General features: G+C 23.9%; 47 protein-coding genes across 47 annotated transcripts; 24 read left to right on the top strand and 23 right to left on the bottom strand.

The window, feature by feature from the left end:
* Positions 1 to 739: 739 nt before the first annotated feature.
* On the top strand, positions 740 to 2,076 carry MKS88_005547 (histone-lysine N-methyltransferase; the record flags this gene model as incomplete). Its single annotated transcript, XM_067218820.1, has 3 exons — positions 740 to 1,144; positions 1,344 to 1,442; positions 2,005 to 2,076. The coding sequence occupies 3 exons, from the start codon at positions 740 to 742 to the stop codon at positions 2,074 to 2,076; spliced, it is 576 nt and encodes a 191-aa protein (XP_067070757.1).
* Positions 2,077 to 2,290: 214 nt separating this feature from the next.
* MKS88_005546 (GPI ethanolamine phosphate transferase 3) lies at positions 2,291 to 6,406 on the bottom strand (the record flags this gene model as incomplete). Its single annotated transcript, XM_067218818.1, has 4 exons — positions 2,291 to 2,413; positions 2,488 to 2,585; positions 2,747 to 3,675; positions 3,978 to 6,406. The coding sequence occupies 4 exons, from the start codon at positions 6,404 to 6,406 to the stop codon at positions 2,291 to 2,293; spliced, it is 3,579 nt and encodes a 1,192-aa protein (XP_067070756.1).
* Positions 6,407 to 7,671: 1,265 nt separating this feature from the next.
* MKS88_005545 (uncharacterized protein) lies at positions 7,672 to 8,389 on the top strand (the record flags this gene model as incomplete). The annotated part of the gene is made up of 2 exons (XM_067218817.1): positions 7,672 to 7,916; positions 8,200 to 8,389. The coding sequence occupies 2 exons, from the start codon at positions 7,672 to 7,674 to the stop codon at positions 8,387 to 8,389; spliced, it is 435 nt and encodes a 144-aa protein (XP_067070755.1).
* A 1,694-nt stretch (positions 8,390 to 10,083) lies between these two features.
* On the top strand, positions 10,084 to 13,006 carry MKS88_005544 (W2 domain-containing protein; the record flags this gene model as incomplete). The annotated part of the gene is made up of 2 exons (XM_067218816.1): positions 10,084 to 12,656; positions 12,922 to 13,006. 2 exons carry the CDS (start codon positions 10,084 to 10,086, stop codon positions 13,004 to 13,006), a joined length of 2,658 nt encoding a protein of 885 aa, XP_067070754.1.
* A 2,079-nt stretch (positions 13,007 to 15,085) lies between these two features.
* MKS88_005543 (proline--tRNA ligase) lies at positions 15,086 to 17,428 on the top strand (the record flags this gene model as incomplete). The annotated part of the gene is made up of 1 exon (XM_067218815.1): positions 15,086 to 17,428. The coding sequence occupies one exon, from the start codon at positions 15,086 to 15,088 to the stop codon at positions 17,426 to 17,428; it is 2,343 nt and encodes a 780-aa protein (XP_067070753.1).
* A 1,722-nt stretch (positions 17,429 to 19,150) lies between these two features.
* MKS88_005542 (DNA-directed RNA polymerases I) lies at positions 19,151 to 19,951 on the top strand (the record flags this gene model as incomplete). Its single annotated transcript, XM_067218814.1, has 3 exons — positions 19,151 to 19,309; positions 19,447 to 19,592; positions 19,825 to 19,951. 3 exons carry the CDS (start codon positions 19,151 to 19,153, stop codon positions 19,949 to 19,951), a joined length of 432 nt encoding a protein of 143 aa, XP_067070752.1.
* A 3,252-nt stretch (positions 19,952 to 23,203) lies between these two features.
* Positions 23,204 to 25,488, bottom strand: MKS88_005541 (integral membrane protein GPR180; the record flags this gene model as incomplete). Its single annotated transcript, XM_067218813.1, has 3 exons — positions 23,204 to 23,289; positions 23,470 to 23,638; positions 23,950 to 25,488. 3 exons carry the CDS (start codon positions 25,486 to 25,488, stop codon positions 23,204 to 23,206), a joined length of 1,794 nt encoding a protein of 597 aa, XP_067070751.1.
* Positions 25,489 to 28,098: 2,610 nt separating this feature from the next.
* On the top strand, positions 28,099 to 29,901 carry MKS88_005540 (kelch domain-containing protein; the record flags this gene model as incomplete). Its single annotated transcript, XM_067218812.1, has 1 exon — positions 28,099 to 29,901. One exon carries the CDS (start codon positions 28,099 to 28,101, stop codon positions 29,899 to 29,901), a length of 1,803 nt encoding a protein of 600 aa, XP_067070750.1.
* A 1,027-nt stretch (positions 29,902 to 30,928) lies between these two features.
* On the top strand, positions 30,929 to 31,431 carry MKS88_005539 (uncharacterized protein; the record flags this gene model as incomplete). Its single annotated transcript, XM_067218811.1, has 2 exons — positions 30,929 to 31,086; positions 31,224 to 31,431. The coding sequence occupies 2 exons, from the start codon at positions 30,929 to 30,931 to the stop codon at positions 31,429 to 31,431; spliced, it is 366 nt and encodes a 121-aa protein (XP_067070749.1).
* Positions 31,432 to 31,856: 425 nt separating this feature from the next.
* On the bottom strand, positions 31,857 to 32,711 carry MKS88_005538 (mediator of RNA polymerase II transcription subunit 18; the record flags this gene model as incomplete). The annotated part of the gene is made up of 1 exon (XM_067218810.1): positions 31,857 to 32,711. The coding sequence occupies one exon, from the start codon at positions 32,709 to 32,711 to the stop codon at positions 31,857 to 31,859; it is 855 nt and encodes a 284-aa protein (XP_067070748.1).
* Positions 32,712 to 40,374: 7,663 nt separating this feature from the next.
* MKS88_005537 (bromodomain protein 2) lies at positions 40,375 to 43,500 on the top strand (the record flags this gene model as incomplete). The annotated part of the gene is made up of 1 exon (XM_067218809.1): positions 40,375 to 43,500. One exon carries the CDS (start codon positions 40,375 to 40,377, stop codon positions 43,498 to 43,500), a length of 3,126 nt encoding a protein of 1,041 aa, XP_067070747.1.
* Positions 43,501 to 45,308: 1,808 nt separating this feature from the next.
* Positions 45,309 to 46,262, bottom strand: MKS88_005536 (succinate dehydrogenase [ubiquinone] iron-sulfur subunit; the record flags this gene model as incomplete). Its single annotated transcript, XM_067218807.1, has 1 exon — positions 45,309 to 46,262. One exon carries the CDS (start codon positions 46,260 to 46,262, stop codon positions 45,309 to 45,311), a length of 954 nt encoding a protein of 317 aa, XP_067070746.1.
* A 4,261-nt stretch (positions 46,263 to 50,523) lies between these two features.
* MKS88_005535 (eukaryotic translation initiation factor 3 subunit A) lies at positions 50,524 to 54,525 on the top strand (the record flags this gene model as incomplete). The annotated part of the gene is made up of 1 exon (XM_067218806.1): positions 50,524 to 54,525. One exon carries the CDS (start codon positions 50,524 to 50,526, stop codon positions 54,523 to 54,525), a length of 4,002 nt encoding a protein of 1,333 aa, XP_067070745.1.
* Positions 54,526 to 59,740: 5,215 nt separating this feature from the next.
* Positions 59,741 to 61,492, top strand: MKS88_005534 (glycerol-3-phosphate 1-O-acyltransferase; the record flags this gene model as incomplete). The annotated part of the gene is made up of 1 exon (XM_067218805.1): positions 59,741 to 61,492. One exon carries the CDS (start codon positions 59,741 to 59,743, stop codon positions 61,490 to 61,492), a length of 1,752 nt encoding a protein of 583 aa, XP_067070744.1.
* Positions 61,493 to 62,764: 1,272 nt separating this feature from the next.
* MKS88_005533 (tetratricopeptide repeat protein) lies at positions 62,765 to 63,853 on the bottom strand (the record flags this gene model as incomplete). The annotated part of the gene is made up of 1 exon (XM_067218804.1): positions 62,765 to 63,853. One exon carries the CDS (start codon positions 63,851 to 63,853, stop codon positions 62,765 to 62,767), a length of 1,089 nt encoding a protein of 362 aa, XP_067070743.1.
* A 1,280-nt stretch (positions 63,854 to 65,133) lies between these two features.
* MKS88_005532 (WD repeat-containing protein) lies at positions 65,134 to 70,298 on the bottom strand (the record flags this gene model as incomplete). Its single annotated transcript, XM_067218803.1, has 9 exons — positions 65,134 to 65,293; positions 65,417 to 65,557; positions 65,667 to 65,901; positions 66,188 to 68,320; positions 68,585 to 68,910; positions 69,170 to 69,449; positions 69,557 to 69,769; positions 69,969 to 70,070; positions 70,205 to 70,298. The coding sequence occupies 9 exons, from the start codon at positions 70,296 to 70,298 to the stop codon at positions 65,134 to 65,136; spliced, it is 3,684 nt and encodes a 1,227-aa protein (XP_067070742.1).
* A 688-nt stretch (positions 70,299 to 70,986) lies between these two features.
* Positions 70,987 to 73,311, top strand: MKS88_005531 (uncharacterized protein; the record flags this gene model as incomplete). The annotated part of the gene is made up of 1 exon (XM_067218802.1): positions 70,987 to 73,311. The coding sequence occupies one exon, from the start codon at positions 70,987 to 70,989 to the stop codon at positions 73,309 to 73,311; it is 2,325 nt and encodes a 774-aa protein (XP_067070741.1).
* Positions 73,312 to 74,226: 915 nt separating this feature from the next.
* On the bottom strand, positions 74,227 to 77,931 carry MKS88_005530 (asparagine-rich antigen; the record flags this gene model as incomplete). The annotated part of the gene is made up of 1 exon (XM_067218801.1): positions 74,227 to 77,931. One exon carries the CDS (start codon positions 77,929 to 77,931, stop codon positions 74,227 to 74,229), a length of 3,705 nt encoding a protein of 1,234 aa, XP_067070740.1.
* A 3,976-nt stretch (positions 77,932 to 81,907) lies between these two features.
* Positions 81,908 to 84,579, top strand: MKS88_005529 (uncharacterized protein; the record flags this gene model as incomplete). Its single annotated transcript, XM_067218800.1, has 2 exons — positions 81,908 to 83,061; positions 83,166 to 84,579. 2 exons carry the CDS (start codon positions 81,908 to 81,910, stop codon positions 84,577 to 84,579), a joined length of 2,568 nt encoding a protein of 855 aa, XP_067070739.1.
* A 778-nt stretch (positions 84,580 to 85,357) lies between these two features.
* MKS88_005528 (histone acetyltransferase subunit NuA4) lies at positions 85,358 to 85,672 on the bottom strand (the record flags this gene model as incomplete). The annotated part of the gene is made up of 1 exon (XM_067218799.1): positions 85,358 to 85,672. One exon carries the CDS (start codon positions 85,670 to 85,672, stop codon positions 85,358 to 85,360), a length of 315 nt encoding a protein of 104 aa, XP_067070738.1.
* Positions 85,673 to 86,897: 1,225 nt separating this feature from the next.
* Positions 86,898 to 103,121, bottom strand: MKS88_005527 (uncharacterized protein; the record flags this gene model as incomplete). Its single annotated transcript, XM_067218798.1, has 2 exons — positions 86,898 to 95,287; positions 95,435 to 103,121. The coding sequence occupies 2 exons, from the start codon at positions 103,119 to 103,121 to the stop codon at positions 86,898 to 86,900; spliced, it is 16,077 nt and encodes a 5,358-aa protein (XP_067070737.1).
* Positions 103,122 to 105,026: 1,905 nt separating this feature from the next.
* Positions 105,027 to 107,192, bottom strand: MKS88_005526 (RuvB-like helicase 1; the record flags this gene model as incomplete). The annotated part of the gene is made up of 5 exons (XM_067218796.1): positions 105,027 to 105,205; positions 105,350 to 105,422; positions 105,576 to 105,673; positions 105,775 to 105,883; positions 106,104 to 107,192. The coding sequence occupies 5 exons, from the start codon at positions 107,190 to 107,192 to the stop codon at positions 105,027 to 105,029; spliced, it is 1,548 nt and encodes a 515-aa protein (XP_067070736.1).
* Positions 107,193 to 109,341: 2,149 nt separating this feature from the next.
* Positions 109,342 to 112,530, bottom strand: MKS88_005525 (uncharacterized protein; the record flags this gene model as incomplete). The annotated part of the gene is made up of 1 exon (XM_067218795.1): positions 109,342 to 112,530. The coding sequence occupies one exon, from the start codon at positions 112,528 to 112,530 to the stop codon at positions 109,342 to 109,344; it is 3,189 nt and encodes a 1,062-aa protein (XP_067070735.1).
* Positions 112,531 to 113,894: 1,364 nt separating this feature from the next.
* Positions 113,895 to 118,977, bottom strand: MKS88_005524 (JmjC domain-containing protein 1; the record flags this gene model as incomplete). Its single annotated transcript, XM_067218794.1, has 4 exons — positions 113,895 to 114,266; positions 115,077 to 115,152; positions 115,321 to 115,399; positions 115,947 to 118,977. 4 exons carry the CDS (start codon positions 118,975 to 118,977, stop codon positions 113,895 to 113,897), a joined length of 3,558 nt encoding a protein of 1,185 aa, XP_067070734.1.
* A 6,535-nt stretch (positions 118,978 to 125,512) lies between these two features.
* On the top strand, positions 125,513 to 128,293 carry MKS88_005523 (ABC1 family; the record flags this gene model as incomplete). The annotated part of the gene is made up of 1 exon (XM_067218793.1): positions 125,513 to 128,293. The coding sequence occupies one exon, from the start codon at positions 125,513 to 125,515 to the stop codon at positions 128,291 to 128,293; it is 2,781 nt and encodes a 926-aa protein (XP_067070733.1).
* Positions 128,294 to 129,462: 1,169 nt separating this feature from the next.
* On the bottom strand, positions 129,463 to 134,195 carry MKS88_005522 (protein phosphatase PPM5; the record flags this gene model as incomplete). The annotated part of the gene is made up of 4 exons (XM_067218792.1): positions 129,463 to 129,591; positions 129,761 to 129,935; positions 130,297 to 131,563; positions 134,099 to 134,195. 4 exons carry the CDS (start codon positions 134,193 to 134,195, stop codon positions 129,463 to 129,465), a joined length of 1,668 nt encoding a protein of 555 aa, XP_067070732.1.
* A 3,031-nt stretch (positions 134,196 to 137,226) lies between these two features.
* On the top strand, positions 137,227 to 139,188 carry MKS88_005521 (aquaporin; the record flags this gene model as incomplete). Its single annotated transcript, XM_067218791.1, has 1 exon — positions 137,227 to 139,188. The coding sequence occupies one exon, from the start codon at positions 137,227 to 137,229 to the stop codon at positions 139,186 to 139,188; it is 1,962 nt and encodes a 653-aa protein (XP_067070731.1).
* A 326-nt stretch (positions 139,189 to 139,514) lies between these two features.
* On the bottom strand, positions 139,515 to 142,044 carry MKS88_005520 (protein phosphatase PPM7; the record flags this gene model as incomplete). Its single annotated transcript, XM_067218790.1, has 9 exons — positions 139,515 to 139,556; positions 139,896 to 139,997; positions 140,144 to 140,294; positions 140,436 to 140,568; positions 140,746 to 140,853; positions 141,044 to 141,107; positions 141,269 to 141,416; positions 141,598 to 141,724; positions 142,008 to 142,044. The coding sequence occupies 9 exons, from the start codon at positions 142,042 to 142,044 to the stop codon at positions 139,515 to 139,517; spliced, it is 912 nt and encodes a 303-aa protein (XP_067070730.1).
* Positions 142,045 to 146,382: 4,338 nt separating this feature from the next.
* Positions 146,383 to 149,064, top strand: MKS88_005519 (ATP-dependent RNA helicase DBP1; the record flags this gene model as incomplete). Its single annotated transcript, XM_067218789.1, has 1 exon — positions 146,383 to 149,064. One exon carries the CDS (start codon positions 146,383 to 146,385, stop codon positions 149,062 to 149,064), a length of 2,682 nt encoding a protein of 893 aa, XP_067070729.1.
* Positions 149,065 to 150,696: 1,632 nt separating this feature from the next.
* MKS88_005518 (uncharacterized protein) lies at positions 150,697 to 151,835 on the bottom strand (the record flags this gene model as incomplete). The annotated part of the gene is made up of 4 exons (XM_067218788.1): positions 150,697 to 150,751; positions 150,864 to 150,984; positions 151,470 to 151,555; positions 151,750 to 151,835. The coding sequence occupies 4 exons, from the start codon at positions 151,833 to 151,835 to the stop codon at positions 150,697 to 150,699; spliced, it is 348 nt and encodes a 115-aa protein (XP_067070728.1).
* Positions 151,836 to 152,663: 828 nt separating this feature from the next.
* Positions 152,664 to 155,725, top strand: MKS88_005517 (hydroxymethyldihydropterin pyrophosphokinase-dihydropteroate synthase; the record flags this gene model as incomplete). The annotated part of the gene is made up of 4 exons (XM_067218787.1): positions 152,664 to 152,799; positions 153,275 to 155,002; positions 155,169 to 155,257; positions 155,663 to 155,725. 4 exons carry the CDS (start codon positions 152,664 to 152,666, stop codon positions 155,723 to 155,725), a joined length of 2,016 nt encoding a protein of 671 aa, XP_067070727.1.
* Positions 155,726 to 156,029: 304 nt separating this feature from the next.
* On the bottom strand, positions 156,030 to 157,446 carry MKS88_005516 (uncharacterized protein; the record flags this gene model as incomplete). Its single annotated transcript, XM_067218785.1, has 2 exons — positions 156,030 to 156,806; positions 157,114 to 157,446. 2 exons carry the CDS (start codon positions 157,444 to 157,446, stop codon positions 156,030 to 156,032), a joined length of 1,110 nt encoding a protein of 369 aa, XP_067070726.1.
* Positions 157,447 to 160,240: 2,794 nt separating this feature from the next.
* MKS88_005515 (cullin-1) lies at positions 160,241 to 163,174 on the top strand (the record flags this gene model as incomplete). Its single annotated transcript, XM_067218784.1, has 2 exons — positions 160,241 to 162,652; positions 163,088 to 163,174. 2 exons carry the CDS (start codon positions 160,241 to 160,243, stop codon positions 163,172 to 163,174), a joined length of 2,499 nt encoding a protein of 832 aa, XP_067070725.1.
* Positions 163,175 to 164,216: 1,042 nt separating this feature from the next.
* On the bottom strand, positions 164,217 to 166,064 carry MKS88_005514 (mitochondrial carrier protein; the record flags this gene model as incomplete). The annotated part of the gene is made up of 1 exon (XM_067218783.1): positions 164,217 to 166,064. The coding sequence occupies one exon, from the start codon at positions 166,062 to 166,064 to the stop codon at positions 164,217 to 164,219; it is 1,848 nt and encodes a 615-aa protein (XP_067070724.1).
* Positions 166,065 to 167,415: 1,351 nt separating this feature from the next.
* Positions 167,416 to 171,032, top strand: MKS88_005513 (ER membrane protein complex subunit 1; the record flags this gene model as incomplete). The annotated part of the gene is made up of 3 exons (XM_067218782.1): positions 167,416 to 167,608; positions 167,921 to 168,955; positions 169,138 to 171,032. 3 exons carry the CDS (start codon positions 167,416 to 167,418, stop codon positions 171,030 to 171,032), a joined length of 3,123 nt encoding a protein of 1,040 aa, XP_067070723.1.
* A 4,117-nt stretch (positions 171,033 to 175,149) lies between these two features.
* MKS88_005512 (CCR4-associated factor 1) lies at positions 175,150 to 181,146 on the top strand (the record flags this gene model as incomplete). The annotated part of the gene is made up of 1 exon (XM_067218781.1): positions 175,150 to 181,146. One exon carries the CDS (start codon positions 175,150 to 175,152, stop codon positions 181,144 to 181,146), a length of 5,997 nt encoding a protein of 1,998 aa, XP_067070722.1.
* A 3,864-nt stretch (positions 181,147 to 185,010) lies between these two features.
* MKS88_005511 (uncharacterized protein) lies at positions 185,011 to 187,880 on the top strand (the record flags this gene model as incomplete). Its single annotated transcript, XM_067218780.1, has 4 exons — positions 185,011 to 185,262; positions 185,627 to 186,901; positions 187,254 to 187,372; positions 187,691 to 187,880. The coding sequence occupies 4 exons, from the start codon at positions 185,011 to 185,013 to the stop codon at positions 187,878 to 187,880; spliced, it is 1,836 nt and encodes a 611-aa protein (XP_067070721.1).
* A 1,382-nt stretch (positions 187,881 to 189,262) lies between these two features.
* Positions 189,263 to 191,845, top strand: MKS88_005510 (histone-arginine methyltransferase CARM1; the record flags this gene model as incomplete). Its single annotated transcript, XM_067218779.1, has 1 exon — positions 189,263 to 191,845. One exon carries the CDS (start codon positions 189,263 to 189,265, stop codon positions 191,843 to 191,845), a length of 2,583 nt encoding a protein of 860 aa, XP_067070720.1.
* A 297-nt stretch (positions 191,846 to 192,142) lies between these two features.
* MKS88_005509 (uncharacterized protein) lies at positions 192,143 to 197,462 on the bottom strand (the record flags this gene model as incomplete). Its single annotated transcript, XM_067218778.1, has 5 exons — positions 192,143 to 192,318; positions 193,216 to 196,786; positions 196,893 to 196,930; positions 197,258 to 197,409; positions 197,455 to 197,462. The coding sequence occupies 5 exons, from the start codon at positions 197,460 to 197,462 to the stop codon at positions 192,143 to 192,145; spliced, it is 3,945 nt and encodes a 1,314-aa protein (XP_067070719.1).
* A 2,803-nt stretch (positions 197,463 to 200,265) lies between these two features.
* On the top strand, positions 200,266 to 203,937 carry MKS88_005508 (uncharacterized protein; the record flags this gene model as incomplete). The annotated part of the gene is made up of 1 exon (XM_067218777.1): positions 200,266 to 203,937. The coding sequence occupies one exon, from the start codon at positions 200,266 to 200,268 to the stop codon at positions 203,935 to 203,937; it is 3,672 nt and encodes a 1,223-aa protein (XP_067070718.1).
* A 1,781-nt stretch (positions 203,938 to 205,718) lies between these two features.
* MKS88_005507 (uncharacterized protein) lies at positions 205,719 to 207,284 on the bottom strand (the record flags this gene model as incomplete). The annotated part of the gene is made up of 1 exon (XM_067218776.1): positions 205,719 to 207,284. One exon carries the CDS (start codon positions 207,282 to 207,284, stop codon positions 205,719 to 205,721), a length of 1,566 nt encoding a protein of 521 aa, XP_067070717.1.
* Positions 207,285 to 208,010: 726 nt separating this feature from the next.
* On the top strand, positions 208,011 to 212,406 carry MKS88_005506 (RNA-binding protein; the record flags this gene model as incomplete). Its single annotated transcript, XM_067218773.1, has 6 exons — positions 208,011 to 208,100; positions 208,283 to 208,426; positions 208,675 to 211,652; positions 211,818 to 211,885; positions 212,055 to 212,178; positions 212,319 to 212,406. The coding sequence occupies 6 exons, from the start codon at positions 208,011 to 208,013 to the stop codon at positions 212,404 to 212,406; spliced, it is 3,492 nt and encodes a 1,163-aa protein (XP_067070716.1).
* Positions 212,407 to 212,566: 160 nt separating this feature from the next.
* On the bottom strand, positions 212,567 to 214,468 carry MKS88_005505 (uncharacterized protein; the record flags this gene model as incomplete). Its single annotated transcript, XM_067218772.1, has 2 exons — positions 212,567 to 212,653; positions 212,999 to 214,468. The coding sequence occupies 2 exons, from the start codon at positions 214,466 to 214,468 to the stop codon at positions 212,567 to 212,569; spliced, it is 1,557 nt and encodes a 518-aa protein (XP_067070715.1).
* A 2,824-nt stretch (positions 214,469 to 217,292) lies between these two features.
* Positions 217,293 to 224,550, top strand: MKS88_005504 (proteasome activator complex subunit 4; the record flags this gene model as incomplete). The annotated part of the gene is made up of 2 exons (XM_067218771.1): positions 217,293 to 220,119; positions 220,205 to 224,550. 2 exons carry the CDS (start codon positions 217,293 to 217,295, stop codon positions 224,548 to 224,550), a joined length of 7,173 nt encoding a protein of 2,390 aa, XP_067070714.1.
* Positions 224,551 to 224,973: 423 nt separating this feature from the next.
* Positions 224,974 to 230,761, bottom strand: MKS88_005503 (GTP-binding protein YihA3; the record flags this gene model as incomplete). The annotated part of the gene is made up of 16 exons (XM_067218770.1): positions 224,974 to 225,025; positions 225,205 to 225,309; positions 225,551 to 225,950; positions 226,593 to 226,730; positions 227,058 to 227,137; positions 227,680 to 227,711; positions 227,958 to 228,067; positions 228,294 to 228,350; positions 228,473 to 228,552; positions 228,701 to 228,776; positions 228,974 to 229,109; positions 229,265 to 229,323; positions 229,453 to 229,512; positions 229,716 to 229,788; positions 229,871 to 229,902; positions 230,227 to 230,761. The coding sequence occupies 16 exons, from the start codon at positions 230,759 to 230,761 to the stop codon at positions 224,974 to 224,976; spliced, it is 2,025 nt and encodes a 674-aa protein (XP_067070713.1).
* Positions 230,762 to 231,973: 1,212 nt separating this feature from the next.
* MKS88_005502 (sporozoite surface protein 3) lies at positions 231,974 to 233,215 on the bottom strand (the record flags this gene model as incomplete). Its single annotated transcript, XM_067218769.1, has 1 exon — positions 231,974 to 233,215. The coding sequence occupies one exon, from the start codon at positions 233,213 to 233,215 to the stop codon at positions 231,974 to 231,976; it is 1,242 nt and encodes a 413-aa protein (XP_067070712.1).
* Positions 233,216 to 235,693: 2,478 nt separating this feature from the next.
* MKS88_005501 (karyopherin alpha) lies at positions 235,694 to 237,334 on the bottom strand (the record flags this gene model as incomplete). Its single annotated transcript, XM_067218768.1, has 1 exon — positions 235,694 to 237,334. The coding sequence occupies one exon, from the start codon at positions 237,332 to 237,334 to the stop codon at positions 235,694 to 235,696; it is 1,641 nt and encodes a 546-aa protein (XP_067070711.1).
* Between the last annotated feature and the right edge of the window lie 326 nt (positions 237,335 to 237,660).

Below are 237,660 nucleotides of genomic sequence, written 5' to 3'. Positions count from 1 at the left end.
CTCTCCATTTTTGTGCTTACAACATTTCCTTTATTTTGACACAGTAAAAATTTATTTGTTTATTAAAGATGAAGAAAAATTTTAATGAACTATGCACCTGCATATATGCTTTACAATTTAAAATTGAAATTATAATATATATTTAAACTTTTGAAAAAAATTAATTAAAAATAAAGGAACGCCACTTAAAAAAGAAGGTGACGATTGTTGTTAAGGGGTTTATTCAGTACAAGATATATATTTATATTTACGAGCATACATATATTATATATATATATATATGTGGAAAACAATTAAATTTTTATTCTTTTATTTTTTCACACTGGAATGAGAATTTAAAAGTTCTTCTTTCATCGAATTATAAATGATATAGGTGAAATATTTTTACTCTACATGTAATGATACATTTTGTTGAAAAAAGGAAAAGGTTAAATTTCAAAATGTTATTAAAAGGGTATAGTACAATTGCCTTCGTATCACTTAGTATCGCACCTCTATAATTTTCAGATGGTTATCATTTTCTTATTAAGGACATATTAAGAAGGTTTACTAAGAATATGTTTATCTCCAAGATGAGCTATACAATAGTTGAATAACTAGTGCATACGTTGAACTTTTTGCCTCGTAATTAGCTAAGTAGGCCCATTCTTCGACTCCCCACTCAGTACGCGCAACTTCCCGCTTATCATTTATCAAATCCCAATTTTCTTCTTACATTAAGCATAAAACTTTTACCCAAATGATTGTTTTCAAAAGAATATTTCATAATTATTTTGCAAGGAATGCACTAACAAACATTTTAAAAAAGGAGGAAATAAATTTTAATGACTTGCATAAAAGAGTGTACATTGGGCGTTCTGACTACAATGGATTAGGCATATTTTCGTTAAGTAAAATAAAAAGAAATGAAATTATTGAAATTTGTCCTACTGTAAAAATAGAAAATGAAGATATACCAAAAAAATTAATAAATTATTTATTTGAAAAGAAAGAACAGAATATGAATAAACAAATTGTTCAAATTTTGACAAAAAAAGACGAAACCGCAAATTATAAACTCTTCCCCTTAGGTTATGGTATTTTATATAATCACTCCAATTCACCGAATGCATTTGTTCATATTGCTCGAATAAATAAAGAAAAGGTGAACATTAATATATTTACTGTTTTATTCTTTCATATTATCTGATAGCTTTTGAAGCAACACACTTTAACTTCTTCATTTTTTACATTATCTCCATTCATTAATTTAATTTTTTTTTTTTTTTTTTTTTTATGGTAATTCGTTTACATTTCTATATAATGCCTGTACTTACAACTTTTGTATATTTTTACGACAATAGGAAACAGTTGTTTCAAGTCAAATTATGATATTTCGTGCTCAAAGGGATATACAGAAAAATGAAGAAATATTTATCTCGTATGGACAATGTTGGTGGAGGGTAAGCTAGTCATATATATATACTTATAGATTAAAAGAAGTATCAAAAGTTAAAAAAATAAAAACTAAGAAAGATTAACAACTATTCGCTCGAAATGTACATATGCTGTTATGCATATTCATATAATTATATGAATTCGTGTGTATATTATATACGGAAGAAAAACAACAAGATTTGTTCAAATAAAAAAATAATGCACTCTAAAATGACAGCAAACGATACATATAAATATAATTTAAAAATTGTGATTCCTAAATCAAAAAAAAAAAAAAAAAAAAGTTAAGAAAATATTTAAAAAAAAGATACCATTAGGGAAGTGTTATTAAGTGATAGAAAAAAAAAGAAAATTAATGAAAAGAAAGGAAAAGAAATGGAAAGAAATAGAAAGAAATAGAAAGAAATAGAAAGAAGTGTAGTCATATACATATGTAATATCCACATATTAAATACATTAATTTATTTACCACCATTTATATTTATGGAGCAACTGGGCAAGTTTTTTTTTTTTTTATTTATAATTGTCTTAATTAATTTTTCCTTTTTTTTCCCCTTTATGCAAAAGGATAGAAACTGGGAGCCACTTAACAAAGAAGACACAATGAAAAAAATATTTTATCCTTGTGAAAATGAATGATTATCTTAAAAATATACTCTTGGTTATTAATAAAATAATCATAGAAAGAACAGTATAAGTTATAACTATAGAAGACAAATAAAAATAATTCGGTAAAAAATAGTCGTGTAGCTGAAAAAAACCATAAAAAAAAAAAAAAAAAAATGTATTGTGAGCTGTGTATGTAATACGATTGCATGTATCTTCCTGTAAATATGTACGCATATATATTTTATTAACATTTTTTCTTATTATTATTCCAATTTTTTTTAGTGATATTTTTACCATAATGTGAAAATCCAAATAAAAAGCGACCCACAGAGACGTAACGCACTTTACACAAAGCAAGAAGAAGCCCCTGACAAAAAAAAAAAAAGGAAATTAAAAAAAAAAAAATGTGTATTATAGTTACGTAAGTATGTATGCACGCACATGTTCATACGTATTTCCAGTGTGCATATGTAAGGTATCTAAAGATAATTCATCCAATTGGGCATTTAGTTTTGTTGATGCATCCGACATTTTACTTACTTAAACAAAAAATTGAATAATGGATAAAAGTAAAAATTATAAAAATCCTTCTCATTAAAGGATTCCATAATCATTATCTTTCTTAAATTAAAAATGTAAATGATGAATATAAAAGAAAATAACATAGGAAAAAAAACATGCATAAATATATATATCTGACTAAGCGGCCAAACATATTTGTTAAAACCAATATATGCTGAAATTAACGGTAGATTAGTAAAAACAAATTTCTGTCCCGTTAAAAAAAAACTATATTTTAAAAGTATAAAAGACAATATATAAAAATCTGTTTCATTAATATAAAAGAATGAAATATTTCTAATTAATTTATAAACTTGAATTTGTGTAATATCTGAATGATTTAGGTAATTACATTTATCTAATATACTTTCTCTTTGTTCTTCAAGCTTAAGATAAAACTTTTCTTTTACCGATGTATTCACAGTAAATTTTTCCTTTATATATATTTCTTCTTTTGAGTTAATGAACATATCTATGTTTCTGTTTTCCCGAATCCACATAAGTTTAACGTTATTTATATCTTGGTTTTTTCTTGAATTGTTCATACTTATAAAATAGAAATAAAAAAATAACAATGTCATATAAAAAAATACCATTACACTTAAATTCGTATTACTGTATATAATAAGAGATAACTGCAGTGCAGACATAAGTATTAGAAAGAAACTAATAGAAACTTCATAAATCTTTTGATAGGAATCTTCTATTTTTTCTTTTTCTATTATGCTATTTTTTCTTAATAAAACAAATGCAATTAGTGAAAAGGTCAATATATAAATAATTGGAGGAAACCAAAATATAAGATGATCATTAATTTTTTGCAAAAATAAAACAACAAGAATGAACTGTATGGTCCATCCTACTATCATTGTTGTTTTTATTTTCTTCCTTAATAATTTGTGTATGTTACAATTTATTAACAATATACTAAAAAAATAAAAAGTAATAGGCAGTGCTATATTCAAAACTGATCTTTTTAAAAATAATTTTTCCTTGTCATGCACAAAATAGCTAGGCAGAAAACTGACAGACATATTGATTATTAAAGCGGCTAGAAGGAGCAGCTCCCTGAAAAGAAAAAGGTAAAAAGAAAGGAAACATAGTAATACGAAAAATAAATACATACATGTATAAATGTAAATATGAATGCACACATGCATAAAGATACAAATACATGCATACATATAAAAATATAAATACATAAAACAAGCGCATGTACATATACATATCTGAATATATGTGTAATGAGTGCTACACATAATTTTAAATCTTTTATTCACTTCGCCTTTTTTCGTCTTCCCGTAATGCATATATATATGCGCATATATACATGTATACATGCATGGTGGCATTTGCATATATGTGGTTACCTAAAAAATTGATAGGAAAGATAGCGTTCGCACGTTCGTGTGGAAGAGAGCACATGAACAATTAATATGAGGTGAATGAAATGATTCTCACTATATATGTAGTTAAAGGACATTAAAAATAAGCTCCACACAATAACAAATATAAAAAATTTATTATTCTTAATTATTTGAATTGATTTCTTTTCTATGGAAATAAAACAACATATCTTATGAAATATATTAGGAAAGACAATACTAGCACTTTTTGAAGCGCTTCTTTTAATTATAATTAATAAACACTTAAGTAAACCAAAAAATTTTTGAAAAAATTTTTTATTAGATCCTTTTTGGTATATGTCTTTTCTATTATTATAATTATGAAAATAATCACTTTCTTGGTGTTGTATTCCCTTAAATGTAATTAAGTCTTCGTCTAAAAAAAGATTGGATATTAGACTTAATTTCGAATAAATAAAAAATCTGGAAATATCTTTATATTTATTTTTTGAAAATATATGGAACACTAGAAAGAATAAAAATACAAATGGCAACAACATTATGTATATGTTTCCATTAAAAAAATCAAATGTAATTACTATAATAAACAGAAATATTAGAATAAAAATTAGACTACTAGCTGTAATGGATTTATGATAATAATTTAACTTAGAATAATGATAAAACAACTTAAGTATTAGAAAATAAAAAATACATATTGCAAAACTTAAAATTATAAAAGATTTTTTTTTTATACTAAAAATAAAATAGAAATACTTTTGAGTAATTTGCATTAAATTTCTCATTTTATTTATATATTCTATATATGACTCTTTTTCAATATTTAACATTTCTTCATTGTCTATAAACTCTTTATCAGGTTTGAAAAAACACGATTTTTTTTCTTCTATTTGTTTCCAACCATTTTTAATAAGAAAATAATTCTCATTTTTATCTACTGTATAATTTTTTTCATATTCATTTAAATATCTATTTATTTGCCAAAGATTTGCATAATTTAACTCAGCAATGTAATGTAAATCTAATAAATCATAGTATATGTTAGATTGATTTTTATTATACCTTTGCGTATTTTTTTTTTTGTTATCTTTTTCTCCTATATTTATAATGGTATTTGTCTTATATGCACTCGGAAGGATATCTAGAATAACATTTCCTATATTGCAAAATGGCACAGTTGAACCAATTAAAAATGATAGAGTACTAATTAAATTTATCTGTTTTGTATGCTTAACATTGTAAAAATAAGATTTATCCCTATGCGCATTACGTAAAACTGAATGATGTCTTATGTAGCTTTCTTTTCCTCTTGTATTATTATCAGGACCGAGAGAAGCATCAGAAGGGGAAGAACTTCTATGCAAGATTTCCCTATCATATAATACTAAATTTTTACTATCTATATTTTTATCCATATTCATAAAACCCAGAGGAGAATAAACGAATAAAGCACTATCTATTTCATCTGCGCTAAAACCACCATGATCTCCTGAATCCATTTGACCATGATCTCCAAAAACTACAAAAAGTGTTTTATGCTTTTGTTCTAATTTTATTTTCTTAATTATATCATGGATAAGGATATCAAAGTTCTTTATTACATTTTTCATTATTTTAGAATTTGTCTTTTTCACATGTCCTACATGATCAACACCTAACATATGGACATAGATAATGTCCCAATAACTTAAAGAATATTCTTTATAAAAATGATTTTTTGATTTTATATCTAAAGAATATAAATCAAACATATTAAAACTTTCATATACTAATTTCTTAGTTATATTTCTTGTTAATTTTGTAATAGTTTCATCACCAATGGCAATAATTGTTTTCTTGTTTGAATGAAGTTGCTCAACAAAATTATCTTGTATATTTTCATTTGGACTAAAATTCTCATTTAAATCCATATAATTTGGTATTGTCCCAATCAACATAGATTTTAATCTTGACGTAGTTACAGTAGGTGCATCCGCTTCAAATCTAAATAATCTAGAGTTTTTCTTTTCATTTTTCAATATATTATGTAAATTCAGCATATTATTTAGAAAATACTTGACTTCATCTTTTTGCTTCTCTTGTCCACTAAGAGTTTCATCCTTTTCCTTTTCTTTACTATAATTTGGGTCGTAAAGAGCAAAATCAAACCTAAGAGAATCTATTAATAGAATTATTATTCTATTGTATGGTGCATTTATTATTGAATGTACATGTTTTTTTTTCTTTAAAAATTCTATATATTCATCACCGAACACTTTTCTACTAAAAATTTCTAAATTTTCGGACTTGTTTACAATTCCTTCTCTTGGAAATAAAAATCCGTTAATAAATGAAAAATATAACAACACATTTATCAGTAAAATCATGAAAAATATTAACAAATGATTGGTTAAAAAATTGCCAAATAAATGGTACTTCGATTTCTCCTTCATTTTAGCTTTCCCAAATTCTCTTTTCCTATATACTAAACTTGGGGTAATTCACTACACATACCTACATGTACATATAGACATTCATATACATATATGTACATATATATATGGATATGCGTCTGGACGTATGTGTATTTGCGTGCACATAAGCATTTATATATGGCATATACCAAAAATGAAGGTAAAAATTAGAACAATTAAGGGGGGCGGGTGAAAAAAAAAAAAAAAATATTGATATTTTACACTAAATCCTATTTCTCATATGTAGGTACAGCTTCTACCATTTAAGTATGTATCTACTATACTCAGTATTGCATATATATAGTAATGCACAAAAGTTAGCAGGCACTGCTTATGTTTAGTTCAATTAAAAAATTAAGAACTACAAAGAAGGTGAAAAAATAAATATATGACCATGCATATACGCATAATAAATACATGTTGAAACGACAAATTAAATTTGTGAAAAGTATTACGTAGAATAAATACAATTTATAATGATCTAAAATGTCATAAAAACTCAAATCCAAAAATATCATGTAAATATGCGAATAATAATAGAAAAGAATTCTCATGGCATAAAGAACAAAATTTCAGGATAGAATATACACTGATATTAGGAAGAAAAATAATTAATGTTTAAAGTTGTTTACTTCTACATTTTCTCATTCTCTCATTATATTATTTTTTCTTTTTTTCAACATTTCATAAATTGAAAAAAAAAGCCGGGAAGAAAGAAAAAAAAAAAATGTACAACATATATTTTTCTCTGTAGTTATATATATATTTATACACTTCAATATTGACCTATTTATTCAATTTTATATAAGCGTACATTTGTATATTTGTATATATGCACATTTGTATATTTGTATATATGCACATTTGTATATTTGTATATATGTACATTTGTATATTTGTATATATGTACATTTGTATATTTGTTCATATGTACATTCTGTACATTTGTATATTTATACAATAGTATATTTATATAATTGTATATATATATAATTGTACATTTATATATTTACACATTGGATTATATTTATGCCCTGGCATTTAATAGTGTTTAGCACATAAAAAAGGTATAAAAATTTTTCGTTGTATAAGGAATTTAATACATTTAAAGTAGGCTTACAATTTGAACAGCATTTGTAAAAAACATATATAGCCTTCAATAGTTGAATTAAACGTATACTAATCTTTACAAAATTGTTGTGAATAATTTTTTGTAAAATTAAAAAGAAAATTGCCAACTAAAAATGTTTAAGTTTCAACAGCTAAGAAAGGGTTGGAGTGAATTAAGTAAAACTGCAAAATTAGTGTATGGTTGTTTCTTTTTTAACATTACTTTGCTTATGGGAATAACAACTAAAAGACACATGGCCAATAAGAAAGCAGCAGATTTTTATACGAATAAAATAATCAATTCCAATAGCGAAAATCGGGACTGGAGTTGTTACAATTCAGCCAAGCAATATCGATACGAGTGCGCTTACTTAAACGAGTAAGCATTTATATAAATATATATATATATTCTGGCTTATAGTTCTAAAAAAAAGATATACCTACATATATACACAAATATGAGAATATGAAAAAATAGCTGCTTTTATACACACATATATTACATTTAAGAATGTCGTATCTTAGAGTACATGCAGTTAACTTCTGTATACGCATACTTATAGTAATATTGTGTATACATTAAAATATTATATGTGAGAATGTTCTTTTTTTTTGTTTTTTTTTTTTTTCATCATCACTTTTCTTTTGCTTCTCTCTTGTAGGGAAGAAATAGAACAATTAGGTATATGCCAAAATCTACTTTTTGAATTAGAAGATTGTAGAAATGAGTTATATAAACATATAAAGGAAGATACACCAGCTATGAAAAATATTCCTTACATTATAAACAAACCTTCGTGGTTAAGAGACCCAAGGTGGTTTCAAAATTTACAAAACCAAAAGAATGAATGATTTTTTAACTAATAAAAAATACTTGTACTTTATTTAAAATTAAATGCTCTATTAACATATTTTTAATGCTACTGAAGTGTTATAAACCTATGTGCTAATCGTATAATATACATATTTTTTGTTTATAAAAAAGAATATTTTTTTTTTTTTTTTTTGCCATTTTTCCAATCATATGCATAAAATATATAATATATATGCATAGGTGTAAAAAAATTTATATATTAAATGAAGAATTCTCTTCACCGCTCTTTTTTTTTTTTTTTTTTTCTTTGAAGATTACAACTAATATTTTTTGCTTAAATTGTATTTACATATAGACCAATAAAAAATATGTTTTTTTTTTTTTTTTTTAATTTTTATTAAACTATTACTTATAAGTAAATTTCTTTTTTTTTCTTAGTCCTCTTCACATTAACCATTGATGTGGTTAGGGAATGTGCTCTAATATATTATAATACATTTTAAGTTTGTGTACCTCTTTCTTTCCCAAGTTATATATTTTTTTCATTTTTTAAATAATGTATAAAGCGCTATATTTGTAGCAATATTTGAATTATTTATGAGTTATTCTTGATGTGAATTCCCTTAAAAAATGTTATATATACTAATGTATAAATATATTATATATATATTTGTATGTACATTTGAATACATGTACCACGAATACATTCTAATGAATAAAATTACTTTTATATTTTTCATCTTTGTTGGCATTCTTTTAATTCCAGTTCGTATTTATATATTTTTCGTATATTCTTAAATAACACATAATTTGTTTTTTCGAGTAAATTACAACATGAGGTTTTCAAAAATTTAATAATTTTTAATGTCATTTTATATACGTTCAAAATATAGCATTTTCTCAATCCCCTTCAATTATTTTTTACGTAAAAAAAAGCCCTTTTCCCCCTTTATGCATACATGTACGATATATATATGTACACATACATACGAACATACATAAATACATACATACGTGCATACATAAATACATACATACGTACATACATATATACATACATACGTTCATACATATATACATACATACGTACATACATATATACATACATACGTACATACATATATATATACATACGTACATAAATACATACATACATAAATACATACATAAATACATACATACGTACATACATATATACATACATACGTACATACATAAATACATACATACATACATAAATACATAAATACATACATATATACATACATATATCTATATAAAAGGATAAATAATATACATACCTATTTTGACGTACTGAACAGAATTGTTTGCAAAAATATAAAAAATTGAGAACAATTTTTAGAAGTAATAATAAAAGAAAAAAAGGACTGAATTGCAGTGATATAAACGCTATCCGCGATTAATATGCCTGTAGAAAAGGTTTTAAAAAATAAACAAAATAGAAATATATGTGTTAAAAATAAAAATAAGAGGTGTAACAGTAAGTGAACCAGGCAATTGCATGAAAGTGAAATACCGCAAGGAGAAAAAGATAAAAAAAAAAAAAAAAAAAAAAAAAAAAAAAGAGCAAAAAGGAATAGAAGTAGAAGGGGAAGTAGAATTCGAATTAGAAGTCACATTAGAGATAACTTGAAAATTGCAGAAAGGCAAAAAGTAAATTACACAACAGAATCAACCCCTCTCTTTATCTCAATATTAATGAAAAGCACGTATGAACTTGTGTGAATTTGTAGGAAAAATGAAAAAGGAAGTAGATTTTAACTTATGTTATGATGAAGAGAAGAAAAGCTTGATAGGCTTGTTAATAGAAAACAATTTCGATGAAATATATGAACCGTTAACAACTGAAAGCTTAAGGTTTTTTTTACCACTAAATGGTGTTTGCTTAATTGATTATCAGTTGCATTTCTTCAGGCAAAACAATATTAAGAAAATATATATTGTAGTTACTCATCATGAAAAAGAATTGTTAAAGTATATAGAGAATTTCCAGAGATGCAAAAAAAAATATCATGATTTAGATATCGAAATTATAAAAATGAACAAAAAAATAAAAACATTAGGAGATGTATTAAGAGATTTTAAAACATGTGTAGAAATTTATAATGACGTTTTATTATTACTTTCTGATACTATTCCAATCGCAAATATAAAGGAAATAATTAAGGCTCATTTTACAAATAAAGAAAAATGTAAGAACCAAATTATGACACTTATATTATCTCATTGTACAGATGAAAATAAATCACTTAACGATGATTTTGTAATTGCTTATGATAATTTTACTTTCAAACTTTTATTATTTGAATCGTTAAAAAATAAAAATTATTTAATAATAACTAATGAAATATTTGATGAAGTAAATACAAAGGATAAAAAAACCTTGAAAAGGGATGAAAAGTTACCCCAGTTAAAAATAGGTGATAATAAGGAATTGAACTTAGGTTCTTTTAATTTAAACACATCTACAAATTCGATAATAATTTCATACGATTTAGTATTACCAAACATTTTTATTATAACACCACAAGTTTTCAAACTTTTTGAAGATAATTTTGATTATCAATGTATGCGTAAAGATTTTATATATAATATATTGAAACAAGAAATAAAAATAGAAGAAATATATGTACACGAATTAAATAATGATTATAATTATACAGAATGTAATCAAATTATTACGACATTATCAGATTTTAGAATTTATTTTAAATTCTTTAAAACATTAATTGAAAGAAATATTCATCCGTTCTTGTCAAATGCTAATCATCTTCTTCCAGATTTTCCGAAGATTATTTTCTCGGAACCTGGTCTATATAAATCAAAAAGTGCTACTATTAATGATACGTGTAAATTATTAAAAATTGTATTAATAGAAAGCTATACTGAAATATTAGAAAACTCTACCATCGAAAACTCAGTTATATGTAAAAATTGTAAAATTGGAAAAAACGTTAAAATTACAAATAGTATTATAGGGAAAAATTCAATTATAAAAGACAATGTAATTATTCTTAGTTCATATATTAGTGAAAATACTATTATAAATGATAATGTTTTTATTGATGAATGTTGTGTTATTGGTAGAAATATGCATATACCATCCGATGTCAAAATAGATAAATATACCCGACTAAGTATTTATAAATATCTCAAGGATAAATTGAAGCTAGAGAAAAAAAATATAGAGGATGATACTTTAAATGGATGGTCAAAAAAAAGAAGCATTGAGCTTAACAGTACGGAACATACCATTCAACAAGAGCACATCTCGGTAAAAGTAGAAAGGGAGGATAATACCTTCATCGAAATTCCAAATGAGACATATAATAAAGCCGTAATCAGCGATTTATGTGTTGAGCGGGGGGAAGAGATAGATGCTAATAAAGTTAAGGGAGAAAAGGATCCGAAAAAGGACAAGGAACAGGTTAACGCAGAAAAGGAAGAGGAATATGTGAATACGCAAAAAGAAGAGGAAAATATGTACATAGAAAATAAAAAGAAAGATGTGAGTGCAGAAAAAGAAGAGAAAGATAGCACATTTGAAAACAACGAATGTAATATTTTTAATTCAGAGCCATTTGAAATAAGTAATTATGTAGTAAAGACAAAATACACAGATGACCAGTTAAGGCTATTTTCGTTAATTGGCAATGTGGAAAATTATATAAAATTAAAAATCCCAAGTTCCTCAGAATATGATTCAGAACAAGACACTGAAGAAGAGTCCATATATTCTACATCAAAAATTTATACATCACTAAGTGATACCAATGTTAGTGATAAGGAAGACGAATCTAACAGTATGAATTCTTTAAATTTAAATGATGTAAATAACCATTTTAATAAAATAAATATAGAAAATGAAAAATTAACTTTTTCAAACGAAATATCTTTATTATGCAAAGAAGCTATTGAGAAACCCCAATTTATGAGTCATAAAATTTTAGAAATGAAAAGTTTTAGACTTTCTTTAAATTACACAGATTTAGATATTATTATATCATTTTTTCCTATTGTTTGGGACTTTATGAATAAATTAGAATTTGATAAAAATACATGGGTAGATAATTTTGATAACGTTAAATTAGACTTACTATTTTCTTCGTTCCTTTTAGATGATCAGTTATATTATGAAACAGTATATGGCTTAATATTGAATTATTCCAAAAAACAGTATTTAAAAGATAATGTAAAAAACAGCATATATGGACCAGACAAATTATGCGGCGCTTTTGAATATATCTACCACTCAGACATATTTGAATTTAACTACTTTAATGAGTATGTTAAAAAAAAAAAATAAAAAAATAAATAAAAAAAAGAAACAACAAAGAATTAAAGAACGATAGAATGAATAAGTAGTAAATAAATACATGTACGCGTCATCTCCCCTGTGTTGTTTTGTATTCTGCTTATTAAAATGACATATGTACATGGACGCACATATATACATACACGTATATATACGTATATATATGTGTGTATATATGTATGTATGTATATATATATATGTATATTTTATTTTTATTTTTTTTTTTGTGCACAGATGGATAAACAAAAACGAGTCAGACGATTACCTGACAAATAATAAACGTCTAAAAGCCTTTGCGGAATGGCTATCAGAAGAATAACAACTTGATATTTAAATAATGGCTTTCTATATTTTTGTAATTATAATTATCATAAGTTAAAATTTTTTTTTTTTCTTGAATGTTTACTCATATATATTGTGGATATTGAAAATTTTTAATATACCAATACAGTATGTATTTATAATTTATCTTATAAGACTTACACATAATCGGTATGTACCTCTTTGGATGTTGTATTCATATTATATATATTTGTATTGTTCACAAATTATATACATTGTTTCGTTCAATTTCATTGCTTTTACATATATTATTAATTTATATTATTTTCATAATTATAATGAAATTATTTTTTTTTGTTATATGAAGATATATATTTGAGGTTTTTTATTATAGCTGTAATTGCTTCTTAGAGTCAGTTTTTCGTATAAAAATTTATTAAAAATATTTAAAATGAAAAAAGGAAAAAAAGAAATATAAAAAGTGATAATGGAGAAGTACAAAGGATATATGCATACATATATATATACATACAAATATAAATTAATACATAAATATGCATATATTTACTTGTTCGTTTACTTATTTATTAAACTACGAAAAACAATCGGCATATTAATTTCTCATGATTCATTTTGTCTTAGGAATATTCTACCAAAAAAAATTTTATCAAAAAAATAATATAATAATAAAAGCTAATTCATACATTTATAATAAAAATGCGTAATGAAGATTTTTTATATAAATTAGTAGTTGTTGCGCTATGTTATTCTATTCCTATTAGCCTCACCTCCATTAAGAAAACATAAATAAAATTTGTGGTATGGTGCGGGAATATTTATATATACATATATATAAATATACATGCATACACAAATACATAAATTAAACATTCTACATAATAATGTAGTGTTAAAGGCTTATATAAACATATGTACAGTAGGTACTACTTCTGCATAATCTTTAATTCTTGCTTCTTAACAATAGCTCATCATAAATTAAATCATGTATAAAGTTTTTTTCTTAGGATTAAAAAAAAAAAAAGAAAAAAAAAAGTGTAATTTAACAATCTTTTAAAGATCATTTCCATAATAAGGTTTGACTGCAAAAACAATCATGTATATTTAATTATTTAAATAAAATAAAGTAAAATAACTGGAGAATAACTGTTTTTCTTATGGGAAAAAATTAAAATTTTAAATACCTATATTCACTGTTTAACATGTATAACTTCATTTCTGATAATTCTGATTTTTTCTTTTTTTTTTTTTGTGCCCATAAAAATTAAAAATAGAAAAGAAAAATTAACGGGCAGATATATTTGAGTATTTTTATTTTTTTGAACCATTTCTTTAATATTAGCATTCTTCATTATTTTTTCTGGATTCAAAAGGATTAAATATATATATATATATATATATGTACGTATATATTATAGTATACATTAAAGAAAACGCACTCTCAAACTAATTCCTGATGCCATGTAACATTTAATTTTTTTTTTTTTTTTTTCTCTTTTTGAATCGTTCGAAATTAAAGATGTTTTACATGCTTATATTTTCAATAAGAGCGAGTTGTTCTAGTAACTAAATTTACATTTACCGAAAATTTACTCTATTCGTTTCTTCTTAATTGATTATGTACATATGCATATGTATACGTGAGTATTCGCATACGTCAGTTCATTATTTTGAACATATAATGGAAACCATTGACAATTCACATTCTTTTTCATTACACATAATTCTCTTAATTAAATACAGTTAACATTCCTCATTTCTACCCTTGCATTTTTATATACGCTACTTATTTGCTTGCTCATCACATGACTAGTTTGTTTCCATAAATACGGAATTCATTTATTTCGCATATGAATTTGGTACATTGCATAATCGTAGTTACACTTGATCCTTCATACACTTACGTATAAATATGCTCGTTTCGTATTTTTTTTTTTATCTTATTCCTTAGCTTGTTTTTATATGCTTGGGTATTTATAACGCTGTACATGTATTAAGTCAGACGGTTTTGTCATATTTTTCTTTTCCTTTGCTTATATGTACATATATATATATATATATGTATATACATAGTACATATACACATTATCACATTTTCATGACACAAGTTATTAACTTTTTAAATAATATATTAAGGCTTAAAAATAATAATACCTACACAAATCCATTTGTTCGAACGAATTCTATTTTTATAAAAATGAACAGCATGATCAATTCTGAGGTAACTATCCCCGAAGAAGAATTACAGAAGTCGGAAAGTTTATTTAAAGAATTAACGAAATTAAAAATAAGTTACAAGGAAGTGAGGCATGGAAAGGTCAATTGCATTAAGGACCTACTAGAAATGAACTTTGAAAATTCTCATAATATAATAAAAAATTTATTTTTAAAAGATAAAAAGAAAAATTATTTTTTTATATGTACCGTAAATTGGAAAACCGTGGATTTAAAGAATTTATGCAACACATTTAAAACATCAAATTTAAGGTTTGTTGATGAAGAGAATTTAAAAAATATTTTAAATATTCATCCAGGATGTTTAACGCCATTTGCAGTTAAAAATGATAAAGATAATATTGTAAAGTTATATTTTGATGCAGAATTAAAAGAAATGGATGAAATGGTTGTCCATCCCTTGCATAATTATAGTAGCTTATATATAAAAAAAGCAGACATGCTTAAATTTTGTGAGTTGTATAACCATTCCCCAGAATATATACAAATTGAGGAGGATAAAGACAAAGGGAAAAAAGAAGATACTAAGGCGGAAGAGGAAAAAACAGGAAAACAAAACAAAAATTCTAACAGTAATAGAAATGATAAAAGAAATGATAATAGCAGCAATAGTAAAAGCAGCAGTAACAACAATAACAGTGCTAATAATAAAAATATCTATCATTCAAATGGAAAAACAGGCGTATATAACGAGGATAAATCCAAAGATTCAAATATATTAGGAATTACTTCAAAAAAATTGGACAATTTTTCAGACTGGTATACGCAAGTAATAGTTAAAAGTGAGCTAATAGAGTATTACGATATTTCAGGTTGCTATATTTTACGACCTGCTTCCTATTATATATGGGAATGTGTACAAACCTTTTTTAATAAAGAAATAAAAAAATTAAATGTAGAAAATTCTTATTTTCCCTTATTTGTTACAAAAAGTAAGTTGGAAAGGGAGAAAAATCATATTGAGGGTTTCAGTCCCGAAGTTGCATGGGTAACGAAATATGGTAGTTCTACTCTTCCTGAAGAAATAGCTATTAGACCAACTAGCGAAACGATCATGTATTCAGTTTTTTCGAAATGGATTAGATCTTATAGAGATTTGCCACTGAAATTAAATCAGTGGAATACAGTCGTTCGATGGGAATTTAAGCAGCCAACACCTTTTATCAGAACAAGAGAATTTTTATGGCAAGAAGGACATACAGCTCATAAAAATGAAGAAGAAGCAGTTAAGTTAGTGTTTGATATATTAGAATTATATAGAAGATGGTACGAAGAATGTTTAGCTGTACCAATAATAAAAGGAATAAAAAGTGAAGGTGAAAAATTTGGAGGTGCAAATTTTACATCAACTGCTGAGGCTTTTATTAGTGAAAATGGTAGAGCTATACAAGCCGCTACTTCTCATTATCTTGGTACCAATTTCGCAAAAATGTTTAAAATAGAATTTGAAGATGAAAATGAAGAAAAACAGTATGTTCATCAGACCTCATGGGGTTGTACTACAAGATCTATAGGGGTTATGATAATGACTCATGGAGATGATAAAGGTCTAGTTTTACCTCCAAATATTGCTAAATATAAAGCGGTAATTGTACCAATATTATATAAAAATACAGATGAAAATGCTATATTTAGTTATTGTAAAGATATTGAAAAAGTTTTAAAAAATGCTCAAATTAATTGTATATTTGATGATAGAGATTTATATTCTCCAGGATATAAATTTAATCATTGGGAATTAAGAGGTATACCTATAAGGATTGAAGTAGGTCCAAAAGATATTCAAAACAATTCATGTGTTTTTGTACGAAGAGATAATAATGAAAAGTTTAATGTTAAAAAAGAATCTGTTCTGTTGGAAACACAACAAATGTTGGTGGATATTCACAAAAACTTATTTTTAAAAGCAAAAAAGAAATTAGATGATTCCATTGTTAGAGTTACAAGCTTCAGTGAAGTTATGGATGCTTTAAATAAAAGGAAAATGGTTTTAGCTCCATGGTGTGAAGATATTGCCACAGAAGATGAAATAAAAAAAGAAACCCAGAGGTTATCAGTGAACCAAATTAACGCTGAAACTTCTCTATCGGGAGCTATGAAACCATTGTGCATTCCACTAGATCAACCTCCAATGCCAGAAGATACAAAATGCTTTTGGTCCGGAAAACCGGCCAAACGATGGTGCTTGTTTGGTAGAAGTTATTAAAAAGAAATCCGTTCATTTCATATTACGTATTTATTAATTTATTTACGTATTTATTTAATTATTTATTTACGTATTCTATGTATTTATTTATTTCTTATTTATTAATTTATTAATTTATTTAGTTATATACTTATTTAGTTATATACTTATTTAGTAATATACTTATTTAGTTATATACTTATTTACTTATATACTTATTTACTTATATACTTATTTAGTTATATACTTATTTAGTTATATACTTATTTAGTTATACACTTATTTAGTTATATACTTATTTAGTTATATACTTATTTAGTTATATACTTATTTATTTATTTACTTATTTATTTATTTACTCATTTATTTTATTTTGTTTATTTACTTATTTATTTTATTTTGTTTTATTTATTATTTCTTTTTTGTAATAATATTCAATCATGCACATGATGTTACTCTTATATAGTTCATTTTCATTTTGCACTGAATAGCGGGCATTTGCTCCAATTTATAGAGAGAATTTTGCCACATTTCTCCCAATTATACCTTAACATACATCATAAACAATCACATATAATATTGTATAAACAATTTTTTATATGCTAAAGTATATAGCGATGATACATGTCCTTTTGATATTTTATATAATTGTGCTTCTAAACTTTTGTACGTTGAAAAAATTTGCAAATTTCACCTTATCAGGCGTTTTTGTGTATATGTATAAACTATTTACGCAACTTTTATTTATTTAAAAAACAGAACAAAACAAAACAAAAACAAACATATATAGTCTATTAAAAGGAAACGTCTACCTTTATTCATACAAATATTTTCCTCCTTTAATTCTCCATTTATATATAAATGTTTAAAATGGTATTTAACATTATAACTGCATCTCAATATGTTTCGAAATATTTGTATTTTTTGGTAACTGACACAACTGCAAATTAAACAAGCGATATGTATATGCATGAACTACGGAATTTGGGAATTCACTTATGTTAATCCTTTTAAATTATTTTAATTTTTTTCCCACATATATATGGACATGTTAGAAGTTTTAATCTGTGTTTAATTTCTTTATTTTTTAAGCAAGGCTATTTCCCTTTTTAAGTGATAAATTTTTTAACATACGAACTTTACATTATATTTAAGAATTATACTTATTAGCCCTAAAACGTCGTATTATGTTTTTTTTTTTTTTTTTTTTTTCAACATACATTTTTTATCATGTAAAATTCCTATTGTAACTGCTCCTGTTACCCCTTTGGGGTAAGAAAAACCCATATATGCCTTTTTTTTTTTTTGTATTTCTTTTGAATTGTAAATTTTAACTAGTATTTATATATATGTATAGATATATATATATGATAAAGTTTTATATAATTTGTAAGTACCCTTTTTGCTTACTTTCTGAAATTTTTATTTTTTTCTTTTTGATTAATTTCTTGCCTTTCCGATTATTTTGTTTAAAAAGTTCTATAATTTTGTATGTACATTTTTTACAAGTGTAACTACATAAACATATATATATGTACATATATATTTGTGTAATATCTTGTTTGATTAAATGCTGTAATATAGTGTACCTTCCACAGCACTAATAATACGTCCTTTATTTTTTTTTATACATTTACCAATTACTTTTCAGCCATTTTTTTGTAGTTTATGACACATTTATATGTTAATTTAAAGGCGACTATTTTAAGATTATTTATATATGTTGTATAAATAAAAAAAGTTATGGCGTCAAACATTTTATTTGAAGATCGTTTTGTCATTAGTAGTGTTGATAATTCAAAATTTGAAAAAGTGAGTAGAATAAAAGCGAAAAGTACAGGTTATGATGCAGAATTGATTCTTGATGTTCATTCTGAATTGTTTAAAGTGGAAGAAAAGAAAGTAATAAAAAAATAATTTTTTTTTTTTTTTTTTTTTTTTCTTTTATATATTTCCTTTATGAGACTATTAAGTTTATACATACCACTTAGTATGAACGGATGTAATACCAAGTTTATATATATGTACAATTCTGACAGGCTATTTACTTGGCTCTTCAAGATAAGCTTTTAAACCAAAATGATGAAAAGTCTTGGGAACAAAATGAAAACATTTCATTAAATAATATTGAATACATTATGAGTGGAAGGATTTTTAAATTTGAAGAATTGTCATCGGAAAGGAGGTTCATTACTTATTTAACATAATAAAAATTTTTTTGTTATATATTACGTAAACTATATTTTATTTTTGTCCTAATATAAATCTAAAACGTTCGACTGAATTGTATGTATTTATGTATATAAACATATGTATGGGTACATATGTATATGTACATATACACATAGATATTTTTTTTATTTTATATTTATGTTCGCGTATTCATATATTGTGTGTATGTGTGCTTTTTTTTAAAGGACGATATATGCATCCTTTGGAGGATTAATGATGGCCTTAACTAGTGATAAGCAGTTTATTGGAGATTTGGAAATTGACATGAAAATTTACTTACTTACAAAAAATATAGACATTGAAAGAGCATGAGAATGAATAGTGAATTTTTATACAACATATATGTATATATATATATTTATATATAAAATAAATATGTTTGAAAAAGAATAAAAATTTTAAAATTTATCCTGGATATGTCAGCATGGTAATTATTTTAAGGTTTTTCAGCATAATAATTAAAATTGAATTCTAATAATTTTAAATCGTATCTGTTTAATCAAATTTTTTAATTTTAAAAAAGTTTTATAACGTTATTTTTAACATTTATTTTTTCATGCCTATATAGTTATTTTTAATTATACATATGTGCAATTATTATATTTTTTTAAATATGAGTTAAAATTTTTATCATTAATTAATATCCTATGTGCTAATAAATATGAAAATATGAATATAAACATAAGTGTGTACATGTGTTTCTATTTTTTTTTTTAATTGTCCTTGGGGTTAAATGAAATTCATTACAGTTTATTATAAGCTTATATTAATTATTGCTAATTATATGTAATTTGTTCTTTGCATTTTATCATACTAAAATTACTACGAAATAAATTATTAAAAATGAAAGAAAAAAATTTTTTTTTACATATTAATTTTTTTGATATGAAGTGTTCATTATTAAAAAATGATAAATACATTCTAACAATAAAATTTCAAATAATTTTTGCTTCATAGAGGCACAATAAAAAAAAGGGAGCAAAATAGGGGTATGAAAAAAAAAAATATAAAAATATAAGTAAAAAAAATGCTAATACTGTAAATAAATATTTAAATATGAAAGCACATATAAATAAAACACACACATATATATAGTATAGATTATATGATTACCAAAATAAGTATTTAAACACATATATGTAAATGTAAGAATATATGTTGTAAATAATTAAAAAAATAAAAGGGAAAAAAAGTTCATTTACGAAGAACTCTTCTAATCATTTTTTTATATATTATAAAATATCTGACTATGTTTTTTGTGTACTTCGTAAAAATTAAGTATATATGTATATATATATATATATATATACATATACATACATATATGTATGTAGGCTTGTTTTTTTTTTTTTTTTTTTTTGTGGGTATGTACATATTTATTAATAATTTATATACGTTTGGGCTCATGTTGTGTATATTGCTCCTATATGCTTTATTGTATCAATACCATTTTTCACTTTTTTATTTGATTTTTCCTTTTTTTTTTTTTGAATGACTCTTTTTAAAATATAATAAATTAAAGACAATGTCAATCGCAGAAACGAAATAAATTAACCTGATTTGAATAGCAATATAGCTACCTGCCCAATATAAAAGTAAATAAAATTTTTAGTTTCATGCGTAACATAAGAACCAAAATTTCTTCCTACTACACAATGCCATGTGGGATCGTATTTTCTGTCAAATTCTTTTTTTATATGTGCAGCAATATCTTTTTCTACATTATATTTTTGCAAAGCTTGATTAGCACAGTCAATAGCATCTATTTGCATTTCTTCGGTCATATCTACATTTTTTACAACAGCATTTTTATTCGATTTTCTATCGGCCATTTTGGTGAATACGAACGTATATATAAATTTATATACAAATAAATAAAATATGTTTTAAAGTATTTGTTTTTTATTTTGCAAGTTATAAAGTGAAACAAAATTAAGGTATGTATACTGTATAATAATATATATAACTAAAAATAGTATATATAGAATTTTCTTCTGTTCCACTAATAATTTCCATTAATATATAAATGCTTATAAGTATATACACATTTTGATCGCTAAAATTGTACGTTATTTAATTTTGTATTGTATATGTTTATATTCTTTAAGCAATAATACAAAACAAATTGTTAAATATATTTTCTCTTTATTTTTTTCAGCCTTTTACTTTTGTGTCATGTCGTCAAACAAGTATAGGTGTTTGATTTAATTAAAAAAAAAAAAATATATGAAACATGTATTATTGTTATTTCACTTTTTAAATTTAATCCCTATATTGTTTTGCATTTTAAAATACGTTTGCACTTTTCCGAAAGCTATCTTTTAGTCTTCAGAGAATTATTTCAATTTTGCACAACATAAAAATATAAATATGCATGTACATATATACATTTACAAATTTACAATGTACTATGAACTGCTTTGACATAAAATAAAGTCTTCACACTGAAAATGGTCAACTCGTCTGTTTTTTACGTCTAAATAACACTTAAATAAACTCTTCAATTAAATTTTTTAGCTTTTTCTTCTTAATATGCTTCTACTTTTGGCAAAGTTATCCGCTTAAAGGGATTTATCACATACTTATGTATGTATACTTTATATAACTTAACAATATTTATTTATGCGAAAAAGGTGTAATTAAACCTTAGCGCATAAATTGAATGAGGTGATAACATTATATGGTAATAATAAATAATATAAAAGTGTAAAATATTGATACTAAAAAAATATCATAAAATAAAATAAAAATTTATACCGTACATAAATTTTACGAATTGTATCTTCTTACATAGTTATTTTATTATATGTATAATTTTTTTTTTTAGTATAATCAAAAAAAAAAAAAAAAAAAAAAGTATATTCATAAATAAAAACAAAACTTTTTAATAGTATTAGAGTGCTTGTTTTAATAATGCATATTTTCATTTTGGCTTTAAATTTTTATTTTTTGTTTTGTTTTGTTTTAATTTTTTTTTTTTTTTTCTATTTTAATACGCATACAAAAGCTTAAGGAATTAAGGAATTGTGAAACAAATCATTAATTAAAATTTTTAATATAAGACAAAACAAAAAAAAAAAAAAAAAAACACAGATACCTATATATAGTATGCATATACATATATATATGTATATATATATATATAGTAAATATTTATACATATATGTACAAAAATATTATATATGCATGTATACACACATTTAAATATAATTGCTTATATACTAAAATATTATATATGCATGTGTACACACATTTAAATATAATTGCTTATGTACTAAAATATTATATATGCATGTATACACACATTTAAATATAATTGCTTATGTACTAAAAGATGATATAAGCATGTGTACTCACACACATATATATACATACGTACATGCATATAATTATGCATACATATACGAATATACACATATATAAATATATAGATATATGAATATGTACATATATGATTATATACATATATTTATACATATGTATATTTATGTATACACAACAACAATGGCAAAGAAATGAATATATGATGAAACAAGGCAATTATGGTAGAAATCTTATTTTTATTTAATATGTATGCGTTTTCTGATTAAACCAGCTAGAAGTTCCTCCAGGAAGGTCACTAGCTGACATGTCCGAAACTTTAAAATATTCTGAGTTTGTTAAGAACATTTTTATAATAAAATAAGTTGATATGAACTGCAGAAAAGCAGTTCCAAACAACATGAACCTTTGTCTCCAATAAGTATCAAATATATAACATATCATAAAAATTATGGGAAATGAGAATATGTAAAATAGACCATATATGTACATTTTCTTTAAAAAGTTACGAATAGGGGCTATTTTGGCTTCTAAAAATAAATTATTTATATTAACATGATATACAATTGCTAACAATACTCTTAAAGCTAGTATGATATATCCGGTTATGTTATCATTGTCAAAATATTTCGAGGAGGATTCCTTAATATACGTGTTATCTAATATAACTAAAACAACCTACAAATAATAAAGGTAGTGGTCAATATATATGTACACATATAAATTAAAAATATAATTATCAGTATTTATAAAATGCAAACACCATATTATAAAAAATTATACTACTTAAAGAACATAATTTATAAACATTTAAACTAAAAGAAAAAAAAAAAAAGAAAAAAAAAAGATGGATTACAAAGTTTAATCTACGCATTTAAATTTTAAAATTTGGATGGAAAATATATTTATTTTTGCATTCCTCATTGCGTGATACATGAATATATGCATACGGATATATGTGTTCATACGTGTGTGGAATTTATTCTTACGTGGAAGAAGGTGATAATACCAAATATAATTTTGATTCTTGAAAAAATGTTAAATCTTGCCTCAAAAATGGTTAAGCCATAACTCAATGAAAGCAACATGGTACACATAATAATTTGAGTTAAAAAATTTAGTATATTAAAAGATATCTTAAAAAGTTCAATTCCAATACCGTTTTTTGAATATACTAGTAAATGTATAAGTAATAAAAAGTTAGATATTAACTGTATTAATATTACAACAGCAACACACAAGACCATTGCATGTTTATGCTCCTTCGATACAATGTTTTGAATAATTCTATTACCATATTGAAAAATTAAAAAGATATATAGAATAGTTAAAATGAATGTAAGTATAGGAGAATGTAATAACTCGTACGAAAAATGAGAATTGTTTGTTTGAAATATATTTACTTCATATTCTACTTTAAACCCTTCATTTTCATATATATAATCTATTACTTGTTCATAGAACCCATTTTTATATAAATTATTATACATATTAGTAAAATTTTTCATGTTTTTAAAATTATGATACTTGAGAAAAAAAGACATATCTTCTACCTCGCCTTTTGTGAAATTATTTTCTAAAAATAAAAGCCTTTTAGGATTTTCTAAAAGTGTATTTTTATCAAAATTATTTGATTTGTAATATTTTGCATCATAGTCCTTTATTCTTCTATCATTATCATGATCGTCACTAATATCATGTTGACTACCACTGATATTTAATTCTGCAGATGATAAGTTTGAAATATCTTTTTTGTTTGATGCTTTTAGTAAGTATTCCCAGTATGCTAATTTAGCTCTTATGTTTAATTTCAAATTATGAATAAAGCTATCATAGCAATCATCAAACATTAAAAACCATACATGAACTCGATGTGTCGTTTTAGCATAAATATTTTTATATTCATAGTTTTCATTTTTTTCATTAATAAGTAGTGCATGATTTGAAATTTCCGACTGCAAATATTTATTATTTTTTAGTTCACTATAAGTACTAGTAAAAGACATAGAATGTTTATTATTTATAAAATTCTTAATGTTGTATGTTTTACTATTAATTAAATCGGAATATTTAAAATGAAAAGGTATCTTGAACCTATGTACACTCCTTAAATTTCCAAAAGCAAAACATTTTTCATATTTATTTACATAGTTTTGCTCAATATCAAGCATTAGAGTTATTCTTTGGGTTAGAGGCTGTAGATTATTGTTGGTTAATACATAATATGCATTATCATAATCCATATTAAACAACTTACTATTTACATTGTCTTCTCCATCATTTGATAATCTACTATTAATTTTATAGTAGTTATGAAGCAATTTTGTAAATATATTATCCTTAAGCCTCATTTTAATGTTGAATTCGCAGGTTCCTATACTACAACTAAATTTTGTTAAATAATGAATCTTCTCATTTTTTTTTATATTAAAATCTCCATGGAATACTTTACCTTTCACATCATTTTGTACTATAATTGATACCAAAAACCCCAAAAAAATAAAAAAGCGCTTAAATATTTTTGTCATATTTTTTTGATCCTTTCTATAATTAATTAGTAGCGTCTAAAACTTTTATTTTTTTTATTGTACCAAAATTTACACTTGCAGTGCTTCTTATACTTTTGTTACTGCTTTTGCTATGTAAGTCTTTTTTCAATAAAGTACAATCGTCAACCTACGGAGTCAGTTGCTGTAAAGCCCAAACTTCTTGTGCTTCTTTTGCACAGAGATATGGCTTTAAAACGATGAATACGTATATATGTGTTGTTCACACGTTGCACATATACCCGTACATTTGTCGTTTTTACAAGTATCCGCTAAAATATATCATAATCAAAAAAATACAAACATTTTACCAACTATTATGATAACTGTAGTGTAACCACAAAGTGTAATCTTTTAAATTTTAAATTAAATATTAATATGTAGAATAAAATGTATAAAATTATTGAAAGAGATTTACATAATAAAAAAAAATATATATATATTCGAGTGTACGACACTTAAAAGAAGATTAAAGTGTAAAAAAAAGAAAAAAAGAAGAAAAATGACGAAAAATGAAGGAAAATGAAGAAAAATGAAGGAAAATGAAGAAAAATGAAGGAAAATGAAAGAAAATGAAGAAATATGAAGGAAAATGAAGAAATATGAAGAATAAATATTTAAATAATAAAACAGAACAAGCACAATGACAAAGCAACAATAAATAATAAAATATAACAACAAAAACGAAAACTAAAAAATAAAAAAAAAAAAAGAAAATAGACAAATCACTTTTCTATATTATTTTAAATATAAAATTATGAGCTTATATTAAAATAAAATATAACAAGATATAATAATATATATTTAAAACTTAATTTCACATTACAGTACTCTTTTATTTTTTTTTTTTTTTTGACTAATATTATTTTTAATTCCTTGTTTTTAATTTAGCGTTATATACTGTACCATATCTGAAGAATAAAGAAAGTTAAAATAAAAAAACATATGAACTATAGTATCAAGGGGAAAAGCAGAAAAAAAAAAAAAAAAAAAAATTCTTCAAAAGGGTTATATAAAAAAAAAAAGAAAGAAAAAAAATCAACATAGAACTATTTTTATTGCACATGTAGACTTTTTTTCTTTAAAAAAAGTGTATACACATCATTTAACAACCTAAAATAAACCTCAAAATAACCCACAATTTTTAATTGCGTCCTTTATATGCTATCTAAATTAAATTATTACAGTTGACCCATTTTGATTGAATGTTGAATTTATATAAATTTTTATGCTTTGGAAAAAATAAAAATAAGACATTCTTACACTTCTGAATAACTTTTATTATTATTATGAAAACCTCAAACTGTCTTATATTTAATCTACCATTATTTAAAAAAAAAAAAAAAGCGAATGGGAAAGACTGTAAAAAGAAACACTGTAGGTATTAATTTAAAATGCTATTAATGCTTTAACATGTTTGCCTTATTTCCTTTTCCCTTCAAAAGCATATAATATTTTTAATTTTACGTTTTGGTATATTATATTTCATATCAAAAAACATTTAAATGCGTTCTCACATGATTGTTCCATTTAACTTGTATTTTTTGTCTTCATTATGGGTTATTTGTTATAGACTCATATTTATTTTAAGAGTATGGATTGAGCAAATGTTCCTTTTATATTTTTGTTTATAAGTTTGATGTACAATTAAAATGTAGGGTTTTTCCTCATAAAGGAAAAAAATAGGTGAACAATAAGCATCAGTAATATGATATATATATATATACACACATACGCACATATATATATATATATATACCTAAATATATAAATTCATCAATTTCATTTTAATATGTTGTAAGGCGAAAAAAAATGAGCAAATTAAATATATTTTACAAGTAACAGCTAGCTAATTACCCTCCTTTCAAAGTTTTCAAATTTTTTTTTTTTGTTTTTTTATGTATAAATTACACATGTTTATACATGTTTGAATTAAAAATAAATACGAAGAATATTAAAAGAATAATTATGTTTTTAATATTTATGATAGTGTTCAACATTTATTCTTAAAATCATATAAGATTAATTATATGAGTTTTTGTATGAAGGCTTTTAAAAAGTTGTAAAATTGTTGTCTTTTTTTTTTTTTTTTTTTTAAAAAAGGAAAAAAAAAAAAAAAAAAACACATACACCTTTCTGATATGGTTTTATATTCTTGAATTTTATTTAAATAATACATTTTTCTTATTTGTCTTTTTTTTATTTAATTTATTTTTTAATTTCTTCCTTCGAGTTTTAAGAGGGGTCACCAGGGAAAAAAGAAAGTAGATGGTTATTTAACTCCCTTTTTAAATAACCTCCAAAAAATAAAAAATTACAGTTAAATAAATAAGACGTCACATAATTATGTATACATATATATATATGCATATATATATGAATGATCATCTTACACGTACATATTTTTAATTTATTTTGTTCTTGTGAATAACAAGATTAAAACTTGCAAGAACATGAAAAATACGCAAAAATTACGACATTTGTGTGTTAATTTGTTGTAAAAAAAAAAAAAAAAAAAAAGTGAAGTAAAGCTAACTTTTACGGGTATAATAAAGGTAAAATAGTGAAATATCTGGATATTGAAAAATTAAAATGTCGGACATATCTGATTTTTCGGGTAATGATGAATTTTCGGATGGTGAAAAGCAAAGAAAATTATTCAACAGAAAATCAAGGAATTCAACTCTCCAAAAAAAAAATACTACAGATAAAGCAGAGTCTTTAAGTAAAATGAGTAGTGCGAAAAGTTCTGATAATATCCAAGAAGAAAATAGAAAAACATCTATACAAAAATCAGAAACTCTCAAATCGACGAAGAGTTTAAACACTAAAAGGGGCTCTCAAGATGAGCATATATTAAATTCAAATGACTCCAAATCATTTAAAAATCAATATAGTGCTTCTAAACTGAAAGATGAGGGAAAATCCAATACCAATCCCAATGCCCGAGTAGCAGATTGTGTTATGTCTCCACCAGAGTTTTTTTTGTCTCATATTTATCATGATAATAAAGTGTTTACAAAAAAGTACGGTCACTCAATAGTAGAATATGAGAATGAGTTCTTTATTTATGGTGGAATAAATTCGCATAATGAATATTTGGACGAATTCTTAATTTTTACATATGGTCCTAATACATTTACTTCTAAAAAGTTGAGTGTAAATCCTGGAAAAAGAGCATATTCATCCATGACACTAACATATAATGCTAATTATAATCCATCTTTATTAGTGTTTGGAGGATTATGTGGACCTAACATAGTAGCAAAGGACTGTTATATGTATGACTTTTCGGAAGATGCATGGTCGAAATATTCTTACAGATTAGATTCCATTCCAGGATCACGATTTGGACATGCATATACGTTCTGCCCTAGTACTTATACAACAATTATTTGGGGAGGACTAAATAGAAATAATGAATTATTAAAAACTGGGTATAAATTTGTTGGAGGAGAATGGTCAGAAATTAAGCATAAAGGTATAAGTCCTTCAGGAAGAGTTTTTTCTTCTCTTGTTTGGTTAGATAGAACAACGAAAGATAATATCAGTTATAGTTTTCTTTATTTATTTGGTGGAGATTTAAATAGTAAAGGATCTCCAACAGATGAATTATGGGTATATAATATCAAAAATGAAAATTGGACATTAGTCAAAAACTCATCTGGGGAAGCACCTTGTGCAAGATGGAAACATGGAGCTGTTATTATCGATAAAAATATGTGGATATCTGGTGGCTTGTGTTCTGGTTGGTTTTCTAATTATAGTATTCCTGATTTATATGTATATGATATTCCATCTAATTGTTGGTTTAATTGTCAGATAGCATCTAAACAGATACATAACTGTTATGATTATGGTACCTTAAATTTACATTCTCAAACGAAAGCTTTTTTTCTATTTGGTGGGAAAAATGCTAATAATGATCCCACCTCTAATGTGTGTAGATTTGCACCTCTATGCACAAGTGTGTCTATTATGACTATGAGAAACGAAATAAAGAGATTTTCTAATTATGTCCTTGAAGTTAAGAAAGAATCAGAAGAAACTGCAAATAATGTATCAGAAATGCAAAAAATTATCCATACATACAGTCTAGACATAAAAGATTTTAAAATTTTATTTGAGGCCCTAACAAGAAGTATACAAATGCTTAATGTACATATAGAAAATATTGACAGGGAAGTATCACTTTTAAAAAAAAAAAATTCAGGAAATGATGAAAAAAAAGAGAATAATGAGAATAATGAGAATGATGAGAATAATAGGAGTAATGGGAATAACGAGAAAAATGACCCTAAGGATATAGCTCCAACAAATGTCGACAATACAACAAAAAAGGAAAGCACTGAATGTGAGGTTAACAAAGCGGGAGAAGACAAAACTCAAGAATAGTATGTGTCTCATATGTGGACATTGCATGCATATGTATATATATGTGTATTTATGTACGTATGTATGTGTGTGTTTATTCTTATACGTATGTACTTACATATGTATGTATGTATATATATAATGAGAGAGATAAGAAGAATGCCCACATATGCTACTATTCGATGACTTAAGAGTGAGGATCACACCTTTCAAAGGACCATACCATTTCCTCTACCAGATGATAGCTATATCACCATTTTCTTATTCCATTTTTTATTATATCACCATTTATTAGTTTTTTCCTTTTTTAAACAATTTTTAATGATTTTATTGTAAAATTAAAATTTTTGACGGAAAGAGCTCGTTTTTTAATGTTCCTTATGGACTCCTTTATTTGGGTAATGTTCCTTTGTGTGAATACATATTATATCTGGTTTATACGCAAAATGCCTCAATCTTTTTTTTTTTTTTTCGCTTGTTTGATTCTTTTTACTTTTTAGCCCATTTTATACTTTTTCTATCTCTTATATATGACATCCACTCTATATATATATATATATATATATCTTACACTTTAATTTTTCTTTTTTTCAAGGATGCTTTATATTTATGTTACATTAACTAATATTATGTGGTATTTTTACAAATACCCGTAGATCTTATAATACCTTTTCAAGGATACAAATAAACTTATTAAACGAATGTCTCATATTAATGCAAATTTAAAAAAAAAAAAACACTATAATAATGGAAATAGACAAATAATGCATATATTTTTTTATATACAATCTTGCAAATATTACATAATTATCAAAAGTATTATTTTTTTTTTTTACAATGATAACAATTATGTAAAAAAAAAAAAAAAAAAATATATACCTATATTTTATTATTTCCCAAAATAATATATAGAAAAATGTTCAATAACGTAGTAAAAGAAAAAAAAAAAAAACGAAAAGTAGTTAGTAAAACAATACATGCAATATTTTGTTTAAAAAATATACAAGTTTAATATTATTCCTATAAATAATATAGTAGATAAAACATCATGAAATACAAAAGAGAGGAGTTATCGAAAAAAGATATTGTTATAAAAACAAATGAAACTAAGAGTCTTTCTATGTATGAAGAAGCTGACGATTTTTCTAATTCTACATTGTCTGACGTTGATAATTCGTATAAGTTCTGGTATAATATAGAAGACGGGTATTAAATCAAATAGAAAAAAAAAAAAGAGATATACATAAATATTTATAAAAATATATAAGAATATTTAATAATATTTATGAATATCTAGATAAATAAATTAAAAAAATATTAAAAAAAGTATTTTTTCTAATTAGAGGTATATCGGAAATATGTAAAGAATTCGAAAGTTCCGAGAATGAGAGTGAAGAAAAAGTTGGAGTAGAAAAATTCGATTCTCATAAATCGTGCAACAGCACTGAGGTCAATACTTTACCAATGGAGGTTGATACAATGATAGAAGATAATAGCATTCTAGAAATAGAAACAGAGAAGCCTATTTTATTTAATAATAAAAAAGTATGAAAACAGAATGTATATAATTCAAAATTTTTGTGCAATACTAAAAGTTTAAATATATTTAATAAAAAAAATTTATATTGATATATGAATATAACTAATACGAAAAGACTGTAAAAAGTGTGGTAACGCGAAAAAAAAAAAATATATATATATATACATATGTATATTCATGTTTACCCAAAAATTTATGTATTCATACAGTTATATATACTAATTTTTCGTAAAAATTTTGTGAATTTCATATATAAACAACAAAATACAATAAAAAAGAAACTCTTTTAAAATATTAAAGAAGGGATTCCAGGGGTTAATAGGTGCATATAACTTCTTCCTAACATAAATGTAAAAACACACACAAACCCACAATAAGTGCATACATACATGCAAACGTGCATATGTACATTCCTATGATTAAGCTGTTTAAAATTTTAAAATGCAAAGGTTATTTTCTCTTTGATTTGCTCCACAAAGTTGTAGTCAACCTTTCTGAGAGAAATAAAAGGCTTAAAAATTTCTGCGTATTGTAAAAGATTTTTTTGAGTTATTTCTGAATATTTATTATCATTAGAATAGGATTTCACTTGAACAAGAACTCTATCTTGATATAAAGGAATTAAAAAATTTGCATCCTTGTAATGCCTTAAAACCAAGATAACGATGTGATTACTATTTCCATATTTATTATGAAATATATGAGCTTGTGCGAAAATTTTATGACTCAAATTGTAATCAAACGATGTAATTACCTTTTTATAACTACTATGAACGATGTATTCCGAAACAATTTTAATGTCTACTTTATTTTTTTCAGATGATTTTAAGATGGCACCTTGTTCATATTTTCTTAATAATGATATGTTTTTTAAATGATTTGGTTCTAAATATTCTCTAAAGAGAAAATCTTTATTTTGTGACCGTGGTGATAATATATTCGATTCTTCTTTTAAATCAAATTTAAAATAATAATCCACCCATTTAAATTTATTGTTAACATCTGATGCTTTCGTAATAATATTTATTAATTTTTGAAAATTTGCATCTTCATCAATAGGTATATTTTCATCAGATATGTATAAGCTACTTAACGAATATTCGGTATATTTAAAAAAATTCTTTTCCCCCAGAGTATTTAATAATATATTATCATCAATTAGTTTGTTTTCACTATTTTTTATTAAATTTGCGTTCTTTTTTTCACTAGTATCACCATCTCTACTATTTTCATTCTTATTATAGAAGTCCGATATAAAATCATCGAATATTTGTTCAACACTTTCACTCATTTTTACTCATTTTGTCTAATTTTTTTTTCTCCCTTATTTGGTTTAATCGTCAAAACGAAAAATATTAACGAGCTCTTATTTATGTAAAAAGAACACTATAACTATGTAAAAATTTAGAGCCACAGTGTCATTGTAACATATCCTGAATTTACAACTTAAGAACTCGAACGAAGAGAAATGGAAATAATATGAATTAATTTAGTTTAAATTTACAACACATCAGAGGGTCTTTATATAATTTACATCGAAAGTATAATACATAACGTTAAAAAAAAAAAAAGAAAAAAAATGGGAAAATAAGTGGTTTGTTTCCTTTGAAAAAGATTCTACAACCCTGTAGATTTATCGATTATCTTATGACTGCCTGCGCGAGGAGAATTAATATACATACAAAAGAAATGATCATATAAACTCCTACTATTTTTATTAACCTTTTTACAGAATAAAAATGATATAAATTTGCCTTTTATCAGTTAACAAAGAATGGAAGTCTCAAAAAAAAAAAAAAAAAAAAAAAATATATATATATATATATATATATATATATATAAAGAAAAAAAAACAAGAATTTTCAAAAATTATTTTACCTAAACATAGAGTAATCTAAGAAGGTATGAGGAGAATACTGTTTTCTTTATATGTTATGTTTGTTAGTATAGAATGTAATATTTGTGTAAGAACGTTTTTTACGCTTCAATTATTTTTCTTTTTTTTTTCTCCTCTTATTTTAATTTCTGAACTTGAATGAAATATGCAAATTAAACATGTTTTACATGTTTTTTTTCCATTCCCCTATTTCAAAGAGATTAATCATTCGTTGATGTTTATTTAAAAAAAAAAAAAAAATGAAATCATAAAAGAGTGCAATAATATCACTATCAATGTAGTCATGTATATACGTATAAAATAAACACCTGCTTATCATTTTTTGCATCGAAAAATTGAAGAAAAAGTTATTAATACATGAAAATAAAATTCCTTCCAAATTAAAATTAAAAAACATATTAAGAAGAAAAAGAAAGAAAATTTTAAAATGTTATTTCGCTTCGAAATAGTCATAAATCGATGAAAATTTTAATATAAAATGATGAAGTACAATTTTAGTATTCAAAAAATAACATAATGATTAAACGCACTATTTATTTTCAACTTACCTGGCTGGCGTTTGGGGTAGCTCACGAATTACCCTGACGTAGTTCGGAGCAGAGCATTGCACTCAGCTGACTGTGATGAGCTATAGACTTTCCACATGGAAGGTGCTAACAGCAAAATTTTTGCCCGTGGCATACTTCATCTTATGATTATGCCATTAACCCTACAGTAATTAAATTATCAATTTTTTGCATAATCTTTTTCATAATTAGCAAAGTTAAAAAAAATATATAGAAAAAGTAAATTTATATGTTTTTAATTATGTTTAAGAAGAGGGTAAGTATGTTAAGCATATTGACAGTATTGACAGTATTTGCTAAAACGTAATATTTTCATAAAGTTATAAAATTAGTGCTATTATAAAAATATTATATCAATATCCTCAGCTCTTTCAGTTTTTTTTAAAATAATATAGAAGATTATTTATAATAGGAATTATTTAAAAAAATTAAGCACACACAGGTGTAATATTTTTATAAAATATATTTTTTTTTTTTTGTGTTATATGGAAAAAACAGTATTCATAAAATGAGCACATAATAACATTATTATTAAATATAGCAATTTATACATTTATGTTGTTTAAGAAAACTATAACAGAATAGGGAATTAATTTTACTGTTACAAATGTATATTTATATATAAATATATATGTATATATATAAAATCGTATGAAGAAATTTATATATCTTATTATATTTTAAATGTTCTCCAATCCATATATTTTGACATGTTCATAAAAATGTTATAATTTGTAATGTATATAAAAATATATATATATATATATATATTTAGTTAAATAGCCATTTTTAAGGCAAAAAATATTTCGTAATAATTTTAAAAAGGTTACTTAAGCTCTACACATTTAAAATGAAATTTTTCAAAAATTGTAATTTTTTTTTCGATTTTTTTTAATTTTTTTTTTTATTTTAATGAGGAATATATATTATCCATATAGCTTGTTAAACTTTCCATATATTAGTATATCTATATGCTTAATTAAAATTATTGATATTATTTGAAGCACTACAAAATATGATGTGAATTTTATTATTTACCACATTTTTTTTTTTTATGCAAGTTTATTGTTCAGTTATTTAAACCTTCATTTAGTGAAATCTTTTGCAATAAATTGAATTTCCCTTAAAAAATTTTAATTTCGTTGACGACTTCTTTTAAATGACATTTAATTTTTTTTTCATTAAAAAAAAAGTAAAATGTTAGTTTAGTAATAATTACAGTAAGAAGTTGGGGAAGAAATTATTTTGATAAAGTTTATGTATTTATATATTTATATCTATATATGAACATATTTTTTTATGTACATTACATATAATGTGCACGCATTCTGCCAAAAAATTGCAGGATAAGCAGCATAAAATAAAACTTACTGTTTTCTCTTATAAAAGAAATATTTAATGACTCACTGTTATCACTGCTAATGGTGTTTCTTAACTTTAAGAGTTAAGCCTTGAAATGTAATATATGTGCAAAGGGTGACTATTTTTAATCACTTTAGTAATATCCATTCTTTTCATTTATTTTCTTCATTTCTGTGAATATGTTTTTCATGTACAGTAATGCGGTCAGTACTCATCGAAAAAATTTACATAGCCTATTAAGTTTTTTTTTTATTTTGCTATTGTTACTTGCTTTTTATTTATGATACATCGGTTTAAGGTTAACTTTTTATTTTATACTATAGTTTAAACATAATTTTTAAAAGAAACATTTTCTGAAGCTATTAATTAAATATTAAATTTTATTTTTTATAACTATTCATCATTTTTTTTTGACGAAAAAAAAAAAAATGGAGATATATTATCAAGAAGGCGAAAATACAATTTGATGAGTATATCATATCGTCCTTTTATATTTTGTAGAATCCTATAGAAAAATATACAGGTTTATTTAATCTTAAAATAGACACTGCTATTGAATTGACTTTTGTGCATATATTGTATACATATATATATGAATGCATATAAGAATGTAAGAGTACATATGAACTTTTTTTTTTCAAAGGAATAAAAAATTAAAAAGCGGAAATGCAAATGCTTCAATCAGGGGAGTACTTAATTTTGTGTCTTCATTTAATTAAATGTTGGAAATTTTCAATCTTTTTTTCTTATAAAAATTGCATAATAAAAAATTGATTAGGTAAATATGTTCAAACAAAATATTTATATAAATTTCCATTTTTCTATTTTCTTGCGAAATTTCCTAAATATTTTACATGATTAATTTTTATGTTTTAATTTTAATGAAAAATTAGCGTTATTTGATTAAAAATTATCTATTTTACGTATTTATATTTCAAAAAAAAGGTTTCGAGAATACTTTATATCAAATGACGCATATGTATATATTAACATACATGCCCATGCATTTATATACATATGCTTCTATATCTTCCTTAAAAGCTTAATATGCCTACTTAAAATAAGTTTTATTTTGATTTAATTATTATTCGAAGTTACAACGTGCACATTTTTACGTTACAAATAAAACTAATTTCAAAATGTTTTAACTTTATATAGTTAAATGTAAAGCTTAGTTTTTTCATATTTACTTATATCTTTACTTATTGTGATTTTTTTTTTTTTTTAATTGTAAAATAGTATATCAAGCTTTGAAGGAAAATAAGGAAAAAATTTACAAAGATAAAATTAAAAATATATACCTCTTTTTTTTTTTTTCTTTTTTTTACAGAATTATTATTTAAAATTGAAAGAAGCGTGATTAATTGAAATGTAATTTAAATATATAACAACTACATTTATTTTTCCTTTTTTAATATGTATATATATATATATACTGTATATATATATTCTTCGAGGATATCTTCACTATTCATAATAAATAACTTTGACACTCATGATTTCCTTATAACGGTAAATAAAATAAAAAATAATATACTTATATATACGTTTTTTGCAGGGAAATATATATTCGTATATTACGTAAATAATACTTAAAATATTTTATGTTCCTTCTTTTCACACATACATATCATAATAATATATTATCAGTAAAATATATACTACAAAAATATAGTAATAAAGTATTATCAGATAAAAAGGGGGAAATAAAAAATTATATAAAATAACTTAAGGTATATTTTACAATATTTTATTATCGTAATTATTGACCTTTAAAATAGACACTTTTCTGAATATAGAACTTTTATTTTCTAACTGAAAAACGAAAATTATATGTAAACAAAACAAAAAATAGAAAAAGTATTAATATAAATGCTAGGGGGGTTGTGTAATAAAAATAAGGGAAATTATTAAATATCTATATATTTAAGATGTAAATGTCTGTAAATATATATTTGACGGATGATAAAAATAGCCTTATGCATGTTATGCATTTTAAAAATATACAAAAAACAAATAATAATTGATATGAAAATTCTTTAAAATATTATTATAAAAACCAACTAAAATATATATATTATAATAGACCAAAAATTAAGAAAAAAAAAAAAAAAGTTATATAAAAACAAAAATTCATTCAAAAATAATTGTATTCCTACTATTGTCTTTATTTAAAATAAATACAATACTATTTTTTTTTAATTAAATGAATGTAAAATAATTTAAAATATAAATTATCCTTAAACAAACATAATAATAAAAATTTTATGGGATACTCTTGCAGCGGAAAATTGGATAAGATTACCCATAATCACATATTCCTTTTACAATTATACATATTCAACGTGTAAGTTGTATGTAGGCAAGAGCTAATCATTTAGAAGGATATAAAACAAATTTACAATCTATTTTCTTGTTACAAAATTAATAAATAATATATACATATATATTATATATATATATTTTTTTTTTTTTTTTTTGCCCTTATAGAAATGCAGCTGTTATAAGTAGCATAGTATAAAAAAATGAACTTTTCTGTACGTATTTTATTTTACCATATAATTATGTAAAATATATAAGGATTATAATAATATACATTTAACATGATATATAAAAAAATATTAAAAATAAGTTTAATATATGTAATATGTATATAATGTAAATATATATATAAGTACATATTAGTATCCACTATCATTTCCCATATATACTTTAAAAAATAAATATACGATTCTGCATCATTTAATTTTTCAAATATTTACAGCCATTTAATCTTCTTACTAATTTTAATAGACTTATAAATTTAATACATTATTATTATTCTTATTTGCTCTGATTAATTCAAAATATATCATATAAAAATTATTTGATATGTAAATATTAACATTAAATAAGAAAAAATAAAAAGTTTCAAAGTACATAAATATTATATAAAAAATAATGCAGCAGCATAAATGCTTCCTCCTTATCATAACGAAAGATAGCTAATAAGTATATAAAGAGAATATTGGAAATAACGAAAAATATAAAATACAAATAGAATATTTTTTTTTTAAACTCTTATAAAAAATAATTATGGTAAATATATTATATTTTTTATTTTATATTCAGGAATAATAAAATTTCGAAATAATACAAAAAAAAAATATATTTACTAGGTATATATTAGCTTTTTGAAAAATATAAATATATTAACAAAAAAAAAAAAAGAAAAGAGGGTTTTATTTGAATTTTGCATGTTCGTATTTTTATACTTATTTTGCTATATGAATATGGGAAAAAAAAAATAATAAAAATTAAAAAATAATAAAAAAAAAGGATAAAAACGCACGAAGTAGAACATATTTAAATTAAAAAAAACAAAAAAAACAATAAGATTTAAGAGATTAATAAAAAATGCAATTAACTTAAAAATTTAAATTAAATTTATAAAATAAAATAACAAAAAATGTATATTATATATATATATATATATATATAATATATACATATATATATGTAACATAAAATTGCATTTATGACATAAAAAAATACTTAAAATGAAAAATTAAATTAAATTAAATAAAATTAGTAATGTATTTTTGTTTGTTTTAAAATAATAAAAATAAGCATGAAATTTTTTTTTTTTTTTTTTTTTCTTACATATATTATTTTAAAAATTTTTATATTTTAATTTTTTTTTTTTATTTAAAAATATTTTGCATATTTATGATATATTCTATATTTATTGTACATATATATATATATATGAAGTACATATATTATATATATATATGTACAAGTACTTATTTATGTATTAAAGTACATATATATATATTAAATATATATAATATATATGTACTTAAGTACTTTTATATATATATAATTACATTATATATATATAAGTACATAAATATACATCTAAGCGCATATATATATATTTGAGTACATATATATATAATATATATTTAAGTACTTATAAGTACATACATATATATATATTAAATTACTATATATAATTTTTTAAGTATATATAAGTACATGTATATAAGTAATTACATGTACAGTATTATAAACTAGTTATGAATACATAATATTTATATATATGTTTTACCATCTTTTTAACGACGGTAAGAACAAATGAGAATTTTTTTTAATGTTAATATATATAAAATATAAAATAACGAAGTTATTATTAAGTACAAGTGAATATAAAAATAATAATTCGAGAGAATGCGAAAGTAGTATATATCATCGTCAAATAATAAAATCGAAATTTTTTTATTATTTACGTTATAGATGATATGTATTCGTTAAAAGGCTTGATATATTATCAACAAAAAATGAAATAACCACCCATTATTATTATGATAATATTTTTATAAAATATATAAACATTAAATATAATAGTAGAAGGGGATGTAAGTTACAAAATATTTAATAAAAAAAAAAGAAACATGAAATAAATAGTACACAAAAAAAAAACAAAAAAACAAAAAAACAAAAATAAAAAACGGAAAAAAGTGAGAGCATAAAAAAAAGGAAAAAAGAAAATATTATCAATTAATAAAGTACTATAAAATTAAATGGTAATTTTGATTACAACATAAAGTGTGATAAATTCCATTAACCAAGTATTTAGTACTAATAATAATTCATATATATATATATTAAAATTAATTCATATATAATATTTTAATAATAATTTACACATAATATTGTAAAAATAATTCGTATGTAATATAGTTATAGTAAGAAAAACAAAAAAGAAAAGGAAGTTCGTGCTAATAATTATAATACACACATACAATGATATTTCCAAAAATATAAATGCATTAAATAATTTGAATAATAATAAATACAGATTTTAAGGAATTGAGAGATAATGTGAATAAAATAAATGCTACGTTATGTGTAAATACACAACAGTAGTTGATAATATCAATTTTAATTGAAAAAAATAATAACGTAATTACTTCTTAATAGTGATAATAATAATGTTACTACAAAGAACAATAATTATGTTATTATAAAATAAAAAAAAAAAAATCAAGTGAAACGATAATAATTGTCGTAACAAAAAGAAGGGAAGGAGAACAAAACGGGTTTCAAAACGACAGAATAATAGCAGTATTAGTAATATAAATAAGATGAATTCAAATAATGATGAAATGAGCAATTTTCGTAATGTTAGTAACAATAATAATGATATGAATAATAATATATTTGATCCACATAGGAATAATAATGACATTAATAATATAAATAATGACTGCGTCAAAAATAATAATATGAATTACAGCTCTCTTTCAAATGAAAATACTATTGACGATAATGGATATGACATAAACTATTTTAATGATGACGATAATGATAACAACGACTGTAATCATAACAATGATAGTAATCATAGCATTGATAATAATAACAATACCAATGAAAAAGGTAACAGTATTGGCAGTGATGGTAACAACAAATGCCATTGTGTAAGTCACAACTTAAATGATGGCATCCATTTTAACAGAATAAATAATGCAAGTGATAACTGCAGTTATAATGATAATAATAATAACAGTAATACAAATAGTAACACTAATAGTAATAGTAACAGTAATCAAACAAGTAACAATATATTTTTAAATTGTGAAGAAGAAAACATAACAAAAAGTAATGTAAAGAATGCATTTTTTAATAATGTAGATGATGTAAGAAGCTTCGAAAGAGGTATATTATATTTAACAGAAGATGAGTTAACTTATATATCGAATGCAATGAATTTATTAGGATTTCGATTTTATGAAATAAACTGCGAAAAATCGAAATCCGAAAAAAGAAATACGTTCACAGCCATATCGAAAAGACACCTAAATGAAATTAAAAATTTACGTTGTTCTTTATCAAATAATATATATGATGCAGGAAAGAGAAAGTCAAAGAAATCTTTTGACAAATTTTATTCTAAAGAAGAATGGAGTGCTATTACTAAAGAAAATAATAATGATAAGCAAAAAGAGACCAATAAAAAAAAAATAATAAACAATAATAATGAAGATGAAAAATCAACTCTTCTTGTAAAAGGTGATAGGAGAAACACTATAAATGAAAAAAATAATAACAATGTTAGTAATTCTACTCATAGTACCCTTGACCTAAGAGGGAATAATAGACAGGGTAGTAGCAGTTCATTATTAGCTAACTCAAAATATCATGAAAATGAAAAAATTCAACAAAATAAAAGTAATTTAACTAGAAAAGGTGGAATTAGTAAAAATGAAGTAGATAATAGTAATAATAAAAACAGTAATAGTAATGTTAACAAGAATTCACATGGTACTTTAACAAATGCTGGAAAGGGGAAAATGTCAAGATATAACAGTAGTAGTACTTGTAATAATAATAATAATAATAATAAAAAAGGAGCACCCGGGGCAGGAGGTGGAAAGGAGATGTTAAAAAAAAGACAAAGAAATAGTAGTAACTTTCATGAAGATAGCACAGTTGAAGAATATGAACAACACAAAAGAACATATAAAAAAAGAGTTTATAAAACAAGGAATCTATGGAAAAATAATTGTTTTAAGATATTACATAAGTTAAAAAAAAAAGAATATTGTTGCTGGTTTTTAGAACCAGTAAACCCAGAATTAGATGGAATACCAAATTATTTTAATATAATAAAAAATCCAATGGATTTTCAAACAATCGAAAATAAATTATTAAATAATAAATATAATAATCCTTTTGAATGGCAACAGGATGTTAGACAAATTTTTTTTAATGCTTTTACTTATCACAAAGTCAAAAATTGTGTTTGGAATGATGCCTATAAATTAGCTAAAGAATTTGATAGGTTAGTAAAACAAAATTCCAAAATGGAAAGTCTTCTTTCCGAGTTCACAAAAAACACGAATTCTGTATATTTAGATATGAATAAATATAATGAAATATTATCGAATAATTATGATTATGATGATAACATTAGTAGAAGCAGGAATAGTAGTAGCAGTTATAGTAGCAATAGCAGTGATAATATTAGTTCAGATAATAATAATAATAAAAGGAATAACACTACAAATAGTAGAAGTAATTATCACCCTGCTAAAAGAAGGAATAATAATAATATGGTCAAGACAGGAGCAGGTGGTGGTAGTGGATTTATGAATAGTAATGTGAATACATCTTCTAGCAATATTGTATATCCTATACATAATAAAAAAGGAGATAAATTATATAATACAAATAAACAGACATCAAATGTTTCTTCGAAAAATACTCATGAAAAGTTTATAAATAATAAAAAGGATAATTTCTCTAATTTAATTAAGAATAATAGTAATAACAACAATAATAGTAATAATTCTATAGAATTCGAACCACCTAGTATTGGTACTATACCCGAACCACCGGGAATACAGAAAATAGGAATTAATGATAAAGGATTAAATAATTATCAAGTTAATTTACTTTTTAAAAATTTAAGAAGATTAGCTCCGAATCAAAGAAGAGCCGCGCTTGAAATAATACAAGATGACTTGGGTATATTAGCAGAAAATCATATGTTTGATAAATTTTTCACTTTTGATACTGATTTATTATCTATAGAAAAACAGAAAAGAATATTTTTATACATTAACCATATGGGTAGAATTAATTTAGAACAGTATAAAGCTTCTTTAATATCTTCTGAACAAATTCCTAATTGCAATATTGCAAAAGGAAAAATACCCATGAAGAATATTAACAACAACAAAAATTACATGAATAATAATAATAATAATGATCATTATGATAAACGAAGAGCTAATAGATATATATCATCGTCATCTAATTCTTCCGATTCATCATCGTCAAATTCGTCTGACTCATCTACCTTTTCAACATCAAGTGATGACGACAGTGATACAGATAGCGATTCTGATATGGATTCAGATTCCTATGATAAAAAAAAGGTAAAAAGGCAGTTACCAAGTGATAAAAAAAAAGAAATGGCAAATAATTTTTTAGATAATAGAAGAAAATCGTTACCACAGTACAAACCAGTAGATGAAAATAAAAAAAATTTAGAAATTAGAGAAGATGTTATGGGGATGCATGCAGATTTTTTAGCATCTATGGACACACCAAAAAATCCCCAAAAAAATCGTAAAAACTCAGGCTCTGCTTGGCCTGAGTGGAAAGGACAAGTTATTCAACAAGCCATTTTGACTCAACATCAGACAAATGTTCCTATAAACAAAAAGGAACTAATAGCTGAGGGTTATGACGCAAAAATATAGAGAGCAAAATAAATTATGGCGAATTATAGAACACATAAATAAAAAAAAAATAAGTTTATAACCTAGTTTAAGGGGGGTAAGGTTCCCATAACTTGTGTAATGATATATGCACTTGGAAGAATTATTATACATAATATATTTATGTATATATAATTATGTAATAAATTACATATTGAACACTTAATATAGATATCAAATAAATAGCTTGCAATTGTTAATATTTTAAGAGAGATGCTTCTCTAGAATATGTGAAAATTTTAAATTTTACTTGAGTACCAAAAAAAGTTTGACAAAGTAAAAAACTAACCTCTAAATGTAAGAAATATTAAGTAGTATAATGATGTATTAAAGAGAGTAAAAAAATTATTTAAAAAAAAAAAAAAAAAAAAAAAAAACCCAAAACCAACATCAATACGTGTAAATTTGTAAAACCCGTTTTACAACTTAGCTAATTCCTTTTGTCGACCAGTTATTATTATATAATAATTGTCGCGTAAATATATAATTTTTAGTGTTGCATGTACACATATATATATATATATATATATTAGATGAATATGTGTACGTACGAGCACAAATCATCTTTTAGTAGTTTTATTAAACAAGAGAAAAATGCATTTTTTAATTTTATATTTTACTTTTTTTTTTTTTTTTTTAAATATATGTTTAAAATAAAAATAACATTTAATAAAAAAAAGGAAGTTTAACAAATCTAGAGTATAATTGTTATACATACATACATACATACACATATATATATATATATATATATATATATATATATATATATTTATTTATTTATTTATTTTTGAGACCTTTTTTGTTATTCACACTATATATTTTATTATATTATTATGCCTGTATTTATATTCAGAATAAATCAAAACTGCATACTTTTTGGTTTATAAAAATCAGAAATTAATATATATTATTTTCTCTTTTTTGCTTTTTAAATAACGAATGTTATACGTACCATATATATGTAAACAAATAATTGCATAAAAATGTATTTATGTATATATATATTTATTTATTTATGTTTTATATATATATTTTTCTTTTATCCCTGCTTTTACTAGTACTAGGAAAAGGGGAATTAAATAATGAAATAACATAATAACCTAAAATATTAATAAAATTTTGGGAAGAATGAAAAATCGTTCTGCCCAATATATATGTTGTTACATTTAAAATCCGTGGAACAGTTGAAATTACACTTTATGCATTATGCCGCTTTAACATATAAAATAAATGTTATGAAAGCAATAAAATATATATGTACAGTATATAATATATCATTTATTCAATGGATATAAACTCAGATGTCTTTTTTTGGTTTATTTAACAAAAGGTAAAAGCGCTATGTAGTTTTAATAGATTAAAAAGTAAAATAACAAAATGTAATAAAACTAATAATTGGTACAATAAAAACAAAAAAAATAAAATGGAATAAAACGAAGGAATAACTAAATAGAAGTTTTAAAAAAAAAAAAAAAAATGTATTAAACAGTGTAACACAAAAATGGATTATACAAATGAGAGAATACGCAATAAACTTGTATGTAAACACTTGTAATAAATGGGGAAATGATAAAAAGGCAAAACGAAATTTTATGAATTATGTTTATTATACATAATAAAAAATCAACACTCACGTATAAGGAACTTAACATACACGTAAAAAAAAAAAAAAAAATGTATTACTACTAATTCAAAATTTTACATTATTATATAAATGACTTAGCAGAAAGATCTTTTTTATTCGTTTCTTTTTTTTTGGTTTCTTCGATTATTTCATTTATTCCCGACTAACTGGTTTTTCCCATTTTCTCCCTCACATAAATGGAGTGTGATTTTATATTTTCCTCCGAAAATTTTTGCTGAACTAATTCCTTCATATTTCTTATGGCTTTGGCTGGGTCTAAGCCTTTAGGACAACATAATGAACAGTTCATAATTCCATGACACCTATACAATTTCATTGTATCATTAACTTCCATTAAACGTTCATCTGTGTATTCATCTCTACTATCGACAATCCATCGATAAGCTTGCATTAATGTAGCAGGTCCTAAATAATATTCGGGATTCCACCAATACGATGGGCATGAAGTAGAACAAGAAGCACACATAATACATTCATATAAACCATCTAATTTCTTTCTATCTTCAATAGACTGATAAAATTCTTTTTGTCCCTTTTCTTTTTTCGTTTTTCTTTTTAACCATGGATCAATAGATTTATACTGATTGTAAAAATTAGTTAAATCTGGCACTAAATCCTTCATAATGTATAAGTTTGGTAAGGGATGTATTTCTGTAACCTCTTTTTTGTTTTTATTTACTTCTGTTAAGCAAGCTAATCCATTTTTTCCATTAATGTTCATAGCACAACTACCACATATACCTTCTCGACAACTCCTCCTAAAAGACAAAGTAGAATCTATTTCATCTTTTATTTTTATTAATACGTCTAAAACCATTGGCCCACAATTATCGATATCTACTTCAAACGTTTGCATTTTTGGTCTCTTATTATTACTTTGAGGATTATATCTAAATATGGAAAATTTTTTTAGCTGATTTTGTTCCTTATTTTTCGTTGTTTGTTCTGACTCATTCTTTAATGATTCATTATTAATTATAGACTCATTAATTAATGGGGACTTTACACTTGAAAAAAACCCTACTTTATTATATAAATACCATGATTTGTAATGTAATACGTTCATAGTAAATCTCAACTCATTTTTTTTTACCATTTTTTTTTTTTTTTTTCATTTAAAAAGGCTTAAATCTTTAAATGCACATATATACAAAAAAGCGCATAATACTTTTACAAATACATATACATATATATATATATATATGTACATTCGTATGTGAGAATATAAATTCAGTACTCATAAATTTTGTAATTTTTTTTTTCCTTATCAGTAATATTTTTACGAAAATAAATAATTTTTAACTAAAAAAAAAAGGTGTACGAAAAACAGAAAAAAGTTTAATTACTTCCATAATACAGTTTGCTTAAACTAAAAGGACTGGCGTTGTAAAAAGGGAGTAATTAAATAAATTATTGTAAAAACAAAAATATATATACATATATATGTATAAATATTTGTGTATATGTAGGTATTTACTTATATACGTAAATATACTTAAGTGTCTGCAAATTGGAGATTTATATTGTTTAAAATATAATACATTACAGAAAAAATAATATTGACAAAAAAAAATTTATTATTTACTGAATGTTTACTGCTCAAAATGTTTTCTCACTTTTAGGATATTATATCACTTCAAATTTGAAATTTATATATTTATACATGTGTATATTTTTTTTGTGTGTTTTTTTTTCAGTGTTTTGTTTTTGGCTGTTATAAGTTTCTTTATGAAATTGTTTTAAAAGAGAAAAAAAAAAAAATCCTTCTTATGCATAAACATTTATAAATACTTGAGATATTCCCATTCATAAATAAGTCGTTTGAAATAACCACAGGAATATGAAAATATAAAATTTCATACACTTTAGCTAATTTTTCTTTTATATTTTACTTTTTGTCACTTATAATTACAGTCATTTTAAACATATGTACATATATTCTTATATATACTTAAACAAATAGGTAAGTATGCAGAAACTAGGAAATTGCAATTATTGTTTTTTTGCCATGCATAAATGTCTATATAAATATATATATATTATATAAATAATATGAATTAAATATACACATACATGCAAACTTTGATTTAATGCCACCATTTTTTTTTTTAAATATATTAGTAGTATTATTACGCAATTATGAAATAATTTATTTGTTCAAAGAATAAGAAAAAGGGAATAAAAGTTAAATATTTCCCTATTATTAATGTAATGTTTTCTCATTTTTATATAGCCAGAATGAGGAAGAAAATATAATTTCTTATTCTGTGAAATTACTTTTCTTTTAGTTATCTATGTACACAAATATCTCCCGCAATCCATTATAGCCACTGAACTGTTATATATATATTCATGAATATTATGTACAAATAGGTTTATTAAAATGTAGAAACAATTTATATTAACATTAACATATGAACAAAATCTTATTATTCAAACATTTTATTTGATGTATCAATTTTTACGTGCATTATGGGAAAAAAAAAAAAAAAGGTCATTATTTCTTTTCATTAGTTTTATTAGAAGTTATTTATAATTTATGTAAATAAGTCTATTTATATAAGCTGTATTTTTCATACTTATAAATGATTATTTATAATTATAATTATATGCTAATCAATGTATTAAATAAATTTATAATTTTAAAAAAGGTTCCTTTTTCATATTACAATTTTCTCTTGAATTCTGTGTTCTTTAATGTTTCCGACGTAAAAAGAAAAGAACGCCGTAACCTTAAGTTCACACGAGTTATAATTTATAGTTCTAACGTTTTCATCGTATTTATCGAAGTCTAAATAAAAACTACTAATTAAGATAAACAATCAAATTTTATTTATATTTTTATTATACATAAAAGAAGAATATACATTGTAATTTATTTTTAATTTACTACTTATATAGTATCAAACGGGAAAATATGGTGTGCATGCTTTTTTTTTTTTCTACATAAATTGTTTTAATAACAATTCATTAAATGAGTGAATAAAAACTATCAAAATATAATACTTTGATATGTTATATTTTATATTTTTTTTTTCTCTTTTTGAGGAAAACGGAAATTATTTACAGAAAGTACATTCAATTTGTGCAAAAAAAAAAAAAAAAAGATAAGAAAAACTATTCTTGTAAAAATGCATTATGAAAAAATTTAACCCCTGCAAAAACTAAATCCTACGAGGTGATTATCATCTATATTAAAAAAAAAAGAAAAGAAAAGAAACTACTAAAAATATGAAACAGCATATTCTATTTAACATTTCGTCATAATAATTTATTGTTTCTTATAATATTGTGTATAGAAAAATATACTTTGTACATTTTTATTAATAGTATAAAAAATATAGTTATATCACTACCGTCGCTTCGGTAATGATATATACATATATGCATACATACATATAATAGCATCTTTAAAAATAATTTTTTAATTGTAGTAAAATTTATATTTTATCTGAGTTATTTTTTTTATTTATTGACATTATTAAACCTCTAATTATTCATTTTAATTTTATCAAAATTTAAAAATGTTTCCATATATTAAAAAGATAAAGAATGGAGTAGCTTGGTGAAAACGGAATTATTGTTTATGGGGCTGTTATGCAGTACAACTTTTCGTAACGGTAAATAAAAAAAATGCGTATGCCTTAATATATCATTTTAAAATAATTCAATAATGCAGAGTAATACATTTTTAATGTGCACATACATATGTATATATATATATAAATATATATATATATATGTATAGTATAGTATAATTAAGATGTGCATATTTTTCAAAGCACTTTGAATAATTCTCAAATTTGTATGCATTCTCATAATAATGAAATTATTCAACTTGTGAGAAAGGTTACTGTGTATGTTATATATATATAATACAAATAAATTTAAATGTACATATGTGCGTATATATATATATGTATTATATAAGTATAAACGTAATATAAAAAAAGAATTAATATAAGAGTTTAACTTTTAATTTATCATCTATAAATGTGAATATAAAATAACATTTATATATGTAATATATACATATATGATATGTATATGTACATATCAATAATCTGATCGATTAGTATCATTTGCGATATGTACTTTTATTTAAAAAAACAAATTAAGTAAAAAAAAAACATAAAAATAAATAAATATATAAATAAATAAATAAAACAAAAAACACAAGTAAAAAATTACAGTAAACAGATTAATTTAAAAAAAAAAAAGAAGAAAAAACTTCATGCTTCATGTTACATTTATGTTTTATATGTATTTATCATTAATTAGTTTTTATTTCACCTCTGTAAATATTATTAAATTTATTTTTTTCCTTTTTATTCATACAAAATAATAAATATAATTTATATTTAAATATATACATGAGTGTATACTTATATATATGTACATATTTCTCATATAATAAATATACATTGTACATACATATTTTTCAATTGCCTTTATAAGTAAATATAGGAAGAAATTTAAAAATATAAACGAAATCAAACAGAAGATAAAGTGTTCACTTGTGATATATATATATATATATGTACATTTCAGTGTATAAGAGAAGGAAAAAATGTACATTTGTGAATAAGAAAATATTGTAACATTTTAAAAAACATGCTTCATAATAATAGCAGTATCCATCCCTGCATATGTTAGATACATGTGTTAATCTTATTTTCATTGTCATATATTTATATATATATATATATATATATATAACTGAAGATGTAGAGATAAATAATAAATGTGAAATTGTACTATGCTGAACAATACTAACACTTGAGTTTTTATCATTTTTTTTTCTTTTATAAAAAAAAAAAGGAAGTAATTTAGTATTTAAAGATATCTTAGAAAGAATGTACAACGGAATATATTTAGTTTGTGTGAATTCATCAAAGGATTTCCTTTATAATATATTGTATAAGAAAGTAATTCACTGTAAGAGCAAAAATGCATATATGTAAAAAATATATGTATATGTAAATAACCATTTATATGAATGTATTATATATACTGTATATCATCTTTAATGGCCCAGATCTTTTTTTTTTTCATTTATTTTATTTTTCGTGATATATATAAGGAACAACTTACATTTTTATTGATATAAAATAAAATTTGAAAAACGATAGCTGGGAAAATCATTACTGTACGTTGTTGTTGATTTTATTTTAATATGCATATATACGATTCTAACGTATATAATAATAAGGAAACGTATGTTAAAATATATATATATATACATATACACATGCACACATGTATTATATATATATTGAAAACAGAACTGTGGTTAATTTATAAAAATATATGTTCTTTTATTTTGGTGTAAAAGTTGAGTGTTCATATAGTAAAATATGCAAACGTTTCAAAAGCCAGAAAATGCTCTTAAGAGAGCAGAAGAGTTACAATTTATTGGGCAGAATGAAGATGCACTTCAAATACTTCATGCGGCCATTGGTCATAGAACATTTCGATTACAAGGATGGCATATATTACAAGAACAGATTATGTTAAGGTATATTGAATTTTGTTTATATTTAGAGAAATTGAGCTTAGTTAAAGATGGGTTACACCAATATAGAATTATTTGTCAGCATGGAAACATTGCTTCTTTGGGTAAAGTTATCACAGATTTTCGAGGTAAAGCAGAAGAAAAGGTTCGAATAGCTAAAGAAAATATGAATTTAAACAAAGAAAAAATAGAGAAAGAAGAAACTAATATAGATTTTACTGAGAAAATTTTAATGTCTTCTTTAGATATAGAATTATCAGGAAAATATGAAAGGAAATTACAAAATTCATTTAGGATTTGTATGGAAACGTACAAGATGATTTTAGAAATATTGAGGGCCACACCAAAATTAGAAAAGGCTTATCATGAAACAGCAAAAAAAGCATTAATATTTTGTAAGGAAAATAAAAGACTAACAGAATTTAAAAAATTAAGCGATTTACTAAGAAATCATTATAACTTAATATTAAAGGGAAAACATAAACCAGAATACCAGTCTCTACTTAAAATTGAGTATCATTTAGAGACAAAAATAATTCAATTAGAAGCAGCATGTGAACTAAATATGTGGAAAGAAGCATCAAACATTGCAGAGGATATTTATAATTTAAATATGCATGATTATTTTTATAAATCCATGAAGTCAAATATTATAGAACCTGAGTTAGCGATGATCGTGGAAAATATGCCCTCTAATAGTAAAAATGCAACTTCAGAAGAACAAGAACAGAAGAAGGAGGTCGATAATGAAAACGAAAAGGAAAAGAAAGCAGAAGGAAGTAATGAATTGAATAAGAGTGCTCAACAGCAAGGATCTTTGTCAAAAACACAGGAAGAAGGAGCAGCAGGAGCAGTAGGAGTAGTAGATGATTTGAACAAGGATACCAAAGGGGAAGATGAACAAATGAACGTGCAAGCAAATGAAAGTAGTGCTAATGCGAATTATGTATTAGCAAAATCAAAAGAAAACCTAAAAAATTGGGTTGCTATTTTTTATGAGAAGATGGCAGATATCTTGTTTGTTTATGAAAGTGAACTTTTTCATGGTTTAGCTTGGCTAAAATACTGCTTTCATATTTTGAATTATAAAAAAAGTGTAACAGAAAAAGAGAAGTCTTTTATTTGTACAAAAGCTGTTTTAGCAGTTTTATCCATTCCACTAATTGGAAATAAAAAAAAAAATGAAGATTATGCAAAAATATTTGAAGCACATAAAAAGATGTCTCAACTGTTAGGTCATACGAGTGTTCCTTTAAAAGAATCGTTAAAAAATGGTTTAAGAGTTAGAAATATTTTAAATTGTGCAGATGAAGATGTACAAAAATTATATTCTATAATAGAGAATCAGTTTACTCCATTAAGTTTATGTTTAGAATGTGAAGTTTTATTAAAAGAGTTGGAAAGTACAGAGCATAAATTATATATTAACAAAATTAAAGAAGTAATTTTTCATAAGCTAATTTTACAATTATCGAAAGTATATAGTTATATATCAATTGATTACTTCATTGAAAATATTTGTCCTGAACATTTTATTTCTTGGAATGATGCAGAAACAATGTTAGTAGATATGGCTTATCAAAAGGAATTAGAGATGCGAATCGATTTAACCAAAAGGGCTATTTATTTTGAGGATAAAGAAAATGTTAATAGCAGCATGTTAATTAAAGATTCACTTATGAACATGTATGTAGATCTTCAAGAGGGACTAAAGATGATAAATGAATGTATTACTATAGAGAATGAAGTAGAACACTTGAAAATGGGGTTACTAAGGTATGAAGAAGAATTTAATTTATTAGATAAGGGAAATAAGGATATTAATTATTCTACAGCAAATATTGAAGATATTATTGAAAATGAATCTTTTGATGACAACAAACCTATTGAAGATGAAAGGTTGTTAAAGAAGATATATGATAAAATAGATAAAGAACATCAAAAATTCCAATTATTAAGTGAAGAACATAATAAGAAGAGAAAAGAAATGTTAAGAAAACAAAAAGAACAAGAACAAGCACAACTAAAAATAAAGATGGAGAAAAAATTGTTAGAAGAAAAGTTAGAAAAAGAGAAAAAAGAAGAATTAGCCAAAAAAGGTGAAAAGTTAAGAATTAAGGAAGAAAAGACAAAGAAGAAATCAGAAGCAGCAGAACAAATGTTAAAGGAAATTAAAAAATTATGCACAAACAGTACAAGCAAAATTTTAATGAAAGGGAAATATATGGATGAAATCACTATTGAAGATATATTAAATGGCTATGTAGATTTTGAAGATATTGAAGAAGTGCAAGAAAAATTACGATTAAATGAAAGGAATGAAATTATTAAAATTAGAAAAATGGAATATAAAAAAGTTGATCATTACTTTAGGGCTTTAAGACAAGTAGAACTTAATCACATGAATAAATGGATAGCTTTAGTTTTCCAGGAAGATACTGAAATATTATTGCAAGAACAGAAGGCCGCTGAAGAAGAACAAAAAGCTGATTTTGAAGCTGCTCTTAGAGAAAAAGAAGAATACGTGAAATTTTCTAATGATATTGATGAATTTACGAAAAATGAAATGAAAGCTAGAATTATGGAATTTGAAAAAAATCTAAAGGCTCAAAAGGATCGTTTACACGATTTATTAAAAGAGGAAAAAATACAGAGAGCTAGGGATAGACGGGATCAACATTTAAGAAAGTTAAAAGCAGAAGAAGAAAGGAAAAGAGTAGAAGAGGAAGAAGAGCGATTATTAAAGGAAGAAATGGAAAGAAGAAAAAAAGAAGAAGCTCAAAAGAGAAAACTTGATGAAATTAGTAGAATTCAAAGAGAAAGAGATTTAGAAATAGAACAACAACTTTTAAGGAAAAGAGAAGAATTAAGAAATGGGGACAAACTATATAGAAAATCGTCCATCGATGATGACTTTACATGGAGAAGAGGTGAAAAAACAGGTTCACAATATGATGGTGATGGCTACAAGAGGTATGATGAAAATCGCGATGACTCATATAGAGATAGATCAGAAAGAAGGGACAGAAGAGATTGGGGAGGAAGAGATAGGGATAGAGATAGGGATAGAGAGAGGGACAGAGATAGGGATAGAGATAGGGACAGAGATAGGGATAGAGATAGGGACAGAGAACACAGAAGAGATAGGGACAGAGATAGAGATTACAAGAAGGATAGAGACAGAGATAGAGATAGAGACAGGGAATACAGGAGAGATAGAGACAAAGAAAGAGACAGAGATAGAGAACACAGGAGAGATAGAGACAAAGAAAGAGACAGAGATAGAGAACACAGAAGAGATAGAGACAAAGAAAGAGACAGAGACAAAGAAAGAGACAGAGATAGAGAATACAGAAAGGATAGAGAAAGAGACTTTAGAAAAAGTGAAAGGGATAAGGATGAGAAGAGTAGAGATGATAAAAATGAAAGGGACCATAATAATGATCTAGATGAAAAAGTAGATAAAGACGCGAAAACAAACGACAGAAATAGTAAAAGGGGTCAGGAAAAAAACAAAGTTAAAGAAGATATTATAAATAACAGTACTGAAGAAAAAAATCAAAGTGCTTGGAATGGAAAAGAAGAAGATTCAGATATCAAAAAAATCCAGGATATTAATAACGGAGATGATAATACTAGGAAAGATTCAGTAATAGAAAATGATATATATAAAAATGCCGTAGAAGAGAAACATAATCACACTAAAGATAATGAAGAAATGACAAATGGAAAAGAAATAATAGATAATGATCAAGAGAAAAAGGAAGAAGGTTCAGATGGAGGAGATTTTACTGTTTTTAAAAAGAAAAGAAAAAGTTTTCTAAAATACTTTATGAAAACTTAAAGCAAAAAATAATAACTCAAAAGGATGAAGTTGTTGTTCTGCTACATATGTAATATATATATATAACGAACTTCATGTATATATATGTTGTACAATACCATTAGAGTTTAATTTTTATACCTTCATTTAATATTGTTTGTCAATAATACGTACACCCCCCTCATATGTATGAAAAGGTTCGAATTAAAATATATATTTTAATGTATTTATAATATAATTTAAAATGTTACCACAGTTTATGTGATGCACCTTTTTATAATTAAAAATAAATACCTCCCCCCTTTCTTTAAGCTAAATAAAAGAACATGTACATAATAAAAGTATATTTACACATGCCAGCTGTTTCATAGACAAATGCTGTTGGGGTCAAAAAGTATATTTATTGAAAGTTTGAATATTTATTATATTTATATAAAATTGTATTTAATTTACTTTAAGAATTTATAAAATAAATAAGAGAACAAAATGATCAAGATATTAATAAAAAAAAAGAAAAATGTGTGTATGCATTTATATACATTAAGCATATTAGCAATGTTAACTTGTGTGAGTTTGCACGTGTTCCATTATTATTTTTTTTTTTTTTGCCAATCTTATTTAATGACAAAATAGAATTTTATGTTTCCACGCTTGAAAATGTACTTAGATATATATAAATATTTACATATATATATTATATCCTTTTTTAATATAATGCATAACGATTTAAAAATTAGATAAAAAGACCTTAAAAAAAAAAAAAAAATTAACCTTCATTAAAATATAAGCTGAAATTATCTTAAAAAGGAAAGAATATTTACATATATAACTTTTTTTAATTTCAAAGTTTTTACATTGCATGTTAGGCAATACAATGTAATAAATACATTAACTCTCGTGCTTTATCTTATTTTCTTTTTTCTTCAAACGTACTTAATACATTTTTTTCCCTTTTTTCTTTTTTTTTTTATTCTTTTTTTTGAAATAACACATAAACAAATTTCACTGTTTCAAAAAAAAAAAAAAAAATATTACATATATGAATACATAAGGATGTAAGAATTTTTTTATTTTTATATATTTTTATATTTATATTTTTCTTTAGAGAGAGTTTGAATGAACCAAGTATAAGTAATAATTTTTTTTTTTTTAACATTTTGCGAATAGTAGTAAAGAACAAAGAACATTTAATTTGTTTTGAGAAGTGCAATTAGAAAAGAATACAAAAAAAAAAAAAAAAAAAAAAAAATAATAATAATAAAGAGAAAAAGGAAAATGGCAGGACAATCGGAGAAAAAACGATTAAGAAAAGCGAGCGCATTTATTATTTATGCCTCCCCCTTCTTTAGCATTTTTTCGGTATATAAAGATACACATAATTATATGCATAAATATACAAATAATATACTTATAAACCAATGTACATCTTTATCCTATCATGCTTAACATATTAAGCAAGTCACCCACATATATTTATAATTATTTTTTTTCAGTTTGTTTATATTATATTCACATTTTGTTTTAGATATAATTTAATTACCAAAAATATCTTTCTAATGCATTGTATCCTATTTTTTTGTTATTATTATTCAATAAAAAATATACATTATGGCTTGACCAATGGGCTAAATTTTACGTAAGGATGAAATAAATGAATTAAAAATGAACAGAAAAAAAAAAGAGAAGTTAATAGAAATAAATGGAACTCATATAAACATAAAGAAATATGTCACTACATAGTTGCATTTTAGTATTAACGTCACAAATGTGTAACAACATTTGAAATATATCCCCCCCCCAAAAAAATCCCTACACACATAAAATATAAGAGGGTGCTTGCATATATATATATATATATATATGTATACATAAACACACCTTTATTTATTTAAATGGACACAGACATAGACGTTTATACATTTATTAATTTTTTTTTTTTCCTTTTAGGTATTACACAGATGTACTGATTTTGTCCTTTGTTATCAATATAGGCTTGTTTTATTCCTTTAAATTTTTTTATATATATATAATTATACCTATATACGCAATTTTTAAAGTTTTTAATTTTATTTTTAAGTACTTCTTAAGCTCACCGGTAATTTACCCATACTTATATATTGACATGTATATTAAATGATAAAAAATGAGGGATTGCTGTGTGCACACAAATAAGAAGAATATTTTCGTTTATTTTTATCCATTTACTTTCTTTTTAATCATCTATGCTGATATATTACGTGCGATGTATCTTTTTATCGTATCTGTTCAGTGTATCTTTTTATCATTTCTTTTTAGTGTATCATTTCATCGTATCTTTTTTTTTTTTTTAGTTGAGCACCGTCGATTCACATGGAAAAATTGAACAAACCGAAAAAAAAAAAACAAAAATTGTGTATAAAAAGGTTTATTAAATATAAAATAGACTTTTTCAAATTAAAATAAATTCGTTAGAGTAAAATTAGTGTTAGTAATACTTAATTTATATATATACATATATGTGTGTAAATATATACATATTTTTTTCCTTTTTTTTCATGAAATTTCTATCAATTTGATAAACCGCAGTCTGCTTTTTTAAATTACCTTAACAAATTTATTTTTTTAAAAATAATTATAAAATATATAATAAAAGTTTACAAAAAAAAAGTAAAAGAAATAAAAAGAAATTAATTTTATCATTTTTATATTTACGTGAACTTTTATATAATTTTATGTCGACATTATTTTATATTGTAAAAGATGTTTATTTAAGTAAGAGAATGTTTAGTTGAAAAATGTACTAGGCATTAATCATTAATAATTCAAAAAAATAGATTGCATCCAAATTATTTTGTATTTACGTTCAAATGCAAAATACTTTTTTATTTTTTTTAAATATCTTCCCGAATTATTAAGCTTTTTTACATGAGAATGAAAAATAAAATATTAAAAAAAGTTTCATTGACATATAAACTATAATACCCAGTGAAACAAAATTTGAACAATACAAGGATAGGACATATACCTTCATGAATTTTTATAGGGAAAGATAATTTTAACATAATTTCTGGTTATTATCCGCGTCCTAATTTCTGTTATTACTTTTATAGAGTTATACACGTAAACATATTAATGAATATTATTTCGTTCCATTTGTTCTGCTGTGAGATATTCATTGAGCAACATACATTGAAATGCTAGATGGTAAATTATTAAAATTATTATGAAATGAGAAAAAAAGAAATATATCCTGAATATAATAGAATACGAATATATGTCACTAAGTATAAATTATATTTTTCATATAATAATAATAGTATTATTTACCTTTTTTTTTTTAATTTATACGATTTTATATATAACTAATGGTAAATGCTTTACAAATTATTTGTTATATAACTGTAAAATTTTAATTATTTTATTATCTCCATCTAGCTTTAAACAACCACTTTGTCTTTTTTTTTTTTTTTTTTTTTGGATAATTTTAAACTCTTTAATTTGTAATTTTAAGGTTGATACATTCATTAAACTATTTTTATTTTACCCATTACTTTTACTGGGTTATTGAGATCAACAACAAAATAAGTAAATTGATGCACATGAATATGCGCACACAACATATACCCTATACACACATAAATATATAACTGTGTTAAAACAAGATTTTTCTTTAACTTCTTTTTTTTTCTCAACTCTTATAATTCTCATTTTTTTTGGTGCATAAATCACATATAATTTTTTCACATCACTTTTTAAGTGTACTTAATGGAGAACAAAATTGGAAAGTGTTTTGTTCTAAAATGTGTTCACACTAAATTGCAGAGTAATTTACAAGAGTTCTATTTTTTATTTTTATAATATCATATGTATATAAACATCCTTTTTCTGAATTTTTTTTTTTTTTTTTTTAAATTGTTTCATTTTATTCTTTCCCTTAGTTCGTTTTTCTCCAATATTTCATTTGGGCTTCTCTTTAGAGTTTTTTCCTTTATACCCTTTTAAAATTTATAACCCCACCGATATGATACGAATATGGCAAAATATAAAAACGACAAAACGGAAGAACCGTGTGCGTATTTTTATACATATATATATATATATTTATTTATTTATTTATATATATTTATACACATGGGTACACTAATGTGTAAGTATATATAACTCGAATAGGCAAAAATCCTCCTCAAAATACACTCATGTGTATATTCAATTAAAAGAGTTGGGAAGATTCCAAAACTGTATGCAAAACAAAAAGAAGCAGTTGTTACGTAAACATTTTTTTACTATTTTATGCTTACTTAAACCATAAACTAATGCAAAATACACATTGATATCACATTAAATTACATCATGGAACTTTATATACCAAAGAGAAAAAGTTAATACTCATTTTTGTCGAAAATAATCCATTCTTACGCGTAGGAAGATTATATTAAATTAATTAAACATTGAACTCAATATACATATTTTTTTTTATATATATTGTTATATTTATTGGTTGATTTGCATAAAACAACCTAAAGTACATTATATATATGTAGCAAAATGTATGATTTTTTTTTTTTAAAACATGAACTTATAAGGATTAAATAGTACTTCAAATTATGTTAACCTATACATATAAATAATATAACATATAATATATTGTGTTTTTAATATATTTAGCTAATATTTATTTTACATTATATTATGAAAAATGAAAATTCTTATCAACTTCCTAATATTTACAGTACACAAAGCATATGTATTTTGTGAGGACATCTTAATTGTACTTTATATTTTAATTAAAAAAAATAATAATTTCCTTTGATATTAAAATAATTATATATATATATATAATTTCTAAATATGATTCATTAATAATGCTAAATGGTAAACTTTTTAACATTTAAATTTTTCCTTTGTTTTATTTTTATTTTATTATTATTCTATTATTTTTTTTTTTTTTTTGCAGCATAATTTTTTTTTTTACACTTTTCATATATGTTCGATTATAAATTCTTTTTATACAATCTTCGTTTTCTTATTTTTTACCCTCCTTAAATTTTTTATTCGTATCATTTTATAACTTCTCCCCCCCTCCCTCCTTGCACTATTTTTTTAATTTTACTATTTTCTTTTCTTTTTTTTTATTTTTTTCCTTCTTCGCTTTATGTATTTTTAAAACTGTTTTTACATTTTCACATTTTCCCCTGTTCCCACTGTTTTTATTTTATAACTTTTTCCTGTCATTTCTTCACCTTTCCGAAGTTTAAGAATGCAAAATCTATACGTTCTAATAAGATGGCTAAGTAAAGCAATTATAAGCTCCCTTTTCGGGGATGTGAATATAATAAACCCAGAGAATGTACCCTTATATGGATCTGTTATATTTGTTGGTAATCATAACAATCAATTTATTGATGCATGTATGTTAGTAGCAAGTATTCCAAGGCAAGTAAAATTTATAATTGCCGAAAAATCTATGAGAAGAGCAATTATTGGAAAATTAGCTAAAATAATTGGATGCATAAGTGTAAAAAGACCAGAAGATTTAAAATTTAAAGGTATTGGTCATATATATTGGTCTAAAGGTGACACAAAAATTAAAGGGATAAACACAAGATTTAAATTAGATGTACAAATTGGAGATAAATTAATGACACAAAATAGAATTTTTTCAGTTACGAAAATTGAATCTGAAACTGATTTAGTCATTCAAGATGCTATAAATATCGAATGTGAAGATAAAAAAAATGGAGTAACTTTTAAAATTATACCCAAAATAAATCAATCAGAAGTATATAATTTAGTAACAAATAGCTTAAAAAATGGAGATACTATTGGAATATTCCCAGAAGGTGGATCACATGATAGAACAAATTTACTTCCATTAAAACCAGGTGTTGCTATTATGACCTTATGCGCATTAGCTGATGGTATTGAAGATGTTTCTATTATACCTGTTGGTTTATCTTATTCTAAATTATATCAGTTACAAGGTTGTGTAACTTTATTTTATGGAAATGCAATTATAGTTTCACAAGATTTATGTAAAGATTATAATAAAAATAATAGAGAAGCAATTTCTAAACTGCTAGCAAAAATTGAAGAAGGTATGAGAAGCTGTATTCTGACGTCTAAAGATCATCAAACTAGTAGATGCATAGAATTATGTGTTAGTTTATATACACCAGAAAGAATGACAATATCAAAAAATAAAATTTTTAATAATTTACAACTCTTTTGTAAAATGTTTTGGAAATTTGGAAATTCTAAAGAAATTGTACAATTAAGTTATGAATTACAATGCTATGAAAAATTACTGGAATCAAACAAGATTAATGATGATGAAGTGTGGATGCTTAAACAATCTACTTCATCTGCAACATTAAAATTTATTGAACAGATTGGTAGTTTAATATTTTGTGTAATTTTTGGTATGACTTTTTCTCTCCTTTGGTTACCCTTAGTTTGTATTTCTATATATTTAGCAGAAAAACATAGAGAAGCTGCTTTAAAAAATAGTACAGTAAAAATACAAGGTGGTGATGTTGTAGCTAGTTATAAAGTTTTAGTATTATTAGTATTATTACCAACTTTTAATATTATGTATGGTTTAATATTTAGTTTTTATCTTTACCAGTCGTGGTTAAAGAGAATTCTTTTTATAATTTTAAGTATGTGCATGTTACCTATTTGTTATTATATCAATTTAAATTATGCAGCACAAATACCTGTTCTATTAAGACAAATGAAAATACTTTTAAAAGTAATATGTGGAAAAATTAATGTATGGAGAGATAATGAAAGAGAATTAATAAGTACAAGGCATGAACTTCAACTGAAAGTTCGTAATGTTGTTTCAAAGTTAGGTCCCAATGTATCTGACGATTTTCTGGAGCAACTGTATAGAAATATTCCAAAATTTGTTGTTGATGCAGACACAAAGAGATTGATACGGGGAAAAGATGAGTGGGTTCCAATTTTACAGTGCTCACAGTTAGAATATAAAGAAGAAATTCTATAAAACGTGTAAATGGAAATAAGCAAAAGGGGGCTACAAGACGGTAAACAATTAAGACAGTCATAAAGCAAAATTACTTATATACCAAAGTTGCATGTGCATGTGCAATATTTTTATACCGTATATATAATTCTTTTACGTATGTTTGTATTTTTATTTCTATATGTTAACCTACAACCTCCTTTTGCGTTAAGCGTATATTTTAAAATATATTATTTGCTTACCATATAATATCAAAGTAAAATTATTATGCCTTATGCCTTATATGCAGATATGATTTTTATTATTTTTGTTAATTTAAAATAATTATGTATACACGCGCATACTTACATATATACATATGTATATATTTATTTATAATTATTATACATGTAATTACACCGATTAAAGAACTTACACCTTACGCAAATATTTTTTTATGTCGAAAAAATTTTTTTTTTAGCTTATGCTTACCTTTTAAGTTATAAGCATGTATTTAAAAATTATTCATTTGTTTTTTGTTTTTTGTTCTCTTTTTTTAACTTTTTAATATTTATATTTATATAGTGCACATGAATTGGAAAATAACTTATTATATATAATGATACACAAAATATATCCATTTATGTATACGTATATGTATTATATATGTATATATATACATATTTATAAGTAAGTGTTATTAGGGATAACGCTTAATATATGAAGTATATAACCATTTTTAAATGACATGAATTTTTTTTTATTCAAAATTTATACTTAATTTCTCCCAAGCTGCAATTTTTTCGTTTAAACTTCTAAATATTTTTAAGAGAAAAAGAATATAAATTTTGGTTTATACTTTAAAAAAAGTGTATAAAACAAGAAATACAGGTTAAGGGAGTGTATATATTTTTTCTATTAAACAAAAAAAAAAAAAAAAGAAATGTAGAACGAATAAAGAGAAATACAATTTACGCTACGTTCATAAAAAAATGATTCTAAAAGATTTACAAAACTGTTAGATGATTTATAAACGGTTTATCGTATAAACCTTTCATCGTGGTGTTCTTGTTCTATGTATATACAAGGATGTATGTGTGCGCTTTTTCTATTTTATACAACCTGTAATAATATATGCGCACTATTTATGATAATCTTTTTAGGTAATAATATCTACTTAATTATATATGCTTAATTATATCTACCTAATTATATGTGTGTTATTAAATATATGCTATCCAGTTTGCTTTATTCCATCTTCCTAATATCATAGACCCCATCATATCTACTCCTTTTACTTCTTCTCTCCTTTGCTTATTTTGACTTCCTCTTCACTTTACATTTGCTCATAATACTAACCAACAGGTTGGACGACTTTATAAAGAACGCATAAATAAGCATCAGCAGCGGAGATAATAACGAATAAATAGCTTTAAAGAAAGAACTGATATGATTCTCATCATTAATGAATGGCTTTTCCTTAAGATTTTGAAAAATATATTTCATCATATGTTTTTCTTTTTCTAAATGAGTTTGTCTTTTTCTTTTTACTAACATTAATAAATTAATTAAAGAAGTGTCTTTATTAATTTTAATTCCTTCATTTAACACTTCTATTGATTTATTGTATTCTCCTAACATAAAATATCCTTTAGCTAGTCTAAAATAAATTTTAATATTTTTTTTATCATTTTCTTGAGCTAATAATGAATATTTAACACATTCTGAATACTTATTTAGCTTCATATAACCTTGAGCAATATTGCTACAGTATGTGGAGTGTAAGGTATTGAATGCCTCTAATCGTTCCTTACTTAGTTCTTCTTTTTTTGATAAAACATAATTTATAGTCCTTAGCCCCCTTTCCCATATTTTTAGTGCTCCTTCATAATCTCCTCTATTGTATTTTTCATTTGCATCATCCTTCGTTTGTTTTTCATCATCGGAAAATTTTGCATTCGTTATATCTTTTAAAAACTTATTATTATTTTCTTCATCTGCTATTACATATTCATTTTCTAAGTTAATATTTTTGTCTTTTTCTTTATTTATGTAATTTTTACTACTCTCCTTTTTATATGGTATGTGTCCCTGCTTTAAGTAGGTTCTTGACAACATATTCCCTTCATTAGTAAATATATTATGATTTATATTTTTATTATCATTTTTACTAATATTATCATTTTTACTAATATTATCATTTTTACTAATATTATCATTTTTACTAATATTATCATTTTTACTAATATTATCGTTTTTACTAATATTATCGTTTTTACTAATATTATCGTTTTTATTAACCTTTATATTACCATCTTTTTTCTTACTATCATTAAATTTTATATTAGACCTTTCCAAATTATTTATACTATTCAACTTAGTACGTTTCTTACATAAATCCATATTTTATGCCTTTTTTTTATATATTTTTTTTTTTAAAAAAAACATTTGTTTATTTTATCTTTTATTTTCCTTTCAAATCTTTATTTGTCATTAATTAAAATATTTAACATATCCAAAATAATTGGGCACAAAAAACACATATAACGCCCTTACAGTCACAATATTAATTTATTTCCCCTACTTTTTACAAAGTTATACTTCACATCCTTCTTAACTTTTGCAACAGCTTGAAAAATAAAAAAACACTCTTATCATACGTGATTTATATATGCCTATTATTCATATTGCACGTTTTAGTCCAACTCTATGCTTTATACATTATTGTTTATATTTTTCTATACTAAAGTTATATGTATTACTTGCGCAAAAAATGCGTTCACATAAAAAGAGCGAAGAATAATTATAACTTAAAAAATGTGTCAATAATGTATGTATATACTTAACACAGCAAGTTAAATTGGTGTGTGCAATTAAAGAGTTACAGTGTTATAATATAATCAAAATAATATATAAGTAAATATAAAAATACGAAAATAACGCACACTTATTTATATTTCACAACTTTTTAGCCCAACATTTGGTTCATATTTTTTTTTTTTTTTTTTTTTAAATAAATACGCTTTTCACAAAAAACAAATAGAGCTTATAATATTTTTCCAGGAGATATTTATTAACTTATTTAATATTTTTGATATTATTTTTAGTAAGTTTTTAATTCAAAATTTTACCTATTTTCTAAGAATTAAGAGACTATAATTTAATATTGTGGAAACTACCAAAAACGGTATTATTCTTTCAAACGTTAACAAAAGGTTTTTTTTTTTTTTTTTTTTTTTTTTTGTTAACATACCATTGAGGAACTTGATCGTAAGACGACCGTGAACCAAAAGATGAATTCACATATATATATATTTATATATACATGTACATACTATTATTAATATGCTTAAATAACGGCGCTTTACAGTTTACGTTAGAAAAAAATGTTTCGTAAAAATAAGTTTTTACATGTTTGCAGTAATAATTACATATTTAATTAAACATAATACAAGTGCTTGCTAATCAAGATATGAAATTATGCTAAACGATTTGGATAAAGGTGATATAATAAAAAAACTTGCTATTAAATGTAATAATAGATATATTAAAAAGGTATATGCGTTAAAATAAAGGCCACCCATGCTAAACCAAATTTGACAAAAGCTATTTAGCTTAAATAAAAACAAATGAGAATATATATGTATGTATGTATGTATGTATATATATATATATATATATATTTAGAAATAGTCATAGGTATCTAAATTTTTTAGACAATTTGTTAACTTCATCTTTTGTTCATAGTCATCTAATTCTGGGTTAAACAAATTTTTTATTTTCGTCATCGATACATTTGCTAAGTTGTCTCCACACAGCAATATGTCATTTTTGTTGAACATTCTTAAGAGGAAGAAAAGGAGTGTAAAAATATATAGGCAAAAACTGAAACGTGCGTACATATATATATGTATATATATATTTATATTTATACACATTAACTTAATGCAATAGTAATGTTCATACTTTAGGGATATAATTCTTGATGACTCGACAGGATTAGGGTAGAAAATAATTAAAGGGTCCTTTGAAAAAAAATCGAAGTCCCATAATTCTACCCTGCCGTCATCAGAGCAGCAGATAAAGGATGTAGAATTATTAGGTAACCTGAACCGTCAAGAAAAAGGTGCATATATATACATAAACATTTATATGTACATTTATTTATCTATATATTTTTTTTTTTTTTCATTATTAGTATGCATTTTTGAATTACCATAATATATCGTTGATTGAGGAAAAGGAATTCTTCGATTTAAATGTTGTAATTTGATTATTGCAGAACTTACTCCATAACTTTACTGTGCAGTCATCTCCAGCACTTAGAAAAATATCATGATCAAATTTATTTATTTTAATTTTATTAACAGTACCAAAATGTGCAACATAATAATTTAAATAGGATTTTTGATAGCAGCTATTACACCTGTATATTATGCCATTCTTTGTACCTAATTTTGTGAAAAGCAAAAATAATGTAGTACATTCCAAATGTCCCCACCATAGGTGCATGTTCTTTGTATAAATGCGTTGCTATTATGAATATATTTTTGCAACATGTTTAAAATATTAAATATATAAATAAAGAAATGTACCATAAAAATGTATTTAAAATGCTTTATACGTACACACATGTATATATATATATATATATATGTATGTATTTATGTACGTATTTATGTACGTATTTATGTATGTATGTCTGTGGGCACTTCTACAAGTATGATATGCACTAACCTAGGTAGTAGTACGAATGCGTCGGTTTGATTTTCTTGTCAATAATATTTTCCGTGATGTTCTTATAGTGATTCAGTAACTCTTCTTCCTTTGATATCTGTTTAGTATACTTTTCCACCACATCATTACTCTTATGATCTGCTATATTATTCACATCTATATCATTCATTGCTACAGTGTTCTCTGCTTTATTATTTATCCCTTCACACACATGATTAACTATTTGTTTCTGTTCATCTACTGATTCCTGATTTTTCCTATTTGCACAATTCTCAGTAAGGTGGTCATAAAGTTTTCCCTTTTCATTTAAATTGTTCGAAGAGTCTTTCCCTATATTGCTCATAATAAAATCTTGATCATGGTGCATATAGTTATCTATATCGATACATGTTATGGACGAATTAAATGGTTTATTCGCATGATTTTTATTTTCAAATACAGATGATAAATCTTGATATAAATCATTTTTTTTATTTTTTAAATACAAAATTTCTTTATTTTTTAATTCTTTTTCTATGTTCCATTGATATACAAACCCATTTTCATGTGCTGAATAAAAAACGCTTTCTAATGTATTATTGGTAGCAAAACTATTTTTAAAAGAGAAATCGTAAATAGGTTCAAAACAGTTTTCATAATAATTTTTTATTGTTGTTGATTTCAGAACAGGAGACTTATCACTATTTCTAATATCGTAAATATCAATATGCCCATTACACAATGCAGCTACTAAAATATTAGGATTAATATTAGAATATTTAATTTTCATAACACTCGTATTTAAGTTATATAATTTTAATGGGTATGTTGGATTGAGGAAACTAAATATAGCAATATTTCCCTTACTATTTTGAAAACTACCAATATCTAAAGTGTTAGAATAGCTAGCTGTTATGTAATCTTGATAGAACTTATTTGTATCTATTGATGTTACTATTTTCTCTAAATTTTTATAATGAAACTGAAACAGTTTATCTATTGATATATTCTTTATATATTTTTTTACTTTCGAATTATATAGCATATTGTTTTCCCTGTTTTCATTATATTCTCCATTCTGCTTATAATATACTATGTCATCATTGTCATAGTTATACTTAGATGAGTAATCATCTTGCTTAACTTCAGTACTTATTTTTATTCTATTACCATTTATAGATGAAAATTTTTCTTTCTTTTTTATTACATATGATATTCTTTTTTTCTCTATATTTTCTTTTACTGAAATTTGTTTTTTTTTTTCTTCATTACAATTATTTTTTAAAACATCATCTATGATTAACGTATTTATTTTATTTATCTTATCTTCTTTGCTCTCTTCATTTGTTATAATATCTAATATTTGATGATCTTTTTCAGGTTTATTCTCACCTTCTATTCCTATTTCTATGGTTAATTCTTTTTTATTATCCGAATTTTTATTCTGATCACTTACATTCTGCATGTGTAGATTTGTGCTAGAATCCTCCTTCTTGTCTGTAGTTTTTTCCTTTTTTTTTTTTTTTTTAATTCTCTTTCTGATTTCTTTCCTTAATTTGTTAGATAAAATTTCTTTATTAATTTTTTTTTTTTTTCTCTTTGATAAAATATCTAAACGTTCTTTTAGTAGATTAGTATAATCCATGTCACTTAAATTATTATTGAGAAAAACAACCAAATTATTATCACTTCTTTCATTTATGTCCCTTCCAGAATTTCTAGCTTCATTAATTGTATCAGTATCCTTGTTAATTAAATGAAAATTTATTAACTTTTTAAAATTATTTTTAATCTTAATTTTTACAATAATTTTTTTTTTTTTATAGTTAATATTTGGATTGGTAAGAGCATCATAATTTTCCCCGTCGAACATCTTTATGGTGTTATCTTTTCTTTTTGTTGATAAATAATTTACGTTAATGTTTTTATAAATCATTTGCTCATAAGAATAAATGTTTTGTACTATATGTTTTTCAATAGTTTTTAATATTTGTACAAAACTTGTTTTATTAAAATTTTTTTTTGGATTATTTATTTGCCATGGCATAACACTTGAGTCTTCTATATATTCTTGACCTTCCTCTGTATTATCATTCTGCTCTTTTTTCTTTTTAATTATTGACTTAATTAAATATTCATCTTCGCTAAAACTACCTTTAAAAGAGTAACATGAAAGAAAGGGTACGAAAAATATATAAATGGGGAAGGGTAAGGAAAGAGTTTTGTATGTAGATAAACACACATTTTGCTCTATTTTCTTATTTTTTTGTAAGTAGTTCCACAATACTAAAAAACATTTAGGAAGTTTATTAAACTCTAAGTGTATATAACTTTTAGATTAATTTCACTACTTTTCTCTTTGTAGCTAGTACAAAAAGAATAATAAAAAAGAAGGGGAGGGGGGAATAAAAAAGTTACTTGTTAAAAATTTCATCGTTTTCATGTTTTTAAATCTGTTCTTAGTTCTGAATGTTCTGCTTTTATTTGATAATGTTCGAGACATGTTTTTTGTTAAGAACAGTGTATTAAAAAGGGAGGTGTTATTCTTTTTAGATTTATAAAAAGATTTCGGTATGATTGTTGTATGTTTGTTATCAACAACATTTTTGTCAACTACTTGAACCCACATGTTCTTTTTTAAAATTATTCGTTCGTTAATGTTTAAGGAGTCTCCATATTCATCCATTATCTTTTTCAACTTTTTGTTTCTATATTTTATGAATTTTTTGTGCAATAATTCTGATCTGTACGAGGGAACAAATAGACGCACATACCCATATTATACATATAAGTGTATATATATATATGTATATAGGTATGCATATCCAGAAATGAACAAAACTGCGTTAGAATATATAACCATGAATTAGCATAAAAGAAGCGAACTTATGCTAGAATTACAGCTGTTACTACACACACCTTTAAAGTGACTAATTCATTTATGTGTTTAACTATTTAAATGTTTAATTTTTTTTTTTTTTTTTTTATTTCTTATAATTTAACATGTCTGAAGGGTTTCGTATGGATAATTTGTACAATTCATATAAATTCGTTTGGGAGCTTCTATTTTGCTTGCTAATAGTAGAAACATACACATCCTTATTTTTTCTGAATACATTTAAAGTTTGCATTGACTTATTTATGTAATTATTCTCATCATTATTTAATAATTTTTCATATCTTTTATTTTTTTCTTCAATTATCAATTTTTCTTCTTCTATATCATTTATTACATTTGGTATATTTAATAGAGTTATTGTTTCTGTTTCGCTTAATAAAATTTCTGAATAATATATATAGGAGAATAAATATGAAAGGTTGAAGAAGCAAAAAAAAAAAAAAAAAAAGAACTACAACAAATGTACAATAAAATTGACGATATAATTTTACCATCATAAGATTCTAAAATATCTTTTTCATCTTGAACGTATTTTAATGGGCTTCTTAGTTTTACATCTCTATGTATATACTTTTTTTTTTCTAGTGATATTTTTAAATTTTCGTCTAATATGCCCCTTATTTTTTCATGATCGTATGATTCTGTTATACCATCTTTTTTGGTGTCTCCCTCATTTTTATCATCAAAATGTTTTAGTAAATGGTCTAGTGAAGGGAAGAGAGGTTATATAAATATATATATATATATATATATATATATATATACGTACGTATTTGCCTAATTTTCTAACAAAACCTTTTTCTTATTAAAAGAAAGAAATAGGAGGTGGAGGAAATAACTTTTATGCATGTGTTCACATAAGAAGCACACCCCTATTTCATCAGATGCTTATGTGGCTCTCACCAATTTGATCAAACGATTTCTTTGTTTCCGTTTCTTGAAAACTGAAATATATCGGCTTTGGTGTTATGTTTTTGTTATCTAAGATTATCTCAATATGATCATCTTCAAAGTAAGAAAGACATATAAAGTTACTGTAAAATTTTTTTTCTTGTTTATTCATTTTGAAGATATTTTTTGTTAAAAAGTTTCATATACTATTTATAACACTATTTATATATATACTTATATGTGTTTACCTTTAAAATCAGCATTCAGCTTATTCGACTTGTTAAAGCAAATTTTGCTCATATTGCTTTTAATTTTTTTAATAGTGCTCAAACCTTCTTCCATTGTTACTTATTATTGTTGATAAGTTTTATAGAGTTCTCAGTTGTGTATTATAATAGAAACACGTGTACAATATATTTTCTATATTTTGCAATAAATATCCTTACAATGCACATGCAAATATATGCACGTTCATATTACAGATATGAGGTTCTAGATATTGTGCATTTCCAGGATTCCCTATATAAATGGTAATAAAAACAACTTTGAATCCATTGTGTTATATACGTACATATATATATACATATATACACATTTTATTCTGAAAAATGTAATAAAAATACCTATTGTTAAAGCTGTGGTTTTTATAATTTTGCGCTTTTTCTAACACTCAAATATGCATATAGAAATAGTAATAAAATATTCGCATTATTTTTAAAATAACATCACTACATTTTTTGATATTTTTAATATTCTCATATGTGGAATAGGCAAGATTCACACGAAAAAAAAAAAAAAAAAGAGAAAGTGAAAAATTCATAAAATTTTTTTTTTTTCACACTGCCGAGCAACAATTTAAGATGAAGATAAGGAAAGCTCATATAAAGGGAAAAAATAAGATTATAAAAAATGCTTAAATGTTATATATACATACACATATACATATATAAATATATGTTTATGCGTATATGTCATATATGTACTGTGCATGCCAAGTTATCACTAAACGAATGACTAACCTGTGGATGCAATGAAAATTAACAAGATGTTTGTCTTAAAAGTGAGAATGAGAAAATTAGGAAGAAGAAATGAAAAAAATTGTTTCAGCACAGTAAGTAATAAAAGTAGTAATTTTATTAATAAAAATGAAAGAGAACGTAATGTAAGTAGGGAAAAATTCTCTTTTCCAAAGGAAAAGTTTGATAATTTTAAACAAATTAATGTAAAAAATTTAAATAATAGGGAATTTTTATATTATATAGGATATGGCAGCAAGAATAAATTGTTAAATTTAGACGTTTTAAATAGTATAATGCAAGAATTGCAAATTAAAGTAATAAATAGTATAAATTGCATCACGACGGACTTTAATCAAAATGAAAAAAATATATTAAATTCGAAATGTTATCAAACAGAAGGTAACACAAAAAATCCTTTTTTTGATATACATGATTTAGTGAAAGTCTATTTAAACATCTGTTACATTAATTCTTATTTTTTTTTAAAGAAAAAATATGAAGAAAGATTGGACAAAATAAAGGAGAATGTTTTAAATAAAGAAAGAAATAATATGTATTGTAGTGAAGGACGTGTATTTGCTGAGAGTAATCTATTCTCAAAGAAGACAATAAATAATGTAAAGAGAAAGGGGGTAATAGGGATTGAAAAGGAAATAAAAGGAAAAAAAGAAGAAAAAGGAGAAACAAAAAAATCAGGAGAAAGCGAACTAACTTACAATAGTAATAGTTACACTAGCACGAGTGATCTATTTGAGAAAGATCACTTCATCTACACAAACATATCTGACAAGGACTATGAACATAACGAGTTTGTGTGCAATGAATATGTAAAAAATATATTTAATATACTTTCCATATTTTTTCTTCAAAATATAAATATTCTGAACAACCATTACTTATGCAGACTTTTTTATGGATATAACAAAAGTAAATTTTATAATGGAAGATATTTTAATAATTTATGTTTTGAAATAATTAAAAGAGTAAAAAAAATTAGGACATATCACTTATATTTGATACTAATGAACTCTTATTATTTAAATTATATAGATTCTATATTTGTTAAAATAGTACTGATTAATACAATTAGTAAACTTTCTCAATTACCGTGTGAAGCCATATGCCAAGTTATTCCAGTTGTCCCCTTATTTATAAGTTCAGAAAAATTATTTTTTAAAATTAATGTTATATATTCCAAAAAAATCGCAAGCTTTAATCAAATAAGTCATCTAATTAATTTATTTAAAAAGATGGTGCAGTACAACCTTATATCTCAGAAAAATATATTCTTAACTTTTAAATATTTAAATAAATTTATGAAAGTGAAAAAAAGTTTATTCAAAACAAGCAATTTTAAAAATAAAAATGTGAAGGAAGAGAGTACGAAAAAGACCAATGTGCATGAATTCAGTGCTTCAAATGATGATAGTGTAATAAACAATTTAATAGAAAACTTTGATACATTTACATATGAAGACAATAAAAAAAAAAAAAATATCATGGAAATTAGTCTAGATAAAAATTCATTAAAGGATAATAATCTTCTAACTTTTAGAAATGTCAATGCAAAATTTAAGAATGGTAATGTATATACAAAAGAAGTAAATGGTGAGTTGAAAAACGAAAACTTTTGCATAACGGAAGAAGAAGAGGAAGGAGCAGTAGAAGTAGTAGAAGGAGTAGTAGGAGAAGTAGTAGAAGACACGTTAGAAAATGCAGAGGAAGAATATCGCAACAAGAGCGAACTTATTAGATATAATGAAAACTATGTTGATGATACGACAGAGAGTACTTACAAAAAGGAGAAATTATTTTTTAATTTAAAAATAATTGAAATGCACCTAAAGCACGATTTCAAAAGCATATATTGTCTTTTTCCTAATGATTACAAGAATTTTCTTCAAAAAGTTAAAAACATTTCATGTACTTTTAATAAGAATATGCAAGGAGAAAAATTAATTTATATTTTAAAAAAATACATGAAAATGTTAAACTACAAATTTATAACTTTTACTCATGGGCCATATATTTTACATATCTGTGACCCTTTTCATAAAATATATCTAGATTGGAAAAATGGCTGGAAATTATACCCATCGTATGAACAAGTTTCTCAAAAAAATTTTGAAATGAATAAAATTAATCATCTAAAGAAAGAAGGATTTAATGAAATTTTAATTTGCCATGATTCTTTTACAAAGTGTCAAAATGAACAGGAAAAATTGAAATATTTGAACTGTATTTTGCGGCATACAAAGTTTTCAAAGTGTACTACCATCATGAATGAAAAAGGTAAATTCCATGGTCCGCTGGAATTAATGGATATATATGTATAGATTATAAATTAAAAAAAATAATTTTTTTCTGCGTCATCTTATTGCAAAGTAGCATTATCTATTTATATATATATATATATATATCCTTTCCTTGTAAAGCATTTTCTTTAATTTTGTTCTCTTTTATATTGTGTTATTCGCTGTTTTGCTTTTTTTTTTTTTTTTTTTTTTTTGTGTTCCAGGGGAGTAAAGTACTCCTTTTTAAGGTTTTGTCCTTTTTAAATATTAATTTTTTTTTTTGTGTACGGTGACACACATTATTTGTCTATATGCAACTCTATATATGTACATTCAATGTTATATTTTCTTTTTTCTTTTTTCTTTTTTCTTTTTTTTTTTTTTTTTGGAAATATGTAATATGCCTTATATTACAACATTTAACACTTTTTATTTTAAAGAAAACAGTTTTTACAACAATACTCACATGCCTATTTGGAACAATTTTAGATATAGTAATGTAAAACGTTGGTTTATTCTCAAATGCATGTAAGCGATACATATATATATATATATATATATATATATGTGTACATTTCTGTATATATACATGTGTATATATGCTATTTTTGAGACAGAATAATATTAAAAAAATATTATAATAATAAAAATCACAAACAAATAATTCTGATGAGCTTTTAATTAAAATTTCTAATAAACCTTTTTTGTATTATTTCTTTTTATATTGTAACTTCTTTCAAATTATATGTCGAGAATTTTTACTTGCCCTACATGGAGTGAAAAGATATTTCTTCATTATTCTATATTTAAAAAATACCTTTTTTCCTCCTGTTTTGTATTTACTTACGGCAAATTTACATAAACAGTGTATTTCGTATTTATACCTATATATATATATACATATACAGGTAGGTATAGGTAACAAACGCACGAACTCACATGCACACGTATCCTAATTTAAAAGAAGTATGCATACAAATATGACGAAAACGTTATCTTGTTTATATCATAAAAATTTTCATACGTGTAAATGTAATCAAAATTTAATTTATTGTATAAATTTATAGCGGCTTTATTATAATCTATTACATGCAAATAGATGTATAAAGGAATTGATGCATCTTCATCATTATTATAGATATGTGACCTCTTGGTTTTTACATTTCTCAAGTAAAAAAAAGGTCTGTCTTTTAAATTATGAGCACAAAAGTTATTTAAAAAGAAATCTAAAATTTTACTATTTATGCCAGAGCAGTACCTAGGATTATTATATGGGGGGAAATTAACAATGTATGAAATTTTTTTTTTTTTTGGAATCTCTCCGTTTGTTATTATTTCTGAATTTTTATTATGAATAATATCATACAAATAATGTAAATAGTCATTCAGTATAATTTGTTTATAGCATGCCCCTATTACCCCGTTGCATATGCTGTAGTTTTTTGATCTTTCTCTATTCCGTTTATTTTTACATTTGTTACCATTATTCGTACTATTATTCATATTCTTTAAATCATCTCTTTGAATTGTGCAAAAATTTGTATTTTGTAATTTGTAATGATCCTTAGTAGCCTCACCAGAGATATCACAGGGACTGATATTACCTAACGTCTCTTCTTTACTTCTTACCCCCTTTGTAATATCTACTCCATTTGTCATATTATTATACAGATTTGTATTAATAATATCACAATGATTCCCTAACACATGCCCCATTTGCTTTATTAATTCATTTTCTTTATTTCCATTTGTTTTTTCACACATTTTATTATATTCCCTGCTTTTTAGGTTTTCTCTTTGTACTTTTTCCATTTTCCTGTGTAATTTTTCTTCTTCCATATCTTTTCCATATTGACAAAAGCGATGATGTTTCATTTCAATGTCTGATAAAACTTTTTCATCATTTAAAATTGTGCAAAGCTCGTCCATAGAACTGTCTGATAGTATACCCTCGTCAAACGTATCATTTGTTGTACATTCGTCTTTTAAATTATTAGATAAACTATAAAATGCATCATTATCTATGTAACAGTAAATTTTATTATTATACAAAAATATTCTATATATAATGAAATAAAAATAAAACAAAGTATAATCAATGAGATAGGAAGCTAAATTTAGACCTCTAAAATATTCACTTATTCCCACTGTTAATATGTAAACACTATTAATTTTTTTTTTAATGTATTTTTTTGTTATATCTTTAATATTTTCATTCATATAAATTTCTTCATATAATTTTTTTTCAAAGTAAATATCCTTATTTATATTTTGAATTTTCAGAATATTTAAATCACCTAGAACATTGTTTACACTTAGAAGTTTTTCTTTTTTTTTTCCTTCCAACGAATTGTCCCAACAATTATTAATATGATCATTATTTGTTATAAAATTGAATGTCGATGATTTTATTGCTTCCTTTTTATCGTTTATTTTAGCTTCTGTATTTCTATGTTCTTTTTCCACTCTTTGATTAATTTTACAATTATTGCACGTATACATGTTGTTTTTATCCTTTCCATTATTATTAACATTTTTGTCTAAAGGAATATAATTATCTAAAAAATTTATAGAAGTATCATACATATACTTTAAATAATTTTTCTCTTTTTTAAGATTATTGGATTTTTTTCTAAAATGATTATATATATTAATAAAATCCTTTTCATTTTTAACATCTTGGTAATTAATTAAAGTCGATATGCTACCGATTAAATAATCTTTTTTTATTTTATTTTTTTTAATAGGATTATATAAAAGTAACGTTTCTTTATTTAAGCACATATTTTCCTTCACACCATTTGTACGTTTATCTTGATCTGTGCCATTTCTCTCCTCATATATTATACTTTTCTCCTTTAGTTGATTGTATATGTCATGAATATTACTATTATTATTATTATATATTTCATTATTACTACCTTGATATTTGTTAAGATATTCATTAATATAATCTCTAACATCGTCATAATTTGATCTATTATTCTGCTTTTTGTCAGAAATGAAAAGATTTTCTTTATCACAATAATTATAATTGTTTTTTTCCTCATTTTCTCTGCAATACCCTGTGGATTCATATTTACCAATGTTGTCTTCTTTTTTATAATCCTTTTTCAACAAATCATTATTGTAGCAGTTATTATTTCCAAAAGTTCTACTACCATTAATAAACAAATTCATTTTTTCTTTTTTTAAATTATCTTCGTTATTTATATTTCCCTTCAATTTCATTTCAAGATAATTGCACTTGTCCCCGTTCGCAATAGAATCCACATTCGAGGATGCAATCTTCGTACATTTTTGAGTATTCAGATTTTCATTTTCTTTGTAATTAGTACTATTAATAAAATTTTCATTTTTCCTTTCATTAATTAGGTTATCCTTTTCCATGTGATATAAATTATTTTTTGGAATATTTTTAAAGGAACCATTTTCATAATCATTATATTTTACGTGAGAATTATTAGAGCGTTTGTTCTTATTAATTCTGCTATTAGTGTCATCTATAAATTTTATGTAATCCAGTAAAATCTCTTTTTCAGTAATATTTTCTATAGGTTTATTTCTTACCATTTTGGTAATATAATCACTATTAACATAATCAATAAACGAAAAGGGTAAAAAGGCCCCTAATGAAAATATTTCTTCTTCCTTCCATTTTTTATTTATTTTTTTTTCTCCACCAATATCCATATCTACTGAATTAGTTAACGAATTACATTCTTCTGAATTCATAAATTTTTTATTTAAATCATTATCCATGTCATCATCATTATAATCCGAATGTTCATTTAGTGCCTTGGTCTCCTCCACTTTATTTACTTTTATTCTATGTATATAATTATCTGCTGAATTAGAATTTATTAAGTTTTTTATTTCTCCCTTTATATTGATATGGTCAGAATCATTTAGGTCATTGCCCCTGCTGTTATGATAAGATCGATTGTTCAGATGATCACGAATGTTAGTATAATCATAATTGCTAGGGGGATAATCAATGTTATGATAGCTTTGATTCATCTCATTATTACTTCCATTACTGTTATTGCTTGTATTGTTGCAATTGCCATTAATATTACCATGGAAGCTCCTATTGTTATTAATCCCTTTTGAAACAGTGTCATTGCAATTATAATTATTACTGCAGATGCTGTATCTTTTATTATTTACATTATTTCGTAATGAATTGGAAATCTTATCAGTAATTTTTATAATATCATCATCTATTATTTTATTATCATCAAAATTGCAAATACTAAAATAAAAATCTGCATGATACTTAACAGGAAATAATTCTTTATGCAAATCAAAAACATCTTCAATGTCAACATCTTTTAAAAAACGAAAATATATTAAATTTAAAATATTAATTTTCTTTAGTATTTTATGTAATAATATTTCCCTATCTTCACGCAGATCTAAAAATAATCGAGAACTTAAAATTTGTTCATGCATGTCATTGCGTAAAGCAGATGACGTTGACAGAAATCTTTGCTTCTTTTGCTTTTTAAATAACCCTAAAACATTATTTACAACCTTATCGTATTGGAATTCAATAAAATTACTTTTTTTATTTCTGGAGTGCACATTCTCATCACCCCTTTTAAGGGAATTTAAAAAATTCAAATTTATGTCGTTCTTGTCTTCATTATATCTGTCCATATTTCATTATTATTACTATTATTGTTAATTTTTTTTTTTTTTTTTTCGCCTATTTCAACATTTTAAATAAATTAAAACGACTTTTTCGTTATCTCTTATTGTTCTTGTCTTTTTTACATATAAGCTATGAAAATATGTACACGTGTATATGTATATATATGTTTTGGCATGTGCATATATTTTTATACTCATGAGTACTCGTGTACGCGTATGGATATATGTGTGTATGTTCACAGATATTAATGTACATATATATATATAAATATATATATGTATATATATGCATATATATGCACGTCCTTAATTTTAAGTTGTAATTACAAATACTTCAAAATTGTAATAAATTAATACATACTTTATTATATGTTTAAATTGTACATACAATTTATTCATTTATTTATTTTACTTATTTGGGAAGAATTCTTCATAATACGTTATCTCAATTTTTTTTAATATATGTATATATACATGTACACATCCAAATGTTATTATGTATACATTTATTTATACATGAACATATACTTGTACTTAGCTGTTAAAGAATTAGACTAGTCAAAATTAAAAAATATTATATTTTTTAAAAAAAAATTTCAATTAAAAAGGAGAAAGACATTCCAATAAAATGAAAAGATATTATAAAAAAATGGAAGCATTAAAATAGTGTTGTATAAGAATAATAAATAAAAAGAATTTAGATTGAACATTAAAAAAAAAAAAAATAAAATAAACATATCACATATTATAAATTTGTATATATAATAAAACAAAAAAAAGGTAAGCATACGAAATAATATTATAATGTATAAAAAATAAGGCATTTTTTAAATTAAAAAAAATAAAATAAAATCCATAGACCAAGAATATTTCATCAATAATGAATACAATAATAAAAATATTTTCACATATAACCGAACAAAGCAGAAAATAGATAAATGATGCAATTGTTCAATAAAACAGTTACATATGTTTAACAAAATCGTATAATAATTTATGTAATAATATATAACCACATAAAAAATAAATACACTACTGTTTGTAATAATATATAACCACATAAAAAATAAATACACTGCTATTTGCAATTATAAATAACCACATAAAAATTAAATTCAATTATAAAAAAATATAATGACATATCATAATATAATAAAACATAATATGATAAAATATTGAAAAGTATAACTTAATATTAAATTCACATTAATATACAGATATTAAAAGTTATTAACTATAGTATTTTAACTGTTAGCAATTTAAGAAAATTATTGCTCAAGTTGGGATGAGCAAACGACTTAATAATGTTCATTTATAATTTTTCCTTGTGATAAAAAGGAAATAAATAATATAAAATAAAATGGGAAACAAGAGCTTATTTTATGAAAAAGAAAAATTATAATATATTTCTCCTCCATAGCAATAATCTTTTTTATCCTTTTTAAACAAGAAACTTGAAATTATTATATATTGTATGGGTTTTTGAAAGAGAAAAGAAAAAGAAAAAAAAACCTCAATAAAGGCAATTATGTAAGTTTATATACATAATTTGAATATTATAATATCTGCATATTATAATTATTATATGTATATTTATTAATAAAGTCAAAATATCGTTGTCAAACTGTTTTGCATACTTTTTTTTTTTTATTTATATATATTTTTAGAAGGAATTAATGTGTTCAGGGTTCTAAATAATAATATTAAGCAAAAATATACATTTAATTCTTGTACTTATATAAATAGATATATAATCAATGTTCCTGATTAAACACCTTTTAGTTGTATGATGTATATTTCATTAACTTGTAAAATAATGTTTAAGTGTATGGACTAATTGTATAGCGTTAGAATGTATACTAATGTTTTTAATAGTACTGTTCGTATTCACTATTTCATTTTTCATTATATTATTTTATTGGAATTATTTTAAAAAAAATATTCATGTTCTATACCATTTCGCATGAATACCATTTTGGGAAATTTTGCTATGTTTATTTATTCTTCCATACAAATTTCATGTAAGATTTTAAAATATTACGATTAGCAAGTGTCATGAAGGTAAATGCAGCTATTATTAATTTGCTCACATGCATATACTGTTAGATCAAATTTAAATAATAATTATAAATATTGCAATATGGGGAAATATTCCTATGTGTTATTATTCTAGAGATCTAAATAATTTATGGTATAAATTTCATTATGTTTAAGTGAACTATTATTTATATTTCTATAATACTTAAAAAAAATTAAAATTATTTTCTTTTTCATTTTATATTATTTTTATATATAATAAAAATAAAACGAGTTTTAAGGGTTTATGCTATCCTCTCAAATTTGAGAACTGAAAAAAAAACTAAAATATGAGTAATAATATAATGAAATTCGAATATATATATATATATAATTTATCATATTTATTTTATTCTTTTTTAAAGAATAATATGGAAGAGCATAAATGTAAAAGTACATGAATAAAAAGAATGAGAAGAATTAAATATACACATAAAAAAATAAATGCTTAAAAAAGGTGTGCAAATATGTTTTCTCTTAAAAGTATATACATATAAATATATATAATACAAAGTTCACTGTACTACAAATAGTTTAGCTATTTTTCTTTGTAGAGTCTCAAATTAACCCTTTTCTTATCTCTTTTTTTTTTTTTTTTCTATGTGTTTATTCCTCTGTAATTAATTCAAACTATAATATTATTCCAGTTTTCAATTTTATTTCTTCAGGACCATTAATCAATATTTTCTAAATGTTAAGCTCCAAATATTTGCATATTACATTATATAAACATATATATACACATATATATTTACGCACACACACACACATGCACATATACGCGTACATATATGTATATATGATGTGCGTATTCTGATAAACAGTTCCTTTGCCACTTCGCTTTCCTTTCTGTAGCTGTTAAAAATGTTATTATAGTGTAAAATTATTCTTTCTCATCATTAACTCTCCTTAGGTATTCATTTGCATCATTTACGTCTTTATTTGAATAAAATTCGGAGTTCTTAAATTTAATAATACCATATACATTTATTGCGCAAGGAAAAAATAAAAAAGAAAAAGCCGTGTATGGTTTGTACAAATTTGTAAGGTCCCTCCACATGGTAAAAAAAGTGTAAAATAAGATTGCCATTTTACCTCCAAATTAGTTCAATGTAAATATATTATACTTATGTATCTTTTATCTCAAGCGAATATGTCATTACAAATCATACTTGTTTCATGTATGTATGTATGAATAAATATACATATATTTTTTTTTGTACATTATATTCCTATATAAATATATATATATATATATGTAAATGTTCTGTATTATAAATATGAAATATTGTAAAAAAATAAATTTTCTAGCAGTTTTAAGGTTTCAACAGAAATATATAGCTTTCACGAATTTTCTTCTTATATTTTTGTGTATTTAATAAGTGTTTCATTTTTTTGAATTTTAAAATATACAATAAATATAATAAAAAAAAAAAAAATTATAATAAAATAAAATGTAATGAAGTAAGATAAAATAAAAAAAATAATAAAAGAAAAGAAATTAAATTATATTAAAATGAAATCGAATTAAATTAAAACTACAAAGGTAAAGCACACTGGTCGTTACATAGCACTGCATTCAATTATTGTGGTTTTAATTTTTATATAATTGGAACAAATATGTAAGTCATCGAGTTTTTATAATATAATGTATGTATCAAAGAAGGAGTAAGTAAAAATATAATATAAAATGAAATAATTTAAATTGATCAGTTAAAGATTTGAAAGAATTCAAAAAAAAAAAAAAAAAAAAAATGCATGTAAATTTGGAACTGCAAAACGTATTACCTATAAAGGAATTAAAAAGTTTTCAAGGATACACAGTTACGCAATAATTTAAAAGTTTTTTTGTTTATTAAAGAAAAATAGAAAAAATGAGCTACTTACTATATACCAACCTTTTGAAATGCTCTTAAAACATATAATTTCAGGTGAGAGGTGCTCGCATTTTGTTCAGTTCAATATAAGCTTTCTATTTAAGAATAAAAAAAAGAACGTGTCCATATTTAAAAGATTTAATTCATTCGATAAAACTTATGAAAAGGGAAAAGGAGGCATAAATTCCTCATTTATATACAGTCATGAGAAAAATAAAAAAAATGGCTCGAGTTCTTTAAAAAATACAAACAATTGTCAGCATGTAGAAGAAACAAGGAAACAATTTGAGACAGAATCTAGGAGTGAATATACATGCAAAAATATTGAAGAAGAAATGGATATTTCGTCAAACGCTTCTGATGGTGAACGTGTTGAAGGCTGGGAAGAAGTAAAGAATTATTCCAATGAAGACACAAAATACACGTATGATGATGAATGGGCAAAGGATGAAAATGAACTAAATAGAGTTGAGCATACTGAAGAATTAGAAGAAGATATAGACGCACTACTGTTTACGAATAACTTGAATTCCAGTTTAATTGGGAACCTGTGGCATGCATCAGCAAATAGCATATATAGAGAGTCATTTAAAAATGTAATTGTTTCTAAGGAATATTATAAAAATGAAGAAAATTCATATATTAATTGTGATGAAAGAGGTGAGAATTATTTGAGTAATGAAACCTATTCAGATAAGAAGGAAGAGTTAAATCGTAGAATGGAGAAAAAGTATTCTTTAAAAGATAACAAATATGAAATTAACAATAATTTAAAAAATGAAATGAACAGGGATAAAAATAGTGGAGTACATACGTTTACACAAAATAAAATAGAAAATAAGGAAAGACATAAGCCTACTTTTAACGAAGCTTGTGTGTTAGATAACAATAAAATGAAAATGAATTCGTTTATTAACGAAATATACGAAGAGGAAAAGAAAGAAGTGGAAAAAATGAAGGAATTTTTTGAAAAGAATGAAAAAGATTTTATGAAATTTAGAAATTCAGTTCTTTGTAAATTAAAAATATCCGAAGAGTTGCCAAAAAAATTTAAACATTTAAGTAAAGACACATATGTGTTTAACACAGAAAAGAACAAGGAAGAATATTATAAAAAATTAATTAATTCTTTAAATTGTGAAAATAATAACACAGCGTATAATAATAAAAAAAAAAAAAAAATGTAAATTATGATAAAATTGAAACAATAAAAATATTAGATATTGATAGTTTACCATGTAATATATTAAACCATTTATTCGCATATAAAATTGTGAAAAATTGCAGTGCAGAATTATGTTTAAAAATAATAAGTAGAATAGGAATGTATAGAGATAAATACTCTCAAGTCTCTTATGAAAATATGATTAATTATTTAGGTCAAATAATTAATAGTAATAATAATGCAGAAATAATTGCACTTTTTTCGAGATGTTATGAAACGGTGAGCATACCATTTCTAGTTAATTATGTAAGAAAATATGGAACATTTTCAAGATCTTTTATTGTTAATATGTATGATAAATATTTTAGAAAAAGATTATTTGATTTTGTAAGATATGAAAATAATATGGGCATAAGAAAAATACCAAATATATTAACACATCCCTATCATTTATCATCGTACATTAAATTATTAGGTGAATGTTCAGCTAAAAAAGATATGTACATACAACTAAAAATGAGGGGGCATATTCCAAACTCTATTAATTTTAATAACAGTGAAAAAACACTGGACAATGTTAATTATATAATGAATGAAGCTAGTAACACAAAAATTAAGAAAGTAAATGTGAGAAATGATAACAAGAAACTAACTAATAATAAATATGTTGAAAGACCAAAAATATATGATGCTATTTTATCAGCAGAATACACGGGACTTCCCCTTGAACATTTTGTCGACAAAGAAGCAAAAGAGAAAGAAGAACCTTTGGTAAATTTTAACAGTCAAACAGAAGAGCAGTTAGAAGCAGAATGCCATAATTTAGTAAATTATCCAAATACTAATTCTTTGTTTAATAAAATACAGATGAGGGATGGACAAAATGTAGGAAAGGAAAAGGAACCCACAGAACCAGAACAAGTTGAACAATTTTATAATATGGAAAATATTGCTCTTGCAGAAGGGAATCTAAATGATTTTGTGTTAGAAGATGAAATTAGGGAAGTTCATAACTATAATGATAATAATAATAATGGAAATAACAGTGACCATGTCAGTTTAATAGAAAATATACATTACACTGACATGGAGCATACAACGGATGGGGAGTGCAGAGAAAACATAAATTTTATTCTTGATGAAGATTGCGATATATATCTGTATAAAGGATTTAATAAATTGAACAAATCATCTTTCAAATTACAGACAAAGCTAGTAAAGGAAGAAGATAAAAATGAAAATGAATTAGCTACCTATTCAAATGATCATGACTGCTATGAAGAAATAGAACAGGGTGAGGAAAATAAGAAATCCTTATGGGAGTTACCGTGGAAATCTACGAAAAAAAATTCTTTCTTTTTCAAAGGTCGTTTTTTTAAAATTTTACCAAATGTGGGATGGTCTGAAATTAAAGATGTATCAAAAAGATATATAAGACCAAAAAGAAAAAGAACAAAACATTATATTCGAAGAAAAAGAGTTTTACAAAAAAAAATTAAAATTAATTTGTTTAAAAAAAAAATTTTAGAAAAATAAATTAAAATACATAAATATATATTTTTATTAAAAAAAAATATGTATATTCATATTTCAAAGGAGAAACAGAATTAAAATTATTTATGAAAATACGCATGTTTGCATGAATGATAAATAATAATGGTTGTGCGTATTTGTTTATTTACAACTTACAGAATTTCATTTATATGGGTACTATTACTTTTAAACACAAATTATCCATAAATATGTATTACATATGTCACCATATATATATATATATATATATGCAAATAAATGATTAGTTATATATTATTTATTTTTTTTTAATTTAACTTATTTATCAATTTAAGGATTCTTAAGTAATATCATAATATTAATGTCTAAAAGTAATTTTTAAAAAATGAGCATAACTCACTAATTTTTTGTTATTCATTTAATGATTAAATATAAAAAAAATAATAATACGTGTTATCGATTTTATCCCTTTTTAATAAAGAAACACCATATGTTAAAGATATATCTTGTGCCCATCTTCAAGTATTCATTTTTATAATTAAATATTTGTGCATTTGTCTGCTATTAAAAAAAGGAAAAAGCTGATTTAAACTTATTTTGCAATAAGGGGAAATTTCTTAACTAAATTGATATGATCTTGTCATCATTTTAGGTGTAACTATTACTTTACATTCAACTTAATAATGAGTTGTCGAATATACAAAAGTATAAAATTTCACTACTTTCTATGCGATTTATGCCCCTTTTTCAAAATCAGTCCAAGTGTAAATAAATAATAATTATATCCTGCCTTTCCCTTTATTTACAATTTATGTTGCTCTTGTTTTGTATTTTCATTCTGAAATAACTCCGTAGCTGGAGAAGTACTTGATGTTAAGGATAACATTCTTTCTATATAGAAATCATTATAATCATCTCTAAAAGTTCTAAAACATAAGGGCTCTAATGATGTTTTTCTTATGTAGTTGTCCCATCCTTTCATTAAATTTCCTCCATTAAGGTTACAGTTTTGGTGATACTCTGTTTCAAGTCTTAAAATTTTTTCTTCTAAGGCTTTTATTGAGTTTTCTAATTTTTTTTTGCATTTTATAATATCGCGTTTTACTTTATGCTTCATTTTTATTTCAATTTCATGAAAAAAATATATATATATATATTAATGAAACTATAAGAACATTATAACTCGTAATTAAAAAAATATTATCTCTTAATGAGTTTTACTGTACTGTATTATATTTTTTTTTATTTTAATTTTTATCATGATAATTTACATTTTTTTACAATTTTATGTATCGTATATATATATATATATATATATATTTACATATACATGATAAATATCTTATTTTTTTGAAGCATTGTATACTCTTAAAATTTCTTATTCTTGCAAAAATCAAAAGAAATATTTTTTTTCCTGTTGCGTCTTCTCCACATGCACAATATTGTATGTATATATATTTTTTCTAAAATAAATGTATTCCCATATATATGTATATATAGGTATTATTTTATATTATATTTTTAAAAATTATTAAAATTTTTACAATGAAAAAAAACATTTCCTTTTTTTAGGAATAGTTATCCCTAAGAATTTTAATTATATATATATATAAATATATATAAAGTAATTTTATTAACATGATAAGTAGTACGTATTAAATATTTAATATTGCACTTATATTTCTTTAGAGGTTCCTATAAATACTGTTATCGTATACTTTACACCGATGTATTCGTGTACCTATATATAGGTCAAAATAATAGTATCCTGTTTTCCTTTTACCAATTTTAACTCTTCTTGCGTGAAACATTATTTTAGAAAATCTTTTTTTTTTTTTTTTGAATCATGTGTCGTGTTTCTTTTTATGTAAACAAATTTACATAGAATGTCTATTATTTCAACTCTGTTTATTAAAGGCTATTTTTAGGTAGACAAAAAAAGGAGATAAACTGAGAAACAATAAACTTATTAAATTTGAACTAAGTTTTAAAATGAACAGATTTAAAGAAAAGTATATAAAGGAAGGATATATAATTCTTTTATTATATAAATGATATTGTATATATATATATATATATGTATGCACAAGGAGTGTACTCTTGACAATATCTTAACAACTAAAAAAAAAAGGTTATATGTACAAATTGTTTCGGAAAATATTACATTAAAATAAATGTATAACATTACAGAAGAAAAACAAAAAAAGAAAAAAAGGAAATAAAATACGTAAAAATATGTAAAAACATGTCAAAATACATCAAAATACATCAAAATAAATCAAAATGTGTCAAAATAAATTAAATGAACCTAAGTATATTAAAATTTCCTTTTTTCCTTTAACTTACACAGGTAAACCGTAAATAACAACAGCTGAGCCTGTTGTATTTGGAAGACGGCAAAATTGTTTAGCTTCTGCTAAAGCTTCCGTCATACTTAACCATATATATTTTCTATTTTGATTTATATTAAAAAGATTTTTATTTAAAATTATTTTACAGTTGTAAAATTGTTGAAAATATTTATAAAAAAAGTTGTTCTGTTTTAAATATGTGTACGTATGCAAATCTAGGGTAACAAAATTATCACCAACATCGATTAGTATGTTCTTATTATCAGACACTTCATTTTGTACATCTTCATTATCCTGCACACTGCAACATTCCTTTAATAATTTTGTAAAAAAACTAAAACTAATTTTTAAAACGTTCTTCATTTGAACATTGTTATAATAATTACTGCACGAATAAAATAACGATGAAGAATTTGGTTGGGTCCATTTCCAAAAAAAGTTTTGTGTAAACCCATCTACTTCTCCATCTGTTACATTCCATAAGTTACCAAAAATAAAAATACAACCACCTACTATATAATCATATGGTGTACCCCAAACGTCTAAGTCAAAACCATGCGAAGAAACTAAACCTGAACTACATCCAATTAAGAAAACACAACAGTTTATGCCATAATTATTATTATCGGATAAAGGAGAGTCTTCATCTGTTTCATTGTGTGTATATATACTAGTATCGTTACTAGTACTCACATTACTTCTATCATATACACCAATTAAATCTCCCACAGTTTTTCTCTTCATCCTTTTATCCATAATACATTTATTTGAATCAATTACGCATGAGTATCTTCTTCTTCTTCTTTTTTTATTCTTATTTTCTAATAATAAAAGACTCCTATTTTTCTCTTTCCCTTTTTTATGCTTTGAAACACTACGAATATTTCCCTTTTTATTTGAATTGTGCTTTTTTCCGTCTCTTTTCTCTTCTACAAATTCATAATTACATCTTAGAAAAGCATTTTGAATTATTTCCTTTTTTATATATTGTTCTCCCCCTTGATGACCACAATATAAATACAAATCATCGTTGCATAAATGTTTTAATAAAGCCATTTCACATGGGACTTTACCAAAATATCCATTCCAATTTTTGTACTTATACTTTTCTTTATTTTTAAAATATATAAATGGATAAGTTGCATCTTCTGTTCTTTTTAAATCCCCATTGGGGTTAATTACAAAAAATATTTTACTCTTTCTTGGATCTATGAGCCTTGAACTTTTAATATAATATGGAATATATTTTATGTATTTAATTTTTGACAATTTAGAAAGGTGCTCAGGGTCAGCTGAATAGCTTCTTCTTTTCCTTTCTTTTTTACATGGTTCCACTATAGAACTTAGAAACATTTTTTCTTCATCAATGTGAGCTTCAGACTCACTTACACTTTTTTTTCTTTTTTTTTTGGAATTAAAAAAACTGAATTCATCCTTTCCACAAATGCTCATAATGTTGTGAATATTCATTGACTTTCTAGCATTCATAAATATTCTTCTCAATTCTTCTTCTTTCTGAACTAGTTCAACTGAGGAATTTGATGAGGCGGAAGAAGGAGAAGGTGAGGAAGACGAATAAGATGGCACATCCTTATCTTTAACACATGATCTCCTTATAGTTGTGTGGGTCCCCCACTTATGTTTATCTCTTACCGTCAATGTATTATACACGCCTTTTTTTTCATTTTTTTTGTATATTTTATCTTGTACACCGAGGTCATATTCATTGAAGAGCAAAACGTTGCAATTTTTTTTATCATTATTACTATAACGTTCATTTTTATGATTGTTATTATTATAATTACTTCTGTTAAAAGGGTTTAGAAAAGAGTGTTCAATGCGAACACTTTTCCTTCGGTATTTCCTACGTTTTTCCTTTTCATGTGTTTGTCTCACATCTTTAATTTGTATTTCACTTTTAACCGTCTTTGCAATTTCAACATGATCTTCTTTCATTTGCTTCTTTTCTTCAATTGTATTTATTAAGCTGTACCTACCTTTTACCAGTGCCTCTTTTTTACATTCTAAATCCTTAACACGTACATACCTGGATTCCCCAGATTTTTCTCGTTCATCAAAATAAAGCGTCTTTCTTGTTTCTCTCTCTTTTGTATTACAATTATCTATGGAGTAAATTAATTTACATTTCTCGTAATTCACGTCAGAAGTTTTTGATTTTTCCGAATTGTTATAAAGATGGCAATTCTTGGTACTATCGTTTTTTGAAATATTATTTGTACTGTTACTAAAAATTTCATAAAACATATTTTTATTTTTTTTAGAAAAACATATATTATTATCTTTTAAATTTTCCTTTGGCGGAACATGACTCCTATATTCAATTGAATCAATTACAACATCTGTATTTTTGTTTTTTTTATCTTTTAGTTCCAAGGGGTTATACACACTGTTTTTATTAGAAGTATATATATTCTGCTCTTTATTTTTACACATATCTATTTTCCATTTTTCTGAATATTCATTTTTTATATATTCGTTCTGAAGCATATTATCACTTTCGTTATCGTAATCATCACTAACATGTTCTTCTTTTACTTCTTCCTTTTCTACCTCTTCTTCTTCTTCTTCTTCTTCTTCTTCTTCGTCTTCTTCTTCTTCTTCTTCTTCTTCTTCTTCTTCCGTTTCCTCCTCTTTTACCTGTTCACCCATTTTTGAAAAAATCTCTCTATCCTTTTGTGCTTCCTCATTTTTTATTTTTCTTAATAGTCTTTCATATAAATAGGCTGTTACAATTTTGTGCACACCTCGCACGATGTATGAATCCTTTAGAGGTTCAAGATTTTCAAAGGGAAGTCTATTTAAATTACTATGTAGGTATATAATAATAGGATTTTTTCTTGTTCTATGCTGCTCTACATTTCTTACATATATATATCTTTCTTTATCTAAGTCATCCTCTAATAAGTTACACTTTAAAATATCAGTAGCGAATGAATGCGTAATATTGTTAAAAATGTTAAATATATCCTCCGGAAGAACTTCATTATTTTCAAAAATATCTATTAATATATTATATAAATACATCCTTAATTTTAAGAAAGAACATTTTAATGATCCTCTATCACATTTCTTCCTTAGGTCCAAATATTTCAAATAATTATTTTCTTTATATATTTTCTCACCATCTTTATCTTCATCCATTTTTTTTACTCTTTCTTTCTTTAGATCATTCAAAATTAATGTTCCTTCTACTGTGGCTTTTTTTCTGTTTTTTCTCAATTTATTTTCATATTTTTTTTCTGAATTCTCGAAACATTCATCCTTCATTGAGCTTAAATATTCATAAACAGTTGAGTTTATCTTCTTCTCGTCTTTCCTTCTGGTTTCTTCATAAACAGAACTTTTATTATAATCTTCATCTACAAAATTGTCTGGGTTGTCATTAATTATATTAATAGTTTTTCTTCTACTCCTCTTCACATTATATTTATTTTCACTGCTATTTCCATTACTATTCTTATCATTACCTCTATTATTTGTTGTGTAGTACGAATATCTTTGTTTTTCTTTCGCCTTTGGTACAATAATTCTGTAACTTTTGTCAATACTTGATTCTCCGCCGGCATTTTTGAATTCCTCTATTTCATTATAATTATAACTATAATTGCAGTTACTATTGCGATTTTTTTTTTGTCTATCCTGACTTATATTAGATCTTAAATTTTTTGAGACATCGAGTGTAATATTTTCCTTCCATGTTGCACCCTCATTTATATTAATATTTGCATTTGCATTTTCAAAATAAGCATCATTTGTACTTTTTCTCTTTTGGAGTTTTTTATCTAACGTTAATATAGTCTCAATATCTTTATTAATAAAGGGCAAATAGGAAGTTACCACCGTCTTGTTAATATGTATCGAATTTCTTTGAGTTTTCCTTTTTTCGCTATTGTGGTCATTTAACTTATCCATTTCTTCGCTATTGCTTTTTTTACTGCTGTTATCCTTCTTTAATATAGGATTACTTGCTAAGTATTTTTTCTTAACGTGCGTAATCTGAACATTGCAATTTTTCATAACTATTGAAAAAACTGTTAAAGTTATGAGAACATTTATAAAATTTATTTCGTCCCAATATTTCAAATGGAGAAAAAAATTCCTCCATTTATTAATCCATGAAATTATGTTTAACATATTTGAATAATAATAAAGAACAACAAATATGTCGAAATTTGTTTTTAAATAATCCTTTTGATTATTAACAAGTGATATAGTATTATAGATACAGTTGCTATCAATTGGACTATTTTCTTCATTTAGTAAATGTTTTCTCGTTTTTTCCTCTTCCACACAATTAGTAGTCGGATGAAGTAAAAATTTTCTGCTCACATTTAAAGAAATTAGAGGGACAGATATTAATTTATGTATAGAAAATCCTAAAAGATTAGATATATCCAGATTTAGTATTTTTAAATGCTGTTCTAATGTGTATCTATTATTCCACCATAAATCTATGAAAATTTTTAAATTACTTTTACTGCGATCAACATTTTTTGACTTATGTAATATTTCACACATTATTTTTATCATATGTTGATACTGTTTTAAAATTTTCTCTAGTTTTTTTATATAATTCCATTTTTCTTTAAAAGAAAATTTTTCTATATTTAAATGTATTTTATCCACATGGAAATATTCAAACCTTTTTTTATTGATACATTTACATGCATTTTTGTATAAACATGAAAAAAAGTACAGTACCTTCAAATTGCTTCGAGTATATTCTTCGTTTTTTTCTATTTTATCATTCAGTACATTTGATACATTGGATATGTTAACACTATTGGGAGTGTTATGTATATTATAAACAGAAAACACATTATTTACATCGAAGGTAAAAAAGATATTTTCTCCTGAAATATTATATAATTTTTTTTTTGTCTTTTTGCTCTTTTCATTTTCGATGTTATCATGTATGGTTTTATTCTCCTTTTTCTTTTCTCCACACTTTTCGTAGTTAGATGTTCCATCCACTATACAACCATTATCATGTTCATATTCATATCCTTCCTTTTCTTTAAGTGTTGAATTATTATGAAACATACTTCCATATTTGTTATATTTGTTGTTATCAGAACGCGTGTGGAATTCATCGTAAGGATTTGCTTTTAAATATTCTTGTATATCTTTAATGGAATGATATAAATTATTATTCGAAGAAACCATTAAATTGTTATCCTCAATGAAATATGTATTGTCATTAGGATCAACTATTTGTTGATCTTCTTGTTGGTTATTCAAGATATCAAAAAAATTACCTATTTGTTCATAGAAATAGTTATATTTTTGTTCATCATTATTTAACGAGCTTATCTTCTCTTCACCATTTGAGAAAAATGATTCTTCTTTACTTTTACTACTACTGGCTTCATCCAAAAGGTGTTTACCATTTCCTGATCCATTATTTTCTTGAATATTTTTAATTATCTGAATTAACACTAATAGAAAATTTTTATAACACCTTGAAATATACAAGTCACTTTTATCATGACTCATTGATACTATTGCATAATCCCAATAAAAACAAAATTCGCTTAAGTTCATATGACTGATATACTCATAATTACATATAATTCCAATATTTAAATTTCTATTAACATTTTTCCTGTAATACTTCTTTTGACTTATTTCTTGATCAATGTTATTCTTAATTGTGTAAAATATTAATTCGTCTGTATACAAATAGAGTAAAGATAGCAATTTTCTAAAATAAAATTTTAACAAGTAGAAATACTTTATTTCTTTACCATTATCACAACGGTTGTCCGTGTTTACATTATTTTCATTCTCACTGTGCACATCATTCAAATAAGATTCTATTATTTGCAATATAATTAAATTATTTTTTATATTCTCAATAAAAAAAAATATAAAATCTAAAAAAAATTGAGCCACTTTTCTCATTTCGTGGGTAAAAGATTTTTTGCAAGTATTATATAGTAATAGAGACAAGTATATTAAAACAGTCTGGAAGTAATAAACAGTTCCATCTCCAATATTATTATTACTGTTACTGCTGATACTGCTGCTATTAACACTGTTGCCACTACTGCTAATATCATTGTTTTCGATATTTCTACTTTGCTTCCCTACCATAATACTTATTAAAAAACCATATAATTTCTCTTTGTGTTTTTTTCTGTTAACTTTGTTTTTGGCATCTTTCATATTTGTTAGGAATTCGTAACACACAGTTAGAACTTCAAAATAACTACAATTTTTTGTGGGATATAAGAAAATTTCTGCAAAATGGAGAAATATAATTTTGTCTAAATTAGTAGTTGTACCATTATTATAATTCTTGGCATTGTTATTTTTTTGGTAGTACGTATTTAGACTTCTATTTGTGTTTCCGTCGTGATTAGATGGAACAATCGTTTTATTGTTATTCTCTTTTTGCTTATTTTTTGATAACATATATAAATATGTTCGATAATCTTTATTACCAGGAAAATAATTAATGCATATTTCACTTACGATTTGTTTAGAAAAATTAAAAAAATAAAAAAGTTTTAAAAATAGGATAAAAAAAATGTTGCGAGAGCAGTCATTAGCTGAGGAGTTCAGAAATTGCTGTTTTTTTATTGTATATATGCAGTCATCACAAAAAATATTTTTTATTTTTAGGAATACTAAATTAATATAATATAACACTACTCTGATAAAATAAGAATTCATTCTTTTGCAGTTATACTTAAATAATCTATTGTTAATATAATTTTCTGTGTAAATTATATTTTTCTCAAAATCATAATTTAAATATAAATAGTTTAAAACTGAAATATCATTAACTTTAAAAGCACATGCGTGTAAGTTCAATATGCTCCTCCTATTTTTTAATTCATTCGTTTGGTCCTCAATTTTACTATTACTTTTCATTCTGCTTATATTTTGCACACATTTATCATCATCATCATCATTATTTGCACTTTCTCCAAATCGGATAAAGTTATTAAAGTTGTAATACTCATTTTGAAAATTAATAACATTAAGGCTCTTAATATCACTCATCACATATGATTTTATAATACTTGTAATATCTTGTTCATCATCTAATGAAATATTAAACATGTCTGTGTCTACATTATTTATGAGAAATAACTTTTCCAGAAAAAAATTAAAAAATGTTTTTTCTTTTTTCTTATTACAGCTGTTGAAACATCTCAGAGACTCATTTTCAAAATCATTTATTTCACTGCTACATCTTTGATTATTTTCTTCCTTATTGTTGTTTAGAGATATAGAACTTTCCAGGGAAATCGTCTCTTTGAATTCTTCCCCTGATATCGCTGTTTTTTTAATACAGACAATGTTATCATTTTTACATTCCTTCGTTTTACTCACATTATTATTATTATTATTATTATTATTATTATTATTATTATTATTATTATTATTATTATTATTATTATTATTATTATTATTATTATTATTATTATTATTATTATTATTATTATTATTATTATTATTGTTATTATTATTATGATTAATATTATGATTATGATTATTATTATTATCATTTTTATTCTCACATAGGTCTGTTTCTTCTTTGGACTTTTTTTGTCCCTTACCGCTATTGTAAAAATGGTGTGCTTGCTTTTTCTTAAAAATAATTAACGAATAAATGTAAAAAATTTCCTTTACATATTTAGTAGGCAAGATGGTCATGGCGTCTGGATTTCTTATTAAAAAGTTTAAGTAACTAAAGAACCGAGTGAGCAAATTTTTATATTCATAAATATGCCTTTTCGTTAAATAAGTATTAAGAGGCGTTTTCACATAATCAATATTTAAAAAGTCTTCCTCCTCGTAAGTTTTAAAATCGTTAATATTTTTTATCACTGTTGTGTCTGCATTATCATTTTTGCATTCAACTCTTTCGTCCCCATTTTTCTTTTCATAAATGTCTAAATCATTATTCAACTTTTCAAAAAACATTTCTTCCTGAGTTAATAATTCAATTCTCTCTTTTCCGCTAGTTAAAATAATATTTGCCAGGAGAGAATAATTATGTATAATTTCAGGAAAGTGTATTAAATCACATATAAATATAATGTTCTTTTTTAAATAATAATAGCTAAGCAAAAAATTATTAACTTTATATAAAATTTTAGAAATTTTTTTGTAATACATATTAATAAACTTTATATAATAAAAAATATCTTTGTTTAAAAACATGTTACAAAATAGATTTTCTAAATTCATAAGAATAGCTTTATTGTTTATTTCAAAATTTTCCTTTTCATCATTTGTTTTTTTTACTTTGGTTATCATATCCATATCGAATTCATACAGTGGATGTTCAAATTTAAGCGAAAAAAAATCGGAAGACACATTATAATATGTAAAATATTTCACCACTGTAAATTTGATAAGTGTTACAATGGAAATTATATAAGAATTGGCAAATAGTAAAAGACCCAAATATTTCGTTTTCTTCTTATATAAATATTTTATAATGTTAAAATATAAGCAAATGTTATTTTTAAAAAAATGTTTATAATTACTCTCAAATTTTTTCTCTATTACACTTAAGTTCTTGATGCATTCTTTTAATGCCTTTTCTTCGTAATAAAATAAATAGGAAAATTTTATATCAATTCGCTCTTCCAAAAGTATGTTATTTCCTTCATCCTTCTGATTATCAACATACGCTGCACATGTTGAGATCGGGGTATAACAATTATAATTATTATTATTAGTGTGAATAATTTTTCGAACAAATTTAGCACTTTCTGAAAAAGTACCATCTTTACAGCAACGCATAATATCGCTGGTACTTTTACACATAGAAGTCATTTGATTTGTCACTATGTTACTGTCTGTGGCTGGAGTGTAGTTTTTTCTTTTTTTTTGGAGTTCTTTTTTATATATTCTTGCTTTAGAATGTGCTTGAAATTTCAAATTGATTAAGTCTAAGTGAAAATTATCGAAGAAAAAAGTAGATAAGTATAATTTATCTGTGCAATATTCTTCACAAAACTTTTTAATATATTCAAAAAAATCAATATAGTACAGATAGAGCTTATTAGCGCAATTTAAAAACAGAATATTATGTATATCCTTATGTACTTTTTCAGTACACAGAAAAGTTAAGTAAAATAAAGATATACAAATTATCAGTGTTTGCATATAATTATGCAAATCGTTGTATATCTCTTTAATATTATTTTCACTCATATTTGATACTATTTTATTGTAAACATTGTTTAATATAAAAGTTCTCCTGTATTTATGTGTGCATTCATATTTCCCTTCCCTTTTATTTATGTTCTTCGCTCCCTTGTTTTCTTTTCTGATATATGTGCATCTCTTATTTTGTTCCTTCATGTTAATACTATTTCGTGAAAAAAATTCTACATTTTCATCTAGCTTGTTTTTTTCATACCCTTTTGCTTTTTCTTTTATATTCTCTTTTTGTCTATTATCACCCTCCTCTAATTCCCCACTCACGCTACTCTTTATATCACATTCATATTTTTCGTTAAATATGTAAACACTCCAAAATATGGATAAAAACATTATGCATAATACCAAAATATGCATACAGTGATTATACATCTTATATAGAAATGCAATTTTGTATATTTCACTCAAATAGCCAATTATTTTTATATCTATTTTTATAACAAGTTCATCAACGAAATTGCTATTTCTGAATATGTTTCCATGGTTCTTATTATATATGCTATTTAAAATTTCAAAAATTACAAAAATATTCGTCCTTAAATGATTTTCTGTGTATATTTCGAAAGAAGGGTTATCAGAAATGTTTTTTTCTTTTTGTGATTTTTCTATAATTTCATTTGTACGTGTAATATCAAAACAATGAGAGGGAACTCTGTTACACAATTTACTATTCAATATGTCTACTTTTTTTTGAAAAGTACACAGAATATAATAAAATGTTAGTTTATTACATTTTATAACATATTCATCAAAATAAAAGTACAATATTATATAGTAAACACTTATAATATATTTATGCATATATTTAGTCATTTTAATATATTTTTGTTTTAAATTCATTAAATAATTTTTATTAAAAATTAACAAACTACTAAAAATATTCTTCTTTCTCCCTTTATTGAAAATATTTTTTTCAGTGATTATGGGATGATAAAATTTTAGTTTAAAATTATATATATCACATATAAAATAAGCATTTTCACTGCTGCTGCTCTTATTTTCCCAAGATTCATTATTTTGGCTATTACATATGTCATTTTTTCCTTCATAACTTTTTCTAAGTGAAATAGGGTCTTCCGTTCTACATGTATCCAGATCCATAAAAAAATTGCCCTCATGATCCATTAATTTTATGTACTTTGAGCAAAACTTTTCCTTCATTATGTTGTTAAGACTAAAGATATCAAATATATCCTTATTTTCATTTAAACAGTTATTTTCATCCATCCTTTTGGTCACCATTAATTCATTTTCTTTAGTAAAATTTTTATTATCCGTCCAAACAAAAATATGGAAATATAACTTATATAAATAATACACATTATTTAAATAGGAAAACCTCTTTAATGTTTCTACATTATTATAAATGTAATGATATAACATTTCTACTTTTATCACATAATAACAATTCTTTAAAATGTTTTTATAAAAATGGTCTATATCCATATCTTCAATTTCTTCTATAATAAATTCTAAAAAGACGTAATCTAAATTATTCGAGTAATCGGTATATTCAATTAATGTAAAACTAGACTCGGACAAATTTGAACTGCTTGTAGAATCACTTTTATCATCCTCCGAAATTTCAACAAACGAATCAACTAATTTTTCTTTATTTACACATTTCGTATGTTCTGGATTTTCTTTTCCTGTTTGTATATTTTCCTCCTTTATGTTAAAAATATTTTCAGCTTGTTTCTCCTCGTTCTTAAATTCGAAAAAATCAAAAAAATCTCTATTATTCTTAAATTTTTCAAAGTAGTTGTTAGTAATATTTTCTTTTAAAATAATTTCATATTTTTGTGAACACACATTTTTAAAAAATATAAAAAAACAACATGACCTACAAAAAATGAAATTCAACTGGATGTAAGTGACTAACATTTCATCAATATCTAAGATAATGATTTGCTTATTTATATTTTTCGATTTTTCTCCTAAACCCTTTAATTTATATGGGGACAATTCGCTATTCTTCTCATTTAATGAATGGCCTCTCTTAAAAATTACACTTCTTAATTTTTGCGATATTTCCCCATGACCATCGGGATTATAAGTACTATATATGAAATGAAAAATATTAAAGAACTCTAAATGATTTGAGCTATTTACTAAACTTAATATATCAATGGATAGACTATTGAACATGAAGAATAAAAATCTAAAAAAAAATATAAAATTCTTAGTAACATATTTCGATAAATACTCAAATAATATTAAAAAGAGTAGTGTGTTTATGTGTATTTCCAATAAATTATCAATAATTCTCACCCTTTTCTTCTTCTTTTTCTTCCATTTCTTCCTATTTTTTTCCTCCTCCATGATACTTTTTGAACTAGTATAATAAAAAAAAAACTTCCACTTATCGCTATTAAAAAAACCGTTATAAAGTTTATGATAATTGGATTTCAATAAATCATCACTTGTGTAATAGTTTTTATAGTGTAGTAACTTTTTTTTTATTTTTTTGTTTAAATAAAAAACTTTCGACTTGATGTACAGATTAAATATATGTCTAATTACAGTACAGCTTTGTATATTTATTTTACTGTTTCTCATATTTACTTGTTGATAATAATTATAAATATATGAAATAGATGATCTTAAATATTCTTTTGTGTTATAATCACATTTATTCATAATACAGTGAAGCACATTTTCAACAGTAATTATTATTTTTTTATATTTTTTTTTTTCAAAATAGTAAAAAACCTCTAGGTCTATAATAATAAACAACAAATCAATATGTGGTATATAATAATTACTCAAATATGTATTTCGAAAATTTTCCTCCTTTTTATTTTTCGAATATACCTCAATTTCTTTTGCTGGAGTACGTACTACATCGTCATAGTTATGTCTTGGTGTTGTATTTACATCTTCACATAAGTCATATTTTATTGTTTTACTTATATCACTAAATGAGTTATCATTATGCAGTAATACGCTATTTTTCTTAATGGTCGAATTTGAAATATGTTCATTTCTTAATACATTATAAGATGTATAATCCATATTAGTTTTCCTTTTTTTTCCAGTTTCATTATTTAAAAAAACAGGAAGCAAACCACCCATGCTCACCCTTTTTTTCTTATTGATACTTAACACATTGCTGTCATTAAAAAGGCCAACACTCCTAGGTTCCGAATGCTCAACATTACTATTATCGAACTTTCTAAAACTTTCTCCGTTATCATATATATCGGTTGTATTGTTGTATAAAAATTTCAAGGGGCTAATTGAACTTAGGTACAAATTTTCACTATTAAAATTTTGCTCCTCTTCATTCTGGAAGTTCTCATAATTGTCATTAATCAAAAACTCGTAAAAGTCATATAATTTAATTGTGGTATGTATATTAATAGGATTAAAAGGTAGATTAACAAATTTAATATAAATAAATTTTAAAATATTTAATAAAAAAAAAAAAGCACTATCCTTTTTAATAAACTTGATTATTTTAATTGTAGTGTTATAAAATAATTCAAAAAATGTGTATTTCATTTTGTTTAAAACTTCCGTTGGTATTTCCAAGTACATTTCCCATACTGATATAACATTAATTATAATTAAAAAGGTATTTAAGTATAATGTTTCAATAAATTCATTCTTACCAGATATAAAAAAACAGTTAGATCTCTTGATATCTTGATGTCTTAAAATTTCATATATATCATCAATATGTAAAAAAGAATTTACACAAGAAGAACCAGCTCCAGCTGATTTACTATATTTCTTTTCTTTTTTTTTTACCTTTTCTGTGGAAAAATGAAGTATATTCTTATGTTTATTTAATTTTGAAACATCTTGATCTAATACAAAGCTAACATATTTGTCTAGTATGTTATACGAGAGTATTATTAAATTCGTTTCATACATTTCTTTTAAAATATCATCATAATTTAATTTAATACATATATATGAAAACAGACTTATATTTAAAAAGCACAGTTTTAAAAAATTAATGAATAAGCTTTTACATACATAAATGTTAAAATTAACCTCGTACTCTTCATGATTTGTAAAGTGGGTAATCACACTTTCTGAAATTATAATACATCTTTTTATGGATAAAATAATATTATTACACACATTTTTGAAATCAATATTTATTCTTTTTAGGTTTCCCTTACTTATTCGAAAAACGGAATTTTCAAATAAAGGCATATCTGTTTTTTTTCTTGTTTTCCTATTACTGAATTTTTTGCTTCTGCTCTCGAAATTTTCCTTAACGTTTCCGTTAATTATATTCCTTGGAGAAATGTGAAGTTGGTTTCTATTTTCTCTATCGTCTTCTTCACTTTTGTCTTGTTCATCACTTTCTTGTTCATCACTTTCTTGCTCATCACTTTCTTGTTCATCACTATCTTGTTCATCACTTTCTTGTTCATCACTTTCTTGTTCATCACCTCTGTCTTCATTGCTTACTTTTTCATCGTTTACATCTTTATTACTTTCCTCCCATGGATGTTCCTTATTTCCCTCTAAAGAATTTTCTAATTTATATATATTTCTATTTTGAGCAATAAAGTTTTTATATTCAAAAACATCAGAAAAAGGGGTATCGTTGCTTCCTCTTTCTAAAGAACTTATGACTGTGGTAGTTTTTTTTAATGAAGTTTTTTTTACATCATCTTCACGAATTTCATTTTTTAAAATTATATACTTCAACGGGGAATGATAAGGCTTCATTAGTTTTATTAATTTTTCGCTTTTATAATTTTTTTTTTCTTTCAAGTTTGAGAGGAATTTTTTTAAAATCAGATCATTATCATTTTCTTTATAATCTATATTTAATAAATAAGAAAAGAAGCAGACAAGATTTTCATTGTTCTTATTTATTGTATATATATATTTCCTGAATATGCTCTTGTCATTTTCGGATAAAATTTTTATAATTTCCAAGTTGGAATAGAACATGTTAATTTTGTTTATTTTGATAATTACACAGATGTATATATCATAACTATAGGAGAAATTGTTCTTATAATTATCAGAAATGTGGTTTGAAAAATTCCTATTTATGTTCATTAAATTCTCTTTCGTGTTCTTTTCAATATACTCATCTATTGTTAAAATAATATATAAACACTCTTGAATTTTTTGGTACACTTTTTCTAGTAACACAAATGAATATTTTAATTTACATGCACTGTTTTTATTATTGTCTTTTTCCATTTTTTTCTTTTTTAACATTTCATCAATTGCATTCTTATCAGTATACACCTTTTTAAAATATTTAAAAATATATGTAATAAGACAAATCAGACTTAAATTATTCTCATTATTGAGCAAAATAAATTTCTTATCTAATTTGTTATTCTCATTGCAAATTAATTTTGACAAAAGGTAAAATATGTAGGATATTGACTTAAAAACAACGTCATCACTTAACGTTCTATTAGTGTTCATTAAATTATTAATAAACGTATTACTAAATTTTAACAACTCCTTTAAATATATTGGGGATATAAAAGAAAAATTATATTCTGTTTTATTTATAAAATGTTCAGAGCTTACATTATTTTTTAATGTAAATTTTTCTTCAAATAAAAAAAAACTAAAAGAATATTTTAAAATCTTTAATGTGTAATTCAAATTTTTAGTATCTATAAGAAATATTTTTCTTAATTCATCAAACATAATACTCCACAATATTTTTTTATTATTCTTATTATTATTTAAAAAAATACAATCATTATTTAAGGTATCAATTTTATTTCCTATATCCTCTGTCTGTTCATGTGAATTAAAATATGCCAGGTTTTTTGGACACTGATCAATTGATACGATTCTTGTTTCCCTCCTCCGATTATCCAATTTATTTTTGTTTTCTATGATATCTAGGTAAAAAAGAATTTCAAATATATGGAAATACACAAAGAAGTGTTCTATATTCAGTGCATTTAGAAATGGAAAAAATATATTAAAATCATAAAAAGCTATTTTAAATAAATCCTTCATAAAGTTTAAAAACATATTGTAACTACTACTAATTGAAAACACATTTAAACCTAGGATGGAGTTAATATTATTCCCACTTTTGAAATTTCCACATTTCAATGTTAGTGAAAAGTATTTACTATTATTACCATTACTACTACTGCTATTATTATTACTATTATTGATCATATTACTATTATTATTGTTATTATTTTCTTTTGTGAGTTTTGCGTTTCCTTTATCGCTATACTGTCCATTTTTATCATACTGGGAGTTGTCATAACCTTCCTTATATCTTTTATGAGAAGATCCTGTATCCTCTTCATAGTGACTCACCCAAATGTAATTGTATAAATTAGGCGCATTTGCAGAACTATATACCGTGTCTTCTGCGTTTGATGATGTATTTGTATTTTGCTGCTTTATTTCTTGTATTGCATTATTTTGAAAAATATAAATATTATCCTTTTCAAAAAATTTTAGAAAATTAATATTTTCATTTATAATTATTTTATTTAATTCTAATATAACATTATCTATATGATAACCTGCTTCTTTTTCGCTTAAATGTTTTACTGCAAAAACTATTTTTTTTTTGTTCTTCATATAAAAATAAATCAGTAGGTTATATATATTCACAAAAAAGGAACATCTAATAAATTTTATATTAAATAATAAATCTCTAAGTTTAAAGTAATAATAAAATATTAAAACTAGTTTATCATCTTCTGATAAGAAAACCCACAAATAAGTAATGTATCTAAGAATAAGAAATAAGAAATCTATATATTTTATATTCCTTGTTAACGTAATTTTATTAAGTAAAAACTCAAACATATAAAATAAGTATTTATGTGTGTTCCTATCTTTATGTGTTTTTATAAGATCATTATAATTTAACTTCTCTAGGTAATTCTCCTTATAAAACAATTCAAAAAATTTCCCATACACCTTCTCATTCACCTTTTCGCCCACATTTTTACACTCTAGATCTATGCTTCTCAAAACAGAATATACTACATTATCTAGTTTGTTGTATATATTTTTTGACTCTTTCTTCATTATATGGGTTCATTTGATAACTTACTATTTTTTTTTTTTTTATACAAGATTTTTAATCTACCTTGTTTATTCTAACAAGTTTGTTCGTTTATATATGATGGTTATGTATATATTCTGTTTATGCGAATATTCTATTTATGCATCTATTCTGTCTGTACTTCTATTCTGCTTATGCATCTATTCTGTTTATGCATCTATTCTGTTTATGCATCTATTCTGTTTATGCATCTATTCTGTTTATATATCAATTTTATCTACATGTATCATTTATTTTGTGTTTATCTAATTTATTGCTCTAATTCTTTAATGACCATTTTTTTGAAAAGCATCCTTCATAACATAAATAATAAAAAAAAAAAAAAAAAGCAGAATCACATTGTCCTCTTTTTTAAATTAGGAGAAATTTTAGTCCATAGCATTCCTTCAAAAATGAAAAATTAACTCAGTATCATGCATCAGTATTGTCTACTAACTCACTTGCTCCTTAATTTGTTTATTTATTGATTTTATATTTTCTTATTTTATTTCATATATTTTTTTTTTTTTTTTCTGTCTTATTATTTCAAATGAGTGATATAAAATACGGGAAAAACAAAATAAGTTAAACTCAAAATAAAGTAAAATAATATAAATAAATAAATAGAAGAAACAAACAGTTTATTACATAGATATTTACACAATAAAAAATAGAAAAGGACTTTCTTTCTATCTTAATAATTCATAATGATGGGTTCATTTTCCTTAGGAAGTTTATGTTAAAATTTACTCATTTCAAAAACCTCAAAGAAGGATTAAAGGATTTATTAAATAATACGTATGTGCATAAGAATTTTTTATTATAACTATGTGCTATATATACACATAAATAATTCAAGTTTTTTTTAAAAAAATTTCTATTGATGTGTGTTACTTTTATATCATTTAACTTTTCCAGATGTATTTACCATAAAAGCACAAAGCACTTGTTAGATATATGTACTCAAAATGCATTATATATGAGTATATTATGTACCTTCGTAAAATTAAGAGTAAAGTTATAAAACTTAGGTTCATTGTAAAATTAAAAAAATAAAAATAAAGAATTAAAAATTAAAATATATTTATGAAATAATATGACAATGCAAATGTTAAAGTAATATAATTTTTTTTAATTGATACAGGCATATCATACTTATGAAGGGACATTATATTTTTTAAAATAGAATAATAAAACTATATGTTCATGTTTACTGAAATAATAACACGTCCAAAAATTTGAAATAATTTTCAAATTTTATTTTTATATAATCTTGAAATAAATTTAATTCTTCTGAAGAGGACATTAATCCAAACGAATGTTAACTTTATACTTTCGCATTTCACGGAGTATTATACCGTATAAATAATATTATAAATAAATCCAATATAAATGGAAACGAACAAATTTTAAAATATGAAATCTCTTCAAATAAAAAATCAAAAAATAATTTGTAAAATGAGATAAAATAAAATTTGTATTAGATTTTACTTATTTCGTCATGTTTTTGTTAAGTTTAAAATGTTAAGCAAAAAGTTAATACTTACTCAATTTTTTTTCCATATATTCGAAAAATTTTAATTTAAATTTTCTCTCGTTTGAAGATAAAATAAAATGAAATGAACTTGTTAAAAGTAGCATATGGAATGGTGTATTTTACCAGAGCCACACACAATATATATGTAAACAGTAAATTGTGTAACTAAATGGGTAAAATTGAACAAATAGAAATATGTATATAAATGTATGCTCATGAGTATATGTATATATATTTGTATTGTTATATCACAAATTATACTTCAAACACATGGCATACATTCGGTTGATTTATTAAATGAGATATAGTTTTATTAAGATAAGACAGAAGACCATAAAAGTATTATTACACACTAATACATATACTTATTTTTATCATCTAACAGTAGCTGTGTTGATCTTTTTGTATCAAAAAATATCGAAGAAACGATTTCAACAATATTTTTGCTTATCCTTTTTTTTCCCTTTCTTTTTGACAATATTTTTGCAGGTGTCAAAAGTTGAATAGCATACCTTAAGGAACATGTTATACCTGGAATGGTGAAGACAAAGTATAAAGATAAATAAATAATAATAAAATAGAGGTGTAGAAAGGGGAAAAAGAAGGAAAAAAAAAAATTAATAATAATAGGTATAAAATTTAATCTACACAATGGTTTTTATATGTCAGATTTACCGATGTCCGCTAAATAATTTAAGGCTTCCCTTTCAATTTTGATTTTCTCAAATTTACATCTTAATTTTAGGACCTTAAATTTTCAATATCAAAAGGGGAAAAAAAAAAAAAACAGAAAAAAAAAAAGAGAATACGGTTTTATAAAATGTTAAGAACTGTCAGTATACAAATTCATTAAACATATAAATCTAATATAATTAACGTGTATATATATTTACACATATACCTGTAGTATTTCTTCCTTATTATACAACATAGTCTTAACGATTATTATTCTATCTAACAAGTCTACGGGTATTCCATGAGCGGATATTATATTCGTTCCTAGTTAGAAACGCAAAATATGAATATGTATGTATGCTTGCAAATATGAGTAAGTATATATAACACAGTGATCAGGAAAAAATAAGAAATAAACAGGGTACCTTTTATATTACAAATTCCCCTGTTTGTTGCTAAAATAAGAATAGGTGCTAAATTGGATTCTAGAGTTCGATTTAAGTAAGTAAAACATTCAATATCTAGCATATGAACCTGAGAAAAAACAAAGAAGCAAAAGCAAGACCATAAACACGTAGTTATTTGGCATAAGAACACGTGGTTTAGCGAATATTCTTTGCATAAAAAATGTTATGTCTCACAGGTTCAAATGTATATATATATTTATTTGCATTTGTGCATGTTAATGCATATATACATAAACAAGTATTAATATTGTAGTGTGTTAAATTATTTGATACGATAATATTCAAACCTCGTCAATAAACAGAACTCCTGGTATAATTTGGGCTATTCCCTGATCTACATATTTATAAACAATTTTGTTAATTTCATTTCTTAATTTATCTGTTATTTCTGTTTTTTTTGATTTCGAATTTTGTAAGAAATTGAGAATATTATCTCTTGGCTGAACATTAGATACGTCTAAATCATATAATGTAACATTTTGAATAATGTTTTTTTTTTTATGAACATTTCCTTTAGGTAGATCAACAAAAGTATCTGTTTCTATATCAAACATATCATGATATAAGCTACACTTCCCTACTCTTTTAACTATTCCACTATGAGACTCAATATATATAACATCTTTCTCTTGAATTTTTTCTTTCAGTATATTTTCATATATTGAAGAATGTATCTTAATTTTTTTTTGCTCTTTCAACGTTTTCAAGGTAATGTGTACATAAGAAATTTTTTTTTCTTCATATGTATCATCATAAAATGGTTCTAATTTTACTACTTCCCCTTCAAATACTTCTTTAATTTCTTTTATTTTTACTCCAATACTTTTCCTTATGTATTGAGTTAGTATTTCTGTTTTTTTAACTTCACAAGAATATACCTGAGATGCATTAAATATACAGAAAGGAATAGAATCTTCACTAATTTCTTTACTTATTGCTATTGCTATTGCAGTTTTACCACTTCCACTTGGTCCAGCTAATAATAAACATTTACAAATATTTTTTCCCTTAATTAAATTGATAAATATACCTGCAGCTTCTCTAGCTTTCTTTTGTCCAATCATACCTTTACAGTTATAAAAGTTTTTTACTTCATCATCTTCACTAGAGTCATCGCCATTACTTGACGCCTCATAATTACTATCATATTCATTATATTTCTCCTCATACTTCACCTGATCTAGTAAAATGTTATGTGTAATATCATTTTGAAATGTAATCCCATTTTGTTCATTTTTGCAAATTTTTCCATTTTTCTTTTCTTGCGCTATAAAATTTATATCATATACAAAACCATCTGCATCTAAACCCAAGCCGCTAATATGACTGTGTAAATTTATCCTTTCCTTTTCTTTATTTGATTCAATGATGTTCATAATTAACAAAAATGAAATGGATAAACAAAGTTCGAATAATGTAGAGTAATGAGTAGCTCATGCACTTTCTGCGCATGAGCCTGTAATTATACTTGTGTAATCTTGCGTTCATATGAATATATATATAAATATATATACGTAAATATACACAATTCAATGGTATATTGTCACAGTGAGTACTCAATTATAATGAACGTTAAAATGTTCTTTTAAAAGCATTGAAGTATTTAAATATATATAACATGACCTTACTTTTTATATATTGCAAAAAAGTGAAAGAAAACTAAATTTTTTCTTTATATAAATTTAATCAAATAAAAAAATTTAACACATCTAAAGATAATTTAAACACTTCATGTCCTCTAATAAAAAAAAATTTTCTGAAGAAATTCTGTTTTTAACTTGCCAATTTTTTTTTAATGAACTTTGAACTTACCTCTATACATCTATACAAGAATTAATGTTAATCTTGCTATATATTATCAGAAATTACTAGAATAATTATTATATACAAGAAACCGTATATCATGTCCTTTTATCCATTATATTGATTACAGTAATAATAGAAAGTGTATGTAAATCTATATTTGTTTATTTGAATTATAGTTATTTCAAATATGCAAGAAAAATAAAAAATTGCTAATAATTATCCTATTTTACACATAAACTTTACTAGTGCACTTTATTTTAAAAAAATATCGGTGCAAAATTTATATTATGGAGAATAAAGTAAATAGTATATAACTATGAAAAATACAGTATAATTTTAAGACATACTATATATTTAATAAAATATATTGAATTATTTTGAACAAATTATATATATTTAAAAAAAAAATATATGATTTCTACATATATATACTACATATATTAAAGCATGTACATGTTTGAAATATTTTAAAAAAGAGAATAGCAGCTGTTTACCTTTTAATAAAAATTATTTTTTATGCATAACTGCATTTTCTTCAGAGACCTTTTAATATTAGCAATATATTTTAAAACTGAGTATTGGAAATAATTAATAAAAAAAAAACATATATGTATTTCGTTGTTATTTCTAGAATGTATTTATCATTACTTCTATACAATTTTATTTTTATTTACGGTGCAATAGCTTTATATCCTTAGAAAAAAAATTTAATGCAATTATGCATAAATTTTCACTTAAAATAAGGAAATTCAACTTTTTCCTTAAAAAAAATATTTTTTTAATTTTTTAGTGAAATATAAAAACATATATTTTTTTTAGATGTAGAATTAAAAACACATATACACATGTATAAGCACATATTTATATATTCTTTTGAATATATAAAATACATTTTTAATGTCAAAAAATTAAATAAGTAAAAATTTGAAATAATATTAGTATTTACACGCATTTTACTAATTTTTTCTTTTATTATGTTATACCTCTTACCAGAAAAAAAGTAAGAAATTACATATGATTTTATTAGATTTTCAAAGTATTCATAAAATATGAAATTACCTAAATTTGTAATACTATTTTTCATATCGTATGTGTTCATCCTTTTAAAATTGTAATATAACAAGTAAGTGGGTACATATTTAAGCTGACTTTTATAAATTTTTGTAAAAATATAATTCCGCAGTGTTCGATTTTTTAAACTGAAATAAAGAGATAATTCGCTAAAAGCAACATATTCTTTATACCTAAAAAATATAATTGTAAATATATAGAAAAACGGAAAAAAATATAAAGCTAATTCAAAAGGTATAATTTTTTTCAATTTTTTCATTTTCATTTTCTTCTCTTATTTTATTTTATTTTATTTTTTTTATTCTTTAATCTTTCTAGTTCTATTTAACTATAATGCACATAAATAAGATATTATTTTTGTATTTATTATCTGGAAAAAAAATTAATTCTTATAAAACATTGATATTTGTTTTACATAAAAAAGAGATTTAATCATATGCATATATAAAAAGGAGTTTGCTCCTGTACATGAAAACAGTAACATATCATTTTTTGTTCAACATTTTTATTTATTGCCTTATACTATTATTAATTTAAATAGTGCACTACATTTATTTATGCATACAGTGACAAATATAATATATATATATTTTTTAAAAATATATATATTTGTTGCCTATAATAAATATATATATATATAACCCCTTTTTATGCATACTTTTTAAGTGATAATGCTAGATAGGAGAGAACATAAAATATGTGAGGGTGATAATTATATATGTTATAAGCTCTTATGAGGGAAGAATAAGATTTAGTGGGTATAACATTTAAAAAGTAATAATACGATAGTAAAATATACACATGGATATTATGAAAAAATAACTTATTTAAATTTTTACAAAGAAAAATAATTTGATGAGCTTTTTGTGTTATCTGAAGTGAGTATATTAAATTAAACAAGGAATAAAGATATAAATCAGAAAAAATATTTTTATAAGAATCAACTATATATTTATATATTTGTATAGATCTTTCGACTTGCCTAAAATGTAGTAATAAAGCTGCATTGCAGAATAAATAATAGATATATTTTTTATTTCTTCTTAATTCAACAGCTAGATTTTTAATGCAGCTTATTTTATTTAATAAATAAGAAGAATTTACAAAAAATGTTATTGTGAAAGAATCATACATATGTTCCATTAATAACAATTTGCTTAGACTATAACACATTATATAATTTCTTTCATAAAAACTTTTTTTAATATTTATCATTATAAATAATTTGGAATATAAGAAAAATTTTGGAAAATGTTTTGATAATTTATTTTTTCTAATATAGTTATAAACATCATACAATGTTACTATGTTATACAAAGAACTATACAATATAATTTTCTTATAAATATATACATTAGAATTTTCCTTATTTTTATCTAAGTGAAATCTAATACGGGAATATATCAAAAAAGATGATATCTCCAAATAATCCTTTCCTCTTTTTTCTCTCCCTTCACAACTTTCGATACATTCCCTCTTATTCCTCCCTTCCTTATATAGGTTGCTTTCACTCTTTTCTTTGCAGTTGTTCCTCATACTCTTCTCATTATATTTATTTTTATCGTTCCTTTCGAATGCTTCGCTACTTGAGATCTTATGTTCTTTGATATTTTGTTCATAGACTAAGTTATTAATAATTGATATTTCCTTTTTCATATCATCTTTTTTATTTTCTAATCTATTATAGCAATTTTCGGAGCTATCATCGTTTATATATACCCTATCTTGGTGAGGGCATTCATTATTTTTAGTTCTTCTGGATATATATATATTTTTCTTTTTCTTGTTATTTTTCGTTACATTTTCAATAAGAAAAAGGAAGTTATTAAAAAGCTTTTTATTTTGAAATTGGTAATTAACCGAGTATAAAATAAAAAAGAGAAAATATTTTAACCAAGCAATTTTCTTATGGTATTTAGCTAGCAGAATTAATCGAATTTCGTCTTTTAAACATAGTACAGAAAAACTAAAGAGCTTAAGAATAATTTGTGGATTGGATGGGCAGTTCAAAAATAATAATATCGAATATCTTAAAGCGTTATTATATAAGCCTTTCAGTTCATATATATATATAATTATTTGTAACAAATAGTGAGCATTTTTATTTAAAACGCATTTTTTATCTATTTTATTTATAAATTTTATGCACTTATTTAAACAATTTTTATTTTTCATTTTGACTAAAGACAATATTTTTACAAAAGCAATGTAATTTATACAATAAATTTTTTTGGAAGCATTCCTTTTATATTTTATATCCTTTTTCATGTGCTTTTTTAACTGAATGATTGCGTTTGGAGCCTCTTTATAGCTTGTACTCAAATCTATATTGTAGGAATTTGTGTCTCCTGTTATTGGAGCCTTTTCCTTTAATTTATGGAATTCTGTAATTTCGTTATTTTTACAATTTTTATTTTTCATATTCCTTGATAATTTTTCACATAAAGACATTTCATTTTGGTTGATATTGTTGAAAACACTGCCAACAGTACACTTATCACTAAGGTTTCTGCGATATATCTGGTCATAGCAAGGGTTATGGCATATCAGCAATTTGTCGTTTTTTCCTTCACACTTATTGCTCCTCCTTCTACCATTACATGTGCGAATGATTTTTCTCATTGGTGTTCTTCTCTTGTTGAATGCTCTCTTATTTCTACTGTTTGTTCCTTTTGTTTTTTTCCTCCCTTTTTTGCAAGAAAAAATCCACAAATGTTTATTACTTCTTAGTATGGATAACAGCTCAACGTACTTCTTTTTTAGGAATAGTGCGTCAATTAAAAAAATTAAGTTTCTTAGGTTCTTCTTCTTGTAAAATAAATAATTACTAACGAATTCCATTTTATCATATAAAAAATACTTTTTACAATATAAATATATAATTTCCAAATATTCATAATATTTCTCGCATTCGTCATGTTTCTGCTGATATTCTAGTACAACTTTTTCTTCATACGATATATTTCTTTCGTAATTTTCACTTCTCACCCTTTTATAGCACCCCCCTATAACTGAATAGAAATTCTTTTCGAAATTAATATATTCAGTCATTTTTCGATCATCACATGTAATCATATTTTTATCATTATATACTATACTACTTTGTTCACTACGTAACACATTGTTTTGTTCATTATATAATAAATTGCTGAGATCATTACATATTAAATGGCCTTCCTTCGTAATAATGTTTCTATGACCACTAATGTTACTGTTATTGTTACTGTTATTGTTATTGTTACTGTTATTGTTACTGTTATTGTTATTGTTACTGTTATTGTTACTGTTATTGTTATTGTTACTGTTATTGTTATTGTTACTGTTATTGTTAGTACGTAATTCCTTTCCTTTTTGATTTATATCCATATTTTTAAAGAATCTTAAAATGTTTGTTGCACTTTCAGAAAATGGTCTTTTTTTTGCATATTCATTCCTTTTTATGGTAACTGCCTTCTCATTAAACTTCCTAGTAGAACTTTCATTTGAAACTGCAGCATGCTTCTTATTTATACCTTCTTTAACATCATTTTTCAAAAAAGACATATTACTTAATCTCTTCGTTTTTTTTACATAGTTTAGTATAGGTTGTCCCTTATAATGATCCTTGGAAAATTTATTCTTTTTTTTTTCAGACGTTATTCTATTTTTTATGTGGTACTTTTTTTTATTTATACAGTCGTCTCTAACATTCCTATAAACATACTTATATAAGTTTTTAAAAGCTATATCACTACTTATGCTTTCAATGGATAAGCTTGATTTGGGTGTATAAAATTCATTGTCAGTGTTTTTCTTTTCATATTTTCCACTTTGCTCTTCATTGTTTTCCTTAATCATTTTTTTAGTACTATGTATTCATCTAAATATTTTATTTATATTTTCTTTGTTTTTTATCTTTTATCAATTCATGTCATTGAATGCACATGCATTAACTATGTAAAAATATATAAAAATAATTTTCATAACATAAAAATATGAAACAATTAAAATTATTACTGTACATGTTTAAAAAAATAATTGTGCATGCAAAAATTTGAATATAAACATTTATCTATTAATACATATAGCAAAGTTCGTAAACACAATCCACACGACATGAAAACATATTTAAGATATTCACGGTTAGTATTCTACATATTTTTTTATTTTTTCAATATTAAATTGCGATATGATATTAAACATATAGAGATGCTATATTATTATTTTATGCTTTCTTCATATTTTTCCACATACATTGTAATATCATAATTTTTATATTTGTGTTCATAATATTAAATTATTTAATTTCATTTATATATAACTACTCTCATTTCATATAAAGCCCTTAATGCACCATATATTCAAAATAAGGATTATTTAATATATAAATAAAAAAAAAAAGAAAAAGAAAAAAGAGTACAAGCTGCTTACAGAATCGGTATGTCGTTATTATTATTCGCTCAAAAAAAAAAAAAAAAAAAAAAATACATACGCAATAATAAACAAGTTCTGAGTGTCTCGATAATTATAATTTTTTTATTTATTATAAAAAATTATAGCAATTATCTACATACTTATCACAAATTAATTATATTTTTACATATTTTTTCTGTAATACAGAAATATGAATACTATTTAAAAATTGATAACATATAATACATTTAATTAAACATAAAAATAAAAGTTATTTATTTTTTATAACAAAAAATTTATTAATTAAAACAATAAATATGAAATTAACGTAAAAAAATTATGTTATAAATAAATGAAAAATAAGAACAAATAAACTTTTTTTTTAATATAATAACATAATAAGAAAAAAAAAAAAATAAAACAATAAAACAATAATATAACATTAAAAATGTTATTTTAAAAAAAAAAATAAAACATATAGTTTTAATGATTATCTGAAAACCAAAAAAAAGGGAAATAGTTTAAAAACTATGGACAGTTTTATACAAAAAAAAAAAAAAATAGAAAGAAATAAACTAGTATTATTATAATGTGTAAGTAAGAAAAATAGTAAAAATGGTTGAACACATTACACTTTAATAAATCATTATAGAGTATTTAAAGAAAATATTCCTTATTTTATATAGCAAATGCAAAGAAAATAATAAAATTACATAAACATTCCTTTTTTCATCTATTTACATATTATAATAATTGTATCTTCATAATATTATATATAAATATATATATATAAATAATAGAAGATAGTTTTAAGCAATGATTTTAGGCAGAATTTTCAAAGGATTGTCTTCCATTTCTTCCTCGTACGTTAGAAGAAAATATTTTAGGGTTAATTTTGTTTTAAAATGATTTGAACTTGTGTAATAATCTTCTAAAACAAAGTTTTTCTCTTTTTTCATTTTATCCCTTGGCCTTTTCTCATTACCAACGTTGTTTATTCTTTCTAAGCAATAATTTTCCAAGTCAATATAATTCGTTGACTTAGATCTTTTTTCCACTTCTGATTTTTTGGTCTCACGAATCATATTATATAGTTTAATAGAATTTTTATCTTCAAAAATTTTTAAGGAGTTATAATCCGGTATATCATCGAATTCTATGTCCCTTTCATTACTCGTTTTCTAAATGTCGAAAAAAATTCATAATGTAGAAATAATACTATAAAAATGCATATGGGCAATAAAAAAAAGTATTATATATTATCACATACATGAACTAGAAAAAAATTTAAGAGAGATATTACTAGTCACAAATTAGTTATTAATAACAGTAACAAAAAGGAAAATATATATAACACAAAAAAAAAATGGAAAATAAGGGACAAAAAAAAAATAATAAATAAAAATCTAAAAATATGCTAATCACCATGAAAAAATTGTAAAAATCCACAAAAAAGTTGATAAGGAAGTAGGAAAAAACTACATTAACCTTGCACAAACAAAATGCCCAATAAGTAAAATACTACGAAATAATATAGAAACACTAAAAATACACGAGACAAATATATATATGTAACATAAAAAATATGATGCAAACATACATAAAAATTGCTAAAAAGTGGTGAATTACGAAAAAACAATGAACAATCTGTACTAGTACAAGTGGAAAATGCTGTAAACTAACTACTTTCATATGCTGAACACACAACATATGAAAAACTAACACCTGGAACATTACAAACTAATTAATAGCATATATTAGAGAACTTACTAACAAGTATAATCATACTTGAAACGAATAATAATAAATATATATAAAAAAAAATTACAATAAGATATTGAAATTTATAAGAAAAAATTCATATATGGTATATACAAATATTATGCAGATATAAAAAATAAAAGGAACTAAGAACTAAATAAAAAAATTTCATACACTGAATTAATTTTATTCACGTTTAACAAACAAATAAATTTTTATGAATTACTTACTATTTTATTGGCATAGTGGATTAAAAGGGTTAATAATTTCATCATTTCTAAAAGGGTATATCTTTTTAAGGCAACTCTAATATATATAAATAAAAATATATATATATATAATATATTCATATTTCATTGCATACATGCATATATAAAAAAATATCTATAGCATATGTATATATTATATATAAAATATTAACGGTTTTGCATGTAATTTTATATATTAAGCTTTAAATTTTTTTTTAATACGTACTTAAATTTACAGTTGCAACTGTGCTCATCAGAACAGTGAATGCATAAAATGTCATTTGAATGTGGGCATATAATTGAACCTGCGAAATTGAAAAGGTTACAATATAGATAATCATAAATAAAAAATATTTTATATATTTAGATAGCTATATAGTGCCATATATTATTATTATTGTTCATATAATTTATAGTGTTATTTTAATTTTGATTGTGCTCTAATTCTCATTTTTGTTATTATTTTGCATTTAACATATATTTGTTCGATATTATTATATTTAATTTTTCTACTTCTTATCCTTATTTTTCTGTTCTTTTTTTTTATTCTTTAGCTTCGATTTTTTTTAATTATTGTTTTTAATCTCCATTTTATATTACTTTTTTTTTTTTTTTTCAATTTTTTATATATTATTTATTACTAATTATATAAATATATATCTGGCTATGTATATATATATATCTGGCTATGTATATATATATATCTGGCTATGTATATATATATATATATATGCATATATATAATATATATGCATGTACATCATATATATAATGCATATATATAATGCATGTATATATTTTATATATATAATTTTTTAAACATAAAAATATATAAATATTATGTTTTCTTACTATTAAAGGTTGGTGAGTTACAGGCATCACAATCTTTATAAAAAAATTCCAGCTTGCTTTTTATATTTTCAAAAAAGAAATGCTTATTCTTTTGGCATTCAAAATTTGTATACATTTTGGTAAGATCGAGCGATATATGCTTTGAATAGTTCATAAGTTTGTTATTTAAAAGGGCATCCCTATTTAATGTAAAATCTACAAATATTGTTTTGCTATCTTTGAAAAATTTATACTCATCCGTTAGTATATATCGTAGAGTATATATTATATGCTTCAGTTGACTAAAGGTATATTCTTGATAATGCAATATATTAGAAAATAAAATGAAGTGTATGGATATACAGGTATTGCGGAAATATTTATAGTTATAATACGATTGTAATCCATAAAATAGCCAAAAAGTTGGAGCTATATTACAAGCTTCATTACAATTATAACCTGAATTAAAGCCTCCATGAAATGTTTTTGGCCATAAAAAAATAAATTCATTTTTTGTTTGAATATTTTTAAACACAGGGATATTATTTTTTAAAAAAACCTCAATTGGCACTTGTATAGTTAATTTATAAATTTTATTTTTGTTATTCTCCTTTTTAAAATGTATTTGTTTTTTATCTATAATTTTGTAGTTTATACAAGATTTTCTATATAATAAATCAACATCATTTATATCTACATCCAAGAAATGACAATTTTCCTGAATTAATTTAGTAGTACTAGTGCTACTACTACTTCTAGTACTGCTAGCGCTACTAGCACCGCTGCTAGCACTAGTTGAGCTGAATTTTGCGCTATTTTTTGTAAAATGCATATTTTTAACCCTTTTGTAATTTTTCATGCAAGGTGTAGCACTAAAAGTAGTAGTAGATGCCCTTTCTTTTAGTTTCCTTTTTAATTCTTCTGGAATAACATTTTTAGCTTGTTTTTTCTTATTTTTTACCTTTTTTTTTTTTTTCTTTTTTCTTTTGCTATTTTCTTTCAAATATTCGTAAATTACATCTTCCACTTTGTCACTATAGCGAGGGGGTATAACATACCATATTTTTGGTTTGCCCCAATGCTGATAATTTATTGATGCAAAATAATTATCTTCCGTGTGCCAGCAGAAGGAGGAAAAAAGGGTTCCAACGTATAACCACGGTATATTGACTCCTTCAATAGAGATATCTACATTTTTTAACATAGAACCTTTTATAAAAGGTAAAGATTTTATATTTAAATTTTCACTAATTCCGTTAATTATATTATTTATTTCTAAATAGTATTTTTCTTTTTTTTGTTTTAAAAAGGGGTTCACTTTTTTCTTCACATATTTATCCCTTAAATAACTATTACTATATTCACTATTATCTCTATTACTATTGATAGTATCGCTATTGCAATTATTAGTACTCCTACTATTGCAATTACTAGTACTCCTGCTATTGCAATTACTAGTACTCCTACTATTGCAATTACTAGCACTCCTACAATTGCAATTACTAATGCTATTACCATTGCAATTACTAATGCAGTTACCATGGCAATTACTAATGCTATTACTATTGCAGTTATTATTGCTATTACTATTACTATTTCTATAATTATTGTTATTGCTATAGCCTAAAGTGCTATGCGTACATACACTATTATTACTATCGTTAACACAGTTAGCAAGTTTCATACCCTGATTTTGTGCATGCATTCTCTTACTTAAACTGTATCTACTTTGGATTTTTAAATTTTCATCATCAGAAATGTTTATTACATCTATTATTTCGTTTCTACCTTTATTCCCTATCTCTTCTTTAATTATAATACTATTATTACATAAGTTACCGTTATTATTTATATTATTATTATTATAGGGGTATAAATATGAAACACTGTTATAATTGTTCATTTTACGATTATCACAAGGTGACATATTATTTCCTACGTCACCAGGTATTCCCCTCTTATATCCACTATCATGTTTGATATTATCTGAACCTTTTGCGTAACCAGTACTCATTTCCATTTGTGGTTTATTGACACTGTTACTAATGGAATTACTATCACAACTTCTACTTTTATTTTTTTTTAATTTTTCAATTTTGAGACTGTTCTGAAAAAGGCACGTAGGATGGTTTTTGGATACAGGTAAATCGGCACCATATATTGACACTATTTCCTCTTTTTCATTATTAATTATATTCCAATATTTCCTTTCAACATATTCTAAACCAGTTTGATGTTTTGGTAGATGCAAAACTTCAAGCATTTCATTATATTTATACACTTCATATAAGGACCAATATTCCTCGGGATGATCAAATTCTTTTCCATATTTTAATTCATTAATTTTTTGTTTTCTTATATTAAATTTCATATTTAAATAATAAGGATTAAATTGTGGTTTAAAAAATTTAGGAGGTTTCACTTTCACAGCTCCATATTTTAATCCAATAGAGTTATATTTTTCAAAAAATAAAATAGGGTTTGATAATTCTTCCATTGTGGTATGTATTACAGGTATCTGCTCTATATTTTTGTATATATCATGTTCTGATAAAGATACGCTTTTATTAAATCGTTCATTTATTATGTTATCCTTATTTTCCAAATAATTTAATTTTCCATTTTCTGATTTTGTTATTTTACTTTGTGAATTTATGGTATTATATATTATATCACATTTTTTTTTAATAACTTTTTCGTTTATAAGTTTTTCTTTCATATCTTCAAAACTAATTTTTTCTATTTCTATTTTATCTTCCTTTTCTAATTTAAAATTATCTAATTTAGAATTATGGTTTATTGAATTTTCTAATTCGTTCGTTTTATCATCTGTAGCTTTAGTCTTTAAAGCACATTTATTCCTTGTATCATATTCTTTTTTCATATGGTATTCACTTTTCTTGTTTACTATATTATTATCATCATGTTCAACAGTTATTTTATTTTTCTTATATCTATCTGAAATATTAACATTTTCTTCTTTCTTACATAATGATATTATGTACTGGGGGTTTCGCCTTCTTTTTCTCATATTTTTGTCATGTATATCCATTTCAAATTTTATAATGAAACATGTGAATTTCACCAAATCGTATTTAATAGTATTTTATTTTATTATTTTTTTTTTTCTATATTATATCTATAAATCATAAAATCTTGAACTAATATTTGGATGTAAAAAATAAAACATAACAAAGCAGCTGCTTAATATAGAGAATAAAAAAAAAAAAATAAAATACACAACTCAACACTTGTGCATATATAATCTACATACAAACATGCATATGTATGTATTTAAATAAGCATGTACGTGTTTAAATTCATGAGTATATGTACTTATTTACATTTATATACATATATGTATATATATAGGTATATATTATAAGTGTATACAAATGTAGTTATTTATAAATAAGCACTTTTCCATATGTGTACTTTTCAATATATATATGTATTCTCAAAAAAAAAAAAAAAAAAAAAATACAGTAAAGCAAGATTACGCCTAGGACAATTAATTTGTATTTACAATATTGTTAACACAATTAGTGTTATCTTACTTAATTACATAAGAAAAGCCTTATAAAAAAAAAATATATAAATATATGTAGTAAATAAATACAACAAAATTACAATATGTAAACAAAAATTTCTAAGAACTTATGCTTAAATTGCAACTTCTGAATGTACTGATTTATTCGTTCATATATGCATTGGAAACTACTTGGTTATCTGATGTTTTTTTTTATATTTTTTTTAAATTAAATAAAAAAGGTGAAAAAAAAAAATGTATATTTATGCATATATCCATACATGTATGTATGAATATATATATATACGTACATATATATATATATATTTGTAAAAACGAAAAAAAAGGAAAATAAAAAGAATATAAAAATATACAACTTGGTATCATATATGCAAATCAATGTAATGGGAAAATAATTTCAAGAATATAATATTCTTAACTACAAAATATGACAAGTAAAAAAACAGAGGAAAGTGAAATAATAATAAAGAAAAAGAAATAACATAATTTAAAAAATAATGTAGTTTATGAAAAAAAAAAAAAAGTATTTTTTATAAAGTAAAAAATATTTTTAAGAATAAAATTTTTTTTGTATATTTAAAAAAAAAAACATCTAAATATAGAAAGAATTTTTTTTTTCCATAAATTTCTAAAAAAAAAATAAAAATAAAAAATAAAAATAAAGATATAGAAAAAAAAGTATTTCAATGATTTTAAAAGGTGCAGTAAAAAAAAAAAAAGTAGTAAAAATTCATATATTTTCGTTGTCCTTATGCATATAATTTTGAATACAAATATACGTGCTTTAACATGTATGCTTATAATATATATATATATAGGCATATAAGAATATATAAATATAATTTCATATGCATATATGCGTCCATAATTAAATACTTATGCACATGCATATGTATATATATATATATAAATATGTATATACAACATTATTTTTAGACCAAACACCATTTTTAAAGCATAAAAATAAGACTTAATTATCAGTACAGATCAATTAGATTCAAGTATCATATGCAATCATATATTTATATAATATATATATAAAAATGGTTTGTAATGAATAAAGGTTTTTTCTAAAAAACGAAAAGAAACAACTCAATTATTTTAATAGCTTATATGTATATATATATATATATATATTTATATATGTACAATTATTTATATATTAGGCCTGTATATTACAGTCATTAGTAAACACATTTTGTTTATTTTTCTATTTCAACTTTAGCATTGAAAAAATAGGATTTTATGTATGCAAAAAGTAAAAGGGTTGGTAAAATGAAAAATATGTGTTTTGTTAAAGATATAGATGACGCGAATATATAAAAAATATGTAAGTATGAACACTTGAAAAATTCTTAATACAAAGTACTAGACTATATTTGTAATTATTGGACTTTTGTTGTTATATGTAATTTCGTTAATGTTGATAAAATTCAATAGAATATAAAAAAGTACGTACGTATGTTTGTTTTCATTATTTGTTTTTTATGTATGTTTTTTTTTTTTTTTTTTTTGCCTTGATAAAAATATTTGAAGCTGCTTATATGTTAATTGTTGCAAAAAGGAGAAATTATCATTAAAATTTGCAAAAATGTTCTTTAATTATTTTTTTTTTTCTTATAAAGCAATATCTATATTTTTTATTTATGTCATGATATATTTTATTTTTTTTGTATATATATATACATATATACGTACAATGCGAGTTGTTAAAACATTGCAGCTTATTTTTTTTTTGGTTGTTTATTTTTTAAAATTCCAATAACGCATGAACTATGAGATTTATTTAACTTTTGGTAATTTTCAATAAAAATTACTGAAGTTTATATTTATATATTTATCGTTTTTCATTTATAATTTTTTGACCTGAAATGTTGGATGAAGGATTATATTCTATGGCAATATATAAAAAAAAAATTTATATATATTTATAAGAAGCATTCTTTGTTCTTTCATATCTGTATGCATTTTTTACATATTTTTATTTTCAATTTTTTAAGTATTTTTTTTTTTTTTTTCCATTAATAAACCACTTTATTACATGCCTTTTTCTTAAAATAAATAGACTCATTTACTGTTATTTTTTTGAACACTGCTCATTAAATTAATCTAAGAAAAAGGAACAAGGGTAAAATGGAATAAACGAAATTGCAATTACGGAAGGGTGTAGAGAAGATTGTACATGTATATATATAGATCTATTTGCGCAGCATATTGCTCATTGGTTGTAACGTAAACAGTTGAACATGCAATTAAAATATTTTATATTATTGCTGCATTTTTTTATAGAATAATTATGGACTTATTTTACAATTTCCGGTTAAATAATTTTTCCTTTTTATGTAAGGAAAATTAAGTTTTATTTGTAACACTCATAATAATATTAATTATACGTATCTATATTTATATATACGGCAACTTACATATTTTTATAAACACTTCTATATTACATTTTCTGAAAACAAAATATTTCACTATACATAATAAATGGAATTCAAATAAAGCGAGTTTTTTTTTTTTTTTTTTTTTTTTTTTTTTTTATTCCATTGCGCATATGGGGAAACCAATATAATATATATACATAAGTACGCACAAGTAAAAAAAAAAAAAAGTAACGAACTCAGAAAAATTTAGTTTTGTTTAAAAAATAATAAAAGATGATTCACATAAAACGGTAAAAAAAAGAAGAAGCGATTATATACATATGCTTAAGTACGTACTTAAATATAATATAAATTACGTACATACTATGTTTATTATTAATACATATTCACGTTAAATCTTCGTTAATCTTTTTGCCATCCAGGGTATAATGCGTCAACAAGTTGTACATATTTCTTTTGTGCTTCTTCTTTACTTAATTTTTCAATTGATTTCCATGCTTCATATTTTTTTCTCTCTTCAAATTTAAAAAAGCTAGGAGCACCAATATTGCAAGCACCTACAGTACTCTGTTTAAAATATTTATATAAATTCAATTTGTCCTCAACAGAAATTACTTCAGTTTTGGGTAAAGTGTTAATGAAACAAACACTTTTTTCAAACATCTCTGGCATACTCATTTTGTCTTTTAAAGCATTAAAAACTAAGAAGAAAAAAATTAAAAGAAATATTCGAATTTTATTAACAAATTTTTAATGTTTATTACTTTTTCACTATAAAACAGAAGTTGTCATAAGTATTACAAATGACAGAAAAAGTTTGACAGTAAAAAGGGTAAATGTACAAAAATGTAAAAATAAATTGTTTTATTAACTCTTTTTGTGAAAATATTTACATAGTATGAATAGTTTTAGCATTTATACACATGTATGTACGCATGTGTATATAATGTATATGTACATATATATATTTATATATCATTCAATTTTTTTTTTTCTTTCATATAGCAAAAAAACAGTATTAATGTAGTGTATATTTAACAGAATGAATACATTAGAATTATTCATATGTTTATAATAAGAAAATGAAATAATAAATTTTATATAAAAATGACAAACACATATAATATAACTCATAAATTTACAAAAATTAATCGTATAATTCTAAGTGAAAAAATTGTTACCTTTTATATGGTTTATTAATTTTAGTCAAATAACAGTAAAAAGATGTAATTGAAAATATAAAAAAGGAAGTTAAAATAGTAAAATTCGGTAAAGAAAAAAATGGGGGTAATTATTAAATCAATGTTCGGTAAATAAATTATTATATATTGTACTAATTAAAATTTCTTGTTTTTTAAAGTGTACAAAAATTTTATGGACTCATAAACAGAGAGTATATTTTTATATCGCATTGAATGGATGGAAAATAAAAAAAAATTTAATTAGAAAAAATTTCTTTTAACAAAAATAAGAAAAAACTAATTCAATAATTTATTTTCAGATGTAACAAGGGCGTTATTATAAAGTCATAATAGTTTTACAATTTCCATAAAAAATTAACGTTAACGTTATAACATTGCTTATTTTTTATATAAATATTTTTCATTAAAACAAGAGGTCGCCTTTATTTTATTTATGGTATATAAATATGTATATTCAAAACAACTGCTGAAAATTAATCTAAGTTTTATTAAAGAATGTTTTATTCAGTTAAATAAAAAATAAAAAATTAGCTTATGCACCATTTAGCATTAATAAGATATATTTTTTACATCCCACATAAATAATTTCGATTTTTATTATAGTGTCCATAATATATAAATATATATATATATAATATATTTTTGCTTTAAACATTCACATAAAAATAAAATAAAAAAAAATTTATATATTATTAAACAGTTTTTGATAAAAAAAAAACAAAAAAGCAAAAAAAATATTCTCTTTCGATATACAAGGAAAAATAATTTATTTGCACGTTCGTGTACTTAATGCGGAACGAACAATGCGAAAAATATTTTTTAAATATTATAATTATTTAATTTCAACGTGTAATGTCCTTCTTTTAAGATATTTATTATATTTATATAATTGTAATTTTTTTGGTGTATTAACTTTATTCTTTTCTGTCACATACCTTGAAGGCTGTTTTCCATACTTCCGTGCTTCAGTACATTCTATAACAATAACTTTTCTGTTTTTTTTTTTGGCATATATATATACTACAAAAAAAAATATAAAAATAAAAATAAAAGAGAAAAAATAATGCATTATTTTGTAGAAAAATATATTACAATGAAATTTTAATGTAAGTACACTTATTGTAAAGGTTATTTATTCAAATGTGAAGTAAATAAAATTGATACGCAAAAAAAAAAAAAGTTACTATATGTATTATTATAAGTATATATAGTTTTATTAAAAATTGTATATAAAAATAGAAGGAAATTTCTTCTTTTTTTTTTAACGCATCTTTAATTTGTTAATATTCTGCTTTAACCATTTCTATTTCTGTTACAGCAATTATTTACAATAGAGTCTCTTATCATATTTATGTCATTTGGAATTATAAACTGTCGATAACATTTCACCATTACCATGAAAAATAGATATATTAGAATATCACATTTTTTCATATTTTTTGTACTTTACTAAAAACATGTAACATTTGGTTCGATGGGTGTTGCTATTACACTTAATATATCATATAACACATATATATAAATCTATATGTATATATCGTATATGTTTGCAGGTACGTATTATGTACAATGATTGGATAAACTTCACCAATTTGAACATTTTATCGTTTAATAATGCATCTTCAAATTATTTTTAATATCCCGAAATGTCCATTAGGTGTCATTCTATTTTTTAGATAAATTCAAACGTTGTAATCTTTTGAAGTCACACATTAAACACATTATATATTTATTTTTAATATATACTTTTTTATTATTATACAAAAATTTTTAAATCTTAAATATCCATTTCTTCAAAAAGATATTATGTAAAATTTAATAAAAGAAAAATTAAATAACTAATCCATAAAAAAATGTGCAATCTGATTGAATGAAACAAAAACATATAAACAAGAAAATAGATGACGGAAAAGCATAAAAATAATATAAATTAAAATTATATCCTTTCGTTTATTTTGTTGCTATTTATTAATATATTTATGTATGTATACGTACATATTTAATTAAAAAAGAGTAATAATAATAATAAATGATAAAAGATATAAAAAAAAAAAAAAAAATGTAATTTTTTTTCCCCTTGTTTTAGCACTTTTTTGGTATGTAACTATTGTACGTAAATTTTTTCTGTTTTTCAAAGTGAACTCTTAATTCTAAATCTTGAAAAATATTTCGATTTCTACAGCATTTACAGGAAAAATTAATAAATTTTTCCAGTACAGTCGTTGCAATTTTTTAAACATTTGCTCAAAATTGATGAAAGCATTTTTGTTTTAAACGTGTACATACATACATATATATGTATGTATTATATATGTATGTAATATATATGTGTGTAATATATATGTATGTAACATAATGTAATATATATGTATGTAATATATATGTATGTAATATATATGTAAATACGTATAAGTACGGTTTAACCTCATAGGCGTAGGGAGATTTAAAAATATGACAGTCGTGCATAAATTAAAGAGAAAACTTGAGCCATCCTTATATAAAAGGAACTACATGAGTAATTGTGAAATACTAAAATTTAAAAATAAAATTAGCAGTGAAGATAATAAAAAACATTTAAACAAATCAAAAAAGAATATAAACAATGTCAAAAGTGAAAATATATGTAAGGGTTTAACTACACCCTTTGAAATATACAGATGGTCCTATATATTAAATACAAATAACGAAAAGTTAATTAATGATGTAATAAAACACGATCAACAAAAAAAAAAAAAGATAAAAAAAGGGATAACTACTCAATTGGATATATATAACATTATCAGTCGACACAGTATTATAATAAATGACCAGGAAAATGATATGTTTCTTGAAAATGAAATAAATAATTATTTTTACAGTTTGATGAATAATTTAGAATACTATTTTGATAACTACGAATTTATACATTATATAGTAAAAAATTTAAAGAAAAATGAATCTCATATATTTTATTATATTTATAACAATTTTAAGTTTCTTCATGCCTTGCCATTCAAATGTTTTTGGCAATATGGAAATTTGGAAAATCTGTACATTGAGAATAATAATGATAATTATGAATATGACGAAGAATGTAACAATGAATATTTATTTAAAAATGTCGATTTAAACAAACTTGATATGCTGTTGAGCGAAGATGACACCTTAAATAACGTAATAAATATAAATGAGGTTAATACGAAAGAAGAACATACAGAAGAAACCTTTTTTAAACCTCCTTTAGAAAATGGAAAGCATAGTAATGATGAATTGAGACGACACTACCACACTGTAATGGGGCCATTTAAGTATAAATATAACTATAAGGATAGAAGTGATACGTATGGTCTAGGTGAGAAAATGAAACGGCAAAAGGAAGTTACTCCATATATGCAGATTACAAATGAAAGTTACAATATACATAAGGATAAGAAAATTGTCAATGATAGGAAAAAATGCGCTAATATAGAATATATAAAAAGGAGTTACCCGAATAAAACCTTAAATAATTTTATATTTACAAGTGAAAAAAAGTGTATAAATAGTATGGCTTCATCTACCATATCAAGCTGTGCTCGTAAAATGAGATTAGAAAATATGGATAATAGTAAATATTCTCGTGATATTAATTTAAACATTAATAAAAGTAAGGTGATCAACAGTTTAACATATAGCACGAAGTCTAGGTGTTATGAATGCTTAAATAGAAGTACTACTTTAAATGAAAACACATACAGCTTTAGCAGTAGCACTGATGATACACCAAAGGGCGGAAAATACGTAAATTTAAAAGAGAAAGAAGAAAAAGTATTTGAAAATGTAAGTTACGATAAAATGGTAAAGGAATACGATTTCATTTATGATATTGCAACTTTAGATAAAAAAATACCTAATAATGAAAAATCAAAAGGAAAAAATTTTAGAACAAGCAAAGTGCCAGTATCCCCCATGAGTAGAGCTAGTGTATTTGGTAAAATAATTTTTGATATAGTAAAAAATAGTAGTATAGAATATGTTAAAAGCGTATTAACAAATAATACGAATGACAAGAAAAATATAATTTTAAATGAAAAGAACGCAGAAGTTTTGGCAAATGGTTTAAGTAAAATGAGAGGAGTAGTTTTAAAATTAGGTCAAATGATCAGTTTGCAAGATGAATATTTGTCACCTATTGTAATCAAGGCATTAAAACTTGTTAATAACTCAGCAGATGTAATGCCAGAAAGTCAGTTAATAAATGTGTTAATAAAAGAATTAGGGAATGATTATGAAAAGAAGTTTGATTTTTTTAATTATAAACCTTTTGCAAGTGCATCAATAGGACAAGTACATGAAGCAAAAATAAAAAACAAGAAGGTAGCTGTGAAAATACAATATCCAGGTATATATGAGTCTATTGATAGTGATATAAAAAATTTGCTATTTATTAATCAATATACCGATTTAATATTAAAAAATTTATATATTGAAAACGTGTGTAAAGAAATAAAAAAGGAGTTAAAATGTGAATGTGACTACATTAATGAAGCAAAATATTATGTGCTTTTTAAAAAAATTTTCCAAAAAAGTAAATATTTTTATGTACCATCTGTTTATACTGAATATATAACCAAACATGTTTTAGTAACGTCTTATGTAGATGGAATAACTATTGATGAAGTAGCAGAAAAATATCCTCAAGTTATACGGGATTCCTTAGGTCAGAGAATTCTTTATCTATGTTTACATGAATTGTTTGTTTTTAAAATTATGAATACCGATCCAAATTTAGGAAATTTTTTATATAATGTTCAGAACGACAAATTGTGTTTAATTGATTTTGGAGCTACTCGAACGTATAAAAATGAATTTGTTGATCAATATTTAAGACTTGTTAAATCATCAGTTGAAGAAGATGAGGAAAAAATTTATCATTACTCTTGTATGCTTAACTTTTTTGTTGGTCAGGAAAATGAAGAAATGAAAAATTCTCACATTAAATCTGTTATACTCGTTGGAGAACCCTTTAAATCGAAAACATATGATTTTGGCAAAAATAATTTAGCCAAACAAATATATAACTTATTACCGAAAATTATATACAATAGACTAGTTCCCCCTAGATCTGAAATTTATACGTTACACCGAAAGTTATCAGGGTCCTATTTAATTTGCATGAAATTAAAAGCAAGGGTTAATGCTGCTGATATTTTTAATTCTATATATAAGAATTATAAATTTTCTGTCGAAGATACATATGAAAAAAGTGTATAAAAGCGTAACCACGTTTGCCTTTTTTTAAGTGCACTAAGTAGTACACAAATATTTGTAGAGACATACTTATGTATGCTCATAATTATGCATATACATCAGTTTCGAATTACTAATTTTTAGCAAAAATACATTTTTAAAGGGAGAACAATTTAACGAAATTGTGTTTTGTACTGGTTTATTTGAAATATGCTTATTTAACAATTCTTTTCTTTTCTTTTCTTTTTTTTTTTTTTTTCTCGCAATGAATAGCATCATATATGACATTATCATATTTTTTTTTTTTTTTTTTTTTTTTTTTTTTTGATTGTTTTCCCCATGGTTATGTCACTAAAATATACCCCTGCTATTTGTACAAATTAACGCGTAATATATTTGTTTTTAAAATCATTTAATCCAATTTTGATAGTTAAACCAAAGATAAATAGCTAATTATATAGGTGTTTATAACAAGTCAGCTCTGTAATTTTGAAGATTATGCAATGCCATAAATTGAACACTTATAATGTAACCCTTTTGCTTTACCTTTGGAGCGAGTAAAAATGAAAAGCTATTGCTTAAAAGGACTAAAAAAATATGCAGTTAATATGAGGCTGTCATAATGTAGTTATTAAAAAGAAGCTACTAAAAAATCGATGTTAGGAAAAAGAAAAAATAGCAGTTACTTATTTTCCTTTGAAAAAACTGTCGTAGGAATAAATTCAACATTTATGCAAACGGAAAAAACATCACATAAATATTAACGTAAAAATTAAAAAAAAAAAAGAAAAAAAGAATAAAAGCAGAACGTAACTTAAAAGACATTTGTTATTAAATTATATAGTTACAGTTATATTTTATATGTTTTCCCTTTTCATACATTATATATATATATATATATATATATATATATATATATTTTTTTTTTTTTTTTTTTTTTTAATATATAAAATCATAAAACTTTATTTACTATAAATTTTCTTTAATGTCTTATATAATTAGAAGGAATTAAATTAAAGCATTTCTTAAATAGTGTATTCAAAAATGTGAAAAGGTGTACACATGTGCTAATTAAAATAACTGCAAAATAATTCATATATATATATGAAATGCGGACTCATGTAAGTATATACATATAATATTTACGAAAAAATAAAATCAGCTAAAATTGTTTTTTTTTTTTTTCATATCTTCTATTTTTTTTTTTTGCATTTTTCTGATAGGTATATAGCTTGTATTGTTATATCATCAACAATATTTTCTTCTTCATTCAGCCATCTATCCCACGATTCCTTTGCCAAATTTTCAACAGCATCTTGAACCTTTAAAGGAAGAAGAAAGAACGTTCATATGACGATTAAGGGTTCATAGAAAATTCACAAATGTGTGCAGTTTTTAAACTCATACGTGCCAATATATATAAATGCACGTAAATGTACACATGTACAAGCTAACTAAAAAATACTTTAACCCACATGCAATTTATCTCACATTGTCATATCCAAATTGGTAAATCAAGTTAATAGCCTCTTCTGAAGAAATGAACTCCCATACTCCATCACTGCAAATTAGGACCAGAATATCTTCATCTTCATTAATATTTACTTCAATAAAATCTGGCTCAGAAATAATACCTATTTGATGACCTATTGTATCTCCTATTGCTCTACGTACATAAAAAAAAAAATGCAAACGCATGAACAATAAACATAAGTACACATATAATAAGCATATTTAACTCTAATAATAACAGTAGCATAACGAATACACTAAATCGAACTACGTTTTGAGTATAAATGTTTAATGCGCAATAGAAAAAATGAGTTTTATATATTAAACAATAAAATGAAATGTTTTGATAAAATACGTGCACAAGAAATTATATTATCCAAAGAAAGAAGTGGAGAAGGGGCATATAATAATACACTTTATATAGACATAAACATATATATATATATATATATATATATCCTCAAAAGACAAAACACATGTTCATATATATAAACACATGAGCTAATGATCAATACCTTGACATGGCCAACCCAGGATAAAATTTGTTTTTCAGGAAAACACGATATGGTATATCTCCCTCTAACTTCATTACGTGTCCCCCCGAATTTATAATTCTTTTTTTTTCATCATGTGAATTAGGTTTATGATCTTTCGTTAGTTCAACAGCTTCCAATTTATTAGTAGATCCGTTTATTCTCTTTCCTAGTACTGCTCTAGAATCTCCTACATAAGCTACATATAATTTTTTTTCTTTAAACAGATGAACTATTATTGTTGCTGTTGTACCACTCATTGTGCTATCAAAAAAGGCCTCCTTTTTTCTTTTTTTTTTCTTTTTTTGTTTGTTTAATGTTTGTTTATTATTATTTGTAGTATTTTCCCTTTTATCTGAATATTTACTACATTCTTTTTTTTTCTTTTTGCTGGAGATCTCACAATCATCATCTTTATCATTATCATTAGCACTATCAGTATCGGTATCATCACATGTGTTTTCACTATCCGTATATGTATCATCACTACAATCACTTTCTTCTACATCTCCATACCCCTTCATGTTTAAATCAAAGTGAGAGCTCACAACTACATTACTACTATTAAGGTTGTTATTGTTTTTTCTCCTGTTGCTGCTACTTCTCTTGTTGTTATTGTTGTTGTTTTCCTTATTTGCAAAGGCTTCTAAATAGGCATTTGTAGTCTTCTCGATATTCTCATGAATATTTAAAAACGCATTCGTAAATACTTCTTTTGGATTTTTTAAAAAATTTTCATTCCTTATAATCATATATGGTAGTTCCTTCTGCACATAATTAGATACATCATGACCATATGGTCCATGTCCGTCAAAAATAGCATATAAAGCTAAATTTTCCATTGTAATAATAATAAAATCATCTTGATTTGGACTTTCAGGTTTTAAACCCTTTCTACATACATATCCTATACCATTTTCATTTAATTTATCAACCGATCCTTTAATTTTTACACATTTTTTTTCAAAATCTTCTTGAAAATGAGATGCTCTTACACCTGCTACGGAAGATCGATTTATTATTTTTTTTTTTTTTATATTTGCTTTTTTTCCTTCATTCTCTTCTTCTTCATCTTCCTCTTTTACTGCTGCTTCTACCTTCGCTTGTGTATCCTTTTCTGATGATTCTTTAAACCTATCTTCGTTTTCCCTTAACTCTTGGATACTTCTTTTTATTTCGTCCGTATCATTTGCTAAGTCACTTCTTGTGCTAATAGACAATCTTCTTCTTGTATTTTTTTTCTCTCTAACTGTTTTTAAAGAAGGAAAAAAAAAAAAAAAATGTAAATACTAATGAACAGTATATGATGCAAATAAGATATACATGGATCAAAATATATGAATATACACAAGTATTACACTTATGATGTGAGTCATGTAATTTTTACGTAAATATAATGTATTTAATTTTTTCAGAATAACGAAAGAAAATTAAAAAGCTTATTTTTTCTATGATATGATACAAGATTGCGGCCACATATATACACATATGAATAGGCATATAAAAAACGCGTCAAAAGCTTAAAAAATGCAAAGACAAATATACGAAACCAACACTATCACAAGAAAGGAGAAATAAATCATAAGAAGTGGATCTATAAACTTTGTTTTTATTATGCAATTTTTGTTGTACACGTATAATTATGCCATTATTCAGTGCAAAGCATTTCACTAAATCATATGATTTTACTAAATTATTTTATTTTATTTTTTTTGAAAGTTAGGAAAAAAATAATGCACGAAAGAAAATACTGAAATACATTTTGCACATAATTTTTTTGTAAAATCTTTTTAGCTTTTCCAACTTGAAAATTTTTTTGAAAGTTGATTATATTATATATGTTTCAAAAAGAGAACATATATGTATCACAATAATATACATTTTTATATTCTTTCCTTTCTTCATACAATGCATATATTTACTTTGTTGTGTTGCATAGTTCTCAAAAATATGTATTTACACAATTCATTCATTTTTTACATAATAAATAAAGAAAACTCTAAACACTCAGTTGCAAATTGAAATGAAAACTTATCATGTTCGTAAAAAATGTATGTGAATGTTGTATAAATATATACATATATATATGTGGAAAACATTTTATTTTTTTTTTGTGTAACATTTTTAAGTAGATATATATTTATTTTTTTTACAATAAAATATAGCAAAGGTAGTAATATACAGCACTAAACAACTTGCACAGTGTTTTTATACAGACCATAATGAAAAATACAAAAATGTTTCCTTCATTTTAAATGAGAAAAACGCATTGTTGTACGTACCCTCTCAGTGGTTCTGTAGTAGGTACATTTTTCGTAGATATGTATGCCCGCATGTATATATCTATTTATATATGTATTAATGTATGCATGTATATATCTATTTATATATATATTAGTGTATGCATGTATATATCTATTTATGTATATATTAGTGTACGCATGTATTTACGAATTTAAGTATGTATGAGAGTACGCTATTATATAAGTATTTATATATGTATGAATGTATGCATGTGTATATGTATTTAGGCATTTGTATATTTATTCATTTATATAGGTATGTTTTTTCGTGCATGCACCTGTACGTGTGTGCACTTATGTGTGTTCATTTACAGATGCACATTTATGTGTACACGTGTAAGTATGTACCCCCATATACAATATTCTAGCTGTATATATGTTGCTTATAATATGCGATATTAATTACCAGCTTTTTTTTTTAATGAAGAAGTGCATGTACCCATATCTTTATCTCCTCTATTTAGCACGACAATTAAACATCATAACAAAAAGTATAGCATGTATAAAAAAAAAAAAATAATAATTTACTTTTTAAAAAGGAACAAGTGCAAAATAAATTAATTATATATAAAACTATAACTTTAATACAAAAAATCAAAACTTAAGTATATGAACAAATTTAAACTTATAGCGAAAAAAAAAAAAAAAACAATAAAATTTAACCATTTTCACAAAAAAAAATAATATAAAAGAAAAAATAATTGTACATCAGAAAGTATAAAAGAAATGAAATGTAACTAAAAAGAAAAAATAAAAACTTATACTTTGTTTAAAATAATTAATTGTACAACATTATGTTTAAAAGGGGAAAATTCCAAAAAAAAAAAAAAAAAAAGAAAGAAAAAGAAAGAAAAAAAAAAACGAAAGAATGAAATATAAAAATTTTTTTCAGAATATAAAAACGTAAAATTTAAAGAATTAACAAAATACTCATGTATTTATAAATTAAAAGGTATATACATTTATATACGTACATATATATATATGTGTAATAAGTTAGGTCGCTCTCAATATATATTTTACTTTTTTTCTTAAAATAAAGAAAAAAATGTTACATAATATTATAAAAAAAAAAAATTTTTAAAAGTATAATAGGTATACGGTAGCTTTTAGTAGAACTAAAAGTTAACCTTTAATAATATAAATTTGCGAACAAACATATCAACAAAAAAAACATCGCAGTGTAATATTTAACTAGTAACATTATGTTACATCGGTTAATTCCATTTTTTTAATAAATTTATGGATGCTTATAATACATAAACACCAGTATATCAGTATTGGTTTATATATTTTTACTCTTATATGTACAAGTATATATATATATATATTTCTTTATATATGTACTTATGTATATATATGTGTTTTTTCATAAGTATTTATTTATCTGTATATGCGAATTTATGTATGTATATGTATATTTATGTATACATTCGTATATATGTAATTATTTGTGAACTTTTGTATGTATATATACTTACCTATTTCCAAATGAGTTCGTTTTTTATCATTATGTTCACTGATAGATTTATTTATAGATTTTTCATCTGATTTATATTTAGTATTTCTTCTTATCATATTCAGTTGGCTGTAACTTCAAATTTTTAAAAGGAAGTTAAAAAAAAAAAATTCTTTTGCTTCTTTTTTTTTTATAAAAAATTCAAAAAACCATTGATGATTCTTGAAAAAATAAATACCTTCCTTTTATTTCATAACAGAAATAATGCTAATTATTATTTAATTACCCTTATTAGGAAATCTTTGTTAACTTTAAAAATTAAAATATAATTAATAATTATCCTTATGGTTCACCATTACTTGTATACGTATATATATATGTATATATGTACATACTAATTTATTTATTTAATCAACGAAAACATAGATAAATATTAAAGGGAAAAAAGAATGAAAATGCATGCACACTAGTATTCAAGACATTTCGTTGGTACTATTTCCAATAAATCGAATTAGGATGCATAGTGATTTATGTCTATAATGTATATGAGTATTATGTATACTTGCATGTGTATGAACGTATATATATATATATATGTATATATATTTACATTTATTTATTTATACCATATCTTTCGTTGTTTTGTATTGTACAGAGAGAAAAGTATTTATATATGAATGAAGTATACTATTCTTTATTTAATTTTTATAGTGAAAGTAATAAAAGTACATAAAGAAATTGCATTATGTTGAATTCTTAATAACTATCGCTACATATATATATATTTGAACCATGTACACATATATGTATACCTATTATAATGTCTTAGTTAAAAAAAATATAATGCTATTTTTGTAAAATTACTTCATTTCGAGACCATCTATACTTTTTTTTTTTTTTAATGTATTCTATTATTATAAATAATACACTTAATTTCATAGTACACAGAGTTATGTGATAAGATAAAGCATTTAGTGAATAAAGATACAAAAAAAAAAAAAAAAAAATTGTGCAGAAAATTACACATATGATAAAGTAATAAAATTAATAGTTAGAAAACCCTATAAATTTAGAATTCCTAAAAAATGTTCAATGATTTTTAACTATTTAATTTTAAAAATATATTTATATCTTTTAGTGCGTTCTCGTTTTTTAATCGCTTTAAGAATGTTTTTCATACGTTTGTACATGTACGTAAATGTATATATATACATATGTATGCATTTACGTTTATATGTCTTGAAGAATTAGACAGTCCGAGTTTTATCTCTTGCACGCTCTTTAATTACCGTGTGTAAAAGCTTATTTAGTATGCGATACACATTATGACGTTTAGAAGTTAAAGCTTTTGGAGTACATTATAATAAATATCTTATAATTCGAAATATTATTTTTTTGTATTTTATTAAAATAAAATATTTTTATATAAGATCATTGATAAGTATTATTAAAAAAAAAAAAAAAACAAAGAAAAAAAAAAATATATAAATATGTATATACTCTTATATGGAAGCAATACATAAAGTTTAAATTATTACAAATCTTTGATTTTTTTAAATCATAAATGTATATATGCGTTTTTATTTTAACTTATGCTTTATTTATTTAATTATCTTTTTTTCTTTTTTGCACCATCTTATTGTCTTTTAATCAATTTTATATTATGAAAAAAAAAAAAATGCTGTTATAGAGGTAACATGAAAGAGCAATTTACTATAATATGAAGTCTTTTTACATATAAACGTTTTCTTAAAATATATATATATATATATATATAATATTAAATGAGGTTGTGCACGTGATGTTAAAATGTAAAACAAAAATAAATGTTTACACTTGTTATATATAATTTTTCCTTGGTTTTCATTTGTTATCAAGCTGTTTACACATAAGGCATGATAAATGGTGACAATGAGAAAAAGAAAATATTGATTCACTATATATAGGAGGTAGATTATTAAAGTTCTCTAATTCATAAATTTTTTTTTTTTTTTTAAATGTAGCATACAACAAAAAAAACAAAAATAACAAAAATAACAAATACAAATATACTAATTTCAATATTAAAAACATTTAGTCAATATATGGCATTTTTTTTGCGAATATAACTATGTTATGCTCACAAAAAGTATGCGGCCAAAATGGTCAATTAAAACGTTTCTGCTATTTATTTATTTTATTTTTTGGGTGGTCTTGAAAATGAAAAGGTATGCCTTTTGGAATACAAAAATATCCTATTTTTCATGTTTTTCACATGTTTGTATGAATTTCCATTTGATCTAAATATATATATTAATATAACGTAGAAACAACTCCAGTTAAATTCAAGAGGGCAAAAAAAAATATAAAATATTTTTTGAAAGTTATTGTACATACATATGTTAATGTGTGATGGTAAAGTGGTTTAAAGTAATGATTGTGCACATTTATTTTTCATTTAATTCAATGCTATTCATTTATTATTTATTATTTATTATTCATTATTTTTAAAGTTAAAGTATTTAAAAGCATTAAACAGTGTAGATGTATGTATATGTTTACATAAGGCTTATAGTTTTATACGCGACCTTAGTTTTATGATCAGAATATAACTTTTTTTTGTTTAACTTCACATCGTACGAAAAGCTCCGAGGTTACACATGCATATATGTATATACATTTACGTAATATTTATACAGGTATATATATAAATATAATATGTAAGTTTAATTTTTTGTGTTCCATTTTTAAAGCTTAAAATTAAGTTTATTGTTATTTCAACATGTAGAAGGAAAATATCTTTTTACTTAAGAACAATATGTAAAAAGAAACATTATTATAAACTATTACATTCCCTTGTTTAATTTTCTATTTGTTCTCTATCTTCTCACTTTTTCACTTTTTAAGTATATTTAATATTCTAACTTTTCAATTTTAAACATTTTAAGTTAATATTTTAATTATCCCATTCTTCATATATGGTTTCTTTGCATTTGCTTTTTTCACACTCTGATTTTTTATCTTTTTTTATTTTTTTAATCGTTTTTATTTTTTTTATCCTTTTTTATTCATTTGCATTCTTTTTTATTTATTTATATCGTTTTTTATTTAATTTTATCCTTTTTTATTTCTTTTTATCCTTAATTTATTTTTATTTTTTGTAAGATGAAAATGCAAAAAGGAATCTTCAGAAGATATGTGAAGTATGCCTTAAAGAAGATATACAACTTCATTAAAAATTATATAAAAGATATAATTGATGAGATAAATGTAAAATCATTTAAGAAATACAAGTATAATTTTTTTTTCGAATTTATTGGTTCATTTATTTTTGTTTTTTTTATTTCCATTTATATGTTAAACTCAAATAAAAATGAAGAATACGTTATTAAACACACAAAACAAGTTAATCCATATCAAAGGAACGATATATTCATACCAGGAGATAATCTCTTTGACAGTGAAATTAATAACGTGAAATACCCGAAATATGTAAATGATATGAATGATCAACTAAATGCAGGAAGTATATTATTGGAACGTGATAAGAAGAATAGTAGTAGTGTTATTACTAACACACAAAATAAATATAAGAAACTGCAACGGTTAGAGGATAATAAAGTATTAGAAAATAGTTCAATAATAAATAACTTAAAAAGAACAGGAAATATTGGGAAAAGCGAAGATGAGATGAAGACAGACGATACACAAAAGAATAAAACAATTGTTGTTGGTGAGAATAAATATTTTGCAATTAATAATACACAAGCAGATGATCAAAGTGAAAATAATAATGAATATACAAATAAAGATGATAATAGCAGTTATGTGGGAAAATTAGAACAAGGAAAAGAGATACATAAAAACGAAAATGACATAAAGGGCAGCAGTCAGAATTGGCACGAAAGCGAAGCCAATGAGGATAAAAATACAATTATACCTTCTTTACCAGATGAAAAAAAAAAAATTGACGAAGAAGAAATTATTAAGAATTCTAAAGTATATGACAAAAATGTACTTACACTAAATGTGGATACTGTAATTTTTAAAGACAAGGTAAACGAATTTACCAAAATAAAAGTAAACGATATTAATAATATAGATATAGGTAATATTGATCAGTATGAAGTATTAAAAAGTTTTGAAAGTAGAAACAGTAGTAACCATGCAATTTATTCCTTCTTTGGTTGTTTAATATATGTATTATTTATACTCCTTGGAGCTCATATAAACCCAGCATACACTTATGCTCTGTGGCTCGTCGATCCAAAAAAATATGGATTTGCGCTTACAACTTTTTATGTTACTTTTCAATATTTTGGTGGTATATTAGCTAGTATTTTATGTGCACATGTACATGGAAGTATATTAATTTATTCCTTATTGCCAAAAAAGGAAATTATGAAAACCTTTTTGTGTGAATTTATATCGACCTTTTTAATAACATTATTGTTATTAAGTTTATATAATTACAAGAAGAAGTTTACGAGTGAAAATAAAAATGAAGAATCCATCGTTTTTAACAGAGATAAAATAAAAAATCTTGCATCTTTTTATTCTTCTAGTTTGTGCGAAGATATGTATGGATGTGATATGTTTAATAACACACATAACAGCAAAAAAAAAATTCCTATACATATTGATAATAAATATATAAAATACATTATGAATCATATTTTTTATTTATTATTTATTTTCTTTTCCTTATTATTTTTTGTTTTTGTAACAAATACAACATTAAATCCTATGTTTTCTACTTCCACATTATACACCTATTTATATTTTAAATTTTTTAAAGGGGATAATACATTCAATATATATTCGGTAATTTTATCCTTTTTAAGTATTACAAAAATATTGCAGTTGATCAAATTATATATACAGTCATTACCTTTATGGATAGGACCATATGTCGGGTCAGCTCTTGCAACCTCTTTTATGAGATTATTCAAGGAGAGCGATGAAGAAATTATTGATGTAATTGATACTAATGTATATAACAGTAATAATAAAAAGAATGAGAAGATACCCTTGATAAATAAATACAAGATTAAGAAAAACGCCTATCTAGAGGAATATAACAATCATATGCATTATAACTCGAATAATTATCTACTTCCGAGTGTCTTTTAATTTTTAATTTTGCTCCTTATGGAGAAGCTGGGATTTTGTATTTATCGATTTATTTTGTTTACCCTATTTATTCCGCATATTTTATTTACTCGGATTATTATGTTTATTCGACTTATGCTTTTTTTTTTTTTTCCCCCTTTTTTTTTTTTATATTATCATCAATGTATAAGTGCGTGTGCACATCGCATATGTATGTACATACACATATAAAACACACAAAAAATTCTGTTACTTTTTTTTGTTTCCCATTTGTGCAATAAAATTAAAATTTTGTTGAATATGCAAAAATATTATTTAACAAATCTACTATTTATAATTAACTAATTTTATTTGTGTAAAAATTTTATTAAAATTACTGTGACATTGTCCTAAAAATAAGAAAAATTTAAATGAAATATAAAAAAGGGAGATATCAAAAGTAAGGAAAAAAGGAAATAATCACTTATATCAGTAATATTCATATACACAGTATAAGACCACAAATGTTAAAACACAGTAGTAATAACAATATATTATGGCGCATTTTTCGTGAATTTTTACTTTATAAATATAAAACAGGAATACAAATAAAAATGTAAAGTAATATTTTGAGTACGAATGTGCGTGGGTATATAATGCATGCATAAATTTACATATAAATACATATCACTGCATGTGTGTACTAGTGCACAAAACAAACAACTAAGTAAAAATTTTGTTAACTGTACCTGTGATTTTTTATCAATAATAGCATGTTCAACCATAATTCTGCAAATGTTTTTTGCATCAAATATTCCTTTCTTCTTTTCAACATTTACCATTCTTTCTTCCTGTGGACGTAAAAATATTGCAAGCACATAAAAGAGGGAAGGAAAAAAAAATCATTACTTCACACGCCATATATATATATAAAAACATATATGTATATTTTTTTTTTTTCTGGCATCACTTCTTAACTTTTTTCTCCTTTTTTCACCTTCTTTGACAAGGATATAATTTCGTTAGTTATGTGATTAACATCCACAAAACTAAAAAATCCATCAGTACCTAAAATTATGAAATTATCGTCTGAGTTTATTTTAAATTTTTTAAAGGTTCCCGTACACAACAAGCCATATTTCTTTAATCTATAATTAAAACGTAAATTTCGAAAAAAAATAATAATAATAAAATAAAAAGAAACGAACAAATGAAATGCAAAATAAAATAAAAATATATGTATGTATATAAACCTTTGTATTTACATGTATGTGCACAATTTAGCTTACGAAAAATCACCAAAAGATCTTGTTACATCAATTATATCATTTATTCTTCCATTTTCAATAATTCCACCATGTTTAATGATTCTTTCCTTTTCTGATAGCACCCAAGGCTTGTGAATATCAACTAGATCTATAGCTGTATAACCAAATTTCAAAAAAAAAAAAAAAAAAAAATCACCAAAAATGTAGCTGCATATAAGACAGTGTTGTCATGTAACACTATATGATCCCTCGCTTTAACACAATTTTCAAATATTTTATTTATTTATTTTTTTTACTTCTTCTACGTTAAATATTTGTATATATAACATACCTTGATTAGCGTTATTTAAGTATCTACATAAATATGCAGATGAATCTCCTATGTTTATTATATAAGCGTAATCGTCCTTTATTAAAATAATTACACATGTTGCACCATCTAAAAGAATTAACACAGAAAAATTCAATTCGTTTCTAATTATATATAGAATTATACACCCAAATACAATTCTAATTAATTCAACTCTATTGACCTAATTAATTCTTAAATATCTTCTATTCGTATATTACATAAACTCAATTCTTGCATAATTTTTGCAATTGTTTTCAGATTAATGTAACAATCTAACCTCTGCAACCGGGAAATTCCAAAGATAAATTTTCATCCACTTTTTTGCACGCGCTGTTAACGCCCTAACAATTTTTCAACAAGACATAGAATGCTATGTACTTATGCATTAACCTTTGCATATACATATACATATATATATATATATATAAACATAGATACATTCTTATATAAAAAGGGCATTTTTTATTACATAAACAATAAACAAATTTATTAAAGTGCCTACAATTCTTATAAAATGGTCTGGTATAGGAAGTGTCTCATCATACGTCTTCTGAATTACCATGAAACTATTTGACAATTCCTGTGCCAAATTTTTTTTTAAATACGTAGCAGTATTTTTTCCGTTATGCCCATCAATGAGGCAAAAGCAGCTAGTGATAAAAAAAAAACAAAAAATTGGATAGGAAAATGGTGAAATGGTTAAAAAGAGAAATGAAAGAATAGTGGTATGCCAAAACTTTGAAATGGTAATTAAAAAACATTTTCCGATATACAACGTTGATACAATAAAATATATGGGCAAAAAAATAAATATATATATATATATATTACGAAAAATTAAAATTAGGATGTAGGCTTTTGTTCAAACTCTTCAAACTTTCACATATGAAAAACTCATCTTCGTATACTTTTTTTACTCCTTTTTCACCATATCCATCACTGACAATGGTGTAATTTTCTGACAAAATGAAATAAATAGATGAAAACGTCAAAAGATGTGAATATAATACAATTGAGCTGTATATGCTTTTATAAGAAGAAGCGATCCATCATTAAGGTTTTAATCATTTGTAAAAATAGGACATTCCACGGGTTTATATAACAGTTGCAACAATAATATTTCTTTTCAGAAATACCAATTATTAGCATATACATATATATGTTGTATATTAAAAAAATATGAAGAGAACAGCTCCTATTATATATAAATTTTGTGTAGTAAAGAAGCTATTTTTCATTACTCATAGATATTACATGTGTTCCATCAACTACCGGCATTTTGAATGTTAAAAAAAAAAAAAAAATACAATTTTTACTATTTTGGGAATACTAAACCTCTCATGTATAAATTTTAAAAGAAAAACGAAAAAAAAAAAAAAAAAAAAGAAAAAAGAAAATCAAAAAAGAAAGCTTAAATAAAACAGAAGGCAGAAAATCCAAAATAGTTATTTTTTCTGTCGTAACCAAGAAAAACGCCACGAGCATATTATATATATATATATATATATGCATACGTATATGTATTTATGCAGATAATTAAGAATGCTTATGTATGCATAGTTATACCTTCACTTATTTTCACATTATGCGATTTCCTGTAAATTTTTCTTAATTTATTAAATGCAAGATTTTTTTCCAAAAAAAAAAGTAAACTTGATACGTAGGATAAGTTTATCTTATGTTCACTGAAACATGCATAATATATGCTGTAGGAGTATATTTTTTCGTTCTTTTTAAAACATATGAATTGTAATATATATATTTTTGTATAATGAATTTCCGTCAACGCTTTTGTTTAAAACAAAATTGAAGGGAATAGTATTCATATGTATTCAAACGTCATAAAATATACGTAATTGAATTATTGCATATATATATATATATATATATATATAAGCATATACACCAATAAATGCATAAGCATTTTCATTTTTTTTTATAAAGCTTATACTAGTGTCATAAGTAATGTAAAATAAACATTTCTTTTTACTATTATGATGATATCTTAAAATTAATAGTAGTATTTAAAAATATAAAAGTTGCAAAAAAGCACTAATGTGTTAAATAAATATAGGACAACATATAAGCCGCTTCCATATATAGTAAAGACATATGAATATAATCATTTTTCATTTATCGCATACTACATAAAGTACATGTGTACAATTTTAAAAAAATAATTAACCATAAGGATGACGCAAGTGTACATATAAATTATCATTTCATTAAAGCCGTTGCGTATATGTACATATGTATACATACATACTGTTGCATTACTGATGACTATTAACGCTGCCATGTTTTAAGAAAAAAGTATAAGCACTGTTGTACCAATTCAGTATTTTGAACTGTAAATAACGTGCCTTACTATATATTCGAAAACTTTTTTTTGTCCTCTATGCTTTAAATTTAGTGTTGTAAAAATTAAAAGAAAGTATACATCCATATATATATTTGACACATAATATGTATCATACTTATATTTTTCTAAACGTTAAATATTATTGCAAATTTTCACTTGTTAGTGTGCAGCATTTTATCGTATACTGCTTAAAAAGGTTAATCCATATCTTTTTACTTTCTATTACACATTAAATGGGTATTATTACCATTATCATGTGCATTATAAATAGAAACTCCCTTTACATAAACAGTGTACATATATATCTACCATAATTGAATTATAACGTTTTTCTTTAAAATATATATTGGAATTACACTTAATAGGACATAATACATTTTATATAGCAAATGAATAAAAATACAAAAATATCTTCATACATTTCGCCTTAACAATGTAGACATGTGATGAGTTGCATAAATCAAAAAAAAAAAAAAAAAATTCCTTTTTATTATTCTTCTATTTCTTATTCTTTTACTTCATAACGAAGTATTCTTTTTCCCTTATTTTATTTTTTATTTTTTTTTTTTTAACTTGAATTTGTTGTATGCATATATATATATATATATATATATATTTTTATATTAAATTAAAACAATTCAAAACGAGCAAAATAAATAGAACATTTTGAATTGTATTAAATTAAAAAAAAAAAATAAATAATTAAAATAGGATGTCATATGGTAATAAAAAAAAAAAAAAAGAAATATTGTAAATAACAATATACACCTTATAATTACACAATAGAGTGTGATTGCAATTTGCGTATATACATGTTTTTAACTTATTACAATTATGTCAATAAACGAAATTTGTTATTATATATTCATAAAAAGTGATATAACATAATAAAAAAATAAAATAACGTATTATGGTATTGAAAAACATACAATTTTCATATTGTATGTAAAAAGCTTACAGTCACATTTTAAATAAGTGTGTTTTATACATATTAGTTTTGTGAATGTATACATTTAAGTACCATTATATATATTCCCATATCTGCTACTAATAATTTTATGTATGTTTATGTGAAATCATTTAATGTTAAGTGTACACTTTTGCACAATTTAATTTATATGACCCGCATTTCTATTTAAATCATTTATTGTATTTCATAAGGCGTTTATAGTATAATATTAATTATATAGCATTCATCATATAACACTTATCATATAATATTTACCATACAACGTTTATGATATAACGTTTATTATATCATGCATATAATATTTATCATACGATGTTTATGATATAACGTTTATCGTACGACGGTTATCGTATAACGCTTATAACGTTTTTTTTTTTTTTATTACATTTTTTTTTCTTTTCATTTAACCCATTCAATTAAAATCTTGTATTATAATTGAGTAATTTTGGTATTATAACGCTATTATATATACATAAATTATATTTTTTTTTTTTTTTTTTTGTTACATGTAACATTATCCATTAAGGAAAACGGCTCCACGTATCGTATTTTTTTATTTTATACTAATAACGATTTCGAAATTTAATAATATATATATTATGTATACATATGTATACGAATATAAGTATGACAAATACATGTGATGCGCATTTAAAAATAAATATAAAGATACATTTGAGGTTTCCCCTTAATTGATTACATTTTTATTTTTTTTGCTTAATTTTTTTTTTTTTTTTCATTCGTTATCATTCGTTAAATTGCATATATGTATATTTTTTCTATTACTAATTTGCTATTTATATCTTACAATTATTGTTAAATACGTAAGTATATTTATATACATAATCACGTTTTTATTGCATAATTGAAAAAAAAAACTTTTTACCATATCACGAGTAGTACACTATATATACATATGAGTACAAATACATGATTACATGTTTACTCAAAAATATTTGCTAAAAGTGTATATACTTTTTGCATTTATTTTATATAGCATTATTTATAAAATAATTATATATTTTTATTTATATATTATTTATTTATAACACTAATTTACGAAACTTTCATTTAATCCATATGTATGCAAAAATGTAAGATATAGTTGTAAAATTTTCACTAAATATATTTTTATTGTTTTTGCTTGTGTTTTGCTTGGAATAGTTTTCTTCATTTTTTATTATTTTTGGAGCTCAGTTTTATGTAATTAGCGTTATATAAAATTTATGTAATGTATATAATGTATATACAATATATTTACATATATATTATATATATATATATATATATATTTATTTAAGTGTTTATAATATATACACGTATTTACATATATTCATGTATGTAATTATAACTTTTACAAAATTAGGCCTTAATATGAGAAGGTATATATTATCATTGAAGTTTATGAATTTTATTTCATAAAATAAATATAACTTTCTAAATTTTTTTTTGAGCAAAGTTATTAAAAAAAAAATTTATAAATGTTGATATCTTCATTATTGTTTTCATAGTATACTCTTTTTTCTCCATATGCCAATACAAATAAATTCAATATAGATGCTGTTTTTACGTTTATATTGTACACAATATTTATTCCTATATATACCGTAATAAAAGCAGAAATAATAGGTAGGCCTTTCTTCCACACGTAAAATATAATATTTCCTTAGGATATATAATAAAAAGAAAGTTAATATATACCCACAAGGAAATTTTCTAAAAAAAAAAAATATATAAATATAGAAAAAATAACAACACTACAGAATATGAGAAAGTGTGAAACCACTTGTAAGAATAATAGTTGTAATAATATTTTTTTAAATAAGAAAGAAAAAACATTTTGAATTTGGAAAAAAAAATTTATGATTAATTATAGAGCAAATCAATAAAATAATTTTTTTCAGAAAAATAAGTTAGAAAAAAGAAAAAGGTAAAGTGTACTTTTTTAATAAATGCAAATATAAAATAAAAAGAACAAAAATAAAATATTCTTGAAAAAACATTGAAGAAAAGATAGTTGCCACCACCAACGTCGTGTATTTTTTTTTTTTTTTTTTTCAATAAGATTTATGGTTTTTAGAAAGTATCCTAGGTAATATCATATTAAAAAAAGAAAAAAGAGATATAAAAAAAAAGGAAGAAATAGGAAAATATAAAAAGGAGAAATTAAAAAGAAAAGACGCAAGAACAGAAAACATATTATTATCAGTTCTATCGATACATATATATATATATATATTTATTTATTTATTCATTTATTTATATGCGCATAAGTTGTTCAACTATGAATTGCAATAACAATAATATAGTAAGTACGAATTTTAACAAAAATGAAGATGAAAGAAGCAGTTATTTAAGGGGTAATTATATGCCTAATATGAACGAATCTTCATCTTATAATAACAAAGGAAGTAATTCTGTTGGAGAAGGTACAGATGTACAGGTACTTAACCAAATAAGAAATAAAAGAGAGGGTAATAATAATAATAATAATATGATGACCGTTAGTGGAGGTGGAGGGAACAGGAAATATTATGAAGGAAATATTAATAAAGATGGATTTGTTATTAATGATAATTCGTTAAGAAACTCAGAAGGTGCAAGAAATTACGTGAATTATGCAGATAAGAGTGGAAACAGCAATAACAATGGCAGTAGTTATATTGGTGGTGTGAACCAAGAAAATTATAAAAAGAAATTTGGGAATAATAACTATCAGGAAAATCAGAATAGCCAGAGTAATCAGAAGAATCTCAACACTATGCAGCAACAACAGAAGAAAGGAGGGAGCAACAATTTTATGGGAAGCAATGTGAATAAAAATAACATTGAGAACGAGTTAATTTCGAATAATATGCGAAGTAACAACAACAATAATAACAATAGCACTAGCGTAAACAATAATGGAAACAATAGTAACAATGAGAGTAGTAATTATAACTCAGAGAAACCAAGATATAAACCTCCCATGCTTAGAAACCAACCAAATTTTAACAGGAATAATTTTAATAGGATGAATTATAACCGAATTGGAGGAGGAAATTATGGATATAATAGAAATTTCAATATCCCGAAGACTGCATGGGCAAATAGAGATAACAGAAGATATTATCCGGAAAAAGAAGAAGAGATATATTCTAACGTAAATAGTGAAAAAGGAGTAAACTTTGATTTATATAATAGTATACCTGTAGAAATAAAAGGTTATAATAGCGAGAATATTATGCCGATAGAAAGTTTTGATGACACAGGTCTAAATTTACATGATTTGTTATTAGCTAATATAAAGAAGGTTAAATATGATAAAACTACACCAATTCAAAAATATAGTTTAAGTATAATTATGAACAGAAATGATTTAATTGGAGTGGCTCAAACAGGTAGTGGAAAAACTGCGGGATATTTATTACCAATTATTAATCATATGTTACTAAATGAACCTCCGAAACATAGTTTTTATGAAGAAAATAATAAAAATTCAAACTATTATTATAATAGAGTTTGTTTACCCATATGTTTAATTTTGGCACCTACAAGAGAATTGGCAGTACAAATTTTTTACGATGCCAAAAAATTTTGCTTTGAAACAGGAATTAGACCAGTAGTTTTATACGGAGGAAGTAATATAAAAACGCAATTAAATAATTTAGATAAAGGTGCAGATATAATAGTTGCTACTCCCGGAAGACTTAATGATATTTTGGAAAAAAGAAAAATACGATTATTCCTTACCTCCTTTTTAGTATTGGATGAAGCAGATAGGATGCTAGATATGGGTTTTTCACCACAAATTAGAAGCATAGTAAATGACTATGATATGCCAGGAAATGATAATGATGCATATATAAGTGAAAATAAAGTAGAATATAAGAAATATTGTAATGATGTTGTAAAAAGACAGACCATAATGTTTAGTGCAACTTTCAGAAAAGAAATTCAAGTACTTGCAAAAGAATATTTATGGAATTACACCTTTTTATTAGTAGGAAAAGTTGGTAGTACAAACGAGTATATTAAGCAAAATTTAGTATACATAGAAGAAGAAAATAAATGCAGTTATTTATTAAAATTGTTATCAGAAAATAATAATGGATTAATTATTATATTTGTTGAAACAAAGAGAAAAGCCGATATTATCGAGAGATTTTTGAACAATCAAAAATTAAATTCTGTATGTATACATGGAGACAAAAGTCAAGATGAGAGAGAGAGAGCTTTGAAATTATTCAAGAGAGGAGTTAAAAATTTGTTAGTAGCAACAGATGTAGCAGCAAGAGGATTAGATATATCTAATATTAAACATGTAATTAACTTTGATTTACCTAGTAATATAGATGATTATATCCATCGTATTGGAAGAACAGGAAGAGCTGGAAATATTGGTATTGCCACCTCGTTTGTAAATGATGACAATAAGAATATTTTTAAAGATTTGTTAGCAACTTTAGAAGAGTGTAATCAGTTTATACCTCGTTGGTTTCTAAACTTAGTTATGAGGTATACTGCGAGTGCCAAGGCGAATCGAAATTACAGATATAAGTCTATGAAGAATAAAGGAAATTATTCAAGGTATAATAATAGTAATTATAATAATAGTCCTAATCATGGTGGTATGATAAACCCGATGGATCAGAGGAATATGAATAATAGTGGAAATAATAATAATTATACTAGTAACCCATTTAACAATAACAAAGGTTATAATCAGCATCCCTCATTTAATAATAACCATCCATACAATAATAACAATTACATGGGTGGGAATGGTGGTTTTCCAAGTAACCCATTTAACAATAATATGTATGGAAATAGCAATTATAATAACCCCTTCAACAATAATTCTGCTAATGTTAATCCTTTTAATCAGAATAAATTCAACAATAATTATAACAGTAGCATCTCTGGAGACCAAGATTTTAAAAGAGGCGTTTTTCAAAACACAGATGACAACGCCGACAATTGGTAAAGAAGTACAGTTCTTTGTGTGTTTTGTATATTATATATTTTTGCTACCTTTTTGCAAGATCTGCAACCATTTATCCAAGTATCAATTTATGTATGGATTTATTTTTCTATCTATTTATGTATATACCTTTTTTTCTATTTATATATATATGTGCCAATTTTTTTATCTATTTATATATCTATCCATTTATATATATGTGTATCAGTTTATCAATCAATCTATTTATTTTCTTATTTTTTTTTACTTCAAAAAATGCCTAAAGTTGCATTTTACTATCGTGATAATTTAATCATTATATCCCTTTTACAAAAAAAAAAAAAAAAAAGAAAAAAAAAAATTTTAACTAAATTCAGAAGCGAAAACTATTCTGACCAAAAAGACACGCGAAGACGAGCAAAACAGACAAACAAGCAGATCTAACAAGAACAGAGTTTTTCACGTCATGTACATCATTAAAAAAACTTGCATATGGAGTTACCCTTTTTGTTTATATATGTTAAACCTATGTGTGCTTAATTTTTATTAATACATACCATAAAACATTTTATTTTTTATTTTGAGTACATACATTTATTAACATTTTATGAGTAATATTGCATAAACGGATATATATATATATATATATATATATATATGTACAGACACATATATATATATATATATGTTCGTACTAGTGTTAAAAATTATAATTGTTTTTAAGTTTGATATTTTAATTTTAAAATATTACTTCATAAAACAATTTGTAAAAAAATATATATTATATCAACCTTTTTTTTTCATTTTTTCATTTTTTCATATTAATGCATATGATATATCAATAAATACTATTATCATTTTTACAACTTGCATATTTATACATACGTACATATACAGATATATATACACATACTAATGTATATAAACGTACGAATATATATAAACATGCGAATATATATGGACATACACAAATATATATAAATATTAAAATATATACAATTATATATATATATATATATATATATATATATTCAACTCTAAATATAACTATACATATAGATATGTATAAAATTAAATGTGTATAAAAAAAACAGCATAATTAAATTAAAATACAAATTACATGAGTAACAAAAAGAAAATGATCCAAATAGTTAAGTCTATAAATTTGAATGTGTACAAATATATATATATATATAATGTATACATATTTTTTTTAAATCTATACATTAAATTTCTAATTTAAAAATATCAAACTTTATGTAGATTTAAACAATCATTCCATACACAACTTTATTTTATTATTAACACAATTCAAAAGTGTGTAACATAAGTTTTTTTTATATACAAGAGGGGTAAGTTTCATACTTTCCTGTTATATATAACTGTTATAGTTTTTATCATTAATATTTTTCTGTTAATTTAGTACTATTATTTTGTTGATGGGTGGGGATTATTAAAGAATATTAAAATACATTTTTATATTTTTACCTTTTTAAATATTATGCAAGGAATGGAAGAATAAATCAATAAGATTTGGTTACAGAGTATACATATATATATATTACCATAATGTTACAGAAAAAGAAAAAAAAATGTAATGTACCAACATGAAAAAAGAAAAAAATATATTTTTACTATAATTTAGTGGAACAATCTTTAAAATACTTTCTTCGTTAAATTTAAATAATCATTTGGTTCTTCCCTTTTATACCTAGACAAATCAAATAAAAATATAATGATTGCATATATATTATATACTTTTTTTTATATGTATGCAAAAGAAAATTAATAAGCATTATGTTGTTCCTTTTATACGTTCTTACATTTCGTCGACGAAGCTGCATATACCTTTGTTATTGAAATGTTTTAAATTTAGTTGAATCAATTTACTAATGGTATTGCGACTAAGATACAAATTATGAATATACAGGAAGGAGCAAGATGCTACGGGAATACGTAAAATAGGTGTATGGGTCTTTATTTTTATACATACATATACATATATATATATACAATTATGTGTAATATAAACAAACTACAATATAGCGATTTTTTTTTTTTTTGCTTCACGTTTGATTACTTATTATTCCAAAAAAGTTTGGTAAAAAAGGCCTAAAAAATGCGTAATAAGAAAAAAGAAAAATGATATGGAGATAAGAAAGAATATTTACATTTCAGAGTAAAAAATATAAAAAAGTTTTTCTATTATAAGTAACAAATATTAAAAGATATAAACCTGAAAATAAAATATTTCATTTTGCCTAATTTAAAGAAAGATGCCTGTATACCTATAAAAATATATATATATATATATATATACAAATATTTATCATACGCAAACACATCCGACATTTGCCTGTACATTTATATAAATGTGCAACATGTGTATACAAATATTAATAAGGTAATGCACTGTATTATGAGTTTACCTAATGCCATTAGAATGGCAACCGTATGAGAGATAAATTTGTTTTCATTTATAATTTTTAACTCATCGGGATTTATCTTTTCTTTACTAAAATAAAAAGGGGTTATTAATAACAATATTATAGTCTTTAAATTAATGCAACTTCAGTATTAGTGAAAAGCAAAAATTTTAGGGATATGTACTCATATACATATGTACGTATATACACATATATATATACATGCACAAATATATGTAAACACCTATTTTTCTCAATCATCTTTATTATGTGTTCCTTTTACTTGGCTTTTACAAAATGGTTTATTTTTTGTATACTCTTATAACAGCAGAACGATTTGTATAAATCATAAAGGATATTTGCGTCCATATTTTCTAAAAGGAATGTAATAATTATAGAATTTAGGTATCCGTTATAAACATTTATTTAGTACGTGGAGGCATTCATATGAACAAAGCACATATATCATATACACATATATATGTATTTTTTCCACCCTCCCCCCTTAATGGTAAAAGAAAAATAAAATAAATAATAAATATGGAAAATTAAAAAAGAAGCTCTCTTCTTATTTAGTTATTCAGTTATTTTCTTATTTCGTAGCTAAACCTATGCACTAAATAATAGGACTAACTGCTTCCCTGTCACTTATTTTTTTTATGTAGAAAATTAATGTGCATTTAGTGTTATCTGAGTTATCTTTGATATATCACAATATATTTTTAATCTCACTTTTTAAAAAAATTTTATTAAAATAAATATAAAATAATACGATATTATGTAATATAAAATATTATAAAAAGATTCTAAAAAAACGACCAAAAAAAGAGGAAAAAAAGGAAATAAATAGTGTCAATAAATTTTAACAAACATTACCTTCACCCTTCACGAAAATACATTCTACATCAAGCTAAATAAAAGAAGAAAGCCTCTATCACAAAAAAAAAATTATAAAAGTACATATATATATATATATCGTATGTATACATTTATACATACATGTTCTTTCTTTTGTGATGCCTTCTAATGTTCGAAATAACTGAGTCTTTATACAAAATTTTTACCTATTAACTTTTATAAGTACATTATATATCGATAAGGAGAAAAAAAAAAAAAAAAAAAAGTCGTACCGCTACTAAGAGGGAAGAAGTTAATATCATTTCTGTCAAAGGGTAAAAAAATAAGAAAAACGATAACATGGCTGTTATCGAAGAGATGACAAATTCTCGGAATAATATGAAGAACATAGCTGTTTTAAATTTCGGAACAAATGACAAAAGGAATTCTGTAACAATTATAGAAACAGCACTGTATTTGACAGAAAAGTATTTTGGTTAGTATAAAAAATAGAAAAAGAAATATATCCAACAGATAGAGTGAAAAACCTTACATGATAAGATATATATATGTATGTATGTTAGCATGAGTATATTTATGTATTTGTACATGTGCATGTGTGTAGGGTAAGGCGTATAATATATTATTCGTATGACCCCCTTAAAAAAAAAAAGTTACATGTATCAATCCGTACTTGTAAACATATGTTCTCCTGAAAATGTGGATTTCGTAATAAATGTATTATATTATGCAAACATTTTTTGATCTAATTCTTTTACCTCATTTTTTTACCAAAATTTTTTACACCATGTTTTTACCCCTATTTTTTATCCAATTTTTTTGTTACATGTATTTACCTCATTTGTTGACCCCAATATTTTACTCCATTTGTTGACCCCAATATTTTACTCCATTTGTTGACCCCAATATGTTACCCCATTTGTTCTCTTTTTCTTTTCTTATCATGTAAGGTAAAATTATTAATAGTTCCTACATATACGAAACCGTCCCGGAGTACATCGCACTAGCTGAAAAGCAAATAGTAAAATCCGTGAAAGAAGTAGAATATGAAAGTGACATTAAATGGATTAAAGAATTGTTAAGTACACTAGGGGAGTCGAAATATAAAGAGAGCGACAATTTAATTTACGAATGTAATGAACTTGAGAAATTTATGAAAAATGAAAAATTAAATGAGAATATGTTGAAAGAAATTAGTGTGCATGAATATGAATTGAAAACTAAAAATAAATTAAAAGCGCAAGATGAAACAATGAAAAATAATCTGGAGAAATTTAAAAATAAATATTACACGAATTATTTTTTTAATTTAACTGTTGTGGTTAGAACTTTTATTGATGACCCACTTAGCATGTTAGTAATTATAAAATATATAGAGCAGATAATGAAAAGGGAAGATTTAAAAGATATACAAAGATTTGAAAAACGTAGGATAGACATAGATATTTTATTTTTTAATAACTATACCATTTTTATGGAAAATTTAGAATTAGAAAAAGAATATATATACAAAGTTATCACAACATATATTAACATTGACAGGAATAACAATAGACACATTGAAGCAATTGAAAGAATAAAAAATAAGATACAATTTCTAAGTATTCCTCATTTATACACAAAATATAGATATAGCATATTATTATGTTTAAATGATATAATACCTAATTATAAACATATTGTATTAAAAGATACGATAAACACATTGTATTTGAATTTTATTAGAAATTTTAAAGAGACATATAATATAAATATCAAGGAGTTTAATAGAAGAATGTATGTATTAAAAGATGAGGTATCTTATTTAAAGGAGAAAACAAATATAGTTGGTATATTAAATGTAAATTATGATTCTTTTTCTGATGGAGGTTTATTTGTTAATCCAACCAAAGCTGTGGAAAGAATGTTTGAAATGATAAATGAAGGGGCAAGTGTAATAGATATAGGAGGAGAGTCGTCTGCTCCTTATGTTATTCCAAATCCTAGTATTAGTGAAAGAGATTTAGTTATACCCGTTTTAACATTATTTAAAAAAAAATGGAACGAAATAAAATACAAAATGAAAGAAGTAGATGAACAGAATTTAGAAAAAATAGACAGAATAAAACCGATAATAAGTATTGATACGGTAAATTATAATGTTTTTAAAGAGTGTGTTGAAAATGATTTAGTTGATATTTTAAATGACATTAGCGCATGCACAAATAACCCAGAAATAATAAAATTATTAAAAAAAGAAAATAAATTTTACACTGTTGTTTTAATGCATAAAAGGGGAAATCCACATACAATGGATAAGTTAACAGATTATAATGATGTTGTTTATGATATTAAAACTTATTTAGAAAATAGATTAAATTTTCTTGTTTTAAATGGAATACCTCGTTATAGAATATTATTTGATGTAGGTTTAGGATTTGCAAAAAAGCATGATCAGTCAATTAAACTGTTACAGGATATTCATGTTTATGATGACTATCCTCTTTTCATTGGTTATTCAAGAAAAAGATTTATTGCACATTGTATGGATGATCACAATGGTGTAATAAATAGGGAGAAATTGAATTTTTATGATGATAAAAATGACAATGAAAATGATAAATCGAAAAAATGGTTGTTTAAGGTGAACTACATGCGCAAGGATAAAGACCAGCTGCCATATCAGAAAAATATATGTGGTAATTGCATAGAGACCTCTTTTTTTTTTTTTTTCCACGAGCATTTTTAGCTTCACACATTGATGTTTATTTGTTCTGAATATGTGTCCCATATATATGCATACATACGTACATTTATATGTTATATATATATTTCTTCTTTTTTTATCCTTTCACTTCAACCTAGGAGGATTAGCCATTGCCTCGTACAGTTATTACAAGAAGGTAGACTTAATAAGGGTTCATGACGTACTAGAAACTAAGGCAGTTTTAGATGTACTTACAAAAATACACGAATCGTAATAATTCATAAATCAAAAAAAAAATTTTTTTTCTTTTTTTTCCTACCATAACCCCTTACAGAGAGTATATATATAATAATATATGTATTAATTAACAATTCTATTATTTGTGCGTAATTAACTTGACCTCGTATATTATGTGGTTAGCATTTGATGAGAACATGCTGACAATTTAGAACAAACAAATCCGAATTACCGATGAACGTGTGCATGTAAGTAGATATGTATGTGTGTAAAGCTTGTATGCTTGCATGGTTTTATATATGTACATTCTTGCGGGTGCATCTAAATTTGCAAAAAATTAAGAGTACCTTCATTAATTGCCGGTTTTTATGTTATGCTTCTTTTTTTTTTTTTTTTTGCGCTTCTAAATATTTAGGACGTGTTTTTTAATGAGGTTTACTGCATTTTAAATATTTTATATAAATTAAAATTTTCGTGATTTATAGAGACTTAGATTTAAGTCTCATTACATTATGTGAGTAACATTTAAAGATAATCATAAAATAAACCATACTAAAACGAGTACTCAGGTGCGCACATACATACACATATATATATGTATGCTTATATGTACTTATTTTTGCATATACGCATACATGTACCATTTTCGTCGCAAAAAAAAGGAGACGTTTATTTGAAAAAATGATTGGAAAGGTCTTTTTTGCAATTGTGTCAATATGCCTTTTCTACCTCTTTTACGCTTTATTATTATTAAAGGATTATAAGCTTTTTTTCTATATCGATTATCTTATTTCTTGTTGAAAGTTGCTATATTTATCACATTTATCTACACCTTGTTCATTTTGCATATCTGTATCTTCTTCATCTTCATCTTCATCTTTATCCTCATGTTCTTTTTGATCATTTAAAATGTTACTTTTTTGAAATTTCTTCTTTTTTTTTTTGCACGCGCTAGATTTAAGAAATAAATTATTATTTGATAAAGCATAGCACTCCCTGGACTCATAAACGACGATGGGGAATGAATCATGGGTATTTTCATCAGTAAAATGAATAGAATGTATACTATTGAGAAAGGATACAAACTTTCTCAATGAAAAGAAGCTCATAATTTTGGGCTTGTTATTATTATCAGTATTACAATCAATAAGAACTATATCATATGCTTCATCACAATTATATAAGTAAATTCCATATGGGTATTTTATATTTATGATAATATATAATTTAAAATAAAACTTTTCACTACTTTTATATCTATTAATTTGTACAAAATTGGTATTTTCAATTATAGTAATTAATTCATTTAAGGACTCTTTAAAGTTGTTAATTTCTATACTTTTAATTTCTTTTAAAAATTTTAATTTAGCTTTTTGACATTGGATTTCTTTTTTAAAATCTTTCCTACAGTATAAACATTCTAAAATAATAGATAATAGTAGGTCTTTGTCTCTCGTTTCAGACCTGTACATTTTCAAAAAAAAGTTAAAAATACAAAACCGTACTTCTTCCATATTTAACTCTATATCTATTTCGTGCGCGCATTCACACCAGTCTGCCTAGGAGAAGAAGAAACGGGAATAAAGTGAAATATTGAAAAATTGAAAAAGCGAAAAAGTGAAAAAGTGAAAAAGTGAAAAAACAAAATGATGAAAATAAATTTATAACGTATGCAGCATATTTCATTTCGGACATATACGTATTCTCCCCTTTTGCAGTATATACACAGGTATAATTAATATATCAACACATAAACACACATATATATGTATTTATATATGTATTTGCGCAAATGTCCTTTATGTAGATTTCTCTAAAATATGAGGAAAAACGAAATACTTTTATATTCATAGTTGCATATGTTACATGAGGGCTAAAATATTTCGAATCTAACGGTACTTCTTTAATCAAGTCTCCATTTTTTTTAAGTATTTTATCAAAGACACGATACTGACAAGTGTCATTTTTGCTTTTATCGTAATCTTCAAAAAAATTTTTCTTTAATGTAATATTTTTTTTTTTATTTTTCTTTTCTAACTCATCGAAAAATGTTGTACAACAAAATTCGAACTGCCTATAAATATAAGATAAAAAAGTTCCTCTATATATTTGAGTATCTTCCTTTTTTAGTTCATCCAAGTCGTTTTCTTCATCTATATCAAAGAAATCGTTAATTGGGCAAGTTGATGTTTCGGACATTTTTTTTTTTCTTTGTGTCTAAAGAAATGTGCAAAACATTGAGCTCAACCAATTCGAGGATTTCGTATGGTCAATATTAGACAAAAAAAAAAAAAAAAAAATGAATAAATGAACAAATGAACATGTGAAGAAATGAATGCATGAAATAATTATTTCATTTACAGGTGTGCAAAATAGATACACTTGCCTTTCTACACATTTGTGTAATCTATAGGCACTCTATATATCAAAATTAAAGAAAATAAATTATGCACATTACAGGAGAATTCGTTCTCTATATGAAAAAAAAAGAAAAAAAATGTATATATATATATTAACGGACTCTTAATATATCGTCGCATATCACCCCCGCATTATTGTGCACATGAATACAGAAAAGCAAAAATATAATCATATATACAATATATAAATATATTTACACACATGCGAACAGTTACATTTACTTGCAACTCATTTCTATTCTTCCATTTTGCAGATTTGTCCGAATGCGTACTTACAAAGTTGTTTAATGAAATGTTGCATTTTTATAGAACTTTTTTATGTTACTTTATTTTATTTTAATTTATTTCATTTTAATTTATTTCATTTTAATTTGTTTCATTTTAATTTGTTTCATTTTAATTTGTTTCATTTTAATTTGTTTCATTTTAATTTGTTTCATTTTAATTAATTTTTTTTTTTTTCTGTTATTTTTCATAATTATCGACAAAACATTAATTATAACAAAATGAATGAAATAAAAAACAAAAAAAACGTTTCATAAATTATACATTTTAGCACACATTTGATATTAAATATGCTACTTTTTGGTTTAAAAAAAAAAAAAAAAAACATTCTTGTATAAAAAATCTACATAAAAGTTCTGCAATTGTAAATGAAAAAATGTAAAATATTAAAATGTTGAAGTGACAAAATAAAATGTTTACATGTTGGACTGATCAAATGAAATGTGTAAAGTATTAACTTGATAAAATAAAATATTAAAGATATGATGAGACAAAATAAATCAGAATTTTACTGTAGATAAATAAAAAAAACAGACATAAACATTATTAAAAACAAATAAAAATTGATCTTAAAGAGAAATTATATTAACGCGCATTTAGAGGTGTACATTTTTGTTCAAAGTTACAAATTCTGATGCTTAAAGGGACTTTGCTGAGAGGAAAAAAAAAAAAAGAAAAAGGTTATCATATTTATATTAAAAAAATAAAAATGTGTTACAACTCAATTATTTCTTGAACGGGATAATTATAAATGTGCATGTTAAAATTTTAACACCATATTATTTATCAAAAGTAAATATAAAAAAAATGTTTTAGCAAAATCTTACAAGAGTACAAAAAGTTCGTAAAATTGTAAATTATCATAGGAGATTTTTTGTTTTAATATAGCATTTATAAGTGTATGATATTAGAACGTTTGCTTTATAAAAGTATTATTTCATTTTTAATTATAAAAATTAAATCATTTAAAAAAAGAAACATGTTTTCAGAAGAACTGGGAACAATATTTCCATAATGAAAAACAACCCCAATTCTACATTTGATTTGTTATTAAATAATATCTTTGTAAAAGCAATACATAAAATTGCATAAGAAAATACGAAGAAAACCAAGTTTCAATTTTATTTTTTAACTTTGTTGGGAACAAACTTGATAATATTTGATCCACAGATTTTATGCATATCTACATATTTTAATTTCTCTAAAAAAGGCAATGTTAAATATAGATACAAATTATTATTAATATAGTACGATCTTTCCGTTTTTTCCTCTTTGTTAATTATTCTTGTTTGAATTTTGTGTTACTTAATTTGGATCACGTAATATTATCACACAAACCATTATAATATATGGGAAAAAAGCTTTATTTATTTATTTCATTTTACTTTTATTTTATTATTATTTTATTACATTTTTATTTTATTATTATTTTATTACGTTTTTATTTTATTATATATTTTTTTTGTTGTTATGTCTTCGCACCTTACATTTTTGCTTAATCTGTGTTCAATTTATTGGACTATGAATGATATACATATGTTCATATACATACATCTATGTATGTATATATTCATGTATATAATTTTATACAGTGTAGTTTAACGCATTATTTCCCCCTTGCTATATTATTAATGTTTCCATTTTAAATTATTATTTTTTCCGCTTCTTTTTTCACGCTCGTTGTATTAGTTTTTGGTGAAATTGTGTGCACATTTATAAAAAAAAAAAAAAGGAAGGTAGAAAGGAAGGCAGAAAGGAAGGAAGAAAGGAAGGAAAAAAAGAAGCAAGAAAGGAAGGAAGAAACCAAGCTATGTTAAGTTTATTATTTTTTATTTATATTTATATTTCTATTTTTTTTTTTTTTTTTTCCTTTCTTTTCATTCTTTTAAAGCTAAACGAAGCAATAATAAAATTTAGTTCAATCCATTTTTTCATCAACGTTTACGTAAAACATAATTATTTCAGTTTATTACATGTTATATCTAGTTTGCGATAAAATGTACATATTTTTACGAACATTATTAATTCGTTTTATTATGTAACGCGAATTATTACTGCGCTGATATTTTTGAATATAAATAATTTAAAAAGAAAAATATATGTGAACAGCGCCGTAAATTTACATACATATATATATATATATATATAGTATATGCGTACATATGCATGTATATTTGCGTAAACATATACATTGTTACATACATTGATAGATACATCGTTACATGGATACATTAATACAAATGTTTTTGTGGATAATTTATTTATGAGAACAATTGAGCTACGCAAAAATGGATATTGCCAACTTAAATTTTGAGAGCGGGTGGAAAATAATAAAAGAAGAAGCTATTGAAAAAATAGAAAAATATTTAGAAAATGACAATATTGAAAAGAATGAGAATTTGTTTAGTGCAAAGGAATATACTAGATTATATACAGTAGTATACAATATGTGTGCGAAGAAAAACCCTTTTTGTTATTCTAAAGAAGTATATAGAAAATATGGTGAAAGTTTATCTATCTATGCTGTTGATAAAATTAAACCTTTATTAAAAGATAAAAGTGAAATAAAAAAAACAAAATTTTTAATTGATGCATGGTTTAAATATTCTTTTTATACAAATTGGATGAATAAGTTTTTACGATACCTGGACCGTTATTATGTAGAATATAACAGTTCCTTATGTCTAAGTGCGTATACAAAAAATATTTTTAAAATGACTCTGTTTAATGATTTAAGAGGTTGTATACAAAATATTATTTACGAAATATATGATAATTTAAGAAAAGATGAAAATGAAGAGGAAAAAAAATTATTCTGTGATTTAGTTCTTTTATATAAGGAATTAGACAAAGAGAGCAATGAAAAAATGTATGAACATGATATAGAAAAGAAGGTGTTAGAAAATATAGATTCTTATTATAAAAAAGAAGGAGAAAATTGGATAAGTAAATTAAATTTTGATGATTATATTATTTTAATTGAAAATTCAATTGAAAAAGAATTTCAAAAAAATAAATCATTAAATTTAAATGAAGAAACATGTGAAAAAGTAACAAATATTATCGTAAGAATTTTAATATATGAAAAATTAGATTTCTTATTAAGTAATAAGAAGAACATTTTTGATTTATTGAAAAATAATAATTTACGTTGCTTAAGAAGAACGTACATTTTATTTTCCTATTTTACTGAAGCTATAGAAGGTTTAAAAAGAATCATAGGGGAATATGTAAAAACTGAAGGTAATAATTTAAAAGAAAAATATGTGGATATGTCCAAAAATATAAATACCACGAAAATTAATGAAAAAAATGTTTGCGAATCCAACATAAATAATAATATAATTGGACAAAAAGAGGAGTACATCTTGTGCGAATATATAGATCAGCTCATTAAATTACACAATCATTATGATAATGTATTTAAATTGTCCTTTTTTAGTATATCTAATAGTTCCATAGATCATCATTTTAAGGAATGTTTAAAAGACTACTTTGAAAGTTTTGTAGAGCATGAAGATCAATATTTCAGTACAGTAAAACTATTAGTTCTGTATGCAGACAATATATTAAGAAAGGACGAAAATCAAAAATATGATGAAAACTTATCAAATAATAATATCACTTATGATACTAAGAAGAGAAAAATTGAAAATGAATCCTTAGAAATTATTGCTCATACGAGTACAAGTGAAACTGCGTCCAACATTACAAATAACTTGATTAAGGATCAGATAGATAGGGATAACTTAGTTACTAACGAAAATGACTCCGAAACAATCTCCATAATGAAAAAAATAGCAGATATCGTTGAAATATTTAATTATACAAATAATAAGGAAAATTTTTTTGAATACTATAGGATATATTTAGCGAACAGATTGATTAACAACATATATATATCATTAAATATTGAAAAAAAATTCATTGAAAGTTTGTATTATTTGTGCGGATCTCAATATACGTCAAAATTAGGTGGCATGATTCAAGATATTATGAATAATAATATGCTTAATAATCAATTTTGGGATTATATTGATAGAAAATATACTACTAATAAAAATGAGCTAAATTCAAATTATGTAAAAAATTTTTTTTCAGTTAAAATATTAAATAAAGGTTATTGGCCACCCTTAGAAAAAACCTCTATGAAATTATATGATAACTTCAGTAAATTTATTGAATCATTTGAAGAATATTATAAATCAGAAAATAAAAATAGAAAATTAGAATGGGTTTACGAATTGAGTGAAGTTATTTTAGAGTATCCTTTTAATGATACATTGTATTATCTATACTGTAATGTTGTAAATGCACAAATTCTTTTGTTGTTTAATAAGTATAAGTATATAAACTATGATATAGTAAAGAACGAATTACAGTTAGATTTAAAAACATTTACAAATAACATGTTCTCATGTTTATTTTATTTTAAAATTATCCAGTCTACTGATGATATTGTAGATTGGATTTCTTCCAGTTTTTACATTAATAAGAACTTCTCTTATATTCGTAACAAAGTTTATATAAAGAAGGCAGCTGCATCATTATCGAAGGAACACGAACAAACCAAGGAGGACAGGACAATGGCAATAGAGGCTGCCATTGTTCGTGTTATGAAAATCCATAAAAAATTATTTTACGATCAAATTTTTGATTACGTAAAGAAGTCTCTTCCCACGTTTTCTCCGACGAACCAAGTAACAAAGACAAATTTTTTTTTTCGCGCTCTCCGTGCTTTTCTGTGTGTTACGTTAATATTTTTATCTGTTAAAACTGGTCTTTCTGTTTCGTTTTTTCCTTTCCCATTTTTGCTTTAAATTGTTTCTTTGTGTTTTTGTTTTGTTTTGTTTTATTTTGCTTTTTTTTTTTTTTTCGTCACTTCTTTGTTGATGATTTGAAAAGAGTATTTACAAGAACATATTATTAGAATGCATATATTATGTATAATTTTATTCGCTTTAATGTCCACCGTACCAAATTCTTTTGCAAAGTAGGCATGTTTTTTGTATACATGCACAAACTTAGGCACATACAATATGCACACACACATGTACACACATATGTACACATATGTATATGCATGTACATAAACTTTTACACACGCCTACTTTCATTTTGATATTCCATTTTAGGTGATCGAAAAAAAGATAGACTTGTTGGTTGAAAGGGAATACATCCAGAAAGAAGAAAATAGTCAAGTTTATGTGTACATACCATAGAAAATTCTATTCATCAAAAAGTTAAATGGATAAGCGAGTATCTGAAAAAGTAAACAATTTATAGCAAGCCATAGACCATTTCTGCAAAACAAAAGAAAAAAAAAAAAAAAGCACGTTTTTCTTTTTTTTTTTTTTTGTTTTTTCATCACCCTCAAGTAGAAATTAAAACTTTTTTGTAACTTCACAATTTTTTTTTATATTTTTGTTTAACATGTATGCAACTTTGTACATATATAAGTTTATGCTCAAGTTGAAGCGAAATGTGGATCTGTAAATTTTAATATGTACACACTGCTTACAAACGAATATAATTAATTTTCCTTTTCTTTTTTAGCCATGCGAAGAAAATTTATAAATGCATAATATATAAGTGCGTTTTCGTTTATGATTATTAAAATTTGCGTATTTAAATTTTTTTTTTTTTGCATATTATTTTAAAGGAGTACCTTATTTTAATTCTTTTTATTTTCTATGCTAACGTATTTCTTCCATTTTTTCCCTTTTTTTTTTTGGTATCTGAATTTTAAGAAATTTTTTGTAATTTTTGTTGCAAAACAAGTATTGAAAGGATTATAGAAATTAGTAGATTGCATATATAAGTGTAACGAGTTTATATATATATATATATATATATATATGTATATATGTGCATATTCGTAGCATTTTTTTGTCCCATAAAAAGAGGTTAAAGTGTGAATAATATTTTTAAAGGATATTTTACGAATGGCATGAAAAGAAATGCATTACACGCAATGATGAGCACTACTAATAAAACGAAAACAAACATTGACATATATAATTGTATAGGGTAAAAATGGCTATGATATATAGAAGATACGAAAAAAAAAAAAATAATATAAAATAAATTAAAAAACTTTTAATTGTTAGACAAGATTAAACATAAAAATTTAGGAATAAATAAATCACTAAAAAAGGGGAGCACAAAAGAATATCATAGATTATAAACGAACATAAATCTCAAAAAAAAAAAAAAAAAATAGCTGAAACAAGGAAGATAATATATCCGTTGAGCATTATTCCCTCATATTTTGGCATTATTTAAGTATTCAAAAATAAAAAAAAGAGTACCATTTTGTAAACAGTTTCTTAATAAATGCATATTAATACCCGTGTAATAAGATTTTATACCTTCAAATCTAAAAATGTTAACTAGGACATTATAAAAACCATAATTTTTCATTTGAACTTGTTGCCTCATTTTTATTGTATATAAGGGATAGGTGAAAATAATAGCAGTGTATTTTGATATAACACCATATAGGAACGGCAAAGTTTTACATAATGTATTTGCTGAAATATTTATATTATTTTCAATAAATAAGGTATTCAAGTACTCGTAACTGAAATAGTACATTAACGATTCATAGATATAAAACTGTATTGCAACATGTGGTGTTAATAATAAGGAAGCTAAGAAACCTTTATAAAATGAAAAAAATTTCTCTTTTTTATATATATTATGAACAAACTGAAAATAGTTTTTGTATCTATATATAGCACAAACTGATTTTTTATTTTCTTCTCTTTTAAAAAGATGCAATATTTTATTATTTGACAGAAAATTTTTGGAATATAATAAGTACCTTCTATAAAATTTTTTACCAAGATTTGAAATTTCATTTTTTGTGATTCGTTTTCTTTCTAAATTTGACATAGTGTAATATTTATATAATAAATAGTTATGTACCATTTTTCTTTTTATATTCTTATTTAAAAAAACTTTCTTATCATTTTTAAAAGAAAGACAGTTGTATTTTTTTTTTGTTTTTATATTTTTATTATATATAAAATTATTTTTATATAATTCCAGTATGCAGCTATTTAGTAATCGTATTTTTTTACAGTTCCTACTTCTCTTTCTATAATTTTTGTCAGACAAAATTAACATCCTTATTATGTTAGATAAAAATTTATAAGAAAACATTCTATTATTTTGTACAAATATTTTGTAGTGTTTACTTGTTATTCTGCTTTTATAATTTAAAAATTTGTAATTTAAATTTATTGTGCATTCTATTTTGGTTTTAATTAGCCAAACTGGATGAAGAAATAGGACACTAATTATTGAACTAAGACTGCTTGTAAGTATATAATAATTCATATTTTTACTATCCTTAATTTCTAAATCGTTATCAACTGTATTTGAATTCATATCCTTTTCATTTATATGTCTATTACCCGATAAACCGATACTTAAAGGATTATCATTTTTGTAATTATTACAGTTAGCAGCAGTTGTGGTAGCAAAAGTTGCAGTAGTACTGGTACTTAGAATAAAACTTGAATTCTCAATTTGGTCCACTTTTTTTTTTTCCTCCTTTTCTTCGTATGGTTCTAAGGGGCCATTCGCATTATTACTGTAATAATTCTGAAGTTCATTTTCTCTGGACATATTACATGTACTGGAAATGGAATAATTTTTATTATTGTTTATGCTATGTATATCATTAAAGTTCTGAAAGAAATGATAATTTAGTTTGTCATATATAAATCGAAATAATCCATGAGATGCTCCTGTGGTAATTAAACTAGCTATTAAACCACGATAAATGCTTTCTATTTTTTCTTTTCTTAAAATGTAGAACAAATTATATTTATTATTATAGTAATAGGGATAAGAATTCTTATACACTCTATATATCTGTTTTCTTGTTCTTATGGTGTCTAATGGATGTAGCACACACAAAACTAACGCAGACGAAACCATAATATTTAATGTTCTATACTTTACTCTATCATTTTCATCATTGTTCTTGTTATTACAATTAGGATTTAACACATTCGTACTTTTATCATTATCTTTATAATACTTTTTAAAAAAACATGTTAGCTTTTTTAAGAAACTGAAGCACTCATTTTGTATGTCCATATTATTTATTTTATTTGGACGTTCTCATTTTTTTTATATATATTATATTTTTATTATCATTTATGATTTTTATATCTTTTTTATATTTTTACAATTTTTTATATTTTTTACAGCTTTCCTCTTTAGAGTTCATAATATTCGTAAGTGTTTGTCATAAAAATAAGGCTAATTATAAGAAGGTATTTTATAATTTTTTTCTTTTACCTTTCTTCGTTCACTGAACAGTTTTTAGTTTGTTATTTTTGAATTATGCAATTTGAAAAGGTTTATAATTAAGCATAAGATATTTACTGAAGTGGTTTTCCCTTCAAATGCATTTCGTGCCTTAAATGAAGAAGGGGAGAAATGGAATATAACAACAAAATAATGACGAAATGAGCACGTAAAGCAATAAAAACAAAAGAAAAATTGAGAAATAATAAAATAAAAGACGAATAAAAGATTTCTAACTGCATTATGAAATAAGCTGACATTTGTACTCCAAAATGAAAAAAAACAAATAAATGAACACGAAGTAAGAATTAAAATAAGGTGAATGTGAAAATTAAAATTATAATGAAAAAAAAAAAAAAAAAAAAAAATTTTCATGTGAAAACAAGGCATATGATATGCACAGTAAAATGCGTTCTAGTAAATAGGGTAAGTGAGGAACATTAATCTTATATAATTGAAGTGTAAATGCTACTTTAAATTTACCTTTTTACCATTTTGACCGTCTATAATATATTGTTCTATTTATGTTGAAACATACAAAGAGTGTATATATAAAAAATATTAAATAGAACATTAGGCACTAATAAAAAAAGAAAGGCCTTTTTTTTTTTTTTTTTCTTTTTTTCATATTTTTTTCTTTTTTTTTCTGTTTTCCTTTTTTTTTTTTAGCTATAGATTCAATTAAGCTCATAAAGATATCTGTGTTTAAGGGCTCCCTTTGTTCATATGTTTATATAACTACACGGATGTAATTGATTTTGGTATTTTCTAAATTCCATATGGAGGTTCTCACAAAAATTTTGAATACAGTTTTACTGATAAAACTTTTTTTATTTATTAATTTTATTTAATTTTTTTTTTTTTTATGTTAATTTAAAAGTTTTTACTTTATTTCATTATATATATAATTATAAATTCATACATTTGCTAGTTATGCAATTTGTAATTACATTTTGATAATACCCTAAGAATAGTTTGTTCTTTATTTTATTATTTTTCAAAAATGTTCGCAGTTAAAGCATAAAATTTGTTTTAGCATATATTATTATACAATTTAATCATACAGTAGTACTACATATAATAATATGGTAACAAATAAACATGTTGCACATATTTAATTGAAAACATATCTTAGAAAATGTTATTGCGTATCTTCTTTTGCTTTATAGCATTTTTATCTAAATTAACATTTGGAAAAAATTTGCCATATGCTAACATTGGAACATTAATTGGTCATATTAATTTTATCATTCCTACACAGAATCTAATTAACAATTTCATTCTCCTTTCAAGTTTCAGTGGCAATATAGGGCTACTAAATTACAAAACAGGTTTACATTTACATTCACAATTATATTTTTGCTTACAATACAAACATGTTATATGCTGCATTATATGCGTGCGGATGCAATTACTGCAAATGTACATGTGCAAGCATATAAATGTGTATATGCATATATATGCATATATATATATATATATATATGTATATATATATATATATATCCATACGCATACAAATAGTAATATACTGTATCGTATTATTCATTACTCCCTTGATAATTTATCAAAACAATTACGTATTATACCCTTTTATATGATGTTTCATTGCTCATTCATTTTACCTTTTTTTCCCTTATCAGGCACACTAAAGTACGTGAAAAATCATAGGGATAATGAGAAAGTAAAAAAATTACACGGGGATGATAAATACGCGACTGTGTTAATATACAAAAATAATTTTGAGGAAGATAGCAAAGGAAATTATACAAAGGATGAAAATGTATATTCCTATATTAATGTGTATGATATTGTGGAATCATATTTATTAAGCGTTTTTGAATATAAGAATGAGATAATTGAAGATTTTTTAATTAAAGAGGAGAAAATATATATTCTGTTACAAAACAGAATAGATATAGGTAATATAAATGATAGCTCAACTATTTCTATAAATTTTAAGGAATTAAATTTAAATTCAATTTATACAAAAATTGTTGTGGTAAACGATAACAAGATAACGTTATTTTATGTAGATACAAGTTTATTTTGTTATATAGTAAATATTGATGCTTTAAATAAGACACTTGTAAATTTGAACAAAATTAAAGAGCTACAGATAAATGATAAAATCAATAATTATGTTAGTGGGTCAAATAGTAATAAAAATGTAATAATTATATATAATAAAAAATATTTACACTGGATAGAATTGTTAAGTGAAGAAAACAAATATTATTATAATAATGTGATTATAAATGATGAAAATGAAAATACATTATTTGTGAATGAAATAAATGGAAAGAACAAATTTATAATGGACGATGGAATGGATCAGTGGAACACAGAAAATTATTTTGTTCTTAATATAGGCGGTAATATTTCTGTGTACAGTTACAACAGCGATAATAAGCAAATGAATGTAGTAGGAAAAAGAAAAAAAAAAAATAGTGAAATTGTAAATCATAATGAGAATGTGAACGAGCATGTGAATGGACATGTGAATGGGCATGCGAATGAAATTGTAGGATATTATATTAACAAAAACCACAAAAAAGACTTCATATTTGCAGAGGATAATAATGGAAAAATACTTATCAAAAAAGCAAAAAAATATACTGAATATAATGATGATAAGGAAACAAACAATGACATAGTTATTAAAGTGTTAAATAAAAGTAACAATGTACATTATAATGGAGAAATAATTATAGGCTTGTATAATAAGGAACAGAATATCGATTATTTTTTTAGTGTATATAATGACTCCTCTTTTACTGTGTATAAGAACAATGATGTTTATTATTCGAGGGAGGAGTCCTTAGCATATATCGAACAATTATATTTTTACAATTTTCAGCATTTGAAAAAAAAAAAAAAAAAAAAACTAAAAAATATCCTTATAGCACAAAATTTCATATAATAAAAGAGCTGGAGAAATATGTAAAGGATAAATTAAACTCTTTTAACAAATCTTATTTAGACGAAGTAATGAATATAAAAGCAGAGTTATCCCTATTACCTTTCAATTTTTTTTATTTATCAAATGAGGAGAAAATGAGTTTGTTAAATATTTGTAAGAATAAAAAATTAAAAAGTGAATCCTTAATTAATTCTAAAAAAGGGGAAAATACAAATTTTGATACCCAAAATAGTGGTAATTATAAATTTAATTTGATGCGACAAATGCTTCAGGATTCTTTTGAAAAATATGAACATAATCATAGTAGCAAATATGCAGGTAGTTCAGTTGTACTTGTATCTACTTGTAACAATATTATATTTGCTATACATTTATACACAGGTCTGATATTATATAAAATGGATGGAAATATATTAAAAGGAACAAAACATATATTTTCTTTAAAAAGGCATTTATGCTCTTTCAGTTTTAGTAACCACAATTGGGCCGAAATAGATAACGGGAAAAAGATAATATTTTCAGATAATGCAAATGAGAATACAAATAATGAAAAGACAGCTAGTAGTACTGATGAACATAGTGGTAAGAGTACATTAAATTTAAGGAATAATGAAATATTCTTATTTAAAAGCTTTTCAAAAGATTCAGTAATAACAATATTTAAAAGTAATGAATCTTCACACATAGTAATATTTGACATATTAAATGGGGATATTTTATTTAAAAAAAAACTAGACTCCTTTGCAGTTGAAAATATTTTTGTGTATAAAAAAAATTCTTCAATTATAGCTGTTGATAATTTATTGAATACAAAAATTATGCATGTGAATGTGGATAATAGTGTAATCGAAAATATAAATGACGAAGAACTCTTTCTATATAGTATAAATAAATCCAAAAATTTTATTCAAGGATACAAATTAATTAATTTGACATTATCAGAAAGTAAAAAAAGTGAAGTAGGTTTAATACAAACATATTCCATAAAGTTAAATGATGAAAAAATTGAAGTTTTTTCAAAGACCTTAACAGAAAAAGATTTGTTTTATCCAATTAAAATAAATAAAGACGCTTCCATATGTTATAAATATATCAATGATAATATTATATCCTACATTACAAAGACTTTGTATGAGAAGCGTTTTATATACTCACTATATATAATTGATGGTATTAGTGGTAGTCTTATTTATTCGAAAATTTTAGATAAATATGCACATCCTCCCTTTCATTTAGTAATAAGTGAAAATATGGTTGTTTTAAATTATTATAATGTAAACCTAAATAAATATATAATTCAAATTTTTGAAATATTGTTAGATAGGAAAGACCCAGGATTTCTTAATTTAATAACATCCAAAAAAGAAAAGCTTGTTGATTTGTTTGACGAAAAAGAAATTATAGTTAATGAAAAAAATTATGTCATAGATCATAATATTAAATCATTTAAATTTACAGAAACCAAGAGAGGTATAACAAATAAACATATTTTGCTTTTACTAGATACTAATAGAATAGCTGCACTTAATGTTGGACTAAATGAAGAGGATCAAAATGTGTACAAAGATTTAAATACATTTATTACACAAACTGATATTTTATATAATTCCAAAGGATTTATATCCAATGAAAGTTTATTAGAATCAACTACGCTTGTATTTTCTTGGGGGAACTATCTTTATTTTACTTGTTACCAGCCTAATGGATCATATGATACAATTGAAAACTTTAACTTACTGTTACTATTATTTTTAATTATTTTAGTTTTTGTAGGAACATACTTTTCTTATATTGTAAGAATGAATAAAGAATTGTATTCTAAGTGGGAATAATTATAAAAATTAATTAAAGGACACAACGTTTAACGTGTTCAAAGTTGTACTTAAAACACACTTGTATATTTGTGGAAGAGGCAGTATAATTAGCACTTTTTTTTTAATAAATTTGCTCCCTTTTTTTAATGACAAATATTTATATATATATATATATATGTACATTTATATCCATTTAAGTGTATTTTCCCCGTTCGTGTATGTATATGTACACAAAATGCAAATTAATTTTTTTTTTTTTTGGCCCTTATTTTATATATTTATGCAACTACATTTCAGGATAGAAAAATACGAGTAATAATCCTAATAAATGGTTGCTAAAATTTAATAGTTTGAAGCCTTTATGAAATAAATTTTTTTTTTCTCCTATATTACAAACATTTAAATAATTTTAAAAAAAAAATAAAGAAAATTTATATCTTTCACATAAATAAAAGTAATTGTATATTTAATATGTTCACCTATAATAGTTGTCTACTCAAAATAAATATATCTGAAGAAAAAATTATCAAACGGAAAGGAAAAATTTATTTGATCATGTGACACTATAATGTACATGAATAGTTACATAAACGGAGAATTAAACTCAAATTGTAATAGGAAAAAAAAAAAAAAATTAAATAATAAGCCGTATATATATTAAAGTAAAATTCACCGTCTGCCAAGTTAATAAGCAATAAGAGGAGGTCTATCATATACAAAAAATTTTCAATTAAAACATTCACTACATGTCTGAAATATGTTCGCCTGCGCATACACGTATAAGTTTATATATATATATATATATCAAAATTTCATTGTAGAAATAATTATATGAGCTTCTTTTAACTACTAATAAAAGAAGGAGGAGTATTAACTATGATCGTAGTTATACACATATGTAAGAAAAGAACCCTTAAAGTTTTGAATATATATAAATATATATGCGTGTTTAGAAATATAAATGTATTTCTAATTACAAGAATAAATATTTTAATTCTTTTTCTTTTCCTTTTCTTTTTCATTTAAAATTAATATTTATATTAAAAGATTTTTATTTATTATACACATTTTTATAACTAGTTATACGATAAATAAAAAAGACCAATTTTCAATTTTAATAACATATATGGACTTTCATTTTTTTTTTTTAAAGCTTAGTATTTATTAAAAGAAATAAATGAAAATTAATTAAACAAAAATCAACTTTTTTGTTCTATTCCACTTTTTTTGAGTTCTTATTTTCTCTTATGCTACCACCTCTTTATATTTTCGTAATAGCTTTTCTTTGTTTATGCATATGTTATTTTGTCGTACAATCATAATATTTGTTGGCTGAAAATTTGTGAGCAAAATAATATTTAGGATTAGATGGGTACTTTCCTTTGAATATATTTCCCATGTTTTCTCATTGCTATAAATATATATGTATACATTCATATATATATATATGTATATTAACTTAGAAATTCCATATAAGGCAATACAAATATGTATATTTAGAAAAGGTTACACTATGAAATAAAAACATTTAAATTCTTGTAGTAATCGTATAATTATGTATATGAACGTGATATATATACATATATATGGAAAAAGAAAAATTATGTTCCTTTCTTTTTTTATCTTTTGTGTTGAGCTATGTTTTTTTTTTTTTATATGTTTTCCAGCATTAGATAACGCTATTAATTACATACAAGTTTGTCATTCCACAATACAAAAAAAAAGAACAAAAACGAGGAAAATAAGGGTATACATATATTCTGAAATCCCTATAATAACACAAAATAATAGCAGAAAAGTAGAATACATTTTATATATATAAAAATGGCAATTTTAGGTTATACTAATGGTATATTAGTTTAAGAAATTGAGTTAATAAAGAAACAAATTAAGGTAAAGCCATGTTCTTAATTTTGTTATGGCATATCTTATGTGTATAAAGAAAAAATGAAAAAGTAAAAATATAAAGTTTTTTTAATAAAAATTAAAAAATATTTTTCTTATACGTACGTTTTACTTTATATTATCTTATTTTACTTCATTTATTAATTGTTTTTACTTTATTAATGTAATAATGCAATAATATATCTTTTATCAAAAAAAAAAAAATATATATATATATATATAAAATTATATACTTTATTCATACATTACTAACAATTCTTTAAACATTTTTAGATGTGTTTATATATATAGCAATGCAAAAATAAAGATAAAACAATTTTTATGAAATATTTTTATGTGAGATATAACAAAAAAAATGTGAACTTACATTTATAATTGTATATATATATATATATATATATATACTGATAAACAGACATTTTTATATAAATGTATATATTTTAATGCTTAAAATAAAACAACACATGAAATAAATTATATAATATATTATTTACATAGTAATATTACATACAATATTCATACATTATAACAATAGAATAATATATAATTATACTATTCTATTTTTGAAAAACATTTATATTATTATATATATAATTATATAACATTTTTAAATTTTTATTCTTATAATTCTTGGATGAATAAAAATGATGATATTTATATATATATAAAATGAAGCTAACTCTTTTTTTTTTTTGCCATTTTAAAAAAAAAAAAGAAAAAAAAAGTTTTGTATATATATAAATTTTAAACTATACAAATATATTGTATATATATATATTTTTCATTTCGCTATTTATATAAAAATCATGAATTAAAAGATATATAAAAGTTGATCATTATACCCCAAATGATTGTATTTTTTGTTTAATTTTTTACGTAAGTTAAAAATATATTAACATAAAACGAAAGAAAACATTAAATGATGAAATAACAATATATTAATTGCAACGAAGTATATATAAAAGTAATCCTTATAAATGTTTTGACAACTTCTAAATTATATATGTATATACTTTTATATTTTATGTTTTATAATTATGTAAATTTTTACGTATATAATTATATATGTTTGTACTTACAATAAAAACATATATAATTTATGAAGATATTTATACCTAAACTTGGAACGCTTTGTTTTTACAATTTATAATTTACATATTCGTTATGGGAAAAAATACGTTTTTTGGTTTAAATTATTTTTAGGTTATGTTATTTAATAAAAAACTATAAAATAAAAGATTTTGTAAAAACAAGGCAATTTTATAAATAAATTATTGGATTTTTTAGAAGTATTAGAAAAAGAAAGAAAAATGGTTGTTAAAATATGACATACTTTTTATTATATTTTGAATATTATGATGTATATATGTACATATATATACTACATATACATATACATTTTTGCACATATGTACACATGTTTACACAATGAACACTTGTTGTTAACATTGCTTTTATAATGCATTACATAGTTTCAATTTTGTTAACTTTTCTTGTGCATTTTTTAACTTTATAAAAAAATAAGATAATTTTAGCTATTTACTAATAGCATTTTAGAAAATTTTTATCAAAAAAAAAAAAAAAAACATTTAATATACATGGTTGTGTATATTAGTACATGCATGGAGAATTGTTCGGTGATACAATTTGAAATGCTTTTCTTATTATGTTTTTATTTTTTTAGTAAATTAAGACTATTTAAATTTTTTTTTTTTTTTTTTTTTTTTTTGAAGCGAACATTTTTAATAAGTTTTTGAATGTGCCAAATTTAGGACAAGAAAAAAAAAAAAAAAAAAGTTAATATTTTTTGTACTTTGATTTTTTTTAAATTTGCGAATTGTTTATAATAATTAAGTGGAAAAAAAAAAAAGGAAGCAGAAGGAGAACACAATTGAAGAAGCTGAAGGGAATAAAAGAATTTTTTTATTTTTCTTTATTAGTGAAAAAAAGATGATCATTTAATGTATGCCGAAAGATTATAAGAAGAAAAAAAAGAGGAAATATATTTTTTACATATTTTAAATAAGGGGGTACCCATTTATGTGTTGAATATATATATATATATATGTATATGTTACAAAAATGAGAAAATAAAATTGATAAATGTGTTACATATATGATAAAAATAAAGAAGAAAATATACATATATAGTATGCAAAAAAAAAAAAAAAAGAACAAACAACTATTGTAATATCGTAAGTGCATAAGATATAGAAATTGAATTTCATACATGGATGAGAGAACAAAAATAGTAGATGTATGGGCAAATAATTTAGAGGAGGAATTTGAAAGAATAAGGGATGTAGTTGAAAATCATCCCTATGTTGCTATTGATACAGAATTTCCAGGTATTGTTGCAAGACCAACAGGAAATATTATAGATTATAATTATCAAACAATAAAATGTAATGTAGATTTGTTAAAAGTTATACAGTTAGGTGTAACCTTTTCTAATGGAAGAGGAGAAATGCCGAAAGTGTCGACATGGCAATTTAATTTTAAATTTGACCTTGAGAGTGATATGTATGCTCAGAATTCTATTGATTTTTTAAAATTAAGTGGAATTAATTTTGAAAAACATCAGTCATTAGGTATAGAATTATTACATTTTGGAGAAGTAATTATGTCATCAGGCTTAGTTATGAATGAAGATGTCAAATGGATCTCATTTCATGGGTGTTATGATTTTGCATATTTATTAAAAATATTAACATGTTGTGCATTACCGCATAATGAAATTGCTTTTTTCGATTTATTAAATGATTTTTTCCCATCACTTTATGATATAAAATATTTATTATTAAATCTTAATATTAAGCAATTGAGTCGAACATATTCTTTGCAAAAAATTAGTGAAATATTAAGTGTTAAAAGAATAGGAAGGCAACACCAAGCAGGTTCTGATTCCTTAGTTACATGTAAAACATTTTTTAAATTAATGGAATTATATTTTGATAATAAAATAGATGATAAAAAGTATTCAGGTATTATATACGGACTGGGCCCAACAGTTAAGAATTATAACCCGAAGTTTGAAGAGAGTTCGCATAAATCTAATGGAAATATTGGTTATGTGAAGAATAACAATCATAGCGGAAACTACGGCAGATATCATGTTCTGACCGATGGCAGTAGTGACATGAACAACGACAGTAGTAACCGAAGTAGTAACCACTGTGGTAATCGCGATATTAACATTTACTTAGAGGGGAAGAATAACTTGTTAAGCACCCAGAACAGTAACATACTAAGCAATTATATGGAGAATAAAGAGTATCCTATAACATTTAGTAAAGACGTTGTAAGAGGGCATGTTAAAAGAGACTTGTTGCACAATTTATATGAAGATATAAATGAAAATAGTTACAATAATTTTACAAGTGTAAACAATATTATGGGTTCAGGAAATAGCATTAGTGCCAACCCATACATTAATAATAATATTAATAATAATATTAATAATAATATTAATAATAATAATATTAATAATAATATTAATAATAATATTAATAATAATAATATTAATAATAATAATTTTAATAATAATAATAATAATAATTTTAATAATAATTTTAATAATAATTATAATAATAATAGCAATAGTGACAATAATAACATCCACAATTTTTGCAACGGTAAGTATTCCCCTGAGGCATTATGTTCCGGAAATAAAAATTTACTTATTCCCATGACTAGTAGTTCATTTGTAAATAACAAGATTAGCGATAATAATGTAAATAGTAATGGTATTAATAAGGGAATTTGCAATGGTAACAATAACAGTAATAACAGTAGGAATCATAATTGGGGCAATAACAGTGCAGTGGACAACGGAAATAGTAGCTGTAGCAAGAGTAAGAACAAGAGTAACAACAACAACGTGATTAACAACAACAACATGATAAACAACATTAATAATAACATGAACAACATCAAAAATAATAATTCGAGCGAGTGCATGAATCTTGTTGCAGGAAGTGCTAATAAAAACAGTACAAACAATCCTAAATTAATGAACACTATCTTTAACGATATTTCAAAGAACGCATGCAATAATTTGAGAAAGGAACTAAGCAGTGTAAGCATCGAGAATTTCAGAAATATCAATGGAGGCATTATAAGTCGTAATATGACCAATCCAAATACGAGTATGGTGAATTTAAGCAATGCCAATATTAATAGTATAAGCAGTGCGAATATTGATAGTATGAACAATTCTGTTAGCTTAAGCAACTTAAATAGTATGAATAGCATAAATAATAATATGAATTTAAGCAATATAAACAGTGTAAATGACGATTTGAATATAAATAATTTAAGTAACAATATGCACATAAATAATAGTGCTAGTATGAGCAACTTGAATATTAAAATAAATTTAAATAATAACAATAATAATAATATCAGTAATATTAGTAGTAATAATAATATCAGTAATATTAGTAGTAATAATAATAACAGTAATAATAATAATAATAACAATATGGGTCTTCCTAGCCTAAATAACAACATGAGTTTGAATAGCATGAGTATGAATAATTTAAATAATAACAATTCCTTAAACGGTTTGAACAGTAATATGAATATAAATAACATGTTTGGAGAGTTGAGGAATATTAATAGTTCTCGAAATATGAATTTAAGTAGTGTAAATTCACCGCAAGGAAGTAACAACAATACAAATACAAACAAAAATAACAACATAAATAATAGTAATAGCAATAACAGTCATAAGAACAACCTTAGTAATAGCTTCAGCAATGTGAATGAATTAAATCTTTTGCAAAAGGATAACATGAATAACTCAAACAAAGCAGATGAGAGTAAAGTAAATAAAAACAAAGGTATCATATATGAATCGAACTGTAGCATCTTGGCTCGAAATCCTGGAGTCGGAAACAATATCTATGGATCTAATATTAATTGTAGCAATTGCGGTAATGCACGTAGTAATAATAACAATAATAGCAATGATAATAACAATAGCAACGGATATGGGCATGGGAAGAATAACAACATATATTTGATTAATGTAAATTTTAGCACATATAACCTTGCAAATAATTCGAACAATTCAAATAATTCTAATCATACAAATAGTGCAAACAATCAAGTAAATAACAGTACTACTAATAATATAAACAATAATAACTATTATTACTTACAAAATAGATACAACTCCTTTGGCAATTTTTCAACCAATCTAAATCTAATAAATGATAGAAATAGTATAGAAGATTTTGAAGCAGATAAAAGTTTAGATAATATAAGTATTAGTAATAATAACAGTAGTAGTATAGGTAACAACAAAAATAATATGAACAAAAATATGATGAATAAAATGAATGCTCTTACACATACGAATTATAATAAAAATGCTATATCAAATTCCACAAATGCAAATCTTAACTTTAAAGGAAATCATAAAAATATTTTCTTACACAATGACTTATCGAGTAGTGGAATTCAAAGCATTAAGAATGCTCCAAACAGGAATGAAGTAAATAGTAATGGTATCAGTAATAATAATAATAATAGTAATGGTGGTAATATTAATAAAAGTAGCAGTAGTAGTAATAATAATAACAATAGTAATAATAATAATAATAATAATACCTGTGATAATATAAACCATTTGGTGCAAAATATGAATGCCATGAGAGAGGATAATAATTATAAAGAGGACAATAAAAATAATAATTTAAATAAAAGTGCTATTACCAATATGAACATGAAGCCTCCCCCTCCGCCACCTCCACCTCCTCCACCACCTCCTTCATGCAATTTAACTAGTGTTCTTATGAACAACAATAATTGTAATAGTGGTAATGGTAATAATGATATTACAAAAAATAATGCCTTTATGAAAAGTATGAATGTGTTTTGTACAAACAATATTAATAACATGGGTTTGGGTAATATTGGCAATATGATTAATAGTAACGAGGCAAAATTGTGCATTATGAACAATATTAATCATAATATTAATAATAATATTAATAATAATATTAATAATAATAATAGTAATATTAATAATAGTAATAATAGTAATAATAATAGTAATATTAATAATAGTAATAATAGTAATAATAATAGTAATATTAATAATAGTAATATTAATAATTATTATTCGACGAGTAATATAACAGCAAAGCACAATGCAAATTCTAATAATTGTAATTTGAACATAAACAAGTTAAATTACGTGAACATGAACAATGTAAGTTATGCAAATAGTATAATTAATAAAAATAGCGCAAATGCTGTGAATATGAATGCTTATAGTAACAACGTACCAAATAAGACCCCAGTTGAGTACAGCGATTTTAGAGTAAGTGCTAACTTTAATAGGAATAACACTAGCAATTCAAATAAAAACAGTAAAAATCATAATGCAATGAATAGTACAAATAGTGCAATTAACAATAATTCTAATGAAAAAAATCATAAAAGTAATAATAGAGATGGTATCAGCAAAAATAATAACAGTAATAGTAGTAGTGTGAACAATAATAATAACGGAACGTCTGAGATTAACAGTAGTAATAATGACACGATTAACACAATAAATGTTAAAGATAATAATAAAAATAACAATATAATGAATAAAAGTAATAGTAATGATTGCACTAAAGGTAATAACACGTTTGTGAACAGCAGTAGTAGCAACCACAATAACAGCAAGAATAATAACAACAATACCAGTAATAACAATACCAGTAATAACAGCAATAACAATAATAATAGCAATAACAATAATAATAGCAATATTAGCAATGGTAATAATAACAGTAACAACAGTAAGAATGCCGGAAAGAGTAGTAAGAACAGCAAGAATAAAAATAAAAACATTGGTGAGAGTAATAACAATAAGAAGAAGAAGAATAATAATAATGATAACACCAGTAGCAACAATGGAAGTACCAATAATTACAGTGGGAACAATAACAACAATAACTCGAATAATAACACAGTCGTGAAAAACAAGAGCAATGATAAAAATAGCGTCGATAAGATTACTAATAATAATGTAAGAAATACCAATAATTATAGTTTAAATAATCAAAGAAAAAATACTAATAGAAATTTCACAAATGTAGCCAAAGTTGAAGAAGAAAATACTAAGACTTTAAACACAAATCAACAATTAAATGATGAAAAGAAAAATAATACTATTAATGATAAATATACGCACAACAACACGCCCTTAAATAATATGAACTTTTTCAAATCAGATAATATGAAAATCTATAATAGAGTAGCAGGATACGGAAAAACTAGCACACAACAATTAACTTTGAAAAATAATTATAATAACAATTTATCTGACAATGAAAGCACGATTTATAATATTAATAGTAAAACTAGTATGAATAGCGGTATGATTAATGACATTAGCAATGATATGAATATTAACAGCAATAATTACGGAAATAATTATGTAAACAACGGGAGTAATTACACAAACAACGGGAATAATGTAGATATGAACTCGGGAGCGAACTACTCCGCAAACGTTAAGAATAACAGAAACGTGAATAACCACATTGATGCTTTACATAATAAAATAAGCAACGTTAACATAGTGAATTTGAGTAAAACAAATAGAGTTAGGAGCAGAAGTAATGGTAATAGTAATAACAGTAAGAACATGTACAGCAGTAACAATATTAACAATAATAATAATAATATAAGTAATAATAGTATCAGTAATACCAATATAAGCGAAAACATGAACATACTGGGAACAGACAACTTTATGAGCAAGAAGATTAGTAAGGAGAATATAAACATGATAAATAACTCCATAATGAACAATTTGAACGTAAATAGTTATTATGTGAATAATGATAACTCCTTTAATAAAATAAATATAAATCATTATAATGTAAATAGTTCCAAATTTTATTTTAATAATAATAATAATGAGAGTGATATTAAAATTATACCGAATGAACAGTATTATAATAACATATACGCAGAACCTTATTCTGATAAAGTAACACACAATTCTTTTAACGAAAAAAATTGTAATAATTTATCTCCTATGTATAATGAGAAAAAGGAAGATTCGAATATAAATTTTACATATAATGGAAATAATTTAGATAAAAATACTATTACAGACAATTTTGGATCATTTGAATCTTCGCAGGATAATAATATTTATAGCTATCCTAATTATGATTTTAAAAACAAAGAGCATAATATTTTTTACGATACTTGAAACGCATTTTAATGTTTGTTGGGACAGGCGCAATGAAAAAAAAAAAAAAAAAAAAAAAAACACAAGAATAGGAATAAGATTAAGTTTAAGGAACATAAATTTAATTACTTTCGTGAATATAGATATTATTAAATTAAAAAAAAAGGCTGAGTTAAGCCTTTTTTCCTTTTTTTTTTTTCTTTTTAATTATCAACAAATTCGTGCAAAAAAGCACAACATACCTTAGGATTATATATATTTTTTTTATGTAAAATGCGTAAATATATGCATGTGTACTTGTTAATGCTTGTAATAATGTTCATTATATATACATATATATATATATATATATATATATATGTTCATTTATTTATGTACATATATATATGTATGTGCGTCATCGTTCCATACCTTTGCAGATATGTGTTTAAAAAATATGCATTATTTTTTATATAATTTATTTCTTAATCCGCCTACATCCATAGATGTTAACATTCAAATATTAAAATTCATGTATATGTTGTTCTACGTATTGATATGTTTTTAGATGAAAATGCTCACAATATTATATATATTTGTATAAATGTATTTAGTTCAAAAAATATATATTTATATTAATTTCTTGGCGATGAAAAAAAGAAATATGCTTTACATAGGTACATATATACATTTACACATAAATTGTGTATATATATTATATATATGTACTCACGCATGTATGTATAAGTATAGATATATAAATTATTTGTATATGACCATGCATATAGCAATAATATATATATCTATCTATCAATTTTTTTAAGTATTAACGAAAATTTTAAAGTAGATATTGTGCATCTGTGTCTTTTTATTAATTTACATTTCATTCCATGTTAAAGTATAAAAAAATTTTTTTTTTTCTTTTTTTAAAAAAAAAAAGGATTGTATATAATTACTGCAATAATGAAATAATAATGGTTTATGGGCACTTGTACTTAACAAAATTTATTGTAATATTTCAATCTATTTTTTTTTTTTTTTTTTTTTTTTTTTTAATTCTGTCTTGTTGTAAGAAATAAAAGTGCTCATTTCTTATTATTTCCTTTTTCTCCATTTTTTTCATGCATTTTTTTGTGCATACCATCTGAAACTTATTCTTTGCAAAGCTTCGATTATATACATGTGTATATATATGTATGTATAAGAAGTACAAGTAGCAAAGTCATATATATTATTACATAATTTATATGTATATAACAGCTCTTTAAGTTTTTTTTTATCTTTTTTTATGTTCATCTGTTTATAATGTTTATATTTGCTTATATATAATCTTTTTTTTTTTTTTTTTATAAATTATCCATCAAGTGTGTAATTAAAAAATTAATTTTTTTTTTTTTTTTTTACGAACTAGAAAATGTAACTACTATATAAAATATTGTAATATAAAAAATATAAAATAAATTTATTATAAATAATTGCTATATTACTAATTTATTGAAATAATTTAATTATTACGCAATAAGTATATAAAAAAGAACAAAAATTAATAAGTTATAAAAATTGTTGATACAAAACTAGGAAAAGAAACAACTCACTGAAAATGTAGATAAAACATAAGGAGAACGAAGTAATATCAATGTATTACAAGCGTATGTATATAAATACATTAATGTAAAAATAATGTTTTGACATTTTTATCTAATCTTGTTCAATTTCTACTGTAGTAACTTTCCAAAGTACCTTTCATTCACCAATGTATTATTAATCTGCATATAATTAGTATGTTTTTGGCTATATAAAAAAAAGAAAAATATACTTAAAAAGGAAAATTTATATTACATAAACATAAATGTATGTACGAATTATAACTTATCCTTTTTCGAGCTCATGTTTAACGCGGGAGAAATAGAAGCTGGTTTCGTTAAAACAAAGGCGTTCTTTCTAAATGTAAATAAATAAATACATATATATATATGTCTGTGTGTGTGTGTGTGTGCATATATATCTGCATACATTATTGTACTAGTAAATTTTAATAACTGTTTTTTCTTTTTAAGGATATATATACATAAAAATAAGACTTCGCAACTATTTTCCAATTTCACTCTCTTATAAACAATACTAAAACAGATAGATTATACTAATAAAAAATATAAATATATGACTTTTTTAATTAATATTTCTCTTAACATAATTTTATGGCAGAGAATTTGGTTCTCGTAGATTATTTAAAAATAAAATAAAATAACTACTTTTCAATATTAAGAAATGATAACAGCACTATAACAGCAAATCGTACTTAAAAAGGAAATAGTAATAAAAATAATGAAACTACTAAATAAAACGTATATGATAATTTATTACAACAAACTAACGAAGTTGTAAAACTTTGAAAATTTCATAATTATAGAATGTCTTAGTTATTCTTTTGTAATCTAAGAAAAATTTAACTTCTATTTCGATCATATATTATGTATATAATGTAAACATATATTGGGGTATACGACACATATGCCTAATTTGTACATACATATATATATATATATAAGTAAAATATTCTGCGGAAAAAAAATGATATCTTATAGATTGATAATAATGCATTGCGATTAGGATAATTTAATTAACCCTTTTTATTGTAAAAATAATTTTTTAATCAAAGGTCATGTAACGTATTTCTTACTTTGCATTGTAAATTTGGCTTACACAAATTATTAATTCAAAAAAAAAAAAAAAAAAAAATATATATAATATATATATATATTTGTATTTTTCTTAATATTCATTTATCCTTATTACAGGAATAAAAACTTAGTGAAAAATCAAAAGAAAAAAAAGCAACTTTTTATTTTTTTTATATAAAACAGAATAAAAAAATAAGAAAAATAAAGTAAATACGAACAAAAAAAAAAAAAAAAAAAATGAATTAACTGCTTGTACAACATTCTGTATGAAGAGAAGATTTTTCTTCATTATTTTATACTAAAATGATAAAAAAAATATATATAATTCCACATGAAAAAAAAGCAATAAAATATATATATTCACACAGTATTTTTTGTAATGTTAAACATTCTTTTAGAATAAATTTAAAGAATAAAATTAGAGAAAAATCAGGAGAGCAGAAAGAAACACATAAAAATATGCATTAAAAATAAAAAAATATATTTTTAGGAAAATTTTAAGATAAAAAAAAAATATACTTTTACCCCTATTCAATTGCTTCATTTGTTAATGAACGAACATATTCTTATTTTCATACAAATAAAACAGATAATTTAAACCTAATGAATTTATAATACTTATAAGTAAGAAGTGTATAAAATTTTGAAGACCTTATTATATAGTATTTAGAGCACTTTAACTAAACGAAAATTTCCAGTTGAGAAACACATTGTTATATATGTACTCATAATTACATACATATTTATACATACTTTTGTGTATGTATGTGTGTGTATGTGTGTATGTGTGTATGTGTGTATGTGTGTATGTATGTATGGGTGTGTATGTACAGATAGATACATAGATAGACTGATAAACCTGTTTTTTTGTGGCCCCCTTTAAAATAATACAATATCACAGCTTATAATAGATGATCCTATTCTGATAGATTATAACTTTTTTATTATACAAGTAATTTTATTAGAAGAATGTTTTAAAAAATCGCTAATTTTAAAGTTCTTCTGTATAAGAAAATACGTAGATTTCTTCTATATGCATAAATTGTTCATCGGTATTGAATTTTTTTTTCTTTTTTAAGGTGAATATATATATAAATATATGTATGTGTGTATATGTGCGCATATATACACACGCATGATTACACATCGAATGCAAATATAACATTGTTCCTTTTACATTTATATACATACATATATATATATTATATGTATATATAAACGCAGTATGAATGAAAATGACAAGCTGAAGAAAATTTTAGACGAAAAAGAAGCCGTAGAGGCAAATGAAGAGGAGGACTCCTTTATTGAAAATGATGTTAAGGAATTTGAAAATATTTCAAAAAAAAATTTCGAAATATTAAAATTTTTGAATAAAGAAGAATTGATATTATTAATTGATAAACTTAATAATGAAGATAAACTTAGCAAAATTATAGATGAAGAAATAAAACAAGACACTCTTGATATTCTCAAAAATGTTAGACCCAAAAAAAAAAAAAAAAAAAAAAATCATTAAAATGTTGAATGAATACAAATAAGATATCACTTAAGTGTATATATATATATATATATATATGTGTGTGTGTTTTTGTGTGTAAGTATTTATGTTTACACATTTGCATTTTCTTCGTCTAAATGTATAAACATAGTGATTTGCATTAGGAAACCTATTTAATATTATGCATTATATTTTTTTAAATATACTGGGATGTACATTTTATCAAAACAGTTGCAAGTTTACATTGTAAATTCTCGCATATACTTATGGATGTACATCACCTTAGCTAATATGGAGTAAAATATTTATTACTACTTTTTTTCCCCATATTACATATGTTCAGTACGAAAATGAGCAATATGAAACTATAAAATTAGATGAAATATACAAAGGAGATGAAGAGGAAGGAAAAGAAGAGGAACAGGAAGAAAATAATTATATTAAACTGTGTAAGTTTATTCCTTTAAGGCTGACCTATGAAGAACGATTATATTTACGATTACTTGAAAGTACATTAGAAGTAAGTGAATACACAGACAAGATAGATATATATCATAGTGGTAACAAGAGTAAGAAAATAATAAAAGAAATAAAAACATTATGTTCTATATTATCAGGATTAGTTATAGCTAACAACTATGAAAATGGACAGAAATTAATTCGTGATAGAGATTTTTTAAGAAATAGTAACTTTTTTAGTTTTGTTTTTGAAATAGGAAGAAGATATAAAATACTAAATCCTGACAGAATGAGAAGTAGTTATGGAAAATTAATGTATTTTTTAATGGATACAAGAAGAGAAGATATTTATGATTTGTTATCATTTAATTGTGTGGCACCGATAAAAACTGTGTATGATTTGTTAAAAGATAAAAAAAACGGATTCGATGTATTGAATGATAATTTAATTAAAATAGCTACAATGGAAATAGATGAAAAAGGAAGCAGAAGTGAAATACAGAAACAGATTAAACAAAAGGAAGAAGCCATAAAATACTTATCAAGAAAATATTCCAATAATAATAAAAATAATAATAAAAAAAATTTATTTAGAATAAATATACCCATATTTAATAAGCAGAATTCAGAAACAGATGATACAAATAGTTTAGAAGAACCGCAATATTTGTCATCAGAAGAAATAGAAAGATGTTTATACAGTTTATGTGATTACAACACACATATCAAAATGTTCTGTGAACCATGTGAAATTATGATTGAATATTTAAAAAATTATTATGATCCTCATGAAAAGAATTCTCCTTATTCCTTATCTATAGAGTCAGGAAAACAAGGAAGTAGATTAACGCATTCACATAACAGGCAATATATGTATGTTTTACAAACATTATATTTATGGAAGGAAATAGGAGAACATATGTTTTTTTTATGGACGCGTGCAGAAAGTGATATGCTTGATTTTAAAAATCCTTACAGGTTAATGGATACAGGGCAAGGATTAAATAGAATGCAGAGTGGTCATAAAGTTTTAAGTGTTATGAAACAAATTCTGCACAATGTTCAGAAAAAATTAGGTGGATGGGTAGGCTCCAGTATGATTCACATGGGGGATACCAACATCCCCAACACTTTCATGTTCATCGATAAGTACACGCAGGTAAGTTAAAGAGAAAACGGAAAGAAGTGCAAAGTGGCATGTGGCACGAACCAAATGAGAAACAAAAATAAACAAATGAGAAATAAAAATAGAAAAATGAAAAATAAAAATAGACAAATGAGAAACAATAATAGACAATGAGAGAAACAAAAATAGACAAATGAAAAAGAAAAATTGAGAGAATAAAAAAGTAAAAGAGCGATACTCTACTCCGCCACTTCTGTCCTTCCACATACGACATGACTATATATGTACATGTAAAAATGCCCCATGTACATAAAAAAATTAAAAAGACAAAAAATAATGATATATTCTGTGTAAACACTTATTTTTTTCTTCTTAAATTCTTAAGGTTCCAAGAATACTCACACCTATTGTGTTGTGCTTACAAAAAATTGATGAGCTATATAATTCTACGCCCTCAATGAAAAATTATATTATGAGTGAATTTAATGGAGCCCATAACTTAAAGTAGGGAAAAAATAAGCATTCAGAGAGATAAAAATATAGATAAAAACACAAATAGATAAAAAAAAGAAGTATAAGAAAAAACAAACATATAAGGAACAAACAATTATACAAATAGACAATTATACAAATAGACAATTATACAAATAAACAAATATGTAAAAATAGATATAGAAATGTGCTATTTATATTCACCGAAAAATAACACTAATACATTACATTACAGTGTTCATGTTACACTGATATATGCAACAACACATATTAATTTATCATTTTTTCACATTTTTTCATATTTTTTCATTTTTTTCTTTATTTTAAAAGAATGATGATAACATGCGATTTCTTTCGTCACGGTTTTGATGGGAGTGGTGGTGATAATTTTAATGAAGCTGGAAGTTGCATAGATGGCAGATTAACATCTGCTTGGAACTGGTGTTCCAAAATTGAGAAGAAGAAATATTTTCCTATATTTTTATTAACCGGTTTTGTTGGCTTTGATGGATCTTTTTAAAATGGGTAGAAAAGAGGAAAAAAAAAAAAAAAAAAAAACAGGAAAACAAAGAAGGGAAAAAGGAAAAATAAATCAATTTCCTGCGTTTACAGGTGCTTAAAGTTCTAATTTTGTGTACTTAAGCCTTTTTTGTCATACGGGTGTACATATATGTGTATATATACATATACATAATGTTTGATATAGAATACCATCGCTTTTTGCACCTGTGTTATTTGTGTGCTCCATTCCAAAATAACTGCCATGGACATATATATGGACGTTTATATGTATACATGTATACTTGCGTATATATGTACACTTACGTTTTTCTTTTATGTTTACTTTTAATGAAAGCAATAATTGTGTATGCATTTATGAAAATTTTCTATTGTTTTATACATATCCATCTTTATTAAAATTTAGCCTTTATTTTATTTATTTTATTTTTTTTTATTTTTATTATTTTATTGTTTTTAAAAAATGATAATTGAAATATTTTAAAAAATAAAAAAAAAATTAAAAAAATTAATAAAATAAAATGAAATAAAATATAATAGAATATAATAGTTTATGAATTTTTATTTAACCAAATGGTGGAAAAAAGAAAAAAAAAATACAACAAATTTAAGAATACAACAGGTTACCTCAAGTATTCCATATGTATCTATTATGCGCTAATATGTATTATATAAATGAGGTTGGCTTTTAAATAATTGAAGCATGGTAGAAAAAAATATGTATGCATATATATATAAATAAATAAATAAAAAGGCTTTTTCCTCCTTTAAAATTTCAATTTTTATTTAATTAAAGTTTTTTATTCCTGATAGCATACTTACTCGAATAAAGTACTTTTCTTGAAAAAGTATCCTATTATCATATATATTTACATATATTTATTTATTCATGTAGCGCTGTGACTTTACAGTTTTTTCTCTATAAAAATATCTTTATTATTCTTTGACATTATGACATATTAAAGAATTTATAAATATTAATGGTAAAAAAATAAAAAAATAATATAAAGTGTTATTGTAGAATAGAATTAAGCACTGGAAGGTCTATGTGATATTCTGAAAAGAGCTTTTTCAGCTGTAGTTTTTATAGTTGTAGTTGGAGCGTTTCTGTTTAGCAACTCATTAGCGGTGATAAAATACTTGATATATAAATATATATGTATATGTTTTAATTTTGCATAAGAAAATTTTCACATACGAACCCTTGAGGAGAAAAATCTATGTTTTGGTAAACGTACATACTGGCAAAGGTACATACTGGCATAGGCACATACTGGCATAAGCACATACCGGCATAGGCACATACCGGCATAGGCACATACCGGCATAGGCACATATTGTCACACCCATATACAGCCCAGCGTCGCGCAGGAAAATGAAAAAATGGAGGCACAGAACGAGGAGCTAAAAGAAACATATAAAACAATTGAAAAGATTATTGAGGGAGCTGGTGATGAAATAATAATTAAAGCTAAAGAAAACTTTGAAAATGATACAAGCGCTTATAGTTTATGTGATAATTACAAAAGTAGAAGAACTAAAAATGTTGTAATACATATGTTTAATAAAAATATTAACATATTGTATTATAAAGAAGGATATAGAAATATTATATTTATTAACTTCTTAAGGTTATGCCAATTAAATAATTTGGATGTAAAACAATATCATGACCTATTTTTAAAATATGATATTTTTTCCTCAATTGTAGATAAGGAAAAATATGTAAATATTTTTTTAAAACCAATTATAAATAACGACAAATTGCTGTGGGATGTTAATATAGAAGATTTCGCACTGTATAATTTGCCATCATATAGCTTAAGTAATGGAAACCAGGAGAACAATGATCTTAGTATATATGACGAGAATAATAGAAATGGCTTTCTTTTGGAAGAGGAATTAAAAGTAAAACTCAACGATCTTGTAGAAAATTCTTCTGATAGTGACATATCCCCTTTTATTGAAGAGGAAATTTCTATTTCATCTTTTTATTCAGATAGTTCTGAATCGTTAAGGGATGACCATACTGTTGTTAATCAAAATATAGAATGGGCAAAGGAAGATAATAAAGAAGAGATTAAATCATTAGGAACATATTTAGAAAATAGCAATTCTACTAGTACTATAAGGGACTTATCAACTCATTCAGAAGATAAAATAAATAATAGGAAAGATAACACCCTACTTTTGGATGCCGCTTCATACAGTGGTCATCAAGAGGACATAATAACGAATAAAAATTTTGCTGTCATAACAAATAAAAGAAGTGTGAATAAAATTCAAAATATTCAAAAAGATATTTTTCTAAAATTGAGTAATATTAATTTAAACTCTTTAATAGATACAATTGTAGCTCAGAGCAAAAACAATAAAAACAATAGACCCATTAATACGGGAACAATGATGAAAAATTTGGACGAGATGTTAATAGAAAAATTTGTGAATACGTTCGAAAAGGAACATGAGCAGCTAAACAATTTACACAAAAAAATATATAGCATGGAACAAGTTATTAAATATTTGATGAGTGAAATTGCAAAAATTGATATAGGCAAAAAAAAAGGAAATGGAAAAAAAGTGTCGCATACCAGCATCCAAGATAGCAAAGAAGTGAATCAAGAAGCAGAAATAAAAGAAACACAGGAAGCAGAAGTTACAGCAGATATATCAGACTCATCTGATGCATCTCGTGAAGAAGAGGTAAGACGGAAGAGGGGAGGTCACTCCACGTGCAGTGAAACTAAGAAAGAGATAAAAAAACAAATTAACTCTAAAATCAACAAAAGAGGCGCGTTAACAGATTTGGACAAAACTTATTTCGACAGTTATAACTACACCGAAATACACAGAACTATGATTTTAGATAGGAGTAGAACGAATTGCTATTATGAATTTATAAATAAGAATAAACAATTATTTGAAAATAAAATAGTGTTAGATATAGGGTGTGGATCCTCTATAATTTCTTTATTCTGTTCTGACTATGCTAAGGTTGTTGTAGGAATTGATAATGCGGAAAAAATATTAAGCAAAGCAAAAAAGATAGTAGAAAAAAATGAGGCAAAGAATATTTATTTATTTCAAGGTAAATTAGAAGATAATGATATATATATAGATGAAAAGGAAAAGATATATTATGTAAGCAAAAAGGATGACATAGAACATTTTCAAAAAATTCATAATATTGCACAACTGAAAATTTTAAAATTTGATATTATTATATCCGAATGGATGGGTTATTTTTTATTTTATGAATGTATGATAAATACTATTTTATATGCTAGAGATATCTATTTAAAAGAAGATGGATATATATTTCCAAATAAAATATACCTCTATGTAGCAGGATATAATGACTTAGAATATTTAAATGAAAATCTTTTAGTATGGGATAAACCCATGTACAATAAAGACTTGTCTGATTTAAAGCCTATTTGTGAGGAATTTATGAAAAATGCAAAAATTATAAATCTTGATAAGAATAAAATATCAACTGAAATAGTAAATTATGCAATTATTAATATGTATACGTATAATAAAACAGAAAATTTGTATATAAATACCAATTTTGATATTCCCATATATAAAGATAAGATTGTAACTAGCTTGTGTTTTTATTTTGACTGTGTTTTTGAAACATCTACATTTAAGCAAAATGTTTTAAACGAATACAATGAGCATTGTATTTACCTTTTGAATGATACAAACGATAACATTTTAACAACAAGTGTGTTCAGTGCAAAAACACATTGGAAGCAGGTACTTTTACATTTATATTGTTCTAATTACAATATTGCCAAAATTTCATCTGTGAATAGCGAGAAGACAAATTATTTAAGTGGTACTATTTACATATCACAGGCAAATAATACTTCAAGAAATGTGGATGTTCTATTGCAAATAAAAAAAAACAAGCTCATAAATGTGAACGAAGAATGGACATGTTATTACACAATAGAATGATGATGGCGTGGTTTCATAGAATATTGATGATCTGATGTGCATCTGTTCCAACATTATGATATTACGACTAAGAAAAAGGAACGCAGACAAAAAATACACTAAAAAAGCGACAAATAAAATACAAAGATGCGATAAAAAAGTAATAAGAAAGCGTGGGGAAAACGCTATATGTCTTCGTTATACATGTTATACGCATTGGGAAACCCCCCCTTTGATGCATGAAATTAAACAAGTGAAATAAGTATACCGTGCGTATATGAACGCGTGCATAAGGATTTAATATATATGCAAACATATTTATATAAACAAAATTCTTAAGTCATTACTTTCCCGCATTTTATTACATTGCATTTTTTTCACAAACGAATCGATCGAATTTTTGCTATTAAAATTGTCGCACACATTTTTTTTCCCACCTCTTCCTCCTCTCTCTTCTTTTTCCTTCTGTTTTTTCCTTTCTTTTCTTATTTTTCCTTTAAACAAGGTTAAATATTTGTTAAATTTTAAAACGGTATTTTTTCTACTTAAAGTTTATAGGAATAACAAAATTGTGGTGAACTAAAAAAAAATGGACAACATATTTATAAAGTGCTCATAATACTATTAATTCTTAATAATATAATTACATATAAATTAATGATGAAGGCTGCATACTTTATTTGGCATATTATTTATATACATAAATCTACATATCTTTTCATATATACATATATATATATATATATATATATATAGACGCAATACATCAAAAAAAAAAAAAAAAAAAAAAAAAATGTATTATTATAGACAAATAAAAGCTTTTTTTTTTTTTTTTTTTTTTTTAAATTAAAAAAAAAAAAAAAAGAGAGAACACATTTTAAAAGTTAAAAAATATACACTAAAATAAAGTGTAATTAAAGAATACGGAATAAAGATTAAGGATTTTGTATATAATATGGCATTATCAAATATAAATAAATAATGCTACATAACGAAAATTAATAGAGAATGTAGTTTAGAGAACATGGAGTAAATACCTTGGAATAATAAACAAAGAATTAACAATCAAAAAAAAAAAAAATTCAAAAAGATATTAAATCAAAATTTCTATTTTCTCCTAATATTTCCTTTGTTATTTTCCTATTATTTGCTTTTTCCTGTTTCTTTATACGTATCCTTTGTCTGCATTTTTGTATATTCGCCTATTTCCTTTTTTTTTTTTTTTCTTTTTCTTCTTCTGATTTTTTTTACTCTTTGTATGTCCTCTTTTTTCCCCTCCTCTTTAATCCTCTCTCTCTGAGCAAATAAATGCGCCCACATTTATTTTACTTTGAACAAATAAAAGAACACAGTAAAATGAGTCATGAATTTGTGCATAATATTATCAATACGTGGTTTAACCGTGTTAAATGTTTTTCCATAAAAGAATTCTTTCAAAAAAACATCATCATTATAATTTATTTTTGAGTCATATTTTAACAAATAATAGAAGTAGTTCCATTTAATAGTTTGTGGTGTATTAAATGTTCTTATTTTATTTATGCTTTCATACCTTTTTTTTATGTTATAGACATATGAAAAATTGTCAAAAAAATATACAAATGAATCGTACGGTTCATCATTACCCCGTATACTATACACATCTCTAAAAAAGCCATTTTTCATAATATTTCTAATAGCCCTCAAATAAACATCATTCACACTTTTTATAATTAACTTATTTAAAAAAACAGGTAATGTCACTTGTGTACAGAAAATCATATCATGGTTATGTGCGTCTTTAAATTTTTCTCTTCCTTTTAAATCTTCAGTATTACCTTCTTTATCATCATCCTTAAAAAAAAAATTATCAATGTCTGAGGTATCTAATACTTTAAAACAAGCATTAATTGTAAAGTTGGCTATATCTTCATTTTTGTTATGAAAAACGGCAGCTAACGAATCATTACTTAATGATAATATGTCTGATACTTCCATACCCTTTTCTATAGCTTCTCTCATCTCTGTCATCCTCTTTTTTTCTTTATCATGTAAACCTGATACAATTGTATCTAATGATTTATGAAAAAATTTTTTAAGAAGAATTGAGTTTTCACAAAGTTTCAAATGACTATACTTCTCATGTGAACAATCGATAAGACCTCTTACAGAAAAAATTCCTTTTGAGTTATAATTTTTTTTTATATGAAAATATGCTTGTTGATCATAATTACAATACTTGGATATATAAGAAAGTTCAATTTCTTCATTTATACCAAACAGACAAGAATTGACTTCACTCAAGTTATTTAAGTGATCTTCAATATGTTCATGCATTGCATTTCTAATTATAAATTCTATGAAATATACGCAATTATAAGATTCATTATATGCTCTTATAGATTCAAAAGCTTCCTTCAAAAACATAGATCTTTTTATATGTAAATAAATACCATGATGTTTCACATAAGATGTAGCTGTACTATTATTACTCGTACTACTACTACTATCATCACTATCATCATCACTACTATCTTCAATTAAATAAGATTCAAAAGTACTAAAATCCACTACATTTTCATTATTTTCCAAATCTCCTTCGTTACTACATCTAGTATTTTCAATATTATACATACGTTGTATCTTGTTTTTAATATCTTTAAATGTTTTGTTCTCTTTTATAAACACATCCATTTCCTTTAGTTTAAGTTTTAAGCCTTTTATATAACGTTTTTGAAGCTTTTTAAAAGCTCTTTGACTAATGAGAAAATTATCATCTGTAATATTAAAATATGAATTATTCTGACTATAATTTCTTAAAAAATTCGTAAATACACCTAAATATTCATATACTAAACCTTCTTGATAATCAAGTTCAGTAGTGCTTAGTAAAGGAAAAATGACATCTTTTTTTCTTTGTTTTCTTAAAATAACATTAGAAAGTGGAAGAGAAAAACTTCTAAGAGTTCTATATAAACTTCTATAAATATCTGCTGAGTTTGTTTTAGTAAAAATAAAAAATTTCACATAATGTGTTGTCAAAAATACATTAAAAAGATTCTTCATCATATTCATATTTAGATTATCTGAGTAAACAAAAACATCTTGGATAAAATTTTCGCAGTTAAGATAATTTTGATTGCCGGAATAAGTTAGCCAGTTATAGAAAACTAATGGGTCCGAATCAGAAATAATTTCTATATTATTTGTTACAACATTATTATTACTAAATCCGGTTATTGCTATATGTCTATATATGTCAAAAGAATATAAAAGCAAATTTGTTCTACCTGTTCCTAATATAGAATGAGATGAGTAAATAGTTTTTTCTTGCATATATGGTACTACATAATGTTTTAAAAATGGGTTCTTATATACATATCTATTTGGAATGAATGGTTGTGGTTTTTGCTCATAATTTACTATTTCATTAATATATGATACAAACTGTTCTATATATTTATGCTTAATATTTGAACAAACATCACATTTTTTTAAATATTCAAAAAAAGGATAATTATTTGAAACATTTATATCAGATAAATAAACCGGAATACTATATGTTCGGTGAAAATATTCATTTCTAAAATTTAAAAGATAATAACTTAATGATCTCATATGAAATGACGAATGTAACCCTAAACTACTGTGCATGCTTATAAGTTCATCATTATCTAAATCAGAATAATAACTAACAGATTTAAAAAAGGATATTAAAGAACCCTCATCATTTGTGTAATCATAATTTATCTTTTCATTTACTGCTAATAAGCACAATAATTGTGGATTAACAACATGTATCAATTCTTGTGCATCTCTAGTTTTAAACATTTTAGATCTAAAGGATGAAGGTAAAGTTCTAAACAAAAATTTGTACCTCATAAATTTTTGATGACCTACTTTAATATCTTCCATATTTGATACAAAACCAATTAACGGAGGACCTGTTGCAGTTATACCTAATAAATTAAATTTTTTATTTAATATATAAAAATGTAATCTTTTGACAAATCTGTTTATCTGATTCTCCTTCCCTTTCCTGTAACTCGGTTGTTCATTTTCTTCATCATTTTTCTCAATAGGACTTTTCAAAATATCATCTGAAGTGGTATTATCACCATCATTATAATTAGTAGAGTTGTACATACTGTTAAAATCTTCTTTGAAAACATCATATTTTACATTATAATCATCAAATATATCATCAAAATGCACTGTTTCCTTTTTATTTGTTATTTTTCTTTGAAACGATTTATATAAATAATTTTTACATGTTTTAAAATATGGATCTTTTCTAATTTGTATATGACTTCTATCCGTAAGAATGTTAATATCTTTTAAAGATAACTTAAAATTGTCATCTAAAATGGATAAAACTTCTCTTTCATATGTTGAATTAATAAATGATGTATCTAAAATTTTCCATATGTCTTTATGTGATGTAAGTATTAATCTAACTATATTTGCACCAAAACAATGCGAATGAATAAAAACATCATAATTATAACAAGTATCATCTTCTAGCATGTTTTTAAATGTTAAAGATAATCTATTTGCAAGAATACATGCAAAGTTAACATGTGTATATACACCTTCTGTACCTATAAAGTTTGCAAGACTAACAAATGGTGTATACAAAATATATTTGCTATATTTTTTTTTTAACATGGCTTCATGTTTCATTATATTTGCTGGAGCACTCCATATTCTATAATCAACTGCACTTCTTGAATTAGGTCTTCCATGAACTAATATATTTATAGCACAATTAAATTGTTTCTTTTGAAATTTTTTGTTATTTTTCAAACTATTATATCTTTGTATTTTATATTCATTGTATTCCTTTGTTTCATATATGTAGTATTCGTCTATACACCTTATAAAATCCCCTTTAAAATTTGGGTGTAACAGATCAATAAATGGATTCGTCTCTAATGGATACAGTTTCCATTTTTCGTCAAGATCGTAATCATCACTTTCGCTCTGTGTGGTACAATTATCAAGAAAAAAAAAAAAAAAATTAAAAATAAATTAGAAACACATTAAAACATATCGTTACGAGCTATATGTGCAGAATTGCGCATATTACTGCTAAAAACAGGAAATTATTGCTCTTTGGAAAAAACACTTATCAATAAGTAATGGAAATAACATATGAAAAAATATGTACATAAACATATACACATATGCACATATATATATATATATATATATATTAATACAAGCACGCATCGACATAATTGTACGCGATTTTAACTCTTCCTTATTATTACATTAGAACTAATAAATAAAACACGTTTCACATGCACACACATCAAAATAAATATTAGTTTGCTTGTTTGCTTGCTTATTTTTTGTTTCTTTTTTTATCTTTTATTCATTTTTTTTTTTTTACTCTTGCGTTAACGCACACATAAAATATTTAAAATATGTACACATAATATCACATGTTACATAGTGTACACTCATAATACAAATAAAAATAAATATTATTATTACTATTACTACTAATATTACTACTAATATTACTACTAATGTTACTACTAATGTTACTACTAATGTTACTACTAATATTACTACTAATATTACTATTACTGTTACTATTACTATTTTATTATTATTTTTTTTTTCATAGAGCTTTTAATACTTACATTATCATTCGGACTTTTTCCTTCATTTTCGTTACCAGTTACATATTTACCATAATTAATAAGCAACAACAAAAATATTATGACATGATTCATTATTTTTTTTTTAAATAACGTAATAAATGTTGGATATAAATAATTAGTAAAATACTATTTCATTAATGCATAAAAAAAAAAAAAATTACTAAAATATAAGTCTATAAATATATATATATATATATATATATACATGCACAATACATATATATATTGCAACAATGTCAATAAAATAACAGAAGTATTATTATGTTCTATATATTTTACATAAAATTCTATAACACAAATATTTAAGAAGGTATAAAATACTAAGTGAAACAAAATTTTAATTAAAGTATATAAAACATTTTAACAAAATGGTACACCTAAACAAATATATATACAACAAAAATGAGCATAACAGAAATATATAATAATTTTATCTAAATGTACTTTAAACAGAAATATATAACACCATATAATTACTATATATGTATGCCTTTACAATAGAAACGTTTACAACGCCTTATTATTAACTTCGTAAATTAAATGTGTCATACATATATTTTACTTATAATACGATAAAATGCAATAATTTAAAGCTTAAGGTGATAATTTGGATTTATACAAAAAAAAAAATAATTAATTAAATAAATATAAATAAAATAATAAAATAAAATAATAAAATGAAGTTCTAAATATAACTGTTTTGAAATTTGTATATTATTTTTATTTTTATTATTATTATTATTAAAATTTATATATTCAAAAAAGGAAAATGTAAAAAAAAAAAAAAAGCATATAATAATTTAATCTAAAAAAATATTGTAGATATTTAAAAAACAAATAAACATATATCTTTATGAGGTGTTTTTCAAAAAATAATAACACTGTTTTATATACATTTTATTCATATACATAATATATATATATATATATATATATATATATAAAACAATAGTAATAAAAAATATTATTATGTACGCGTAAAAACATATTTATGGAGTAAACTACTATTTTTAACATTAATGAAAGAGTAATTTTTTCTTTTACAAAATTTTCTTTTTTTTCATGTATTTAGAACACAAATCCGATTACCTTTATTAATATCCAAAAATTATATATATATAAAAAAAAATTTTACAAAATATTAAATTAAAAAAAAAAAAAGTATTAAAAAATTTTAATATTGTGATGTAAAAATATCATAATTGATATATACTATGTATATATATATATATATATGTATATTATATAATGCATTATATATACATTATTTATGTAGTATAATAATATAAATATGTAATAAAACCAAAGGTATAGCCACTTTTTACTAAAACAATTAATTTCATCCATATACAAATTTTGTTCTCTATTAAATAAAAAAAAAAAAAGGCGGGAATAAAATTTGCATGTTTTTTTTTTCCCGAATATAATCCAAAAAAAAAAAAAAAAAAATATATTAAAAAACAATATTTTATTAAAGAAAAAACAAAATTTTATAAAAAAAAAATAAGATTTAAATAAAAAAAGGATTTTTTTTTTTTTTTTTTTTTTTTTTTTCCTGCGTGCTTTTGCATTCCATTTAAACAACAGCAACAAATGCTAAATGGAAAAAATAAAACATGAAAAAAGTTTTAAGCATTGGTAAAATTAAAAAAAAAAAAAAAAGTTAATACAAAAACGTACGTATTAAATAAAAATAAATTAACAGTAACAAGTGGATAAATATGTAAATAAATATGAATGTGTAAATATTGTACAAATGTATTTATATACTAATAGAAAGTTTATAATTGCTAACAAAAGCTAGTACAGGAAAATAGTATAAAAAATAGAGAAATTTCGTGGAAATTTGGAAATGTAAATATTTATATAGGTGGAGGCTATATGTACACTGAAATATATATATTATTTTCTTTTTTTAATGATATTACACTATTTCCTTTTTTTCCTTTTTTTATAAAATTCATAGTTTAAGATAATTCTATATAAATTATTAATCTTTAATATTATTTTTTTTTATAATTCTTTTTAATTTTACTTTGAATTAAAATATACATATAACAGCTGGGATAATGTATATATTTATACATAAACATGAAATGTTTATTTACAGACGCATTAGTACCTATATATATATGTATACGCAATACAGTTATGTATGTATGTAAATTACACTTACATCTATAATGTAAAAATAGGTTAAAAACAAAATTACTAGTTTTAGCAGTTTTTTAATATTTATTTTTATACGAATAATGCGTATTATAAGAATATATTATTTTACTGTAATATATTATTGAATATACTATTATTAATAGTAAATTTCTCATAAAAATACCTTGCATCCATTTTATCTTGATAATTTTCCGTCGTTCAAATGAAATTCTTTTTTTTTTTTTTTTATCATTTTATTTTGTTATGAAATGAAACAGTTACATGTTTGATAGGGAAGAAGGTAGATTTTATTTTTTTTTGAAAGGAATGTTTGAAATTTTTTTTTTTTTGCTATTCTTCTGATGTGCAAATTGGAAATATTTGTACTCAAATATTAGAAGTGTAAAAAAAAAAAAAAAAAAAAAGAAAAGAAAAGAAAAGAAAAGGAAAAAAGCAAAAACAAAAACAAAATAAAATTCATATTTATAATAACATATTACCATTTTAAATACAAGACGTCCATATTTTTACATATATCTGTACGCAAACAAAGGAAATAACAAAAATAAGTGAAATGAAATATATAGACTATAATATTATAAAAAGTGCTATGCAAATATAGAAAGGGTAGTTTAAAAAATGAAAAAAAATCAATTTTTTCATATTGTTGAAAATAACGACTTATCTACTGCATCAGGTGAAAATTCGTTTTTTGATTTATCCGTTAATTCCAATGTGGACTTTAAAAATGAAGAAAAAGAAAAAAAAAATTTCGATAACGTTGACGTTGATAATGTCCAACGTGATATTTTGAATAATCTTACTAAAAGAAATGCTTTGAATTACTTAGGTTTATGCAACAAAAAAGAAAATTTTGAACATTTCAAATGTGCAAATAGGTCACATGAAAAAAGCACTCTCCATGCACATATAAAATGTAATAAGCACAAAGGAAAAAACGACTATGATATGTATCCTGCATGCATAAAATATGAATATGAAAATAATATATCAAGTGATATGTTAAATTGTACGGAAAGAAATGTATCAAATATTGAGCCGAGTGATGTATCAAATTATAAGCTGAGCGATGTTGTGCATTTACCGAACTCCTGTTATAGTAACATCAACCAGGAAGAAGTTATGAACAGGGATTGTGTAAAAAATAAAACTATTTATAATAATAGAGAAACGAAAAGAAAAAACGATTTTTATTGCTTGCAACAAATAATACATAATAATTTAAATAATAACTATGATAAAAATGAAATAAAAATTTTTCATATTTATCATGATAATAGAGCTGAATGTTTATTTAATGACATAAGTGTAATAAAATTCTATGGGCATAAAAATATATGTATATATGAAAATAAAAATTACATATATAATAAAATTAATACCAATTTATTTCAACATAATGAAGAAAAGAAAAAAATGATGTCTTTTAATGTAGATAATGATATTTATGAATATTTATATAAAGAAAAAATAAAGCTAGTCAATAATAAAAAAGATGGTAATTGTAGTGCAGACGGATTTAATAATAAAAAGGATGAAAGTAACAAAGAAGTGCAATACTTTCAGTTTTACATTCACAAATATCCATCTTTCTTAAAAGATAAAATAAAAACATTTATACATATATATAACATGTTTAGTGTATATCCTTATATTAATCATAAATTCATTGAAGATGGTATATATTCCGAAAACTTAAAAGTTACTTGGAGTTGTGAAAAATTATTACATATAAGATGGCACTTCTGTGAGGAAAACGAATTAAAAGAAATACTAAATGACATCGTCTTAAATAAAAAAAAAGAGCATAATTTTGATGAAAATTTTATGAAAATCAATGATTTTCTTTACATTAATTTCTTAACACAAGAAATAAAAATACTTGATATACGCAACAATCAATTTGATGAAAATAATTACATAATATTAAATGGCAGTGGTCTTTGTTTTTCTGCTCATTATTATATAATGGTGCCTTATCACAGGTATATTAACGAAAGTAGCAGAAAAGACAATACAAATGATAAAAATGGTGATGCTAATAAAAATGATAAAAACTATCATTTAACTTATGAATATATTTATCTATCGCAACTATTTAATATTTATGATGATTTCAACATATGCTTTTTATATCCATTATGTGTTTCTTATTTTTTTTATTATCATTTGTTTGTCAAAGATAAAATTAAAAATGTAGTTGCATCATCACCGCAAGGAATTTCCGAAATGGAAGACATAAAATATAACAATACTTGTGAAGAGTCTTATATTAATCAATTAAATGATATATATGTTAAATTAAAAAACTGTTTTAAAAAAAATATACTGGATGATACACATAATTCTACTATAAAAGTAAAAGGTGATACTATTGAATTTTTAATCCCACAAAGTTGTTACAAAAATTTCGAAAATGTAGAATTCGTTAATGAGAAATCTTATTATTTGACGTTACTCTATGTCATATGCATAAGTAAGCATGGGTTATATGATAACCAAAAAAAATTAGCTAACATGGATTGGTGCAATGATTACAATATTCTGCATGATAATTGTTTTTCTGCAGCTGATTTAAAAGATGGTTACAACAAATGTACAGGTACTAATAACTGCAGCAACAAGTATACAAGTGGGAGTAGTAACTGTCATTGTACTAGTGCTCCGACTAACTCTACCACAAGAAAGTTCAACTGTGATAACCCAATGAAGGCATATCATGGTGAAGGAGAAAAATGGCAATGGTGGTGCAGAGAAAATTTATTATGCTCCAACGAGATTAAAGAAATTAGTAATTTACGCAATATTTTTCCCGATAATATAAAAAATTATTTTAATACATGTAACAAAATTGACAATATCATAAAAGTTAGCATACGCAATGATGGCATGTGTTTTTTTTATGTTAAAAGTATCGTCAGCGAATATTTATTTTATTCATTTTTCATATTATTTAACTCGAAAGAAAATCTTCTTCAGCTAATGAGGAGCAGGAAAACGAGTAACCATAATGGTAATATTAAAAGTGATAGTGTTGATAATGAGGATGATATTAAAGGCAATTATGATAATGCTAAAAAAAATAATAATAATAATAAAGTTATATATAATAATAATAATAAAGTTATATATAATAATAATAATAATAATAATAATAATGTTATATGTAATAATAATAATAATAATGTTATATGTAATAATAATAATAATAATGTTATATGTAATAATAATAATAATAATATTATATGTAATAATAATAATAATATTATATGTAATAATAATAACTACAGCATCAACTGTAGTGTTGGCAACTTGGACCGTCATATCACGAATGACAGCAAAAAAGACAACTGCACATTTGTTCCTAAGCTTAACCAAAATATGAGCGTTCACAATAATAAAGAACATTTAACAGATGACGGATCTCGGTTAGAAGGTTACTATAAATTAAATAACAAATTTTACTACTTAAATCCGATTAATTTATTACATACTTTTAATAATACTGACTTACAAAATGATGACTCTTTGTATAATTTTAATTATGTAAACAACAAAAGCGGGTTATCACCTATGTTCGCAAATATCCATCGGATATTCGAAATTAACAATATAAAAAATGTTTATAATGATATTTATATTTGTGAAAATAAAAAAGTAAATACCTTCAAACTAATTAATATAATGAATAAAGAAAAAAAAAAAATTTTAACTCCTTACTATTTCAACATAAATGAATTAACTCCTCTCTTCTTTTTAAGGTTGTCAAATACACATATATATGACATCAATAGACAAATGAATAAAGTTTTCGAATATATAAATTATAATAATAAAACGTTTACACCTTTTTTAAAAGAACATGAAAATTATGAAATGAATGTTCAGTTAGATTTGTTAGAAAATATATATACCATTAATAATGAACTATATTTATTATATACTAAAAAAATTAACTATTCCCATGATATTTATAAATATAACTACTTATATGTTCAGGATTATCTACTAAAAAATTATATGCTTTATTATAATATTTATTTTACAATACATGATGAATTGAAAAAAAATGCGTATTATAAATTAAAATATACAAACAAAAATAAAGAAACTATATCAATTCACTTTACCGTATCTTTTAATTATGTGTATGATCAATTAAAGTCCCATTTTCAACTAACTCCACAATTCTGCATAACCCACATAGAGCAGAATTCACATCAAAATTTTGAAGAACATAATTACATATCATTCATTCAAAATTATGTGAATGAAAAATGCTTAAAATGATTTAACGTAAAGGAATTTAACAAATTCTACAGGGAGTTAGATTACCCAAATTTGTGTTTCATAATATATATAGTAAATTTTCCGACAGGCACAGTGTTGCTTCGTTTTTTGTAATGAATAAAACGGAACATTCTTTTACCCGATAAATAGCAAACCTTTTTTGCTAAAAAAATATGAACTATTTATTTTTATAACATGTGTACTTTTTTGCTTAAAAAAATATATACTATCTTTTATTTAAAAATTGCACCCTTTTTTGCCTAGAAAAATATGAACTTTTTTTTTTAAAATAACATACTTTTTTAGCTAAAAATATATGACGTTTTTTTATTTAAAAATAATATACTTCATTTCGTTTACAGTGAGGTTTATCTATTTACGGAACGTTTATAACATATATTTAAAAGTACCTAAATTTTGAGACTTCTTTAATGCTTCATTCAATATTTAAGGAGCTCCCTCTATAATATTTGTAAATTTTGCAATTTCTGTAAATTTTGTAATTTCTTTTTTTTTAGCTCAAAAAGGTGTATATAAAATATGTTTGTAAATATGCACACACATGGTTTTTTTGATTTCTATTATTATTTCCTTCTTCAATTTTTAATTATAGCAATAACATTACATTTTGTAAAATGTATATTTCTCCCTTTTGTCATTGCGTACTCAACTTCTTCTCATTTTGACCTTCTTGCATTTAAATGATAACATAAAGTTTTTATTGTCATATATATTTTTTGTACTCATACGTTGTATATTTATATGTTACTGAATGTGATAAATATTATTCGAAATAAGGTGTTCACTGAGTAATATATACTCTCTCCTACGTAGTATATTGTTATTTGTTACATAGTGTACTGCTATGTATTACTTGGTAAATTGCTATGTGTCACATAGTATAGTACTATATGCTATATAATAAAGCGACTTACTATTTGGTATATGATTTATATGTTATGTGCTTAGTAACAAACGCTATGTACTGCATAATACGAACTATATTATTGTGTAATAACAAGTATTTATTCAATATTTACTCAAATTTATATAATAAAAACTTAAAAATATTTAATAAAAACTCAAACGTATTTAATGAAAGCTCAAACGTATTTAATGAAAGCTCAAACGTATTTAATGAAAGCTCAAATGTATTTAATGAAAGCTCTAACGTATTTAATAAAAGCTCTAACGTATTTAACAAAAGCTCTAACGTATTTAACAAAAGCTCTAACGTATTTAACAAAAGCTCTAACGTATTTAACAAAAGCTCTAACGTATTTAACAAAAGCTCTAACGTATTTAACAAAAGCTCTAACGTATTTAACAAAAGCTCTAACGTATTTAACAAAAGCTCTAACGTATTTAACAAAAGCTCTAACGTATTTAACAAAAGCTCTAACGTATTTAATAAAAACGCATATTTCTATAATAAAGACTCAAACGAAATTTATGAACATTCGCACTTAGTAAATAATAACTCAAAGTCATTCTATAAATGCACATACTTGCGTACTAAAAACTGTTTACATATAGGAAGTGCTACACATTTGTGCGTACTGTGTACTAAATTTTTTTTACTGTATGATAAACACTATTTTAAGGTATATTACTATATGATAAGAACCATTAGATACAACCCTATATATATTGTAAACTTTGCTGTGTGTAAATATTTTTAAGTACACAATGCATGTTAGTATCATGCTAATATTTTGAGTACCTTATACAAAAAATTTACTAAGCTGTCGCTATTTCTTCTTATTTTATGATTTCCCTTTTTACAGTTCTAAATTTCTTACAATTGTTAGGGGTGATAAATAATTTTTTTTTCGAGTGCAATTTTTTTTTATGTGGTAAAACAAAAAGTATCGATAAAAAGTTTTTACATATTTACTATCTAATTTACTTTTTTCTATGAGCTTCATAAAACATTGTTTAATAAAAAAGTACATAATTTTTTCCTTTCGCTGTTTCTGTTTCTTAATAAACCTGTGTCTTAGTTTTAAGCATAATTCAAATTTTTTGTTGAATTTTTTTTTGGTGTGATCTATTTTTTCCTTATGTTTAATCGAGAAAATATTCTTGTATTGTTCGTTTTTGGTTAGTTCGATGTTTTTATTGTACTTCTTATAATCAGCTTTATGATTTACTACTACGCTTAGCAAAAATAAGTTTATATTTTTAAGATCTGTCAAGTGGTTTCTCTTTAAAAATATAATATTATATATATAATTATATACTTCCGTACGAATGGTAGAATTGTTATCAGTATTTCTGCTGGAAGCTAAAAGGTATAAAAAGAAACATAAGTGTTTTACGGCACTTGATGTAGTAAAGTATTTGTGTATGTCTGAACATATTATTTCTTTTATTCTGTGATATTGTTTAAATTCATGCAAGAAGTCGAAAATATTACAAATATCGATTTCGCTAAAACAGTTGTAACTTTCCATTTTCGTAAAAATTTCTAAAATCATAGGTATGCAATTTTGTAGGAGTTGTTTTTTCTCATGCAAAATAAAAAATTTATTATCAGGTGATATGTGATATAATAATAAAGGGTAATGATTTTGTGATTCCTTAGTATAAAAATATTTGTCTGTTTTTAGATTTCTTTTATAAAATGAAATACAGGAAAGTAAAAAAGTAAAATTGCTAATAGCAAAATGATTTATATTTTGTTCTTTATTTAAAATTTTTATCACTTGTAAAAAAAATATTCTTTGAAATATTTCATTCAAAAAGTTCTTATTTTTTAAAAATGTTGATACAATTTTTATCAAATATTCATAAATAATATATTTTTTGTCCATACCATTTTCATTTGCACATTTAATTATTTCATAAAGTAATTCTTCATAAAAATTTTTATTATCAGTTATTTTTTTATATAATACGGGAGAATTTAATATTTCCAAAGTTACCCTTAAAAATAAATTTTTCTTTATATTATTATATATAGAAACGTAACACATAAATATTTGTTCAATTTCGTTCTTCATATGGTAATTTCCCTTATCTATCATTACAGTATCATTCATATTTATCATATCTCTTTTATATTTTTTAAATTTTTTATTCAATTTATGAACATGTTTTAAAAGTTTGAAAATGGTTGAGTTTATGCTATATATATAACAATTACTATCCAGTCGTTCATGTCTTATATTTACATTATTATTGAAAGCTGTGCATAAATTTATACTTTTTCTTTCATAATATTCCTTATTTTTATGGCTACCTGAAGCTATATCTCTACTGCCTCTGAAGCAGCTCTTTTTTGATTGTGGTTGTGCCTTTCTTCTTATCAAGTGGTTACATAGATATTTTCCCATTTTTGTCATTTGCCATTTTGCCTTGTCACTGTTCCGTAAAAAGGAAAATGTTGTACGGGTATACATACATATATCACTGTATACGCGTATAAATGTGGATGCATATATAAATGCATACATACGCATGTATATATATATATATATATATATATATATATATATATATATGAGTATATGTTCTTTTTCTAGCGACGAGGAACCTTCTCTCCTTCATAACGAGACCCACTAGGATCATATAATAAGTGGGGAATTTTAAAGAAAAAAATAAAATAAAATAAAATAATTTTCCATTACTCTTTACATTTGCATTACACTCTTTTTACATAAGCTAGTACAAGTAAATGTAAAGTGAAGTAATATAAAGAAGTACGCGTAAAATGAATAAGATAACATTTCGGCATGTGTTTAATTTTTTTCTTTTTTTTTTAATCATGAAACATTGATTTCGCAAGATGTTCCGCAAAAATTTTTTATAAAAATGTTTTAAAAAAAGTGTATTTCTACTAAGGTTTAATGTTTAATGTTTATTATATACTAACAGCTTTTTTCTTTTTTTATGTTTTAAATTTTTTTTATGTATTATACTCTTACAAAATGGATGCTTGATTTACTTTTTATCTCTTTTTTTTTTTTTTTTTTAATGGAGTAATACAGCAATTCCACAGTCTGTGAGTGTAAAAGCAATAGCTTATTCTTTTTTTTTTTCAATTAATCTCCTAAATTAAAAATGTAACAATGATTTTTATAAATTTGTGTTTGCTGTTGGGGTTTCCTATATTTAATGCGTCTGCTTACCTAAAACGGAACCGAACTGTTATCAATTACGTAAAATTTTAAACATAAGAGAAAAAGAAAGAAAAGCAATCAACAACGACTAACGCAAATATGCAACACATGCGACAAACGAACGAAGCGTACCAAAATAATGATTATGCATTATGACAATATAAAAAAATAAACTATTGTTTACACTGTAACATTCAAGTACTATTTTCATTTTTCATTAGATATACTATAAGACAGATAAGTTTAAAAAGAGAAAACAAAATATCAATTTCCGACTGCGTAATAGCAAAGATGAAGATACTGAAAGTTATATTCCCCATATTTACAAGGATATTGCACCGTGCTTAAAAGATTTAGCCGATGAGGTATTTTTCTCTTTTTTGTAACAAGCTAATTACTTTTCTTTACATCAGAAGTATGTGCACACATACATACATGAATACAATCATGTATATATATATGTATATGTGCTTACGTTTCCAAATTCCTATATGTTCATATATGCATGTGTGTACGTGTGTATATATGTTTGTATGGGGGCATGTATTTGTGCCCGCTGTTTATATATGGGTATTTAACTTACCGCCTCTCCCCCTCACCTCTACTCATGCAGGAATATTCGTACAAAGACTTACTGAACGTATACTTCCCTGAAACTGTCGAAAGAGAGAAAAAAATGAAGGAGGAGAAAGAGTTAAGAGAAAAAAAAATAGAAGAAAAGGATAACTATAAAAAGTTCAGTGGGGAAATTAAGGATACGGAAAAAATTATGAAAGAAAAACTTAGGGACGAATGTAATATACAAAATTTTGAGCATATAAGTAAAATAAACGATCATAAAAAAAAGAATAAAGCTTTAGATATTGCTTATGATGTTATTGAAGATTCTTTAAAAGACATTTATTTAGACAGTAAATTTAAGAGGAATTACAATGATGAAGAAGAAAAAAAAAATTATTTAGAAATAGCGAAAAAGGAAAAGGATATGTTATATACAGATTTAATAAATAAGCCTTCGATCGTAAGTTGTAGTAGTACAGTGGATTTATTTGGTGTTTTTTATGACAGTAAAGATTACAAAAATGAAAAAAAATTATTATTAGAAATGGATAAAATCATAAATTCAGAACCTTTTAAAAGTAATCAGGGAAATATACTACAAGATGTAGATACAATATTAAAGAAGAATAAAATTCCGACACGTATTCGTAATTTTCTCATTAAATATAGAAGTATAGCTATTAAAATTAATAATATGAAAAAAAGTGAAAATGGGAAAAAAAAAGTTCAAGAGAGTACAAACAAGCAGGATGCAAATTCAGACATAAGCATATCATCAAATGAGGAAAAAGAAAATGAAGGAACAATAAACAAAAGGATGTTCTCTAACTATGGCGATAATGATCAACAGAATAACAATATGCAAATTGAGGGAGGTATTGACGACGAAACAGCAGAATGTAGTGACAAAAAGTTGAATGAGGGAAATGAATATAACGATATGGAGAGTTGTAAGAATGTAAACAATAAGCAAGGTAAAATAGGAGTAGAAAAAAACTATAAAGATTTTTTAAAAGATCTTAATAAGGTTATTATAACTTTGCATAATAATATAAATAATGAAAAATTAATAAGAAGGGATCAATATTTCATAGATGAATTATATGAAGAATACAAAAAGCATGTTAAAAGTATGCATATTAAAAGGAATAGATTAGAACCGCAAAAAAATAAATATGACTTCTTGACATTTGTGCATGAACATTATGAAGAATATTATTTTTTTAAATATGGGAATTTTGCTTATGATTTTAACGAACAAGTAGAAAAAGTAAAGAGTAAGATTGAAAAGGAAAATTGCTATAACAAGTTAGATAAGACCCCAAAAATAAAGGAGAAGGAGCATACAAAAAATGTTCACAACGATATGGATATCGTTACACACGTGGAAGGAAAAGAAGAAAAAGTTCAAGACAACACATCTTTAGGTAGTACTATTAGCATGCCCACTGTTCCCAGTTGTATTAGCGGTAAAGCAGACAATATGAGACCAGTGAACACGATGAGTAACAACAAGGAGTGCACCATTTTAAAAGGACTAAAGAACAATAAAAAATTGAAGAAACACGTGCTTGTGGATATAATAAGAAATTATCAAAAAAGAATATACGACATATACAAACCGAACAATTTTATAACAAATTTATATGGATTTGATAACTATATTGAAAATGAAAAATATGATAAAGAAATTAATATAACTCTTAATAAATATAGTATATTAAATTATGATAGTAAAGAAGCATTAAATAATGACGAAAGGTTATATGTTGGTAAGTTAATATTTGGTAAAATTTTTAAAATTGAGAAAAATTTTGCATATGTTGATATAAATTATGCCTTTTATGCGGAATTACATGTAGATCAAATGCCATACAATATTGACAATATTAAAAGCGTTTTTAAAGTTAATGATAAATTAATATTTGAAATATTCAAAATGTATCCAGATAGGATATTGTTAACATTGAAAAATATACAAAAAATTAATGATCTTAATAAAATACTCTTACATAAAACTCAAGACATACCTTTTGATGTACATGTTGTTTCTCTTATAAAAAACGGAATAAATGTTTCTTACAATGATATATATACATTTATTCATATATCCGCCTTATCAAGTAAATATAAAATAAAAGTAGAAGAAAATGAAAAAATTGATGAAACTATAGTTAATCAAAAAATTAAAGTTCTGTGCACAGATATTAATAAATTAAGTTTTTCAAATTTATTATATGAACAAAATGAACAATTAAAAAAAATGAATATGTATGATTTAATTGAAGTTGAAATTATACACATATCTAAGTATGGATTGATGGTAAAATATGAAGATGTAGTTGGGCTAATTCACATATCGGAAATCTCTAAAAAGAAAATAGACAACATAGATGATATATTCAAAATTAATGATAAATTAAAAGGTATTATAATTAATATAGATTATGATAATAGAAGATTTTCTCTTTCAATGAAAATATTAGAAAGGGACGGTAGAAATATTATTGATCACAAATCTCAAATATATGATGATCTGCCATATATTGTAGAGGTTATTAAAAAAAGAAATAGTAATTTTAAAATTGACGACTCAAATATTAAGAACCAGCTGTTATCTCTTATAGATATATATAGAAATGATGATAATGGTACAAAGGGTAATACGCAAAAAGGGGAAACAAATTCGAATAACATAATAAAGGAAAAATGTGATACAGGTGTAACTGTGGAGAGTGAAGTTGAGAATGAAGTAAAGAGCGATATTAATCGAAGGGAAAATGTTGAAGGAGATCTCCTACAAAACGAAAGTGCGCAAATGCAGGAATATAATGAACAAATACAGCATGACGATAAAGACAAACCATTGAGAACTTCGGAAAGAGAAAAAGATACGCTTGACGGTGCTATTTATTCAGATGAACAACAAGAAGAAAGGGAACTATCTATTGATATACACAATCAGTTAATTCCTTATATAATGTTGAAACAAACGGAGAGCGAAAAAACGGAGGATGAGGAAAAAGGAAGGTTAAAAAGGGGCATTTCATACATGAACAAATGAACAAACGAAAATACATATCTATACACATGCACTTATATTCGTACTGGCATTCATGCAAACGTACATACATGCATCATTTGCACGTTGTGTATATATATATATTTTATTTTATTTTTTTTTACCTCTTTTAGGGAAATAATTTGGAACTTGGAAGATGAAGAATTTTTGCATTCCAACTCACCAGTCCAGAGTATTCAATGTATGCATAAAAAAATGAGAGGATAAAATAAATGAAAATATACACGCACTTCTAAATACCAAACGGTTTTTCATTAAATAAATAAATATATATATATATATATATATATTTGTCCACACATGTGTGTGCATATGAGTGTACATAAATAATTTACTTTATATTTTTTCAGTTTCTGAGTATCAGTGGTCTTATTTAAAAGAAAAAAAATGGGTGAACTTTCCTTTTAATATCAACAGAATTATGAATTATTATTTCAACATTTACGATGATTTTTTCACCTATAAGGACAAAAAGTAGGGGAAAAAAACGGACACAGTAATGTTCTCTTTATACGTACACGCGAATAAACATATATATATATATACATATACATATGAATGCACATGTACATAGTATAAACTTAATCTTTTCTTTTCTTCATTCATCTCTTCAGCGTGATGTATGAAATAAATTTTGTAAAATTAATAAGAGTTGATATGACTACTGGGCTCTACAACAAAATTAGAAAGAGTGCAAAGTGAAAAACAAAGATTTGCAGATTGGACAAAACAAGAAAAAAAAAAAAAACTCAAAAAAATCATAAAAGTGTAAATGTTAATTTCGAATGGATTTTTTTTTTTTTTTTTTTTTTTAATGTATATTACTCATTTTTTTCGTTGTTTTTTACGTATATTTTTTTGGTTAATATTCTATTTCTTCATCCAAATCCGAGTCTTCATAATCGTTTTCATCCTTGTAATTTTCGTCGTCGTTAAAATGAATATCCGGCTGAAAAAAAGTGTTTATGCATTTGTTAAAAAATCTATATGTTATATTAAATACATATGAACGTTTATGTGTTTGTTGGAAAAATTATAAGTTAAAATATATATACGCAAGCATATTTATTCGCTTGTTGGAAAAACTATACGTTATATTATACACGTATGCATATATCTGTGTTTGTTTATATATACGTACAATTTATATGTAATTTATTATTATTCGCTTTTTCAGTAATTCTTTTTTTTTTTTTTTTTTTTTTTTTTGTATCAAATTTTCATTTAGAAATTTCTTTAAAACTATTTCTCATAGCTTTTAATAAATATGTAACTTTTTTCCATTTATTCTTACAATTTTGGGGTATGCGTAAAAATTGTTGGTAGCTGACATTTTCCATTTCTTTTTTAGTCTTTCGAATTTTGTAAACACCTTTTTTGTCATCCTCATATTTTCAAAAAATAAAATGAAAGATGATGTATTCAACTCGTTAGCTTCGTTTAATTTATCATATATGCTCATCGAAGAACAAAACTCTTCTATGTTTATTAAAATGTGATTGTAATCTATATGACTCAGTTGGTATTTATTGCTTGTGTTACTGTCTACGTTATTTCCCCTTTTATGGGATACTTCATTAGCTTTTATCTTATCAGGTACAATACCATTTATACCATTTCCTTTTCCATCCTTTTCGTCCCTTTGCTGCGAGTCAAAGGAATCACGAATATCATCTGTAATCACTTTTGTGTTGTAATTAATTTTAATAATTTTATTCGGAAAAATTTTGAGAGTAATTAAAAAGCTTTCAAATTCCTTTATTGAGATATCCTTATGCCATCCACACGTAAATATTTTATACTTTGAAAAAATTGTAATATAATCTAGTTTATCTGAACTAATAAAAAGGTTATTTTTGGAGGCATATAAAAAACATGTACCGAAGAATTCTTTTAGATGATATTTTTTAGCTACTGGATATTCTTGCATTTTATTTAGTATAATATTTGCATCATTTATATTATTGCATAAGACATAAGCACAATCACTTTGTATTCCATTTTTTTTAAACCTAAAAATAATATTTTTTAATTCAACATTAATTTTAGCACAATCAAAAATAATTTGTGCTACTTCTTTTCTTCCATAACAGCTTGGAATATTTATGATAGTTACTATTTTATTTAAATTTTCAAATTTTGCTATTCTTTTAATATCTTCTGTAAACCTTAAAAACCTTTCACATTCTTCTATAAATTTTTCTATTTCATAGTCATCGCATAAATGAATTTTACAATCTTTGAACATATTTTTTAATTGCATATTCCACCTTTTACTAGATGTAGTTTCACTCCCTGTTTGGTTATCCTTTTGGACAAACAACTTATTATCCTCTTTACTGCTCAATTGACAATACGTCTTTTTGTTCTTTTCCGAATTAATCACATCACTACTATCATGCAACGAGTTGTTATTTTCACCCATGCCATTTTTTTCCGTATTGCATGATTCCGCTATATTTTCGGTATCTGCGTTATGCTCCTTTCTGTTATGGGTATCAAAATTAAAATTGAAATTTTGCTTTTTGATATCATCAATTAGAACAATAATTCTTCCTGTAGGTCTGCAAAAGATATTGGTCATAATGTGTATATCACCACTCTTCAATTTTACACCTTTCATATTAAAATAATTTAATATTAATTCTTTTTTACAATTTTCTCTCTTCACATTTTCAAATAAAATTGCTTTTTTTCTTAGAAGGTTTGATATGTTAACATCACTACTGAACCACGCTCTCCTAATTCTACGTAGTGTCATCATCTTAACAACACTGTTATTATTAAACATATATATATATATATATATATATATATATATATATATATATATATATATATATATATATATATATGTATATATATATATGTATGTTATTATGTATAGTTGTATGTAGGTTAGTATATATGTTGCTTTGGATGTATAAATAAAGGCACAATAATTAAAGGAAAAGATTGCCTCTTTTTTAAGTAGCTCTCCTCGAATTTTTCAAGTAGTAAAATTGAAAATTAAAAAATAAAGAAGTTTCCTCCATTTCATCTTAAAAAGTAAGATATATAAAAATGGAGAATAATATAAAAGGCCTCATGAGCAAGCAGTACACGAAAAAAAAAAAAAAAAAAAATTTTGACCATTCAGGTAATTCATGTGACTTTAAATGATTGAATTAATTAAAAAAGCAACAAATACATATCCCCGTATCAGAATATTTATTGAAAATATGTATTTACCATATTGTAGAATAGAGGAAGCTTTCCACTTATAGAATTTTCCTTTAGCTATTTAAAAGGAACATGGAGCAGGAAAAGAGAATTATTACATAAAATTTTATATGAGATGTATACTTATGCACATCTTGAAAACAGTGGTTTTCATATCGTTATATTTCATTCTATTTTGTTCTTTTTTGTTTCATTTCATCCCATTTCGTCTCATTTCTTTTTTTCAATTAAAGGAAGCTTAAATTTTAGTTCGTGAATACAAGTAGCAACGAGGTTGTTCGTGGAAGAGTAACACCCATAAGGTAACTACAATAGATGAAAGTAATAAGAAGTATATGTTTCCACAATGGCTTTTTTTTATTTTATTCTTTATTTTTAATATTTTTCCATTATTTATATGCAAATTTGCGTAAAATATAATAAAATAACACATGTAAAAATTATGAACGTAAAAATTAATAAATATAGGTACACCTATTTATCTTGTACTTTTTTTTTTTTAAGGATCCACATATTACAGATATACACAATGATAAAAAAGAAAAAAAAATAAAATAAAATTTCTTTTTTATTTTTTCATTAAAAATAAATTGGTCTAAAATGGAGCTCGATAAACATCCTAATTATTCTACTCTTCGATATATGCCTTTTTTTTGTGGAAATTTAAATAAACGTTACTCGTTTGCGTTAATTATTTATACTAATGTAAAAAATTAAAATAATATAACATGTCGGATTAGAAGGAGGCGGTGTCAAAGGAGTGGTATTCTTTATTTCCTTTACGCAAAAAAATAAATTACTATTAAGTAAAATTTATCTTTAGCATTTTATGACTTAAAATTTTTTTTCGGTTTTTCTCCTTTTTCTTTTGTTTCTCTTTTATTTATCTTTTTTCTTATCTTTTTCCATCTCTTTTTTTATTTTTTTTTATTTCGTTTCACTTCATTTTTTTTTATTATTAACTCTTGTAATAGAAAGAACACCACAGATCACTGAAAAATGAATTGGAATACAAAAGTGATACATAAAAGAATTTTTTTTTTTTCCTTTATGCATAGAAAGTTATTTGCGTAAATTTGATTTACTATTAATTTGAAGTATTATTTTTTGGATATAGGAATAATTTGATATACTAGGCCTACCACAATAGCTTCCTTTTTTTATGTAAAGTTTTTAAGGGGTACACATAAAATAATAAACGAGCACCAAGTAGCGGTAACGAATAAAAAATTGAATTTGCAGAGAATGTAAGAAAAAAGGAAATAAAATAAAAAATAAAATAAAACAAAACAAAAATAGTACAAACAGCACAAATAGTACAAATAAGTGTAAATAACATATATAATATAAATAAAACATAATAACATAAAATTAAATCGAAAAAAAATTCTAAATTAACCATTTCGTGAAATCAAGCCGATGAATTATATTGTACAAAAGAAATGGGGGAGAAAAAATAAAAAAAGATAATGAAATTAAAATGAAGAAATAAAAAGCCATTATTTTTTAATTTTAAAAAAAAGGTACTTTAAAAAAACTACAGAAAAGAAGCTGAATTATTAGAACAATGAAACGTACAAATATATGCAAAAGTTGTTTAAAAGATTAACAGCACATAGATAAAAATACGCAAATTTGTGTACATATACATACAAATATACAGATATAAGTATGCAATTTTTAAAGTTGCTTACAAGCAGCAAAAATAAAGGCATAAAATAAAGTAGGAACATATTAAAATCTCGTAACACCAAATAGGCAAGAACAGGAAAAATTATGTAGGTAGGCGTTTATAAAAAAAAAAATTAAACAAACACCCACGAAAACACACACACACACACACACACACACACACGCAGTATTCTTAGAGTAAATAAAAGAAATGTTTTAAGGAGGAGTATTCTATTATTTCAAGAAATAGAAGAAAGATAAATTTTAAAATATATATTCAGAAAAAGCTTAAGTTTTACATTTAATATCTCACTGCTGCACATTAAGGGAACAGATAAGAAGCATTATTTCTTCAGTTATAGGCGGAGCAAGACGGGTGAAAAAGCCTTTTCATTGAAATAGATAGTTAGATTATATAGTTTTGACTTTACCTACTTTTTTGTACTTAAGTTTTTTAGAAATATATGTGTCTTCAATTTATTATTTTTGTAAAAGACCGTAGAAAAGAAGAATTCAAATATATATACAGATACATACACAAGTATACACACAGATATATATACACGTATATATATATGTGCGTCGTGCGCTGCCCGAGGACAAAAGTGATAAGGTACAGAGGGAAAATTTCCGTTATATCAAATCCCTATTCTTGTTGCATAAATAAGTGTATATATATATATATTTGTTAAAAAATGTTGAACATATTAAGGGAGTTAAACGATTATAGTAAATTTTTGCCAAAAAAAATAAAAGAAAATGTAAACAAGGAAAAATATGACATATTAAGTGAAATAAAGAAAATAGCTTGTCAGAAAAAAAATAATTCTTACAATGTTACAACAGTAATTAAGTTGTTTAATTCTTTTGAAACTATTAACACGACGAAGTGCAGATCGTTTCATTTTTATATTTTCATGATTAAATATTTATGGCATTCACTGCAAAATAAAAGTATTAGTCCAAACTTAAAATCGTACATTTGTCAAACCATTTCCAGTATATTAAAGAATATCAAAAAATATATTTTAGATGATTTTTTTTTCGAGTATGATAAAGAGTTGATTTTAAAAGACGAGCAGGAAGAGGCAGTTAATTGGAAAGGGAAAGAAAAAGGAAATGACAGTGATATTACTAATAATTCTTATGAAAATATGAGTGAACATTGCTATGATGAATATAAAAATATGCATGAAGTAAGTGATATGGATAGTAGTAATATAAATGAAAATAAAGTGCAGAATATTTTAGTGAATGATGCCTATTATATATCATTTAACGGAATATTTGAGAAGACTAAAAATTATGGTCCTTTTTTTAATGAGGATATATTAATAAATGGAAAGAATGAAAGTTTTCGTTTATATATACAAAAATGCATATTAGATATTATCGACTATAAATATTTATTTAATGTATTATACAACTATTTAAGTAATAATTTTACAAAGCATGATGAGTATAGTCATAATACGTACAAAAATTATATCGGTTCTATGTTAAATGTGTTGGTAAATTTAAGACTCTTTTGTTATTATAACATTGATGTGCATAATTTGTTAGTAGATTTTTCGTTAAATAATATGTACTCTATCAAGTATGAAGATTATATTGATAAAAGAGAAACGTGTTTTCGGGAAGATACAAATTATTTTGAAAGGGATTCAATGATATTCTTAATAAATAAAAAATTGAATGAAAAGGTCAGCGTACCATTGAAACATAATAACTCGTATGAAGAAACTAGTTGTTGTACAGATATGAATGATTACGTTATAGGAAAAGAGGATGACGAATTTTCAAATATAGACAAATCTGTATGTTCCATTGGTAATTTAGAAATATGTATACGATATAATACTATATTTTTAAATTTTGTAATGTTAAATCAGTTAAGTTCAGACGACTTATGTTTTAAATTAATTAAATATAATAAGATACTATATTTTTATAAAAAGATAAAAAGATTCAATTGGCATAGTATCAATTATGCATTTGTAAAAATAATTTATAAAGGATTAAGATATGCATATATTTATAATATGAATTTAGAAAAAGAAATGAGAGAAATACTGAATATCCTTTTTTTTTTATTTCTGTTTTATATAAAATTACCAAGTAGTGTTCAGCTAAATTCATCCAAGTATTTTATACCTGATGAATATACCATACTTATTAATGATAACGACAGTGTTATAAAAGTAATTTCAAAAATTTTTGTCTTCTTATTGAATAGAAAATATAAGAAGGAAACGGCTAAAGGAGAAAAGGATAGAATACGAAATAAAGAAAGGGAAAAGGAATTGTTAAATACTTTTCTTACCAATCTAAATGAAAGAAATTTCAATTTAACAGACTTTGATGAAAATAAAGGGGAGGATATATTTGCCATATTTGAAAATATAGATACGCATGATTTCTTAAATATTATTACTTCTTTGTTTATGCCTCATATACACCCGTCTAATGTGGGAAAACATATAGGAAATATAAACTTATTTATAAATTCCTTCTTATATTGTTTTATTAGAAAAATGAAGAGAGAAGATATTTATTTAAAAAAATTACAAGCCAGGTGTAACGAAGAAGAGGGTAATAGGACTGTTGGGACTATACCAAATGGCAATGCAAAAGAACAAGAAAATAATATGAACGATTATATAACCAATTATTTTATCTCTGAAGAAGATAAAAATTTTGTTGTTGAAAAGTTTATCATGCTAGCTGTACAAGGTATGTTTCCAAAAAGTAATAAAGGAGTTAGTTTATTTGAAAATATATTAAAGCATATATGTATTATTGATATAAACTGTTTAGACATTTTTGTAAAGAAAATAATGGAGTGCCTCTTTAATGTTAATACTTCAACACAAATTTGTAATTGTTTATTATCCTTATGCTTATTACTTCCTTTGTTAATAAAACAAAAAGCAACCTATCTAAAGGATATATTATATGTCATGAACATGGGTATTGATATATGTGATATATATAAAAGTTTTACTATATTTTCCTTTCTAAGTATTTTGTTTTCATATATACCTATTGTAAAGTTTGATAGTGATATAAGCGGTAGCGACTATTTGTTAATAGTTAAGGAGTATAATAAATATGATAAATTTGTAAATTGTCCATCGGATAGCACTGAAAAGAATGACATATACGAGTGGAAATCACATCAGAGAAAGGAAGTTCAAATGAATGATGAACAGATCAAAGGGTTGATAACAGAGAGAAAGGAATTAGTTGACTACCTATGCTATTGGGTACACGATTTTTTTGACAAAATTTTGTACTTTATAAAATTTACCAAGAATGAAAAGTGCAAAGATAGTAAAAAAAATAATGGAGATAATAAAGACAACAAGATAGAGAATGATATATATGTAGGATTAAAGGCAACTATTATTTCGTTGTTTATTCATTTAGATCATTCAATACTGTATGAACTGTGTCATAAATTTTTAAATAATATAGAACAGGAAAATGCAAAGTCGTTGTCCATTATTCCTTATGCTATGGGTTTGGTAAATAGTAAAAAAATTTTCGATACTCTTTTTAATGCGTTTTATAAAAAATTGATAACAAAAAAAAAAAAAAAAATCAGTTGAAAATGTTTTACTGAATGATAAACAAATGGATGAAGATGCAAATGGAAAAGGACATGAGGAGGAATTTTTTGTGTATACAAAAAATGAGTATGCAAATGATGATACTATTAAATGTTACTTACAGTTTTTATCAAGTTTAATTAGAAGAGCGAAAAACGAATTTTTAAATGTAGAGGATATATATAATTTAGTTCAAATATACCTAGTTGAAGATAATAATACCATATTCAAATATGTATGCAAAATTATATATCGATTTTTAGAGAATAATTTTAGCCTTACAATAAAAGATTTTTCATGTTTTCAAGTAAAAGAGAAAATGAGTTCTAAGGATAAAATTCTAACCCTTGCACATTGGGGTATTCCATGGCATCTAATAATAAATGGTAATGGAAATAAATCAACAGATGAGGGTGTCTTGGAAGGTGCTTCACAGGGTGAGATGAAGGACAGCTCTAGAACTGGCGCTGCGGATGGGGGTGTGGGTGCGGCTGCGGCTGCAATTCCGACTCTACACGACTCGGAAGAACTTGTAAAGTGGAAAATTCCGAGCCAAGAAAATGTAAAAGTAGGAAAGGAATTTACCTATTTCATTTTGGATTATTTAATAAACCTACTAATTCAATGTGACATACCTATATTCACTCCGAACTTAGCAAAATACATAGAAATAAGAAAATTAAGGGAAAAGAAAATAAATTGGAAATTCACTTTAAATTATTCAAATGTAATATCAAGAATATATAAAGGAATAAAATCTGTTATAAAACCACTTAGTTTCTTATATCCCGACGAAAGATATAATTACAGTTACTCACTAACTAAGTGTCATGTAATTAATACAAAATTGTCTTTTTATTTTTATATTTATGCATCAGAAATTGTTATAACATTATCATTACATGTATTAAGAATTCCAAAGGAGATATTAAACATGTCATCACTTGTACATTACAATAGTAATGACGAGAAAATTGAACATAAGTCATCCATCAGCTCAGTGAATAGTGAAAATAGTGTAAACGGGTTAAATACAAAAGTCGTTGATAAAAAGGAAATGAAAAAATTAAAAGATGAATTTTTCACCAATGTTATAAATAACAAAGAAAAAGATATCAAAGCAGATGCTAAAATTCAAAGAAAAATTATTAAAAATATACATTTCTTACTTTTAAAATGTAATGAAAATGCAAACTCGAGTATGTACAATGAATATATTAATAACGTATTGTCCTTTACATATAATATTTATCCATATAGCTATAATTATGATATTATAAAAAGTCAATATATTAATAATATATTTTATTTGTTTAATGAAAGGCTAAAACAAAGAAAAAAAAACTATTGTTTCAGAGGATTTAGAGAGCAGTTATGTAATATTTTATTTTTTATTAATTTGTCTATTTATTCTCAAGTCAGATCCTATGCGCAAAGTACAATTAAATTAATTTTACCCTCTTTTAAAATTGTCAAAGTCCCATTTTTAAAAATATGCGCCTTTTACCTCAAAAATTATATTAAGCTGTACACATTAACCAAGGGTGCAATGGAGTACAAAGACAGACACACAAAAAATGATGTAAGAGAGGAGAACGATATTAATGGCGATGATGATGATTATCATCATGATAACGGAAATGCAAACAGTAGTGTTAACAACAATGTTAATAATAATGGTCATAACGGTGCTCACATTGGTCAAAATCAGGATGATGATCGCAGTAGCAAAACTCAAAATGACAGGAAAATTTTCAAGAAGAAAAATGACACAGAAAGCGGCAGTTTTTCCAAGTTAAGCAGCCTTAGAAGTTTGAGTGATTTAAATAATAATGATTATTTTGAAAACAAATGTATCAGTTGTTTCAATGGAATTATTATAAATATAACAAATAATTCAGGGCTGGTAAAAAAAATTAGCACCGATATATATTTATTGAAAAAGTACATAAAAATTGTGATTAAAATTTTAAGATTGGAAATACAGAAAGAGGATATAACATTTAAATGCATGAAACTGGTTTATGCGTTGATTAATGGGAGATTTATTAAAAATAACAAAGAACAAAAAAAAAAAAAAAAAAAAATGAACGAATTATTTTTATTTTTGATAGAAGAAAGTGAAAAAAAAAATAATGTATATGCACAAATTGTTATCTTATCCTTTTTTATATGTTTTAGCAATTTTGTCCTACAAAATTATGCAGAGTTTTATTTTAATTATTTGTTAGAAAATATATCTATAAAAAAAAATGTACATGTGTATAATCTAGCGTTTTGTGGTTTTATCAAATTGTTAAAATATTTTAATAATAATAAGGACAAAGGGTTAATACCTGCGTATATAACTAAAGTTTTTAAAAGTGAAAAAACGTATAAAAATTTCGTTGACATATGCATATATAAAAATCTGAAAAGCAAAAAAAAAAGCAATAGTGTAAATGCAATAATTATAAATTTATCCAAAATTCAAAAGTCGTTTAAAGGTTTTGTTCAAATCAGCGAAACGCATATAAGGGACTTTTTTTACTATTACGTGTTTTTTAAATTTTTAGTAAATCTGCAAAATGCATGTGAGCAGGAGGGGGAAGTAGAGGCAATGGAGGCAGGGGAAAAAGTGGGACAACATGAAATCTTAATGGAACAGTATGAAAAGCAAACCACTTCAAATTTGGAAAAAACAAAAGATAGACATTGCACTAATGAGGAGATAAGTAGGGCAAATAATGCGGGTGCTACCCACAAGGTACATAAAGAAGATGTAAATGTAAACGGTTATAGGGTAAATAAGTGTAGTTTAAAATATATCGGGATTATGATACCAATTTTGAAAGAACTACAAATGGATGTTCTTGCAGATAATGAATATAAAGCGACGTTTATATCGTTAGTATGCCCTTTGTTACTAGCATTGAGAAAGTTAAAAAAAAAAGAAGATGCAGAGGAAATTTTAGTTAATATTATAACATTATTAGAAAAAGAAATAGCACTTGTAAATGTAGAAGTATTTAATATTTGGATATATTATTTTCACTTGTTATTTATAAATATAAAAAAAAAATATATACATATATATGATAGACTATTTAAATTTTGTTTATGTTTCCATTCTCAAGATATTTCGAATTTGATTTTTAAAAAGAAAATACAGTTATTAAATATTATGCTTATTTATAGTATTCATAAAAATATAAATCTAATGGATAGTAGTATAATGGAATTTTTAAAATTAATAGATAATGATAATATTACAGTTAGGCAAATAGTAGGAGATTTATTGTCTTACCTTTTATATATATTACATGATCATAAACATTATAGTCATTTGAAATATATGTATTATAACATATTGTTATATTTGTATAAAGTCGTAACAGGGATTATTGAATATTTACAAAGTAATGAAATTATATCAAAGCAATGTACACAAATATATGCTCTAGAAACTTTAGCCTATTTAACAATTACTATGTTTACGAATAGGTGTATGTATGTTTTGAATAATTTAAGTATTTTATTTTTAAAAATGTTTATATTATCTGTTCAGCTAGTTGATAATTTCATAAATGGAATTGTAAATAAAGCTATTAACTGTTTTTTATGCCCATCTTTGTATTTATTTCGATTTGAATTAATAAATTATCAAAGTATAAAGGACCAGATAAATTGTCAAATTTTTCCAAGTGAACAAATAGAATTAATAGACCTTTTTGATTCATTATTAAATCAGGAAATTGGAGTTTTAATTATACAAAAATTAAGTGATTTATTAAGTAAAAATAATTGGAAAATTAGAAATTCAGCATTACAATATTGTTTTTATTTTCATTCATATTATTGCATATTCATGTATAGTAAAAAAGAAAATTCTTTTCTATTAAATGTATTTTTATCTTTCCTAGTAGATAATTATATTGAAATACAGAATTTATCTCGGGATATATTATCGTCTGTCTTTTGTTATTATGATAGCTTAACACTTCAAAAAATTTCTAATTATTTTTTAGACATAGCAAATCAAAAAGTAATTTTAGATTGTTCATCACATGAAAATAATGCCAAAATTGTAGAAAAAAAAAAGACAGTTGCTATTTATACCCTTATTAGTATAGTTAATTCTTTTCCTAATTACGTTCCAGAATGGCTTCCTCACATTTTGATTAGTGTAGCTAAGATGTCTAGAACAACTCTTCATATTATTAAAAAAGAAATAGAAAAATGTATTCAGAATTTTTTAAGGACACATAAAGACGAATGGGAATACAAATATAAGTTAGTTTTCACAGAAGATCAGTTAAACATTATGGACATGTACAAAGGTGGACTGAACTATTTCACATAGGAGGATATGGTAACACGTAAGAATATAAGATGCAACTGTGGTTGTGAAAGAATAAAATAAAATAAAATAATAATAATAATAATAATAATAAGACATAATAAGAGGTAGAATAGGGAACAATGGGACCGGGGGAACAAATGTACATGCAATATGTATATGTGTGTATATGCGTATGTGAACATATACAGTACAATTATTTCCCATATGCACACCATACATACGTATAACATATATTTGATATGAAAAAAATAAAAAAGAAATAGCAAAAAAATGCTTGTAGGGAAATACCCCCATTTATGCATGTTACGTGAACTTTATAATTTTAATAATTTGATTGTTTTTATATCCTTATCTTGAAAACATAAGCAGCAGTGTTCGTGCATTAAAAAAATAAAATTTAATGAAATAAAATGAAAATGAATTTCATGGGGCATCCAAATTACAGTAATACTGAATTTCTTTAAAGATGTTAATACTGAAAAGAGGGGAAGTTTTATATACACGTACATATATATATATATTATAATATATATATATATTATATATACGTATATATGTATATATTCGTATATTTAAAGGATTGACTGAATGTAAATCGTTCAGCAAATATAACACTTTGCAGACATAACTTTTCAAATGGCATATATAACTTACTAATTATGATTAGAGAATTTAGAAATACTTATTGGAATCTTGTCAAGTTTATAAAAATTTTTAATTGCGTTAAGTCTGTCATCAGGGTTTGAATTAAACTTATCGCTTTTGGTGCAGATAACCCGAAGGGGGATATTGGTTCTTCTGTAAATCATAAGCGTGTATGTGTATAATAATATATATATATATGTTTGCGTATAACATGTGCGTGTGTATAAAATGTACGTATATGACATTCTTGTTAATATTTACGCTCAAGATTGCTAATAAAATATATTTTCAAAAGCATAGCACTCTATATATCAAGCACATGGTCGAATTGCTTTTTTCTTATGCATATAATTACCGTATGGCATCCACTAATGCAACATCATTTTTCTGTATGTCAACAGTCATATCAATTAAAACAAAAAATAAGCAAATTTGATTCCGTAAATATATGTAATCGTCTAAATTTTTTCTTAAATAATTCATTTTTTCTTTCCCTATCCCTGCTGCATAACCGACACCTGGCATATCGGTAAGAATGAATAACCTTTTTTTTTTTGCATTTTCAAATGAATATAAATTAATTGACCTTGTACAGCCACTATTTTTTGATACCCTAATGTTATGATGTTCATTAACATTTATTAAATATTTTATAAAATTTCTAAGAAATGTTGATTTTCCTACATTGCTCCTGCCTAATATACATATTTCATTTACTCCATAATTTTCAATTTTTTCATAATTGTGGAATTTTCCTTAAAAAAAAAAAAAAAAAAAAAATAGTAAAAATATCAAAAAAAGGTACATTTATTTATGCATAAATGTCAAGTATATGAAAATATCATGTGGAAGTAAAAGTTAAGGCGCACATAATACAGTTTATAATACAATTCTCTCTTATTATTTGCATAACGTGTAGATTAACTGCTTTTACTTAATAGGTGTTCTACAAATTAATGGTTTACACTTTTTAAGTTTTAATCCTCTAAAAATTTTATTACATACGTACATATGTATATATACATAAACATATTAATATACATACACGTGTTCACATGCATATGAAACGATAAGGCAAATGTACAGGTACATGCTTAAGTTATGTAATATTTTTTTTGCTTTTCTTTATATAAGAAATGTAGCAGCATAAACATACACGCACGCTCATATATACACATAAACCCACACCCATATATATAAATTAGAGGCGCATATTTATGCACATATTATGCTTGTAAAATGTGCAGAGTGCAGCAAATTGAAAAGGATGTAATATATCTACAAACTCTAAAATTCCAGATGTAATTATAAAAAAAAAAAATATATATAGATATAAAACACGCACATGCATACATGTATTATTCGTTTAAGTAATTTTTCTCTTTTTTCTATTTAACCTAAGAACGAAACGTGCTTAATGTCCGATATGTTAAATTTTTTATTTACAACTAAAAATTTTTTTAAATTTGTCTTAAGTTTATTGAAACTAATGTTTTTAAAAGGTTTATATTCTAAGTCTTCTTTTTTATTTATGTCTACAAGGGGTAAAGAATAAATTGATGGAGGGGATGCAAAGGGTAGTAAAAAAAATATTAAGTAAAAATAAATTATAAAGAAATATGTAAAATTAAATTAAAGTAAAATAAAAACAAAATAAAATAAACGTAATACTGAATTTATAAAAAAGACGTATAAGAGCAATATTTTTATATACTTTTGTCATTCAAATATACTTTCATATACTATAATTTTGGAGAATTTCACAGGTTTATTGTTATTATATTTTGGAATAAAGCAGCATATAAACGTCAGACTGGCGTAGAACAAAATATAGAATACACAAATAATACTGTTGCTATAACATTTCGCCTTTAGCATAACTTCAACGTTATTAAGGAAAGAAAAATAATAAAAGCAAAATATTAGGAAATTATAGTTTAACCTGAAATGTGTAAAATGAGAAAAGTTAATAAGCGATTATAATATAAATTGTACATTTATATATATGAGTACATATACATACAAGCGTACGCATACACATGCAGATATACATACAAACGTACGTCCATACGCGCGAACTTATAATGACCGAAAGGACATTACGCATATACACGCATGTTCGTGAAAGTTTCATTAGATATACCGATGAAAGCAGAAGTAATAAATGGTAATAATAAAATATCCACAAGCAAAATTCTTATGATAAACAAATTTATTCATACATTGTACAAAATGTGCTTTATCAATTTAAAAATAGATGAATATCATAAATTAAAAACAAAAAAAAACAAAGGGCTTCAAAAATTCAGTGGCATAAAAATATCCAAAAATTATTATAAAAAATGATCTTCAAACAAAACACATGCATAATGTTTAAATATGTTTATTCTAGTTTTATTTTATTTTTATTAGTTTTTTTTTTTTTTTTTGTTTACTTTAATTTTTAATTTCTTTTTATGGCGAACAACTTCAACGTTTATGTACCCATCACATGTACTGTTAAGAATTTCATGTATCTGAAGAATGAAATTCAATGTAGTCGGTTAAAATGAAAAAGGTACAATAAATACAAACATTGCTCATATTTCGGTAGTTGCATCTATATATACATCCATCCATCCATACATACATAAATATATATATATATATATATATATATATATATATATTTGCATTTATTCGAACGGTGCGAACAATTTGTAGTTTCGTTGCCAATATTTAATGACTTAAATTACACGTTTCTTTTTGTTATTTATATTTACTTGACATATATGATTTATATTTAGATTGTTAATCTTCAAAAGGATATCTTCTTTTTTTAATCCGCTAGTGTGAGCCGGTGAGTTAGCTAAAACGTCATATATTTTTAATTCTTAAAAAGGAAGGAAATAAAATGTAGTGATTGAAAAAAAAAAAAAACAAATTATAAAACAGTCGTAAGAAATTCATTTAAATTTGAAGTATATGAATACGCGAGAAAAAAATCATGCAAAATGAGAAAATAAAATGAAAAGTAAGACATCATTTTATTATGTAACTTGATGATGATAAACGTATTTTTAATTGGTAAAGAAGTTGCACAGAGTTACGGTTTTTACCTGTTTTATTATTTTGGTTATTCTTAGTGCTCAATTCTTCTCCCTTTAATATTATTCCTATCATTTTTTGAAAAAAAAAAAATGATAAAATAAAATAAAATAACAGTAATATAATAATTGTTATCAATGTTGAAGAGTTAATTATAAATAATTTTTTTTTCTTTTTTTTAAGTGTGTACCTAAAAATGGTTCCTCATATGTTCCTCTATGCTGTAAACATAAAGCTATATTTTTTAAAATATGTGAAGGTAAGGCTAATCTGATTGTTGTAATGGATTTATAAAGAAAAAAAAAGAAAAAATTAATACGATGTAATATTCTTTTTTTTGCTGGGCACCCCAATCTTTAAAAGTAAAATAATATTCCCCTTTTTATTTCAATCATATTTTTTTTTCTTATATGAGTACCCGTAATTATCTATTTTTTTTTGTATCATTCCTACGAGATTTCCATGCCGATCTATTAATGGTGAACCTGACATGCCTTAAAAGTAAATATAAAAATAAACAAATTAATATAAAAATAAAAATTAAATTAAAATTTTAAGAAATGAAAAGAAATAAAAAGAATAGATATTTAAAATGTCATATGAAATATTATATTACGTTATATTATAGAATAGTTATGCGCAGTATATGTATGTCTCAAAAAGTCATATGAAATTTTTTTCGAATGCGAACCCTTATTAATAGGATTGGATATTTGAATAAACGGGTATAAACATGCTTTCTTGTTTTCATTAAAGTTTTCGAATTTTGAAAAAGTCTGCTTTGGTTGATTTACTACACCAATACTGTACGTTTCTTTATCGAAATTCTTCAATATTTGTACAATGAAAAGAATATTATTTATTTATTATAAAATATCAAGTTTAAAAAAAATCAAGAAACACATATAACAGTGGAAAAAACTAGACGCACAGGTAAGAGAAAAAAAAAAAGGACAAAAAAAAAAAAAAAAAAAGAAAAAACCTGTATTTGTCCATATGCAATTACTGGTTCCCCTTGCTTTAAATCCTCTCTTCTAGAGTCTAGGTTGAAATTAAAGTAGACAAGAAAATCGAAAAAAATGAAGAAAACGAAAAAAGTGAAAAAAAAGAAAAAAGTGAAAAAAACAAATTAGGGAATTATTAATGCGAATTACTGTGTATTTTCATTACCTAGAGATATATGAGAAAACTGTTCCTCCGAATTAATTTTCATAACACAAATATCCGAGTCTGATATGAGTTCCGCACGTATCGTGTAAGTTTATATATATATGTGTATAGGCATAGGTATACGTGTACGTATATATATGTATATATGCGTAACGTGAACGTGCATAATAGCGCGATTAAATCGTTTTGTCCCAGTTTGCAGAGGGATAACTTTTACACATACATTATAAATTTTTTTTTTTTATTTTTGTACAGAAGTTTACCTTTATGTAAACCGGATACTGTTGCAAAATAAAAATCGTCATTATTTTTTATAACAAATGTGTCAGCTGAGTTCTTGAAAGAGTATATTTAAAATATATTTAAATGAAGTATAAATATTCGTTCTATATTTTAATTTGCGATTTTGTTATGTTACTGTTATATTGTGCGCAGCTGTCAGTATATATCCTTTAAGCAATAAAAAAGAAAGGCCATAAAAAACCACATACAATAATATTTAATATTAAATTATTAGTATGTGTTCTATTTCGTTAACTATAATTTCAGGAAGTGATTATTTTCGTATATTTCGTTTTGTCTTTTTTTACAAATACGCATATGTAAATGAGTATGTGCATGTATACGTGGGCATACATACGTGAATACGTACAAGTGTAGATACACATTTCGCGCACGTAAAAGAGGTGCAACACACATATACATATATACATATATATATATAGTCACACTACATGAGTACATATAATCATCTTTTTTTTATGGTATGTTTACCTTGTTTGTCGTATATGAATCCTGAACCCAAAAATGCCATGTGATCTACCTTAAATTTAAAATCTAATGAATTATTCTTTTCATACATCTTGTAAATTGTAACAAAACTGTTAAAAAGATTATTCGGAATGGAAGTAGAATAATAGTACTTTTCGTTTGAAATTTCTAAGAATGATTTAGTTATTATATTACTAGTCATATAATAAAAAGTATTATAAAAAAATAAATAAAAATGAATAAGGAAATAGACAAGAAATGTTACAGTCTGTTTAATATAATAAAGAACTACTTCAAATGAGAAATGTTCATATCCAGCTAGTTTATGAAAGTTCTTGTTCCCACTTATTAAATTTTTTTTTTTTTTTTTTAAATTATAAGTTGGTTCAATATCATTATTATAAGCATTTTCACAGCATGATACAGAAATAATTTTCAGGAAAATAGTAGGTAAACAGTAATAATATTCTATTTTATTCTTTACATTATTCATTATATCATAATAATTATTTAAAAAATTATACACGCAATTTTTCATATATAATTTGGGCCAAAAAAATAAATGATCTTTCCACACAAATTTTGTTCTACGGTAAATTATCCAAAGATAACTTTTTTTCATCGTGTACTTTTATGAGTTTGAAAAAAATGGGAAAGAAGGTTAACATCGGCGAAGCTTTTGCGCCTGTAGCTATTTATTTATGTAAGTACGTATTTATGTATTTATGTATTTATGTATGTATGCATTTATGTATGTATGCATTTATGTATGTATGCATTTATGTATATATCTATGAATATAGGTACTCATGAAAATGTGTATGTTCGTGCATAAAAATATATATAATGATATGAAAATGTCAAAAAATTTGCATTGAATGCTATATCTAAGAAGTGAATTCAATTTATGGAAAAAAATTAAGCGCAAAATAGCTAGTTACTGATTACTGTTCAATTAAGGTGTAACTTTCCCGCAGATATGTGAGTATAATGTATTATGTATGAATTCATGATACCGTTTTTCTGAACATATTCTAGGACTGACACATATTTTGTATAAAATAATAAAAAAAAAAAAAATTTCATTCGTACGAGGTTGGCGGAGTTTTTCATTTGCAAACCGGATTCGTATATATATACATAAATATATACACATATATAAACATATATATATATACATAACTATATTTTTTTAAGATAATTTTTTCTTTTTCCTGCTTGTTAAATTTTTGCGTTAGGGTGTAGGATATAGAGACATAAATACCTTTACACCCTCATATTATATATCATACCCATACACAAATACAGTATATACAACTTTTTTACACGCTGATTTTTACACATATAGTTAAGTTTTAATTAATTTTTTTTTTTTTTTTTCTTTTATTTCAAAGTTCGATCTATATTTGCTAACGAATAAAACAAAACAAAAAAAAATAAATAAATAAAAAAAAAAAAAAAAAAACAGTAGTAGAATAATAGTAAATTATATGCAATGTACGGAATTTTTTTTTTTTTAAATGTGAAAAGATAAAACAAAAAAAAAAAAAAAAAAAAATAAATAACATTGTATGGTTTCCCTATACAAATTACCTCCTCGTGTGCGCATAAAGGCCAATGGCAATTTTACTGCATTATCGCGTTGTCAATTTGACCCCTTGTCATTTCGTCCCCTTGCCCCTTAACAGCTTAACGGCTTTTCAGCATTACCGCATTACCGCATAACCTTATAACCGCTTCAATTGGAAAATTATGACGTTTCTTTGTTCTTAATGTTTGAGTCATAGGTAAAGAAAGGGTCTGAAATTTTTCGCTTATCTGTATGCATAATGTTATATAGCATAATAATAAAAATTACAACTGTTATACAGAAGATAACAATAGCCATAAATGAAAATATGATCAAGGGTTCAATTTCATCATAAATAGAACATTCACCATTGTTGCATGGTACCACTCCCTGAGTATCATAGTGTACATTATATTTACTGTGTAATCTATATCCGTTTCCACAAATGGATGAACAATGAGAATTATCAAATAATTCATTACACTTGTCATTATTACAATGTTCTTTATCCAGATTCATTGACTGAAGATTAGACGTTTGCGTTTCATTTATATCTATGCTCTGTTGTATATATCGACTACCATTTAATTTGTTGTCTTCCTGTTCCGTACCATATAAGAGTTTTATTAAGTTTTTTTCTATATCATATTTCATGTACATTTTTAGAATTTCTTTACTAATATCTACTAAAGTAGGATTTTTTTGAACAAAGGTTATATGTAAAAGACCTACAGATATATTTTTTCCGTTTTCATCAAGATACATTGGACAATCATATGTGACTTCCTTTTCATTTATTAAGGGGAATATATATTTGTATATATCTCCTATTTGTTCAAAATCTATTGGACAATTATCATCAAAATATATAAACTTGTTATTTGTCATTTTTATTCCTAAAATGTATAATATATGACCTGGTTCTGCACTAATTGAATATTTATTCTTTGAATTGTCTTTATTTAAATCTATTTTATTAAATAAGTCAATAACTTTTCTGTTTGATTTATTTTCATTATTAATAACTGTGTTTTTTATCGAAATCTTTGTCATTCCTCTATGGACTGGAACTCCTTTTGCATTCCTACTTTCGAATGCACAGTGAATGTAATTACTCTTACTTACCTTTTTAATATGTAGAATAGAAGAAAGGTACTCAGAATTATAAAATATGTTCGCGTCAGATAAAGAAATTTCATCATTCGTAAATACCTCATATATAGACACTGGATTGGCCCCTGATTTTTTTAAGGATATTTTATCAAAACATTTTGTTATTATATGGATATTTTCATTTCCGTCTCTATACCTTGGTATGATCATACCAATACTATCCCCCTCTCCAATCTCATGATAACATATCACATCGTCGTAGTAATCACCCATGTCTAAACTATATTTTTCCGACGAAAAGTCGCACATGTACCCCTCATTCTTAACAGGTGTGCACAAATATACAAAAAGGAAAAATATATAACAGAGTTTGGTCGACATACTTTCAAAAAGGAAGAAAAATGGGGGTTCAAAAAAGATGTACAAAAACGGGTACAAAAATGGGTACAAAAATGGGTACAAAAACGGGTACAAAAAGTGGTTCAATAAAATGACGCAATAAAAGGACCCAGTAAAGGGACGTAAAAAAAATCGAATAATATTATAACAGTTTATGGAAAAATATACCTCTTTAAATATTAATGACAAGCACACTAAAATCTCATTAAATTTTATACAATAAAATAAAAACACCCAAAGATACATATCTTTTTTAACAACACTTAAAATATCTACAACGGCAAACTTTGAAATAATAAAAGCATGTTTACACATTAAAGAAAAAAAATTAACAAAACATAATGGAGAAGAATAGAAATATCGTCTTATTTCACAAAGAAAAAAAAAAGAAAAATATATATATATATATATGTGTATACACGTGGCAGAAGCTCTCAGGTTTTTTAAAACATGATTGATAATAATCAGCATGGTTTTAATTTTAATTGTAATTTTTACTTTAATTTAAACATGTGTAAAAATAAAATAATCATTTTTTTGTCCATTTTAAAAGTTCAACTAACCCTATTTTTTTTGCATGCACCATCTGATAAGGGGAGAAAATTATAAAAAATAGAAAAGATCTTTTCACGTGGCTTTATTTTTATTTTTTTTTAAAGATGCGGAAAAAAAGATCAAAGTTGTTTATTGAGCATATCTATTTGTGTAAATATATAAAGTCTAAAAATAAAACATTCCACGACAAAAAAATTACGATAAACATTTTAAGAAAAAGTAATAACTAATAAGTGTTACTTGGCATAATTTTATGTTAAAAATTTTTTTTTTTTTTTTTTGAGTCGTTCTGCTGCATAAATATATGGGTGTTCGTACATACTATGTTAAAACATATATTGAGTAGAAAAAGCAAATTAATGTGTATGTCTTTAGGTGAACCTCTAAAAAATAAATGAAAAATATAGGGAAAACAGGTATTATGTTATTATGGAGTGAAGAAAAAAAAAAAAATATAATTTTAAAAATATAATTTCAAGAAAGAACATGAACATGTTCAACAACTTTTTTCAAAAGGAAGAATCTCTCACTATTTTATTTTTCTCCTCAATTTTTTTTTTTTTTTCATATAGAATTTTCTGTTGTAATTGCGTCTGAAAAATAAATAAATCGACATGAATTTTTTTTAAACCTCTGTACTATATACATTTGAAAAGAAAAAAACAAAAAACCAAGTAACTTTTTTTTTTTTTTTTTCTTTTTATACCTCAATACATTTCGCATTTTTCTCAATAAATATGAGATCTTACTTAAGGAGCAAGCGCCACGTCTTACTGAAATTGAGTACAGATATCAATGAAAAGACGGAGTTGTTATTTGATTATATAGAGTGTGTAGGAAAAAAAAAAAAAAAATTAAAATATTGTATCAGGAAAAATCAGTAACAAATTTAATCGAAGTGTGTATTTTTATATATACGTATACCCACTGTACAGAATATGTTCCCTGTTTAGTTTGATAATTTATTTTTCTACAAATTATTCTTAAATTTATTTATATAAATACTTGTCTGGTCACTAATATTTCATAAACATTAGGTATGAATCTTTTAGTGTTTCAAGTTTTAATATAATATTATAACTTGTAATATATAAAATTTTTTAAAACCATAAAAAAAATGCAGTAAAAATATAGGCATGTACATATACGTATATATATGTATACGCAAATCGGTGCATGCACACTCTTGTTATATTACGAATATAAATATTCAAAAGGATTTCAAAAAAAGGCGGAAAACGAATGTGAAAATGAATGTGAAAATGAATGTGAAAATAAATGTGAAAATAAGTGAATAGATATTGAATGAATGAATAGGAGCGTGAGAGAATAGATGAATAATTAATAGATGAATGAATAGATGAATAAATGAATAAATTAATATATGAACGGATGAATAAATGCATAAATATATGGATAAATACGTGAAATAATAGATACACTAATATATATTTCATAAGATTTCTTCTTTTAAAAAAAAAGTTTTCCTATATTCCACTCAAGTTACGTGTTTACCTATTTTATTATATGGATATATAAAATTCCATATATATGTGCATGCTGGTAAGTATATTTGAATGCCTGCATATTATATGTGTACATATACTTACCCTCACACCTTAACACTGCTCTTAATTCTCGCATAAATGTATGTGAAAATAAATATACATATGTACACACGCATACACACACTTATATATATATATATATATATATATATATATGTATATGTTCATATGTATGCATTTATTTATGTGTATCCACTTATATTCGCATGTGCACGAAGAAATGCGTGCACGATGGACGTTCCAATTCCACTTTTTCCTGTTTCCCTTAATCAAATGTAAAATCTTTATTTAAAACAGCGTCATCGCTGTTTGCAAAAACGTTATTTAGGGATACCTGCGCATTATTTATTTCATTATTAATAATAAAAGGGAAGTACTTATACAATATTTTCCATGCCTTATTACATATATTATCAACTTTTCTATCTTGTAATGCATCAATTTTATGTACACTATCACATTCTTCAAACATGTGTACATATGGGTTAGATGGAAGATTATCCCTCAATTTTTTATTTTCTCCCATTTCTAAAATATTTTCTAACCCTTCTAATGTTACAGAAATAATATTGGCATCCTCTACATCTAATAGGTTGGATAAGGAATGTATAGCTCCACATTCTACTAGATATTCAATTTGTGATTCTGATCCCCCTGAGGATGCATTTGATATGGCCCATGCAGCTTCTTTTCTTACTTCAAAATCTTCTTTCAATAAAATATTTATAAGTTGCGGTATAACATTATTATCTATTACGGCTTGTATTTGTGAAATATTTCCAGCAGTAATATTTGATAAAGCCCAACAGGCCTCCTTTTTAATACTTTTTTTTGAAGAATTAAGTAAGCAAGATAATTTTTGAACTGCACCTAATTTAACAACAACATCTGTTTGTAAATCATCTCCAGTAACAATATTTCCAACTGTCCTTAATGCAGGTGTTTGAACTAAAAATGAACAGTGACTTAATAATTCAACCACTCGTTCTGCCACTCCTGCATCTAAAACAGCATTAATATTTTCATTAGATCCATCAGATAAGTAAGAAAGAGTCCAACATGAATCTGTTAATATTTCTTCATCATCATTATAAATTAATGCAGCTAGAGTTGGTAAAGCTTTTGAAACTATTTCAAATTTTGGTGCTGGTTTACCTCTACATAAATTAGATAAAGTCCACGCTGCATTTCTTATTAATGTTCTTTTATGACTTGTTCTTAAAATTTTTAATAACAATGGTAAAGAATTTTGATTTAATACATATTCTCTACATTCAGCTGAATCTCCTGCAATATTACCTAAAGCCCAAACAGCTTGTTCACAAACATCTTCTTTTTCACTATTTAATAACCTAACAAGATGAGGTACAGCATTATTATCAATAACTACTTTTGTTTGTTCTTGTGAACCTGAGGCAATATTTGTTAACACCCATGCAGCTTCAAATTGTAAATCGGTTTTATCATCATACTTTAAAAACTCAACTATATATGGTACTACTCCTGAATTAATTACTTCTTGTATTGGAGGACCCTTTTCTATAGATAATAATTTTCTTAATTCTCTTGTACTATTTAACTGAGTTACAAATTCGGATGATCTTACACCTATAGCTAAGGATGGTATTTTTTTTAACATTTCTAACGTATTTGAACTATTATTTGAAGATGTGTTATATAATGAATCATTTGTTGAATAACTTTGATTTGTTTTTATATAATTTGTTGTATTATATGAAGAATTTTCTTCAAAACCTATATTTGCCATTATCATTGCTCTTTTACTTTCTAATTGACATTCTCTTTGTTGTTTTCTTATCTGTACCACCAAATCCTCCCTTTTTCTCCTCGTATCATCACTATTCTTCTTAAATTCTTTTCTCCTTGCCTCAATTCTCCTATCCATTCTCAGTTTTACTTAAAAAAAAAAAGAGGATGAGGGTGGGGAAGCGGAAGTATGAAGGGGGAAAAGGAAAAAAAGAAAAAAAGTAAGGAAAAAAAAAGGAATAAAAAAGAGGAAATGAAAAAAAGGGTATAAAAAAGGGTATGAAAAACGGCAATAAAAAAAGGCAATAAAAATGGGAATAAAAAATGGGAATAAAAAATGAGAATAAAAAATGGGAATAAAAAATGAGAATAAAAAATGAAATTAAAAAATGAGAATAAAAAAAGGATATAAAAAAAGGGTATAAAAAAGGGAATAAAAAAAAGGGAATAAAAAAAAGGGAATAT

The sequence above is a fragment of the Plasmodium brasilianum genome, chromosome 14 (genome assembly GCF_023973825.1).
Source record: "Plasmodium brasilianum strain Bolivian I chromosome 14, whole genome shotgun sequence".
NCBI classification, from domain to species: Eukaryota; Apicomplexa; class Aconoidasida; order Haemosporida; family Plasmodiidae; genus Plasmodium; species Plasmodium brasilianum.
Note: the sequence above shows the minus strand (reverse complement) of the source record. Positions and strands in the feature narration are given on the sequence as shown.